This window comes from Microcaecilia unicolor, chromosome 2 (genome assembly GCF_901765095.1).
Source record: "Microcaecilia unicolor chromosome 2, aMicUni1.1, whole genome shotgun sequence".
Classification (NCBI taxonomy): domain Eukaryota; kingdom Metazoa; phylum Chordata; class Amphibia; order Gymnophiona; family Siphonopidae; genus Microcaecilia; species Microcaecilia unicolor.
The window spans coordinates 459,618,639-459,906,996 of record NC_044032.1 but is presented as its reverse complement, the minus strand read 5'-3'; the positions used below and the strand labels follow the sequence as shown (position 1 = coordinate 459,906,996).

At 43.6% G+C, this 288,358-nt stretch overlaps 2 protein-coding genes across 2 annotated transcripts in view; both read right to left on the bottom strand.

The window, feature by feature from the left end:
* The window catches only part of LOC115462559 (shootin-1-like), a 91,446-nt gene extending 13,130 nt beyond the window's left edge, over window positions 1–78,316 (bottom strand). The window contains exons 1-14 of the mRNA XM_030192551.1: window positions 78,189–78,316; window positions 70,064–70,125; window positions 57,708–57,765; window positions 51,037–51,131; window positions 48,840–48,984; window positions 43,252–43,349; window positions 38,023–38,104; window positions 34,571–34,665; window positions 33,312–33,458; window positions 26,814–26,970; window positions 14,738–14,876; window positions 12,310–12,378; window positions 8,129–8,213; window positions 969–1,028 (exon numbers count right to left, since the gene is read on the bottom strand). Coding sequence (XP_030048411.1) covers window positions 969–1,028; window positions 8,129–8,213; window positions 12,310–12,378; window positions 14,738–14,876; window positions 26,814–26,970; window positions 33,312–33,458; window positions 34,571–34,665; window positions 38,023–38,104; window positions 43,252–43,349; window positions 48,840–48,984; window positions 51,037–51,131; window positions 57,708–57,765; window positions 70,064–70,125; window positions 78,189–78,225 — 1,329 coding nt within the window. The 5' untranslated portion in view covers window positions 78,226–78,316. The remainder of the gene's footprint in view (window positions 1–968; window positions 1,029–8,128; window positions 8,214–12,309; window positions 12,379–14,737; window positions 14,877–26,813; window positions 26,971–33,311; window positions 33,459–34,570; window positions 34,666–38,022; window positions 38,105–43,251; window positions 43,350–48,839; window positions 48,985–51,036; window positions 51,132–57,707; window positions 57,766–70,063; window positions 70,126–78,188) is intronic.
* A 19,493-nt stretch (window positions 78,317–97,809) lies between these two features.
* Window positions 97,810–274,930, bottom strand: ATP6V1B1 (ATPase H+ transporting V1 subunit B1). The gene is given in 15 exon segments (XM_030192550.1): window positions 97,810–98,149; window positions 107,452–107,581; window positions 109,131–109,235; window positions 114,818–114,900; window positions 120,584–120,734; window positions 126,994–127,117; window positions 134,273–134,370; window positions 145,851–145,952; window positions 154,677–154,816; window positions 164,869–164,946; window positions 172,098–172,191; window positions 179,552–179,614; window positions 179,616–179,651; window positions 203,828–203,883; window positions 274,715–274,930. Coding segments are annotated over 15 exon segments (1,536 nt in total). The 5' UTR covers window positions 274,824–274,930; the 3' UTR covers window positions 97,810–97,982.
* Between the last annotated feature and the right edge of the window lie 13,428 nt (window positions 274,931–288,358).

The window sequence follows — 288,358 nt, the reverse complement described above, 5'->3', positions numbered from 1 at the left end:
GGTGGACTGAGGGGAGCAAAGTATTCCCTCCCCCTCTCCCCAGTGCATTAAAAATAATACCTTTGTTGGTAGGGATGCCGATGCCCTGCTATCCAGCCATCCATTGAAATTCGCTACTGAGCCACTCCCCCTCCTCCTCATGGGGTGCCTTCAGCTGCTGGCACCGGGACTCCCCAAGCATGCTCAGTTGTTTGCGAATTGAGCCCAGAGTTTCAACCAAGGCAATGTACGACAGGTACGGTTTGACTTAAAACTTATAATTTTGTTAGAAGTATAACAGTAGTAAAATTATCAAATAAAATCATAAATACAATCACCGAGTTAAGCTTGGAAGCAGCAAATTGGGTCTTAGGAATGGTATGATACAGTATCAGAAATGTAGACATTAAAACAGCACACTAGAACAATCATATAACAGAAATATGAAAAATGTCAGCAAGAATACAAATAACAAACCTTAATAAATACCGATCAGAACATTCAAATAACATATATACAATAAACACAGTAAACCACCCCACCCCCGCCCCCAAGCAGATTAACCACCCCAACCCTGTGATCCCATACCTGGCCTTACCGGGGTCTATAGTTCTTAGTGGGAGCAGGAATGATCCTTAGTTGCTCATGCTTATCTTGGTCCTGGATTCAAAATGGTGGCCATAACCTCTAGTGATCATCTCATAGTACTACCACTAGAGGTCAGGCTGTCAAATAAGGGCAAAATGCAAGTCTTTACTGTATCCACAGAATTGGCATTTATAGTTCACCTGCCCTTATCTCTCTACCATCTTCTGCTTCTCCATCCCATTCTGTTTCTTTCCCATGCTTTTTCCATCTCTTCCATCTTTCCCTCCCTAGCCTCCTTTTGCCTGTCTTTCTTTGTCTCTCCCTATCTTTGTTTAGTAGACTATTGAATATTTACTCATAGGCATTTCATAATGTATTATGATACTTTAAGATATGCTCACCAGTATTCCTTGTAGCTCATTTACCGCACTCTTGCGTTTGCTAGCTTTCGCACACTGACCCTATAAATAGAAAGCAAAAACATAGCACCTGAAGGTCTTTGTTTAAGTTATTGTCACAGTTTCATGATTTCTGATTAAAGATGTCAGACTTTCCAGAGCAAAAGTAAAGCAAGCAAATAAATGTTTCCAGTTTTCAATTAACCTCTACAGATTTTAGAAGCAAATTCTGAATAATTTTTAGGGATGTGTAAGAAAACTTGTTTTTGCTTAGTTTCCTGCATCTTTTGTAGGTTTTTCATTTTGTTTTTATAACATTTCAATTTAGTTAATTTTGTTTTTCTGGAATTTTGTTCCAGGGAAATTTTGTTAATTAGCAGGTGGCTGTGGCTGCTGCCCAAACAAAAATACCCTCTTGAGCAAACTACCCCAACCTACCCTCTCCTTCCCCCATCACAACCCAAATCACCAGTGATGAGCAGTACCCCTTTAAAAGCATCACCTGATCCACCCCTGACACCAGCATTAGGCAAAATATCACCACACACCAGGGCCGGCTCAAGGGATAGTGGTGCCCTGAGCCAACTTGCTTTGGCAGCACCCCTTTCCTTGTTGCATTACTTCTGGCACCCCTCCCTTCTCCCTCCCCCTGAGGGTATAGCATCTCTCCCTCCCTTGACCAGCATCTGTTCCCATCTCACTTTCCCCTTCCTCTGTTCCCCTCCCCATGGGTCTGGTACTGCTCGCTCACCCCTCTCACTCCCCCGCTGTCCAGTGAGGGAGGAGGAAAGACAATCTATAGACCAGGTGAGGTCAGAAGCTGGATATTTTGGTGCCCTGGGCCAGAGCCTCACCTGGCCCAATGGTTAAGCTGGCCCTACCCCACACCAAATAGGCAGTCAATCCTCCCTGGCACATAATGGAGATATTATTGGTGTTATAGTATTGGGGCAGGAATGATCCCCCTTCTCGCCCAGCCCCACTGCACTGAAGCAAAGTTGGCTGTAGCCCCTGGACTGGAATACCAGGAGTTGGAATCTTGGAAGCAGGAGGCTTTGAAATGGCTTAAAACTATACACTTTGGAGCATGTGAGGGCACTCCTAACTTGAAACTCCTGGCAGTTACAAAATGTTTCAGATTTCACAGACGTGGGCTGTTCTTATGGGGAGTAAACCAGCATGAGGTTTACCCTTTGAGGAGGACCCAATAAAGCCCATTGGGCCTTTCTGTAGGAAACTGCTGTGGGCGTGCCAGGAACCACTGGAAATAACTCATTCTGTACTACAGAAATGACAAACTACCCAATTCCAACAAAGAGACTTTTTGTCCAATACCGATTTATAGGCCATGATTCTACTGATTGAAATCCATATTACAGGTCCCGTGATGTATCATGGCAGAGTTGTCAGAGAGCTAGGACTGGTCCAAAATCTTCCTTTTTAAACTGGGTAATGTGGCTGCTCTGCTTTTTCTTAAGTTGCTGTGGGCACTCAAATTTAACTGATTCCTTCTATTAGCTTTCTAATTTAGGTGACGTGGAGGGGCATTTTCGAATGGGGACGCCCATCTCTGAGGATGTCCCTGTGAAGGGGTGGGGCATCCCGTATTATCGAAACAAGATGGGCATCCATCTTTTGTTTCGATAATACGGTCGGGGACGTCCAAATCTCAACATTTAGGTTGACCTTAGAGATGGGTGATAATGGAAACCAAGGCATTTGGTCGTGGGAGGAGACAGCATTCGTAGTTCACTGGTCCCCCTCACATGCCAGGACACCAACCGGACACCCTAGGAGGCACTGCAGTGGACTTCAGAAATTGCTCCCAGGTGCATAGCTCCCTTACCTTCGGTGCTGAGCCCCCCAAAACCCACTCCCCACAACTGTACACCACTACCATAACCGTAAGGGGTGAAGGGAGGCACCTACATTTGGGTACAGTGGGTTTCGGGTGGGTGTTTGAGGGCTCACATTTACCACCACAAGTGTAACAGGCAGGGGGTGGGTGGGCCTGGGTCCGCCTGCCTGACGTGCACTGCACCCACTAAAAACTGCTCCAGGGACCTGCAGACTGCTATGATGGAGCTGGGTATGACATTTGAGGCTGGCATAGAGGCTGGAAAAAATGTTTTTAATGGGTTTTTTTGGGTGGGAGGGGGTTGGTGACCACTGGGGGAGTAAGGGGAGGTCATCCCCGATTCCCTCCGGTGGTCATCTGGTCAGTTCGGGCACCTTTTCGAGGCTTGGTCATGAAAAAAATTGGACCAAGTCGACCAAATGCTCGTCAGGGACGCCCTTCTTTTTTCCATTATCGGCCGAGGACGCCCATCTCTTAAGCACGCCCCCGTCCTGCCTTCGGTACACCGCAGACATGCCCCCCCCCCCGAACTTTGGTCATCCCCGCGACGGAAAGCAGTTGAGGACGCCCAAAATCAGCTTTCGATTATGACGATTTGGGCAACCCTGAGAGAAGGATGCCCATCTCCCGATTTGTGTCAGAAGATGGGCGTCCTTCTCTTTCGATTATGCCACTGTGAGTCAGTCTTTCAGTACCTTCACTTTGTCTGGTTCATTCTGTAACAGTGTATCTAGAAGGGGTCTGAACGCTAGATTAGAACAAGACAAGAATTACGACTGCTTGAGGTAGGTCTTAATAATCATTGTATCTCCAAGAACTGCATCCAGTATAAAAAAAAAGCAAACAAGGATTACTGAAAGCAAAGAACTTGATAAGCCACTAAAATCCTGACCCATTAGGAAACAAGGCCAAAACAGCAACCTAATGTTTGACTGACTGAACAAGAAAACAGCATTGAAGCAACAGGATACAGGCCTAGAGGCAAAGGAAGAAATGCTCAAGTCTGCCCTGGGCCGGTCTTGCTGAGTCAATCAGGAAATAGGATCTAAGAGCCCAATATTCAGTTGGCAGTGCTAAGCATTTTGATGACCGCTGCTGGAGTTTATGCCCGGGAATTAAATGGTCGCGCCATGCCTGGGCTTCGGCATTAATTTCCAGGTTTGTGGAGCCAGCTAAAACATAGATATTAAGTACAATATTCATTACTTAACTGGCTAAGGCGTACCATATAAAGATAGGACTGACTTTTATGCAGTGTTATTTATGTGGTTACCTTGGCTGGTTAAGTGCTGAATATCGGCATTTAACCAGCCAAGTAATGACTCTGACCCCGTAACAACTCTCCCCCCCCCCCCCTCCAAAAAATAGCCAGTTTTGAGATAGGCAATAACCGGGTATTTTCAGTGGCACTAACCAATTAAGTGCTGTTGAAAATGACCGGGCCTTTTAACTGGAAATACAAGAGATAGCTAGGAATGGACTGGCTACACCCAAACTCCCTACAGGTGGATTAGCTCATCCTGGAAAGCAGCTGTCTTCTAACCCAAAAATCATAAGTTTAATGCTGGCTTGTGCTTCATAGCACCTACCACTGGGAATAAAGATTTGAAACTTAACAAGAGTGGAAATAAACCTGACATTTCAACTTTTTTTCCGTTGTTTCACATTGGAAACATCATTTCATAGAGGTGCACATCCCTAATAATTTTTCAGTAATTTGCTGATTTCCATTGATTTTCCATCAGTAATAACTATGGTGAAAAATAAGCATATTTTTGCTATACTTGTGAATTTTCTGTGGAACTGTCATAAACTGAAGTCTCCAGGATTCATTCATTCCTTTTCCTGATTAGCTGTCAAGAGACGTGATGAGCTAGTAGATTTCAGAGCTTAAATGATGTACTTCCACAACACACATGGAGACTGAAACAAGTCATTGCACTGGAGCTTAAAATGACTGAATTCCAACAGAAGCTGTGCTATTATAATACCATTTTATTTTTTACAACATGAGCAGCCCCATTTTCGATAAAACACAGAAACAGAATTGAAATATCCAGCTCTGGACATGCCCAGTTCCAGTAGTATTTTAGAAAATGATCTGCTAATGTAGAGCCTTTTATAAACTACATACACAAATGCACTTGTTTTTGCCAGCGTGTGCAGCAGGAGCAGCCATTTCACAAATATACACAGAGAAATACTGGAGGAAATCATGTACATTACATATGGAAGTGCCATCACTTACAACAGCAAGCTTACATTTCACAACTTACACATGTGAACACAAGCATGACTGCCACCTTGCAAACCTATACATATGCACGCCACTATTTAACAAGGAGAGGCAGCAATCTTTATTTTAATTTTGGAGGGAGAAATAGGCAATGGAGGATTAAAGGGAGAGCTCCCTCAATCCGTCCTCTAAAGGCTAGCTGAAATAAGTATTTTTTGAAAACATACGTGATAAGGAGCAGCTGTAAATCCAGATGCTGAAATATCAAGAAATACTTATGCAATCCCTTTCTGAAATGGAGAAGACATCTGTGAAAGTCAGTTCTATAACTGGGCACCTACATTTCCTCATCATTTCAGTGTGTAAATTTATTTAGATTTTGCTCACACCTTTTTCAGTAGTAGCTCAAGGTGAGTTACACCTTGAGTATTTCCCTGCCCCTGGAGGGCTCACAATCTAAGTTTGTACCTGAGGCTATGGAGGGTTAAGTGACTTGCCCAAGATTACAAGGAGCAGCAGTGGGATTTGAACTGGCCACCTCTGGATTGCAAGACCAGTGCTCTAACCACTAGGCCACTCTTCCACTCTGTTTTCAGAACATTATTCTGTTAGGGGTCCTTTTACCAAGCTGAGGTAAAAGGGGCCCTGCGCTAGCTGAGACCCTTTTTACCGCAGCGGGTAAAAAGGCCAAAAAAAGAAATAGCCATGAAGTAAGATTTCGTTTACCACATGGCCATGCTGGGGGAGCACTTACTGCCACCAATTGAGGTGAATTATGGGCTCCCACGCTAACCTGGTGGTAACCAGGCAGCGTGCGGCACTGCCCGATTACTGCTGGGTAAATGCTGCAGTAAAACATAGTCACCTATTTTCCCTAGCAGCGGAAATGGCATGCGCTGGGGCTGGAACCACCACCAGCGACCGCGTTTGCCCAGAGGTAGCTCTGGATTGGCATGCAGAAGGCCCATGGTGGGCTTACCACCACTTTGTAAAAGGACCCCTAAGGGCGCGCTTAAGCAGCACAGCTCATAAATGCAAGGGGGATGTATACATGAGCAGGCAAGGGGTACAGCTCCTACTAGCGCATGTAACTGCAGTTAGTTTGATCTTATTTCATCCCTGAACATTTTCAGGTTCTTGTCCAATTAATGGTCCAAATACAATTAGATTATTGCAACTCTATTTGCATTGGGATCACTAAAAAGCAGCTGCTGAGGATGCAACTTTATTAAAACACAGCAGCTAGGCTTATATATCAGAATGCTAAATAAGATCATGTGCCCACTTTGCTAATCGAGCTGCACTGGCTACCTGTGAAGGCAAAAATGGTTTTTAAAATATGTTTTGTTTTTAAAATATTGGATGGTCATTGTCTGCGTTACCTAACTATTTTAGTTAAGTTGTTAGGCACAGGAAGAGAACAATGAGTCTGTACCCTTTGAATGTTGAGTGTTCCTGCTTTTAAACTTAAAAGTATTCAGGAAAGGTCTGTTGTGGTCCAGATGGTGAGATCTTGGAATCTACTTCCAGGAGATATTAGGATAATCAATCTTGTACTCTTTTTCGGAAATGTCTGAAAACGTAGTTATTTTCAGAATATTTGTAACAGATTCTGTTCTGGTATATGTGATTCTATCCATCAGCAGCAGCAGCAGTAGTAGCTGCGCTCATGCCTGCCATATTTACACGACTGGAGTTACGTCATTTGGCTGGTGTAACTATGGGCACACTGATACCACATTCTGCCAGTACTGTATAACAGGGGCGTAGCCAGACTTCGGCGCGAGGGGGGTCCAGAGCCCGAGGTGAGGGGGCACATTTTAGCCCTCCCCCTGCCGCTGCCGCCACCACCAACTTTGACCCCCCCCCCCTGCCGACGATCCTCTCAACCCCCCCTCCTGCCGCCAACCCCCCCGTCGCCTACCTCTGCTGGCGATGGGACCCCAACCCCCGCCAGCCGAGGTCCTCTTCTTCTGGCGTAAGGTTTCATTCTGTTTCTGAGTCTGACGTGCTGCACAACATGCAGGACGTCAGATTCAGAAACAGAACGAAGCCTTGCGCCAGAAGAAGAGGACCTCGGCTGGCGGGGGCTGGGGTCCCCCGCCAGCAAAGGATGGCGACGGCGGGTTGGTGGCGGGAGGGGGGGTCGAGAGGGTCGTCGGCAGGGGGTCCAGGGCCCCATGGCCCCAGGTAGCTACGCCACTGCTATATAACAGAATCTGGGTGCCCAGATGCCTTTATAACATAAGCTTTCACTGCACAATATGGGGGTGCCTAAATGGAGGTGCCCACTTATAGAATTGCCCTCGTAGATAACTCCACTGCCTTGCTATCTGTTCCTAGTGCAGTGTTATGTGCGTAAATACTGGCCTTCTAAAGATGGGTATTTGATACACATGTGGAAAGTTCAAATGCCAGTATTTCTAAGTGTAAATCATGAATAGGGCTTCTGAAATAAGATCCTAATTGTACTCACTACTGAATAATGTTAACACAGAATAATAAGACTGCACTACCTGTACACTGTTACTGACGTGACCACAGCCGCCATGAAAGATAAAAATCATTTTGTGTATAACAAAAGGTTACTTATGCAGGTTTTTTGGAGGTGGTGGTTGGCCTATGATGAAAGCCATTATAGGTGTCCACTGAGTTGGTACCCTTGGCTTATGAGGCCTTTATTTAATATTCCTTAAGAAGTAACCTTTTGTTATACACAAAGTGCATATCTATAATTATTTAGAGCATTTTTCTATAAGTTTCTTAATTTATTGCTGTAAGCAGAATGATTAATTTTTAGATAAAAATCATTACCATGGATCCATTGCTGTTTTTAGTGTAACTACTAGTGCAGCAAGGAGATTTTTTTTTTGTCCTGATTACATTCTTTGATCCCAACAGACTCTGGTATAAAGTGAAAGGACTCCTCCCTTCCCATCTCACACAAAAACTAAATCCTACCCAACAGCAAATTCATTTCTTATTATACAGTTGTTAGCGTGCATTTGTTTCGTTCATGCTTCTGAAAAGATCTGGTGAATCAGCTGTGCGATTAAGATAACAGAGTACCTGTGGATCTTGTCGGGCTGATCTCAGGACAACACCACTCTTAATTCTGTCCATCATTTCTTTCACTGCTTGAGCTTTCCCATCCCTGGAAGAATCTGCCACAATAAAACATCATCATAAAACATAAAACATGTATTGTTTTTACCTTAATCCATGTTAGGGGGGAAGTTATCAATCTGTTTTAGGGATTTAAATGGCATTATTCGCCCCCTAACGTGACTTAAAGGGCCCTAACTCAGCCTGACTTGTCTTATCACAGCAATATTTAGGTCGCCACAGGTTGCATGGTAATAAGATGCAAAACATGCAAATGCATATAAAGCAGCTCATATAAGTACATAAGTGCATAAGTATTGTCATACTGGAACAGACTGACGGTCCATCAAGCACAGTATCCTGTTTCCAACAGTGGCCAATCCAGGTCACAAGTACCTGGCAAGATCCCAAAAAAGTACAATACATTTTATGCTGCTTATCCTAGAAATAAGCAGTGGATTTTCCCCAAGTCCATTTTAATAATGGTCTATAGACTGTTCCTTTAGGAAGCCAGCCAAACCTTTTTTTTAACTCTGCTAAGCTAACCACCTTTACCACATTCTCTGGCAATGAATTGCACAGTTTAAATTTACTACTTTTTAGTTCATTGCTTGCCCCCTAGTCCTAGTATTTTTGGAAAGAGTAAACAAGCAATTCACGTCTACCCGTTCCACTCCATTCATTATTTTATAGACCTCTATCATATTTCCCCTCAGCCGGGTTGGAAGGAAAGGTTTGCCTTTTTGAGGATGACACAAAGATAGCCAATAGAGTGGATACCCTGGAGGGAGTAGAAACGATGAGAAGGGATCTCCCAACGTTAGGAGAATGGTCGAGGGTTTGGCAGTTATAATTTAATAAATCTATAATTCACAGGGATGCAATTATTTATATTAAGTTAATATTCAATGCCAAGAAGTGCAGAGTGATTCATTTGGGGTGCAGAAACCCAAAAGAGAGATATCAAATAGGAGGGGAGAGATTAGTAAACTCGACTCAGGAGAGAGACCTCGGAGTGTTGGTGTCGGAGGATATGAAGGTGAAGAAACAATGTAACAAGGCGACGGCCGTGGCCAGAAGGATACCAGGCTGCATAGAGAGGGGTATAACCAGCAGAAGAAAGGAGGTATTGATGCCCCTCTACAAGACTTTGGTGAGGCCCCACTTTGAGTATTGTATTCAGTTTTGGAGGCCGTATCTTGTTAAAGATGTAAAAAGACTGGAAGCGGTGCAAAGAAAAGCTACGAAAATGGTATGGGATTTGCATTGCAAACCGTACGGGAAGACACTTGCCGACCTGAACATATATACCTTGGAGTAAAGGAGAAACATGGGTGACATGATACAGACATTCAAATATTTGAAAGGTATTAATCCACAAGCAAATCTTTTCCGGAGACAGGTAGAACTAGAGGACATGAATTGAGGTTGAAGGGGGGCAGACTCAGGAGTAATGTCAGGAAGTATTTTTTCAAGGAGAGGGTGGTAGATATGTGGAATGCCCTCCTTCGGGAGGTGGTGGAGATGAAAACAGTAATGAAATTCAAACATGCGTGGGATAAACACAAAGGAATCCTGTTTAGAAGGAATGTATCTATGGAATCTTAGCGGAGATTGGGTGGCGATGCCGGTATTTGGAGAGTAAAACCAGTGCAGGGCGGACTTCTATGGTCTGTGCCCTGATTGTGACTGAATAGATATGGAGGGGCTGGAGTGTAAATTTTAAGGGGCTTCGACGTTAGCTTCAGAACTTTTAGTATAGGAACGGTGCTGGGCAGACTATTACGGTCTGTGACCTGAAAAAGGCAGGGACAAATCAAACTCAGGTATAGATATAAAGTATTACATACCATGTAAAATGAGTTTATCTTGTTGGGCAGGCTGGATGGACTGTTCATGTCTTTATCTGCCGTCTTTTACTATGTTACAAAGAGGGGCATTTTCAAAAGGGACATCCAAGTTGCGATTTGGACATCCTTGCAAAACAGCAAAATCCAGGGGCAGGGAAACCCGTATCTTCGAAACAAGATGGACGTACATCTTTCGTTTCGAAAATACCGTCAGGGACGTCCAAATCCTTAAATTTGGACGTCCCTAGATTTGGTCCTCCCTAGACATGGACATTTCTGACTTTCGGCGATTTTCAAAACCAAAGACATCCATGTCAAAAACGGCCTAATGCAAGCCATTTGGTCATGGGAGGAGCCAGCATTTCTAGTGCACTGGTCCCCCTGACATGCCAGGACACCAACTGGGCATCCTAGGGGGCACTGCAGAGGACTTCCTAAATTGCTCCCAGGAACATAGCTCCCTTACCTTGTGTGCTGAGCCCCCCCAAAACCCACTACCCACAACTGTACACCACTATCATAGACCTTACGGGTGAAGGGGGCACCTATATATGGGTACAGTGGGTTTGTGGTGGGTTTTGGAGAGCCTGGGTCTGCCTGTTTGAAGTGCACTGCAGTACCCACTAAAACTGCTGCAGGGACCTGCATGTGCTGTCATGGACCTGAGTATGACATCTGAGGCTGGCATAGAGGCTGGCACGACATATTTTGAAAGATGTTTTTTGAGGGTGGGAGGGGGTTAGTGACCACTGGGGGACTAATGGGAGGTCATCCCCGATTCTCTCCGGTGGTCATCTGGTCATTTGAGGCACCTTTTTGTGCCTTAGTCGTAAGAAAAACAGGTCCGGGTGAAAACGTCCTAGTGTTCATCAGGGACGTCCTTGTTTTTTTCGATTATGGGTCAAAGACGTCTAAGTGTTAGGCACACCCAAATTCCGCCTTCGCTACGCCTCCGACACGCCCTCTTGAACTTTGGCCGTCCTTGCGACGGAGTGCAGTTGGAAACGTCCTAAATCGGGTTTTGATTATACCGATTTGGACATCCCTGGGAGAAGGACGTCCATCTTCCGATTTATGTCGAAAGATGGACGTCCTTTCGAAAATGAGCCCCAATGTTACTATATTTAATATGAGTATTATTTGTATTTAATTGCATTGTAATAGATAGCACAGTGTATTAGGACTGCTTTCCAGTGGCATTCCGAGGGGCGCTGACACCCGTGGCGGATCGCCGATGCGCCCCGCCCCCCCCCCAGGTGCAGCGCCCCCCCCCCCCCCCCCCGGTGAAGGGACACCCCCCCACCCCGGCGAAAGACCCCCCCTGGGTGCACGCCGCTGGGGGTGTGCTGCGCGCCGGTCAGCGTCGTCGGTTTCCATGCTCCCTCTGCCCCGGAACAGGTTCCTGTTCCGGAGCAGAGGGAGCATGGAAACCAACGACGCTGACCGGCGCGCGGTACCCCCCCAGCGGCGTGCACCCGGGGCGGATTGCCCCCCCCCCCCTTGGTACGCCACTGCTGCTTTCCCTATAGTTTGCAGTTCTTGTGATTGACTCCTTGTGAGGTTTCTGAGCTAGGGCCAGCCTTCCCTCTCTGCCCCTGCGGGCTGTGTGAGAGAGCCCAGTTTTCCTTGTATGTCTTTGTGATCCGCAGGTGTTCTAGGGGGCTGATCCCTCCTTAATCTACTGTAATTTCATCAAACTTTTTCACCATCTTCCCAAGCCATCCCCTCAAGGCATCTCCCCAAGTCATTCCCCATTTACCCATTCTTGAGTGTTACAGCTTTTCCTCTCAGTTAGGTTGAGATTCTGGCCATCTTCTTGCCTCTGAGGTGGCTAGATACAGACACTATGGGCAGAAGGCCACAATTGTTTTACAAGCAACTGAACCGTGAGTTGGAGTTTCTTTGTTTAATCTGAGTACTACAATAAAGAAGATTTGCTTAAGAACTGACAGTCTACTGGTGAAGCTTCTGCTTGAGGATAGTTTATGCTGGCTGTTTAATGTACAGTATATCTTGCCTAGAACAGTACACTGCTTAACAATGGGGATAGCTGATTTGATATAAAGTTCCTGCCCAAATCTTACAATCTAAGTGGGTACCCAAGGGGACAGAAGATAAATGGCTTGCCCCAGCTCAGTTTTGTGTGTGTGTGTGTGTGTGTGTGTGTGTGTGTGTGTGTGATCATTACATGTATGAATCAGTTTTCAAGTTCACAGTGTAGGCTGTGTAAGGGACACATTGTGAGCCTGTCTGCATAATCTCTCACAAACTTACTAAAACCCTTTAATTAGAGACTCACCATTCCCCTGATCAGGTTTCTTCATTTCTCTCATTCCTCTTCTTTGCTTGATCAGTGAAAGTGGACTGGAAGGAGAAATGGAATATGTAAGTTCTTTGATTGTATGCTGTTTTTGTTGACTTCTTTCTCATTAATGCTCATATTTTATTTTATAATTGTGAATTCACACAGTGCCATACAACCGATGAAAGAGAAATAATAACAGACACAAACTCAGAAACAAAAGAGACACAACACATGAAAGCTAGAGTACTAAATGCAGAAAACCAAGGTGCAGATTCATGACAGGAGTTCATAACTAAATCCTGCTTCAGACAGGGAAGGACTGGTACTGAAAAGTCAGGGGCTGTGTGTTAGTGCTTAAGGAGGTGAGTCCAGTTATACACACAATTGCAACATTAAACTGCTTTGCTGAAACATCTTAGTTGTCTTTAAAAAGTGCTTAAGTAAAGCATAGAAACATAGAAACAGAGACAAATGAAGACAGATAAAAACCATATAGCCTATCCAGTCTGCCCATCCATGCTGAAACTAAAGGGTTGGTAAAGTCCACAAAAATTATTAGTTAGGTAGACTCGTGAAAGCCATTGTTAATTCCTTGAAATGACCTATGAGAAATTTTATCTACTTTTTGGGATTTGCTCTGTAGTTGTGATCTGGGTTAGGCATTGTTGGAGACAGGATGCTTCACTGCACCTTGATCTAACTCAGAATTGCTAATGTTTTTGTTCTTATGGTCACACCAGCATTCATTCTGATCCCAGACACTTAGGATTACGAATAAAGGAGGAGAAGGTGAACAAATATACTATGTTGAAAATTAACTTGCAAATACTGCATGTAAGAGAACAGAGCTACGAGCTGAGCAGTACTGTTTGCCAGACATTACATACTTAAGGGTAGATATCCAGCCTACAGCCACAGGCTGAATTAACCTCAGATATTCAATGCTCGGCCATATCTGGGCTCCAGCACTGAATATCCTGATATCTATGGTTACCTGGAAATTAACTGGGCACCAGCTGATATTCTGACCTGTGCCCGGTTAGCTCAGCAGACAAAGTTAGAACAGCCTTCTTGCTTCCTAGCTTTATCCATTTACTTAGATGGTTAGCAAACAGGTTAAGTTCTGGCTCTACCCAGGCTCCATCCCAAGACAGCCACAACACTAACTGAACAGTGCCTGAGTGGTCAGCGGTAATATTCAGCAGCACTACCCACTTAAGTGTTGCTGAATATTGCTGAATGGCCAGCTCAAGGGGGTTTAACTGGGCCAAAGGGATGATCCCTATAGAGCCACTGAGGACCCCTGAGGACAGAGAGTTATTACTAGTAAAAAAGGCCCGTTTCTGACACAAATGAAACAGGTGCTAGCAAGGTTTTCCTCAGAGTGTGTATGTTTGAGAGAGAGAGAGAGAGAGAGTGTGTGTGTGTGTGTGAGAGAGAGAGAGAGAGAGAGAGTGAATGTGCGAGTGTGTGTGTATGACAGAGAGAGAGAGAGACTGGGTGCGAGTGTGTCTGTGAGAGAGAGAGTGTATGTGTGAGAATGAGAGTGTGTGTCAGGGGCCCCTCCCTTCCTTCCCCCCCTCCCTCCCTCCCTCCCAGTTCCATAAACTGAGCACCTAAACTCTACGGTGTGTAGCTCCAAAGGGGGCATAGAACTAGGAGGGATATAGGTGAGTCACTGGCGTGCCAAGCAATTAAATGCAATGTGATAGAATACTGTCATTTATGTGCCTAACTGCCAGTAGTTAAATACCAGCATTTACACCAGCTTTTGAGCTGGCTTTAAGTGATTGTGCCTAAAGTTAGGCAAGGGAATGTGGACTTATGCTAATATTCTATAAAGACAGTTCCGCACAGAATTGCCATTATAAATTTGCCACTTAGCACCAAAATGTTTGGTACCTAACTGTAGCCAATCTTTCTTGAATTTACCCTAATGTGTCTTTATAAAATACCCTCAAAATAGACTCCTACTTAGATTTCCATCTTAGATGACCAAATTACCCTCCACACTTTTATGGACAATTTTACCAACTTTTATTGCTTAGACCACTGTATTTCATGACATTTGATTGGGTTCTACCCCATTGATCCTTTCAGTTCCCCATTCTGAACTCCCTAGTTTCCTATCTTCATCTTTCCACCATCTTTCTCCATGCTCCCAGTCTTCCATTTGCCATATTGTCTTCCTTCATTCCAAGCTCTTCATTGTCCCCTTCCATTTTCTCTCCTACCACTCTTCTGTATGTCTTTTAAGTCTCTCCAAAGCCACAAGCTTCTTGTATCTGCACCACCTTTGTACAGGTCAAATAGTAGGTTCAGAAACAAATGTTCACCTTTCACAGATCAGTACACCATGTTGACCATGAAATAAATTAGCCAACCCAGCAAATTGTTAAAGGTGTTTGAATTACTTACTCTTCTAGGGAGTTTGGTGAAGGTGGTGGTGGTGGCGGTGGTGGCGGTGGAGGTGGTGGAGCAACTGGAACCACTGTTGAATTGTTCTCTTCACTTGATAACATTTCAGCCACCTTTAGTTTCTCTTCCAAAACTTTAACTGTAGAATAAATGCAATAGTAAGATAGCATCAAGGCAGAACACTAGAATATAGAGAAAGATTTAAGCACTGTGCAAAATTAGGAGAAAGAAAACTACAAAAGCCGACAAGTTAGTTTGCTTGCACAGCTTTGCCCTAAGTTCCAATTTCTTGCAACATCTTGGAAGAGTTTAACAGAAAAGATCATGCAAACAAAAGAAGTGCTGAGAAGTAAGAGTTAAATTTAAGACTTGGCAAAACTCACAGAGTAATTTTTGAACAAGATTTTCCCCAATATATTCTTTGTCTCAGTTCCATTTTGGGATTCCAGACTGTGAGTTAGCATCATTGGTGCTTTTCAGAAAGGTTTCATCCATTATATCAAGCAAAAAAAAACTATATTGGATGGCAAATATAAAATATCCACATTCAAATATTTGAAAATTTGCCACTGAAGACTTAAGAGGAACACTTATTATTTAGTATATAGTTGAATAACTGAGCCTCAACTTGAACACAATTTTACAGCTCACATCAGGCTTCTCTCATAGAAAGGCATTGGGAAGATGACCCAGACTATTTCCTGACCAATTTTCAAATAAAAACCCACCTGGATGGTTGGCCAGAAGCATCGTGGACAGCTTATTTGGGGAATTTACTGACCAATAGCAGCCAAACTGCATTTCAAGATGTCAACTCTAGTGGGATGGCCACCTATACAGAAGAAAAGGCTGCCATTCTGGATAGGGCAGGCTGCACCCAAGAGGCCTACTAGAAGTGATTTTGGAAGGGGTCTCTGCAAGTTAGAGAACCCCCAGAGGTTCTTCTACCAGCTCATGGAAGTGGCCTGGAGATGGCTGCAACCAGAAGGCAAGATGGGCCTGAAAATAGCAGGAGTCATCCTCCTGGAGCAGTTCCTTGAAGAGCTACCTCCCCATCTATAAAACAGTGGGTGAGGCAGCACCTTAAACTGACCTCAAAGAGTGCTTTAGAAGTGGCTGAAGCCTTCTACCAAGCACAGCCAGAGTCTGAACTCTACAAGGAGAAGGGAGCTGGAAGTCCTGGGAGGAAAAGAGAAAAGGCTGGATTGGACAACCTGAGGGACCAGAAATCACCTTCCAGCCTGGGGTCCCCAAGGATGTGGTCACAGCGATGGAAATCCTGGTCCCCACGAATACACCACATACCTCTGACCCGGTTGCAGAATCCTTACTCACCATCTGTTGTAGATGTGGGGGAAGAGGTCATATAGCCAGGGACAGCCAGGATCTAGCTGAAGAAGTCATAGATGTGAATGTAGTAGGCACACACTGTTGCAATTTTGTGGAGGCTTTCCATTCTGCCACAACAGCACATCCACACCTTCCCACATTATGAGCTCCTGAGTCACCATGACCTCTCCTCACCATCGGTGGCTTCTGCCCTCAGGGAGGACTCTATTCTGAAGTCTTTAACAGCGCACATGTAGGACTGATAAAGAGTGCTAAACCCAACTGACTTAAATTATGAAGTGGCTGCTAAGGATTTGCTTAACCATTTTGAACACATCAGGCGGCAACCTACCAGATAACCTAGTGCTTAATCCTATCCCCGTAATCTACAACCTGTCTAGAAAACATTGTACTAAGAAATACCCTAACTGTAATGTCAGATACCTGCTAGACAATGCCAATATATACCATCAGAACACTACTATGGTTTCAGACCAGAACCAAATGGCTAACATTCAATAGCCTAAAAAAACTCATTACCTTTTGAAATTACCCAAAAAGTCTCCCCTTTGGAAACAAGTCTCAAATCACTCCTGTCCACACCATTTATATCAATGCCAGGTCTGTAGGGAATAAGGCTCTCTTCCTCAGGGATCTACTAGAATCTTCAGATCTGGGCTTTCTGTTTATCTCAAAAACATGGCTCACAGAAACTGATAGTCTGATATTGCTTCACATCTATCCACCCGGTTATTATATTCTTCACTCTCCAAGACAGAGTAAAAACGGCAGCGGATTTGCTCTTATATTTAAAAATATTGTGCACATGTCTTTAGTTAGTCCTGGGGTTTTCTCTGAACTGGAACATATTCTGTGCAAATTCTGTGATGATTTAAAAGAGGCAAGTGAAATCTTCCTAATCCTTATTTACCGTCCTCCGGGAGCTTGGTCCAAGGCAGAACCTCGACTTGTAGAGATTACTTCCTCTGCCATGTCCCAATTTTCTAGGATTATTTTCCTGGGAGACTTAAACCTACACTTGGAAAATGATGTGGACATCAATGTCCACAACTTCAAATCATTCCTGAAGGACTGCAAACTAACTACATTCTCCGAGGGTACAACTCATGAAAAAGGCCATATGTTAGACATCATGATTCCTATCCTAATAGCTTGATCAGTTCATTCAAATGGAAGCCAGTACCATGGTCTGAACTCTTCCAACTGGATTTCACCATTGATATCTGTATGTCAAGCTTAACCAGGCACAAGTCCTCCAAACTCATCTCCACCAGAGGTAAAATCAATGCGGTCACTTTCTGGTCTGAGCTAACAGATTCGCTCACTATCTCATCTCCTACACATGGTTCGATCAAATCCCACTGGGATACCAAGGTGAAAGCCATACTAGACAAAATTGCTCCATTTACTATTGAAAAGGTCAAGACGTCCAGAAATTCACCTTGGTTTACAGATGAACTATCTATCCTAAAAAGGGAATGTCAACACCAAAAACAATGGAGAAAGAACAAAGATACTACTGATAAATCCAAATGGAAGTCAACCTTCCGACGCTACAAAAAGAATAGCTGATTCAAAACATCAGTAATATAAGCAGCCTAATAGGGCAAGATGATCTTCACAACAAAAAACATTTTTCCTTAGTTAAAAAACTAGCTTCCACTAATGATTTTTAACACTCACAGAAAACATGTCCCACTGCCCAAGACCTAGCTGATCATTTCGCCAATAAGAACCTCCAAATTAGGTCTGAACTATCTAAAGCTACTGCAACAGGAAAATAGTCCAACCCATAGTTCAGCGTCAATCACCAGTGATCCTACAATCCAAGGACTCAAAACTGACCAAAACTGTGAATCTTTTCGACCACTAACAGTTGAAAATATATCACTGCTATTGAAATGCTCCTGAACCAACTGCTCCCTCGATCAATGCCCAAAATACCTACTGAAATCCATCCCTCTGGAAGCAGTAAACTAGTTACTCAACAATCTCAATGAGCTGTTAAAAACTGGCTCTCTTCCTCTTAATATGGGCAAAATTGTTTTCACTCTGCTGTTGAAGGGATCTGGGCTAGATGTAACATCACCTGCAAACTACCATCCAGTGGCAAGCATATCCATTTTTACTAAAGTATTAGAAACTTACATCAGTAAACAACTCTCTTTATATCTGGAAAAGTTTTCTATGTTACACTGGTCAGAATTTGGCTTCAGATTGTCACATAGTATGGAAACATTGCTGCTAGTTCTAACTACATATGTCAAACAGCACCTATGCAAAGATGACCAACAGGCTTATTTTTGAAAGAGAAGGACGCCCATCTTTCGACACAAATCAGAAGATGGGCGTCCCTCTCCCAGGGTCACCCAAATCAGCATAATCGAAAGCCGACTTTGGGCGTCCCCAACTGCTTTCCATCGCGGGGACGACTAAAGTTCCTGGAGGCGTGTTGGAGGTGTAGCAAAGGCGGGACTTGGGCTTGCCTAACACATGGGTGTCCTCGACCCATAATCGAAAAAAGAAGAGCGTCCCTGACGAGCACTTGGCGACTTTACTTTGTCCTTTTTTTGTTACGACCAAGCCACGAAAAGGTGCCCGAACTGACCAGATGACCACCGGAGAGAATCGAGGATGACCTCCCCTTACTCCCCCAGTGGTCACTAACCCCCCTCCTACCCTCAAAAAAATTCTTTAAAAATATTTTTTGCCAGCCTCAAATGTCATACCCAGCTCCCTGACAGCAGTATGCAGGTCCCTGGAGCAGTTTTAGTGGGTGCAGTACACTTCAGACAGGCAGACCCAAGCCCATCCCCCCTACCTGTTACACTTGTTGTGGTAAATGTGAGCCCTCCAAAACCCACCATAAACCCACTGTATCCACATCTAGGTGCCCCCCTTCACACATAAGGGCTATGGTAGTGGTGTACAGTTGTGGGTAGTGGGTTTTGGGGGGCTCAGCACACACGGTAAGGGAGCTATGCACCTGGGAGCAATTTCTGAAGTTCACTGCAGTGCCCCCTAGGGTGCCCGGTTGGTGTCCTGGCATGTGAGGGGGACCACTGCACTACGAATGCTGGCTCCTCCCACAACCAAAGGGCTTGGATTTGGTCGCTTCTAAGATGGGTGTCCTCAGTTTCCATTATCACTGAAAATCAGAAACGACCAAGTCTAAGGACGACCATCTCTAAGGTCGACCTAAATTTCCAGATTTGGGCGTCCCTGACCGTATTATCGAAATGAAAGATGGAGATCCATCTTGTTTTGATTTTCCCCGCCCTTCACGGGGATGTCCTGCGAGGACGTCCTCAGAAAAACTTGGACGTCCCTTTCGATAATGCCCCTCCAAGTGATTCTTCTCTAATTCGATATATTGGCGGCGTTTGATGTGGTTGACCACACATTGATATTTGAATGCCTGGATCAGATAGGAATAACACGGACTTTGATCAAATGGTTCAGTGAATTCCTTTCAAATCAAAGCTATTCTGTCAAGCAAAACAACCAACTTTCCAACTACTGGTCTCCTAACTGCAGGGTCCCCCAGGGATCTCCCCTTTCACCTATCCTGTTCAATCTCTTTATGTCATCCCTTGCCTCAATACACCTAGGTCTTAATGAAATACTATTATCCTACATGGATGACATTCTGATTCTCTTACCAGTAACAGCATCAATCAAAGGTACAACTCAGTCTGTAACAAATGGCATGACTGCTGTTAGCACCTGAGCTCTGACCAATAAACTGAAATTGAATGCACAAAAAGGTCCAGTGGTTCCAAAATCATGGAGTTGAGGTCCCATCATCAAAATCTTTGTGCAATGGTCAAAGCTTTACAGTCGAGTCTGAAACTAGAGTACTAGGGGTCGTGCTTGATTCTTCACTCACCTTCTCTTCCCATATTAACCAGCTATGGAAGAAAACACTATTCAAAATGAGGCAGCTACGTCTAGTCAGATCATTCTTCGACCAAAAAGCCTTTGCACTACTAGACCAAATGTTAGTCCTACCTCACTTGGATTAGTGTAACATTCTATTTCTTGGTATTAAGTGTCAATATCAGAAAAAACTGCAAATCATACAGAATACAGCTGCTAGACTAATATATAGATTGAATAGATATACTAGTGTTTCAACTCATCTTAACAAACTGCACTGACTTCCCATAGCAAAGACTCAGGTTCAAAGCTGCTTGTTTAATTTTCAAATCTTACAGGGTTTCACCTTTGAACTGCTAACTAAGACCACTTCGCTACATTTGGTCCAGTCTAACAGACTGAAAGAAAAACTAATGCTAGTGTCACCGTTTCAAAACACAATTCGAAATCAGATGATTTTCAGCTCTTTATTCCCTGTTCTTGCCATCAGAACAGAAAACAACTACCTTAGCTTCAGGATGAGGCTAAAAACCTTTCTCTTTCCAAAGACTGTTTCATAACAACCCATTGACTTTCACCTCCTAGTATCATCCATTATCCTTTCCTATAATGTTTTTGATCTCATGCATTACACCAATGGTCTCTAATTGTTCTCATACCTCACATTAACATTATCGGCTTTTGTCTCACCTAGAATGTAAACCTCACTGAATCCTGGAAAGGGGATATTAGCGGTATACTAGATTTGATTTGATCCTGAGAGCAGAAACTGTGTGTTACAAGTTGAGTTGGAAGGACACACATACCGGGCACTAGTGGACTCCAACAGTGCCAAGAACCTCATTTGGCTAGAAATACTCACCTGACTGCAATTGAACTATGAGCAGACGGTGACATTGGCTTGTGTACTTGGTGACCAGAGGCAGTATCCTACAGATCAAGTATCCTTTAAAACATCTGTAGGGCAAACTCAGCTGGAAGTAGCAGTCTTGCCTTGGCTACCCTACCCAGTACTTCTGGGTCAAGATTTTTCAAGCTTTGGAGCCATCTGGGCCCAGCTGATCACTGGCCAAAAGAAGGAGAAGGGGTCTCTCCCTGAGATATTCCCACTGGAGGACCCCAACTTGTATACTGAAAGCTGCCAAAACCCCACCATCAGCGTAGGATGGAGAATTTGCGTTGCTCTCTGAATGTAGGAGCTTCAATGGATGGAGATCTGGAGGTGGGGGAGACAGTGATCCGGGCACCCCAGACTCATTAGATAGTCTACCCTAGTGGAGTAGCAAAGGAACAATAGGGAATTTTAAAATAGCCCAGTCAGAGGATGAGTCCCTTAGCGCAGCATGAGCCAGGGTTGCAACTGTAGATGGGAATCCCGTATGCAACCAGAACCCCTCAAAGGTAACATTCCCATATTTCATAATAAAGAGTGACTTGTTGTATAGGAGGAAACAGCAAGCCCTCCAAAACCCACCACAAACCCACTGTACCCACATCTAGGTGCCCCCCGTCACCCGTAAGGGCTATGGTAGTGGTGTACAGTTGTGGGTAGTGGGGTTTGGGGTGGGGGTTGGGGGGCTCAGCACACAAGGTAAGGGAGCTGTGTACCTGGGAGCAATTTATGAAGTCCACTGCAGTGCCCCCTAGGGTGCCTGGTTGGTGTCCTGGCATGTCAGAGGGACCAGTGCACTACAAATGCTGGCTCCTCCCACAACCCAAATGGCTTGCATTTGGTCGTTTCTGAGATGGATGTCCTTAGTTTCGATTATCGCCGAAATCAGAAAACGACCAAGTCTAGGGACGACCAAATTTAAGGATTTGGACGTCCCTGACGGTATTTTTGAAATGAAAGATGGATGTCCATCTTGTTTCGAAAATACGGGTTCCCCCCCCCCCCCCCCCCCAGATCAGGATGTTTTGCGAGGACGTCCATATGAAAACATGGACGTCCCTTTCGAAAATGCCCCTCCAAGTGAACCCTGGATGGGGGAGGTAGAGCAACTGTTAGTCCCCCATCCCTACCATAGATAGGTTAAGCAATTAGCTCACAGTTACCTGTTATGAGATCACTTGATGGAGGAGAAGACCCAGCAACAGATTTTGGCTCAGTTTTTCTGGCTTGGCGTATTCAAGCAAGTAGCACTCTTTTGTCATTCCTGCCCAACCTGCCTCTGAGTAGTCCTACAAGTGTTCCACCTGCCTTCTCGTGCCTATTCCCATTGTCAACACCCCATTTGAGAGAATGGCTATGGACTTTGTGGGACTGCTTGAATGCACCACCAATGGCAACAAATATATCCTTGTTATTTTGGATTATGGCACCCACTACCTGGAGGCCACTGCTCTACACAATATGAAAATTACCACTGTGGCAAATGCTTTCTGGGAAGTCTTCTCTCACATGGGAACTTCTGCTGAAATACTGACTGACAATGGCACCATTTTTATTTCTAGAGTCATTAGCAGGTGTGTTTTCTGCTCAGTGATAACCTTGCAGTCATCAGTATCATTCACAGACAGATGGGCTGGTGGAACACTTTAATAAGACTCTTAAGCAAATGCTGAGGAAGTTTGTGGCTGAAGATGGGAAGAATTGGGATTCTCTAATCCTGTATGTACTGTTTGCTGTCTGGGAGGTGCCCCAGAATTCAACAGGATTCTTTCCATTTGAATTGTTATATATGGTCGGAGACCTAGAGGTATCCTGGATGTGGTTTGGGAAGCTTGGGAGGAGGAACCCAGTCTGGGAAAGAACTTGCCAAATACATACTCACCATGCAGGAGAGGCTGAAGAAAGCCAGGGAGGTAGCCAAAGTATGTTTGGAGAAGACTCAAGCAGTAGAAGGCAGTAAAGAGAACCTTCCAGCTGGGGGACAGAGTCTTAGTCCTCCTGCCCTCCTTAGAGAGCTAACTATTATGCAAATGACAAGGACCTTATGAAATAGTAGAGAAGACAGGACCTGTCAATTATACGGTGACTCAACCAGACTAAGGCAAAACTCTTCCACATCAATTTAAAGACGAGGATTCTGGTGATTGCGGTGTTGGTTGAAATGGATGACTTTGGACTGTAGGTTCCAACAGAGGCTGGGCCCCTGCAAGTCCCATTTGGTTATCAGCTTTCTGCTTCACAGAAGGCCAACCTAGAACAGTTAGAGGGGCATAATCGAACGAAAACGTCTATCTCCATGGGCGTTTATCTCCAAGAACGGGTCCGTGAAGGGGCGGACCGAACCGTATTTTCGCAAAAAATAGACGTCCATGTTTTATTCGACAATTTGTGAGCTGGGCGTTTTTGTTTTTCAGCGATATTGGAAAATGAAAGCACCCAGCTCAAAAACGAATAAATCCAAGGCATTTGTTCGTGGGAGGGGCCAGGATTCGTAGTGCACTGGTCCCCCTCACATGCCAGGACACCAACCGGGCACCCTAGGGGGCACTTTTACAAAAACAAAAAAAAAGGTAAAAGAGCTCCCAGGTGCATAGCACCCTTCCCTTGTGTGTTGAGCCCCCCAAATCCCCCTCAAAACCCACCGTCCACAAGTCTACACCATTATTATAGCCCTAAGGGGTGAAGGGGGGCACCTACATGTGGGTACAGTGGGTTTGGGGGGTGGTTTGGAGGGCTCCCATTTACCAGCACAAGTGTAACAGGTGGGGGGGGATGGGCCTGGGTCCACCTGCCTGAAGTCCACTGCACCCCCTAATAACTGCTCCAGTGACCTGCATACTGCTGCCAGGGAGGTGGGTATGACATTTGAGGGTGAAAATAAAAAGTTGTGAAACGGCATATTTTGTGGTGGGAGGGGGTTTGTGACCACTGGGGGAGTCAGGGGAGGTCATCCCCGATTCCCTTCAGTGGTCATCTGGTCATTTAGGGCACTTTTTGGGGCCTTATTCGTGGAAAAACAGGGTCCAGGAAAAGTGCCCTAAATTCTCGCTAAAAACGCATATTTTTCTTCCATTATCGGCGAAAGGCGCCCATCTCTGATCGGCCGATAACCACGCCCCAGTTCTGCCTTCACCACGCCTTCAACACGCCCCCATCAACTTTGTCCGCATCCGCGACGGAGTGCAGTTGAAAATGTCCAAATTCGGCTTTCGATTATACCGCTTTATTCGTTTTTGTGAGATAAACGTCTATCTCCCGATTTGGGTCGCAATATAGGCGTTTTTCTTTTTCAATTATAAGCTGGTTAGTCCGCCAGAACCAGGATGTATTTTCTGGAATGCCAAGCCTGCCCCACCTTGCAACTCATGATATTATCACTGAGCCTGGAGTGGTAGTCCGGCAATGCCCCTATCGAATCTCAGAAGCCCAGCAGCAGGCCATGGTGAAAGAAGTAGCTGAGACGCTGGAATTGGGCATTATTGAGTCGACGACCAGTAATTGGTCATCCCTCATTGTGCTGGTGCCAAAGCTGGACAGAAGCATCTGGTTTTGTATGAATTTTCGGAAGGTGAATTCCGTTTCCAAACTGGAAACTTACCCAATGCCAAAGGTCAATGTACTCATCAAGAGGCTGGGAGCCCAGTTCATGATATTGGCAGGTACCCCTCATGCCAGCAGCCAAGGAGAAGACAGCCTTTTCTACGCCCCAAGGTCTATTCCAGTTCATGTTATTACCTTTTGGCCTTCATGGAGCTCCAGCTACCTTTTTAACAACTTGTTGACTGCCTACTTAAGCTGCATGATGACTAGAGAATGACACAGGGATGGAAACCTGCAGTAATCCATGGTAACCCACAGTAAATCACATTCACCGTGGATGTGAGAGAAAAACTTTTTATCGCCCCATGGGAGAGGTAAAAGCCTTGCTCTCGCAGTAAAATAAATGTGATTACCGTGGGTCCAGCATCTTTTCCTGTCTTCATCCTTCATTCCTTCCCCTCTCCACTGCATCTCTCTACTTTGTGGAGCCACAAGGAGCATTCCCCACAGGCCTGCTCCAGGGCCTTCCCTCCTCTGCTGACTCTCCCATTCTGATGTAACTTCCTGTTTTGCAGTACATGCAAGTTTATCTCAAGCATGTTCAATTTGCATATCCTGAAGTCCTATAGCCTACTGAGTCATTAGAACAGGTTTGGGAAACCCCAGACTACAATATCCTACACACATGCTATTGTTAGCATTAATGGAAGACAGGCGGCTATTGGAAAGCAAAAGCCGTGCTGACCAACTCATTAGTGGCCTTCATAATCTGAGGGTCCCCACCCACTGGTACTCCACCTGCAGGGCCTAGTTCATTTGTCTTATAAAGCATACTTGTAACAAAGCATACCCGTAACAATGCACATAAACTAAAAGAAAAATCTTGATATCTTTGACCTTGTATTTTAAAGTGTTTGAATTCAGGTCTCAGTAAGCTACAGTCATTCCAGAGGAGCCTTCCTTTTCTATACTAGAGACAGTTTAGAGCTACTAACATGTAACTGCTTCTGTATTTTGTAAATTGCAGGGGTAACATTCAGCCGGCGTTGGTCAGCATTTTTAAAAAGCTGACCATGGCTGGCTTAATTAATTAAATTAATTTATTTATTGGGACTTATTAACCGCCTTTATGAAGAGATTCGCCCAAGGTGGTGTACAGATGGTACAGTTTAACATAAAACTTACGATTTTGTTAACAGCATAACAATAGTAAAATAATCAAGAATAAACATAAATACAGTAGGTAAACTTGAAAACAGTAAATAGAAACCTAGTAATGGAACTACCATGAAACAGTATAAAAAATATACACATTGAACAGCATAGGAATTCAGGTCCTGGCACTGAATATCTGGGGCTAATTATCCTGCTGCTAGCTGCGGGATCTTATGTGGGTTATTCCTAGATATTCAATGTCAGGCCATGGGTTTATGCGGCCAGCTATCTCTTATCCAGTTAAGTCTTCCTACAAAATACCTGCAATCTGTTTTCTATAATAATTTGATTTTATTACATGTCCAATTTTAAATACATTCCATATGCCTATTGGCTTTTACTTCATCAGCCAATAGGCATATGGAGTGTATTTAAAATTGGACATGTAATAAAATCAAATTATTATAGAAAACAGATTGCAGGTATTTTGTAGGAATAATTTAATTCTGCAACAGAAACAACGGGAGCTCATTTATTATAAAGTTATCCAGTTAAGTGAGATATTCAACACTTAACTGCCTAAGATACCGCATAAAGATAGGTCTGAGCTTTGTGCCATCTGATTTGGCTGCTTAACTTATGCGATTAAGTGCTGAATATTGCACTTCAAATAAGTGCTGACTCCATACCTGGACCATCCACAATATAGCTGACTTTCAGTTTAGCAGTTTATGGTGATATTCAGTGGCCATAACCAATTACGTGGCACTGAATATCAGAGGATAGCCTCGAACAAGCAACTTAACCTGTTAAGTGCAGTTTCTGGCAGGTTCAGTCACTTTGAATATCGACCCCCATGATACATATATGCAGATTGATTTCAGTCCTTGCTAGGTTTGGTGGCTTTGCCATAAGATTGTAATTCCACACTGTTCACAGAGATGAATAAAACATGCAAAATACTTCCTATTTCTGAAAAATGTTGCTGTTAAACACACTGTGGCACATAGAACTCCATCCCTGTCACTTCTCATTAGTAATCAAGTGAAGTGTTTAACTGTCTCCTAATGTCCAGTGAGAAGCAATATTTAAAAACCAGAGATGATCTTTCCCTCGTTAGCCCACCTGCAGCATCACATACTGAAAGTGCCTTGTTTTGACAATGAGGAAGACCTAGATGTACAGTACCCATGGTTTTGCAGCATAGGATCTGAAACCTTTTTGTGTTTTCTGATTTTAGTCAGCAGAACGAAAACGCACTTTTCTCTTCTAAAGCACCATTTCTCTTCTCAGCTTGTCTCAGCCGATTTTCTATCTCACATTTCTCCTCTTTTGTTCCGTTCAGCGCTTTCTGAATAATCTCAAGCTCCTCCTGCAGATGCTTTCCTTCAAGCTGTGTTTCTTCCAGAGCCATTATCTGGCAATGAGAAATGAGCATGGAAAGAAAATGAAAATTGTCAAAGAAAAAGAGCCATGCTTACATGCAGCAATGTCCCCACATGGCACGTCTTGTAAAGGACATCTCAAATGGACTAAATTGAACATAGCAGTAGGCAGAAATAACTACACATCCTATGAAACAGTTTGCTCTGCATGGTAAGGACTTCAAAACACTCTAAATTTCAACAATCAGCTTTTTGACATCTTGAGATGGACAATAAAACAGGTGCACATGAATGCACTGAATGGCGGGGGATATACAGTAATGTATAAGGGGTCAAGTGGTCATCTGTGAAAAGTGGAGATGGAAGTAAAATATAAATATATTTTCCAGTCACTCAATGGAAATGTTAAAGAAACATTATTACACAGAAGCATTTGGCATCTTGAACTTTCTGTAAAAAAAATTCTGATTGGCAGCGGTAGGGAAGGTACCAAATAAGTAGAGTGCAAGAGCTCTTTCTAAAATGACTTTTTTCCCATTCTGTGCTTATTGGAAAATCTTTACTGAATAAAGTTTAGGAGTGGAAAGGATTTGGAGAGAGAAGAACCTGCAGAAAATCTGGAGGGAGCAGCAGTCAGTGGTCCTGGTGCCTCTGGCAGTTAGAAGGAGCTTCCTCCCCCTTGCTGTGTTCCTTGGCTACTGTTGCCGATTTCAACAGTAATTCAAAGTTTAAGAAGCTGATCACTTTATTCTTGATCTGTTCCCTTTCTGCAGCACCTCAAGGCTACAGAGAGATGTGATCAAGACCAATTCCTGTCTTGGATTCTTCTCAAGCACATTATTTAAGATCCTCTAGAGGAAACCACATCCAGAAAAATGAATCTGATCAGGTAGTAGTATCAAGTCTGGGCTCCAGATAATCCAGTCTCAAACTGGTGGACTATGGTAGGCTGACTCTGTGGCTGTAATAGCCCATAATCTGTCTTTGTGATCATGGTGAGGAACCACTTCTTGGGTGACAAAAGAAGGAGCAGCAGACGATGTCCAAAAAACAGTTGGCTTTATTATGACATCCAAGACTCTGAATGAGCCGTGGGCAAAGGCCTTCTTCAGGAGTCTTTTGTTGGATGTGAGGTGATGCTTAGCTAGCCTTTGTGAAATTCATGTGGTGTCTATTTACCATGTGAATTTCGCAAAAGCTAGCTATCACCTCACATAGAACAAAAGACTCCTGAAGAAGGCCTTTGCCGAAACACAGCTCGTGTCGAGTCTTGGAAGTCATAATAAAGACAGCTGTTTTTTGGACATTGTCTACTGCTCCTTCTTTTGTCACTCTCGCTGTGATTGACTTGTTTGCATGACTGCAAGGGTTTCTGTTCTGTTTGTTTGCCGAGGAACTACTACCAGTTCAGTTATATTAGCCCTAACTCAAGAATTACAAGTGTGATCAGATGCCCTGAAGTCTAGAATTATCAATCTCATAGTGCCACAGGTCAGAAAAAAGAAAAAAAAAAAGAAAGAAATCAGTGTTATATATTGTGGTCCTGCACTCTGAAAGTTACCAGCAGTTCCCCAAGGTTGCCATAAAACTGCAAACAATTCTTCGGGTTATGGGTAGGGCAATATTAAAAGCTTGTGTCTCAAATAACAAAGAGCTATTTTCCCATGGGAAAAGATCTGCTGAAAATTGCCTCCCCCCCCCCCCCCCCCCCCCCCTTTTGTGGGTAAAAATACCTGCTCTGGATAAAACACTAAAAGATGGCATGGGGAACATAGATCCCTCTAAAGAACTGGTTGCTGAATTTCAGCATGTACAAAAATGTTCAGTTGCATTTCCCTGTGAGCAATAGAAAAATTAAAATAAGAGGAAGTAGGAAGCACTTCCACTTGTACATCAGACGTGCGTTTACCAAAGCTAGCATATTCCAATTAATAAATTCAAAATACAATATTTTTTTCTACCTTTATTTTGTCTGGGTGTTTTAGTTTTCCATGTGTTTTGGTCCTAGTGTCTCTCTTCTGCTTTCCCCTCCAGTCCAGATTCCCCCCTATGTAGCCCAACACCTTCCTGCCCATTCCAGGTGGTCTAGCCTGTCCTCTGCCTCCCTCTTCCCTCATGAAGTTCAATATCAACAAGCCCTTCTCTCTTCTCCTGTATCACAGTGGTCTAGCATCTTTCTTCTCTCACTTCTCCTTCTCTCTTCAGTTCAGCACCCTCCTGTCTCCCCCTTCCTTGCCCCACAATCTATAATCTCCTCTCTTTCTTCTCCTTCCCTTATGTAATTCAACATTTCCATGGCCCTCTCTTCCTCCATCCTTCATCCCATAATCCAGGATCTCCCCCTCTTTCTTCTCCTTCCCTCATGCACTTAACATCTCCCTGGCAGTCTCCAATATTTCTCTCACTTCTCTCTTCTTCATACTATGGTCCAGCGTCTTCCTTCCTCCCCCTAACCAGCATTTCACTTTTTCTTTCCTTGGTCCCCCTGTACCATTGCAATCAACACACAATGTCCTTTCCTGCTGTGTGCCAGTGCTGCTAAGAGATAGCTGCAGCCAGGCTTAGCATTCATCTCTATGCCTGCACAGGAAGCTTGCCCAGTCCCTGCCTACTCTATAAAAGGAAGTTGTGTCAGAGTGGGCGGGGATATAGTAGGCCTTCTGTGCAGTCAAAAAGATGAGCTCTGAGCTTGGCTGTAGCTGTCGTGCTGCAGTAGTGACACATAGCAGGAAAGGGAAGGAGCGGTGGATGCCTGTGCACCACCTGAAAAAGTTGTGTGTGCAGTGGCAAGAAAGAAAGTGCGCACTTGTGTGTAGCTTAGGTGGAACAATGATTGGGTGGTAACTTGCTTGTAATGGCAGTTATAATTGCAGTTAGATTATCAGGGTTTAAAAAAGGTTTGACAAGTTACTGGAGGAAAAGTCCATAGTCTGCTATTGAGATAGACATGGGGGAGCCACTGCTTGTCCCTGGGATTGGTACCATAGAATCTTGCTACTATTTGGGTTTCTGTCAGGTACTTGTGACCTGTATTGGCCACTGTTGGAAGCAGGATATTGAGCTAGGTGGACCATCGGTCTAACCTAGTATGGCTATTTTTATGAATTTTCATGCTACTAGTCTGCAGAGAAAATTCCAACAGCCTCAACCAAATAGCAGTGCGAACTTTATATTCTGTGACATCACTTGTAATCGAGAAGAGTATTATTTTAATGATCTCTCAATTCCAATTCTATGTATATGGAGTGGCCAGTATTTAGATTAAGGGAGGAACTAATATTGGAGGCAACATTTCAAAGCTATAAAGCCTGAAGCAGGATTCAAATCCTGATCTTTGGTTCCAACCTTCTGGCCTAGACCCGTATAAGAGGGAGGGCCCTCATGTCTGATGACCTAGCTAGCTAGTTTCTGCATTTACTTACAATTAGCTGTGCCCTGCTAGCCCAGTGAGCACAATAAAAGCTAAAGGAGTTTCCAGAAGCCAGGCAGGAGCAAGAAGTCACAGAGACCTCTACCCTGTCCTGGGTGACTGGGGAACCAGGAGCCCTTTAACCCGTGTGAGAGACTGAAGAAGAAAAAGAGAATTAGCCACTTCCACAAACCATATAACTACTGATCCCTGTAGAATCCTAGGGCTGAGGAGGGAAAACACTTATACTGTTGCAGTTCCCTGGAGTAAGCAGGTCCAGAAGACTTTCCAATTGATATCACTACAACCTGGAGACTCAGATACACTAAGCCCCTGATCCAGAGAGAATGAGATCCTTATTCTAAAGCACTGCGAATGTTACAATTGTGTCTCATGAGGAGAAGTGATAGAGAACATCATTATTCTCACAACTGGAATACAAGGGATATTTGGGTAGATATTAGGGACTGTGTAAATACTCTGAATAGCTGAACACTGCCTTAAAACTGCCTCTGCAGAAAGACTGTCCCATTAACTGATTTCATATTAAATTCTTCAGTAAAGATTTAATCGGTTCAGAGCACAACAACTCAATGCTTTAGACAATGAGAGAGTATTGAAGTGTGTGGTACTGCCTTTTGGCCTCCAGGAGTAGTCTCCAGTCCCAGCTCATGCCCTTAGTATAAAAATCTCTTTATTGAAACAACAAGCAATATAGCTGATATGAACAAAAGTATTAATACCAGTATCTGTATGATTATGAACCACAATTATATATTTTTTTTTCAAAAACATTGAGAAAATTGTACCTCCCTTCCCCTCCCCACCACCCCCTTTCCCTCCCCATACCTTCTGATCCATCGTTACCCCAGGTAGGTAAGAGACAATGATAAAATGTTTAACAAAGGCCTGTGTTCTTACAGCTTCTCCCTGTACTAAAGCCTACCACCCAGTGGCATAGCTACAGGGGGCCACAGAGGCCTGGACCCCCCCCCCCCCCCCAAATTGGCTCTGGGGCCCATGGTTTGGCTGGTGGCTAACCCTACCAGCTGAAGCATTTCTTCTATGCTGGTTTTTTTTTTTGTTACATTTGTACCCTGTGCTTTCCCACTCATGGCAGGCTCAATGTGGTTTACATGGGGCAATGGAGGGTTAAGTGACTTGCCCAGAGTCACAAGGTGCTGCCTGTGCCTGAAGTGGGATTTGAACTCAGTTCCTCAGGACCAAAGTCCACCACCCTAACCACTAGGCCACTCCTCCACTTGCCCCATTGCCTACCCTTTTCTTCTCAGTCATGCCGTGCACGCTCGTTTTCGTGAAGTTGAGCATGGCGCGACTGAGAACAGAGCAGGGCAGGCAATGCGAGACCAACGTGGGACAAATCTTCAGCTGGCGGGGGTTGAGGACCCCTGCCAGCCAAGGTACCATCATGCAGCTGAAGCAGAGGAGGGTGGAGGTGGGGGGTGGCGAGAAGGAGACGGGCCAAAATGTACCCTCCCCACTTTGGGCTCTGGCCCCCCTCCTGTCGAGGTCTGACTACGCCTTTGCCACTACCCAAACACTCCCTCCCAAATGCAAAGATTCTTACATGATTAATGAAACATTGGAGGATTGCCGGGGGAGGGGGGGGGAGGGCAGGGCTGAAAGAAATACCGGACTGCGGAGGGTAAGCAGGAGGAAGAGAGAGACATGCTGGACTATGTTGGGAGGTGTGTGGGAAAGAAGAAAAAGATCTGCATTTCCAGGCCATGGTAAGGGGAGGGAGGGAGAGAGATACCAAAATGCAGGAAAGAGGGTAGTAGGACAGAAATGACAGAACATGGGGGCGGGGAGAGAAAGATGCTGCACTGGAGAGGGAGTTGAAGGAAGAGAGAGCTTAGATGAGGGAGTGGGGGACAGAGGGAGAGAAGAGATGCTGGACCCCCAGAGGGAGGGAGACAGAGTTTTTACTATACTTCTTATTTTTGTGAAGGGCTATGGGCTATTTTATTACAGGTGCTATTTTGTCAGGGGCTGTTTTGTCCAGGCTATTATATCCGGTTGCCTAACATAGTATATGATAGCAGATAAAGACACACATGGGTCCATCTATTTTGATCAAATACTGGCATAACAAATAGGACAGTCACACAATCAGAAGAATGCTTTTATAATTTTGGATAGTCACATTTATGGTCAATACTTCAATAAACCAGCAATCCAACAATGTTGCAAACTGCTATCAACCTTTAGGTGAATGTGATACAAAATATGCACACTTGTTCTTGATCTGCCCCTGCTATTCACAGTTGCTGGAGTTGCTGGCCAAGCCCACTTCTGCCCTTCCATAATTGGATCACAGACCATAGACGTTCGTCCAGTACTGGCCTTACTTCCCTACTACTGGAATTGCAGTCTAAGCACGGACAAGTTTTGTTTTGATTCCAAAGGTATATATACACTTGCCCTAAGAAGGCTACTTTCAACAAGGAGAATGATAATGACTTTTCCTAGCCCAAAGTCCTTTGAAAGACAAGAGAGATGAAGAAACAATGGCAGAGGGTGTGGAGTAAAAGTATATAAGTACTTTGTTCAATGCCCTGGCCCAGTGCTAACTTATGAATGGTATAGAACATACATAAGAGTAGCCATACTGGGTCAGACCAATGGTCCATCTAGCCCAGTATCCTGTTTTCCGAACAGTGGCCAAGCCAGGTCACAAGTACCTGGCAGAAACCCAAATCGTGGCAACACTTCATACTACAAATACTAGGGCAAGCATTTGCTTCCCATGTCTGTCTCAATAGCAGACTATGCACTTTTCCTCCAGGAATTTTTCCAAACCTTTTTAAAACCCAGATTAAGTACTGTTACCACATCCTCCGGCAAAGAGTTCCAGAGCTTAACTATTCGTTGAATTGTTTTAAAAGTATTTCCATGTAACCATGGCTTTCATCCTGATGATGAATAAAGAATACCTCTTACCTTAGCCTGGTGCTCCTGCTTGGCATCCTCCAGAGCTTTGGTCATAGTAGCAATTTCTTCCAGTGCTTGAAGGAGAGGGGCATTGGACTCCGCTGTCTTTAGGAACATCATGCTCTGCCTGTTTGCCTGCTGCTGCTTCCTCAACATCTAGAAAAGACCAGTATTGGTAGGAGTCGGAGAAGCACAGATACAAGGTACGTCGATCTTAGTATGAAGCTATTCACAATCTGGAATTCATCTAAACAGAAATTCCTCTTATCATGTACTAGACAGTGCAGCATAAGTTAAGATGGTGGATAGCAGTTGGTTCTTTAACACTACTAGAAATTAAGGGGTTATTCAGCCGCCGGTGGTAAGCGTTGTTTAAAATGCCGGCTGCCGTGGATTTTCTATACACAGGCTGTACCCAGATACCAGCACTGAATATCTGGGGGTAAACCAGCAATATTCAGACTGGTACCTGGATAATGTTAAGACAGCTTTTTTGCTGTCCTAACTTTATTCAGAAAGTTAACCAGTGAGTGAACTGAATATTGCAATTAAGTGGGTAACTCACAGCTGTACCTCAACTGTACCCCGCCCCCCCCACCCCGACCAGCTCAGCACTATCTGGGTAACACGGGAGCAGTTAGTGATCATTTTTAGCACCATTATCCAGATAAGTCCACTGAACATTACCAACTGGCCCTGGTCAGCGTTGTTTAGGCAGCTAGCGGCACCCATTGCCTGAATAAATAACTTTAAATATGGGCCCTAAGAACTTCATTTAATGTTTTGATTTTTAAAAAATTCTTTTAAGCAACATTGCTGTAATTTTTCATATCTGGACAGCAGCCAGCCATGTTGCAAGAAATGTCAAACAATAACACTCATACTAGTGCTACATTAGGCCAGGTACTGATAATGTTTATAACATCATTGCTAATACGTAAATCCCTAATCCTATATAATAAAACTCACCCTCAACGTTCTGAAGACACTGATGTCAGTGAAGCCAAGCCACTGATGTCACTTCCTTCAACACAGGGTCGAAGGGTTCGTGGTGGTGAAGCCACCGAAATCGCCAAGTCGCCGGGCCCCGCCCTCGCGTCAAACATGATTACATCGAGGGCGGAGCAATGCCGTCTGAACGACCAAGGGGTCGGTAGGTACGTAGGGAGGGAGGGAGAAGGGGGGTGTTGGGGAGGAAAACCTTGCTAGCACCAGTTTCATTGGGTCCAGAAACGGGCCTCTTTTACTAGTATATAATAAATGATTACCTTATGAGCGAAGACTTCTGCATGCTGCCGCAGATCCTGTTCCGTCTCCAGCTTCTGTACCAGCTCATTGTATTCCTGAATTACCATTTGAGAAACTGCAGGACGATGAAAAATATACATTTTCTGGCAGAAATGAAAGGCTATATTTATCCTTGAAAACACTGCTAGGTAGCAAAGGAATGAGGCAAACCCTAGGGAAAAATATTGTCCCTATACATCCAATACTAGGAATACATGAAGGGTGATTTTGTGCTCCTTCAGACATAGATAGTTCCACCATTCGTGCATATTCAAATTGGTGTTGTTTTTCCAGTGTAGAATAATGATGTGGGTAGCCAGAGCTAATATGAGGTCCAGATGTTTATTGATGGGCTTGTTAAAACTTTAATGTGCGCCCAAATTTTTAATCATGATTAATGCAGAAGGTAGACACATAACCTGACACCTCTCACTCTCTGCTCAGGCCCGCACCGTGAACCTTGCCTGTCTGTCCAACAGCGCCAATGATGTTCCTTCCAGCCAAATAATTGATCACAAACCCCAGGTGCTCTAGCACCTGAATAGCTAGTCGCATTGACACTGTTGCTCCTTTCTGCAATGTGCTCTTGACCAGCCAATCATCTAAGTAAGGAAACACATACACTGCCAGTCTGCGTAGATAGGCTGCCACTACCACCAGACATTTGGCGAACACTCTGGGAGCTGACGCTATGCCAAATGGCAGAAGGCAATACTGGTAATGGCGTTTCCCTACTGGGAATCTGAGATAACTCCTGTGACCAAGAAATATAGAAATTTGGGTATAGGCATCCTAAAGGATACATAGCCAATCATTTTCCTGAATCATGGGGAGAAGGGTGCTCAGGGAAATTATCCAGAACTTTTCTTTGACTAGGAATTTGCCCTTAGGTCTAGGATGAGGCAGAATCTTCCCATCTTCTTGGGTACAAAGAAGTACCTGGAATAGAATCCCTTCCTTTCTTCCCCTGGTGGCATGGGTTCGACCTCCTTGGCCTGTAGAAGGGCGGAGATTTCCTTTACAAGTGCTTTTGCTGAGAGCTGAGGAACGATGCTCTCAGTGGGTAATTTGGTGGTCTTTGACACCAATTCAGAGCATAAATGAGACAGACTATTTGAAGAACCTACTGGTTGGAGGTTACAAGGGGCCATCTATGGTAATATAAATTCAGCCTCCCCCCTCAACAGTAAGCCATCTGGGATGGTTACTTCGAGTATGGCTATGCTCTTCTGGAGCCAGTCAAAAGCCCATGCCCTGCTTCGACTGGGGAGCCGGCTGGGGCTTCTGTGGATAGGGTTGGCAAGGCCTGGGATGTTGGGACTAGGAAGTCTGAACAGAGCAAGTGAGAGGCAGGAGCCATCTTGGCCCATTTAAAAATCTTTTTGTTGAAGAAGATGCATAAGGAAGGTTCTGAGATAATGTTTGGATGGTGTCAGTATGCTTTTTGATGAGGTCAGTGACCTCCTACACCTTATCACCAAACAGATTGTCCCCTCAGCATGGAATGTCAGCTAGTCTCTCCTGAACCGCTGGTTCAAGGTCAGAGACACGCAGTCATGAGAGTCTGAACATGATATCAAAAGTGTCATACGCCCCTCTGGCCATATATTTCCTGCACTCCATCTACTTACTGGCAAACTGGTGACGCTCTATGGCCTGTTCGTCAGGGAGAGATTCCACAAGACTGAGTGTACTCTTCACCAAAGACTTCAAGTAAAGGTTCGTGTAGGGCTGGTAGGACTGGATGTAGGCAATGAGCATTGAGGCCTGAAATGTCTTCCTCCCAAACAAGTCTAAAATTCTAGCCTCTATACCTGGGACAGTGATCCCTTTCTTAGGAGGAGAAGTATAATCCAGGACTTCCCATATCTCCTCCCTGGGCTCTTTCTCTTTCTTCAACTTAAATGGGATGGCAGCTGCCATCTCTCTAACAAAACTTGTGAAGGAGAATCCCTCAGGTAGGGATTTACATCTCCTGAGGAAGGGAGGAGTCAGAAAGTATCCCATAAGATTCCTCCTCCGAAAAGTAACGTGGGTCCTCTTCTGACTCGCATGAACAGTCCCAATCAGACTCCATAGCATATTCCAAGATGGCAGGTGGAGTCTGCTCTGGCCTTGGTCTAGTGGAATAGTGTCCACACCCCAAAAAGCCCTCAGGTACAACCCTACTTCTGAGGAAGCTTCTTCCCCAATGTTGAGAGTGGCACTGTATGCGTCAAAGTCAAAATCTATATCCTTTGAGGCGTCAGCGCCGAGGATCTCTGTACCAGCATCAGTGGAGCCTCAGTGAGGAAAAGGTGCTTTTCTGCTGGTGGTGCAAGCACCCTCAATGTTTGTGTGGAAGGCCCCTGCAGTAACCACATAGCCACACCCAAAAAAGAAAGGAAACTTCAAAAAGCCGAAAAACACTCAGAAAATAAAAGGGGTTGAGGAAAAAAGTAAAATGGTAGAAAAAACAAGGCAAAACAAAGGCCAAAAATCCACACAGGAAGGCATAGCTTGAAAAAATTGCAATGTGAGGCAAGAACAGCTTTCAGCTCTGTGGAAAAACTAAGACTGGGGCTCTCACGCTCGTGCATTAGGCAGGAAGGCACTAGCATATGTGTGGTGGGACGCTGCTAGAAAGTTCTATAATACTCGCTAGTCAGCATCTGAACTGGACTTCATCGGATGACATCACCCAGATATAAGGATATGAAAGCTTGCGTGTCCTCAGAGAAAAATATTAAGGATATGCATTCATTTGAAACGTTTCCCATGTTGTTTTATGTCATTGGCAAATGAAAACAAGCAGATAAAACCTCCAAATTTGTGTTTTTGTTTGCTGTCAATAGTGTGTGTTTCACTCATAGATTCAGAATGGGAGAAAGCTGTTAAGGGGAATTCTTTCACCGAGTGTGTGTGTGGTTATGTGCAGCTTACATGCATAAGTGCACAGAATAGCAGCAATTATGCGTTAAGTGCACTGTGAGCTATTTTATAAGGTAGCATATAAGTGCTTTAGCATGTAACTGCAAGGGGGCATCCATGTGGTTGGAGCATGGGAAGAACATGGGTGTGTCTCCAATTTACACATATACCCTGGGATTCTATATATCATGCCTAGATTTCCACACGGAAATCAAATCGTATTCCATAACAATGTGCATAACTTAATTAGTTAACAAGCTAATCAGTGCTGATAATTGGATGTTAACAATCTATTAGTGCTACTTAGTAAAAGGACCCCTTAATGTTTCCCCCACCTCCAAAAAATGCTCAATGTTTTGAGCAATTAAATCTAGCTGCCTATGCTTAATAAACTTGACAGATGTAGCTGCTCAGCAGGGGGAGATTGAGTGGCTAGATTCCTTCAAAAACTGGCCCACAGAGCTTAACAATACAATGGAATGAAAATTCTACGGATTCTTTTGATGGGTTCAATATTACTCACCTCTATTAAACTTTTTAAAAGCTCTTTGATATGTTTCAATCATGCTTTGAAGGGAGATCTTCTCTGATCTTTCTTCTTGTATCTGAAGAACATTTTCATGAAACCATGGAGTTATCGGGGTTAAATGCACATTAAGTAATTTCTCCAGTCTTTTCAATACTTTGTAAAAAAACACTGGAAGCCAGAACGGCTGCTGACCGGTTAAATAGCGCTTAACCGGCTTTCCACCGTTATTCAGCGGGGGATAACTGGCTATCCCCCACTGAATATCCCCAGTTAGTGGCTAGCAGATTGCCTGCTATATCGCCTGATATAACTGGCTATCCTCCTATTTTTAAAACCGGTTTAGCGGCCATATGTGGCTGCGTGAAAAAGTGGGATATCTTTGGCCGGTTTAAAGATAACTGTCTAAGTCTGAATATTGACTTAGCTGGTTATCTTTAGACCGACAAAAAAACAAACCGGATATTCAATGCCGGTCACCAGAAAATGTCCAGCGTTGAATATCCGGGCTCAGCGCCGACCATGGGAGTTAGCCAGTCTAACTCCTCTGGTCTTAATATCGGCCCCCCTTATTTTATTACTTATGGGCTACGCAGCACTTAGTTGTCACTAATGTCCATTAAAACAAACATAATCAGGAAAATTTACTAAATCTAATAGTTTATCTTAATAATATAATGAGAGGAGCACCCTCAGAGATTTAAACACCCACATGGTAGTCACTCAAGACCACTAACGAGTGAAACATAACACTTCATTCATTGGGTCGCTCAATCTATATTGTAATATTTCGTATACAATAATGTGCTATTTTGTGCTTGGTGCAATTGTGCCCCTTAAACGCTAATCAAACAAATGCACTGCAATTAACCAACTTAGCTAGCATAAATGACATCAAATAAGGCTTGAAAGATTTATCACTTATCTTATGAGCCCTGCGTCGGTCAAACTAGACACTAAGGGCTCCGTAGATTAAACCGCTCTGTAGTGATGAAGAAAAGACTACTCTGCCCTGAAATGTAACAATGCGCCGGATGCCACAGGTTTCAGACTAACTTTCCTCAGGGACTTGGGTTAGGGCTGTCTTTCAAATTTTTATTCCTCGAGTCTCTGCAGTGGTGCAGCATGCTTTTTTTTTTTTTAACTCTGGCGCATCCAGACAATCCGACCATTTCTTCTTCCTCAGTCTCTAACTGCCCTTGTTCATTTTTTTGTAATATCTCATATTGACTACTGCAATATTCTCTACCCGGACCTCACACAACATGAACTAAAACGATACAAACTACTGCAATCAAACTCATTATGGGGCATAAAAAATACGACCATGTCACTCCTCTGCTAAGAGATGCTCATTGGTTACCAGTCTCCATTCGTATTGTTTACAAATTGTTTGTACTCACTTATGAGATCAAAGCATATCAAGAGTCCTCTTTTCTCTTGACATATCTTATCCCGTATTGTCCGACTCGGTTCCTCCACTCCTCACATCAGGAACTTCTGGTAGTCCCTCCCATTTCCAATATTTTTGCCGCTACTGTACGCCGTTCAGTCTTTTCTGTTCAGGCTCCTGAGCTTTGGAACCAGTTACCACTAACTTGAAAACCCTGCCAACCTTAACTCAATTTAAAATAGACCTGAAGACACAACTTTTTCAAGAAGCCTTTGGTCACGAATAGTTTGCCCTGGAAGCACTACTCATCAGCCTTTCCTCTTGTATTTACCCTCTTTCTCTTCTTTTCTATCTAAAATTGTAGTTCTCCACATTCCCTTCTGTGTCAGTACTGTCATGTCTTAATTTGTTATATGTATTCTCTTCCCCCCCCCCCCCCCCTTTTAGCCTGTACGCCGCCTAGACACACTGTAGGTTGGCGGGACAGAAAATCATTTAATAAACTTGAAGGCATACCATCAGTTTTTTCAGGATATATATTTTATCATTTATCAAATGAATATCAAGATTGTGTTTAAAGTTCAAATACCCACTTTTACCCTTACTAAAGTTCAATAATTACATTTTTAATCATTGTGTTATCTTTATAGTTGAACATTTTTATTGAAGACACAAGTTGGCAAAAAGGTCAACAATACACTTCAAAGATAACAAACTAGCCACAAATAACATGCATTGAAAAACATGGAAGGCACCGTTCAAAAAGTATTCTGATTCTCATGTCATCTGAGCTATAGCAAAATAAAACTCTCCACTACTAAGCACATTGTGAAATACAAAACCTGAAAAATATCCTAACATTTATGTACATTTCTAGTTCAAGATGCATTTCATACTTGAAGCATAGATTATGTGTGTGTGTGTGGGGGGGGGGGGGGGGGGGGTCCTGCCTTTGTCTCTCCTAGGATCAGAACATAAACTACCACCTTCATGCCACCTTTGGCCTGTTTTAATCCTCTTTCTTATCAACCATTGTAGTCCCTTTTTTGCTTTTACTTCACAATTTTATTACTATGCTGTAAACCACTCAAATGGCTTGCTCATGGGCAGTATATCAAGATGCAAAAAAACTTGAAACTTATTTTAAAAAGTAGCACTAACTCCTATGATTCAAATAGCAAGAAACCTAAATATGAATATGCAGCACTACAAATATTAACACTGGGCCCAAAAACACCAATACATCTCCTCCTACTGGTAAAACAGAACAAGTGGGACAGCTGCAGATCTCTACACAGAAGCTACATGCCCACAGACCACTGTACCTCAGTCACACACATACAGTGGGGGAAATAAGTATTTGATCCCTTGCTGATTTTGTAAGTTTGCCCACTGACAAAGACATGAGCAGCCCATAATTGAAGGGTAGGTTATTGGTAACAGTGAGAGATAGCACATCACAAATTAAATCCGGAAAATCACATTGTGGAAAGTATATGAATTTATTTGCATTCTGCAGAGGGAAATAAGTATTTAATCCCTCTGGCAAACAAGACCTAATACTTGGTGGCAAAACCCTTGTTGGCAAGCACAGCGGTCAGACGTCTTCTGTAGTTGATGATGAGGTTTGCACACATGTCAGGAGGAATTTTGGTCCACTCCTCTTTGCAGATCATCTCTAAATCATTAAGAGTTCTGGGCTGTCGCTTGGCAACTCGCAGCTTCAGCTCCCTCCATAAGTTTTCAATGGGATTAAGGTCTGGTGACTGGCTAGGCCACTCCATGACCCTAATGTGCTTCTTCCTGAGCCACTCCTTTGTTGCCTTGGCTGTATGTTTTGGGTCATTGTCGTGCTGGAAGACCCAGCCACGACCCATTTTTAAGGCCCTGGCGGAGGGAAGGAGGTTGTCACTCAGAATTGTACGGTACATGGCCCCATCCATTCTCCCATTGATGCGGTGAAGTAGTCCTGTGCCCTTAGCAGAGAAACACCCCCAAAACATAACATTTCCACCTCCATGCTTGACAGTGGGGACGGTGTTCTTTGGGTCATAGGCAGCATTTCTCTTCCTCCAAACACGGCGAGTTGAGTTCATGCCAAAGAGCTCAATTTTTGTCTCATCTGACCACAGCACCTTCTCCCAATCACTCTCGGCATCATCCAGGTGTTCACTGGCAAACTTCAGACGGGCCGTCACATGTGCCTTCCGGAGCAGGGGGACCTTGCGGGCACTGCAGGATTGCAATCCGTTATGTCGTAATGTGTTACCAATGGTTTTCGTGGTGACAGTGGTCCCAGCTGCCTTGAGATCATTGACAAGTTCCCCCCTTGTAGTTGTAGGCTGATTTCTAACCTTCCTCATGATCAAGGATACCCCACGAGGTGAGATTTTGCGTGGAGCCCCAGATCTTTGTCGATTGACAGTCATTTTGTACTTCTTCCATTTTCTTACTATGGCACCAACAGTTGTCTCCTTCTCGCCCAGCGTCTTACTGATGGTTTTGTAGCCCATTCCAGCCTTGTGCAGGTGTATGATCTTGTCCCTGACATCCTTAGACAGCTCCTTGCTCTTGGCCATTTTGTAGAGGTTAGAGTCTGACTGATTCACTGAGTCTGTGGACAGGTGTCTTTCATACAGGTGACCATTGCCAACAGCTGTCTGTCATGCAGGTAACGAGTTGATTTGGAGCATCTACCTGGTCTGTAGGGGCCAGATCTCTTACTGGTTGGTGGGGGATCAAATACTTATTTCCCTCTGCAGAATGCAAATAAATTCATATACTTTCCACAATGTGATTTTCCGGATTTAATTTGTGATGTGCTATCTCTCACTGTTACCAATAACCTACCCTTCAATTATGGGCTGCTCATGTCTTTGTCAGTGGGCAAACTTACAAAATCAGCAAGGGATCAAATACTTATTTCCCCCACTGTAACACAGACAGACCCTCACCAAATACAGAACGAGATCACAGATTAGAGATATAGAGACAAAAATTTGGGAAGTCAAACTAGACATGTACCACAACATAGGAGAAATAAAAAACAGAAATATTTGTTTTGTTTGGTACAATAATATGTTTCAGCACTTATTGAGTCTTAGAGGGTCTTTTACTAAGCAGCAGTAGAAATCAACTGGCGGTAAAAGCCGAGACACCCATTATATTCCTATGGGCGTCTCAGCGTTTACTGCCAACTGATTTCTACCGTGAGCTGAAAACGTTACCGCAGCTTAGTAAAAGATCCCTTTAGTGTTTTTTTTTTCAGTTAAGCAGTGAAAGGGCCGAAGGATACCATTGTTGGGCTGTGCTTAGTGGAATTTAATCCAGCCCTGGCCTGCGCCCTGACTTATTTAAATACATAGCGATTCCTCAGCTCACTGCTCATAGGCATCATTTATTGCCTCTTTCTCCCATGTCCCTGATTCTCCCCTTGCTGTTGCTGCTGCTGCTGCAGCCTAATCCCAGCTGACATCAAGAAAGTGGAATTAGTAGTGAAGTGGAAGGCATTTCTCTATTCTACCTGCTGCCTGTGCCTCTTCTGCTTCATTCAAAGTTCTTTGAACTACATGCCGTAGTGTAGAAATCTGTGAAGCACCACACTGGCCAAATAACTGATCTGAGCTGTGAACTGCATGGAAAAGAGAAGCATCGTGGGCAGGAAACGTGAAATAGAGAAGTTATGGGCCCACCATGCTGCCGGTTGGGATTGGATGTCTATGGGTGAAGGGGGCACAACAAACATTGGTCCATTGCACATAACAGTCTGAAAGACAAATTTGTAAAAGGAAAGACTGCAGCCATCGACACACATTCACTTATAAAGTTATTACCTGCCCATTTAGATGTCGTATTTGACTTTGCAGTTCTTCAACTTGGACGTTCAACATTTTGTTGTCTTCAAGCAGCTTAGAAACTGTGTCTTGAAAATCTTGAACCAAATGTACAAAAATATTACACGTCTGACAATCGAAATAAGTTCTTGTTTTGTCCCAGATACACAAGTGATCTGATGAAGGGTTTTAAAATTAGGCCTTTAAAGATGACCCAAAAGCCTGCAAAGACAGAGGTCACCTCTTGGTCCAATATTTAATTAACTATATAGCTGGAAAATCATTCTTTTCTAAACTTTCTGTTTATTGTAATGTTATTGGTACATTTTTTTTACCTTGCTGGTAAACCAGTAGAAGTGCTCCTAATGCAGCGAAAAAGCTTAATTTCATCAGTAATCTACATTGTTTTTTTGAATTACCACCTGTATTTAAGGATCAAAAGTCAAAAAGTTATCTACAAAAATACGCAGAACTTTCAGCTGAGGATCCAGTGTATATATAATACAATCTACCATTAATTTGTTAATAGAACAAAAATTGAAAGGGCTACTTAAGATTAGAAATTTAGTTTATTCTCTATTCAATTTTTAATCTAAAAGCAGATGCCCAAGGTTCCATCAATTTTAGGCCAATTGTAATTTTGGGTAGTATCCCCATTAGATCATTAGTGAAAGAAACCAGGATAGTAATTTCAGCTGCATAAGTAAACAGACGAAAGCCATTGGCAAAATGTTTAGACCCTAACGAAGCCATCAATACATTTTAAAAAATGGGAGAAATGGGGGGGGGGGGGGGGGGGGGGGGGAGGGGGAAACCCTGTGATACTCCACCTCTAGGTTTCCATGAAGTGGAGATATCATCATTCATTTTAACTCTATAAGAATGGTTGGCCAAAAAGCACTTAAAGCACTCTACCAAAACCCTCATCCACACCCTTGTCACCTCTCGTTTAGACTACTGCAATCTGCTTCTTGCTGGCCTCCCACTTAGTCACCTCTCCCCCCTCCAGTCGGTTCAAAACTCTGCTGCCCGTCTCGTCTTCTGCCAGGGTCGCTTTACTCATACTACCCCTCTCCTCAAGACCCTTCACTGGCTCCCTATCCGTTTTCGCATCCTATTCAAACTTCTTCTACTAACCTATAAATGTACTCACTCTGCTGCTCCCCAGTATCTCTCCACACTCGTCCTTCCCTACACCCCTTCCCGTGCACTCTGCTCCATGGATAAATCCTTCTTATCTGTTCCCTTCTCCACTACTGCCAACTCCAGACCGCGCCTTCTGTCTCGCTGCACCCTACGCCTGGAATAAACTTCCTGAGCCCCTACGTCTTGCCCCATCCTTGGCCACCTTTAAATCTAGACTGAAAGCCCACCTCTTTAACATTGCTTTTGACTTGTAACCACTTGTAACCACTCGCCTCCACCTACCCTCCTCTCTTCCTTCCCGTTCACATTAATTGATTTGATTTGCTTACTTTATTTATTTTTTGTCTATTAGATTGTAAGCTCTTTGAGCCCGGACTGTCTTTCTTCTATGTTTGTGCAGCGCTGCGTACGCCTTGTAGCGCTATAGAAATGCTAAATAGTAGTAGTAGTAGTAGTAGTACTGATTGCTTCTCTACTGATTGCATAGTAGCTTAAAATCTCTATTATGAGTTTAATTTCTTTTATTCATTTTCGATACAAATACAATCAAGAGCTCACAATATGACAACAAGTAACAGTTTACAAAGTATGGCAATACCGGAGCTCACATGTAGGAAGTAGCTATCCATATCTAGGCTTAAAATTAAGTGAAGAAAAGAGACAGGCAGAAAGGAGAAAAAGGAGGAAAAGAGGGGGAGGCTGGAGTGTACAGATCAAAGTACAAAACATGCACAGGCCATAAAATACATCTAATTGAGTGCTTATCACTGTACAATGCCGAAATATGATACAAGTGGTAGCCATTTCTCCCGATATGCAGCAAAGCGAAAAGATGTTATTATTCATTTATTTAAAAGAAATGTAAACATTCTGTCCAGTGTGCAGCAGCAGCCAAAAAACCAAACAAGATGCTAGGAATTATTAAGAAAGGGATGGTAATTAAGACCAAGTATATTATAGTGCCTCACTACTGATCCATAGTGTGACTTCACCTTGAGTATAGTGTTCAATTCTTGTCGTCGTATCCCAAAAAAAGATATAGCAGAATTAGAATAGTTTCAAAGACGAGCAACTAAAATGATAAAGGGGATTGAATGCCTCTCATATGAGGAAAGGCTGACGAGGTTAGGGCTCTTTAGCATGGAAAAGAGATGGCTGAGGGGGGATGTGATTGAGTGGTGTAGAATGGGTAAAAGTAAATCAATGTCACAGGACAAACACTCAGTCAGTGACAAATTTTCAAAGATCACATCATGGTTAACTGACCATAACTTCAAACTGATCCCAGAAAAAGCCAAGGCCCTCTTCTTTTCAAACTCATCCAGCATAACTCTTTCTACTCCCCACTTCTACTTCACAATGTTCAAATTCCACTACTTCCTTCTCTGAAACTCCTTGGTGTCCTGATTGACCAATAATTTAATTTCCAATCTCAAATTTCATTTTTGATCCAGCGCTGCTTCTTTAAACTCCACCTGATCTGGTCAATCAAAGCAGTTCTATACCCTTTCGTACTTCAGATACTTATACATTCCCTTGTTCTATCACAAATAGATTATTGTAACTCACTTTACAAAGTCTACGTCAAAAGGACCTTCATCGTATCCAACTGCTGCAAAACACCTCCATTAAACTGAATACTAAAGCAAAACAATTTGCTTGTGTCACACCCCTTTTCAAGGCTGCTCACTGGTTACCAATTCCACACAGGATAACCTATAAAATCTTACTTCTGGTGTTCAAAATCGCTACCACTGGGTGCCCTTCTTTCTTGGCATGCTTCCTGACACCGTATTCTCTGTCACGGTTTCTTTGCTTATCACAACACCTTCTAGATGTTTCCACCTTTTGGCACATCAGATATGATACTTCTATCTTTTCCATTGTTGGTCCCACTCTATGGAATGCCTTGCCCATCCAAATCAGATCACAAACCTCTTTGAAAAAAAATTAAATTGACCTTAAAATGTTCCTTTTCGAACATGCCTGTTCCAACTGTTGTTGAAAGAACTGCACTTGGAGCTGTCCCCCTTTATGAGCTTGCTGCCACCTTAACTACCCTTATCCATTCCTCCTACCACCCACTCTTTCCTTTCAATAATTGTTGTTCTGTTTTCCTCCCTCTCCATCTTTCTCTCACCTTATTAGTATTCTTTAGTTTTGTAAGCTGCTCAGATATTTTCATGATGTGTGGGATATTAAGCTCTAAAATAAACTTGGAAACTATTTCAAAAAGTACAAAGACCAGGGGCCACTCAATGAAATTACATGGAAATACTTTAAAATCAAAATAGGAGGAAATATTTTTGTACTCAAAGAATAGTTAAGCTCTGGAACTCTCTGCCAGAAGATGTGGTAACAGTGGTCAGCGTTTCTGGGTTTAAAAATGGTTTGGACAAGTTCCTGGAGGAAAATTCCATAGTCTGCTATTGAGATAGACATGGGGAAGCCACTGCTTGCCCTGAGATTGGTAGCATGGAATGTTGCTACTATTTTGGTTTCTCTCAGATACATGTGACCTGGATTGGCCACTGTTGGAAGCAAGATACCGGGCTAGCGGACCATTGGTCTGATCCAGTATGGCTGTTCTTACATTCTCATGATACTGAAGCACCGGCAGAATGTGAGTGGAGGACTCCCATGCAGCTCAGAGGAAACGCTGTGGAGAAGAAGAGGAGGGCAGGCAGATTGGAATGGGGGAGGGGAAAGAAATCCTCTTCTGGGATCAGGGGAATAAAGGAAGGAAAAAGAGGGAGGATCTGGGATCAGAGGGGTGAGCAAAGGTTTATGGCATCATGGTAAGGGAATGGTTGGGGGAAAGGCACAATAAGATAAAATGTCTCATCTACTGGTAACTGTGCATGTGCTATAACATCACTGTACCAGAACTAGAACATCTTCAACTACCAGCAAATGCAATCATACCCAAGAAATATGATAGAAGGTAGGGATGTGCATTTATGAGCTTATATATATTCGGTTCATATAGGTACTGAAAAATGTAAAGTATGTACAAATTGCTTGTATGTGCGTATAACTGCAAATTAACATGCATATGATCACATTGCAGACACAAAAAGTTATTGCATGCACCAAAACCATGAATGTGTGGAAAAAAACACGAATAAAACCCATGTAAATCACTAAACGTCATTTTAAGCGAAGACTAACCACACATCTATTTTGGCTATACACACCTCTAGTAGAAGAATACCGAAATTGTATCCACTTTACTGGATTCCGCTGGCCTCATTCAAAAGAATTTCCAAGCATATTTTGATATGTTACTCTATAGTTTATGAAGTAAATAAAGGAACTCTTTTTGGTACTGTGCATGCAAGTACTGAGAGAAAATTAGCAGTAAATCTGAGAGATCTGTATACAGCTCTGAGTACGTGTGTAGCACTGTAAATAGTAGCAGTCATATTAGATTGCGGATGTACCAGACATTCCCTGCTTCTTGAGAGAGGCTGAGTCCTTTCATGGCATGCACAAAACAAAAAAAAAACTCTAACTCATTTGGAGACATTAACCTCTTGAATTGCTTTCAAGACATTAAGGGGTCCTTTTACTAAGGGGCGCCCAAAAATGTCCTGCGCTGGTGTAGATGCGTGTATTGGACGCACACAGGTTCATTTTTCAGTGTGCCTGCAAAAAAGGCCTTTTTTGGGGGCCCGAAAATGGACGTGTGGCACAATAAAAATTGGCATGCGTCCATTTTGGGTCTGAGAACTTACCACCACCCATTGGCCTAGCGGTAAAGTCTCACATGATAACTGGGCAGTAATAGTCTACATGTGTACAATGCCGATTACTGTCCGGTTAGCACCAAGCGCCAGAAAATTCCCAGCATGCTTAGTGAACATGCATAAAAAATGAAATTACTGCCTGGACCAGGTGGTAGTTCAAAACTGACACAGATAGGACGTGCGTACGCGCCAATGCAGCTTAGTAAAAAGGGCCCCTAAATAGGTTTGCATCCTACAGTAGGTCTTTACTGTAATCCTGCCTGTCTGCTGCTGGGATGTCAGCGCTGTCAGCAGCAGAGAGAGTTTGTCACATGCCAAAAACACCACAATCATTCGACTAAGAATAAATGCAAACATCCTAGTTATAGCAAATTGATGGGCTCCTATGTCATTCATTGCAATGAAGGACTGGGAACAGAAAAGATTGGATCACTTATTCAAAGTCTATATTGGAAGAGACGGAGATAAACTCCAGACCTGAGTCAATAAGAAGGAATGTCAACATTGTTTTCTTTTGTTTGTTTCATTTTTCTTTTTTCTTGCTTTGATTCTTTTTATTTTACTTACATAGATCATATTTGTATGTGTAAAATTGAACTTATGTGCATAAAATGTTTTGAATTGATGCACACCTCTATTCAGTGTTACCCGTCTGCTCATGTGCAGAAGTGTCCGGCCATCTGTCCCGCTCACCTCTAGAGTTCTGCTGATTCTCATGTACAGGATCAGAGGGGGTATCATTTTCCCAGAGCAGATGCAGCATGTCCTCGGGTACCTTGTTTAACATGGGTAGAACCTGCATGCTGACACGTTTCAGCTGCTTGTTCTCTTTCTTCATCTAAAAATTTAATGCACACCAACAGTAATGTAGAGTAGACCTATTCAACAGCATTTGAGAACATTGTTTCAGAAGTTTGTAAGTATTTTCTCACACCACTACCAACCATTTACAGTATATAGGCATGCACTATACAAATCATGATTAACGATGCAGTGCAAAAATGAAACTTTACCAAGGTGATTTTGGAAGCTTGGCCAAGAATTTCTTGTCAACATCTGTGAAATAGCCACAAATTTGTTCTGTTTACAAAACTATTAACAATGCAAACTGGAAACATGTATACAGTCCTAAATAGGATTTTGTTGCTGCAAATAAAAGTCTTGCTATCCTTTCTTCTGTAATTCTTCCGAGTCTTTCTTTGCTGTTCTGCATGAATTCTGCAGTGTCTGTACAATTTCACAAGCTTTTTCTTTTTTTCACATGTGATGGCTTCTGAGATAAAGTCCAGATGTCAGAATAAAAATGCTGCTGAGGAGACAGCATATGCTTCAGGTACCGTCCTATACAGCTACTGCAGCTGAGGCTCACTGATGTCACCGGAGAAAGGGAAAGACAGAATGTGGTGTACTGGGGGACGGCTCAAAATTATTTTCTAGTGTGGGGAGTAGGCATGCCCTGTGGTAATCGCAGCACGCTGCCTGATTCACAGGATTAGCGCATGAGCTCTTATCACCAGCTAAATAAGTGGCAGTAAGGGCTCAGTTAGGAATGGCCATGCACCAATTATGAAATTAGCGCACAGACATTACTGACACAAATTACAATTTTGGCGCTTCTTTTTCCCACACCAGAAAGTGGCCGGAGCGCATGGCAAACTCACACGCTAATTGCAGCGCTGGCCACTTTCTAGTACGGCTTGGTAAAAGGACCCCTTGATCCTCAATGTAACATAGTAGATGACGGCAGAGAAAGACCTATACGGAGATAAACTCATATGTGCTACTTTTTGTGTATACCTGACCTTGATTTGTATCTGCCATTTTCAAGGCACAGACCGTAGAAGTCTGCCCAGCACTAGCCCCGCCTCCCAAACACTAGTCCCGCCTCCCACCACCGGCTCTGCCACACAATCTCGGCTAAGCTTCTGAGGATCCCTTCCTTCTGAACAGGATTCCTTTATGTTTATCCCACGCATGTTTGAATTCAGTTACCGTTTTCATCTCCACCACCTCCCGTGGGAGGGCATTCCAAGCAACCACTACTCTCTCCGTGAAAAAATACTTCCTGACATTTTTCTTGAGTCTGCCCCCCTTCAACCTCATTTCATGTCCTCTACTTCTACCGCCTTCCCAGTGTAAACTGCTTTGATTGTAACCACAGAAAGGCGGTATATCAAGTCCCATCCCCATCCATATTTCCACTTTGATATCATGCCACAGCAGAGTTAGGATATTAGAATCAGCATGTCAGTATTACCACAGTACTAAACATTGAGCTAGTCAAGATTTGGCTCTTTGCTACTGACCTCTGTACATCCAAATCTGGTGACTTCCTGGACTGGAGAAGCCGCAGTGCAGCTCATAGGAGCAAAACCTTACATATGATTTAGCTACTAATGCTAGCAGTACATAAGGAGTGTCAATGAAGCCACACTGAGTGTGAAACTGTTAGTGAGGAGTAAGAACTCACATGAGAACAACGACTAAACAGTGGCTTCAGCTGAACAGTTAGCAATGCTCTGCAGTGCCTTCTAATATGTCTCAGCCTTGGAGGCAGAGAGAATAGAACAGAATGCCTCAGGATACCTGCACTAAATATAGCAGGAGGTAGAGAAAGAGGTGACACTAAGCTGATGCCAACCATAGCACATTGCTCAGCAAACACACATTAGTTATAAGAGACTGAAGTTCTTTGAGAGGGCCCAGAGCTTGCTGTATGACATGGATGATTCATTGTCACAGAGTTTAAACTAGATCTACCAGTCATTGATTTTACAAAAAGCATTTATGTTGTCAGTGCTGATGACAACAGCATATATGTTTTTGAGTAGAGGGTCACTTGTTTCCAAATGGTCTCAGTAGTGCATTTTGCTACCGTAATTTATCTTACCTGAGCCGCATACACTTCTGCTTGTTGTCGACATGTTTTCTCAACTTCAAACTCCGATTCCAGTTTAGAGAACTCTGAAAGTAGCCTTTCTGAAACTGTTAAAAATAAAAAAACACAAACAAGGGCTTAAGAAGTTCTTGGATTTTGTTGTAGATATAGGGGTCGATATTCAGCCAGCGGTGTTGAGCACTTTTCTAGCTGCCTACTGGGAAAGTGCACACCATTGAAACATGGGTGGAGATTGGGCAGAACATGGATGGAGCATGCAAATATACATGTAAATTATAGTATTCTATAATTTATGCATATTCTGCCTAACATCTAGGCATGAACATGTATATCATCCATAGGCACTGTTCCCTCTAAGCTGAGTGGGAGTCCTCTAACAGCATTGCTACCAGTGGGGTGTTGCTTCAATATTGTGTTTTCAATTGGTAGGGACAGGCAGATTCAGGGCTGCCGAGAGGGGGGGCAGGGGGGGGGACAACATTCCCCGGGCCCAGGCCTCAAAGGAGGGCACAGCGCCGCAGTCCCCTCCACCCACCCCCCTCCGTCCACCACCGAGCCAGGCCCCTCTGAATTCAAATTGTAGCGCCTCACCTCGACCTCGCTTCGTGTGAAAGAAGCGCAGCAGCGGCAGTCTGCAGATCACCTCCCTTTGGGCCTTCCCTCCCTGTGTCCCGCCCTCACGCAAGTTATGTCAGACGAGGGCGGGACACAGGGAGAGAAGGCCCGAAGGGAGGCGATCTGCAGACTGTCGCTGCTGCACTTCTTTCACACAGAGCGAGGTCGAGGTGAGGCGCTATGATTTGAATTCAGGGGGGCCTGGCCCGGTGGTGGACAGCGACGATGATGACCTCGGGGGGGGGGGGGGCAGCCTTGCCCCGGGCCCGGCCCAGTCTCTCGGTGGCCCTGGACAGATTCCCTGCAGAGGTTGCCTGTTCCTCACTATTGAAAATGTGCTAGTGAAACAGCGCCCCCCCCCCCCCCCCACCACCACATACACATACACACCCACTGGCAGGACTAGCTTAGAGGGAACAGTGGCCATAGGGCTGGTGTAAGTGAGTTCACTGTAAATATAGGCACATAGTCTGCTAGTTGTGCTAGTATTCCATAAAGAAATTAGGAGTAGCTTAGTGGTTAGTGCTGTGGACTTTGATCCTAGGGAAGTGGGTTTGATGCCCACTGCAGCTCCTTGTGACTCTGAGCAACCCTCTGTTGCCCCAGGTACAACTAAGTACCTGTATATAATATGCAGGGTTTTTTTCTGAGGGGGTACTGAGTACCAGCACTTTTTCCATTGGCTGCTAAAATTGACCCATGGTCCCCAAGTTTTAATGAAAGAGCTCAGGCTCTACACACCTATTCTGCCTTGTCATAGATTCTGTGACTGGTTGCAGGGGGCCTGGCTATTGTGGGGTGGATCCCTCCGTGATCACCCCACCCCTGAAGGGTGGCCTGGCATTTGAGTACCGGCACCTTTTTCACTAGAAAACAAAATGCACTGATACTATGAAAACTGCTTTGAATGTAGTTGCAAAAAATACACATAAAGGCAGTATATCAAATCCCTTTCCCTTTATAGAATAGGTTTGAAATAGTACTACTACTACTATTAAACATTTCTATAGCGCTACTAGACTTACGCAGCGCTGTACAAATGAACATGAAAAGACAGTCCCTGCTCAACAGAGCTTACAATCTAAATTGGACAGATGAACAGACAGCTAGGGGTGGGGAAATTGCAGTGGTAGGGGTGATAAGTGAGGGTGTTGAGTAAGAGAGTCATGGTTAGGAGTCGAAAGCAGTAGCAAAGAGTTGGGCTTTAAGCCTAGACTTGAAGACAGCCAGAGACTGAGCCTGACGTAGACTGAGCCTGAAATAGGTGTCTGCTTATTCTCTTATGTTAGGTACCCTGTTATAAAATTACCCTTATGATGGAGGTTAGGCAGCATTATTTATTTAGATTTTGCTCACACCTTTTTCAGTAGTAGCTCAAGGTGAGTTACATTCAGGTACACTGGATATTTCTCTGTCCCAGGAGGGCTCACAATCTAAGTCTGTACTTGAGGCAATGGAGAGTTAAGTGACTTGCCCAAGATCACAAGGAGCAGCAGTGGGATTTGAACTGGCCACTCCTGGATTGCAAGACTGGTGCTCTAACCACTAGGCCACTCCTCCTCTCCACTACATTATAGCAATACCCCCTCATTCATGGTGCCCCGCGCAGCCATATAAATCACATACACCAAAGCTAGCCCTGAGTTGAGTCAGGAGTTGATCAACAGAGCAGTACTAGGAGTGAGAAAGGAAGCCAGGGCTCAGAGCCAAGAGGGTTTATGGGTTTTTGCCAGGTTCTTCAGGCCTGGATTGGCCACTGTCGGAGACAAGATGCTGGGCTTGATGGATCCTTGGTCTTTTTCCAGTATGACTGTGCTTATGTACTTATGCTTATGTAAACAAAAAAACGCATATAATTTGGAGGCAGTGCTTCCTTCCAAACTCCACCTATCTCTCCTGTCACCTCTTAGTGCTGCTGCCATGCTATTTCTTTGGGCTGATGTAGCATAGTGAAACCACTTGGTCTCTCCTCTGTCTCCTATGGAATGTAATGGGGAGATGATTGTTTTATTTTGGTGAAAAAGGGGAATTGATGTTCTTCTCCATTCCTCTTTCAATCTGAGACTTGACCATAGGTCCTCTTCCTTACAGAGCTGTCAGAGGAGCAATGTTTTGACAAACATTCAGTCCCTGGAATCACATAAGCCACAACTCCCTCCTACTCCCCCCATGCCTCTCCAGTATAATAACTTATTTATTCTGGTGGCCATAGGGTTGGAGGAGAAGAGAACAATACCAGCCACCCTTGAACCTGCCCAGCTAGAACAGAAATCTTTACTAAACTTATACAATTTTCTAGCCTTTGTGTCTGTAGTTTTCTACCCTCTGTCTCTGCTTATGTTTTCTCTCAATTTATAAAAGAGAAGGAATATGAAAGCTCTTTTCCAATCACTTCTCATTTCTTTCTTTTCTCCATGTGTTTGTTTTTCCATAGTCTGTCTCTCATCTCACTTGCTTCTAGTCTCTAAAATGCTATTTCTCATCCTTTTCTCAGCTTCCTGTCTCTTCTCTCCATCATGACCTCTCACTTTCTCTCAGTCCCTCTTTTCCTAGTCCCACACAGCCACTCTCCATGTCTTCTAGATTCTCTTCCCTCTGCCTGCTCTTCTTTCTTTCTCCCAAATCATGTCTCTTTCTCCCAGCATCCTTCCCTCATCATCACAGCCCATGCTCTCTCTCTCTCTCTCTCTCTCTCTCTCTCTCTCTCTCTCTCTCTCTCTCTCTCTCTCTCTCTCTCTCAGTTCCTCTCACCCTTACAGCCTGTTTCTATTCCTCTCCCACAGCTCCACTGTCGGTCCCTGCCACTTCCAGCTCTTCAAAGCACAATTCTCTCCCCCTGCCTTTCAACCCCTTAACCCCTTCCTGGCTCCACTATTCCTCTCCCAATACTTCTCTGTCTTTTTTTTTTTTAACCTTAACTGCTAAATGTGTTACTTTGACAACAGGTTAGGTGACTCAGAGGGACATTTTCGATATGACGTCTAAGTCCAACTTTGGACGTTTTACTAAAAATGTCCAAAATTCAAGAGGGGAATATAGCCTTTTTCAAAAGTCTATCTTTTTTTTTTTTTTTTCAAAAATGGCTATTTGCTAGATGTTTTGTGCTCTGTGTATTTTATTTTCAAAAATGAACCAAAAAGATAAAGTCCAAGTGAAAACGCACAAAATCAAGCCATTGGGATGTAGGATGAGCCAGCATTCTATTAGTAGACTGGCCACACAGACATCTCAGGAGAGCAATGGAGCACCCTAAGGGGCACTGCAGTGGATTTCAAATAAATGCTCCCAGGTACACATCTCACCATTGCTCCCTTATCTTGTCCCCTGAGCCCCCAAAACCCACTACCCTCAACTGTACAACACTATAATAGCCCTTATATGTGAAGGGCCACCTATATGTGGGTACAGTGGGTTTCTGATGAGTTTTGGAGGGATCACAGTTTCTACCACAACTGTACCAGGTAGGGGAGGTATGGACCTGGGTCCACCTGTCTGCAGTGCATTGCGCCTACCACTAGATTACTCCAGGGACCTGCATGCTGCTTTAATGGACCTGAGAATTACATCTGAGGCTGGCATAGAGTCTGGTAATATTGTAATCACATTTTTTTTTGGGGGGGGGGGGGAGTGACCACTGAAGGAGTAAGGGAAAGTCATCTGGTCATTTAGGGCACCTTTTTGTGCCTTATTCGTTATAAAAACAGGTCTGGCTCAAGACGTCATAGTTTTAGTCCTGGATGGTTTTGTTTTGTTCCATTATGGCAGAAAAATATCCATGTGTTAGGAACACTCTGATCCCACCCTTAGCACGCCCCTTATATGCCTCCTTGTGATTTACATGTATCTCTGATGGACGCCATAGAAAAACATCTAAAACTTGGTTTCAAAAATACCAATGTGGATGTTTTTGTGAGAAAAACGTCCAAATGTAGATTTATGCCACTTTTTGGACATTTTTCTCTTTTGAGAATGAGCCCCTTAGTATTTTTTTTATTTTCTCAATGTCTGTGGCACTGTTCCCCTCCCCTTTGGTAGCTGTAGACAGGAAGTACTTCTCTATCTCTAGGCTACAGCTGTTATCTCCTCCCCCTACATCCCATCAGTGAGACACAGCCAGCCAATAGGCTGCAGCAGTCTCCTCTTCTTCCTGCAGCCCATTGGTAACAAGCCAGCCAATAGTGTGAAGTTTGTGAGCCCTTGGTCCAGAGGTGGCCGTGTGAGAATCATCCAACCACCTCTGGGTAGACCGAGTCCCCTCAGAACTAAGAGTGCTCCCAAGAACTGGACCGGACCACAAGTGGAGATGAACTGAGGCAGCTTTATTAGCAGCAAAACACAGGGCTAAAAGGGTAGCCAAATGGCACAGAAAGGAAAACAGGCAGCCTAGCTATACAGTCTAACCTGGCTGAAGCAAAGCAAGCCTAAAACATGAAATAAGGTAAAGTAGAACAGCCTAGCTATATAGGGGAATCAAACAAGCAGCCTAGCTGATCATCTCACTACTAGTGGAAACAATGCAAAACATAACATATACAGTAAAGGTAAAGTAGAACAGCCTAGCTGCGCATCCCAATACTATCAAACACAATGCAAAGCATAAAGTCTACAGTAAAGGTAAAGTGGAACAGCCTAGCTGTATAGGGAAATCAAACATAAGCAGCCTAGCTGCGCATCTCAATACTAACAGAGTAATGTTAACATATGGCATGCAGTAGAACACAATAGACTAGGCAAAGGGCCCGCCCTAGCGGGACAAAGACAAACAATACTTGGATGACAGGGGAAACACCACTAGTGGTTCAGGAAAGGGTTCATTCTGTCAGTACACTCAGAAGAGCCACAGAACAACCGCAGCAAGCTCCCTCAAAATCAGAGTGGAGCAGAAGCAAAAGAAAGTCTCTTAGGACCTGCACCGCAGGTGGAGGCAAGAGCAGGTCACTCCACTCACAGAAGACTAGGGATGTCTCCTAAGACAAGCAACCAGTCACTGAGGCGCCTGAGCCGGATGCTTCCAAGGCAAGCAAGATAAAGCAACAAAGCCCGAGCCGACGCTCCCAAGGCAAGCAAGGTGAAGAAGCCAAACCTGAGCCGATGCTCCCAAGGCAGAAGACTCAACAGCCCTGCACAGCACCCAAGGGCCAGGGTCAGCCCACACGGACCTCTCTGCGCTCCAAGCACCACTCCCTTGTCCAGAGATAACTCACTACATGGCCTCAGCACCTGCAGCACTCCCCGTCATCCAGCCCACACCATTGAAGTCTACTCTGTGGGTGCTGTGGGTGCTTGAACACCCCCAATATTGAGAAAATTCCTTGTATGTGTCCAGGGAGTGGTTATTTCCATTTGGCTTAGCACCCCCAATAATTTTGAAACGTTGGCTCCTATGGCCCACACAGTCCCAAACACAGCACAAAGCCACTCACTGCATACAGCGAGTAAGGACTCACGGTGGGTGACTGGAATCTCAACTGAGGCACAGGAGGCTCTGGACTCACAGACCTGGCAGCAGGCTTCACTGGACCCAAGCAAAAGTGAAAGCTGTAGGTAGAGCTATATTCCTCAGAACTATCAAGCTTGAAAGCAGGCTTCACAGGAACATCAATAGGTGAAAGCTGTAGGCAAAGCTTTACTCCTCAGGACTCCCTGGCTAGGAAACAGATCTCCACAGGAACACAGCATAAGGAAAAGCTGTAGCGAAGCTTCAGGCCACAGCCTCACATTAAAAACCATAAACTATATTGTCTGTACCATGTCTGACCATCTGAGAGCGGAAACTTTACAGCCCATTAGAAATACATTATGGTATTAAGTTGTGAGAGCTATATTATAAGTTATCTGTATAAAACAATTAGATTAGAAGCTCATGGTGAAGCATTCACCTAATTTTGTAAATAATACTAGTAAATAGCACTCAAGTGTCCTGCCTCTTCTATTGGAAATGGAAGATTTTGTTGAGTTCCTAACCCAGAAAGCTGACATAGAAGCAACAAATTATCAGCAATTGAGAGACAGAGAGGTATAAATCTATTGGTACAGTGGATACTCACATTGCTCAATCTCCAATAACTTCCGATAGGCTTCATCCCTTTCCTGAAGACCCTCTTGCTGAAAGAATAAAAAAGTTACTAGTATTGTATACAGTAGATATAATTAGCATCTAAAGACTGATTCAATTATGTTCCCATGAAAACCTTTATTTATTTATTTATTTGTTGCATTTGTATCTCACATTTTCCCACCTATTTACAGGCTCAATGAGGCTTACATTATGCCGTAATGGTGATCGCCATTTCCGGAATGAGAAATACAAAGTGGTATTGCATTAAAGTTCATAAGTGATAGAGTAAATTAAGAAGTCAGGTATGGAGAGTTCATTGCTGGAATGAGAAATAAAGTGGTATTGCGTTAAAGTTCATTAGTGACAAAGTATATAAGCATCAAGTATAGAGAGTTCGGATTTGATCAATTCTGGTAAAGTTCATTAGTGACAAAGTATTTAAGCAATCAAGTATAGAGCGTTCGGTTTTGTTCAGTTCTGGTGTAAATTTTGTTGTCTGGTATTTAGGATGGATCGTTGTGGTAAGCCTTTTTCAACAAGTTGGTTTTTAGTGATTTTTGGAAGTTTGTTAGGTCGTGCATTGTTTTTATGACATTTGGTAGTGCATTATTTATTATTATTTATTTTATAGTGCTTATATCCCACAGTTTTCCACCTCTGGTAGGCTCAATGTGGCTTACAACATTTGATTAACAAATAGAGAGGGTACAGTAAATGGAAATGGGTAAGCAGGGCGGAGAGGTAAGGATAAAGAAATGGGCCTGTCCATAATAGCAACACCAGACCATAGTGGCAGCATCCTGAGGTTAGTGAGGCTGGACTGGATCTTTTAAGTGGGAGCCAGTGTAGTTTTTCTCTTAGGGGTTTGGCGCTTTCGTATTTTGTTTTTCCAAATATGGGCCTGGCTGCTGTATTTTGGGCAGTTTGGAGTTTCTTTTTAATTTGTTCTTTGCATCCAGCATAGATGGAATTGCAGTAGTCTAGGTGGCTTAGCACCATTGATTGTACCAGGCTGTGGAATATTTCCCTTGGGAAGAATGGTTTTACTCTTTTGAGTTTCCACATTGAATGGAACATTTTCTTTGCTATATTTTTTTCTAGTGTGAGATTTCGGTCAATTGTAACTCCGAGAATTTTCAGGCTATCTGAAACAGGGAGGGTTTAGTCTGGGGTGTTTATAGTTGTGGGTTTGTTGGTATTATATTGTGATGATAAGATGAGACATTGTGTTTTTTCTGCGTTGAGTTTTAGTTGAAATGCATCCGCCCATGAGTTCATGATTTGGAGGCTGTGTTTGATTTCATTTGTGATTTCTGTTAGATCATGTTTGAACGGGATGTACATCGTGACATCGTCTGTGTAGATGTAAGGATTCAGTACTTGGTTGGATAGCAATTTGGCTAGGGGTGTCATCATTAGGTTGAAAAGAGTCGCTGAAAGTGATGATCCTTGGGGTACTCCACATTCTGGTTTCCATGGTGATGTATTCGAATTTGATATCACTTGGTATGTTCTTGCAGTAAGGAAGCCTTTGATCCAATTAAGTATGCGTCCTCCAATTCCGAAGTATTCTAGGATGTTCAATAGTATTTTGTGGTCAACCATGTCGAACACACTGGACATGTTGAATTGTAGGAGGAGTACACTATTGCCAGTTGCAATTGTTTGTTTGAATTTGGTTAGGAGAGTAATTAGTACTGTTTCAGTGTTGTGGTTGGATCGAAATCCTGATTGTGATTCATGTAGTATTGAGAATTTGTTTAGGTAGTCAGTGAGTTGTTTGGTTACCATAATTTCCATTAGTTTGACTGCCAGAGGGATGGATGCTACCGGGTGGTAGTTGGTTATGTCATTTGCTTTTTTCTTTGAATCTTTAGGTATTGGGGTGAGTAGTATGTTCCCTTTATCCTTAGGGAAGAAACCATGTTGTAACATGTAGTTTAGGTGTGACGTGAGGTCTGTTATGAAGCGTTGAGGGGTGGATTTTATTAGGTTGTTGGGACATATGTCCAGTTTGCAATGGGTTTTGGCGAACCTGTTGATTGCTTGGGTGACGGTTTCATCGGTGAGTAGAGCGAAGTATGTCCAGGTTCGGTCTGTTGGATATTCGTCGGGGATTGTGTCCAGACAGTCAATGAATTTTTCATGGTTGTGGTATTAAGTGGTAACGTGATTCGTAGCTTTATAATTTTCTCGTTGAAGTATTTAGCAAGGTTGTCTGCTGATGGGGTGCCTGTGTACAGAATGTACAGAAATTCTTTACATGTGAATAGAATGTGTCTATCAATTAAATAGATCAAAATTAGACAATTAGTCAAGGGGATTTCAAAACATATATGGGGAATGATTTTAGAACAGGACACCTATATGAAAAATCAAAAAGGCATATTTATGCACAGTCTGTCATATAGGAAGCCCTAATCAATCATTTAAGGGCAGACTCCAAGATATAATCATAGGCCATTTTAAAAGTGAAAAAGTACTAAAATATACTTCCAATATAAAAGTCCAATAATTGTGTGATTCAGTGAAATACAAAGCATAACTTAGCTTCGTCACAGAGATCAGAGCCTGCAATAAATGTCCAAAGTAATGTCTTCTTAAGCTGCTCATAAGGACCTCATAATTTAGCTTACAACCACCTACGACATAGGTGCTTACATGCCTTAATGAAATAGGCCCTCAGAACTAGCCCTAATAGTATACAAATTCTCACACACAAATTTACACTTACTGCAAAGAAGGTATGTGTGTGTCCGCTTAAGTGCAAGGGTCTGGGACCAAAGAAATACATGTGTCCCGTCCCGGGTCCTCACCTGTGCTCCCGCGGCGGGGAGCGATGACCGACGGGAGCCGCGGGCTCCAGTGCGGCAGAGACAAGCCGCCGACGGGGCCAGCGCTTCCGCGGGTCGGCCCGAGGCTGGCGACCCGCGGGAGCAAACGCCGGCCTCAGGGAAGGGAAGGCGCCGGCCAAGATGGCGGCGCCGGCGTCGTCGTCTCCCCAGCCAGAGCTAACCAGCGAGCAAGTCCCGCCCACTCGTGTCGGATTGGCGCCTGGAGGGAGAGACTCCGCCTGCGAGGCAGGTCTGCCAATCCGAGCCCTCCTTACCTGTCAGGGCTGGAGGAATTGGCTCCTCTCCAGGGAGGGGATGGACTGGCGGGGGATTTAAACCTCGGAACAAGAAGGGCCCAGCGCTTCCATTTCTATTGTCAGGAGCCGACACAGTGGAGTGCGGAGCGTTGCCCTTCAGAGACTGTGTTCCTCTTCAAGCTAGCCGTCCTTGCTAGCCACCTTCAGAGACTGTGTTCCTCTTCAAGCTAGCCGTCCTTGCTAGCCACCTTCAGAGACTGGGTTCCTCTTCAAGCTAGCCGTCCTTGCTAGCCACCTTCAGAGACTGGGTTCCTCTTCAAGCTAGCCGTCCTTGCTAGCCACCTTCAGAGACTGTGTTCCTCTTCAAGCTAGCCGTCCTTGCTAGCCACCTTCAGAGACTGTGTTCCTCTTCAAGCTAGCCGTCCTTGCTAGCCACCTTCAGAGACTGGGTTCCTCTTCAAGCTAGCCGTCCTTGCTAGCCACCTTCAGAGACTGTGTTCCTCTTCAAGCTAGCCGTCCTTGCTAGCCACCTTCAGAGACTGGGTTCCTCTTCAAGGTAGCCGTCCTTGCTAGCCACCTTCAGAGACTGGGTTCCTCTTCAAGCTAGCCATCCTTGCTAGCCACCTTCAGAGACTGGGTTCCTCTTCAAGCTAGCCGTCCTTGCTAGCCACCTTCAGAGACTGGGTTCCTCTTCAAGCTAGCCGTCCTTGCTAGCCACCTTCAGAGACTGGGTTCCTCTTCAAGCTAGCCGTACTTGCTAGCCACCTTTAGGGACTGTGTTCCTCTTCCAGCTAGCCGTCCTTGCTAGCCACCTTCAGAGACTGTGTTCCTCTTCCAGCTAGCCGTCCTTGCTAGCCACCTTCAGAGACTGTGTTCCTCTTCCAGCTAGCCATCCTTGCTAGCCACCTTCAGGGATTGTGTTCCTCTTCAGTGCTAGCCGTCCTTGCTAGCTGCCCTTCAGAGACTGTGTTGCTGACTACCAGCCAGGCCGGCCGTCACCCCGCGGTTCCAGCAGTCCTGCTGGCCGCCTGCAGCTGGGGGCTCAACCCTCGGTGAACGGCGGTCGCCGCGGGTGAAGATTCAGGGTGCGCGGCGGTCCTCTGAGGTCTCACCGGGCCTCAGGGAACCTAAGGGCTCACCAATCACCGGAACAGGACAACATGCAGTTAACCAGAGCATGCACCTAACCGTTGTGACCCAAAGAAGCTTGACAGCTGATAAACATATGTACAGTACTGTTTATTATACATACAGTATACAGTCTCCATTAACTGACGTTAGGCTTACTTGAAGTAATCAGTCATAGTCCTCTGTACACTCTTGTGTTTGTGAATTCCATAGACTACGTCTGCCAGACGGTAAAAACTGTCATAGCACTGACAGCCAGTGGCCTCCAGATAGGCCCGCATGGTGTTGAGACTCTCCAGCGCTCTTACAAAAGTAACAGGATGCTGTTGAATTTCGTCAGCATGTGCCTCGCTGCTCATTTCATCATCTGTTTCATCATCAGCCATTGCCTGCGTGTAGGTGCATATCTGGACATCAGTGCTGTCGTCAGCTGTTTGTAGATTGTAATCAACAGCTACGTAGTGATGAAACTCCTCTTCAGTAACACAGGCTGGGATGTCAATAGCCTGTTCATCTGACGCATTTGCAACAGGTGCATCTGTTTCGTCTCTCTCCACATCCCTAACAAAGCTTGCCTGCTTGTAGCAGTTCACAATGGTTGCCTGTGTAACATGATTCCAGGCTTCTTTCTGCATATGTAGGGAATCAAACAGTGATAGATTACGAGCCAGTTCAACAGCATGTTTATCCTTGCCAGTCTGGTCATCCATAATGCTCATCAGACGACGTAGCACAAGAGCCCGATAATGTTGTTTGAAATTGGCTATTATGCCCTGATCCATAGGTTGGATCAGAGAGGTAGTGTTTGGTGGCAGGAAGACCATCTTGATGTTAGACAGCTTGACATCATCACTGTGTGCAGCACAATTATCACAAAGCAACAAAATCTTACACTTTTGTGCCCGCATTCTAGTGTCTAACTTCTTTAGCCACTGCTTATTATTTCCACAGTCATCCATGAATTTGTGTTAGCCTCGTATGACACAGGAAGTTGCTTAACATTCTTGAAGCAACAGGGCTGTTTGCTCTTTCCAATGACGAGGGGTTCCAACTTCTCACTCCCATCCATATTGCAGCAAAGAAGGATCGTCAGTCTGTCCTTCAACGTTTTACCTCCTGTAGTTTCGGCTTGTTTCAATGCAAGTGTTCCATCAGGAATCGCTCGCCAGTAGAGACCGTTTTCGTCAGCATTGAAAATGTCACGAGGTGCAAACTAGTTCAAGATGGTAGGAAGAACTGAAACAACCCAATTTTCAGCACCAAAGTCTTCAGCGTCTTGTTTTTCACCATGCTGTTTCTTGAATTTTATGTTCCTCTCCTTCCATCTTGACAACCATCCAACATGGCTTTGAATTCAGTTAGTCCAATACTTTCAGCTAGCTGATTAGCTTTCTCCATAAGCAGTGGACCACTGACAGGAAACTGTCTGCTCCTGACTTGAGAAAACCACCGAAGAAGAGCATCTTCTACCTCCTCAGCTTTTCCCACCCATTTTCGTTTCCGGTGTGGATTTGTATTGTTTTGCCAGGGCTTCCAGAAGTTGGTCTTTCTGCTTCAAGATATGTGAAATTTGACTGGGATTGACACCATATTCTTTAGCAATAGATGCTTGACTTTGTTTGTTTTCTAATTTTTTAAAGAACTTCTATTCGTTCAGCCAGTGTTAAAGTCTTACAGTTGCGCGACGATGATGACTCCAGTGTACACTCTAACAACATTCTTTCGCTTATTCTGCCTGTGGCAGTTAAAGGGGCGGTAAATTTGAAATCTCGTTGGTTGTCACGTGCCAATCGGCCAATCGGCTTCCATATTACGTGCGCGCGCTTATGTGGAGTCTTTCCTGCAGAGGAGCGGTCTTAAACCATGCATATAAGTGAATCTTGCACTTATCAGTGGTGCGCTAAACCGAAGTTTGTCCCCATAGAAATTGATGACGCGAAAAATGGGACCGAAGTAAGGCATGCAGTTAAACAGAGCATGTGCTTATCCGACGTGCACTTAAATGGAGTGCACTATATATATATATATATATATATATATATATATATATATTTCATAAAATGTACACAAATATTCCAACTGTACCCTAACTCCATCCATCCAAACCATGGCCCTGGGAATACCAATGCGCAGACTGCAAAAACATATTTTTACTCTTGCCAGCAACTGTAATTATATGCATGTACCCTACACAATGTAATGATAGCCATTTTCACCCATATAAAATATGCTTCATGCTTTACACACAGAAAATAGACTGCTTTTCCAAGCCAGTCATGGAATTGCACCCAGTCATTTGGGTTTTCAGGATTGCTACAATGAATATGCATTTAGATTTGCACAGAATGGAAACAGCATATGCAAATCTCTCTCATGCATTCTCATTGTAGGTATCCTAAAAAAAAAACATAGCTGGGTGTGTCATGAAGAATGGGTTGAGAGCCGAAGGGGCCCTTTTACCAAGCAGTGCAAAAAAGTGGCCTATGCTATTGTGGTTTCCCTAGTGGTGGGTGGATGTCATTGTGTCAGGGTTTCTAGGCTGTCTTCTAAACCAACACTATTTAAGGAATTCACAAAAAAGGGAGGTGACAGTGCAAGATATTTAGAATGTTTTATTGCACACAGTTATTAAAAGAATAAATATTAACATAATACAAATTTTGCAGAATAAAATACAAACTATATATTAAATACTTGCTTACAGATGCAAATTGCACACTATGATAAAATGCTTAACTTTTCCAAACAATTGTTCAACAGTTTTCTTTTAGACCTACAACTATAAAACAAACCCCCCACATTTCCCCAGCGCTTCAATCAAGTGGGAAAACATCTCTTATTTCAGATTTAACATCAGATAGATTACCTCTCTGTTTGCTTTTCTAATGCTCCATTTATTTTGCTAACCACTATACCATTCAAATAATTAATTCTTTGTGTTTTCTCTCTTTCAGTTGCCCCAAAGCAACTCCTCAAAACCAAATCAGAATTATATCCGGAGTCCCAGGTAAGTAAGGCTCTTAGCAGACAGTTAACCCCAAGAAATGAACCACTGTTCCTTTTAAACTATAGAAAGTCTCTCTGCACTTCCCTTAAAAGTGTTCGTTGTACAGCACCACTTATCTGACTTGGTCCAGGCTTTGGCCTTGCTTGCAGAGGGTCCCACTCAACTCTGCAACCTACTAGCCTAACTAATAAAACAGAAAATGAATAAACCCTGCCACCCTGACTGTTTTAATGTTTAAAAGATAATCCACCTCCCTTCTAAAATGCCTTTTCTGTGACTGTTTCCCTATTCTATAGGCACATGTTCTCTGTGTCTTTCACTAAGGCTCACTAAGACCCACTTAGCCACACTCAGTAGAAACTGTGCTTAGGTTCTGTAACATAAACCCTCACTAGTTAGGCTGATTTAAGCCGAGCCAATCTGCTCTCTTGGCCAGGGCAGGCTAGGTAACACTCACCCATTGCACCACTTCTGGGATTTTAAAAACGAACCAAGCACACACCAGTCCTCTTAGTAAACCAGTCACAAAATTAAAGAACAAAACTTCTAGTCTTTCTCCAATCACCATCATCCAAGATCCTTCCTAATATAATAGGTTGGTTAGTTTTTTTGTGAATGCTGTTGTATCGCAGGGTTGGTTCTCATCTTCTTTTGGAGAAATAGTACTTACTCCAATACTAAAAGGTACTGATTTGACTTTGTTGTGTCCTCTCAACTAAATATTTTTATTGCAAATAGTAACATTTTATTGTCATCAAAAAATGGCTTTAGAAGTTTTTTCAGTACTGACACTCTTTTAGTAGAATTTCCAGTTTATTTTTGAAAGGAGAAAAACGCCCATGTTCGGGAGATGGGCGTCCGTTTCCCGTGGGCAGCCAAATCAGTATAATCGAAAGCCGATTTTGGTTGTCTTCAACTGCACTCCGTCGCAGGAATGAATAAAGTTGACGGGGGCGTGTCGGAGGCGTGGTGAAGGCGGGACTGGGGCATGGTTATCGGCCGAGGAGAGATGGGCGCGCTCGGCTGATAATGGAAAAAAGGCGTTTTTAGCGAGAATTTAGGACACTTTTTTTGGACCCTTTTTTCTCACAAACAGGTCCCAAAAAAGTGCCCTAAATGACCAGATGACCACTGGATGGAATCAGGAATCACCTCCTCTGACTCCTCCAGTGATCACTAACCCCCTCCCACCAAAAAAACCCACTTGCAAAAACCTTATTTCCCAGCCTTTATGCCACCCTCAAATTCCGTACCCACCTCCATGACAGCAGAATGTGTTCGATCCTCTCACAGCCTTTCCCTGGGTCAGATGTGGCTCTCGGGTGCACTGCAGGGTCACATCAGCATCGCATTGTGGTGGGTGTAGGGTATTGGGCTCCGTGATTTCACTAGCTTGTGTTACAGTCTCAAGATGTTGGTAGTTGGTAGGCTCTTCTCCCATGGTGCTTTTCCCTCTGCTTACTGGGTCAGAGTGTGCCCTGTTTTGTTTCCGATAGTCCACGAGGTAGTGGCCATTTTGTAAGTCTGTTTTAGATCCCTTTCGTGTGTTAGCCATGTTACAGAACTTAGTTCTTACCTTGAATGTTGCTGAAAGAGGGCATTGTACACCATTCTGCCAGCTCTGACCTACTGTTAATCTTAGTACTAGGGAGACTCGTTGCCAGTGGGGCATAACCTCTGATCTGCAGTTAACTGTGAGTAAACGCGGTTTCAGCAAGATTAGTCTTATGGTGTGAACTGCTGTGCCAAGGTTATATATATAGCAGCAACAAGTCCTGCCCCTGGAGCAGTTTTAGTGGGTAATGCAGTGCACTTCAGGCAGGCGGACCCAGGCCCATCCCCCCTACCTGTACCACTTGTGGTGGTAAATGGGAACTCTCTAACCCCCCCCCCCAAACCCACTGTACCCACATGTAGGTGCCCCCCTTCACCATTAAGTGCTATGGTAATGGTGTTGAGTTGTGGGGAGTGGGTTTTGGGGGGGGGGGGGATTTGGGGGACTCAGCACCCAAGGTAAAGGAACTATGCACCTGGGAGGTAATTTAATGTTTTTTCCTATTTTTTAAAAGTGCCCCCTAGGGTGCCCAGTTGGTGTCCTGGCATGTGAGGGGGACCAGTGCACTACGAATCCTGGCCCCTCCCACGACCCAAAGCCTTGGATTTGGTCGTTTTTGAGCTGGGACGCTTCAGTTTCGATTATCGCTGAAAAACGAAAACGCCCAGCTCAAACAAACGCCAACATCTCAAAAACGCCCACATCCAATGCATTTGCCTGGCTCAAACCGTATTTTCGAAACTAAAGATAAACGTCCATCTTTTTTGAAAATACGATTCGGCCCACCCCTTCACGGACCCGTTCTCGGAGATGGACGTTCTTACACATGGGCATTTGCATTCGATTATGCCCCTCTTAGTTTCTTATGTTAGAGAACATCTGAGTGAAGATGATCAGGAGTTGCTTCGACAGATTGATGTATCCGCAGCCTTCGATGCTGTTAACCATGACATCTTGCTGTGTAGCAGGAACTGTATTGAAATTGTTTGAAGGTTTTTTGAAATTTAGATGTTATGCAGTGCTAAAGAATGAGGCCTTTTCAGAACATTGGTTGCCACAATCTAGCTTATTTTCAAAAGGGAAGGACGCCCATCTTCCGACACAAATCGGGAGCTGGGCGTCCTTATCCCGAGGTCGCCCAAATCGGCATTATCGAAAGCCATTTTTTTGCGTCCTCAACTGCTTTCCGTCGCAGGGACAACCAAAGTTCATGGGGGCATGTCGGCACTGTATCGAAGGTGGGACGGGGGCATGGTTAAGAGATGGGTGTCCTTGGCTGATAATGGAAAAAAGAAGGGCGTCCCTCACAAGCATTTGGTCAACTTTACTTCCTCCCTTTTTTTTCACGATCAAGCCCCGAAAAGGTGCCCGAACTGACCAGATGACCACTGGAGGGAATCGGGGATGACCTTCCCTTACTTCCCCAGTGGTCACCAACCCCCTCCCAACCTAAATAAATTAAAATAAAAAACATTTTTTTCCAGCCTCTATGCCAGCCTCAAATGTCATACCCAGCTCCATCACAGCAGTATGCCGGTCCCTGGAGCAGTTTTTAGTGTATGCAGTGCAATTCAGGCAGGCGGACCCAGGCCCATCCCCCCTCCACCTATTACATTTGTGGTGGTAAATGTGAACCCTCCAAAACCTACCCGAAACCCACATGTAGGTGTTATATGGATTTTTAAAAACTTTGTTGAGAGGGTATCAAGAATATTGAATCAGATTCATTGCTGGTTAGTAAAACATGGGTTAAAATTAAGCATGAATAAGACGAAGTTTCTTTGGTTTCATATGAAGATGGATATTATTCCAGAGTCTATTCAATTATTAGATGGTACTAAATTCAAGATAGACACTGTTTCTAGGGTATTAGGTGTTCTAGATTCATCTCTGAATTTTGAATCACAGGTTTGTTAAAAAATCTTTTTTTAAATTGAAGCAGTTGTGGCTTCTTCATTCAAATTTTCATGAACAGCATTTTAGAGTGTTGGTCCAATCTGTAATTCTATCAATGATGGATTATTGCAATGCCTTATATACAGGGTTATCATTGAAACTTATGAAAAAGATTAGTTTAATCCAGAATATGGCAGCTAGATTGATTTATTGAAAGTCTAGGTTTGATCATGAGTCTCCTTTGCTTTTACTTTTACACTGGCTACCGATTGAAACTCGTATAAAATTTAAAATTTGTTTTTTAAAACTTTCAATGGAGATATTCCTGACAATTTTCCCTTTTTGGTCACTTTGTTAGGTAGTCAATCCAAAATCCATAGTTGTGAACACAATCTTATCTTTTCCATCTGCTAAGGATATTAGATATAAGAAAATGCATGAAGGATCATATTATTATTATTCTGTGGTTGAGTTATGGAACGTCCTTCCCTTGGGTATTCATCAGAGTCCACCTTATGTTGTTTTTAGAAAGAGTGTGAAGGCATGTTTTTTTTTATACTATTTTAAATTAGAATTGGTTAGTGTTTTTCAGTCTTGCTGTGTACGCTCTTCTGAGATTCTTAGGGATTTTGCAGGAGAAAAGATCCTAATAGTATAACATAAATCTGACTTTAGAGCTCATTTCGATCTCTGACACTGACATGCTGCCATACAGCACAATTACATATGGTCTCCAGGCACTATCAGCACTTTTCAGCTCTTTTCCCTGTTTTTTCTTTCTCTCATGCACAGAGACACTCATGCACATCTGCTCCCTCCGCATTCCAGAGCTCCTCTGGCAACTGCCACCGAATGGTTTGTCACAGCAACTGTGACTTGGCTTTTGCCACCTGACCCCTGAGAACCAATCAGACATCAGCACACGGAATGTTCATTTTTTTTTCCTAACTTAGAACCTCAGGGCAATCTCCATTTTGAAAAAAAATTTCTCATTGAAATGAATGGAAAAAATAAACTTTCTGGTGAAATACCAGGAAAATTATCACAAACTTTAATAAAAATAATTTCAAAATCCCATTTTACTAGGTTCCAACCACACTCCAAATTTAAAATAACCCAAAGTAGAAGATGCTACCAAATTTCCTTGCAAAGATGTCCAAAAATTAAATAATAATCCCAAACGCCCATCCCAAAAATTAAAATATGAGCTCGGCTTCTGGCATAAGTACATAAGTATTGCCATACTGGGACAGACTGAAAGTCCATCAAGCCCAGCATCCTGTTTCCAACAGTGGCCAAGACAGGTTACAAGAACCTAGCAAGATCCCAAAACATTACAATACATTTTATGCTGCTTATTCTAGAAATAAGCAGTGGATTTTCTCCAAGTCCATTTTAATAATGGTCTATGGACTTTTTCTTTAGGAAGCCATCCAAACCTTTTTTAAATAAGTGAACAGAGCCCAAAATGTGCACTCAGAGGCCAGTCCTCACCATACCTCTTAATTTTGCTGAAAGAGGAACCATTCATATGATTCTTGGCACCGAATGAATAATAAGTAAAGAAAGATACAAAACCGATCATTCAAGTTTCTACAGTGTGACTTCCACATTACAATAGGATGTGAGAAAAGAAATGAATTACTAATTTAGAAAAGACTGCTTTACCACAACCACGTCTTCTTTTTCTGTTGGGTCTGAAGTATCACTGTCACAGCCTTCTAGAATGGCTACAAGAGGAACAAACACACAGAAAGAAGTTACTTCATCAGGAAGCTTAAATGGATCATCTACCAGAAAAATAGGTTCTCAGAGGTTTGCACTGGCACAAAATGGGAGCAACCAATTCTGATTCTGTGTGTTGCTGCTCTAAGCAAGTTACAGCTGTGAGAGGAACAGAAAAAAAGATGAGTTAAGATACGAGCAGATTGAGTTAAAATAAAGGAGCATTTCATTATCAACATGTCCAAAGTCCAATATTGGGCAATTGTGAATTCCAGGTCACTGCTGAGCGTAAACCAACATTTTGGGCTTCAGTTTCCTCTCCAATAGCTTCTAGTTCTTGAATGTTTGCAAATAGTGAGAAAATGTGTCTCTAATGAAACTAGACTGGACATCTTCTGTCTTCAGTGACAGTAACTCTGCCACAACCATTACTGGGTAATCCATTGCAATGCTAATAATATTTTATTTACATTTATATACGTGCATCAATCTTTTAAGCATATTTTTGATAGTAATATTTATACTTTTGTTCTTGTTTAGACTTATGTACTGTGGACTCCTGATGCAGGCACTGTAGCCGAAACATGGCCCGTGTTCAGTCCCCATAGCAGTTGTGTACCTCTCCAAGTGTATTTATGCTAGCCCTTATCAATTAAAGATTAGCTAAGAGACTGTTTTGACTCACACTGGTCTTTGGTCATTGCCAATGCTTTTTGGTTTCAGCAAGTACAGTTTAACATGAAACTCACAATTTAACATTACTGTTTGGCTTTACTCCAAAGGGGGTGCATATTCTTTTCTTGTTGCTCATTGACAAAGTTTATGCTCCCCTATGTAGGTTCTCTGCCCACGCTCTGCCGCAGTCTGCCCTTAACGTAACCAGTTAGGAGATGGCTAGTTAACTAGTGCTGCTGAATATCGTATGCTGGGTTGCTGAGCAGTTTTTACTGGGCAAGAGCCTCTCCCACCCAGTTAAACCCTTTGAATATCGGAAAGTAGATTCTTTGCAAGTTGTGATATTTTAAGACTCGCATAAAACAGGCAGAGACGAATAACTCTTGTTGGGTGTCTAACATTCCGAAAATAAGGATGCCCCAGAACTCGCCTGGAATATTTCCACATTCAAAAGCCAAAACAGAAAGGATTCCTGATTTAAGCTGATGGGTTTTAATCATGTATCCTTTAAATAGGGAAACATTTAAACCTCTTAAGGACTCTAGGTTAAGTGAGTTGAAAAGTACCTATTTAGATGGTGTTTTATAAAGACACCTGGAGGGACATTTTTGAAAGAATGTCCGAGTCAGAATTGGGAGACTCAACAAACCGACATGAATTCACGTTTTGCCATTTGGCTGTTTCAAGGTCATGCAGGTTCACATTCGCAGCATATGCTGTGAATATGAACCTGCATGACCTTGAAACAGTCTCATGGTGAAATGTGTCGCTTTGATGAGTCTCCTGATTTGAAAATATTTGTATATATAGTAATTCATGCCAGTTAACAAGCAATTATTGACACTAATTATCATTAATCTAAGACTATTCTGGAAAGTGATGTACTTAAGTTCTAAGGCTCACAGTTGAAAAAGTGGGGTGGAATGGGATGGTCATTTCTAAAATCTTTGCATGTAGTTATAGAATACACCAGGTTGGCATTTACACCACGTTTTACTGTATTAAATCAGTTATTGCTATCAGTCTCTACCATCTGATATTAGTAAAACTACTCCAATACCCAAGGGCTCTAATTTAGATCTATCTTTACCCTCAAACTATTGGCCTGTAGCAAGTATACTTTTTTTTTTTTACAAAATTTATTAGGACATATGTATGTCAACTTTTCCTGGAATACATGGATAGATTTTCATATTTGCATTACTCCCAGTTCAGGCCAGCTCACAGCACAGAGATACTCTTGATTGCATTGACTTCTTATGTGAAGGAGGTGCTGGGAGACAGATTGTTCTACTACAGTTTGACATTTCAGTGGCATTTGATGCCGTTGATCAGGACTTCATGCTTACTAGGTTGGCAGACATTGGAATTTCAGGCTCAGTATTCAACTGGTTTAAGGATTTTCTGGTGAACTGCAGCTACTGTGTGTGACAGAAGGAGGTGCTCTCCAAATATTGACCACCAGGATGCAGAGTTCCTCAGGGCTCACCTCTGTCCCTAGTATTGTTTAATTTTTTATGTCTTCTTTGGGAAAATTTGGTTTGAATATTGGGGAAATGTTATTATCTTACGCAGATGCCATTCTGTTTCTTTTGACAGTACCTTCTACTATCTTGGATTTATCTGACACCATCACCTCGGGGATTAATAGAATTCAGGATTAAGCATTTTTAAACACATTTAAACTGAATCCAAGTAAGATGATGATCCTGTGGTTTAAAAGACCTGATGTAACAGTTTCCTCTTCCTTGACAACAAGCAGATAATAATATTTTCATCACCGAGACTGAATCTGAAGTGTGTCTTATAGAGGGGCACAATCGAATGCGAACGCCCATCTCCATGGGTGTCTATGTCCGAAAACGGGTATGTGAAGAGGCGGGACAGACCGTATTATCGAAAAAGATGGGCGTCCATCTTTCATTTCAAAAATACGGTTTGGATGGACCAAATGCCATGGATTTGGTCCTTTTTGAGATGGGCAGGGGGTTTTTTTTAGCGATAATGGAAACTAAAAATGCCCAGCTCAGAAACGTCCTAATCCAAGCCATTTGGTCGTGGGAGGGACAAATGTACAACACTACCATAGCTCTTAGGTGTGAAGAAGGAAACTACATGTGGGTACAGTGGGTTTTAGAGGCCTCCCATTTACCACCACAAGTGGTACAGGTGGGGGGGGATGGGCCTGGGTCTGTCTGCCTGAAGTGCACTGCAGTACCCACTAAAAGTGCTCCAGGGACAGGACTTGTTGCTGCTGTATAACCTTGGCACAGCAGTTCACACCTGAAGACTAATCTAGCTGAAAACGTCCTTTATTTGAATAAGCACGTTTACTCACAGTTAACTGCAGATCAGAGGTTGTGCCCCACTGGCAACGAGTCTCGCTGGTACTGAGATTAGCAGTAGGCCCCAGCTGGCAGAATGGTGTACAATGCTCTCTTTCAGCAACATTCAAGATAAGAACTAAGTGCTGTAACGTGGCTAACACATGAACGGGATCTAAAACTCGCTTACGAAAATGACCACTACCTCATGGACTACCAGAAACAAAACAGGGCACACTCTGACCCAGTAAGCAGAGGGAAAAGCACCATTGGAGTAGAGCCTACCAACTACCAACATCATGAGCATTTAACACAAGCTAGTGGAATCAGGGATCCCACTACCCTACACCCACCACAATGCATTGCTGATGTGACTCTGCAGTGCCCTTAACAGAAAAGGTGTCACACTCACCCGAGACCCACATCAGAACCAGGGAAAGGCTGTCACAGAATAGAACACATTCTGCTGTCTTAGAGGTGGGTATGACATTTGAGGCTGGCATACAGGCTGGGAAAAAATTTTTTAAAGTGGGTTTTTTTTGGTGGGAGGAGGTTAGTGACCACTGGGGGAGTCAGGGGAGGTGATCCCCGATTCCCTCCGGTGGTCATCTGGTCAGTTGGGGCACTTTTTTGGGACTTGGACCTGAAAAAAAAGGGTCCAAATAAAGCGGACCAAATTCTCGTCAAAAACGCCCTTCTTGTTTCGATTATCAGCTAAAGACGCTCATCTCTCCTCGGCCAATAACCATGCCCCAGTCCCGCCTTTACCACGCCTCCGACACGCCCCCGTGATCTATGTTCGTCTCTGTGACAGACTGCAGTTGAGGACGCCAAAAATCGGGTTTCGATTATACCGATTTGGGCGCCCACGGGAAACGGACGTCCATCTCCCGATTTGGGTCAAAATATGGGCGTTTTTCTCTTTCAAAAATAAGCTGGATGGCCTTCAGTTTAACCACTTATGGATGAAAACACTATTTAGATTGAGGCAATTGAGGTTACTGTGATCATTTTTCAACCAAGACCCATTTTCACTCTTGGTCCAGATGATGATATTACCTAATCTGGACTACTGGAATTGCTCTATTTAGGGCTTGGTTCCAAATATCTTGAAATACTTTAATTTATACAGAATATCGCTTTGAGATTAATCTTTAAAGTGAATAAGTTCACTAGTGTTTCAGAGTTTATGGTAAAATTACATTGGCTTCCTGTAGCTGAATATATTATGTTTAAAGCACTTTGCTTACTGTTTCAGATCATTTATGGAGCTACAAAATTATTGGAAAATATAATTTCTAAAACCTTGTTTGGTCATTTTTTTTTCAGGTTATGTGAACAGTTTATTCTTTGTCCCTCATTTTTCAGTAAAATGCGATTCTTGAGAATAATTAATACAATTTTTCTTTCATTGCTATACCTGTATGGAATTCTCTCCCTGCAATTATTTAGATAGAGCAGAATTATTTAAAATTTCATAAATTGTTGAAAACGCAACTATGTGTGAAATTAAGGATCTTTGTATGTTGCTATTTGCTGTATTAAGTACTCATCCATAGTTGTGAGTTTAAGAAACTCTCAAGGTACTTTCTTTCATTGTACACCACATTGAACCCTTGTTCTGGGAAACAGCAGTTAATAAGTACAAATAATATATTCCGTAAAGAATCTCTTTTCTATATCAGCTCTTCTGTCTTAATATACTCTTTGATAATCAGCCAACTTGATTACTGTAATGCTCTCTACAATGGTATATGAATAACAGAGATCTAATGATTACAAATAGTCCAAAATACGGCAGTGAAATTGTTGACCAACTCAAGAAAATATGATAATGTAACTCCTTTCTTGAAATCTATACATTGGCTTCCTGGTTACCATAGGATCACCTTTAGGATCCTAAGCTTAATTTATAAAGTTCACCATACAGGTATTCCACTCTACTTATCTAGATTGTTAATCTCCTACATTCCTACATGATCACTCAGATCAGCATCACAAAATCAGCTGCTAGTTCCATCATTTTGGATTATCAGCATTGATACCACGTGGACTAGGATATTCGGTGTGGCTGGGCCACTTCTCTGAAATGCAATTCCATTATATTTACGTTTGGAGGAATCACTGCAAATGTTTAAGAAACAGCTCAAATCTTTTTTTATTTCAAGATGTTTTTGGAACTTAGATTCTTCCTATGCGTGTGCTCTGATTGTTTGTTGGCCCAATGGAGGGGACAGAATGAACAGCACCAGATATATGCTTATTACACTACATTACAAGATACTTATACCCCACACATACCTCATGAGTTCAGTGTGGCTTACAAAGGGGCCCTTTTACAAAGGTGTGGTAGGCTCTACGTGTGTGCAGCACATGCCAAGATGAGACTACCACCAGGCTAGCACACCCCCTGGCATTGGGTTACCATATGGCTCCAGAAAAAGGAGGACACATTGATCTAGTCCGGGTTTTGCTTCCATTGAAAGCAATTTAAGTAAACCCAGACAGGCTCAAGCTGTCCTCCTTTTTCTGGAGCCATATGGTAACCCTGGCAGTACATTTTGGATTTGGCGCATGCCCATACCACTGGGACAAATTATTTTTAAAATTTCCTACCGCAGTTGGCGCATGGCATTAATCGGCAGGTGGTGCATGCCGACCAGTCACCACATATGTAGAGCATGAGCCGTTACCACTAGATCAATGGGTGGCATTAAGGGCTCAAGTCGTAAACAGGCACACACTGGTTTCAATTTTACCACAGGCCTTTTTCCCGGCCCATTGAAAAAAAAACCTTTTTCCCAGACGTGGAAAAAACTGGACCGGGGCATGCCAAAACACACGCTCACACTGCCGCAGGCCACTTTTTGTCACAGCTTAGTAAAAAGACCCCATAATGAAGAGACTGGGTATTCCCAGGAATAAGTTACAACACAAAGATCATCTCATATCAAAACACATAATTAAATAGTTACCAGAGATAGCGCTCGGCAATTATTAATCATCCTAAATTTAACATAATCAACCTAACCCCTAATATTACAGGGAAGACTATTCCTACGGGTAGAAACTTGATATGCAAAAGCACTAGCATGATAATTCTTGTATTTAATTCTCTTAGGATTAGGGAAATGAAGCAGTAAAAAATTCATAGAGTTAGAACTGGAGTGCCTAACAGATAGTTGAGTAAGGGAGACATGTAAAAGTGTGCCAAAACCATGTAAGATCAGAAAAACCAAGGAGTATAACTTAAACACTACACTCGCCTGCATAGGTAGCCAATGTAAATGTACCAGCAATGGGGTGGCTGTCTCAAATTTTGGTACCTTATAAATCAGATGAGCTGTTGTGTTCAACAGATTTTGAATTTTCTTAATTAGCTTATCTTTACAGCCCATGTAAGTCTGGGCTATCAATCTAAATATTTCTGTAGAAAAATTAGATCTTATATGTCAAGATTCTACCCACTATTTCCTGAGCCTGATGTTCAAATATAAGGTAATTATCAAAAACCACGCCTAATATTTTCAATTTAGTTTCCAGAGGAAATTTTTACCATCATCATTTAAAACATCCTTATTAATAGGATTAAAAGGAGAACTAAACACCAAAAACTTAGTTTTCTCCATATTTAGCTTTAACTTAAAGGTTGCTGTCTGATCTAATATTTCTAGACCCTTCTTAATACTGGAGACTACACCCAAAAGCTCTCCCTCAAAAGGGATAAACACTGTAATATCATCTGCATAGACTAACAATCAAAAATTAAGTCTAGAAAGCCTTTGACCTAGTGGAACCATCATCAGATTGAACAAAATTGGAGATACAGGGGACCTTTAAGGGACACCACTTATCAGATAATTTAATTTTCACCCTAAGAACTTGCCTCAAAACAAACTCCTCCAGATTCCAATGTTTGGAGGTTTTTTGCAGTTGTAGTACAGAATACTGTAAATCTGAAAGCCCTCAGGTGATACCACATGAGGGGGAGCTGGCAATTTCCTTTAGGCATAGTATACATCAAGAAATTACAACATGAGTGCCCTGTGCTTTCCTTACTTTTGATTTTCCTACTGGCGCTTTAAGCTTTTGGTTCACATCGTGTTCACTTTCAGTTCCCAAAATCTGGGTAATGAAATCCGTGAAAAATCATGGAAATGGGATTTGGCTAAACGTAAACAGTATAATTCTAATACTGTCTAGGAAATAGATATGACCCCATTAATTGAATTCAAGACCCCTAAACAACTGTTAATAAAAACAACATTTATATTAGGGGGTTGGGGGTCTTTGTTTGCCGTTGCCACCCATGTGTTCTTTGACCCAGACATAAATTGTTTAGGGGCCCTTTTACAAAGGCCTGGTAGGCTCTACGTGCTGCAGCACGCACCAAAATGAGACTACTGCCAGGCTAGCACGCCCCCTGGTGGTAATTTTGGATTTAGTACGCGCCCATAATGCTTGGACAAATTATTTTTTTATTTCCTACCACACGCAGCATTAATCGGCAGTTGATGTACGCCAACCGGTCACTGCGCGTGTAGCGCATGAGCCCTTACCAGTAGATCAATGGGTGGTGGTAAGGTCTCAGGCTGAAAATGGATCTGTGATGGTTTCAGTTTTCATGCACATCCATTTTACAACCCCTTAAAAAAAGGACCTTTTTCCTAGACATGGTAAAAAAATGGCCTAGAATGTGCCCAAAAGACGCAGTCATACTACCGCAGGCCACTTTTTACCGTGGCTTAGGAAAAGGACCCTTTAATACTTTATAGGTGAGCTCTTTACTATGGTGGGTAGTACTGCATAATGTCATTGTACAGTATAAGAATGAATATGTCATTGTTGTAGTGTTTTATTAAAATTAGTCTTATTTTTTTAGATTAAAAATGTATGATTATAATGTAAGTCCTAATTCCACTTTATGTTTTTAAAGAAAACACATCATTACCATAGCAGTGCAAAAAAAAAAAATGCCTGGATCCCTCTTCCTCCCCCTGCTTGGAGCCTATGAGAAATGCCTTGGTAGGGCTCCCTGATGGTTAAAATTAAAATGAAAGAGACATCACCTGAAAGTTCACAGACGCTGTCATTCAGCAAATTCATTCTCAAAAGTTCTCTGAAGTCTTAGTGATGGTGTTGGGTTTGTTCATACAAGCCGTGTTCCGTGCACCTCACAGGAATCCACCTCCCTATCCCTCCGGCTTCACCAGAAGTGGCGAAGATTTCTTCTCTAAGCTGATGTATCAAGGAACTGAAACCAGTTCACTTCCTGTGAGCACAGTAATCATAATCACAGCCTGGGAGACACTTTGCACTAAAGTAACAAAGGCCCCTAAACTTGCCTTCTAATGGAAACTGCTGTGTGGGAACAGTTTACATATTGGATTCACTATACTCAAAATATGCATTCATGTTGTGGGCTAAATTTTACAAAGGGATGCCTATGTGAGAAGTCCAAAAATGGAGCCTAATTTTTTTCAATGAATTTTAGTTTGATTACATCAACCTGCAACTATGCTAAATGTACAGGTATTATCTCCCTCCCGCCATATCCAGAGCCAGTTCCATATGGATGCACACATGTACAACTGCTCAGAAACTGGAGTAAATCGTGCATCCCTATGTACTTCATAAAATACAATGCAACTCCTCCGCTCCATCCTACCCAGGAATGGCCACATGCGTGTACAGATAAGAGCTTAAATGACCACAAAACAGCTTTTTGCATGCATAAAACTAGCGTCATACATAGAAAAATATTTATAAGATTACCCCCTCCCCCAAATATTGTGGAGTGGAGGAGTGGCCTAGTGGTTAGGGTGGTGGACTTTGGTCCTGGGGAACTGAGGAACTGAGTTTGATTCCCACTTCAGGCACAGGCAGCTCCTTGTGACTCTGGGCAAGTCACTTAATCCTCCATTGCCCCATGTAAGCCACATTGAGCCTGCCATGAGTGGGGAAAGCACGGGGTACAAATGTAACAAAAACAAAAAAACAATATTGCTCACTGGAGTGGAAGAGTGGCCTAATGGTTAGTGTAGCAGGTTATGGATCTGGGAAACTGGGTTGAGATCCTGGGGAACCAGGTTTATTTTATTTATTTATAACATTTATATCCCACAATATTCCCGCCCATGGGCAGGCTCAGTGTGGCGTACAGTAGTTAATAAGCAAAGCATAACACCAAAATGAGACTACTGCCAGGCTAGCACGCCCCCTGGTGGTAATTTTGGATTTAGTATGCGCCCATAATGCTTGGACAAATTATTTATTTTATTCCCTATGCAGCTCCATGTGACCATGGGCAAGTCACTTAGGGGCCCTTTTACTAAGCCGCATAGGCGCACACGTATGTTCTACGTGTGTCAATTTGGAGTTACTGTCAGGCTACCATGTGGCCCGGGTGGTAATTTCATTTTTTATGCACGTCTGCTACATGTGCTGGAAAATCATTTTCTGCACGTGGCGGAAACCGGATGGTAATTGTCATTCTACGTGCGTAGACGATTACTGCACGCTTACCGAGTGAGACCTTATGCTAAGTCAATGGGTGAGGGTAAGGTCTGAGACCCAAAATGAACACACTCCAATTTTTATTTTGCCATATGTCCATTTTCGGCAAAAATTTTAAAAAGGTCTTTTTTATAGGTGCACTGAAAAATGGATCTGCAAACGCCCAAAACACGCACCTACACTAGTGCAGCCCATTTTTCAGTGCACTTTAGTAAAATGACCCCTTAACCCTCCATTGCCCCAGGTATAGGGTTACCATATGTCCGGATTTACCCAGACATGTCCTCTTTTTGAGGGCATGTCCGGGCAACTGGGTGTCTCATTTCGAATACTGTGAGCCCTTGGGTCCTGCTGGAGGCAGATGAACCACTGGCCTCCAAAGGACAGCCAGACAACCCCTAACTTCACCCGCGGCGACCACCATTCACCGGGAGTTGAGCCCCCAGCTGCAGGCGGCCAACGGGACTTCAGGAACCACAGGGGTTGGCGGACTGGCCGGAGGAAAGAGGCAGGAGCAAGCAGAGATGAAGCAAACACGGATAGACAGGAACAAGCAGTAGTCAGAGCTGGCAGCAAACACGGGTAGTCAGGAACAAGCAGTAGTCAGGGCTGGCAGCAAACATAGATAGTCAGGAACAAGCAGTAAAGTCCAGAACCAGGAATACAGACAACAGATCCAAACACACTGCAACTTCCCTGGAACAGAGTAGTAGGCAAAGCACAGAAGGACTGAAGGCAGGGCTTTAAATAGAGAAGCAATCAGATTCAGAGCCAACCATACTCAGCTGAATCCAACATGGCTGCCCCCATAGGAGATCCTCCCAAGACCAAATATGGAATTCCTTCCTGTTCTCGTTACTACAAGATGGCTGCCCCCTCCTGAGCTAGCCAAGATGGCTGCTGTCCTTGCTCCAAGTCAGATGACGGCTGCTGGACTAGGAAAACCGAAACATGGCTGATCCTCTGAGTTAACCAAGATGGCTGTGGTCTTGCTCCAAGCTAGATGACGGCTGCCGGACTTAGGAAACCGAACCAACCTTTCCTAAGCCTGATCCTCCTCTCTTTCTGAGGAGCCCGTGGCCGGTCCCAGTCGGGGGGGGGGGGGGGGGGGGAGCGCTGAACAGGTGAGGAACGTGACACCGGGCGGGTTTTTGCCAATCTGCCCGTTTGTCTGCCTGCCCACCAGCCTGCCCGTTTGTCCAGAAATCCAGACAAACAGGCAGATTGATAGCCTCCCCTCCCCTTACTTACTACTGCCCTGGTGATCTAGTGACCTCTTCCGCCTTCGGGGCAAGAAAGAGCCCCCTCTTTCCTGCCCGGAGCTCTGCCCTACATGCATCCTTCTTGTTCATGATCTCGGCACCAATTCAAAATGGCCGCCGAGAGTTGAAGTGACCTCGCGAGACTTCAACTCTCGGCAGCCATTTTGAATCGGCACCGAGATCACAAACAGGAAGGATGCATGCAGGGCAGCGCTCTGGGCAGGAAAGAGGGGGCTCTTTCCTGCCCCGAAGAGGTCACTAGAACACCAGGGCAGTAGTAAAGTAAGGGGAGGGGGGTGATGGGGATGGGGAGTGACGGGGTGTGTGACAGGGGGGAGGGGAAAATGTGACAGGGGGCGGAGCGAGAGCGTGAAAGGGGTGGGTGGGTGTGAAAGGGGCGGGGCATGTGTCCTCCTTTTGGGGGGACAAAATAAGGTAACCCTACAGTAGTACAATGTATTACATAGATTGTTGGCTCCCTAGGGACAGTCCCAGTAACTATAAACCACTTAGATTTAAGCAGTATATAAATACTTAAATGAAATGTTCACTGATATCTGTACACTGCAATCAAGGCATACAAAGATCATGTCTCATACAAATGAAATTTGAATTTATTTATAAATACATTAACAAAAAAGATTCTAGTAACTTTATGGATTCAGAATAAATGCATGCAAATCAGGTATATTCAAAATGGTGACTACCAGCATGTACAATTAATGACTTTCTGTGACATCCTGCTACAATTCAAGTTTGAAGTTTATTAAGCACTTGATATACAGCTCAGAGAACAGACTATCAGAGCAGAAAAGAACTCCATTCAACATAAGAAAGAAATAGGGGTACAGCGAGAGGGAAGAGAAAGCCAACAGGCACTAATGGGAGAAGGTAAACAACAGAGTTGCCAAATTACCCATGCCAGAAGGGAGACTTTTTGGCTGGTCCTGTTTTTTTATTATTATTATTTTATTTATGATTTTTTTCATTTACATTCATGTTATTAACACAAACATTGGAAATTCAGCAAAGCCCAAAGGTTATATAATACAAAAATAAATATTTTCATATCTTAGTCCACAAAATGGTGATCCAAGTACTAGGTAAAATTAAATTTTTAAGACTTCAAATATTAATATTAGAGTAGAAGAAGTTCAAGAGAACACAGCCGAGAAGTGTATAAAAATCAAGGGTGATCACAACTCTCTTTTAGCATTTATAAATTCCAACAATTTCCAAGGTTCAAAAAAAACATAATTAGATGAACTTAAAGAAACAACACATCTGCAAGGAAATTTTAGGAGGAAAGTTCCTCCTAAACTAAGGGGTTCTTGGTTTTAATGCCAAAAACTCTTTTCTTCTTTTTTGAGTAACTCTAGATAAGTCTGGAAATATCTGTACTTTAGATCCTAGGAAGGGAGTATTAATATGACGGAAGTACAATCTGAGAATATTGTTCCGGTCAGGTTCCAAGGCAAACGTCACCAACATTGTTGTTCTTTCAGAAATAACTTCCAACTAACTTTCAAGAAATTCTGATAAATTTAAATCAGGTTGTAAAACATTTGTTGTTCTTCCTATTCCGGTTATATATTGAGCCTTCACCACTGGCGGAAAACCATCAGGTGAAATACCCAGTATTTCTCTGAAGTACTTCTTTAACATTTCTATAGCCAGTATAAGAGGAGATTTAGGAAAATTCAATATACGTAAATTGTTTCTTCTAACCTGATTCTCCAAATATTCAGTCTTACGTTCTTGGTAGTTATTATTTTTTATTATCGCCACAATAAGATCTTTCAAAGTTTTTACCTCATTTTCCAGAACTTCTACTTTGGAGGTTTGTTCCTCTATCTTACCAGTCAATTGATTCTGAGTTTGTTTAACCTTCGCAATATCTCCAGCTGGTCCTGGTTTTAATCTTATACCCCAAAGCAGTGTAGTATTTGTGGTCGATGATTCTATCCACTGAAATCAGTAGTGCAGGACCCATAATGCACCAGAATCAGGTTGGCAGAAATCCAGGACCGGTAAAAAGGTCTGCCTCCTGGAATGGGTACCTTGGCATATTTGTAACAATAGTTTCAGCGGTCAACGAAGGGTGGCACCTGGTGAACTCCTTTTATGCCGAGAGGGGTTTACAGAGCAGTTTTCACATTTCGTGGGTCCTAATTAGAAAAAATAAAGCCAAGCCTCTCTACCTTGCTATAGTGACATAATGGCTGGGGAGCTGGGACTAAAGACAAGGCTACCCCCATTGGGCTTTTATCAACAAAGTTCCCTCCAAAGGGGGTCTCCCACTACTGTCAGTCACAGATTGAAGATCCACCCCTTGTTCCAGAAGGTGTTGAGAGTATTTTAAGCCAAAAGGTCACATACCTAATACAGGTAGAGCCATTATTGGTCTCTGCTGTGCTGTTCTAGAAAGCATAATCTTAGGGGTCCTTTTACTAAGGTGTGCTGAAAAATGGCCTGCAGTAGTGTAGACGCATGTTTTGGACGCACGCAGAATTATTTTTCAACGCACCTACAAAAAATGCCTTTTTAAAAATTTTTGCCAAAAATGGAAGTGCGTCAAAATGAAAATTGCCGCACATCCATTTTGGGTCTGAGACCTTACCGCAAGCCATTGACCTAGCAGTAAGGTCTCACATGGTAACTGAGTGGTAATGGTCTATGCGCGTAGCTTTCGTGCATCAGAAAATAAAAAATATTTTTAGGACGCGCGTAGCGGACACACGGCAAAATTGAAATTACCAGAAAGGCCATGCGGTAACCGGGCGGTAACTCCAATTTGGCGCACATTGGAAGCACATAGGCGCCTACGCGGTTTAGTAAAAGGGCCCTTTAGTGCCCTCTACATTAGAAAAAAAAACCTTAGTAGGCATCAAACAAAGATGGGCTTGCACAGCCAGAGAAGAAAATGAATGGTTGGCTCTGAAGTCTCCCATGTTATGTGGGAGTTTCCTGCTTTTGTGCAGGAAGATGACCCTCTGAAGCAGGAGACTTGGCACAGCTCCTTTCTGTGCATCACACAGGATGCTCATTTTAATACTAATGAGCTAATTGTAATTCATTTGTATAGGATTATCGGTAACTGTTACTATAAACTGTAAAAGTGATGCAGAACTCCTTTATGCATTAGACGCTGAATAACGTGCCTGCTAGACTGGCTACAACCAATCTATATCAAACGTTGCAAGCACAGTAAGCTTTAAGCAATGGGGCCTTACCCAGTTAGCAGCAATTTTCAGTCCACTAGCTGGTAAAGTCCCCTAGATAAAGTTAGGACAAAAAAATAAAACAAAACAGATGTCCCAGTTTTATCTCATTTCTTATCTGGGTACCATCCTGAACATCGGCATCAGAGAGGGAGAAAAGAGATCAAAAGGAGGTAGCAGAAGATAGACCAACCCAGGAAGAAGGGGAAGCCAGTGGCTAGCGCAAGCTGTGCAGGAGAAAAGAAAACCAGGCTGCTGCTGTCCTGGGGCTTTACAAACGTTGGATGGGGTGTGCAAAAAGCTGTTGGAGGGAGCAGGAAGGATAGAAAGAAGGAATGATGATGAAGGGAATCAAACTAACTTGTCCCATTCTCCAAAATCCCATTCCACCCAGTTTCAGAAGGGAGACTTTTGCCAGTCCTGGGTTTGAATTCAAATTCCAAAGGAGTGTGGTATTTGTAGTCCCTGATTCTACCAATTGAAATCAAGGCTGCATATCCCATATGAGAGTGCTTCTCAACCCAGTCCTCAGGGCACACGCAGCCAGTCGGATTTTCAGTTACAGTTACAACTTTTATATTTCGCTGTAGCCACAAAAATTTCTAAGCAGACAAATAAGCTTACTAGATAAATGATCTAAGAGCTACAAAGTAAAATAATAATTAACCGTATGGAGAAATTGCCTGATAATACTATCTTGACAGAACATATTTACAAAACAGAATTGTTTTAATGACTTTTCACAATGAGTCATAACTGGAAAAAAATTCTAACTTCCCTAGGTAGAATAGACTAAATACTAGCTGCTTAATAAGAGAATAGGGAAGTAAAACATTTTCTAGATAAGAAGCCTTTTGGGTACAGGATAAGATAAAGATATTGGATCATGAGAGACATATTACTGACTGATCTCTGGTCTAAATATAAGATGAAACATGTAAAGAAACAAAGAAAGTTGTTATTCTATCTGATTTTTTAAGATTAAAAATCAACCTAACTGCTACATTTTGGACTGTCTGCAATCTTTTCTGTAGAAATGTGATGATGCCCAAATAAACAATATTACAATAATCCAGTTAACTTAAAATTAGGGACTGGACCATCAATCTAAATATATCTTGTTGTATATATTTACTAATTCTCCTCAATTTCCTCATGACCCAAAAGCAGCTGTTTACCAAATAATTAATTTGAGCTTCCTTTGCTAAATTATGATCCAAGATGATGACCGATATTTGTAAGGAATTCTTTAGATTATAATTTATGTGGAGGGCATTGTTGATATGACATCTAAATCCAAATTATATTTTGTGGAAAACGTCCCAAAATGTAGTGTGCAAGGCTATTTTCAAACCTGAAAAACATCCAACTTTTTGTTTTGGAAATACCCATTTGCTGGATGTTTTGTGCTCAGTGCATCTATCTTTTTAGACCATTTTAACAAAAGTGGCCAAGGAAAAAATGCACAAAAATAAGCTATTGGGATGTATGGGGCGCCAGCATTCTTAGTAGACTGGCCACAAAGACGTCCCAGCAGAGCAGTGAGGCACCCTAGGGGCACTGCAGTGGACTTCATATAAATGGTCCCAGGTACACATCTCACCCTTATCCCCTTATAGTGTATGGTGAGCCCTCCAAAACCCACCAAAAACCTACTGAACCCAACTGTACACCACTACAATACTCCTTATGTCTGCAGGTGTCACCTATGTGTGGGTAGAGTAAGTTTTTAGTGAATTTTTGGAGGGCTCACGCTTTCCACCACAAGTGTAACAGTTAGAGTGGGATAAAGCAGGGGCGTATCTGAAAGTCGGCGGTAGTGGGGGCCGGAGCCAGAGTGAGGGGGCACATTATAGCCCCCCCCCCCCGCCGCCATTTCTGACCCCCCCCCCCCCCGGGCCACCATTACCGACCCCCCCCCCCTGCTGCCGTCACCTACCTTTGCTAGCGGGGGACCCCAACCCCCGCCAGCCGAGGTCCGCTTCCTCCTGCCACTTTTAAGTTCTTCTTCGTCCTAGGCTCTGTCACTCCATGCTGTTCAAAGAAGCTGGCGCTGCTACCTCAACCAATCCACTTTCGGAGTCTGATGTTGCTGCATGTTGTACGTGCAGGACGTCTGACTCACAGACTCTGTTTCTCCAGTTAGAGAAAAAAAGATGGCCAGACAACTAAGATAGAAAATAAAAACATTATTTTTTATTTTTGGTGACTGAACTATCAATTTTTCCATGTTGCAAAGTACAGGGGAAAATACATTTCAGTTTTTTCTTTTCCAGCACTACACTTAGTTTAGATTTAAGGGGCGTTTCTATTTCAGTTTTTGTCTGCATGTTTCTGTTTCTAATTTTTGATCCTGTACCGTGTATTAGATTAAGGTATTTCCATGTTCTACATGTGTGACTGAGATGAAAGATTCAGCTAGTGTGTAGCAGGAGTGTAGCCAGAGGTACATTTTGAGGGGGGGGGGGGACCAAAAGTGGACTGAGGGGGCCAGGTATTCTCACCCTCCCCTTGCTGCCACTGCAAGTCCACCTGCCAAAGAGATCTCGATCACAAGTCCTGTCTATGCTGCCAGAGCAGTGTTCAAGTCGACAGCACTCTTCAACCACCAATATTGGCACTCCCATGCATGCTCAGTTCAGTTGCTGTGTGATTGGTATGGTGCAGTATTTGCAGTGCTGTCTTTTCACAGATAGGGTTGGTGCAGTTTGAATCATGGAAGTTATTGCTGTTTTGGTTTGGTGTTAACTATATAGGTTCTGAGTGTCCTTTTTGCAGGGTTTTGTGTTACTTCACAAAGTGTTTCCAGTGGAAGTTGAGTGTGCTCCAAAATGATACTATCATTTTAAAATTTATATATTTTTGTATGCTGAATTATAAAGGTAAATGTCCTAGCTCCATTGTTGAGGGATGAGTGTGTTACAGAGCTGGGGATGAGGGATTTATGTTGAAATTCAGTCCCATCCTCTGTAGTCTCCAGCCTTCACTCCCATATGGAAGAATACATTGAGTGATGATATCACATAATACTTGTTTTACTGGGTGGCTGAAACTGCCTAAAGGGGTGTCTAAAGTCTGTGGGACTTTTTATAGTATCTTTTATAGTTAATTTGAAGATGGGGAAGGGAAGGGAAGAGCTGAGATGTACAGAAGTGTCACTTTGGCTTGCCTCCCTTGTGCCCCCCCCCCCCCCAAATACTTTTGTCTAGTGACACTATTGGTTATGTCCCTGGTAATTGGTAAGGCAATAGTGGAAAAAGAGACACAGCAGTGCTGCAGAGGGAAAGGCAAAGGACTGTGTCATGTCTGTGGCTGTGATGCACTGAAAAGTCACTTTGACTTGCACCCCTCCGCACCTAATTTTCCCTCTTTGCCTCCATTGTGTATCTGTCCTCCAGCTAGCTGCAAGGGATTGAAGGTGGGAAAGGAGGAAGAAAGGCACACACAGACCTGTTTTACTATTTTATGGCAGCTCATGACCGTGCAAAATAAAGGGCATTGCAATATGGAAAAGTCTGCTGTATGATTTAAATTTGACAACATAGAGGGGCATTTTCAATATGACGTCTAAGTTCGACTTGGAACATTTTGCCAAAAACATCTCAAAAGAAAAAAAAAACAAGACACGTAGCTCACAGCCATAAATAAACCACAAACATGTCTACATTTCTGGTTCGATTATGGCTTTGAGCTATACACATCCTGGGAAAACAGAGAAAAACAAGCCATAGGGACGTCTGTCTGGCAGCTTTCCTAGTAAACTAGCCACACAGACATCCCAACAGTGCAGAGAGGCAGCCTAGCGGTCAGTGAAGTGGGCTTCATATAAAGGGACCCAGATACAAATCCCACCTAAACCCCTTCATAATTTATGGTGAGCCTTCCACATCCAAGCAGTGGCATAGCCAGACCTGACATTTTGGGTGGGCACTGTGCATATAGGTATGAGTAGTGTTTCTTGGGACACTACAAAATAATGCCTTAGAATGCACTTGATGATGGATTTCTAAGTAGTCTGCCTAACAGCTGCCCTGCCTCAATATAAATCAGATATATACATAATGGAAAAACCAACCAGTTACATTATTCCATATCTTAAACTTGACCAGACTTAAGTCTGCAATAATGGCAAATATCTCAACACACATGACAGGATCCTGCAATATAATTACAGCAATGGCATATATCCTTCAAACTTTGCTTTATAACAAACATAAAAAACTATAAAACCCACCAACATAAAAAAATATAGAACTTTTTAAAAATTATTTTAACTTGGGCTTTCAGCCCACCCCCTTCCAGAAACCCAACATCATTAAAATTTATTGTTGGTGGATTTCTGAGTGGAGGTATGCTTTTCAGTGCTTGGGGGGGGGGGGGGGGGGGGAAGGTATATTTGATTTAAAAAAACAAGACATGTAGCTCACACCCATAATTAAACCACAAACATGTACACCACTGTACATTTAAACATATTTGTTTTACCTAGGCAGCTGGGCTTGAGCTTACAAAATTTGTGTGCATGTGGCGACTGCTTTTTCAGAGAGTACTGCAGATTGTGCTCTGTGTTGCTGGCTGAGTCCTGTGCCTGTTGGGGCCGCTGGGGAATGCATTTCTCCTCTCTCCCCTCCCCATCCATGTGCATCTCCTTCCTCTGTCTTCCATCCCCTCCATTCATGTCAAGAATTTCTCCTCTCTCCATCCATGTGCATCGCCTCCTCTGTCTTCCCTCCCCTCCATCCAAGTCCAGAATTTCTCCTCTCTCCCTTCACCTCCATCCATGTGCATCTCCTTCCTCTGCCTTTCCTTCCCTCCATCCCTGTCCAACATTTCTCCTCTCTTCCCTGCCCTCCACTCCATCCATGTCCAGCATTTCTCCTCTCTCCCCTCCCCTCCATGTGCATCTCCTTCCTGTCTTTCCTCCCCTCCATCCATGCCCAGCATTTCTCCTCCCCTCCTCTCCATCCATCCATGACCAGCAACTCTCCTCTCTCCCCTGCCCTCCCCTCCATCCATCCATGTCCAGCAACTCTCCTCTCTCTCCCCTGCTCTCTCCTCCATCCACCCGTGTTAAGCAACTCTCCTCTCTCTCCTGCCCTCTCCTCCATCCATTCATATCCAGCAACTCTCCTCTCTCCCCTGCCCTCTCCTCCATCCATCCATATCCAGCAATTCTCCTCTCTCCCCTCCCCTCCATGTCCAGAGATTTCTCCTCTGTCCCCCCCTCCATGTCCAGAGATTTCTCCTCTGTCCTCCCCTCCCATCCATGCCCAGCATTTCTCCTCTCTCCCCTGCCCTCCCCTCCATGTCCAGCAATTCTCCCCTGCCCTCCCCTCCATGTCCAGCGATTTCTCCTCTCTCCCCTCCCATCCATGTCCAGCGATTCTCCTCTCTCCCCTGGCCTCACCTCCTATCCATGTTGAATTATTCTCCTTTGCCTCCTATCCTTCCCTCCCATTCATGTATAGTGACTTGTCCCAGCCCCCACCTGCCCCCTTTTCAGTCCCCGAGTTCCAGTTCAAACCCCAGCCCCCACCTACCCACCCTCTTCTCCTCAACATCCCCCTTTTTGTTCCTGCTGCCCTGCATTTAGATCTTTTATTTTACTTCATCGCAGCGGCAGTGAGAGTACCAAGCTCACCTCAGCCTTCCCTTCTCTCAGTGTCCCACCCTGGCAGAAACAGGAAATTACATCAGAGGAAGGCAGGACACTGAGAGGGAAGGGAAGGCGGGAGGCGAGCCTGCTGCTCTCACTGCCGCCGCAACAAGGTTAAATAAAAGATTTAAATGTAGGGCAGCAGAAACAAAAGGCGGGCTTTTGGGGAGCTGAGGGCAGACAGGCCGGGACCAAGAGCTGCCTGCTGCTGGGGCTGGAACCAAGAGCACACCGAATCCCAATTGGAGCATCAAGAGAAACTGGGTGGGCCTGAACTGTGATTGGGTGGGCCTGGGTCATCCCATCCCCTTTATCATCTTTGTCGCCCTTCTCTTTACCACTAGAGGACAGCTGATGACAGTCTGGCAAATTGTGTATTCTTCTTCTTTTTCTCACCCCTTAGTCAGTCCCTTGAGCAGGGAGCTAAGGTTCTGGTGAGCGACTGAATGGGTTGATTTTGTGCATTTTTCACTTGGACTTTTCTTTTGGGGGGGGGGGGGGTCACAAAAGAAAAATGCACTGAGCATAAACCCCCAGATTCTATATAACATGCAGCAAGTTGCGTACGTTAAATTGGGCACAAACGCAATTTATACATGCAGCTAAATTGAGTAATGAGCCAATCAGGATTGATTATTGCTGATAATCATTTTATCAACACTAACTGGAAATAATTGGAATTTCCGTGTGCATCTTTATAGGCATATTCTAAAAAGCGCTGCTTATAAATTCTAACACGCGTAGTTGAAAAGGGGGAGCAGCCATGGGAGGAGTGTGGACATGTTGGGGGCATTCCTCAAATTTAATAAATCATATATAATAGATTTTAATAAAGGAAACCTCAAGAGCCTAGGGCGCCTTCCGAGATGGTCTTCCCTTTAACAGACTCACATCATAGGTTTCACTTTAAACCTCTGAACCCAACTGCAGTGTAAAACAACTCCCTAATGGAGAAAAAAACACTGCAGCAAAAAAAAAAAAAGAGGACAGTTTTTAATTAGTTACTAAGTTAATAACATATCTCTTGAAAACTAACCACTGGAACAAATAATCAACAATAAAAAAAAGAACATATGCACAGCAAAAAGATACTTAGCTTCTCCACCTGGATGGTAATCCAACATTCAACATTCATCCAGGGTAAACTCTGACCACATTAGCTGAAGCTACATGTCATACTATGCCATACTTTGTATTGTTATTTGAATATTTTTTACTGCTGTAGTTATCTATTGCTCATGTTTGATTTATTCTTACTGTACACCGCCTTGAGTGAATTCCTTCAAAAAGGCAGTAAATAAATCCCAAATTTGCATGTATGGTTATAGAATTCAGGGAAATGTGCCTACTTTAGGTGTGGGTATTCACAACAGGTTTTCAGTGGCGTACATGGCCGCACCAAAATGTAGGCATGTTCTCCGGTTCTATGTACTATTCTATAAACCATGCCTAACTTTAGGTGCGGTTTATAGAATAGCACTAAGCACTATTTATGGACACATCTATTTTTAGATGACATTTACAGGATATGGCCCAAAATGTCTATAAATGACTAGGAAATGGCCATTTTCGAAACAAAAAGAGACCTTGTCAGGCTCAAAAATGGCCACGTTCACCACTTGATTTTTGGATGCTTTCAGCAAAATGTCCAAAATCGGATTTAGATGTTATATCGAAAATGCCCCTCCGCATGAGATAAACTAAACAGTACCTGGATAAAGAAGGGAATTCCAGCTTTAATCCTTGGAATGTAGGTGCACTACCAAAAGAATTTAGTAACTTCTGAAGATGCCTCCATCTCATCTTACATACTGTATTTGAATGTTCTTCCATAGACTCAGAAGTTAATCACAATATCAGACCTGTGTTGTGCCAGGTAATAGAAGCTTTCCTCTAACCAATCAACTTAATTTTGTTATGGAAGAAAAATGTATGAATTACTTTGATCACAAAACTGAGCACTGTGTGGAACCATCATATCTACTGTGGGATCTTGTTGCTGTTCTTCCAACCAAGCAGAGATCAAACTTTGAAAGAGTTACAAAATGAACAACCAGGCACGGGTGGATTTAATGCATTGTAAAAGTTATCTCTGGTGTCAAGGCTGGATGAAGGAACATAACAAGCAATTCAGGACTGCCAGTTCAATCTTTCTACAAAAGAACCAGTTAACCGAAGTTTCATTTTGTCTGCTAGCAGCAAAGTCTCGAAGAGAGTGCATACTGAATTTTTGCCAAAAATTATGTTCATTTCTTTGTAATTCAGTGGGCTGAACATTTTCCATTATCTACAGCTATCACATTCAAACTTATATAGACCTTGTGTAAAATATCTACATCATTACTCTTCCAGAAATAGTGGTCTTTGGCAAATGGCCACAATTCATTTCAGCTTAATGTACAGCTTTCATGAAATGGAGTGAAACTATTTAGATTGCATCGCATATCCAGTATCCAGTTGTGCTATAGAATGTGTTCAAGCAAGCATTAACAAGAACCAGCAATGATAAAAGCTTGCCAATTTTCTTCTAAAATACCACTGTCAGAGTTGGAAGTTGGACAGGATGTGCCAATGCTTTTCTCCATCCCATTTTAGCTCAGAAGAGAAACAGTGATCACAGAAGAGCAGTCTCAAAAAAAAAAACCCCATAACTTGTTCTTTCATTCCTTGGGCATCAGCAGATCAGCCACCACTTTAACAGATCTATGACAGAGTACTTTCCAGCTTATAATTGAAAGAGAAAAACGCCTATATTGCGACCCAAATCGGGAGATGGGCGTCTTTCTCCCGTGGGCGCCCAAATCGGTATAATCGAAAGCCGATTTTGGGCGTTTCCAACTGCAATCCGTCGTGGAAACGGGTAAAGTTGACGGGGGCGTGTTGGAGGCGTGGTGAAGATGGAACTGGGGCGTGGTTATCGGCCGAGCAGAGATGGGCGTCTTTAGCTGATAATCGAAAAAAAAAGGTGTTTTTACCGCGATTTTGAGTCACTTTTTTTGGACCTTTTTTTTCACAAACAGGTCCCAAAAAAGTGCCCCAACTGACCAGATGACCATTGGACGGAATCGGGGATCACCTCCCCGGACTTCCCCAGTGGTCACTAACCCCCTCTCACCAAAAAAAACCCACTTTAAAAACTTTTTTCCAGCCTCTATGCCAGCCTCAAATGCCGTACCCACCTCTATGACTGCAGAATGTGTTCTATCCTGTGACATCCTTTCCCTGGTTCTGATGTGGCTCTCGGGTGAGTGTGACACCTTTTCTGTTAAGGGCACTGCAGAGTCATATCAGCAATGCATTGTGGTGGGTGTAGGGTATTGGGCTCCGTGATTCCACTAGCTTGTGGCAAATGCTCACGATGTTGGTAGTTGGTAGGCTCTACTCCCATGGTGCTTTTCCCCTTGGTTACTGGGTCAGAGTGGGCCCTGTTTTGTTTCCGGTAGTCCATGAGGTAGTGGCCATTTTTGTAAGCCAGTTTTAGATCCCTTTCACGTGTTAGCCACGTTACAGAACTTAGTTCTTACCTTGAATGTGGCTGAAAGAGGACATTGTACACCATTCTGCCAGCTCTGACCTACTGCTCATCTCAGTACCAGGGAGACTCGTTGCCAGTGGGGCACAACCTCTGATCTGCAATTAACTGTGAGTAAGCGTGCTTATTCCAATAAAGGACGTTTTTGGAGAGATTAGTCTTCAGGTATCAACTGGTGTGCCAATGTTATATTGCAGCAACCAGTCCTAGAGGCCTGCGTGTATGCAGGTCCCTGGAGCACTTTTAGTGGGTACCGCAGTGCACTTCAGCCATGCGGACCCAGGCCCATTCCCCCCTACCTGTAACACTTGTGCTGGTAAATGGGAGGCCTGCAAAACCCACTGTACCCACATGTAGGTGCCCCCTTCACTCCTAAGAGCTATGGTAGTGTTGTACATTTGTGGGTAGTGGGTTTTGGGGGAGGGGGTTGGGGGCTCAGCACCCGTGGTAAGGGAGCTATGCATGTGGGAGTGTTGTCTGAAGTCCACCGCACTGACCTCTAGGGTGCCCAGTTGGTGTCCTGGCATGTCAGGGGGGCGAGTGTACTACAAATCGTGGCCCCTCCCACGACCAAATGGCTCGGATTAGGACGATTTTGAGCTGGGCATTTTTACTTTCCATTATCGCTAAAAAAAACAAATGCCCAGCTGAAAAACGTCCATTTTTTTTCGAAAATATGGTCTGTCCCGCCTCTTCACATACCCGTTTTCGGACATAGACGCCCATGGAGATAGCCATTCACGTTTGATTATGCCCCTCTTTGTCAACCACATAGCTCTATTTCCTCTCCATTTTCTGCGTTCTGGCTTTGAAAAGGAAGATAGAGGGGGAGAAACAGAGCTTTTGCTATTTCCTTGCATTGCTGGCTGGCTGGCTGGCTGGCTGGCCAGTCAGTGTCCATGCTGCAACCTGCTACCCTTTTTTACCTTTTCTGCTTCCTACTAGTTACCTAAAGACAGTGATAGGAGCTGGGATGTGGGTTTGAGAAGGAAAATGAGAGCAGATATAAGCGAGAAGGCACAGCTATAAAGAGGAAGATGGACTGGAAGAGGAGGTAGGCTGGGAAATGAAAACAAGTGGGGAGATGGACTGGAAAAAGTGGTGAGAAACGGAAAGGGGATGCTCCATGAAATTCAAGGCCTGGAGAAAGTCAGAGAGCAAACTGTATGCTACAAAAGTGCAATGAGTGAAGAATTAGTAGGCAAAGGGGTAGAAAAGTGGAATTCAAAAATGTGGGGAGAACTGAAAGGAATAATAAAAGCTGGGGTACCAATGGATGGGAGACGTGGAGGGGCATTTTCAAAAGGGACATCCAAGTTGCGATTTGGACGTCCTTGCAAAATGGTGAAATCCAGGGGCGGGGAAACTCGTATTTTCGAAACAAGATGGATGTCCATCTTTCGTTTCGAAAATACTGTCAGGGATGTCCAAATCCTTAAATTTGGACGTCCCTAGATTTGGTCATCTCTAGACATGAACGTTTCTGACTTTCGGCGATTTTCGAAACCAAAGACGTCTATGTCAAAAATGGCATAATGCAAGCCATTTGGTCGTGGGAGGAGCCAGCATTTCTAGTGCACTGGTCCCCCTGACATGCCAGGACAACAACCGGGCACCCGAGGGGGCACTGCAGTGGACTTCATAAATTGCTCCCAGGAACATCGCTCCCTTATCTTGTGTGCTGAGTCCCCCAAACCCCACTACCCACAACTGTACGCCACTACCATAGCCCTTACAGGTGAAGGGGGGCACTTATATATGGTTACAGTGGGTTGTGGTGGGTTTTGGAGAGCTCTTTCCTCCACAAATGTAACAGGTAGGGGGAGGGTATGGGCCTGGGTCTGCCTGTCTGAAGTGCAATGCAGTACCCACTAAAACTGCTCCAGGGACCTGCATGCGCTGTCATGGACCTGAGTATGATATCTGAGGCTGGCATACAGGCTGGCATGAAATATTTTTAAAGATGTTTTTTGAGGGTGGAAGGGGGTTAGTGGCGCCCCCTTGAACTTTGGCCGTCCTTGCGACGGAGTGCAGTTGGAGACGTCCTAAATCGGGTTTCGATTATACCGATTTGGACGTCCCTGGGAGAAGGACGTCCATCTTCTGATTTATGTCGAAAGATGGACGTCCTTCTCTTTCGAAAATGAGCCCCATAGTGAGAACGAAGGTGAATGAGAATGATGTAAAGAAACAAATGGATAAAGGCAGGGAAAAAACATGTTGGGGAGCAACACCAAAGGAAACTGAGCAAGAAAAGGAGACCAGAAAAAGGCAAGCTTGTAAAAACTAAGTCCAGGGTTTCCTGGGCTTATAAATTCAAAGCCTAGCAAACAACAGAAGAAAGACTAGCAGGGTTCAGGCCAGTGAGAGGGAATTGTGAGGGTCTTTTACTAAAGCTTAGCTTGAGTTATCTGCAGCAGGACCCATTTTATTGCTATGGCCCTGATGCAGATAACTGGAGCTAAGCTTTAGCAAAAGACCCCCTGTGGTAGCTGATAAAGGCTGGGCTCAGGAAACAGAGCTGCAGCAGCTGCCAGTGGAAAGACTTGGGATGAGAAAAAGACCTATTGCACCTATTTGACCAGACACTTCACATTGAAGAGGGCACATTCTCAAAGGCATGAACAAATAGCATTTTATATACATAAACTGGCTGCATGAAAACTGCCAGCTTTTCTCCAGATTAAGAGAAGGCATTCTTAGGGGCATGTTGGTCAAGGGAAGAAAAACTATGGGTATATTATATTTTAAACTCTATGGGGTCAATGCAAGAAAGCTTGCAGTAGAGCTGCGCACTGTGTGGCTTCATCTGCAACCGTAATACCTTAGAATGCAGTAAATTAATTATAGATAAATTTTATGCATAGAAATCCTGTGGCAAATGGGAGAAGAATATGCCGGGTGTGTGTGCACAAGGTTTTGTGGTAAGTGCAGCTTTTTGTGCACATGTCTGAACCAAAACCAAAAAGGTGTCCGCACACATCAGTGCCTGTTCTTCTGCACCTAAATAAGAGCCTTTCAAAAATTGTTTAAACTTTAAATTTTTGAACGGCTCATATTTAGGCACAGAAGAATAGGTGTCAGTGTGTGCCAACACTTTTGGTTTTGCTCAGACATGTGCACGCTAGTTGCTTATCATCTACATTAAAAACTTTCATGGGGTTCCTTCCGCTTGCAAAACAAGACAAAACCAGCACTTAAAACTTTCCACGCTGAGCTGTGTGCGCATCAAAAGTGGGCGGCATACTGTCTCCATTGCACGGAATACATTAATTAGCTTGTTAACACACATTTTAATACAACCTGCACTGTGTCTTCCTGCATGAGCTAATATCTATACCAGAGGCGTAGCTAGGTGGGGCACCGGGGGAGTGATCAGTCCCCCAAACGAACTTTGGACGGCGCTGGTACCTATTTTCCAGGCAGTCTGTTGCACCTACAGAGTACGCAAGTGTGCCTCTCCACTCCCCCTGGCATCACAACCAGGCTATGCTTCTGACCCGTACACAATTCCACTCTGCATCGCTGCAACCCATGGTAACCCCAAGGCTAAGCCCGTGGCTACTTTCTGCATGAGCCCCAATGTATGTTGTGTTCAGTACAAAAAGTGCTTGCAGATGGCTGCGGCCACGGGCAATTTGTATCTGGTTATCTTTAAGCAGATTTCCAATGGAATTATCTAAACTTGAGTTATCCACCTAAGTTAGAACAGCAATTTTGTGACTCTACTTTAAACATAACCAGAGATTACTATCCATTTAACAGTAGACAGGCTGCTGAGCGCTGAGTCCTGTAGTCCTAAACGTACATGAATAAGTTACTTCTACAAATTGGGCAACTATTTATACAGGCTTGCTTCCACAGATAAAGTTAAGCAGACAGCATTTAATATTGATGCTGTATCCCTACTTATCTCCTGGAATGTCTCTTCCTAAAGCAGGGCTCTCCAAACTACAGCCTGGGTGCTGAATTAAGCCAACCAAATTGTTACACAGTAAAATAATGAACTACATCTATATGGTTTATAACTTCTAGCCTAGCTGCACCACCCTCTGACTCAAGAGCATCACTTTTTCATGCTTTCTGGTGCTTTCTTCCTCCTTCCTGGTCTGGCTCCTCCCTACTCCTTCACTTCCAGCCCTTTATATTGTAGACATTAGTACTGCCTCTACTCTTCCTGCTTATGCTCCCATGCTTTGCCTCTTGAGAGTAGTAGTCCCTCTGGGATTTTTGTCCTCTTCTTTCCTTTCTTATATTCCTCTATCATTTTTCCTGCAGTGCCCTCTTCCTGCCATGGTGAATATTACATCCCATTACACCAGAAATTAGGAGGAGCAATTTTCAATCTGATTTTACATGAGTAAAAATATATACACACAACATTTTTTGATCCCTGATGTCAGTAAATTTCCTTTCTTAAAATAATTTCCAAGTAAATAAAAGGATGCATCATTAAAAATAATGACACCTAAAAAGTCTGGAAGTTATACTGAACAAGCTCTGTTTAATAACTGCCTGAATCTCTTGACAAAATAATTGCAAAAGGCAACTATAATGAAAAATTAGTATTTTGAATAAATAAAAATATATGAGAGAGAAAATATGAACTAGGTCCTAGTGCAAATAACATTCTTTTTATTAGATGGCTTTTCTTTCTGTGAACACTGAAAATGCATTTAAAATTGTGTAGCAGATGCCCCCTCTCCCTGGGTCTTGGATTCACGCGGGTAGAACTCTGCCAGCATGCTTTCGGGAATACGCTTGAGGAGCTCCTTCGGGAAGATTCGCAACAGCTGCCACCCAATGTCCAGTGATTCAAAGATAGTCCTGTTGTCATAGGATCCTAAGTACAAGAGGGAAGAATGAAAAGCATAGTGTTAACACACACACCTAGCAAAACACATAGGGATCAGAACCATCATGAAAGGAGGACTGTAATTATAAGGGACATCGGTGGATTATAAATATTTTGTAAATCAGAGCTAGTAGTGGATTTAGTGCACCTCTCTCCTAATAATTCCTAGTATCCTGTTTGCCTTTTTGGAAGCTGCCACACACTGGGCAGAAGATTTCAGCGTGTGGTGGCAGTCAAAAAAGCAAACAATCACGCCATCAATGTATTAAAGGCAAGCTGAAAAAAATGAGATTTGAGGAAAGATGTAAGTTTACTCAAAGACAGTTCTTCTGTGATATCAGATGGTAAATTATTCCAAAGAGTCGGGGCCAGGAAAAAGAATGCAGGTGCTTTAGTTGATGCCTAATAAGCAAATTTAAGAGAGGACACAACTAAACGCTGTGAATCTAGGGAATGGAGAGTATGGATTGGGGGAATAGGGAATAAAAAGTGAAGCTAAATAAGCAGGGCAACCTGAATGTAGCAGCTTCTGAGTAAGAATAAGTATCTTAAACCAAATATAGAACTTTATTGGAAGCCAGTGTAAGGGTATAACAAGGGGGGGATGACATGATCACTGTTTAAAGCTTGGAACAAGAGGCATATTGCTGAGTTTTGCAAGGTGTGTAGACGACGTAGTTATGATTTGTAATAATGGCATAAGGAGTATTACGATAATCTAGCCAAGAAATAATAAAGGCATGAATCAACGATGTAAAGTCAAGAAATGTACTAATAATATAGAGACAACGAAGCCAGAAAACATATTTCTTAACTACCTGAGAAACTTGGTTTTTAAAGGAGAGTTCAGAGTCAATGATTACTTATAAATAGTGCTGCAGGTTGCAGACCTGGGGAACTCAATTCGATTCCCACTGCTGCTTGACGGTAAGCAGTGAGTTGAGATCCTGAGGAACAGGGTTCAATTCCCTCTGCAGCTCCATGTGACCTTGGGCAAGTCACTTCGACCTCCATTGGACCAGGTACAATATGCAACTTAGATTGTGAGCCCATTAGGGACAATGCAAAGTACCTATAATAGAAATTGTAAACCACATAGTCCCCTCAGGGATCACTTGTGGTATATCAGTGCTGAAAATAAATAAAGATAGATAGATAGATAGATAGATAGATAGATAGATAGATAGATAGATAGATAGATAGAAAAAATAATGGAATGAAGAAACTATGACTATATGTGTTTTACTACCACTTACAGGTGTAAATGTTCACTTGCCCATGAAAGAGACAATATTCTGTATACTTATGTGCTCAAGTGGCATGGAAATATGGGTTCCTTGCTATAGAATTGCCCCTTACCTACCAGATTCTATATATCGCGCCTAGAGATCTGCGCCAAAATCTAGGCATATTCTGTAACTTAATTGGCTTAACAAACTAATCAGTGTTTATAACAGTACTTAACAAGCAATAATGAGTACTAATTGGCAATAATTAGAATTTACATGCACAACTCTCTAAGTGTATTCTGTAATGAACTGCGCCTAAATTTTAATGTGCAGAGTTCAAAGGGGGCGTGGTTATGGGCATGGAAAAGGAACATTTCGTGGGTGTTCCCAAATTTACATGCATAGTTATATGGCCCAGTGTGTGTCAATCTGCAGGCAAGGATTTACACCACGTTTTCATTGGTGTAAATAGACACACATAGTTTTAGATGCTGGGATATCAGCTAAGTGTATTCTATAAACTGTGTATAAATCTAGGCTCTGTTTATAGAATATGCTTAGGTAAAAATTTTTACTGCACAGATTTTTTAGGCGCCATACATAGAATATGGCCCTGCATGTCTTATTTTCCTCTCCCTTCCCCTCACCCCCAATAGTTATAGAACAATGTGTATAGATTTCCCCTCATTGAGATTGGGCAAATTTTCAAAAAATTACTACAACTAGAACAACAATGGATCTCTAGATTGCATTCTTTGACTCCAAAAGAGTTGACTGTCAGTATCAACTGGAAGGTCTTCCTGTAGTTTTAAGCAAGATGAAAGGAAGCAAATTATGCTTCCAAGTTTCTAGATGTAAGGAGCACGTTTATCCTATCAACTAACAGGACTTCAAAGTTTACCAACTGATTGGTCCCTTCTTTCTGACGGCATCCTGTTTAAACAGCAGGCGCCATTTTGACGTTTTTACAACGTTGATGGAATGAATGGAGATGTGAAGCACAGGTACGAACTTGCTATGTTCTTATAATGCTGTTTTATCATTTTGCTTAAAGAACGCTAATAATTGAACCATTTTAAAGGTACAGTTATGAGTTTCATATAATGTTTTTGTAGGGCATATGGACTAAAGTTTAATTGGTGCTGCTCTTGAAGAAGCTATAGCAAAATGGCAGCACTTTGTTGAGCGAACTAATTACCAGATAGTTTGTGTTTTGTGATCAAATATCTTCTATTTAAATGACGTGGACTAAGAAAAGGACATTTGAAATAAAAACTTTTTGAAAATCAATTATTAAGAAATTTGAAAATACAATAAATTTGTGATAGGAATTTGGGGAAAGGGAAATGGGACTTGATATACTGCCCTTCTCCAACACCGCCAACTCCAAGCTCCGCTCATTCTGCCTCGTCTCACCCTATGCTTGGAATAAACTTCCTGAGCCCTTACGCCAAGCCCCCTCCCTACCCATCTTCAAATCCTTGCTCAAAGCCCACCTCTTCAATGTTGCTTTCGGCACCTAACCTTTATACCTTTCAGGAAATCTAGACTGCCCCTATTTGACTGACTGTACATTTGTCCTTTAGATTGTAAGCTCCTTTGAGCAGGGACTGTCCTTCTATGTTAAATTGTACAGCGCTGCGTAACCCTAGTAGCGCTTTAGAAATGTCAAGTAGTAGTAGTAGTATATACTGCCTTTCTGAGGTTTTTGCAACTACATTTAAAGTGGTTTACATATATTCAGGTACTTATTTTGTACCAGAGGCAATGGAGGGTTAAGTGACTTGCCCAGAGTCACAAGGAGCTGCAGTGGGAATTGAACTCAGTTCCCCAGGATCAAAGTCCACTGCACTAACCACTAGGTTACTCCTCCACTTCTGACTTATGAGGAAGCTGCCCAGAATTTGAGATGCATAAAAATAATGAGCATCCAAGCTGGGATTCTGAAGTCTTTTCCTCCCATTTTAAATTTATACGGTGACTCTTTACAGATTATTGATTGCACTTGCACTTTTGTTGTGTTGTGACATTTTCAGAGGCAAATTTGTAGCCATATGAGTGTAAATTTGAAAGAGACAATTTATAGTGATAAAAGGTGTGGGTTTTTTTAACATGAAAGAAATCAGCTTTCAAAATTCTCAACACATATGTACATCACAACTTAACAACAAGCACTAAAGCACAAATTAAAATACAACAATGAACTTTTATTTTGCAGAAGACCTGCTGTGTTGGATTCAGCTGAAAGAGATCTTTGCTTCATTCACAAAGGTAAGTTTCCAGTACATTAAGGGTAAGATATTTTCACAAAATATAACAAACTTGTAAACATTGTTTTCTTTCACATTGCAGGCTAATTTATTTCTGGCATCCCTTCAGCAGGTAATTACCATAATACTTCTTTCAATCTTATTTAATCTATGGAATATAACTTTTTCCACTCTCCTGTTATATTTTCCCCACAAGTTTTCCAGTGCAGAGACAAGTAAGTATAAATGTCAATTTTTAGGGTATTAACTCTTCTCTTTTGCATTTATATTCAACCCTGTTTCCCTTTTCTCACAGGTTCTTCCTTAGAGGGAGCAATTGCCAAAAAAAACCCCCAAAACAAAACCCATAAGGACAGTGCATTTTTTCCAGCGAAAAAGGTACTGGTACTCAAATGCCAGGCCACCCTTCAGGGGTGGGGTGATCACTGAGGGACCCACCCCACAAGAGTCAGGCCCCCTACAACCAGTCACAAAATCTATGACAAGGCAGAATAGACAACCAGTATAGAGCCTGAACTCTCATTAAAACTTGGGAACCATGTGTCAATTGTAGCAGACAATATAAAAGGTGCCGGTACTCAGTACTCCCAAGTACCCCCTCAAAAAAGCTTTGCATAAGGATATTGTTTTCCAACTGTACTTTCTAAAGTGCAAAACTTGGTGGAGGCATAAACTACTGTCTGTGTATTTCTTCTCTGGCTGCAGGCTCCTTGATTGCCTTGCTCTCATGCACCTGGATCTGCTCTCTCTGCCTGGCTTCCAGGCTCTTTAATTGCCTTGCTACCACGTACCTATGTTGACTGTCTCTCTGCCTACCTGACCTATGGAAACTCTCTTCTTCAGCTGGTTCCTGTCTACGTCAGAAAGCCTGCTATTTCTGGGACGCTTTCCCTCTGTCTCATTGCTTCGGCTTCTACTTGGGTAAGCATTTCTCTTCAGCGTACTCTTCTGTTTGCTGCCTGCCTGTAAAGACCCTGCTTGTACCTGGATTACTCTTCTGTTTGCCACCTGCCTGTAAAGACCCTGCTTGTACCTGGATTACTCTTCTGTTTGCTGCTTGTCTGTAAGATCCTGCTTGCACCTGGTTGCTCTCTTGTCTGCTGCCTGCCTGAATATCCTGCCTGGACCTGGTTACTCTCTTGTCTGCTGCCTGCCTGAATATTCTGCCTGGACCTGGCTACTCTCTTGTCTGCTGCCTGCCTGAATATCCTGCCTGGACCTGGTTCCTCTCCTGTCTGCTGCCTGCCTAAATATCCTGCCTGGACCTGGTTACTCTCCTGTCTGCTGCCTGCCTGAATATCCTGCCTGGATCTGGTTATTCTCCTGTCTACTGCCTGTCTGAATATCTTGCCTGGACCTGGTGACTCCCTGGTCAGTTACCCGCCTATGTACCTGCCTGGACCCAAGACACTCTTTAGCCTACTGCCTGTCACTCTGTTGTGACCCGCTCCTGAACTTCTTCCTTCTGCTCTCCTCTGGCTGGTCTCTCTGGACGCCCCTTTCCTGGCCTCTCAGTATAAGTCCTGTCGGCTGCCCGCACCTAGGGGCTCAACCCTCGGAGAACAGCGGTCACCAGAGGTGAACTTTGGGGTTGCTCGGCCCCCAAGCAGAACCCGGGTCCGTGTCTTTTCACACCTGGCAGCACACTGCTCGGCACAGGAACTCACCATATCTGACACACACGTACCAAGGGCACCTTAATGTACCTGTGAAGTATACCAAGAGAGAGGTTCTGGAGTCCCTGCTCCTATGATGACCTGTTCCTATTGCAGAGCCACAGAAGACAGACCAGCCTGCCAGTCTTTCTGATTCTGAAGGGAGGAATAAACAGGCCGGCACACAGGGGCTGAGTGGCATTTTCATTCATTCTATGGAAGAGTCCAGGGAGCAGGAGAGGCTATACGAGCCAAAAAGGGGTTACCCGCTCTGAATCCTTTTTAGGGATAGACTGCTGGATTCTATATAGTGTGCCTAGAGATCTGCGTCGAAATTCAGGATACTGGGCTAGATGGACCATTGGTTGGACCCAGAATGGCTATTCTTATGTTCTTCTGTTCTTGATCTACTATTATACCTTGTAATTGTAGGGTTTTGTCAGCCATGCTACAGAACAGACCTGGGAGGAGTGAGATACGCAGCTTTGGACTCCAATAGGATGATAAGAAGTGGAGAATTATACCAGTGTAAGGACTCTGAAACGTCATATCTGTTGCTTTGAGCAACTCATTTTCATTGTTTTACCCTTATGAATTGTTTTTTTGTTTTTGAACTGTGACTACTATATGCGGGGACCACCAATAAGAACATAAGAATAGCCATACTGGGTCAGACCAATGGTCCATCTAGCCCAGTATACTGTTTCCAACAGTGGCCAAGCCAGGTCACAAGTACCTGGCAGAAACCCAATTAGTAGCAACATTCCATGCTACCAATCCCAGGGCAAGCAGTGGCTTCCCCCAAGTCCATCTCAATAACAGACTATTGATTTTTCCTCCAGGAACTTGTCCAAACCCAAGATATGTTAACCGCTGTTACCACATTCTCCGGCAATGAGTTTCAGAGCTTGACTATTCTTTGAGTGAAAAAATATGTCCTCCTATTTGTTTTAAAAGTATCTCCATGTAATTTCATTGAGTATCCCCTGGTCTTTGTACTGTTTGAATGAGTGGAAAAACTGATTCACTTTTAGCCATTTTACACTACTCAGAATTTTGTAGACTAATCTTATCCCCCCCTCAGTCATTTCTTTTCCAAGATGACAGCCCTAACCTTTTCAGCTTTTCCTCATAGGAAAGGAGTTCTACCCTCTATTATTTTGGTTGCTCTTCTTTGAACCTTTTCTAATTCCACTATAAGATGTTTTATTCAAATACTAGTAAAACATGCCCGTTTCAGGCGCAAATGAAACAGACGCTAGCAAGGTTTTCCTCCGGAACCCCCCCTCCCTGCTCACCCCTTCGGCGTTGTGAAGGCACTGACCGCCATTGTTGCGGACCTCATCAACGCACGCCAATGCCACCTTCAATGTGCTGAGTCTTTGGTTGTGAAGCCACTGATGCCATTGCTCCGCCCTCGACGTCATCACGTTTGACGCAAGGGCGGGGCCCCAACACAGTGATTTCAGTGGCTTCACCACCATGAACCCTTTGAACTGGAAGGAAGTGCCCTGAGGAACTGACAGTGACGTCAGTGTCCTCAGAACGTTGAGGGTGAGTTTTATTATATAGGATACCCACATTGCCTCTCACCTTTTTGTCTTTTCCTTCATTCCAGTTTAGGCCCTGAGCACTGTCTTCCCAAATCCACCAGGATCTTTTTATCTGTATTGCATACTGGTGCTGTCTTTGATTTTCCTCCTTGTTTTTACAGTAGCAGCAACCTACTTTTTGTTCTTTTACATAGGACCTTCAAGGCTTGTGAGATGTCCCCTATATACAAAATAGACTTTGAAAACACTGCCCTCCTCATATACACATATAGCCTGTGGGCATATATGTTTACCTGGACTGACTGACAACATTCCCAGGGCCAGGGTTAGAGAAGTGTTGTCTTTATAAAATATATATGTATGCACACAAATTACCCCAGGAAGTTTGTGCATGCCAAAGACCAGATGTAAATATATGGACACAAACTCCCTGGTGTAATTTTCAAATTGCAAATACATGCATACTTTCATTTTGAAAATGTGTCAATATCTACACAGGAAAACTATTTATACAGTCTTACAATTATCAAATTACCACCCTAATCACAAACCTACAAGTAGGATGACATCTATGAAGTTCATAGAGCGAATAATATAATCACCCTGGGATTCCTGTTGATGACACCTATCACATCCTAGGAGGACTGCCTGACCAACAGACTCCCCAAATAGCTAAACTTTCTGTAGCACTAATCACAGAATGGTCCTAGACCCAGGAAGGTGACACCTCACTGTTATGTGACCCCATTTAAGACTCACCAGCCATATGCGCAGGCCCTGGACACTTTACTGCTACTACTGCAGTTTCAGTTCTAGGTCTGATGCACTTTGTGGCTAAAACAATAGGCCTTATTACCTTATAAACTACTGCTGACCTCATCCCATCAGTCCCAGATTACAACCATATGGCTCCCACTGTAGATGCCTTGCTCTGTTCTCTCTCAGTTTCTCCTCTCACTTGCCACCTGAATTGTAATCTACCACTGGTTGCAACTCTCTCTGTTGGCCTCTCTTCTGCAGCCTGCCTGATGCTGATGTGTCTCACTGCCCCATTGCTAAAGGGGCTGCACCCTCCATCAAAAGTAAATAAATGTATTTGCCTTTTTATTATTTGATTTATCACTGGTTATAGTAGCTGTCAGCAAAATTCCACGTTTTTGACTAACAAAATGTACTAAAAATAAATGCTGTCTTAAGTTTTACTTTCTTCCCCAAATGTACTGAATACCACCAGTAACTATTTCAAGTACTATAATGAGTCAGCAGTGGTTTACTGTAGGAACAGGAACTGAGTTGTAAAAGGGACCTCACACTAGAGACAGAGAATGTGAAAGACTTGCTTTAGCCATGGACTGAAGGAAGGGCTCCATGAACCTAAATCCAAGCACTGATTAAATACAGGTAGTCAGGATATTCTGGTTCATTAATTTCCAATTATCTGTCATAAGCACTAACAATGCATATTTTATTGACCTCATAGCATAGAGACTTGTGGTAAAAATCTGCTTGTTTGCAGATGACACAAAATTCTGTAACAGACATCCTGGAAGGGGTGAAATAAATTAAAGGGATGTGGAAAGAAATGGGTGAAAGGGAAGAACCTCAAAAATACTAACTGGAAGAATGAAAGGAAAGAAGGAATATGTCTGAAGCATGAAAATATTTGACAGGCTTCAATAAATCACAGGAATGGGACATTTTCCATTGGAAAATAATGTCAAGAGCAGGAGATCATGATATAAAGCTGGAGAGAGAACAATTTAGAGGTAACATGAGAAAATACTTCTGAGAGAATGCTAGATGTCTGGAATAACTCATAGAAATTAGCATTGAACAGATATACAGAACAGTGATAGGAACAGCTTAATAAGGAGCCAACAAGGGGCAGACAAAGAAAGCTTGAACTAGTGATCCAGCAGGCTATGGCATAACACAAGTTGGCATTAGCTGGCTATAGCTGTTCAATTACCAAACTGATCAGGGCTGGCAGCTTGGTGCTGCCAGCAAAATCACAAGGAAAAAGCCAAGGGCAGATGGAGGAAGCAAGACCTAGCAGACCAGGAATTAGTCTGGCTGAAACCAGTACACCATAGTTAAACCAAGTAGGTTGGTGCAAGAAGATTAGCAGTGGTTGGAAACTGTCCAGGAAGACTACAGGGGACGTTACTAGTCATGGCAGGATTTTATTACAAATCTTGGTGGAAGCCTTTGGAGGATGGGTGTTGGATTACATATGGAAACTTGTATTTTCATTTACCCAAGACAATAAAAACTGTCAGAGAAGCAGAAATATCCCACAAGTGCTCAAGCTTCTGCCACTGGCAGCTAGGATATATGCTTACAGTGTAGACAGGAATATCTGGGTAGATTGGATGGGGCGATTGGTCGTTTTCTGTTGTCATCTACTATGTTTATGTGTAACTGTGATCATGGAATCCTCTGGAACTAGTACAACACTGGTTTCAGAAACATTGTAGACTTAATGATGGCTTTTCTGTTAGTCAGTAGTTTTTTCTGTACTTGTTGTTTTTAAGGAGTCACAAGTGAAGACGTGTATGTTCAAGTCACCAGTAAATTGCTTACCTTGAGCAATGAACTGCCTCTCAAACTTTTGCAGGAATTCCAGATACAAGAGATCATCTGAGGACAAGGCTTCTTCACCAACTACAGCCTTCATAGCCTGGACATCCTTTCCTATGGCGTAGCAGGCGTACTTTGAAAAAGAAAGTAATTAGTTCTCTCTTCCTTCCAAAGACTTTAAAGAAACACTATTGCTGACATCAAAATAACGCACTATCTTTGCTTACACTGAGCTAGTTCAGAGCAAGGAACAATACCAGGATTTTGCTCAGCACAATTTGAATGAATCTATGTGTATAAAATAGATATGGAGGGGCATAATCGAACAGAAACGCCTATCTCCATGGGCGTTTATCTCCGAGAACGGGTCCGTGAAGGGGCGGACCCAAGCGTATTTTCGAAACAATTAGACGTCCATGTTTTATTCGCCAAGTTGTGAGCTGGGCGTTTTTGCTTTTCAGCGATAATGGACAATGAAATCGCCCAGCTCAAAAACGAATAAATCCAAGGCATTTGTTCGTGGGAGGGGCCAGGAGTCGTAGTGCACTGGTCCCCCTAACATGCCAGGACACCAACCAGGCACCCTAGGGGGCACTTTTACAAAAACAGAACAAAAGGTAAAAGAGCTCCCAGGTGCATAGCACCCTTCCCTTGTGTGTAGAGCCCCCCAAATCCCCCTCAAAACCCACTGCCCACAAGTCTACACCATTACTATAGCCCTAAGGAGTGAAAGGGGGCACCTACATGTGGGTACAGTGGGTTCGGGGGGGGGTTGGACGACTAAGCATTAAGCAGCACAATTGTAACAGGTAGGGGGGGGATGGGCCTGGGTCCACCTGCCTGAAGTCCACTGCACCCCCTAACAACTGCTCCAGGGACCTGCATACTGCTGCCAGGGAGGTGGGTATGACATTTGAGGGTCAAAATAAAAAGTTGTGAAACATCATTTTTTGTGGTGGGAGGGGGTTTATGACCACTGGGGAGTCAGGGGAGGTCATCCCCGATTCCCTCCAGTGGTCATCTGGTCATTTAGGGCACTTTTTGGGGCCTTATTCGTGAAAAAACAGGGTCCAGGAAAAGTGCCCTAAATTCTAGCTAAAAACGCATACTTTTGTCCCATTATCTGTGAAATGCGCCCATCTCTGTTCGGCAGATAACCACGCCCCAGTTCCGCCTTCGCCACACCTCTGACACGCCCCCATCAACTTTGTCCGCATCCGCGACGGAGTGCAGTTGAAAACGTCCAAAATCGGCTTTCGATTATACCGCTTTAATCGTTTTTGTGAGATAAACGCCCATCTCCCGATTTAGGTCGGAACTTGGGCGTTTTTCTCGTTCGATTATAAGCTGGATGATCACAGAAATGTTGGGTCATAAGGACCTGATTCAGTAAACTTTCCTCTGATAGACACAGGGCTGATGAATTGTCTTAGATAGGATAATTTTCCAATAGCAAAAACATTCTGATTGTTATGCATGTTTTGGACATGTACACTGCACATGAAATTACTTATTACATACTACTCCACCTACAAAATCAAACACCTTTGACGTAAGAGATATTTAAAGGATGATAGTAAGAGGTCTGTTGTAGATTTTTTGGAGAGTAATGGACTATTTTTTTTTTACAAAATAAACTATGTTGTAGTAAATAATTAATCAACTTATTTCCTCGTACTTACAAGCTGATTAGAAACATCTCCATGATCTTTCCTGGTCATGCCCTCCCCAATGGCAGATTTCATCAGACGGGACAAGGAAGGAAGCACATTGATTGGTGGATAGATCTGTGGCAGTATAAAATATGACACAGTGAACAATAATGTAAGTGCTACATGAATGAAATGAAGTGACCCCTAGTTGGTATGTTCTTTTCCTTTATATTATACTTTATGAGATTTCTGGTTCCTTATAATTGTAAATATGGCTTTAGCTGTTCTTCTCTTTTAATGCATTGTATATCCTTGCAGTTATTTAGCATGTTTTTATATCTAAGTTATATATATTAATTTACATTCACAATTAAGCTGTTTATCTATTTATGTGTCATTTATATATTGACCTTTTTATATGTTGGTTTTAGAATCCTGATGCAGGCTCTGTAGCCAAAATATGGCAATCATGTCAGGTCCGTTTAGTAAAGGATATCTTTTGAACTGCACATCGGTTATGTGTCTCCACTCCACCCTTTGTTTGCTGTTGTTCTTTTGTGGAATGTAGTCCTTCCTTCTTGTTTTGCAATACTTTACTTAAGTTCATTCTATGTCCTTCAGTATTTAGAAAATGCTTTTTATGATTTTTGCCATTTTTTGGCCTGGATGGGAGAACAGTGTACACCAATATTTTGCTTTTCCTCCCAACCTTACTCATCTCCCTGAAGTTCATAATCCAAATGTATCAGGATACCATAATGTAGGAAGAACATTGTGGGTCATTGCTCCAGAGTAGTGCCATTCTAAGGTAATGAGGGTGTGGGCTAATCACTGAGACCTCTGTAATAGGCAGTGGCGTACCAAAGGGGGGGCGGTGGGGGCGGTCCACCCCAGGTGCACGCCGCTGGGGGGTGCCGCGGCGCGCGCCTGTCGGCTCCGAGTTCGCTACGCAAACTTCGCTGGTTCGCTGCAGCTCCCTCTGCCCCGGAACAGTTTCGACAGGCGCACACCGTGGCACCCCCCCCCCCCCCACAGCGGCGTGCACCCGGGGGGGTCATTTTGTGGGAGGGGGGCGCATCGGCGATCCGCCCCGGGTGTCATCGAGGCTAGGAACGCCACTGGTAATAGGTGTACTTCAGAATTGGAAGGAAGTATACAAGTGAAGGCAGGGAGGTGCCAGATGGTTTCCTTCCCTAAAGATTTTATTTCTGATCTGACAAAGAAGGGCTACCTTCGAAAGTTAATCAAAAAATGTATTAAGTTAGTTCAATAAAAAAACGTATTATCTTATTTTCCTTTCTATGTTTTATTTTATTCTATATCTATTGAGTACTTTCCCTAAAGGGAGTCCAAATATGTAGGAGGTGAAGGAGTAGGCTGCTTGCCCAGGGGCCTAGGGAGGAACTTGGGCTTCTACTCCAGAACCTAAGGGGGAGGAGAAGGGAAGGGCATGGATAGGGCCTGTTCCCTAAGAGAGAAGCGTAAGAGTGAAACTGAAGTGTTGGCTTAAACCCTTAACATCTCATGGCATAGTGCACCAACAGAGTAAGGAGGAAGTAGGATCATAGAAGAGGATCATTCAGCGAAGAAGCAGAGTGAAGCTACTAAGCATTCCACATCTCAGAGAGAGAATAGGAGTGGAGTCAGGGGGGCTTCACAGTCCAAGAGGAGGACACAAGCCCTGGGTGCACCCAGGGATGCCAAGAGACAAAACTGGGCCCAGAGCAAACAATCTTCGGGGCCCTGATGCCTCCACCCCCACCACCACTGCTGCTCCTCCCCACTGCCATCACCGTCCCCCTCCCACAGCAGCAAACGAGAGAGAGTGTTCTCCCTGGACAGAGTATCTTGCAGCCACACAAGTGAAGTGACTCTCCTGCGATGTCACTGACCCGGACCAATATCAAAGCATTAAGTTTGTATATCCATATCACAATACGCATGAGTGCAGATTCCCACTCTAGTCAACACTATATACTATCATGTAAGAACTGCTCCCTTTCAGTTTATTTCTTTCCGCGCTAACGGTCAGACCCGTTGACTCAATATCTCCTCACAGTGCAGTTTTCTCGCAAGTAATTTAGTTTTTCAATTTTTAGTTTTTTCTTTTTTTTCACAATTTCACGTTCATTCTTCTTCAAGGAATTTAATTTAGCAGCTGTTATATTCCCTGTCATGTCGGCAAAGAAACAGGGTTTCAAACACTGCAGCGAATGTAATAACGAAATGTTTAACTCAGACCCTCATGATCAGTGTGTTTGGTGCTTAGGGAAGACACACTTAGATTCCAGCTGTGACAAGTGTGCTAGCATGCTCCCTCAAACACGTAAAATCAGAGATCTTAAAATGAGAGCCATTGCCGACGAGTTACCTCATCAGACGTCTTCTAAACGTGTTGGCAAAAAAGCTACAAGCAAAACAAAACATTCCGATGAACCCCTGGCTGTTAAAAATCTGAATTCTGCAGTTTATCTCCTGAATCAGCAGCCGGTTCAACAGCTGTTGATCTCTCCTCAGTCTCTGCTACCACAACTTGCTATATCAGTTGTTGGTGCCGAGACTCAGCGTCAGTGCACATCCCTCATATCTCCTACATCGGCGCTGACTCTGAGGCATATTTTCAAAGCACTTTGGGAGGCTAAGTTCCATAGGTTTCTATGGAACTTTGGGAGGCTAAGTGCTTTGAAAATAAGCCTCACAATCTCCTGTCAAACGAGCTAGAATGCTCACTGCTCTTCAGCACAACACTGAATCTCCTCACTCTCAATGGTACTCAATGAAAATATCATTGGATACAAAACCAACATCAGATATCTGATCTTAAATGGTGTGTGATAGATTATATAAAAGAAGGGTGGGAGGGTGGTAATTTGGAAAGAATTCTTAACTATGGGAGCAATATTGGATATTTTCATTGAGTACCATTGAACCTAAGGGATTGAATTGTGAAATTGAATGGATGACTTTAATTTAACAGAGTTTATCTATTGGCTAAAGCCTATGCAGTTCTTGACCTTTGATTTGAGCCCATTATATCACATGATGTTAATAATAGTATATAAGGAAGAGTTAAAAAACGCGGTGGTCATCTTAGAAGCTGTCACAAGAAAAAATCTGGTCAGTATGAGAACGTTATCTGATTATAATATATCTTAATTGAAAGTAAATATCAATACTATGGATATTTTTGGTTTTGTAGGAGACTACCTTGAGACAGCTATGAGCGAAAAATGGATATTCGTGTCGGTGACAATTGGTCTCCAATATTACTTGGGTGCCTAGACTGAAATGGAAAACCTGAACTAAATAAGCTAGAAAGCTAAGTACCCTCTTTATAAAATAAGTGCAAAAATTTTTTTTAATGTTTCTATTGATAATTTAAAACTATATGATATTAAGAATAAAAGATGGACTAAAAGTTAAATTTGTAAAAAGGGATTGATGATGAGTACGTGCCTCTCCTATTGAATGCTTGTCTCAAAGTGTCTAGCCAAATGGATATGTGCACGGGATTCTGATGATCCAAAAACACACCAAAAACTTTTTTCTGATCTTACTGACTGCTAATGAATAAAACTGTAGAACTATATACAAAGAAGTTGGGCATATAAGTGAGTGATTCTGTAAATATAGGCATATGTTATATAGCACATGTTTTACAGGTAGGCGTACACACAGACAGAATCTAGGTGGAGTGTGGGTGGAATTCACATGTGCATAACTTCTAGAACACTAGAAGTTACATGTGTATTTCAGAAATCTAAGGATAAACATTTATGTCAGTTGTATGGCTGGTGTAAGACTCATACCTAAATTACAAGCATATATTTCACCTGTTACATTAGTATTCTATAAAGGCACCTCCTTTCCTTTATAGAATAAGTATCACATAGGTGTCTTCTAGACACCTAAATATAGGTGCACTGTTCTCTAAGAGACTGAGAAAAAGTGGAGACTGAGGCCAGTGGAGGCTCCTATTAAATTAAAGTTCCTTCAGAGAAGCAAACTGTCAAAGTTTGTTCATGTTATCTATAAAAATCTAAGTGGGTTACAACAAACGTTCATAAAAATCAAAACGTACTAAAACAAACAACATCCATCATTAATAACTTAAAATAGCAATGAAAATTAACATAAAAAATTGATTATTCCATAAAATTGGACATCCAAAGCAAAACATCAGGTAAAAATAAGGAAAGTCCAAGAGACATTTCCCTTCAGATCGCAATGTACTTGTAGGACGGTCAATTTTCAGACGATGCAATATTTAAAGGTGCATCATTGTTAAGAACCTTAAAAACTAAAGTCAAAACCTTAAACTTAATATGCTAAATAATGGGTAGCCAGTGAAGATCCTGCAATATAGGAGTCGGGGCTAGGATGAAAGATCATGGCCATCATATTGGCCTGCTGGACCACCAGGAATTGAGATAGGCCTGGGAGGCCAAAGGAGAGTGGGGGGGGGGGGGGGATCTCACAGGGAGAGAGCTCAGAAGAGGTGGCCACATGGAGGGGGTGAGAAGGGAGGCTAGGGGGACAGGGGGGCCAGAAACATTTTTATTTTGTGTTGTTTCCTGTGATAACAAAAGAGAGGAACCCCTGAACAAAATGGAAGTTCCCCTAAACAACATGGAAAAGAACACAAAATTTAAAATTTCTGCCTACCCTTCCCTATAATACACACATATTTTACTGGACACTGGTGTTTACACCTGCTCTGAGGAATGCCAGCTAAATACTCATCTGCACCTGGGGTCTGAACTAGTGATTGAAGCTGCTGTTAACTTTTAACCCCTTATTCACTTGTTCAGTGCCCATGTTGTTTAATCATTCCCATAATAAATGTAACTCCTTAATCCTTACTTGTCCTGTTTGTCTGTCTTGAATAGATTGTAAGCTCTGTTGCACAGGAACCGTCCCTTATGTATTTGAGTCTAGTGCTTTGTATGTCTGGTAGCACTATAGAAATGATAAGCAGTAGTAGTGGCAATGTGTTTACCTCTCTGGTGTTTAAACCCCCCTCAAAATGTGCAACAAAGAGTTATTTGGTTTGGCTCCATAATTGACCTTTCCTGGGCATCCAGGTATGTAAAATCCGGCACCTACACATGTAAGTGGAAACATTTACACAAGTAGGCTGTAAAATCAGCACTTACATATCCATTTTGCTTGTACCCTATGCTGTCTATTAAAATGTTTTATTGTGTATTGTGTTGACATTGTAAGTAGTATACTATGCCATACCTTGTATTGTTATTTGAATATTTTTACTGCTACAATTGTCTTTGCTTATGTTTGACTTATACTTGCTGTACACCAGCTTGAGTGAATCCCTTCAAAAAGGAAAAAAAAAATCCTAATAAAAAAAATATAAATAAATAAAACCTTGAGTGATGACACTATTTGAATGTGTTTCTTTGTAAAATGGCTGTTTCCACTGGATGTGCTGCAACCTACCTGTATTCTACAGGTATTTTACAAAAGGCCCCACATTCAGCAGACCTTTTTGTAAAATACATGGGAAATTGTGAACCTCACAGTTTGGATATCCTATTATCCACCTAGACGCCCTATGCAATCTCTTCTTTTAAGATGCCAAGTGTGTTCCTGTGGCTGAGATCACACTCAAATTTACTCTTTGAATAAAGGTTGGAAAGTGGATAAATAGAAAAATACTGTGATAAGTGAAAGAGTGAAACATTGAGATCAATACAGACCTGCCTGTTGTGAAGCTGTCTATCAACATAGATCTGCCCTTCAGTGATGAATCCAGTTAAATCAGGGATAGGGTGAGTGATATCTAGAAAAAAATAGTATTTTTTTACAAATAAAATAGCAGTACATGAAAATCGGAACACTGAGATGAGTTTCCCATTATATCTCAACCACCGTGGCACATAATATTGTGTTCAAGAGATTAAAAGATTCAGGCAGAGGAGCTGGAACCAGATAGATACCACAGTAATATCACTTGCGGTCATGCAGAGCTAAGTTTAGTTATTTTCTTGGCATCTTGCTGCAGTAACCAGCTGGACTCAATGGTGATATACCAGTGGAATCCCCCTCAAAGCCCAACCTATCCCTTATTGCTGGTGAGAAGATGAGTATCTGGGCCTCAAGACAGTGGCGTTCCGTGGTTGGCTGACACCCGGGGCGGATCGCCGCTGCGTGCGCCCCCCCCCTGTTGCAGTGCAACACGGCACCCCCCCCCCTGGCATGGCACGGCACCCCCTCCCCCCAGCATGGCACGGCACCCCCCCCGGCGTGGACCCCCCGGCGCAGCGCCTCTCACTCCCCCCCCCCGACAGTCCCCACCTGCCTATCAGCTGAGCTCCATGCACCCAGCACCTCGAATCTGCAGCCCTGCTGACTATAAAAGAAGAAAATTGTCTCATCGTTGGCCCTTCCCTCACACTGTGTCCCGCCCTCTGATGTAACTTCCTATTTCCTCGAGGGCAGGACACAGTGAGGGAAGGGCCAACGATGAGATAATTTTCTTCTTTTACAGTCAGCAGCGCTGCAGATTTGAGGTGTCAGGTGCACGGAGCTCAGCTGATAGGCAGGTGGGGACTGTCGGATGGGGGGGGAGTGAGAGGCGCTGCGCCGGGGGGTCCACGCCAGGGAGGGTGCCGTGCCACGCCAGGGGGGGGATGGACGGAGCACCCCCCCCCACACCCGTTGACACCCAGGGTGGACCACCCCCACCGCCCCACCCTTGCTACGCCACTGCCTCAAGATTTCTATCTGGGGCTAAGCCATCAATGGTAAAGATATATAGTACTAATCTGGGCATTATGGGGAGTAGCCTAGTGGTCAGTGCAGCAGACTTTGATCCTGGGGAACTGGGATCAATTCCCACTGCAGCTCCTTCTGACTGTGGGCAAGTCACTTAACCCTCCATTGCCCCAGGTACAAAATAAGTACCTTGTATATATGTAAACCACCTTGAATGTAGTTGCAAAATACCACAGAAAGGCAGTATATCAAGTTCCCTTTCCCTTTACTAAGTTGCGGTACAAAGTGACCTGCGGTAGTGTGGGCACGTGTTTTTGGCAGCTGGGCCATTTTTAACCGTGGCTGGGAAAAAAAGGCTTTTTTTTAAAACGGGGCAGTAAATGGCCGTGTGCTAAAATTAAAAGTAGCAAGCGGCTATTTACTGCCTGAGCCCAATTACCACCGGGAATGCCCCGTGCGGTAGAAAATAGAAAAATATTTTCTACTGCCGGAAACAGCACATACCAACTTCGAAATTACCACAGGGTGGGCGTGCTAACTGGGCGGGACTGTTAATTTGGCACACGCTACATATGTGATAGCCCTATCGCTGCTTTGTAAAAGGGCCCCTATATGACATGAACAGACCCAGAAAGGAGTAACACAGGCAGCAATATGGTAAACTAAAACAGCAGTATCTGCAAGCAGCTGTGATCCATGTGCATAAGTACATAAGTATTGCCACACTGGGAAAGACCAAAGGTCCATCAAGCCCAGCATCCTGTTTCCAACAGTGGCCAATCCAGGTCACAAATACCTGGCAAGAGAAAGGCAGTTCTGACATCATTAGGACATAGCTCTGATCAGTTTATTGCAGTTACACTTAATAGTCCTGTTGGTGTTGGAAAATTTTATGGGCATCTTGATGTATGCAATAAAAATTCCAATGATATGCTGCTTGTAAAATAAATGTGCTCGACATGACTCTATTATTACAATTAAACAGGTAGATATTTAAAAGCTCTGATGCAACTGGTGAAAAAATGCTTCACATACAAAAAGATCCATCATTTACAGCCAAGCCACAAGATACCACCGTATCTGCTCTGACCCAGGGGACAGAAACAGACACCTTAAAAGCCTGACTGCATCCTTCAAACAGAAAGGCTACAACCCCAAAATAATCTCCAAGAATATTGTCTCCTCCCTCAAAACACCCAGGGAGAATCTGCTACAGTACAAGGAGAAAAAACCCACAGACAGAATCCCCCTTGTAGTGACATACAATCCAGAGCTGGAAAAACTGAGGAAAATCATAAGAGGTCTACAACCTATACTCCAGGAGGATGAATTACTGAAAGAGATATTCCCATCCCCACCAGTACTGGCCTTCCGACAGCCACCCAATTTAAAACACAAGCTAATCAGAAGTAAACTTCCATCACAGACTGAAAAGGAGCAGAAGGGCACACGTCCCTGTAATTTATCCAGTTGCAAACTATGCCAAATATTTCACAGGACCCCACAGTTATCCACAAAGGAAAGATATCCTATATAATAAAACGCACCGCCAACATTCTGAAGCTGACTGCATGGCTGAGGCATTCCTGCTCTCTGTATCCATCTCCTGAATTGACATCACGTACTTCCTGGTTTGTCACAAGCAGAAGTGACCAACCACACGAGGTTTCTCGGCTTCAGAATGTTGGAGGTGCATTCTATTAAATAGGATTGGTCAGTTCCTTGAAGCACAGCCAGAGCTCAGCGTACTGCACAGTAACGCTCAGACACCAGAGAGAGAGGGGGGGGGGGGGGGGGGCTGACACCAGAGAGAGGGAGGGGGGTATCTCTGTCACACACACACTCTCTCTCTCACAGTCAATGTCTTTCTCTCTCTCACTCTCACACACTGTGTCTCACACACTCTATGTCTCACACTGTATCACATTCACTCTCTATGTGTCACACAGTCACTCACACACACTCTCTTGGTCTCATACACTCAGTCTCACAGAGAGTCTGTGTCTACTCTCTCTCTCACACACACTGTATCTGTGTGAAACACACTCTCACTACGCACTTGCACACACTCTCATTCTTACACACACACTCTCTCTCTCACAGACATACTCGCACCCAGACTCACTCACTCTCTCTCACACACAAACCCTCGCACATTCACTCTCTCTCTCACACACAGTCACTCTCACATACACTCGCTCAAACATACACACTCCGAGGAAAACCTTGCTAGCGCCCGTTTCATTTGTGTCAGAAACGGGCCTTTTTTACTAGTTCAACATAAAGGGATCTTTCACTTGCTCATCTTCCAATGTGGTATATATCATTCAGTGTAAAAAATGTAACGAAGGATGCTATATTGGAGAAACAGGCCTGATGCTTAAGAAAAGATTCAATTTACATAGACATCACATGAACAATGCAGCCAGTAGGGCCCCCACCCAGGTGGGACAGCACTTCACAGAACCAGGACACTGTACCAGTGATTTCACAGTGAGAATACTGAAAGGTAACTTTAAAACCATACAAGAATGTAAGACCTTTGAAGTCAGAATGATTGAATATTTTAACACCCAACAGAAAGGACTTAACAAGGATCTGGGGTTCCTAGCCCATTATAAACCATAAAGCTGTATGTCTCTGTTGATCACCCCACCCCTCACCTATCCACACCCATCCTGTTAGAATATCAATGATATGCTTTGATGTCCCCATGCATACCTCCGACCCACCCCCATCCTCCCACCCTGTCAGACTGTCATAGTAATGCTTGAATGTTTTCACTTATATACACTGTCAGCTAGCACATTTGCTTATTTCCAATCTGACAAAGAAGGTCAACCTTCGAAAGCTAATCAAGAAATGTATTAAGTTATGTCCAATAAAAAAGGTATCATCTTATTTTCTTTTCCATGTTTTATTTTGTTTCACTTCTATTGATAACCTTAAGAGTGGACTAACATGGCTACCACACTCCTCTAGTCAAGAAAACAAAAATCCAAAAACAAGAGGATAATCAATATGGCATCAGAAATTCAGGATGGTGAGGTGCAAGCTCCATGAACCTATGAGAATGGGCAAGCGAAAGGGCAAAGTTTGTTCTTACCCAACTGCTGTACACATTCATAGAGAGTTTTGCAGTCTCGTGCCCATTGCTTCTGTAAAGTCATGGGAGAAGGAGGCTTTGCCCTGTTAGTGACATTTCACTAAGCTTCCAAGCAGTGCAAGATTCCTCTCAGACCTGGTTTAGGGTTGGCAGCTGTGAGTCAGCTGGATGCCACTGATACGGAAGTCGCCGTGGCTGTGCCAGTACAGTTGGTCCTCACCAGTGCAGTTTGGTGCCTGAATTGGAGCCATTAACCCAAGATGCTAGAACAATACAGTGAAACCTTGGTTTTCGTCGATAATTCGTCTGAAAACCATAGACGAAAACCGAAACCGACGAAAACCGAGGCAACAAGCAATTTTTCTTTTAAATGAATAAAAAAGACTAATGTATAGAATAAATGAACATTTAACATGGCATTTACCTTCCTGAAGACTCTTCTAGGTGTATGGAAGATGGAGAGAGAGGAGCAGAGATTATTGTTTGGAAGGGGAATCCCCCTCCATAAGGACACTATCTGGGGGGGTCACTTCCTTTCTTGTTCTTTTGGCACTAGGACCAGCTTCTGGGGGGGGGGGGGGGGTCAGCAGCAGTAGTGTGGCAAAACGACGAAAATGTGGTCAAAAACCAGCAGGGACTTTTATACAGGCACTCAACCAGCAGCAGTAGTGTGGCAAAATGATGAAATTTTAGTCATAAATCAGCAGCAGTGTGATCCCACAACCGGAAACAACGCCCCAGAAGAACGACACGTGAGAACGCAAGATTAGCTGCGTGGGCACGCCGATGAAATCCGAGGCAATCGACAAAAACCAAGACGAAAATTTCGTGAAAGAAATCGACGCTAACCGAAACCGACGAAATCCGAAGTCAACGAAAACCGAGGTTTCACTGTATCTTTGTGGAGGAAGAAGACAATGAAAGGCAGTTTTGTATAGCAACTAAGGGTCCCTTTTACTAAGCAGTGGCAAAAGGGGGCCTGTGCTGGCATTGGCACGTGTTTTTGACGTGCAACGAGGCCCCCTTTTACCGCAGCGGGTAAAAGGTAGGTCTTGGCCGTGTGGCAAGTGAAGCAACGGACAGCGAGGGTGAAAACAGGAATTTTCCTCCTACTCTCAGGTTTAGTTAGTTTTGGTTTGTGCCGGTGAAGGATTGGTTGTCTCAGGACCTGTGGTCATTAGCCTAACTTTTCTGCTAAGTTGGTAATCTCTTCTCAGGATATATTATATGTTATGTAGTTACTTATTTACATACATATATTCATATATCTATTGGGGTAATAATCAGTATATTTTTGTAGTGTGCACAAGATCTTATTTTTGTACTTTGCTTGCCTTGCCATTATTTCTTATATCTATAATAAATAATATATATATTTCCATTTTGTCATTGTTCCTTGTCATTGGTGGACAGCCTGACAAGAAAATTAAACAGTGCAAACTTCAGTATATATGCAAATCTATCTCATGAATATTCATTGTGGATATCCTGAAAACCTGACTGTCTGGGGTGCATCCAGGACAAGGTTTGTGAACCACTAACCTAGCGCATTAGATACCCTTCAGCTGGCCCTACTTTCAAGTATATCCTGAAAGGCTGGAAACCACTGGTATTATTGCTAACAGGCTGTGCCTAGGCTTACCATCATTGGGCATAGTCAAGATTGGGATCTGTGTGATTGACCCATTTCTCCCCTCCACACGCCCAGCACGTTCATAGATGGTGGCAAGGTCAGTGTACATATAACCAGGGAAACCCCGACGCCCAGGCACTTCCTCTCTTGCTGCAGACACCTGGAAGAAGACAAGAAAACATGACTCTACTAATTAATAATTCCAGAAAGAGGAGTCTCAAAAAAATAAGCACATTGTAATGGCCTGTGGCAACTTTTTCTGGCTTATTTTAGGAAAGTTGACTAATAAATGTAAACATATTTGCTAGAAAGTAAGCTGATTTAGTCCTACTGTACTGAACTATAGAGACTAGCAGGCGATGCTCAGAACTCCCGCGTAAGCCAACCATGCAAAAACCATACTGCCAGAACAGCGCAGAAAATTAGTTCTCCAATGCTCAAAGGAAATGACTCTGGGCAAGTCACTTAACCCTCCATTGCCCCATGTAAGCCGCATTGAGCCTGCTATGAGTGGGAAAGCGTGGGGTACAAATGTAACAAAAAAACAAAAAAAATGGTATGCAAATTATATGTGTGCTGTTAAAGCAAAAGCAAGTAGGGGTGATGTGCTTGGTGAATGCGCAGAAAAGAGTTTTGCATTAGGCCCAGCTCCTGTGTGTATGTGCCAGGAAAACCCAGATGTGAAGCACACACTGGTGTCTGCTTTCTGTGCCTTTAAATATAAGCTTTTCTCTTTTTTTTTTTTTAAATGGAAGGCTTATATTTAAATGCAGGAAACAGGCACCAATATGTGCTTTCACTTTTGGGTTTGCTCGGACTCGCACACATTTGTTTCTCACTACTAGCGTTTAGGGGTTGCACGGGCTTCCTTCTGCCTTGAAATTAAAGAAAAAACTGGCAGATTTTAAAGAAAGAATCTTTTGAAATCCTCTCTTCAAACACCCTAACGCCTGCTCCGTGCTGGCATTATTTTTTCAGCAGTAAGGGTGACTTTGTTTTCTGTGCTGTTCTCTGAGCATTGGGAAGGAATAAGAAATGACCTCATTAACATCCGTTTGACTACATTAACATGCTATTTGCGCTAATCTTTGACACACACGTCTCCCATGCTACAGCCCTCTGAGCATTCTGTGCTCACTAATGCTGGCGCTAGTCTGGCGCTAATTGCCTCTAGCGCCCTTGTTTGGTTTAGAGCATCGGTCTGTGGGTGATTTATGTAAAAGTGACCCCTTTTGACAGAAGATGATCAAGATTTCATGATCTGGAAAAGACAGGCCACCATATTATTTCCAGTTTGCCAAGAAACAGAAAGAACTTCCTAACCTTAGCAAGCTCGTCTGCCCACTTTCACCATATCAAGGTATAAATACTGCATGAAAGATGCAAACATATTTCAAAGGGTCATGCTGTGTGGCTTGAAGAGGGTTGACTGTGGACTAAGATAAGAAAATATTAACACACAGGAAGGTTGGTGGATGCATATAACAGCCTCCTAACAGAAACAATTCAGGCAAAAACAGCCTGAGAATTTAAGAGCACAACAGATCATTAGTTGTCGAGAAGTAAAGGTAAACCTGGACATAATGTAGACATCAGGGCTGCAGATTTTGCTGGATTACACAAGGAAGTTTGATTAACAGGAGACAGCAGGAGTGTGTTTGGCCCATTATCTGGCCTGAAGCCAGTAGGCGGAGTTGGCCACCCTATCTGTTACATTGGTTTGAGTGTACCAAGATGGTGGCAGCTGCCCTGGGGAGAATGACAACCTTATGATGAAAAAAACAGTATGGGCTGTTAATCCTAAACAGGAAATCTAATACTCCAGAGAACTGAAAAACAGCCAAACACAATCCAAAGGGTTGTGTGGAATGAATGTAAAGAAATGAGGAAAGTGGGAAATACCCTCAGAAACCAAGGCTTCTGCCAAGGTCTAATCAACAAGACACTATTATCTATAAAAGACTTTGTGCTCGTGATCAAGTTTCTTTCATGGGGTAAATATTCCCTACTCCACTCATTAAAAAATGCCCATATAGGAGCATCATGCAAAATTGCCCATAATGGACCACAATTTTTTATACAAAAAAGCCCATAATAGAGCACAAATATTAAAGATAACTGAGTAACAAAAATTGTTCAAGCTACAGCATGGCATGCATCAACTTAGCTTAATAAATGCTGGCTTGACAACCCCACAATTCAACTGTTGTTTTTCAATTCAACTGTTGTTTTTCAACGGGGCCCGATTTGTTTCACCCATAACAGAGAAGTTTAGTCAGCTTGAGACCGATACCCCTGTCAGTATGATCCAACTGAGTGGTTCCTGATGAAGTCCTGTTATGGGTGAAACTGTTACTCAGTTATCTTTAATATTTGTGCTCTATTATGGGCAATTTTGCATGATGCTCCTATATGGGCATTTTTGGATGAGTGGAGTAGGGAATATTTACCCCATGAAAGAAACTTGATCACGGGCACAAAGTCTTTTATAGATAATAGTGTCCTGTTGATTAGACCTTGGCAGAAGCCTTGGTTTCTGAGGGTATTTCCCACTTTCCTCATTTCTTTACATTCATTCCACACAACCCTTTGGATTGTGTTTGGCTGTTTTTCAGTTCTCTGGAGAATGACAACCTGCTTGGGTGGACAGGCTTCAGTTTTGTGACATCACGCCATCTTCTGTTAATAAAACCTCCTTGGGATTACAACAGGAAAGGAAAATAGATAGGCCTTGCAGTCTGGGCTTCTGCCTTATTCTGTTTCTATATCACAGAGCATAGTAAGTTGGGATTAGCAGCTCTCCTAAATCAGGGGGAGTGGAGACTGAGAAAAAACTGGAGAGAGGCAGGAAAGTGTCAGAAAACAGCAACATATTATGAGAAAAAGTAGTGGTTGAGAAAATGTTTACAAGGCCTAGTAGGAATCCAGTCTGACACATATATTAGTACAGAGTGCCATATGGGAGAATCACTGATTTTCAGTGGGGCAGGTGGGGTTGTATATTGAAGTTTTGCATCATTTCATATCTCTCAATTTCTCTCCAAAATAATATTACTGGCATAACCATTCCCAAATAGGTCAAGGCAGTTATTTTAAAAGCCCTATTGTCAATAAATGCATAGGGCAAGGAGGCAAGGCTATGCAAGAGCATGAAAATAGGAAGACCAAGGAGCAGAGATGGTCAAGAGCACAGAACAAAGCCTTGATTAATAAACATGGCTATGTTTTGGCACAATGTCTGGGTCAGGAGTCCTTAGATTAACAGGAGCAAGTTACATGTATATAGGATAGGTATCCATGCAGCACACACATACTTTGTTCTTTGGAGCAGAGATGATCAATGCACCGTACACACAGTAACTGTTTTTAAGAATTTGGACACTTTCTGTTTGTGACTTAGCATTTGTACACGTGGAGGGGCATAATCGAACGGAAACGCCTATCTCCATGGGCGTTTATCTCCGAGAACGGGTCCGTGAAGGGGCGGGCCGAACCGAATTTTCGAAAAAATGGACGTTTTTGAGCTGGGCGTTTGTTTTTTTTAGCGATAATGGAAACTAAAAACGCCCAGCTCAAAAACGTCCTAATCCGAGCCATTTGGTCGTGGGAGGGGCCATGATTCGTAGTACACTCGCCCCCCTGATATGCTAGGACACCAACTGGGCACCCTAGGTCAGTGCGGTGGACTTCAGAAAAAGCTCCCACATGCATAGCTCCCTTACCACGGGTGCTGAGCTCCCAACCCCCTCCCCCAAAACCCACTACCCACAAATGTACAACACTACCATAGCTCTTAGGGGTGAAGGGGGCACCTACATGTGGGTACAGTGGGTTTTGGAGGCCTCCCATTTACCAGCACAAGTGTTACAGGTGGGGGGGGATGGGCCTGGGTCCACCTGGCTGAAGTGCACTGCGGTACCCACTAAAAGTGCTCCAGGGACCTGCATACACGCAGGCCTCTAGGACTGGTTGCTGCTATAAAACATTGGCACACCAGTTGACACCTGAAGACTAATCTCTCCAAAAACGTCCTGTATTGGAATAACCGCCTTTACTCACACTTAACTGCAGATCAGAGGTTGTGCCCCACTGGCAACGAGTCTCCCTGGTACTGAGATGAGCAGTAGGTCAGACCTGGCAGAATGCTGTACAATGCCCTCTTTCAGCCACATTCAAGGGAAGAACTAAGTTGTCTAACGTGGCTAACACAGGAAAGGGAACTAAAACTGGCTTACAAAAATGGCCACTACTGCATGGACTACAACAGGAAACACAACAGGGCACACTCTGACCCAGTAGGCAGGGGGAAAAGCACCATGGGAGAAGAGCCTACCAACTACCAACATCGTGAGACTGTAACACAAGCTAATGAAATCACGGAGCCCAATACCCTACACCCACCACAATGCAATGCTAATGTGACCCTGTACTGCACCCGAGAGCCACATCTGACCCAGGGAAAGGCTGTCACAGGATAGAACACATTCTGCTGTCATGGAGGTGGGTACGGCATTTGAGGCTGGCATACAGGCTGGAAAAAAAGTTTTTAAAGTGGGTTTTTTTTTTGTGGGAGGGGGTTAGTGACCACTGGGGGAGTCCGGGGAGGTCATCCCCGATTCCCTCCAGTGGTCATCTGGGCAGTTGGAGCACTTTTTTGGGACTTGTTCGTGAAAAAAAACGGTCCAAAAAAGTGACCCAAAATCGCGGTAAAAACGCCTTTTTTTTTTATCAGCTAAAGACACCCATCTCTCCTCGGCTGATAACCACGCCCCAGTTCCGCCTCCACCACACCTCCGACACGCCCCTGTCAACTTTATTCGTTCCCGCGAAGGAGTGCAGTTGGAAACGCCCAAAATCGGCTTTCGATTATACCGATTTGGGCGCCTTTGCGAGACAAACGTCTATCTCCCGATTTAGGTCGCACTATAGGCGTTTTTCTCTTTCGAAAATAAGCTGGCTTGTGTGCTACATGGATACCTATTCTGTACACAGTCAATGTATGTAGCTTGTTCCTGTTAATCTAGAGATCCTCGATGCATATATTGTGCTGAAATATGGCCATGCTGGGTCAGTTTATTAATAAAGGCTTTGTTTTGTGGCCTGTGCCTGTGTCCCTGCTCTTGGCTGTCTCTGCTCCTTGGCCTTCCTGGTATGGTTTGCAGAGTTTTTTTCTTCTCTTTTCTTGGGAAGCCCAAAAATAAACATGTATTCCTTATTTCAGAAGTGGAGGAGTGGCCTAGTGGTTAGGGTGGTGGACTTTGGTCCTGAGGAACTGAGTTCAATTCCTGCTTCAGGCACAGACAGCTCCTTGTGACTCTGGGCAAGTCACTTAACCCTCCATTGCCACATTGAGCCTGCCATGAGTGGGAAAGTGCAGGGTACAAATGTAACAATAAATAAATCTATGATCTCCAAAATCAATGCCAAGATTTACAGGGTCATCTAGATTTTGTGCCTATGTGATTACAGCAATCATAGGCAGGTAGCTTGCTTGTGGTCCCTCCCCCAGCTCAGGTTCACCTTGAAGATTTTTGGAGTTTGGTGTTTTAGATCATTATCTTCTGTTATGGAATTCTCTTCCACGGTATCTTAGACTGGAGGGGTCTTATAACAAAGGACTGAAAATGTACTATGTTTCCTTGGACTATGGGCTCAACTGATTAGGTGATCTCTGCTCTATTCTTCATTTTAGTTTTGATATTTTAAACTGCTCTGATGGCTCACTGAATGCCACTATAAGAAGCCCTAATAAACAAACCTAAACACATATATTATGGTGACCCCTTCTGGCCATGTGGTGCTGAGGGATTGTTTCCAGACCAGCAAGATATTTGGGACTACTCAGGTATACTGTCTGGGATGGGAGGTTTATAGAGAAAAATACTGGTGGTGGTAGGAGGCAGCCTAGTGGTTCAGTACTAATGGAACTGAACCCATTCCCCTCTCCCATGGTCAGAGTATAGGTTGATGTGACAGGCAGCATCACGGTCCCTGATGGAAAGGGGATCTCAATCAGCGTGCAGCAGTGACACCTAGAGGCTGGTCTTAGAGTGCATGTTTTGCCAGGTATTCAAAGGAGCTACAGTTTGTGTATCTGGTCAAAGGCTGTTGCATTGGCTGGGATGAGTTAAGATGGTGAAGGATGTGGAATATGGTGAAATGAAAAATAAAGAGGAGTCACAACTGAAGGCTCAAGGCACTTTACACCAACCAGGGCCAGATTCAAATGAAATTAAAGCCAAAAGGAAGAAGAAACATCTGTCAGGCCACAAAAATAAACAAATAAAGAGATTATAAAAGGGGAAAAATGGAATTAGAATAATGCAAAGAATCTATGGTAATGTTCAAAAGCAAAAGAAGGATTACAAAGTTCTCAGCTGTGTTGCAATGAAATGGTGATGTACAGATAATCCCCTCACCTCCCGCAAAGCTTCAGCATAGGAGCTCATGTCAGTCAGAATGACAAGAACATGCTTCTCACACTGGTAGGCGAGGAACTCGGCTTCAGTTAGAGCCAAACGGGGAGTTATGATCCGCTCAATGCTGAAGAAAGACAAAGACAAAGAAAACATTCAATCAGGGCAATAACCCTAAGTACAAGGGTTATGCGCAGGGCAAGTTTGTTTTCAGCTCCTTTGGGCTTTTCTCCTGATTTTTGGTCTTTTTTTCCATTTGTTTCACACATTCTTTTTAATAATTTTTTTAAATATGCAATACAGTTTTACTGCATGCTAATCAAAAAGGCGTACCCTATCGACCCAACTTAAATGCCTCAACTCATCAGCACAGCAAAAACAAAGATCGTTCTGGACATTATATAACCTCCACTATCTCCGACCCCTAATGTGCCTGAAACATACCTACCTATCTGACCTTAACATCACACTGTATTTGTCTACCTTATTCGACCTCAACATTACATTGTATTTGTTCCTTTACCAGTCTTGGCGAACGCCTTACGGTTCTATGTAAGCCACATTGAGCCTGCAAATAGGTGGGAAAATGTGGGATACAAATGTTACAAATAAATAAATAAGTATTTTAACATGCATTAATTTGTAGGTTAACATAAGTTAAATTGATTTAAAGGGCAATTCTACAGAGATACCAAGTTACCCAGTTCCAGCTTTTTGGGACAGTCCTGGTTTTGAATTTACATCCATAGGTGCCCCATATAAGAGGCTTGGGGAGGCATTGTCCCGGGATGCCATCAGCTTCAGGGCCGCTCCAACTGCTGGGAATTCTCTCCCTTACCCTCCCTCCCGCTCTCTGTGGCAGGCTTGCTGGTGCTGCTAACCTGCCTTGCTCTATGCCAGTACAGGCACCGCAGTGATTGAAAGGAGCTGCCTGGGGGTTTCGGTCTTCCCTATGATGTGTCCTGCCCACGCAGAACAGGAAGTTGCATCACTCTCAATGGGTTCCTACTCATTTTTAATTCATGAAGAACAATTTTTTTTCAGTTTGGAAGTCATCTATATCAACAAATTTCAGGTGTGGCGATGGGAACTACTGTGGCTCCCTCAGTAGCAAATTTACTTATAGCCTGTTTTGAAAATGGATTCTGGCCTCAAAATATGAGACTAATATTGGAATGTGGTCACATTTTATTGATAATATTTTTTTCCTTTTGAATAGGTTCAAAAGGTTCAAATAGAGGAGTTTGTGGGCTGGTTGAAGAGATGCCATCCAAAGTTAAAATGTACTATTATGCAGTACAACAACAAACATTTCCTTCTTAGAAATTAAAATTAAAAGAGAAGGAATGGACTTGCTAACAATAGCTTATAGAAAAAGTACAGACCAGAATACATTCTTGCATTTAGTTGTCATCCCTAAGCGCTTAAACAGAGTCACACTTTTTAAGATATAAGCGGATTTGTTCAACATGTGAAGAATATAAATCACAATTTAAAGAACTGAGTACAAGACTATAAATAAGGGGTTATCCAAATACTGTAATTAAACTTGACGTACAATAATACAGGGTCTTTTACTAAAATTAGCTCGCGTTATCTGCAGCAGGGACCATAGGAATAAAATGGGTCCTGCTGCAGATAACTCGAGCTAATCTTTAGTAAAAGACCCCCACAGAGATTTGTTGTGTCATAGAAATGTTTCTCACCCTGACCAGAATAGTTCACTTAACTGCATATTGCAATATAGAGGAACAGCTAGTTGATTGGCATGAATATACAGGAAACTTTGGAAGATGCTGTCAGTGCTTCAAGTATTCATTGACAAACAGCTTCGGGGTGCTTATCATAGAGGACACAATTTAAAAGAAAAAGTATGCCCTTCTACCCTTTGAGAGGTTAACATGAATGTCCAAAGCAAGATGAGAGGTCACTCCCCCAGTGATAAATATTTAACATGTAAGATTTACTCTCTCTATTTCGTGTTTCATTAATCTGAATAATCAACAGAAATATTTTTTAAAGTCTTACATCACATGCAATTCAGAATTTGTGATTTATTGCATCATATGTCCCTGTAATAAGAGTTATGTGGGGCAGATATCAAGGAAGTTTAAGGTTTGTATGGCAGAGCATTGCAGTGCTAGATTGTGAGCCCTCTAGGGACAGAGAAAGTACCTGCATATAATGTGTACAGCGCTGTGTACATGTAGTAGTGCAATAGAAATGATTACTAGTAGTAGTAGTAGTATTCAGAGAAAAAAGAAAGATGTGCCACTTGTTGCACACTGCATGACACATAATCATGACTTTATGGATCAGAAATGCTTTGTTTTAGATCATATACCACCTAATTTAAGGAGAGGAGATCGTCAGTGACAGCTTCAACAAAAAGCAATATTGGATCTATACCCTCAACACAGTCCATAGGACTTAATCTAGCTGTAGACTAGTTTTAGTTTTTTTCTAAAGGAGTCCTCTCTGTTATATTTATTGCAATGTAGTTCTTTACTGTTTTTGGTTTTTCTAATTCAAATGGATCTGATATTTGAATAGGTTTGATAGGTCCAGCTTTAGATTGACACCTGCACCATCCGATCAGGAGAAGTTTCTCTCTGATTGATAGATGGGGTTTAAAACACCAAGTCGCCATCTTGTCGCACTCAATGGATAAGCTGTATGAGGAAGCAGAGACACTGAGTTTCTCTTTTGGAAGGAGAGAGAGGGGCAGACGATGGATGGAAGTGGGGAGGAGAGAGAGAGGACCAGATGATAGATGGAAGTGGGGAGGAGAAAGAGAGGCAATGCTGGATGGAAGTGGGGAGGAGAGAGAGGGGAAGATGATGGAAATGGGGAGGAGAGAGAGGAGCAGATGATGGAACTGGGAAGGAGAGGGAGGGGCAGATGATGAAAGTGGGGTGAAGAGAGAGGGGCAGATGATGGATGGAAGTGGGGAGGAGACAGAGGAGCAGATGATGGATGGAAGTGGGAAGGAGACAGAGGGGCAGATGATGGATGGAAGTGGAGAGAAGAGAAGGGGCAGATGATGGAAATGGGGAGGAGAGAGAGGAGCAGATGATGGAACTGGGAAGGAGAGGGAGGGGCAGATGATGAAAGTGGGGTGAAGAGAGAGGGGCAGATGATGGATGGAAGTGGGGAGGAGACAGAGGAGCAGATGATGGATGAAAGTGGGGAGGAGAGAGAGGGGAAGATGATGGAAGTACGGAGGAGAGAGAGGGGCAGATGATGGAAGTGGGGAGGAGAGAGAGAGTCAAATGATGGAAGTGCGGAGGAGAGAGAGGGGAAGTGTTGGATAGTAGTAGTAGTAGGATAGAGATGGGGAGGAGAGGGGGCAGACGATAGAAGTGGGGAGGACACAGAGGGAAAATGCTGGATGGAAGGAGGGGAGAAGAGAGGGGAAAGCTGCAGATAGATGCATTCAAAAGAGGAAAATTGAAAACTGGATAGTAAGAAAGGATTAAATCTGGACAGACGCAGAAAATAAATAGAAGAAAGCTGAAAGGAAAAGGAGAGAAAATGACAAATGAACAGGAAATCCTAGTAATAGTTAAGAGAAGATGAGAAAAGTAGAAACCAGAGACTGGACCAACACAATTGAAAAAAAAATTCCATAACCAGACAATAAAGGTAGAAAAATGAATTTTATTTTTAAGATAAAGTAGTGTGGTAGTAGTGTTAATTTTTCAGTTTATTCATAGTTGATAATTTGTAATAAAGTCAATGGAATACGTCAGTTTTTGAAATTTACGTCTGCTATCTTTTTTGCAGTAGAAGGGGAAAATATTTATGTTTATCTGGTTTTATTCTGCATGCCAGAGACTGTTTTTTGAGGAGTTTTAGCTGAAGTTTTGGTTACATTTTATTAGTTTACTAGTAAAAAAGGCCCATTTCGGTATGAAATGAAACGGGCGCTAGCAAGGTTATCCCTCTCTCCCTCCCTTGCTCTCTCCCTCTGTCCCCTCCAAGTCCCACGGCCCCCTTTCTTCCCTTCCGATTTCCAGGCCCTCCCTCCCTCCCTCCCTCTCTCTCTCTCTCTCCCTCTCTCTCCTTCCCTCTGTCCCTCCCCCAAGTTCCAGTCCCCCTTCCTCTCTGTCTCACAGACACGTCCTTGCACTGCCTCCACCCATGGCCCTCCCCGACACTGGCCTCGCCCATCCCCCTACGTGCACGTCGCCCCCCTCCAAAATCGCCAACCCCCCTCTGCTACCCTCTCCTCCCCCCTCTTACCGGGGTCCTGGGGCAGCAGTGAAGAGCCTCGCGAGTCTGCTGCCTTCCCTTCTCTTGGCTCTCAGCTCTGACTCTGGTCCCGCCCTTGCGGAAACAGGAAATGAGGGCGGGACCAGAGTCAGAGCTGAAAGCCAAGAGAAGGGAAGGCAGCAGACTCGCGAGGCTCTTCACTGCTGCCCCAGGACCCCGGTAAGAGGGGGGAGGAGAGGGTAGCAGAGGGGGGTTGGCGATTTTGGAGGGGGGGCGACGTGCACGTAGGGACGTCTCTGCCCGCTCCCGCTGTTCTTCAACACGCGTCTCTCACTGAGATCGTAACCCCCTGCTGACGTCAGGCAAGCAGGGTTCTACTGCTGGCCAGTGACGTCAGCAGGTGGTTACGATCCCAGTGAGACACTTTAGAACGTTCACATAGTAAATTATTATATTACATGGTCACTCTTAGAGGGTTCTTTTTTTGGACCTAGGGACTGGTGTACTATTTTCAATGGTGCCTTTTTAAATGTTCCTTGGCTGGTAAAATGGGTGCGGCTACTGTGGTGGTATGGCTACTATAGAGGAGAAGCCATGTATAGTGACCACGACTTTAAGGTTGGTCCTGTATGAGTACTGGTACCCTTTTTCTTACAAAAAAAAAAAGCACTGCTCAGAAGTAACATCAGGAAATACTTTTTTCACAGAGAGGGCGGTGGATGCCTGGAATGTCCTTCCAGGAGAGGTGGTAGAATCAAAAATGGTGAGCAAAATAAAAAAATGCATGAGTTAGACACAAGGGATACCTAAATAAGAATGGAAACACAACATAGCTGTTGAGGTGTTATCTTGTGGGAGCTCAGGCCGATGAAGGACAGACGTCTACAGTCTGTGTCCCGCAAATGGCAAAAGACAGGTGAAGCTTCAGCAACTCCAGTTTTGTAGATCACTTTATTGTCATATGCTGCGAGTGAGGGTGCTGTGCAGCTCAGGGGGGAGGGGAAGACATCTTGACTGGTCAGTTGAATACTGTCAGCAATACTTGGGGATGATATATGGTTATAACCAAGACTCCATTATGTTTGGCTGCCTATATGGTTGGCATGATTGAGACTTGACAACCAGCATTTAAGCAATGGTGACTGGGGCTAAACAGTGGTGAGCACAGCTCTGGCCACCTTGTTGGGCAGACTGGATGGACCATGTGGGTCTTTATGTACAGTCATGTACTGTGTTACTGTGCATTAGTATATCTGGAGTTCCATCTGTTTGTTGAGGTTGCTGTGAACACTTAGAATTTTAAATGAAATAAGCGGAATATAAGGCTATTGATAGTGTGGAGGGGCATTCTCGATATGACGTCTAAGTCTGACTTTAGACGTTTTGCAAAAAACGTCCAAAATCTGAATAGGAAAGAAGATTATTTTTAAAAAAGAAAAACATCTATCTTTTGTTTTTGAAAATACTGTTTCTAACAAGGTTTTGTACTTTGGACGTTTTGTTTTTTGGTCCATTAAAAAAAAAAAAACGTCCAAGTGAAAAACGTAGAAAATCATTTGGGATGTAGGAAGAGCCAACATTTTTAGTAGACTGGTCTCCCAGACATCTCAGGAGATAAATGGGGTACCCTAGGGTGCACTGCAGTGAACTTCAAAAACATGCTCTCAGGTACACTTCTCACCATTGCTCCCTTGCCTGCTGAGCCCCCCAAAACCCACTGCCCACAACTGTACACCACTACAATAGCCCTTATAAGAGAAGGGGGCACCTATATGTGAGTACAGTGGGTTTCTGGTGAGTTTTGGAGGGCTCACAGTTTCCCCCACATGTGACAGGTAGAGGGAGATAGGGACCAGAGTCCACCACTCCATGGTGTACTGCACGGCACTGACCACTACACTACTCCTGGGACCTGCATGCTGCTCTAATAGACCTGGCTCTAACATCTGAGGCTGTCATACAGACTGCTAAATCATATTTGTATTCACATTTGTGGGGGAGGGAGGGCATCAGTGACCACTGGGGGATATTGAGGGTCACCCCTGATTCCCTCCAGTGGTCATCTGGTCATTCAGGGCACCCTTTTGTGCCTTAATCATTATAAAAACAGTTCTAGCTCAAAACGTCTTAGTTTTAGTCCTGGACACTTTTGTTTTGTTCCATTATGGTTGAAAAATGTCCAAGTGTTAGGAATGCCCAGATCCCGCCCTTAACACACCCCTGACACACCCCCTTGTGATTTGAATGCACTTCTGATGGACTTCAAAGAAAAATGTCTAAAAATTGGTTTTGAAAATACCAATTTGGACGTTTTTGTGAGAAAAACATCCAAATGCAGATTTATGTCACTTTTTGGACATGTTTCTCTTTTGAAAATGAGCTCCTAAGTATGGTATAGCATAGACAATTTGGAAAATGTGTTAAATATGAAAATGAGCCAATTTTTCTTTTTTTTTTTTGGCAATGCACATCTCTTATTTTCTTGGACTCTGACTGCATTTCCTAGTACTTGAGGATCTTTTCTCCCAGTGTAGAGAATAATTGCTTGGAACTGACACCTCGGTTATTAATGTCGCTCACACGTTTTTCTCCTTTGCCACTTTGTCCAGTTTCTTGCATCAAATTTGAATGGAAATGTCCCAGGTGATCACTATGTAAAAGCAGTTTTAAGGATAGCTCTTCGGGGGACCATTTTATTTAAGCTAGTTTAATGTAATTGAAGAAACATCCTGCCTAACATGATAGCTTGTCCGTTGCAGATGTAGTATTCAATGACTATTTGGGAGAGGGTCGCGTGTGGGCCTCTGTAGTACACAGCATACACCACACATTGATGATGCATATGCTACAAAGAGAATCTCTATTTTAAGGTACAAAAGGGGTTTTCCCGTTTTGTGTCTATGGGGAAATGCTTAGTACATACTGTAGGCATTAATCTGCACTTTAGTGGCTTCTGCTAGCCAGAAAAGGGGAAGGAAGGAAGAAAGGAAAGAAATATTATAAGCAAAACTGCCACTTTTAACCTGAACATACTCATCACTTTACATTGTTCATGTAAGAAACTCACGTTGGATCATTGGCAAGGTTCAAGAAAAGGCACACGTTTTCCATTGAACCATTCTCCTCGAAGTCGGACTTAAAGAATCGCGCGGTCTCCATATTTACCTGTCAGTAAAACAGGAAGAGATTTTTATTTTCAGGTTGTAGAAGGATGACATTTCAGATCTATGGAAGTATAGTCTGAGCTCCTGTTAGCATGGATCCTGATTTTGGTGAGGTGGTGCCAGCATTGGTCTCTATGGTTTCAGAAAGCCATGTTCTAATCTAAAACATCTATGCTGCATCTTCACCAGGGGTGGCCCACAACAGTCTGCTGCCTGAGGCGAGGGGATGAGCTGCCCCACCCGCACCCCCATCCACAGTCTGACATCTCTGGTTGCATTAATAGGTGGAATAACTTTAGCCAGTTCCAACTTAACTGGCCAAAATTAAACCAGGAAATAGCCCGGCATTGAATATCCGGGCTTTGTGCTGCCTGCGGAAGGCAGCCCGGCTACCTCATGTGGTCTGAATATCGGCCCCATAGACTTCTGTGCATGTGTTTCATTGCAACATTTCTGAAGAGTGAAGCAGATGTCTCTCCCTCAGAGCCTCAGCAGCACTCACTACAGCTTTATGAAGTGTCCTGATCATCAGTTCGGAAATATGGTAAATCCCACAAACAAGTTAACTAGAACGTGTGATTCCTTAATAGAAGAAATACATGAAACAGACTTCTTAAATTCCTAATCCAAAGTCAAACAGTCTAATTCCTGCTGTCCAGTTGCTGATTTTGGCTTGTTTGCTGATTTACCATATTACCCTTTACACTGAACTAATATTCAGTGTGGAACCTCATGCAACCACCCCATTCTATTTAAGTAGTAGGTTAATGTACATTAAAAATATATTATTACACAATGTTAGAAATTTCCATGTGATGCAGCCTTCCCCGTCCCCAGATTTCTTTAGCTCTCAAGTTCCTCTTCGGTGATCTTCAGCTACCAGCCCCTCTCCTAAGTACAAACTAAGAAATATTTCATTGATTTTATCTCTCTATATAAAAGGCACCACCAACGTTCTAAATGAAGCCTCCAGCCGGAAGTGTGAAGGGGGAGAGATATCCTGTTTCCCCATGAGTGTCTGCCCCGCCCTCGCTCTCTCTGTAACACAAACAGTGAAGGAAAACACAGCAAAGCACAAAATCAAATCATTCTCTCTGTAACAGTGAAGGACTCAGAGTGGGGAGGGGAGAGAGGGCAGAAGCCCTCACTATCTCTGTAACACAAACCCAGCACAGCAGGAAACTTAATACTGAAGGACTCTACTCTGAGGGGGGAGGGGACAGAGAGGACAGACAGTACAGGGGAAGGGAGAGAGGGCAGAGGGCAGGGACACACACACTCCCACATGCACACAGAAGAAAACCTTGCTAGCCCCCGTTTCATTTGCATCAGAAACGGGGCTTTTTTACTAGTCCTATATAATAATTCTCACCTCCAACGTTCTGTGCTTGGGACCGTGGCTCCTTGGCTGGAGGTGGTCTATGAGGCAGACACGCACTGACGTCACTGACGTCACTGACGTCACTGACGTCACTGACGTCACTGACGTCAAAACAGCTGATTGCAAGGCAAGGGGAGGAGTAGGGAAACACGCGCAGCGTGTTTCCCTACTCCTCCTACTGCCTCGGAATCAGCTGTCACCCCCCCCCGCGCTATGGCCCCCTCGAAACCCACCCCCTCCCGCGAACCTGTCGATCCCCCCCCCCCCCCCGCCGGAACGCCGAAAACTGCCGCCGCCGTTGTTGTACTACCTTCCCTTCCCGTAGGTTGTTGAATCATCTTAGAAAGTTTAACTCTGTGCGTCTGACGTCAGACGCACGGAGTTAAACTTTCTAAGATGATTCAACAACCTACGGGAAGGGAAGGTAGTACAACAACGGCGGCGGCAGTTTTCGGCATTCCGGCGGGGGGGGGGGGGGGGGGATCGACAGGTTCGCGGGAGGGGGTGGAAGAAAAAAAAAACGCATGTTGGGGGGAGAGAAGAGGGTGGCCAACCACAGCATGGATGCGAGTGGGGGGGGGGGGGGGGGAAAGAGGCCGGCCCAGGCTGGCACATGGGAGAGAGAGGAGCATGGATGCGAGGGGGGGGTGGGTCATGGAAGGGAGAGAGGGGACTTGCTGGAAAAGGATGAATGGAGGCGACAGGGGACAGAGGAGCATGGATGGCCATGGATTGGGAGGGCAGGCCTCAGGGAGAGAGGGCAATTGCTGGATAGGAAAAAATGGAGGGGCCAGGTGACAGATGAGCATGGATGGGCATGGATTGGAAGGGCAGGACTCAGGGAGAGGGGAATTGCTGGATAGGGATGAATGGAGGGGACAGATGGGCATGGATGGATATGGATTGCAGGGCAGGCCTCAGGCAGAGAGGGGAAATGCTGGATAGGGAAAAATGGAGGGGCCAGGTGACAGATGAGCATGGATGGGCATGGATTGGAAGGGCAGGACTCAGGGAGAGGGGAATTGCTGGATAGGGATGAATGGAGGGGACAGATGGGCATGGATGGATATGGATTGCAGGGCAGGCCTCAGGCAGAGAGGGGAAATGCTGGATAGGGAAAAATGGAGGGGCCAGGTGAAAGAGGAGCATGGATAGGTATGGATTGGAAGGGCAGGACTCAGGGAGAGGGGAATTGCTGGATAGGGATGAATGGAGGGGACAGATGGGCATGGATGGATATGGATTGCAGGGCAGGCCTCAGGCAGAGAGGGGAATTGCTGGATAGGGATGAATGGAGGGGCCAGGTGACAGAGGAGCATGGATTGGACTCACACTTTCACTCTGACTCTCAAACAGTCACTCTCACATACACTCTCCCAAACATACACACTCCGAGGAAAACCTTGCTAGCGCCCGTTTCATTTGTGTCAGAAACGGGCCTTTTTTACTAGTTTTTATATAATTTGATGTATCTGTTTTGCTAACTTATTGTATAGATTATTACATTTTGCTATACTTGAAAGCCATTTCCTTGCATTTTTATGTCAAGGAGAGATTATATAAATTTTTATAAATACAGTACATAAATATAGTGGTGGAAATTTAGAAACATCTGAGCCTAATGCAGTAGTACTGGAAAAGGGGAGGGAAAGAGGATAGAAAGGAGCCAGCTCACATATGTATAGGCAGATAGATAGATAGATAGATAGATAGATAGATAGATAGATAGATAGATAGATAGATAGATAGATAGATAGATAGATAGATAGATAGATAGATAGATAGATAGATAGATAATTGTACAATGGTTTGTATATCATGTGCTTGAAAGTTATATCACATGGAATGGTTTTTTACACTTTAGGGGCTCTTTTACTAAAGCTGGTTAAATTTTACAGTTAATGTGCCTTAAAACAAGAAATTAACATGTCATAAATTCAGATTTAATGCAGGATCTATTACGAGGAGTGCTCAGCATATCCTGTGCAAGTCGCACATTAATATGTGCATTAGCGTGTGGTGCATGGTTTCAATTAACACAAATGCACTTGGTGTGCAATTCTATAAATTGGTGCCATTGCTTAACACCAGTTCTATAACAGTGCTTAGGCGTGCCTAAATGTTATAGAATACAGGGTAAGGCAGCACTGGTGCACCAAAATATAGGCGTGGCCACTTATGTCAACTCAATGGTAGGAGTAAGTGGGCGTGCCCTATATTATTTTTTTGTTACGTTTGTACCCTGCGCTTTCCCACTCATGGCAGGCTCAATGCGGCTTACATATTATATACAGGAACTTATTTGTACCTGGGGCAATGGAGGGTTAAGTGAGTTACCCAGAGTCACAAGGAGCTGCCGGTGCCTGAAGTGGGAATTAAACTCAGTTCCTCAGTTCCCCCGGACCAAAGTCCACCACCCTAACCACTAGGCCACTCCTCCACTTATTGTCTAAGTTCAGGCATCACTAGGTGAAACCTCTATGACATGCTCATGCTCCACTCATGTTAAGACCCCTAATGCAGTTGCTTACCAAGGGGGTCTTTTACAAAGCCACACTAGCATTTTTAGCTCACGGTAAACGATAAAACGTCCATTATATTCCTATGGGCATTTCAGCATTTACCGCCAGCTGATTTTTGCCACAAGCTAAAAATGCTAGTTCAGCTTTGTAAAAGACCCCCCCCCCCCCCCCAAAGGAACTTAAGCACACATTTGATCGAATAGTACCTAGTGCTTACGCACATTACTGCCAATTATTGGCACTAATCACATGCGCCAGTGCTAATATCCTCTAAATATATGTGTGTTATTGGCCCCTAGTTTTAGGCCCACCTTATAGAATTTCCCTTTTACCCCCAGATTCTATAAACGGCGACTCTAGTTTTGCTTGCAAATTAGCACATGTAGCTGATTTGTGTGCGGAACTTAATTGGTTAACAAGTCAATTGGGGCTGATAACTGGATGTTAACAAGCAATTATCAGCGCTGAGACTAATTAGGATTTACACACATCACTCACTAAGATTTTCTATATAGTGATGCACATAAATTGCACTGGACGGATCTCAAAAGGGGGCATGGCCATGGGAGTGGCATGGGCAGGTTGTGGGCATACCTAAAATTCACATACAGTGTTATAGAATATGCCCAATTCATGCCTAAATTAGTCATGTACTTTCACACCAGGTTTTAGTTGGCGTAAATGGCCGCAACTAAATCAGTTGCAGGAACAGGTGCTGTGTGTATTCTATAAACTGTGCCGAATTTTAGGCGAGGTTTCAAGAATAGCGCTAAGTGCAAATTCTTTTGGCGCTGATGTTTTTAGGTGCCCCGTATAGAATCTAGTCCTTAATGCCTTCAATTCAGGAAGCAGTAAAGGGGCCCACGCTAACTGCAGACTTGTCAGTTACTTTGCGGTAAGTGCTGCACTATGCACTTCCCCCTGGATTCTATATATGGTGTCCAGATTTGGCTGTCCAAATTTAGAAGTGCTGCCAAGAAGCGTACGCAACTTAATGGCTAACGAGCTGTTAACTATCAATAACTGGATGCTAACAACCAATTATTGATATTAATTGGCACCAATTAGGATTTGCACACATCTGGCTGTGTGCTATAATGCTAAATCCCTTAGGGGGTCTTTTACAAAGGTGCGGTAGTGTTTTTAGTGCACACTAATGTTTAGCATGTGCTAAACACTAGAGATGCCCATAGGAATATATGGGGTGCCACTAGCATTTAGCGCACGCTTATTTTTAGCACACACAAAAAACGCTAGCACACCTTTGTAAAAGGACCCCATAGTGTACAATCTAAAAGGGGGCAGGGCCATGGGAGGGGCATGGGTGGGTCACAAGCAGTCCAAAAAGTCGCATGCAGTGTTATAGAATAATGGAGCTCTGCGTCCAACTTGAGCGTCAAGATTTACACCAGGTTTCAGCAAGCATAAGTCTGGTGCCCAGAGCTGGGCTCGGAAACTGGCACTAAGCACTATTCTATAAAGGGTGCATGCACACTATAGAATAGCATTTAGCACCAAATTTTTTCGGTGACCTTTTTTGAGCGTCATTTATAGAATCCCCCTTTATGCCCACTCTCTGTCCATGCCCCGCCTAGTTACTGCCCCCTAACTGAAAGTGCCCATAGCTTACGAATCGGCGTGTGTTAATTGTAAAAATAATGCCAAAGCTGTTACCGCATTTGTGCAGCTGCAGTATAGTAAAAAGGCCCCATAGTTGCTCTCAAAAAAACATACATCTTCAAGGCACTCTGCAGGCCCCACATACTTTTGCTGAAAGTTCAGACATATATTGGGAATCACAGAAATGTTATTATTATTACATTTTAAATTGAGTCAAGGAAAATTAAGAAATAATAAAACATACATTTTTAAAAAAGCATAAAAGATATAAAATATAACATTTAAGCCCACATCGCATTTAAGCCCACTTCTTCCCCCCTTGGTTCATTAATCTCATCCCATGGCTTCTCCTACCATCTCTATGCTGATGACTCCCAAATCTACCTTTCTACCCCTGATATCTCACCTTGCATCCAAACCAAAGTTTCAGCGTGCTTGTCTGACATTGCTGCCTGGATGTCTCAACGCCACCTGAAATTAAATATGACCAAAACCGAGCTTCTCATTTCCCCCCCCCCCAAACCCACCTCCCCGCTCCCCCCGTTTTCTATTTCTGTTGATGGCTCTCTCATTCTCCCTGTCTCCTCAGCTCGAAACCTTGGGGTCATCTTTGACTCTTCTCTCTCCTTCTCTGCTCATATCCAGCAGACCGCCAAGACCTGTCGTTTCTTTCTTTACAACATCCGTAAAATCCGCCCCTTTCTTTCCGAGCACTCTACCAAAACCCTCATCCACACCCTTGTCACCTCTCGTTTAGACTACTGCAATCTGCTTCTTGCTGGCCTACCACTTAGTCACCTCTCCCCTCTCCAGTCGGTTCAAAACTCTGCTGCCCGTCTCATCTTCCGCCAGGGTCGCTTTACTCATACTACCCCTCTCCTCAAGACCCTTCACTGGCTCCCTATCCGTTTTCGCATCCTGTTCAAACTTCTTCTACTAACCTATAAATGTATTCACTCTGCTGCTCCCCAGTATCTCTCCACACTCGTCCTTCCCTACACCCCTTCCCGTGCACTCCGCTCCATGGATAAATCCTTCTTATCTGTTCCCTTCTCCACTACTGCCAACTCCAGACTTCGCGCCTTCTGTCTCGCTGCACCCTACGCCTGGAATAAACTTCCTGAGCCCCTACGTCTTGCCCCATCCTTGGCCACCTTTAAATCTAGACTGAAAGCCCACCTCTTTAACATTGCTTTTGACTCGTAACCACTTGTAACCACTCGCCTCCACCTACCCTCCTCTCTTCCTTCCCGTTCACATTAATTGATTTGATTTGATTTGCTTACTTTATTTGTTTTTTGTCTATTAGATTGTAAGCTCTTTGAGCAGGGACTGTCTTTCTTCTATGTTTGTGCAGCGCTGCGTATGCCTTGTAGCGCTATAGAAATGCTAAATAGTAGTAGTAGTAGTAGTAGTACAAAAGAGAACAAAGTCTGCTCAAATTAGGAAATGGTTTAGGGTTCTAAAAGCCCATTTTACTACCTGCAGATTTTAGAATCACAGTAGAGCTCAAACTATTACAAAATATTCACTTTTTTATTTAATTTTATTTTTCGTTGACACAACAAACATTGCTCCACCTTCCAACCACATAATGGACCCTGTTTACTAAGGTGTGCTAGCGTTTTTAGTGTATGCTAAAACTTAGCACGTGCTAACCATGTAGACGCCCACAGGAATATCATGGGTATCTACAGTTAGTGAGCACTAATGCTTAGTGCACGCTAAAAACGCTAACGCACCTCTAGAGCGGCTTAGTAAACAGGGCCCAATGTGTTTTACACTGGGCTGGAGTGGGAATGTGGTTAAGAGTGGGGGGACAGCAAATGTTTGTGAGTAACAGGAGGGACAGAGAGAGGCTGGAGGGGGGAGTTAATATTCACTTTTAGTAACACTGCCAAACTTTTGAACAGTACTCTCTCTTTCCTCCATCTCTCAGAACCTACTAATCCTGTCACATCCCATCTTTAAATCTAATCTCAAGACTGTTTCTTTATGTCTAAGTTTATGTCAATCAACTCTGATGGTACCTCCCCCCCCACCCTACCCCCCCCCCCCCCCCCCCAGGTACTGAATGCAAATTTATCTCATGCATATTCAGGCAAATATCACCTGCCATCCACATGAGCTTCACCAAGAACGGTGAACTTTGTAGTAGATACTTTTCAAAAATTAGTGTTGTGGGATGTTGCTAGGATACAAGATAAACTGATCTCTTATAGGAAGAATCTAACATTTTGACAGTAGGAAGCACTTCACCAATTGCAGGAGGATAATGATATCATTATGAAGGCAGATAAAGGGGGTGGGGTTGTAGTTCAAGATATGGAGCCACGTATGAATGAAGCTTACAGGCAGTTAAATGATGATAAGTTTTATATGGAGTTGGTGTCAGATCCGACTAGTAAATATGTAATATGTGTCCAAAATATGTTAGTTGAAGCACATCAACAGGGCATTACCACTTCTAAGGAGTATAAGTATCTATTTAGGAACCATCCCAAGATTCCTGTGATTTATTTTGTGCCCACAATTCACAAGACTTTATGTAATCCCCCTGGAAGACAGATAGAGTCGGCTAGGGGTTCTAATGTTATATTAGTGGCTCTTGATGTGAATGCCCTATATATGAATATACCCCAACAGTCAACTCTCCACATAATTGACCATCATTTACAGTCTCTGCCATTATCTATTCAACAAATTGGTCTGTTGAATCAGATTGCTAGATTGGTTATTACTAAGAATTATTTCGTAAAAGGAGTTGCTATGGGGGCAAAGGTAGCTCCCACAACGGCTTGTTTATTTATGGCAGAGTTTGAGAGGAAATTTGTTCAGAATACAGTATATAGTTATCATATAAAATTATGGAAACATTTTATTATGATGTACTCCTTGTTTGGGGAGGCACAGTTGATCAATTGGAACAAATTATTTTGTATCTTAATGCCTGTAATCCTAATGTTCAGTTTAGTACTACGATTGGTGGCCATGCGATAGATTTTTTAGATATACATATTGCTTCATTTTCATAGTTCTCACCTATACATAAGGAAAGTATCCCTGTAGGTCAAGTCTTGTGCTTGAAACTTCTATGCACTGAACAAACTATTTTTGTATCTCATGCTATGGGTATGAAGCAAAGGTTTTAAGAGATTCAATGTGAATAGGGCTTGGTTGTTTAATCATGTTCAGCAGGTTGAGGACTCCAGGGTAAACTATGCGTTGCCTTATTTTGATGAGTATATGAGGTTAAACATATTATTCAGAGAAATTGGTCAGTTTTATCGCTGCATCCGCAGCTTGCTGAATCTCTTCAGTTTGCTTAGTTACACTCGCAGCTCTAATCTTAAAGAACTGTTTGGAAGACAGAGATATTATCAAGCACCTTTATTGAAGAGGGTGGATCATTATAAATGTGGGAAATGTGTATATTGTCATCTATGTATTGAGACAACATCAATCTTAATACCTCACACTCAAAAACAGTTTATATTAAGGTCTTGTATTGACTGTACTTCAAAACACGTTGTTTACGGTATATCGTGTCCATGGTATATTGGCCAAACAGTGAGTCCAATTAAGAACAGAATTGCTCAGCATTTGAGCAATTTGCATTTACGCCGGGTTTCCCATTGGTTTTCCATTGGTTTCCCATTGGAGTCAGGTGGGCCATAGCCCATCAGATTTACAGTTTGTGGTGTTGTTGCAGGTTAATTTATGGAGAGGAGGGGAGGGGATATTTCACAAGTTTTGATTCAGAAAGAGCAGCAATTAATTTATTTATGGCATACAGTGGAGCCAGCTGGTTTGAATGAATAAGTTGACTGGTGATTACTATGAGTGATAGGTATATAGCTTGAGGCATTTCCAGGGGTGGGTCTAGGTATAGTGGTGGGCAGCTTTGTGCCGGTCACCAGTTTCAGCGTATGTTTTGAGGTAAGATATTTGGTTGTGTATATGTGAGTACGTATAATAAGAGTTTTAGCTTTGTATTGAACACAGTGCTTGTTTGTATATTTTTAATATTTTAATTGTAGCTCTGGCACCTGAAGACAGTTTGAGCGAAATATGATATTGTGTAGAACCTGGAGAGATTGGATGGTATCAGTGTCAATTGAGCACTGGGACTATGCACGGTCACTTGCGGAGCGCCCTCCCCCTCATTGGATAGTGATGGGTGCTTGAGGTGATCTGTGACTGTGGAAATGTTTGATGCTACTTTGAAGACTGCCATTTTGGAAATACTATTATCCAATAACAAGATATTTACAGCATTTCTGCAATGATGTTCATATAGCGTCTTTGCTTGTAGGCTTGGGAATCATGCCTTTTTGAGCTTTGATGCACTTGACTTGTGGACGTTTGGGGCAAACCAGACTATGGGTGTGTAGGTGTGTGGGAAATGGACAGGACACAGTGATTTAGAGTGCTATTTAGATGGTTTTATGTAATTCTTTAATAAAAATTTGCTAGTTATTGTTGATTAAATTGAAGTTAATTTTTTGGGTTATTTGAGGAATATTACCTTTTGTAGATTGTGAACCCAGCTCTTTTATTATCATTAAGCATATTCATTGTGGATATCTGACTGGCTGGGTGTGCCGAGGACTGGGTTAAGAACCCCTGCTCTAGAATATACATAACCTTCTGAGCTCCATCACCCAAGATTAACAGCATGCAGAACACATTCTGGATGTTTTGTGGCTCTACCTGAATGTGTTGTATTACCATATATTCAACTTCACCTAAGTATATGTGTGCCATAATCACAACTTGTACGTCTAAGGGGGAGTAACTGATGTTCACCAGAGCACAGGTGCCAGCTCTTTGGGTGCTTGAGCACCCCCAATATTTTGCAAAGTATTTTGCCCAAGGAAGGGTAACTTATTATGGCTTTAGCATCCCCAATCATTCTGAAAAGTTGGCTCAAATGCACCAGAGGTAGAAAGGCATCACTCTTCATTATGCAGGTTATTGGACAGTACTATTTATTATAAACCTGCCAAATCAAGCTAGTGTCCTGAAATGGCTTGTTCCCAGAATGCACTGCTGGCGAACATTTCATTTGAGCTATGATCTGGATTAGCAGTCTAGCGGTTAGAATACATGGGGTAGAAGGGCAAGTTTATACTTTCAGCCAAATTTTAGACAGGTTGTAAAAGTAGGGATTAAGATGTGTAGGTCAGTGCATTTTAAGTTTCACTAGTATTTTAGAACGCAACCTGCAGTCATAGAAGCTCTTCTAAAATACAGGAGAAATGGACATTTATGAACTGTGTGTGTGTAGCACAAACATCGCTTTTAGAAAAATAAACGTATATAATATCGACGGGTTCAAAGCCAACCCATAACTGGTTATCTTTACAACTGTAGAAATATAATAGGTATTATACCGATGCTGTCACAGAGACTAGTTTCCCTTGCCAGTTTTGCATTTGGAGGAGAGGGAGACAAAAATCACTGAGGGATTACATAAGTACATAAAATAAGGGTGCTTATTTTAGAAGCAGCACTAGGACCTTCATGTGGGCATTAGGGCCTTAACACGCGTTAAGGGAACGCTAAGAAGCCCGTAGGCTTCATAGCATTTAGCGTGCATGAAGGTCCTAATGCTGCTTGATAAATTCCTCCCTTAGTCTCCTTCTGAAATGGGGAATAAACATGTATCTTGTAGGCATGCCCTAGTGTCACACCAAAACATGCCCAGGTCAAGTCCCCTTGCCATTTGCATGCACTTGAATACATATGTCAGCTTTGTATAATCGGGACTTAAACATTTATCTTGCATAAACATCTAAGTGTAGGTTTATATGAACAGAGCTTGTAAACTGAGGGCCTTTATGCTTTTCCAGTAAGAGCAGAAGCACAGATTGCAACCCTCAGAACCCAGATTCATGTTGGCAATTCTGCCACCAGTGCCTGACATCACTAATTGAAACTGCTAACACTACTTACACCCATAGCTGCAAAAACAATAGCAAAGTTGTCTTCATGGTAGTCCATCACATCCTTGGACTTTTTAACCAAGCCTGCCTGTCGGCAAATTTGAGCTGCAATCTAGAGATAAAAAAAGAGAACATATTATCGGTTTGGATTCAAGAAAAAAAGGAAAACTCCTCTGCTGAGTTCCTGTTGATCCCAATGATACCTGCTTTATGTATTTTTTACATTTCTGTCTTCCTGTAAAAAGGATTAGTTATATACTGGCCAATATTCAACCCATGGGAGACAACTGGCTACGTCCCGTGATTAGTGCTGAGCCTGGATATTCAATGACTGGCATTGAATATCTGGGTTTTTTTGGCCAGTTTAAACTTAACTGGCCTAATCAATATCTAGCACTGGCCAGTTAAGTTTATAGAAGCCAAAGATATACCTGCTATTTGGGCAGACCGATTTGGCCACCAAACTTAGCCAACGATGCACTGAATATTTGTGGCTAGCCGGTTATATCACATGATATAACTGATTTGCTACTATGCACTAAACGGTAATATTCAGTGATAACCGGCTATCTTGCGCTGAATATTAGCGCTTAACTGGTTAAGTGATATTTAATTGGCCAGGAGCTGTTCCTCGCTAGTTAAACAGCGCTGAATATAAACTGGATAATATTTACAAGTTATTAAAAGAAATAAAATGTGGTTTTAGATAACACCTATCATATCCACTGTAACTCTCTAGAGCAGGGATGGGCAACCATGGTCCTTATGGGCCACAGCCCAGTTGAGTTTTCAAGATTTCCACAATGAACAGGCATGAGATTGATTTGTGTGTACTGCATCCATTGTATGCAAATTGATCTTGTGCATATTCATTGTGGAAATCTTGAAAACCCAACTGGGTTGTGGCCCTTCAGGACCATGGTTGCCCACCCCTGCTCTAGAGCATTCATATTTTTATTCAAATAGCCCCACTATCTGATTTGCAAATATATTACATCGGGAGAGATCAGTTTTCCAACTGATCTGTTTCTGAACCATTAGCAAAAAAAGCTCCAGCAAACTTGAAAAAAAGAACCACGCAGGTAGATAAAGCAATTCCAGTATTCAAGACTGGTTTCTGGAGTGTGCAATTTGTGACCACAAAGGATATCACCTCTTTAAGGATGCAGTAGAAGCTTTAAAGAGGTCCCAAGCCCCCCCCCCCCCCGAGTCACAAAGAACACAGACCCACTGCTTCAGTGGCAGCTTTAGAACGGTGCCACAGTCCAGAGCATTCCAAGGGGCTCTCCCTTCTTTGGCCTTGTTTGTGTGGGATGCAAGAAATGCTAAAGCCAGCTTTGCCAATATGCAAATCACAAGATGATAGACTTTATTACAGAGAAATGAGGCCCACTGTCTGGAGGGGAAGCTTTGGCCATCCCAGCTTCTAAACTTGCACCATAATGTATTTTGTGATATGTGGTCTTCTTTCTCCAAGTTAACATTATCAATACAGGTAGCAAAATGTGACAAAAAGGGTGTCACAACCTGTATTCCAAAACAGGGTCTCGCTGGGCTTGATTTTATAACAGACACCTATTTATGAGGAGTGCAAAAAAGCATTTATTTAATTTTGTAAAGGAAACATAGACTCCCAGACTGTCCCCAACAACACACATTTGTAGTCTACCTGTGCACACGTGTAGTTTATAAAGTACGTAGCTATCATTGAGCAAGCCCAGTAAAATGCCCAGGGCCACCCAATGTTAGGGGCTGCCTGCTGCCCTCTGCTCTCCATCCCATTTGTCACCTCTCTATCTCCCTTCAATACACCTCCCTCCAACCCCCTCCACCCCCACCCCCCCAAGTGTCTAGTGTGTGAATTGGCATCAACCTGTGGCCTCTTCCCCCTATGAGGTCATCCAGAGTCCCAGTGGCTAACTGGCAAAGGCAGCAATGTAAACCCTTCTGCCTACACCCGAGCCCACCAGGGCCTTTCCTCTGCTGTGACTGTCCTACCTCCTGTGACATCACTTCCTGTGGGCAAAAGTGACAGAGGAAAGGCCTTGGTGGGGCTGGGTGCAGGAAAAAGGTTTATATCGCTGCCTATACTGGAAAGCCCCCAGAAATCTGGAAGATCAAGAGGGGAATAGCAGAGAAACACTGGACCCATGGGGTGGGGGAGGGGAAGAAGAGAGATAGGAGACCCATGAGGAGATGGGGGGGGGGGGGGGGGGGACAGAGAGAGGAGTCATACATGTGCAGGGGGAAGGAGCAGCAGAAAGAAATCCCAGTCCTGCATGGGGATAGGGTGTGGAGTGGAGAGAGAGAGAGAGAGAGAGAGAGAGAGAGAGAGAGAGTTAAGAAGATATACTGGAGTCATAGAAAAATGGAGGGAAGACAAAGACCAGGACCAAGAAGGGGTGGAAGAGGAGGGTAAGAGATGCTGGCCCTGGGGTGGGGGTCAGAAGTAAGGTGCAGGAGGAAAGGAAAAGAGGAGAGAAGCTGGACATAGGAAGGATAGGGACACAGAGAAATGGGGGGAAGAGGTAGGGACATAGAGGGGAGATGCTGGATAGGGTGGATAATAGATGTAGAAGAAAGGTGGATGTGTAGAAGGTAGAATATCTGCAAAGGTTACTAGGGCAACCTGATTACTAAATTAAAGGGTCTGTTTGAAGCAGTCCCATTAGAATCAAAACTGTATAGAGAGGAAAGGTCCTAGGTAACTTTCTTTCTTAGAAATTCTGAGAGAAGAGCACATTTCTCTGGGTAAGTGACCATTACTAGACATGTAGACAGCTTGGTGGCTGGTGGATGTGAAGATCACCTGGTGACTTGCCTGTCTGGTGTGAAGGTAGTGGACCTCAAGCATCACCTAGATAGCATTTTAGATAGTGCTGGGGAGGATCCAGCTCTCTTGGTACGTGTGGGTATCAATGCCATAGGAAAATGTGGAAGGGAGTTTCCAGAAGCCAAATTTAGGATCTTAGGTAGAAAGCTGAAATCCAGATCCTCAAGGGTAGCATTTTTAGAAATCCTCCCTGTTCCACGTGCAGGTCTCAAGAGGCAGGCAGAGCTCCGAAGTCTCAATATGTAGCTGAGATGATGGTGCAGGGATGATGGATTTAGTTTTGTTAAGAACTAGGCAACATTCTGGGAAAAGGGAAGACTCTTCAAAAAGGATGGACTCCACCTTAACCAGGATGGAACTGGCTGTTGGTGCTAACATTTAAAAAGGAGATACAGCAGCTTTTAAATAAAACCTAGAGTCACCCAGGAGCTCATGGTTTGGTGTGGAGTATTGAGTTAGGGAATCCCAATAGAGAGGTTTCAATAATGGTGAAAGAGAACCAGGAGTGTTCAACGGGAGAACAGAGGATAGGATATAAATTATCCCCATCAACTTCAAAGCAGCCTGTACATACAAGGGAAAAAACCACAATTTGAAGTGTCTATATACAAATGCTAGAAGTCTAAAAAATAAGATGAGAGAGTTAGAGTATATAGCACTAAAATGAATAACTAGTTATTACAGGAATCTCAGAGACCTGGTAGTAGGAGGACAATCAATGGGACACTGTGTTATCAGGATACAAATTATATCAAAATGATAAAGTGGATCAACTTGGAGGCAGGGTTGTGCTATATGTTAAAGGGTGAATTGCGTCAAACAAAATAAATATTCTACATGAAACAGATAACAGTGTGGAATCCTTGTGGATAGAAATTCCATGTGTGAAGGGAAGGAGTATACAGGTAGGGCTATACCACTGTCTGCTAGGACAGAATAAGCAGACAGATGAACAAATGTTTACAGAAATTAGGAAAGCTGGCAAATTGAGCAACAGCATAATAATTACCCCAATATTGTCTGCATAAATGTTACATCAAGGAGCACTAGGGAGGTAAAATTCCTAGACATAATAAATGGCTGCTTCTTAGAGCAACTGGTCAAAGGATAAGAGAGGGAGCTATTTTAAATCTATTCCTTAGTGGAATGCAGGGCATAGTAAGAGAAGTAACAATGTTGGGTCCACTGGGAAACAGGGATCATAACATGATAAAATTTGAGCTGATATCTGGAGTGAAGTCACTAAAGAAATCTATTGTAGCAGCTTTTAATTTTTGAAAGGGAGACTACGATAAAAAGAGGCTATTAGAGCCAAAAGAACATCTTTCAAAGAACGAAAAAAGGATCCGAATGAAGAAAATAAGAAGCAACATAAGCACTGTCAAGCTAGATGCAAAGCATTGATAAAGAAGCTGTGATACTGTGAGCAAGGGTAGAGGGTGGGCCTTCATATTAACACAGGTGGACAAGTTGTAAACATGAACTAAGTGCTTTATTAAACTTTAATCTGAGGCCTGTTACTTCACAGGCCCTGGAACAAATGTAAAGTCTCTTTACTTCAGAGAACAAAGTCTTAACCAGGGACCTGGCTTACAGGATCCAAAACACAATCTGTAGCTTGTGATTGCCATGCCCCAAACACAGTCTGTAAGATTCTGCTCTCTCTCTTCTCTCTCTCTCTGGGTTTCCAGGTCTGACCCCAACCAGACCTCAGAACAGGGCTTGCAAGTCTTCAAATCAAAAGTTGGCTTACCTTAGCCAGGTCACAGTAGTTAGACATATGTCACAAAGGTGTATGCTGGTGCTTCACTTCTTCCTTCCCTGGGCCTCATTAACTCCACTCTGGCCCTGCCTTTTATAGTTCCTGGCTTTGACTCCACTCCTCCCATCTCACTTCCTCCTTGGGTGGGACTAAGGGTTTTAAAGTGGCTCGCAGTACATGAGGGATCCTTCTTAAGGGTGAGGGACAGTGCTCTGTATACCCATTTACAAACTCTCCAACTCAGCTCAACCCTGCCTGATTGAGCACCTGACATATCAGAGTCCACCTCCAGAGACAAAAGGTCAGCATTAGCATGTTCTCGGCCTGTACGATGTTTCACCCGATAGCTACAGGGCTGTAGGCTAAGGGACAGCACGTGATACATGCATTTGAATCTTTATGTTAAGCCATCCACTGAAGGGGCTGATGGTCGGTGATCAGCAGAAAGTGTCACCCCAACAAATAATATTGGAATGTTTCTAGGGCCCACTTGACAGCTAAAGCTTCCTTCTCAATTACTGCATAATTTTTCTCTCTCGGGAACAGTTTCTGGCTAATGTATGCCACCAGGTGGTCTTCCCCATCCACTTCATGGGCCAGAATGGCCCCGAGTCCAACTTCTGATGCATCTGTCTGCACGATGGAGGGCTGGTTGAAGTCTGGGCTGAAAAGCACCAACTCTGAGTAAATATCTCTCTTCAGGGTTTGGAAGGCAACATCCAGCTCTTCAGTCCAGTGTATCTTTTCTGGAGCCTTCTTCTGTAGGAAGCAAGTTAGGGTTCTGCTTTCTCAACAAATCCTGGAATAAACCACAGGTCATAATCAACGAGCCTAAGGAAGACTCGTACTTGTTACTTTATCTGGGGCACTGGCACCTGGGTGATTACCTCTACCTTCCAGATTTGGGGTCTCACTTGTCCTTTCCCGACTGAGTACCCTAGGAGTACCCTTCTTGTCCTCCCAAGAAACACTTTTTAGTGTTTAGCCAGTCGGTCCATACACTATCCAGTACTGCTTCTACCTGGATGAGATAGGTCCTCCAATCCTGACTGTAGATGATGTCGTCGTCTAAGCAGGCAGTCACATAGTTGCCATGTGATTTAAGTAAGCAGTCCACAAGGTGCTGAAAGGTAGCTGGAGCTCCATGAAGGTCAAACAGCAACACTGTGAACTGGAACAAACCCTGGGGTGTGGAAACAGCTATCTTCTCTTTGGCAATCAGAATGATGGGTACCTACCAATATCACTTGGTCAGGTTCAAGATCAAAATGAATTGGGTTCCTCCCAGTCACTCGATGAGTTCATCTACCCTTGGCATTGGATAGGCCTCTAGTTTGGAGACAGCATTCACCTTCCAGAAATCAATACCAAACCGGATACTCCTGTTCGGCTTTGACACCAGCACAATGGGAGATGACTAGTTAATGGTCAACTCCTCGAGGACACCCAGTTCCAGCATTTCAGTGACTTCTTTTGCCACAGCTTGTTGCCAGGCTTCTGGAATCTGATAGGGATGTTGGCGGACTACCACTCCCAGCTCGGTGAGAATTTCATGAGTTGCAAGATGGGTCCGGCCTGGCACTCCAGAAAATACATCTTGATTCTTCTATGAGAAGGAAAGCTGGACGCCAAATGGAACTTGCAAGGGCCTGTACTCTGTGGCCCAAAGTAATCTCTTTGGACCAGTACTGCAGTCATGGGGACCCATTTCTTCAACAAATTAATATGGAAGATCTTCACCTTGTCTCTCTTATTCAGTTGGGCCACATTATTATTGACAGGTCCCATCTTTTCCAAAATTTCATAAGGACCCTGCCATTTGCAAAATAGTTTACTCTCTGAAGAGGATAAGAGGACTAAGACTCTGTCCCCTGGCTGGGGTTCTCTGTACTGCTTTCTAATTGTAGACTCAGGCTTGACACACTTGACACTTTTCCAACCAGAGTTTGGCTGCCTCACTAGCTTTCCTCAGTCTCTCCTGCATGGTGAGCACATATTTGGCAAAATTCCTCCCTGGGCTGGGTTCCTCTTCCCTAGATTCCCGAACCACATCCAGGATTCCTCTAGGTCTCCTCCCATATAGCAGCTCGAATGGAGGAGTGGCCTAGTGGTTAGGGTGGTGGACTTTGGTCCTGAGGAACTGAGTTCAATTCCCACTTCAGGCACAGGCAGCTCCTTGTGACTCTGGGCAAGTCACTTAACCCTCCATTGCCCCATGTAAGCCACATTGAGCCTGCCATGAGTGGGAAAGCACGGGGTACAAATGTAACAAACAAAAACCTCTGGGGTACCTCCCAGATGGCAAATAGTACATATAGGAGTAAAGAATCCCAGTTTTTCCCATCTTCAGCTACAAACGTCTTCAGCATCTGCTTGAGTCTTGTTGAAGAGTTCCACTAGACCATCTGTCTGTGGATGATAAACGGATATCTGTAAGGTCTTTACCTTAATCAGGGTACACACTTGCTTCATGACTCTGGACATAAAGGTGGTTCCTTCATCAGTCAGTATTTCAGTAGGAATCTCCATCTCAGAAAAGACTTCCCACAGTGCATTGGCCACCATGGTAATTTTCATATTACACAGGGCAATGGCCTCTGCTTAGTGAGTGGCATATTCCAATATAACCAGGATATACTTGTTACCATGGGTGGTTCATTCCAGTAGTCCCACAAAGTCCATAGCCACTCTCTCAAATGGAGTATTGACAACGGGCATGCGCACAAGTGGGGCAGGTGGAACCCTATCAGGACTACTCAGCTTGCAGGTTGGGAAGGACTAAATAAAGAGCTCAATTTGCTTGAATACACATACCAGAAAAATTGGGTCAATATCCATTCCTAGGTTTTCTCCTCCCCCAGGTGCCCTCCTAACAGGTGACTGAGGGCTGACTGCATGACCTGCCTACAGTAGGGTTGAGGGACTAACAGTTGCTCTACCTCTTCCCCTGCCAATACAATAAGTCATTCTTTATTATAAAATATGGGAGTGCTACCTTAGAGGAGTCCTGGCTGCCCATGGGATTCCCATCTACTGAAACAACCCTAGCTTGGGTTGCTCTAAGGGACTCATCCTCTGACTGTGCCCTTTTAAAATTCCCTGTAGCTCCTTCACTGCTCACTGCCAGAGGATGTGGTAACAACAGTTTGCGTATCTGGGTTTCAAAAAGGTTTGGACAAGTTCCTGGAGGAAAAGTCCAAAGGCTGTTATTGAGATGGACATGGGGGAAGCCACTGCTTGTCCCGTGATTGGTAGCATGGAATGTTGCTATTATTTGGGTTTATGCCAGGTACTTGTAAATTGGATTGGCCACTGTAGGAAGCAGGATACTGGGCTAGATGGACAATTGGTCTGATCCAGTTTAACTATTCTTATGTTCTTATGGACATATAGAAGAAATGTCAAAAAGACAGAAGACCTTGAAAAGAGTTAAGAAAAGGCAGAAAAGAGACACAGGGACAAAAGCAATATTCAGAGAACAAAGGTAGACTAATGAATTTTTTTCTGAAGGTATTAATTGAAATATGTCAGCTTTGAAAAATGTGCACCTCTGATACCTTGCATTTCAATTTCTATTTCTGTTACTATAACAGGTTTTCTATAAAGGCCTAGAATGTGTTTGCTTTTGCAAGGTTTGTTTACAGGAGCTCTGAAAGGGTTTACCCTCCCTCCCACATCCCTGCTACCTTGGGAGAGGGATGGTGCTATATAGGGCCCATCTTAATTGTTCTGCCCAGAGCCTATTCAGTCCTAGCTATGCCACTGAGGCACATACCTGTATATTGCAACCTCTCCTCTGCTCCACCCGAACTAGCTTAATAGGCAGTGTTAAGTGTATCCATGTTATCTGCAATATAGTTCAGATGTTTGAAGTGTATCGTTTCTGTAGTAACTAGGTGGAAAGATGCTGGACACACCCTCAATATAGGCTTTGCGGTTATAAAATGTTATTTTGATCATTTTAGTGAAATGGGCCCTTAACAGTGGATAATCAGAGATAGAGTGTGGTGGCAGGTCTACAACCAGCAACAAGATTTATGAGTCCATTTTTAAAAATCTACTATTGCTCTTTGTATGTAATTTTTTATGGGGATTATTATGAAAAATATTTTTGCTTGTTGGTGGTACATAACTTACATTTCAAACCATTTTGAGTTAGTCTTTAAAAAGATGGTATAAAAATCAAAAACAATGAAATGAAATTAAGGAAAAGCATATAGTACAACCAGATATTACATTACCTCATTGTGAGGGAGACCTGCAGCAGAAAAAATTGGGATCTTTTGTCCTCTGGCAATACTGTTCATGACATCAATAGGTGAGATTCCAGTCTGAATCATTTCCTCGGGGTAAATTCGACCATGAGGATTAATCGGCTGTCCTGAAGCATAATCAGAGAACAGATGCAGTCTTTCAAAACTATATGTACAGCATATAAATGCAGAGTAAAAAGCAGTTACTAGGCTCTATAGTTACCTGGCTAAAGTAACTTTCATTATTCCTTAATCAACGACACACTATCCCAATATACACCCTCTTCCCACTCCCTACCTCTACCATCTTCCTCCCTTACCCATCTTTCTCATCCACATTTTGTTGTCCACCTCTTCAAACACTATATTACAGCTGCTATCCAATCTGTGTTATCTTGTGAACCTGTTATATTATGTAAGCCAGATTGAACCTGCTAATAAGTGGGAAAGCACGGGGCATAAGTGTTACAAATAAATAAATACAACATCTTCAGAAACGTTTGTGTTGGTGTCTATTCAGGGTGCATTCTAATGCTTATAACACACGTTTGCCCTGAAAATGCCGTTTAACATTGTTGTACACAGGGTTTAATAGATCCTATTTACACATCTAATATAATAAAACGCGCCGTGAACGTTTTGAAGACAACGTTCTGTGAAGCCGGAAGCTTGAAGCCGGAAGCCTAAGTTCTCAGGACAACGTTCTGTGAAGCCGGAAGCTTGAAGCCGGAAGTCTGAAGCCTTGAAGCCTTGAAGCCTGAAGCCTGAAGCCTTGAAGCCATCTGACGTCACTCCCAGGCTGAGGCTGAAGGGTTCGGGGATTCGTGGTGTGAAGCCTTCAAGCCAGCCAGCCGTCTCTGCCCCGCCCTCGCGACAAAACAAACAAATCCGGAAGCGAAACGTCAGGGAAGGAGGCGGCGCTCCCGACGTCTAGCCTTCCCTTCGCTGTGTTCCGCCTTCAAAACAAGGCGGAACACAGCGAAGGGAAAGCTAGACGTCGGGAGCGCCGCCTCCTTCCCTGACGCTTCGCTGCACGAACCGCCACGGAGGTAAAGTTAAAAAGAATTAAAAAAAAAAAAAAGGGATGCATGGATGCGAAGGGGTGGGGGGGCATGGATGCGAGGCATGGATGCGAAGGAGGGGGCATGGATGCGAAGGGGTGTGGGGCATGGATGCGAGGGGGGGGCATGGATGCGAGGCATGGATGCGAAGGGGGGGGCATGGATGCGAAGGGGTGGGGGGGCATGGATGCGAGGCATGGATGCGAAGGGGGGGCATGGATGCGAAGGGGGGGGGGGGAGAAGAGGGCGGGCCAGGCTGGGACATGGGAGAGAGCGTAGCATGGATGCTAGGGGGGGGGGGGTCATGGAAGGGCGAGAGGGGACTTGCTGGAAAAGGATGAATGGAGGCGGCAGGGGACAGAGGAGCATGGATTACAGAGCAGGCCTCAGGCAGAGAGGGGAAATGCTGGATAGGGAAAAATGGAGGGGCCAGGTGACAGATGAGCATGGATGGGCATGGATTGGAAGGGCAGGACTCAGGGAGAGGGGAATTGCTGGATAGGGATGAATGGAGGGGACAGATGGGCATGGATGGATATGGATTACAGAGCAGGCCTCAGGCAGAGAGGGGAAATGCTGGATAGGGAAAAATGGAGGGGCCAGGTGACAGAGGAGCATGGATGGGCATGGATTGGAAGGGCAGGACTCAGGGAGAGGGGAATTGCTGGATAGGGATGAATGGAGGGGACAGATGGGCATGGATGGATATGGATTGCAGGGCAGGCCTCAGGCAGAGAGGGGAAATGCTGGATAGGGAAAAATGGAGGGGCCAGGTGACAGAGGAGCATGGATGGGCATGGATTGGAAGGGCAGGACTCAGGGAGAGGGGAATTGCTGCATAGGGATGAATGGAGGGGACAGATGGGCATGGATGGATATGGATTGCAGGGCAGGCCTCAAGCAGAGAGGGGAAATGCTGGATAGGGATGAATGGAGGGGGCAGGTGACAGACAAACATGGATGGCCATGGATTGGGAGAGCAGGGCTCACGGACAGAGGGGAATTGCTGGAAAAGGATGAATGGAGGGGGCAGGGGACAGATGGCCATGGATTGGGAGGGCACGGCTCACACTCTCTCTCTCATATACAATGTCTTTCTCACTCTCACACACTCTGTCTCACACTGTATCACATTCACTCTCTATGTGCCACACAGTCACTCACACACTCGCTTGGTCTCATACACTCACTCAAACAGAGAATCTGTGTCTCACACACACTCTCTCTCTCGCCCACACACACACACTCTCACTCACACTGTGTCTCACATACACACTTGCACACACTCTCATTCTCACACACACACTCTCTCACAAACACACTCACACCCAGACTCACGCTCTCTCTCACACAATCACACTTTCACTCCGACTCTCAAACAGTCACTCTCACATACACTCTCCCAAACATACACACTCCGAGGAAAACCTTGCTAGCGCCCGTTTCATTTGTGTCAGAAACGGGCCTTTTTTACTAGTAAGAACATCTAGCTCAGCATCCTGTTTTCCAAACAGTGGCAAAGCCAGGTTACAAATACCTGGAAGAAACCCAAATCGTGGCAACACTCCATACTACAAATCCCAGGGCAAGCAGTGGCTTCCCATGTCTGTCTCAATAGCAGACTATGGACTTTTCCACCAGGAATTTGTCCAAACCATTTTTTAAACCCAGATACGCTAGCCACTGTTTCCACATCCTCCAGCAAAGAGTTCCAGAGCTTAACTATTCGTTGAGTGAAAAATTATTTCCTCTTTTTTGTTTTAAAAGTATTTCCATTTAATTTCCTCGAGTGTCCCCTAGTCTTTGTACTGCAGCAAATAGTGTGTTAACTGTGTTAGCGTTAAATGATCCCCATAATAAGCAATAGGTTAAGTTTTCCAAAGTAAGGCTAGATTTTTAATATGCTGTCAAGATGGCAAAGAATGCACAGTACAAGCTGATCTTCACACACATAATGCCCACATAGTTTGTGTCTGAAAACCAGGTGGTCATGCAGATGAAAAGTAGATGAGTACGTCAAGTCATTTCCACTGGGAGCATAAAGTAGTTTATGCATGTCAGTTTCTGAAACTTAAAGGACACTAAAACTCATGTTGATTGTAATGAGCATGCTAAAAAAGCAGCATAATAAAGCTTTTTCGGCACTCACCATAAAAGTTTTCATTTCATTTTTTCATGTATTGGTGATTTATATATGTAGATCTGTTTAATATGGCACACCAAGTACCAAATCAAAAAAATACTATTGTTTGTCACTACTAGAATTTAGAAGAAACTGCAAGTGTTTTGGCTGAATGCCAGGTTTTCTGTGGACAGTTTGTTTTTCTCTGCAGTAGATGGAGCTTTTTTTTCACACTGTTCTCTTTTTCCCAGTTTCAATTAAAGCTTGTGATGAAAGTGGGACTCCATGAAGAGCAGTGCAGATTTTTGGCTGTAGGGCCATAGCAGTCTGCTGGGGCTTTGAGGCTTATGTTTTTTCAGCTATGTGTGTAGTATTATCAGAATTGCCCCTTGCAGTTTCTTCTAAATTCTAGTAGTAGCAAACAAAAGTATTTTTTTGATTTGGCTAGCATGGTTTTTTTCCTCCACCTATCGTGTGTACACCAAGTAACACACACTTTTTGATAGACATACTAAAAAATAACATATCAAAAATTCATTCCATTAAAAAATTCTAAATATATTAAAATCTTCCAGTTTTTGTAAATCATGCCTCAGCATAAAATTCAACTCTAAGTACTATTAAAAGGTAAATAAGAAGCCCTTTAACTTCTTTCTAAAATCTGAGTAGTTCCTTTCAGTACATAAAAAGACACTGGTAAAGAATTCCAGAAGATAGGGCCTGCGACTTCAAAGGCCATTAATTGAAATTTTATCATCTCACTTCAGCAGCTGTTGGTATTACTAACAACATTACACCATTGGATTTTAAATCAGCAGTAGATTCATGTGCTGTTAACCAGGGGCGTAGCCAGACTTCAACGGGAGGGGGGGCCAGAGCCCAAAGTGGGGGGCACATTTTGGCCTCCTCCCTGCTGCCGCCCTCCCGCTGCCACTTCCGCCCCCCCTGCGGCCGCTACCGCTACCGCCTCCTGCCGTCACATCCTCCCCCCTCTGCTGCTCCTGCCCCCCTGCCGTCGCTCTCTCCCCCCCCCCACTGCCACTGCAAAGGTACCTTGGCTGGCGGGGGCCCCCAAACCCCGCCAGCTAAAGCGTTTGTCCCACGCTAGTCTCACATTGCCTGGCGCCCTGTTCTGTTTTCAGTCACTGTGCACACTCATTTTAATGAAACTGAGCAAGGCCTGTTTTGCAGGTGCCCCGAAAAATGTACCTGTGCGCATCCAATACACGCGTCTACACCAGTGAGGCTACTTTTCGGTGCACCTTAGTAAAAATACCCCTAAGTGCTTAGTAAATGATGGAAGATAAAGAACAGTATGGTCCATCTAGTCTACGCAGTAAGATGACCAGTGTTGCACTTGCCTCTCCATGCAGGCTAAACCTTCTATGTTTTCTCTCTCTCTCTTTCTCTCTTTAAATTTGTGTAGGAGATCCCTTTCCCAATGTGAGCTCAGTTACTGGGGTTGCCTGTTGTGGTGCTTCTCCTGGATAGATGTCTCCATTGCTTCTCTACTTATTCTTCCTATAAGCACAGGTGTTGGTGGTCTGGTCCCCTCTCTGGTTCCAGTGCAGCAGCTGTCTGGGTTCCGTTCCTGCTTCCCCCACTCCTTCACTTTCCCTGTGCATTGGCTGTGTTAGTCACAACTCCCTCTTACTTAATGGTGCAGTGGGAAAGAGAGCAAAGCACCCAAGGTAGAAAACTCCCTTTGTGCCTGGTATTTATAGTTCTTCAGGTTTCATTCCAAAAGGTGTTTCTTCCTATTACTGTTACTCAGGGGTCCTTTTACTGAGGTGCGCCGAAAAATGGCCTGTGCTGTTGTAGGTGTGTGTATTGGACGTGTGTGCAGATCCATTTTTCAGAACACCTCCAAAAAAGCCCTTTTTTGGGGCCGAAAATGGACGTGCGGCAAAATAAAAATTGGTGCGCATCCATTTTGGGCCTGAGACCTTACCGCCACCCACTGACTTAGCGGTAAGGTCTCAAGCGTTAACCGGACTGTAATCATCAGCGTGCATGCGCTGCCGATTACCGCCCGGTTAGCACCACGTGTAAGAAAATAAAAAATATTTTTGGACGCACGTAATAAATGGAATTACCGCCCGAGACGTGCGGTAGCTGGGCAGTAGTTCCAGACTGACATGCATAGGTACCTACACGCCTTAGTCAAAGGGCCCCTCAGACAGGAAAGCTATCCTTGGCTCTGGAAACTGTGAGAGCTTTCCAGAGTCCAAATATACATACCTAATCTTGGTAGAGGCACTAGAGGTCTCTGCTGAGCTGATGTTTCTAGCAGGCAGACTCTGTATACCCTCTACTCTTGTTTTCTATTCTTCTATACCTTTCACAGATTGAATATCCACGTGTAAATCATCACACAGATCAGACTGCAAATTCACACACAGAACTCCGGCGTCTACAAAATATGCTCAAGCCAAATCTATAGAAACAAGAAACTACATAAAAAGTAAATATACCTCTAATCTCCCTAAAACCCAATAAAAAGAGATAAGGAAGTATCTGCTGTGTCTGAAGGAGGATGAGTCTAGGAAATAGCAGTATTTGGGAAGAACCAATCACAAACTGTCAAATTACATCATCTTTTGGAAAGCCAAATAACCACAAGAAGAAAACGCTGAACTTACTAAACATTCTGGACTTATCTTATATTCTTTTGAAAATGTCTTATATTCTTTGGTGCATGCAGAACCCACTGAGGTTCTGGCTAAACCTCAAAGTTACCATCATTATAGCATGGTATATAGTGTACATTCCAATACCCTTCCTCTAGGAGAAAGAGATCCTTGCTACAAAATAAAAGTTTAGCCATTTATGAGTGATGTGTATTTTGACATCTTGCATAACTACAGTTTTAAATGAATCATGCCATCCCCTTTCTTCCTCTTATTCAATCTCTTTCATTTTCAGATTGTTGCTTTTTGAGCACCGGTTCATTGTCATCCTAACTGAGCCATAAAAACTGTATATTACTGTCACATGCTTTCTAGTGTGCTTATTATACTTGTACTGGGGTTATATTTTCATTTTGGGCTATAGTTTATGGGAATGTTTGTTTTGTTTGGTTTTTTTTTTTAAATTTCCCTGTTATGTTTCCACATAATCAAAAACCTTCCTCCTAGCCTTGGCTGATTTTCTAAAATTTGCACTAGACAAATTGTTAATTGAAGAATTTCTTGTGATTGTAGAAAATTCTTGGGCATAAATAATCTAAATTTAGGTTTCAAGTATTTATCCCTAGATCACGTAAAAATTATACTGGAACAAATTGCTATGTGGAATCAACACAGCTAATTCTCCAGTGGGTTTTACAGTGAGCATAGCATGAAAACATAATTCATTCAGCTTATGTAATTCCTATGTTGATATAGCTGCTATATGAATTTTGGTGCTGAGGAGATTATATTCATATGGGGGGGGGGGGGGGGTCCTTTTACTAAGTTGCAGTAAGCGCTAATGTGTGCTTCCCATGTGCCAACATATACCACCATGTCCTGCGGTAGTTCTGGCATCTGCATACACTTCCCAAGCACTGTAAAATACTTTGTAATTTATAGCACTGGGGAGTGCTTGGGGGGTGGAGAGTATTTTTTTATTTATTTATTGCATTTGTATCCCACATTTTCCCACCTTTTTGCAGGTTCAGTGTGGCTTACAATATGAGTTGAATGTTGGAAATACAATTTGTTACAGATAGTTAGGGATTATATTATGCAGGGTTAAGCGAAACAATTGAGGTGTCGTTAAGGGATGTAATAGTGGAACATAGGCATTGCAACTTTGGAAGGAGACAATGGTAGCTTAGGGGCGATAAAAAGACATGAAGTCATATGGTATATAACTTTCTGTGAGTAAAGGTATGAGTGATGTGATAATACGGGAGTGGGAGTTCCGAGATGAATGTACGATGCATTAGTGAACAGTAAGTATGGACTTTATGTGTTTTGTTTTTTTCCGTAGACTTGTTCAAAAAGATGGGTCTTCAATAATCTGCGGAAGGAAGCTTGCTCGTTGGTTGTTCTTAGGTTGCGCGGCAGTGTATTCCAAAACTGCGTGCTCTTGTGAGAAAAGGTTGATGCGTGTAACGTTTTGTATTTCACACCTTTGCTATTGGGGAAGTGGAGGTTAAGGAAGGTTCGAGATGATCTTTTGGCATTTCTGGGTGGTAAGTCTATCAACTCTGACATGTAGGCTGGGGCTTCACCGTGAACGATTTTGTGGACTAATGTGCATACTTTAAAAGTAGGCATGCCCAGCGCTAATAGGCTAGCGCATTGCTGCACGCCAACCGATTAACATATAGTTAGCGCACAAGCCCTTTCTGTCTACTAAATAGGTGTCGGTAAGTGCTCGCACACTAATGGCCATGTGCTAATTGGGTAATTAGCGCCTGGCCATTAATAAGAAGGATGGAACTGTGGGCATTTTACAGCCATGCTAAAAGTGGCCTCAGCTTACGGGGAAACCCACGCGCTAGTCATAGCGCAGGTTATCTTTTAGCGCAGCTTAATAAAAGGGCCCCACATACATATAATAACAATTGAAAACAAAATAAGCATAGTGAGGGGTCATTTTACCATGCTGCAGTAAACACAGCTTAAAAGGACTCACCGTGGGCTATGCCGAGGTGTCCTGCAGTAAAACCCCGATATGTGCACGTTAACTACATGCTAAAATTAAATTTTATTTTTTTTGGCTGTGAGGGCGTGTCTGGGAGGTGGAGAGTGGACATGCCCGCACTAATCAGTTAGTACAGCCACATTGCTGCATGCCGAGGGGCAGATTCTACATATAGCATCTGAAAAATCCACACGGAATAAAATTATACCTAGGCATATTCTCTAAAGTACACCTACGTTTTATAGAATAGGCTTAAATTTCCACACGGTGTACATAGAGTACACCGACCACCTCTCCATGTGACCAAATTTAGTTATGGCCATTTACGCCAAATAAAACCTGGTGTAAATGCTGGCGCCTAAATTATGCGCAGAGCAGATAATTCAATCACCATTTGCATACTTTTTTGGAGCGCCCACACCACACCCATTTCCCCACCTATAGCCATGCCCCTTTTTGGATGTGTGCATTAGAATTTAGATGCAGTGAGTTACAGAATACAATTAGCAAGTTATGCACGTAAATTCTAATTATTGCCAATTAGTGCTCATAATTGCTTGTTAAGCACTGTTATCAATGCTGAATGGCTTGTTAAGCCAATTAAGTTATGCACATTCTTATAGAACATGCTTGGATTTTGGTGCAGAACGCTGGGCTTGCTATATAGAATCCGGGGGTAACTGATTAGTGCACGATTAGCGTGTGATCCCTTACTGCCAACAAAATGGGAGGTGGTAAGGGCCCACATGCTAATGGCAACATTAGTGCATAGTGGAGCTTTGTTCACCGATTAAAATCTTTAATTGCATGGGTGGGCACGATCAAAAATTTTAATCGCATGCTTGATCGCATAAAGTGTCCCCCTCGCATTATCACCTGTATAGTGCAAAATATAGACTGCAGATGTAAATTCTCAAAACTGACATACTGTACGCCAGTTACTAAACTGAAAATAAAATCATTTCTCTTACTTTTGTTGTCCACTAATTTTATTTTTCTAATTATTTTATTCCCTGGTTCTGTTCCTCTGTCTGTGCTCTGAACTCTATTTACAGGGTCTCCTCTCTCCTCACTATTTCCTTTCTCTCCTCCTCTCTTCTTCACTTCTTCCCCTATATCATCTTTCACATTCAACTTTCTGCCATTTTCATTCCTTCTTGTATCTGTCTTATTTCTATCCCTTCACTTCTCCTTCATCCATGGGCACTCCTCTCTCCTTCAGTCTCTCCTCTCCTCCCCTCCTTGGGCACCATCTCCTCTCTTCTCTCTTTCCCTTCCTCTCTATAGGCACCATCTCATCCATCTCTCTTCTCTTCCCTTCCCTTCTTCTCTATAGTCAGCATCTCATCTCATTCCTTCCCTTCCTCTCCTCTCCATTGGCACAATATCATTTCCCCCCCCCCCCCCCCCCCCCGGGAGCTCCTGCAGCTTTCTCTCTCCAGCTGCCCCGCATTCTCTCCAAACCCCCCCCCCCCTTCACAACAGCCTTTTCTTTTCTTTCCTACCACCCCGTGACTCTCTCAGACTCTTCCTCCCTCCTGCATATATTTTTCTCTCCTACTGCTGTCCCCCTCCCTCTCCGATGCTCCTGCAACTTGTTCTTTCCTGTCTGCCGCACACTCATCCACCGCAAACTGCAGCCTTTTCTCTGCTGCCACCATGCTCTGTGGCATCTCATCCCACCCCTGCCACACGTGGCCCTCCAAACTTGCCGCCATGCCTCTCTGTAACTGGAGCCCTCCCTCTCTAGCATCCAACTCCTGCAGCAGGAAACAGGAAGTTTCATCAGAGAAGGGGGGACGCTAGAGTAGGAAGGCTCCGGTTACAGAGAGGAGTGAAGCAGCGTGTGCTTAATGCCACCGTGTGTAAACGGCAAGTTCAGAGGGTGGCGGGCAGAGTGAGATACCAGAGAGCAGGGTAGCAGGAGAGAAAAGGCTGCTGGTGTATGACGGTGGGTAGGAGAGAACAAGCTGCAGGAGCATCAGGGAGGGAGGGGGCAGTGGTAGGAGAGAGCAGCATGACGCAATTAATCGCATTAAAATTATTATAGCAAGTTACAAATTTTAACGCATTAATCACGTTAAAATGCGTTAAATGATCAACCCTAGTGCATAGGCATTAATGCTAAAAATAGAAAATTGCCCATTTTCAGGGCATGGCAGAAAGTGGCCTTAGCACATGGGAAAGACCTGAGTAAGGGCATACTAAGGCCACTGTTTGCCAAAGCTTTATAAAGGGCCCCTAGATGAGTAAAAGTGATATCTATGAAATATTTCAGAATGCAAGTGTTCGTAAAGGCAAAGTTGCTTCCTCAGATATCTAGCAATTTAATCTACAAATGAAATGTACTGATGTTATATACCATTAATATCCAAAAAGTCTTCTGCCATAACTGCGGGGCCTTTGTCAATGGGTTTTCCGGAACCATTAAATACCCGACCTAAAATCAGAATAAAATATTCAGTAAGCTGTGAAACCATTCCAATATAGATGTAGCCCACATCTAGAGAGAAGAGAAACACCAATTATCAAAAAACAGATCCAATCAAAGAAAAATACTTTATAAACCCATATTCATTGGCGCTATAAATAGTTCTAATAACTCAAAATAACAAATATAACATTTCTCATTTCCTTTTAGAAAATTTTCTAATTGAAAAGAGTCCCAAAAAATAAAATCCTTTCCCTGAAAAGTTACAAGACATTTACACAGATATTTAAGGAAAAAGGTTGCCCCACTGGCCAAAACTCTACATTTCAAAGCTAAAAATGCTTTTCTTCTGAGTTGAGTGGCCCTGGAGACATCAGGTTCCATTTTATACAATGACACCTAGGGGTCCTTTTACTAAGCTGCGGTAAAAGGGGGCCTGCACTAGCGTCAGCATATATTTTGGGCAATGAGGCCCCCTTTTACCACAGCAGGTAAAAGGGTGTCTCTTTTTTTTTTTTTAAATGACCGTATGGTAAGTAAACCACTTACCGCATGGCCATTTCAGAGTGGAGCAGTTACTACCACCCATTGAGGTGGCGGTAAGGGCTCCTGCATTAACCCGGCAGTAACAGGGAAGTGCGTGGAACTGCCTGATTACTGCCAAACACCAGTGCTACAAAAATAGAAAATATTCTGTAGCGCCAGAAATGATGCGTGCTGGGCAGTGGCATAGCTACAGGGGGCCTTGGGGGTCTGGGCCCCCCAAATTGGATCCAGGGTCCCTGATTTGGCAGGCGGGGGTCCCCAACCCCTGCCAGTTGAAGTCTTTCTTCAGCGCATACTCAGTTTCACTAAAACCGAGCATGTGCGCGATGCGAGGGGAAGCAGGGCAGGCCATGGGCAGTGAACAGGCTTGGAGAAAGGCTTCAGCCGGCGGGGGTTGGGGAGTCTTGCCAGCCAAGGTATGCAGGGTTGTGGTAGGGAGGCAGGCCAAACTGTGCCCCCCCACTTTGGGCTCTGGATCCCCCATATGTTGAGGTCTGGTTACGCTCCTGGTGCTGGGTGTGGGAACTACCGCCAGGCTGCTGCAGTAGCCTGGCAGTAGTTCCTGTTTGGTGCATGGTAAGCCCACCGTGGGCTTACTGCTGCTTAGTAAAAGGGCTCCCTAGTTACTAATAATTGGGGTTAACAGTAAAATAACATGTCTGAATGATAACTTCCTCCCTTCAGTTTTATTGGATAAAAAAAGCGGGACTGGGGCGTACTTAAGAGATGGGTGTCCTCGGCCGATAATGGAAAAAATAAGGGCGTCCTTGACAAACACTTGGCCGACTGTACTTGGTCCATTTTTTCTTGCGACCAAGCCTCAAAAGGTGCCCAAACTGACCAGATGACCACCAGAGGGAATTGGGGATGACCTCCCCTTACTCCCCCAGTGGTCACCAACCCCCTCCCACCCTAAAAAAAACTATGCACCTGGGAGCTTTTTCTGAAGTCCACTGCAGTGCCCCCTAGGGTGCTTGGTTGGTGTCCTGGCATGTGAGGGGGCCAAGTGCACTACGAATGCTGGCTCCTCCCAAGACCAAATGGCTTGGATTTGGTCGTTTCTGAGATGGGCGTCCTCGGTTTCCATTATAGCCGAAAACCGGGGATGACCATTTCTAAGGACAACCTAAAGATGACCATCTCTAAGGTCGACCTAAATGTTGAGATTTGGGCATCCCCAACCGTATTATCAAAACGAAAGATGGACGCCCATCTTGTTTCCATAATACGGGTTTCCCCGCCCCTTCACGGAGCCATCCTGTGAGGATGGCCCCAGGAAAACTTGGGCACCCCGTTCGATTATGCTCCTGTATGTCTGTCAGTCTCTGTCTCTCCCCCTCAATCTCTCTCTCTATCTATATACAGTGGGGGAAATAAGTATTTGATCCCTTGCTGATTTTGTAAGTTTGCCCACTGACAAAGACATGAGCAGCCCATAATTGAAGGGTAGGTTATTGGTAACAGTGAGAGATAGCACATCACAAATTAAATCCGGAAAATCACATTGTGGAAAGTATATGAATTTATTTGCATTCTGCAGAGGGAAATAAGTATTTGATCCCCCACCAACCAGTAAGAGATCTGGCCCCTACAGACCAAGTAGATGCTCCAAATCAACTCGTTACCTGCATGACAGACAGCTGTCGGCAATGGTCACCTGTATGAAAGACACCTGTCCACAGACTCAGTGAATCAGTCAGACTCTAACCTCTACAAAATGGCCAAGAGCAAGGAGCTGTCTAAGGATGTCAGGGACAAGATCATACACCTGCACAAGGCTGGAATGGGCTACAAAACCATCAGTAAGACGCTAGGCGAGAAGGAGACAACTGTTGGTGCCATAGTAAGAAAATGGAAGAAGTACAAAATGACTGTCAATCGACAAAGATCTGGGGCTCCACGCAAAATCTCACCTCGTGGGGTATCCTTGATCATGAGGAAGGTTAGAAATCAGCCTACAACTACAAGGGGGGAACTTGTCAATGATCTCAAGGCAGCTGGGACCACTGTCACCACGAAAACCATTGGTAACACATTACGACATAACGGATTGCAATCCTGCAGTGCCTGCAAGGTCCCCCTGCTCCGGAAGGCACATGTGACGGCCCGTCTGAAGTTTGCCAGTGAACACCTGGATGATGCCGAGAGTGATTGGGAGAAGGTGCTGTGGTCAGATGAGACAAAAATTGAGCTCTTTGGCATGAACTCAACTCGCCGTGTTTGGAGGAAGAGAAATGCTGCCTATGACCCAAAGAACACCGTCCCCACTGTCAAGCATGGAGGTGGAAATGTTATGTTTTGGGGATGTTTCTCTGCTAAGGGCACAGGACTACTTCACCGCATCAATGGGAGAATGGATGGGGCCATGTACCGTACAATTCTGAGTGACAACCTCCTTCCCTCCGCCAGGGCCTTAAAAATGGGTCGTGGCTGGGTCTTCCAGCACGACAATGACCCAAAACATACAGCCAAGGCAACAAAGGAGTGGCTCAGGAAGAAGCACATTAGGGTCATGGAGTGGCCTAGCCAGTCACCAGACCTTAATCCCATTGAAAACTTATGGAGGGAGCTGAAGCTGCGAGTTGCCAAGCGACAGCCCAGAACTCTTAATGATTTAGAGATGATCTGCAAAGAGGAGTGGACCAAAATTCCTCCTGACATGTGTGCAAACCTCATCATCAACTACAGAAGACGTCTGACCGCTGTGCTTGCCAACAAGGGTTTTGCCACCAAGTATTAGGTCTTGTTTGCCAGAGGGATTAAATACTTATTTCCCTCTGCAGAATGCAAATAAATTCATATACTTTCCACAATGTGATTTTCCGGATTTAATTTGTGATGTGCTATCTCTCACTGTTACCAATAACCTACCCTTCAATTATGGGCTGCTCATGTCTTTGTCAGTGGGCAAACTTACAAAATCAGCAAGGGATCAAATACTTATTTCCCCCACTGTATATATATATATATATATACAGTGCAATCCACTTAAGTGCAAGGGTCTGGGACCAAAGAAATGCATGCAGTTAACCGGAGCATGCACTTAACCGTTGTGACCAAAAGAAGCTTGACATCTTATAAACATATGTACAGTACTGTTTATTATTATACGTAAAGTATACAGTCTCCGTTAACTGACGTTAAGGCTTACTTGAAGTAATCAGTTATAGTCCTCTGTACACTATTGGATCTGTGAGCTCCATAGACTACGTCTGCCAGACGGTAAAAACTGTCATAGCACTGACATCCAGTGGCCTCGAGTTAGGCCCACACGGTGGTGAGACTCTCCAGCACTCTTGCAAAAGTGGCAGGAGGAGGTTGTTGAATTTCGTCAGCATGTGCCTCACTGCTCATTTCATCATCTGTTTCATCATCAGCCGTTGTTGCCTGCGTGTAGGCACATATCTCAACATCAGTGCTGTTGTCCGCCGTTGGTAAATCGTAATCAACAGCTACGTAGCAATGAAACTCCTCTTCGGTAACACCGGCTGGGATGTCAATAACCTGTTCATCTGACGCGTTTGCAACAGCTGCATCTGTTTCGTCCCTCTCCACATCCTTAACAAAGCTTGCCGGCTTGTAGCAGTTCACAATGGTTGCCTGTGTAACATGATTCCAGGCTTCTTTCTGCATATGTAGGGAATCCAACCATGATAGATTACGAGCCAGCTCAACAGCACGTTTATCCTTGCCAGTCTGGTCATCCATAATGCTCATCAGACGACATAGCACAAGAGCCCGATAATGTTGTTTGAAATTGGCTATTATGCCCTGATCCAGGAAGACCACCTTGACGTTAGATAGCCTGACATCATCCCTGTGTGCAGCACAATTATCACAAAGCAACAAAATCTGACGCTTTTGTGCCCGCATTCTAGTGTCTAACTTCTTTATCCATTGCTTCCAAATTTCCCCAGTCATCCATGAATTTGCGTTAGCCTCATATGACACAGGAAGTCGCTTAACTTTCTTGAAGCAACGGGGCTGTTTGTTCTTTCCAGTGACGAGAGGTTTCAACTTTTCACTCCCGTCCATATTTCAGCAAAGGAGGATCGTTAGTCGGTCCTTCGATGTTTTACCTCCAGTAGTTTCGGCATGTTTGAATGCAAGTGTTCCATCAGGAATCGCTCGCCAGTAGAGAGCGTTTTCATCAGCACTGAAAATGTCATGAGGTGCAAACTTGTTCAAGATGGTAGGAAGAACTGAAACAACCCAATTTTCAGCACCAAAGTCATCAGCATCTTGTTTCTCACCATGCTGTTTCTTGAATTTTATGTTGTTCCTCTCCTTACATCTTTCCAACCATCCAACAGTGGCTTTGAATTCAGTTAGTCCAATACTTTCAGCTAGCTGATTAGCTTTCTCCATAAGCAGTGGACGACTGATGGGAAACTGTCTGCTCCTGACTCGAGAAAACCACGTAAGAAGAGCATCTTCTACTTCCTCAGCTTTTCCTGCCTGTTTTTGTTTCCATTGTGGATTTGTATTGTTTTGCCAGTCTTCCAGATGCTGGTCTTTTTGCTTCAAGACATGTGAAATTTGACTGAGATTGACACGATATTCTTTAGCAATAGATGCTTGACTTTGTTTGTTTTCTGTTTTTTTAAGAACTTCTATTCGTTCAGCCAGTGTTAAAGTCTTACAGTTCCGCCGCGACGACAACGACCCCAGTGTACACTCTAACAACATTCTTTCGCTTATTCTGCCTGTGGCAGTTAAAGGGCAGTAAATTTGAAATCTCGTTGGTTGTCACGCGCCAATCGGCTTCCATATTCCGTGCGCGCGCTTATGCGGGGTCTTTCCTGCAGAGGAGTGGTCTTAAACCATGCATATAAGCAAATCTTGCACTTATCAGTGGTGCGCTAAACCGAACTTCGTCCCCATAGAAATTGATGGTGCCGAAAACAGGACTGAAGTACGGCATGCAGTTAAACAGAGCATGCGCTTATCCGACGTGCACTTAAATGGAGTGCACTGTGTGTATATATATATATATATATATATATATAAAACTGTAAAGTGAAAGTCTACTTCTATACCTCTTATTGGGGGAGGGTTATTGCTTAGTATGGGGTCGTCCCCTGTAAATGAATAATTATACTTTGCACAATTTAAATAAAATATATATAAGAATGGCATTAAGAGTCCCATTTTATATAGAATTTAGAGATTAGAATTGGGACATGCTAAGTTCTGGTGGTATTTTATCATTTATCATTTTTATTAGTTTTTTCAATGCACTTAAACAGATACAAATCTGATAAGTAAAATACAGCCATAGAAACAATATTATTACATAACCAATTCATATCCATACCTAATACTGGCTTCATTAGACCTCAATACAATGAGGGGGGTTAGGAATTGGTGAAGACTTAATAAATTTCAGTTTTAACTTGAAGAAAATATGGCACCTTACTTCTCATTTACTGTTTTCTCTCTCTCGTTGTTTTGAGTCTAGAAAAGACTGGAGCTGATCAGGCATATAAAAAACATATTTTAACTGATTTAACCTTACAATACATTTACATGGATATGCCAAGAGGAAGGATCCACCTAATTCTATTGTCTTTAACTTCATTGACAGAAACATTTTCCTTCTTTGTTGAGTAACTTTTGTCATGTCAGGATAGAGCCAAATTTTTTCTCCTCCGAAAACATGGTTCGCTGATTTAAAGTATAATCTCATTATTGAGTTTAAATCTTGCTGAAACACAAAGGAAACTATCAGCGTTGCCCTTTCAGTGACATTGTCCAAAGTCTGTTCCAATATAGCAGTAATATTATCCACATTTATTTCGTTACCATTTCTTTCTCCATCTGCTTTTTTAATTGTATTAGGTATAAAGTAGATTTTGTTTAAGGGTGGGCTGGTGGTATTTTAGAAAAGGATCTGCCAATACAGAGCCTTTCTAAAATATTTGCTGAAAAAATGAATAGCATGGCTCTGGCAGCTTCCATGTGGAGGTGTGACCCACCAAAGCAAAACTGTGCCACTGTAAACTGTGGTAATCCTGCATTGACCAAAGGATATTTTGAACGTGAGTTGTTACTGTTGATTAATGAATGCATTTTTAAGGAAGAAGATTGAGCGTGGCACTGTATTATTCTCACAGTGTTGCTGCTGAGATTTTGGGAGCAAGTTGATAAAGTATGATTAAAATGTTCAGTTGTTTTACTAAGGTGCACAACTCCATCAGGGCCCTAATTAGGCCACTGTTTTCGGGTTACCAAAGCTCTGCAAATGTACCTGGTTCTCTCAAAAATATGTAGAAAAGGCTGAAGAACATTCATTGTAGCTACCCTGTGATCCAGGCGCCTTTCAGGCATAAGGTTGTTCATATTGCTGCATTACAAATAGATTTACACTGCTGTGTCTACTGAAATGTAATGCTAGTTGTTTATTTCCTGGGGAAAAATAAAATGGCAGATGGCAGATAGTATTCTCTGAAACACATTCCACACATCTCTCGGCCGCAAGTCAGATACATCTCATTTAAGAAACAAACCTACCAAGTAGAGTGAAATCTAATTAAATGCACATGTGACCAGTTTAGACCTTGTTGCTATTTTAAACATGCCATTCTCACTAGCTTTCAGTGTGTTAAACGTACCCAGCATGTCCTCGGAAACAGGTGTTCGGAGAATGTCCCCAGTAAACTCACAGGTCGTTTTCTTGGCATCGATCCCAGATGTTCCTTCAAACACCTGCAGAGGAGCCAGAGCAAGAACCAAATTAGTAGCAATTAGCGAGGATTAAAGGCAAATTGGCATGAGACGAGGGTCAGCTTTAGATGACTGCATAGGAGATAACGTTTTTTTAAAAAAGTATATTCTAGAATCTTTTTCTTTTTTTGAAGACAAAAGCATGTAAAAATGTAACTGAAAGAGGAAGAGAAGAAAAACAGAAAGTAGTATATGATGATTAAAATATCCTGATCTTATTTAATAAAAACACATAAGTTAGGCGCGGAAAATGGCAGATAATATAGGGGTCCTTTTACTAAGGTGCGCTAACAGATTTAGTGCACGCTAATGATAATATGCCCATCAAACATAAATGACAAGTGACCGACTCACCCGCAAATGCGCAGTAGAGACTTCCCTCTCTGTCCCGCCCTCACGTCAAGACATGATGACGTCAGAGAGCGGAACAGGAAGGGAAACGGATGCTGCCACAGACGCTGCCGCCTGCCCTGGAGACGAAGCAACATCGCCGGCGCACCAACCTCCACCCCCTCATCCCCGACATCGTCGCCGCCGCTGCCGCTCCCGCCCCCTCCGTACCGGGCCCCCTGCACTGACATGACAGCGCCTCTCACCTCCGTGTGGAAGCGCTGCAGGCAGCAGCAGAGCGATCTGCTGCTGCCTGCAGCGCTTTCACACGGAGGTGAGAGGCACTCTCATGTCAGTGCAGGGGACCCGGCACGTAGGGGGGAGGGAGCGGCGGCGAGGAGGGTAGCTGGACATGGGGGGGAGGGCAGGGGGAGAGAGGAGGGTTGCTGGACATGGGGAGAGAGCAGGGCAGACAGGAGGGTTGCTGGACATGGGGGGAGGGCAGGGGAGAGAGCAGGGGGGAAGGCCAAGGGAAAGAGAAGGGTTGCTGAATATGGGGGGAGGGCAGGGGCGAGAAGAGGGTCGGTGGATGGGGTGAGGCCAGGGGAGACAGGAGGGCTACTGGACATGGGGGGGAGGGGCAGGGGAGAAAGCAGGGTTGCTGGACATGGATCGATGGAGGAGAGGGGAGGGCAGGGCAGGGGAGAGAGGAGGGTTGCTGGACATGGGGGAGGGCATTGGAGAGCAGGGTTGGTGGACCGGGGGGGGGGAGGCCAAGGGAAAGAGGAGGGTTGCTGGATATGGGGGGAGGGCAGGGGAGAGAGGATGATTGGTGGACGGGGGGAGGCCAGGGGATACAGGAGGGCTGCTGGACATGGGGAGGGAGGCCAGGGGAGCGAGGAGGTTTGCTGGACATGGATGGATGGAGGTGAGAATTATTACATTTTGCAAAACACAAATCTCGCCCGTTTTAACTGGCTTAACGGCTAGTAGGAATATAATGGGCATCTCATCATTTAGCATGCACTAAATCCATTAGCACAACTTAGTAAAAGGACCCCATAGTTAAGAGCCAAAATGGGAGCAAAACAGCAGTTAGCCACAAAAGTGAAAGTAGGCACATTCTATAACTGTTGTTGTTGTTGTTTTGGGGGTTTTTTTTTAAAAACTTTTTATTTATTTGAATAATTACAACAAAGAAGAGAACAATCTTTGTCAGAAAATAATGTGTTGCCTAATTATACATAACAAATGTAAAGGAAATAAAACAAAAAGCATATGATAACAATTGACAATGCAAAACAAGTCCCCAAAATTAGAGAGCGATCCCAGAAAAAAAAGAGGGGGAGATGATTACCTAATTGCAAACATTACTACAACCTAAATACAAGCAAAATAGGAACAGGTGGATCAATAAAGAATTTTAACTGATGTCTATTAGATACTGATCATTTATCATCCAGAGGGGTGAACAGAAGCATTCTTCTTTGAATCTATAAATGATCTTAAGTGTTTCGGATCCCAGAAAACATATGTATGTGTCTCAAATTTTATAATACATTTAACAGGAAAACAATGGGTGCCTAATTGTTCTTGCATGTAAGGGGGTGTTCACCTGGGAAGGGCATGGGTGGGGCCAGTGGCATCCACCAACCTCTGCCGGACTGCTGGGTCCAAGTCAGAGACACGCAGCCATGAGAATCTGCACATCACTATACTCTGGGCAGAGATCCTAGAGGCCACATCAAAAGTGTCATAGGCACTACAACATGCCTTCTGCTGTTTGACCAGCTGGCGAACAGATTCGGCCTGCTCCGGTGGGAGATATGTCTGCCAAATCAGACATACTGTGTACTATAAAACACAAGTATAGGTTCGTGTAGAGCTGGTATGATTGGATACAGGAGATGAGCATGGAGGCCTGATACATCTTCTGCCAAAGTGAATCCAGGGTTCTAGCTTCACTGCCAAGTGGCACCAAAGCATAGTCCTTAGAACTCCTGGCCCTTTTGAGTGTGGATTCCACCACCAGGGAATGATGAGGCAACTGGGGCCTATCAAACCTACGGGAATACTGAATCCAGTACATGATTTCAATCTTCTTGGGGAGGACAGGGACCAATAGAGGGGACTCCCAGTTCTTTACTTGAATGCCCTGTAAGATCTCGTGAAGTGGGACCATCACAGCCTCTCTAGGAGGTCGAAGTCCAGGACCTCAAACATCTTAGCCCGGGGCTTGTCCTCCACTTCCTTTGGGGCAGCTGCCATCTCCTTCACAAAAGATGGAAAGGAAAGGCTCTCAGGTGGAGACTTCCTCCTTTCCTGTGGAGGGGAGGGATCAGATGGGATGCCATAGGACTCCTCCTCCAAGAAGTACCGGGGATCGTATTCTGAGTCCCATGAGCGCTCCTTGTTGGTGTCAGCCAAGAACTCCTCATGGGAAAGCTGAGACTGAGCCTGCCTTAACAAAGAGATACCATGATCCCGAGAGGGGCATTGAGGTGTTGGCTCCAGCCTTGACTATAGTGAAGCTTCCTCTGCTGATGTCGACGGTGTGCCAACACAGGTGGACGTCGACACTGAGACTGCAAGCTTCATTAACGTCGAAAACCTCATCTCAGGCTGGTGGCCATGCAGGACTAAAGCAAGTGGCATGGCTGATGCAAGCACCCCAGACACTGATGCACTTTGCATGAACCCCTCCAAAAGCTCTGGGAGCAAGACCCAGAATCACTCATAGAGGGCTGGCATCAGCATTGGGGTGCCAGTGTAGAAGCAGGCTGCTGACTCTGCGGGATCAAAGCAGATTCCTGGTCCTGGCTGTCTGGAGACCCACGCATTGGTACCTCCTGTGTGGAGGGGGAGCAATCCGCACAGCAGCAACAAACTTCTGGGACCAGGGAAACCTTTGTGCCCCAGAGCTCCTGGCATGAGGGGGATCATTGCCAATGCTTCCTCCAATGCCTGGCATCAACAGTCCTCGGTACCGAAGAGGATGACATTGAATTCTCACATTGCCGATCGGTCCCGGGGTACCTGAATAGCAGTCAGCATCAAGGCAGACGGAGACCTACTCAATGCATGGTCGCTCACAGTGTGCAAGGGTCTCGTAGCCATATGGACCGACGCACCCGATATTGATGCAACACCCGATGCCGATGTTGACACCAAAAACACCGATGCCGACACCGACATCAAGGCTTCGGACCTGGCTCCTAAAATCTTTTCTCTCTGAGCCTCTCTGGCCAACTGTGTTCTTTTCTTCAAACAAAGATAGAGAAAACAGTTAACAGGAGTATGATCAGGCCCCAAACACTGCAGACACCAAGAATGGGTCTTTGCCAGAGATGGTCCTATTGCATTGACTGCAGTGCTTGAAGAAAGGAAAAAACTGCCATGGCCAAATCAAATAACTCAATGGTGCAAAAAAAAGGGCAAAGCACCAGAAAAAAAAGGAAGAAAGCAAAAACGTGATTGGAGCTGAGGCCTAAACATGGCCTAGCACAGTGATGGGCAACCTTTTGAGCTTGGTGTGTCAAAATTCACCAAAAAACACAAGCATAACTCGGGTGGTGTGTCACTTCAAGAAAAATCACTGCTACTAGGACCGCCCCCGGGCCCCCCCTACCCGAGATCACTGCCACCCGAGGTCGCCGGCCCCCCCCTCCACCCGCTAACGGGCCCGGAACTAACCTTAAAGCCTCCTTTCACGTTGCAGCAAGCAGCAGCAGGGCAGACCTCTCCTCCTTCCTTCTGTGCTCCGCCCTCGCGGACGTTACGTCAGGCGGGTCAGGACACGGAAGGAAGGAGTGGCCTGCCCTGCTGCTGCTTGCTGCAACGTGAAAGGAGGCTTTAAGGTTAGTTTCCGGGAGCGAGGAGGGAGGGCGGACCACACTGCGGCGGTGCCGCGTGTCATCGAAAATGGCTACGCGTGTCAGTGCTGACACGCGTGTCATAGGTTCGCCATCAGGGGCCTAGCAATTGCAGTAAAAGAAAGAAAACTTTAAAAAGAGGAAAAAAATAATCTAAGAAGATACGGGGAAAGAATTACATAGAGAAAATCCGAAGAGAGGTATAAAAATAACAAAAGGAAAAAAGAACGAAGGCCCAACCAGCTGTGAGGAGAGAGAAAAAAGCGTCTGCTCCTCACCACAGAAAAAATAGAACTACTGATCTCGCGCTCTCATGACAGATGCGAAGGCACTCTACATGTGTGGTGGAACATGTCTCAAAGACCTGTTTAAAGCTTGTTACAAGCTCCGGACCGGCATGTAAGAATTATAGGCCTGCTTGTCCTCAGAGAAAATATTTTTCTGCATTACACTCTACTTAAAAAACTTTTTGAAAAAAATTATTAGAACGACAGAAGGGAGGTTAATATGCCTGTAAGGGTGCTCAAGTGGTCTATGAGGACATTTGCTTGTCAAAAAGATCCCAGACCGAGTTTTCTGAGGCTTTTTCCTCCCTTTCCGTTGTTTTTTAAGAGGATATTTTTATTGAGAATATGTCCTGTTTATCGCTATCAATGCCAAGAATATACTTTGAATACTTTTTGTTGATAATTTTCAATTGAGTGGATGATTTTGTATTGGGATGCAGCAAATGCTATTCCCACAGCACTCCCAACCCCCGGCCAACCCATGAAGTGAAGTCTTCACCTGGGAATTAAATGGGATCTCTCTTCACCTGGGAATTAAATGGGATCTCAATACAGCAATACGTAGAATTGTTGTTGAGTCACTGGGCACATGAAGGTTTTAAAATTCTGTTTTAATTTTGAAAAAAAGGTAAGAAAACTGTACACAAGAAAAAAACATTTTTTATAGTAATGACACTGTTATCTGATTCCATGCAATTGTGCCCCCCCCCTCCATCATCACAAGGTTTATCGTTTATTGTTTATTCAGTTTGCTATACCATTACTTATATTCAAACAATAAATGACATAAAACAAATTATTAAACTAAAATGAAAAATATTCCATATGTTCCCCTTGTGATGGATAGAGTGCTGGCAGGTAAAGTGCCACGTGCCCAACACCTGTTAACAGTACACATTGAGAGGAATTTTCTAGCTACTCCCTGTATAGAAACCAGTGGGGGAGTTAGATGAGTTAATAAAAGAGAAAGATTCTAGAAGAAAAACAGGTTTTTTTTTCCTCCCTGAAGAGCCCAGAAGAGATAGTCAAGCCATAAACCAGTAAGACCTGTGGTGCTGTCTCAGGCCCAGTATTCAGGACACAAGATGAGGAGATGTGTAAAGGTTTTGCCTACTTCAACTGTAAGAATGCTGAGGGGAAGATTGCATAGAGCCTATGACTGTTTAAGAGAACTGGGGCAGAGGTTGAGGACTGATAGACAAATGTGTTTTTCTGATTAGCTGGGGATAGCTAGGGGAGAGGACTTGCAGCCAGGGATGTTTGCTGATGGGCCTATGACCGCTGGAAGTTCTGGGGAACAGAATGTCCAGCAATATCGTGTCAAGAGAATTTGTGACTTGTTTTCCATATAGGTATATCCTGTGTTTAACGAGCCCACAATTGTGAGAGCATGTGAAGTGTCATTCCAGATCCCTGATAAAGGAGAGTCTGAGAGAGAAGAACTAATATGCAAACCACTTTGGTCATACCACAGAAAGATGGCATATCAAGAATTTAATAATAATAATAAATATGCCTGATATTCAAAGCGATTTAAGCAGGCAGGAGGGGCTCCTGCCTGCTTAAATTGCTTGGAGCCATCCAACTACTGATATTCATCAGCACTTAACTTGGCAGTGTCGCTGAAAATCGGCTCTGACCAGCCATGTCGAAAGTGGAGAGATCAGGGGTGGTACAGGGGGAGGTGTTGGAGAGAAGTCAGCAGTTATGCCCCCACTGCCCCAACTACACCACCAGGGATCTGAGGTAGGCTTGGGGGGCCTATCAAGACAGGGGGAGGGGGTTGGGAGGACATTCTGAGAGGACATTATGAGGAGGTGGGAGCAGAGTTCTTGATGTCACAACGTGGGGGAAGGGGAAAGGAAGGAGGAGGCTCTTTTGGGGGGCCACGAGGGGGCCAAAGAGCAGTTACAAAGTTAGGTGGATGATTGCTGATATTCAGCTGGGGCCTGCATAACTGTCTTTTGTTGGCCCTGGCTGAATATCAGCCAATCCCCGCATAAGCTTTGTGGTGTTAGCAGCCCCGGGTATTAAGTGCCGGAGCCTGCACATGCCATGTAACCAGTTCTTCCTACTCAGTGCCATAGGTTTTTTTTCTACCGTCTTCCTATCATCACATGCCTATATAGCTCTCAAAAGTATTGTTTCTCTCTATAGCACCTCCTGATGTATATTGAAAACAGATGTTAGAAATCTCTTCCTTCACTTAAAAGAAGCTTTTTTCCAATTTCTTTGCTACAAACACAAAATAAACCCTAATCTAGTAAGATGAATATAAGAGTTTACATATGTTGAAAGTCTGTCCAAAAGCTGGGACTATTCACTATTAAACAAGACGACTGAAGGGAAATGAATAGCAGGATACTAAATGTCAATGAAGTTTCTGGCCCACAAGCAACAAACAAAAATGGATCTATCTCTTAAGGTTAGGGGAGACAGATTTCACCATGTTCAGGGGAAAGGAGCCTGTATAGAAGGAATGGTGAGATTATGGAGCATTTTGCTAGAAATTTGGAGGAGATGGGATCATTTGGCATACAGCGTGAGGTTGTATGTAACTACAGGTTAGGCTCTCGAAAGACCTTGTCCTGGGACCTAACAGACAGGCACATAGGGAGTGAAGAAGGAATTGCAATTTCACTATGCAGCAAAACTGGCTACAGCAGCCTCTGGATCACAAGGGTTGAGAGCTGTTAAGAAATTACACAAAACTTGGACTTGATGATCTTTGATCTCTTCAGCACAACCAGCTATTTTGCCTGTTTTTAACAATTCAGATTCAGGGTGTATTTCTTTCTGGTGGGTCCTGCCTAGTCCCAATGCTGTATCCCCAGATTTCTCTGCTATGCTTACCTGGATGATAGCTTTATGTCCTACCACTTCCAGAACCTGACCACTTCTGATTGTGCCATCTGGGTAGAGTGAAGTTCACGATTTCTGCATACTTGGCAAACTATACACAACAGAAAAACAAGGACAGTCTATTACCTTCTTAAAGCCATAGATATGTTCTTATTCGTTTGATTCCGAGATAGACATAAAGATGTAGATATAGATGGAAGATTGCATGAGGCCACGTTTTTAGAAGAGTTGAAGAAGGTGTCTAGAAAGACTTTGCAGAAAAATCAAAGCTTTAGAAAAAAAGGAGATTTCGGTACATTGTAAACAGGAATTGCAGTAATTCAGTTATATAAAAAGCTGAAAACCTTACTAAAGAACTTTTCCATGTTGTAAAATGTCGTTAGAATTAGAACATCAGTATTGTGCAGGATTGGGAGGTAGGGGATGGTCTTGCAGAGATGCAGGATTATGAGTGTTTCAGTGAATATGATAAGAATAAAATAAAGAACATCCTGGAAATGACACTGGAAACATTTAATCCGCTTTTGCCAGGTGAGTTGCAATTTCATGTGAATAAAACTAGACCGATGGCTTGTAAACTAGATCCATGCCATGCTGAAGTAATAAAGTGGTTTGAATCAGATGTGTTGGTACTCCTGGGAGATATAACTCTGATATAACAAAATTTCTGCATAAAACTACATAAGTACATAAGTGTTGCCATACTGGGACAGACCGAAGGTCCATCAAGCCCAGTATCCTGTTTCCAACAGTGGCCAATCCAGGTCACAAGTACATGGCAGGATTCCAGAACAGTAAAACAGATTGTATGATGCTTATTGTAGAAATAAGCAGTGGATTTTCCCCAAGTCCATCTTAATAATGACTTATGGAATTTTCTTGTAGGAAATTATCCAAACTTTTTTAAAAACCTTCTAAGCTAACTGCTTTTACCACATTCTCTGGCAACGAATTTCAGAGTTTAATTACATGTTGAGTGAAGAAATATTTTCTCTGATTCGTTCCAAATTTAGTACTTTGTAGCTTCAATTTTGTGCCCCCTAGTCCTAGTATTCACTGATAACTTCCAATCACACTATTCCCCAAATTCTATATATGGTGCTCAAAACTGTTGTGCACAAATTTGGGCATGTGCCCTATTTGCACACACAATTTAAGTGGACCAACAAGCCAATTATTGCAATAATGGGTGCTAATAATCAATTATTGAAGCTAATTGGCATTAATTAGAATTTACACACATATTTTTAGTCACAGGGATTACGCAGTCATGGGAGGTTCATGGACAGACCAGGGGCATTCCTACAATTTATGCGCGGGGGATCTGCACTTAATTTAGGCACAAGGGTTAACACCAGGGTTTACTTGGTGTAAATCCTCACATCTAAATGCCTAGATGATCAAAAGCCCTGCGCAGTTCCAAAGGGAACTCTAAAAATAGTACTGGAACAGTGCAGGGCTTTACTGCCCCTATGATCAAAGATAATATCATTCAAATTTAAGCACACTATTATCTCTGATCATAGGGTAAAAGTGTGGGAGGATTGTGCCTGAGTGCATCTTCCCGCACTTGTTTGAAAGGTCCAGGCTGTCTAAATCCCGAACCTTCAAGACACAGACTGATAAACACGTGCTGCACTGTATACCCGATGTGATATGTATGAAGAAAGGCTTATGAGGTTAGGCCTCATAACTTGGAAAAGAGATGGCTGAGGGGGGATATGGTAGAGGTCTACAAAATCCTGAATGGTGTTGAACGGGTAAACGTGAATAGTTTATTCAGCTCTGGAATTTATTACTAGAGGATATGGTAACAGCGGTGAGCATATATGGGTTTAAAAAAAGGTTTGGACAAGTTCCTGGAGGAAAAGTCCATAGTCTGCTATTGAGATAAACATGGGGAAGCCACTGCTTACCTGGGAATTGGTAGCATGGAATGTCACTGCTATTTGGGTTTCTGCCAGGTGACTTGGATTAGCCACTGCTGGAAGCAGGACACTGGACTAGATGTACCATCGTTCTGACCAGGTATGGTTATTCTTATGTTCTTATGTAGGTGTGGATCATAGATATGGTAATACCAGGAGACAGCCATGTTGAAGGTAAATAGTTGGAGAAGATCATGATATATCAAGACTTGAAAACTGAAGCTGAGTGACTCTGGCAAAAACCTGCAGCTGTGGTCCCTGCAGTAAGTGGTGTCCTTGGAGCAATACTAAAAGACCTGGAACAGCATCTGAACACACTGAGCATTGACAAAATCACTGTCAACTACAAAAGGTTGTGCTGCTTGGAACTGCCCACAGACATACCTCTTGGGAAGGACTCAATATTAGAGTTCCAAATCCCAGTCAAATGCATCTGGCAGGCTGTGCGAAAGCATGATAATAATAATAAGAATAATAAATGAATGCATATATCCTCTCTCTCTCCTATGTTTATTTTTTTTTCCTTTTAATATAACATTTGAAATTTATGAAAACATCCCACACACAAGTCATGGTGTGTGAACTAAATGTTTGTAATGCATTGAGCTCCCTCTGGTGGAAAAAGATGAAACTAGCAGCTGGGAACTGATCATATCTGTTCTCCTACAAGTGGTAGAAGATTCATTTTTATTGGACTAACATAGCTACACTTGTGATTAGCTTTCATCAGGTCAGTGTAGAGCAAGGATCAATCCTGATCAGATGAAAGGAAAGCTAGCCACAGATAACCCATACAACAGTATCACCTACAGTTTTTTTTTAATTTATTTCTACATATCTAAGCTGTCTAACCTTGCAGCACACTTCTTTTCTCCCCTATGGAAAGGAATGGTGTGACATATGAGTGCGGCCCATAAACTGAATGCTTTCAAGGTGAGCAGTACAGGAATGAGCCCAATATTTGTATTTGTGCGACACCTTTCATCCACACAGGACCAACAACACAATTTCTTTTATTAATACTTTAGAAGTGTGTATGCAGCTTTCTTTGAAGTTGATGGCATTGCAGCATAGTTACAGCAATAAAATTTCTTGGCAGTCTTTAAGGAAAGAAAAGACAGGGGCCCATTGTATTTTCTTGCTATCACTACTGCAACAGCTGGATAAAACCAACCCAAAGGCAGGAGAATGACTTCCTCAGCAGAACACACAGTAGCAGCCTGCAGTTGAGGAGATCCAAGACTTCTCTGAATTTTAACACTCTTACCAGCAAGCCATAGCATATTTGGTCAGAAAGGACAGATATTTCTGTGGTTAAAGGGAGCTATTATAATATGTTTAAGGCTCAGGGTACCTATCGTGGTTCACATTAGGAGGATGGCACAGAAAGCTCCCTCTTTTAAACATATAGAACTAAAGGTTATGAAATCACAATGCATCCTTCCTGTAATTTTAACATCATAACAGAGCAAAACAAATAAAAGATAACTGGAGAAGTGAGTAGAATTTTGCATCCTTTAAAACCAAGGAACATCTGGAAACAAAGAATGACTGGAAAAACTACTGTAACCCAGCTCTCACCAACCAGCTGAGTTCCCACTCTGATACCGACTCCGGTCACCACAAACAGAAATTCTTTCTTTTCTCCTACTCACACTCTCCACACTGTTTATTTTATTTGTTGCATTTGTATCCCACATTTTCCCACCTATTTGCAGGCTCAATGTGGCTTACATAGTACCAGAGAGGCGTTTGCCGACTCAGGTATGAACAAATACAAAGTGATGTAGTGGTAAAATAAGGTTCATGTGGAGCAGACACATTAGGGAATCGTAGATATAATAACTCTTCTTCTCTACGATTCCCTAATGTGTCTGTACACACGAACCTTATTCTACCACAACATTACTGTAGTTGTTCATACTGGAATTGGTGAACGCCTTTACGGTACTAAGTAAACCACATTGAGCCTACAAATAGGTGGGGAAATGTGGGATACAAATAAATAAATAGATAGATAAATAAATAAATAAATAAATAATCTGTTATTGAGATAGACATGGGAGAAGCCACGGCCTGCCCCAGAATTGGTAGCATAGAATGTTGCTACCAATTTGCATTTCTGCCAGGTACTTGTGACCTGGATTGGCCACTGTTGGAACTGGATACTACGGGGCTAGATGGACCATTGGTCAGACCCAGTATGGCCTATTCTTATGTTCTTCTGTTCTTGAGCTACGCCTACTACTGGAAAAAATGCAAGCTAAATGCAAATGAATAACAATAAAACACACACTGGAAAAATATTGAGGAAGGCAGACCAGGTTTTAGGATAAAACGTCCCTGCAATTGCCCCCTCCTCCTCCAAAATATACAAACATATACAAAACAGGGACCAGAAAACAATAAGGCATACAGGCCATAAAAGCAAAGTAAGTAATGCAAAAGTATCAGACTTGCTCAAAATATTTATAATCTCCTCTGAGGTGTGCTTTTCTCCTCTATTCTATAGTGCTCTTCCACTGGCAGACAGGTTTTCAACTTTCTGTGCTCCTTAATAAGTGCTTTTCATTCTCAGGACTTTTAGCAGTCCCAGTCTCCTCCTGCTAGAGACTCTTAGGTGTAGTCCACCTAAACTAAAAGCCCACCTTTTTGATGCTGCTTTTAACTCCTAACCCTTATTCACTTTTTCAGAACCCTTATCATCCTCACTTTAATATTCCCTTATCTGTTGTCCTGTTTGTCTGTCCTAATTAGATTGTAAGCTCTGTCGAGCAGGGACTGTCTCTTCATGTTCAAATGTACAGCGCTGTGTACGTCTAGTAGCGCTTTAGAAATGATAAGTAGTAGTAGTAGGTCAACTTGTAGGACATGGATATATATCCTGGTCTCTCATCTCTCACACTTCTTATTGATTCCTTGTTTACAGAAAGTCCTTCCCCCTTAACAATTGTTTCTTTTGTTTAACCTCTCTGAACTAAGCAGTATGATGCACCCAAGGACTTGGGACCCGCCGCCTGGTAATACAGCTTTGCAGCGTATACTCACACTGCCTGAATAATCCCTCCTTTCTCCGCCTTGAGGCACCTCTTCTCCTCTTTACTTATGGAATATGCCCCGTTCCAGGCCTGTTCCTTCTGTTCCACTTCTCCTGCTTACCTCTTGGTGCAAGACTAAGATCTTGAAGGACCCCAGAGCAGGAAACTATCATCTTGTATGTACCTTTTTCTTCTCTGCAGGGCCCACCTAGTGGAGAAGACAAAAGTGTCTCCTAGCCTTTGGTTGTTTATGCTTCCCTTCAAGTCTTGAGGATTTCTCTGATAGTGGACTACTTCTTCCGAATAGATCACTCCATCATTAGTTTGACTGGCAGTATCTCTGGAACAGGGACCCAGAATATTAGTCTTGCACCACACAGAAGGCACATTGTGGAGTCCCACTACAAATGTATTTCCAATAAATCTACCATGTAATGTAATTGACACAGTTCATTCTTACATAGTAACATACGTAGATGACGGCAGAAAAAGACCTGCACGGTCCATCCAGTCTGCCCAACAAGATAAACTCATGTGTGCTAGTTTTTGTGTATACATTACCTTAATTTGTACCTGTCTTTTCAGGGCACAGACCGTATAAGTCCGCCCAGTACTATCCCCAGCCTCCCACCACCAGCCCCGCCTCCACCACCGCTCTGGCACAGACCGTAGTCAATTCTACCCAGCACTATCCCCGCCTCCCAACCACCACCCTGGCACAGACCGATAAAGTCTGCCCATCACTAAGCCCCGCCTCCCAACCGTCTCTGCCACCCATTCAAGGCTAAGCTCCTGAGGATCCCTTCCTTTTGAACAGGATTCCTATATGTTTATCCCACGCATGTTTGAATTCCGTTACCGTTTTCCTCTCCACCACCTCCCATGGGAGGGCATTCCAAGCATCCACCACCCTCTCCGTGAAAAAATACTTCCTGACATTTTTCTTAAGTCTGCCCCCCTTCAATCTCATTTCATGCCCTCTCGTTCTACCGCCTTCCCATCTCCGGAAAAGGTTCGTTTGCGGATTAATACCTTTCAAATATTTGAACGTCTGTATCATATCACCCCTGTTTCTCCTTTCCTCCAGGGTATACATGTCCAGGTCAGCAAGTCTCTCCTCATACGTCTTGTAACGTAAATCCCATACCATCCTCGTAGCTTTTCTTTGCACCGCTTCAATTCTTTTTACATCCTTAGCAAGATATGGCCTCCAAAACTGAACACAATACTCCAGGTGGGGCCTCACCAACGAATTGTACAGGGGCATCAACACCTCTTTTCTTCTGCTGGTCACGCCTCTCCCTATACAGCCTAGCAACCTTCTAGCTACGGCCACCGCCTTGTCACACTGTTTCGTCGCCTTCAGATCCTCAGATACTATCACCCCAAGATCCCTCTCCCCGTCCGTACCTAGCAGACTCTCCCCGCCTAACACATACGCTTCCCATGGATTTCTACTCCCTAAGTGCATCACTTTGCATTTCTTCGCATTGAATTTTAATTGCCAAACCTTAGACCATTCTTCTAGCTTTTTCAGATCCTTTTTCATGTTTTCCACTCCCTCCGGGATGTCCACTGTGTTACAAATCTTAGTATCATCCGCAAATAGGCAAACTTTACCTTCTAACCCTTCGGCAATGTCACTCACAAATATATTGAACAGAATCGGCCCCAGCACCGATCCCTGAGGCACTCCACTACTCACCTTTCCCTCCTCCGAGTGAACTCCATTCACCACCACCCTCTGGCGCCGGTCTGTCAACCAGTTCCTAATCCAGTTCACCACTTTGGGTCCCATCTTCAGCCCATCCAGTTTATTTAAGAGCCTCCTGTGGGGAACCGTGTCAGAAGCCTTACTGAAATCTAAGTAGATTACGTCTATAGCACGTCCACAGTTCAATTCTCTGGTCACCCAATTAAAGAATTCAATGAGATTCGTTTGGCACAATTTCCCTTTGGTAAAACCATGTTGTCTCGGATCTTGCAGCTCATTTTCTTCCAGGAAATTCACTATCCTTTCCTTCAGCATCGCTTCCATTACTTTTCCAATAATCGAAGTGAGGCTTACCGGCCTGTAGTTTCCAGTTTCTTCCCTATCACCACTTTTGTGAAGAGGGACCACTTCCGCCGTTCTCCAATCCCTCGGAACCTCTCCCGTTTCTAAGGATTTATTAAACAAATCTTTAAGAGGACCCGCCAGAACCTCTCTGAGCTCCCTCAATATCCTGGGGTGGATCCCATCCGGTCCCATGGCTTTGTCCACCTTTAGCTTTTCAAGTTGTTCATAGACACTCTCTTCTGTGAACGGTGCTATATCCACTCCATTCTCAAATGAACTTTTGCCAGACCATCGCGGTCCTTCTCCCGGATTTTCTTCAGTAAAAACAGAACAAAAGTATCTATTTAGCAAATTTGCCTTTTCTTCATCATTATCTACATAGCGGTTTGTAGTATCTTTTAGTCTCACAATTCCCTTTTTAGTCACTCTCCTTTCACTAATATACCTGAAGAAATTTTTGTCACCCCTCCTTACATTTCTAGCCATTTGTTCTTCCGCTTGCGCTTTCGCCAGACATATCTCTCTCTTGGATTCTTCATGCCTTTTACTCCATTTTTTCAGAGTGATACTGGATATTTCTGCTCACCCTATTTCAGACTCCTGCTCTTCTGATCCCTAAGTATTTGGTAGGAGTTTGACGGTTTTTTACCGACGGTGTTCTGCAAAATAGCGTGGATAATTTTCTTGAGGCGATATACCATGATCGCTTGGCTTTTCCAATCTTGCATTTTTATATCTATGAGAACAATTTGGACCCCTGAGGCAGGCCTTTTCACACCAAAACATGGCCCGTGTCGGGTCTTTTTCAGAATTAAAGGACTCTGTTTATCTCAATCCTGAAGGACCAGCTGTGCTTTTTTCCTTCTATTGTGTGTGTTTGTATGCTGTTCTACCCTCTCTTTTGTTAATTTGTTTACCCTGAGTATTTGGAACAAGCTCATTGTGTATCAGGTTTCGGACTAAGACAGTATTTCCCAAGTCCGGTCCTGGAGTACCCCTTGCTAGTCAGGTTTTCTAGATATCTACAATGACTATGTATGAAAGAGATTTGCATATATTGGAGACAGTATATGCAAATCAAGTTCATGCATATTCATTGTGGATATCCTGAAAACCTGACTGGCAAGGGGTACTCCAGGAATGGACTTGGGAAACACTAGACTAATACACTAATCTGTTACAGCCCAGGAAACAATCCAGAATGACTCTTTGGCTTGAGGAGGTCTGGAAGGAGCTGAGATTCTAATAGGACGTAAAGTGGCAAAATGAGAGAGACTTAGCACAGGAATCTATGCAGAACTTTCTATGTTGTAATGACCACCTATGCAGAGAGGAGTTTAGCCACACAAGAATCCTGTCTACAAAGGGATGCAGAGACATCAGTGCACTCATCATTTAAATCCAGTGGTAATGAAGGCAATAGCTCTTAAACCTGGATGCAAGGAACCGAGACCATATTAATGCACATCCCTAGAAATGATGAGCATTACGCTTGACTGCAGAAATGTATCCGGTTCCATAGCAGACTCCACACAAACCATTGATTCTGCTGCTAACACATACCCAACACACTAAAATATATGAATGTTTCTATACTGATCAGCACACTCTCCTGTATTTGTACATGTTTTGGTGCATAAATGATTTGTTTACCACATTAGGCATAAAAATATTTTTCTACATGTAACCTTTGTTTGCCTGGTGAGTATTCAGTCAGAAGATTCTATGTTCCCTCTTTATACACATGCATTAGGAAATTGTGTACTAGACCAGCACATAATTCTAACACACAGCTTATTACATCAGTCTGTGACTATGACTAAGATGGCCAGCAGCTCTGATATATATGTTTCAGAAGTAAACTACATAAGGAAAATTGCCAACTGCAGAAGTATAACAATCTGTTGAAGAACTATTGTTTTCATTTCCCAAGGTGCTTTGACAAAAAGCATGAGGGAATGATTATGACTAGTGTTTATGACAGCATGAGCAGAGCTGGATTGACAAAACTAATACTATACTGGCTGGAAATTCTGATGCATTGCCGAGGGTTAGGCACCGCCTGAGGCAGAAGCAAATGGGAGGGAGGGAGGACAAAGCGGGTATAAGTAGGGTCTTGGGATTGAGTCACAGATAAGGTGTTTCAAAGGTGCAGGGCTTCCCAAATATTGACCACTCTTGCCCAGATGGGCACTACATTTTTAGCCCTCGAAAGGGGCTGGAAAAGAGGCATTACTGAGCCACCAGGGCCTCAAAGTTTCCCCAAGGAGGATTTTGGCCACTGATCCTTTAAGGTCTAATTTGTAAAGTCATTTTTGAATGTATGTGGTCACATATGAATGTAAATGTAATGTGGTAAAATTCCAACCAGTGTACAAGACTGTGCTTTGACATGATACTGCATACTCTGTCAGTATAAGTCTGGGCAGACTTATACGGTCTGTGCCAGAGCCGGTGGTGGGAGGCGGGGGCTGGTGGTTGGGAGGCGGGGATAGTGCTGGGCAGACTTATACGGTCTGTGCCAGAGCCGGTGGTGGGAGGCGGGGCTGGTGGGTGGGAGGCGGGGATAGTGCTGGGCAGACTTATACGGTCTGTGCCCTGAAGAGGACAAGTACAAATCAAGGTAGGGTATACACAAAAAGTAGCACATATGAGTTTATCTTGTTGGGCAGACTGGATGGACCGTGCAGGTCTTTTTCTGCTGTCATCTACTATGTTACTATGTAGTAGGCATGTACAAGGATGAAGCTTGGAAATAGCAAGGCTAGAATTTGCAAGTACACACATAGGGCCAAATTCTATAAATGGCGCCTTAAAAATTGGTGCCGAAAAACCACACAGTTAGCGTGATTCTACATATTATGCCTAAAGTTAGGTGTATTTTACAGAATATGTCTAAGTGCCATTCTTGCGACTAAACTTTAGGTACACCCATTTAGGCCACCTAAGACCAGGCCTAAATACCTGTGACTAATTTAGGCTCAGATCAGGTGTATTCTATAATAGTAGCATAGTTTTTTGAAACACCCACAACCCGCCCATTTCACCCTCGTGGCCACACCCCCTTTTTGACTGCATGCATTAGAATTACACACACTCCCCCAGATTCTCTATAGAGCGCCTAGAGATTGGCACCAAAATTGGTGTGGATTCTATAACAATAGGCGTAATTTAACAAGCTTAGGGGCCCTTTAACTAAGACTCCCCCAAAAGTGGCCTGCGCTAGTGTAGGCACGTGTTTTGGACACACGCAGGTCAATTTTTCAGCGCACCTGGAAAAAAGGCTTTTTTGTGGCCGAAAATGGACATGCGGCAAAATTAAAGCCAGCACACGTCCATTTTGGGCCTGAGACCTAACTGCCACCCATTGACTTAGCGGTAAGGTCTCACCGGCTAACCGGTCAGTAAGCGGCGTGTTTTGGGCATGTGTCAAAAATGGAATTACTGTCCGGGGCACGTGTTAGCCAGGTGGTAGTTCTAATTAGTAAAAGGGCCCCTTAACAAGCTAATGAGCAGTTAACAGGCAATAATGAGCACAAATTTGCAGAATTTACGCATGCAACTCACTAAGCATATTCTGTAATGATGTGTGCCAAACTTCTAATGTGCGCAGGGAAAAAGGGGCATGATTATAGGCGGGGAGATGGGCATTTTGTGGACATCCCGAAATTTAGTGCCTAGTTACAGAATATGGCCCAATGCACCTAAATCTACGTGCAGAGATTTACGCCAAGCTTTGGTCAGTATAAATGGATGTGCGTAGATTTTGGCGCTGAGATATGAACTACGCATATTCTATAATGGGTGCCTAAATCTAGGCACTGATTATACAATACGCTTAATCTGCACTGATTTCATCACCGATCTTTTAGGCACCATATACAGAATGTCCCCCACTGCCTTGTAGCATATGCCTAGAAAGTTGTGTGTGTAAATTCTAATTAAATTCAATTAGTGCTGTTAATTGGTTAAGTACCAATTATCGGCACTGATTGGCTTGTAAATCAATTAAGTTGTGCGTGCAATTTGTCAATGCGCGCACAACTTAAGGTGCCATATATACAGAATTTGGGAGATAGATGATAAAATACACTAATTAATGTGCATAATTAAATAATTTAGGCATGGTGTAAATGTCCTCACCTGCAATATAGCTGTGCTTTCTGTGCTTACACTAGTCTAATATAATAATTCGCACCTCTAACATGCTGAAGCTGACTCCGTGGCAGTGAAGCCGTGTAGTGTTGGTAGGGTTCGTAATTGCACTTCCAATCACTGCCCCGCCCTCAAGGGAACTCGGTGGTTTCGCTTCAATTTCTGCAGTTCCTGTGGTCCCGCCCTTCTGCAAACAGGAAATGAGGACGGGACCAGAGGAACAGCTGAAACAAGCGGCGTCTGTACTTGCTCCACTTCAGTGTTGCCGGACGAGCAGGAGGTAAAACTTTTTAAACAGCAGCTGCCACGTACGAAGGGCTGGGGCACCCGAACATGTCCTCCTTGCTGTTGGAGGCCACAGAGACAGAGGGAGGGAGGCGCTGGCTGGCGGAAATGGGAGAAAGGGTGCGCGGACATCAAAGGAGGGGAGGTCCTGAGACTAAGAGGCATATTTTCAAAGCACTTTGGGAGGCTAAGTTCCATAGGTTTCTATGGAACTTTGGGAGGCTAAGTGCTTTGAAAATATGCCTCTAGGGGGGTCCTGAGACAAGAGAGAGAGGGGGGAGGGGGTGCTGCGACAACAGGGGGGAGGGGGTCCTGAGATGACAGGGGGGCCTGAGACGAGGGAGGAGGGGGAGAGGAGGGGGGAGAACATTAATGGCAGAAGGTCATTACCTTGCTAGCGCCCGTTTCATTTCAATGAGAAACGGGCTTTTTTTACTAGTATTCTATAAAGACACATACTATAGGTACCTCTGTGTCTTTATAAAATAGCGTTAAATAGGTGCCTACTTGCCCTCTTATATCGGGATGCACCCTCGGATTCTATATATGGTACCCAAAATTGCACACACAATTTAATTGAGTAATGAGCCAATTAGTGCCAATAATTGGGTGCTAATAATTATTATCATTAATTGATAACAATTTGGATCCGTGTATGCATCTTGTTAAGCACTATTCTATAAAGATGTGCAAGCAGATTATCTAGCGTGTAACTGAAAAGGGGCGTGGCCATTTGAGGGGCATGGGCGGGTCAGGGGTGCTCACTAAAGATGCATGTATTATAAATTCGGGGGAATCTGTGCCTAATTGATGCACAAGGATTTACACATAGAGGCTGGCATAAAATATTTTTTAAGTTGTTTATTGAGGGTGGGAGGGGGTTAGTGACCATTGGGGGAGTAAGGGGAGGTCATCCCCAATTCCCTCCGGTGGTCATCTGGTCAGTCCGGGCACATTTTTGAGGCTTGGTTGTAAGAAAAAAGGGACCAAGTAAAGTCGGCCAAGTGCTCATCAGGGACGCCATTCTTTTTCCATTATGGGTCGAGGACGCCCATGTGTTTGGCACGCCCAAATCCCGCCTTCGCTACACCTCCAATACACCCTCGGGAACTTTGGTTGCCCCCGCAACGGAAAGCAGTTGGGGACGCCCAAAATCGGCTTTCGATTATGCCGATTTGGGCAACCCTGGGAGAAGGATGCCTAGCTCCCGATTTGTGTCGAAAGATGGGCGCCCTTCTCTTTCGAAAATAAGCCTGATAGGCACCTATGCGGCTTAGTAAAATGGGCCCCTATAGCCCCTATAATTTTTTTGAGGGGGGGAGCGGATACATTACTATGGTATCACTGATATTTTCTGCCTAATTATACTTCTCAAGTGACATACAATTGCACAGTCACTATTTTTATACTGATCTTTGTTATAAATTCACATGCTTGCAGAATTTTATAATTTCCCTTCCTGTCTTTTGAGCCCATCTGGGAACACTAGAGTTTTTGTGAGGACAGTAGGTTTTCTTCTTGGTTGAGCAGATTGCAGGATACGAGGGTTGTCTTATTCTGATAAACTGTTCCGCTTAAAAGGACAGGCACACCAGGGATCAGGTGAAAATATGCCTCTCATTTTTAGTAACTCAGAAAAACAAAGATAAGCACATTTTGATCAACTGGGGCTTCACAGTCCCAAGGTCATGTCATTCATTGAATTGAGTTTGCCCTCAACTCACATGCAAGAGGTGGAGGGTCATTAAGCAAGGCATTCATGAGGCAGCCAATCACAAAGCCCTAAACAGCTTTGTAAAAACTGTTGACTACAGAAACAGAGAATAGTTTACCCCATTCATTAGGGAGAATAAACTTGGATAAAAACAATGATTTTCTGACTGATTTGCTCCATTGTTCTGTTAGATACCATTAAAAAAATGTTTTAAATGCTGGGATTTAAGGCATCTTTTGTGAAGCACTTGATGGGCTGTTTTGCAGTAGTTTCATGAGTTCAGCCTCCGATGGCCTGTTTGTGCTCTAAGAGATGGTTTGCAAAAAAAAAAAAAAAAAAAAGAGGACTTTGTCAGGGGTGTAGGGGGAAGGGATGATTTTGGATCTAGTTTTCTCTTGTTTTACTTGTAGCTCAAGGCAGTGGCGTACCAAGGTGGGGGCGGTCCGCCCCGGGTGCACGCCGCTGGGGGGGTGCCGCAGCGCGCACCTGTCTGCTCCCAGTTCGCTATGCTCGCTAAATTCTCTCGTTCGCTGCAGCTCCCTCCTTCTGCCCCGGAACAGGTTACTTCCTGTTCCTGGGCGGAGGGAGCTGCAGCGAACGAGAGAATTTAGCGAGCGTAGCGAACTGGGAGCAGACAGGCGCGCGCTGCGGCACCCCCCCCAATGGCGTGCACCCGGAGGGGTGTCATTTTGCGGGGGGGGGGGGCGCTGCACCCAGGGGGGGGGCGCATCGGCGATCCGCCCCGGGTGCTGTCGAGGGTAGGAACGCCACTGGCTCAAGGTGAGATACATGGGTATGGTAGGCCTTTCCCTGTCCCTGGAGAGCTTACCATCTAAATTTTTACCTGAAACAAGATCTAAAGAAGCAGCAGTGGGATTTGAACTGGACTTCCCTGGTTTTCAGCCTGCTGTTCTAACCATTAGACTACTCTTCCAGTTTGCTTGGACACCACTTTGACATTTTCATTATGTGATGGACTACATTAAACCTAGCTTTCATTATTTCCTTTTATTATGTAAATCAAATTCAGTTGTCAGAGATATTTATTTCAGTCCTAAAACCAGTTTCTCATCAGTTTACTGTAGGATGTGACAGGAAGGTTTAGCTACTATTAAGCTTGCCTCGCCAATGGTATGGGCCACCTGAGGTTGAACTCTCTCTCCCTCTCTAACCCGCCCCCTCCTCCACACCCTGGTCTGGCATCTATCTACCTCCCTCTTTCGTCCTCCAAATGCTGCAGCACATCACCAGCAGAGGCCTTGCTGAAAGCTGCCTCTCTTTGGCCAGTGGAGCCTTTTCTCTGAATGTTTTGCCTCAATGATGCAACTTTCTGTGGGTGAGGTACACAGAGGAAAGGCTCTGCTGGCCAAATAGAGGCAGCATTCAGCATGGGGAGAGAAGCAAGACAGATGATGGACCCGGACATGGAGGGGGAATCTATACAGATGCCAGATCCAGGTGTGAGGGGGATGGTGAGATGTTGGAATTATGTGGAGGGGGAGGAGAGAAGAAGAGATACTAGATCTTGGGAAAGAGGGGAAAGCAAAGGGAAGACAGAAAGAAAGAGAGAGACCTGGACCAAAGGAGAGGGAAAGAGAGGGGGAAGATGCTGGACTCAGGGGAGCAGAAGGAAGAGAGAGAGAGAGAGATTGAGATGCTGGACTAACAGAGGGGATGGGGGAGAGATGCCAGACCAGGAAGGGAAGGGGGTCAGGGGTGGGTGTGCAGAAGGAAGGGAAGAGAGGAGAGAATCTGGACATGTGGAGGGATGGGGACACAGAAGAGATGCTGGCAGTGGATGGCGCATAGGGACAGGGTCACAGGGGGCAATACTGAATCCAAGGGGAAGGACAGCGACACAGAGGGTTAAGCTGAACAGAGTAACATAGGGACAAATAGGAGAGATGCTGAACATAGGGGTAGGATAGGGACAGGGACACAGAGGGGAGATACTGAACAGGATAGATTTACCCTTCGCTATCACCTATAATGTTCTATTACGTATTGTGTTGACATTGTAAATAGTATACCATGCCATACTTTGTATTGTTTTTGAATATTTTTACTGCTGTAATTGTCTATTGCTCATGCTTGATCTATTCTTACTGTACACCGCCTTGAGTGAATTCCTTCGAAAAGACAGTAAATAAATCCTAATAAATAAATAAATATACAATTAAAACAATAAATAATTAATAACAGCCTACATCATAGAAGGAGAGAATCTATACATCTACTTAACACATAATTAAAGAAAAATAAAAAAGATCCTTTACTTCTTCAATTCTTCAGACTCAAAAATCTAATCTGAACTCCAAAATATGTGTCTTAACTCCAGCTAGGCCTCAAATTCCTGGAAGAATTACCCCAGCTGAAAAGATTCAAAGAAAATATATTGTTTCTCCTGAAATGTAATGTAAAACAATCTGATCAGAATTTGACTAACTAAGGACTTCCTTAAATATTTCCTAACTAGGATCTCAGCCGATAAAAAGTGAGTAATGGGGAAATTAAGGAATTTTCCACAGCCTCTAATTTGTTCGATAAATAGAGGCTATCCTTAATGGCTGAAATGCTCGCATTTTGTAAAGAAACAATCTTATTATCAACATTTTGAAGAAGAAAGCTGAGACACTTTAACATCAAGATCCTTAAACTTAAGAACTGATTCAGAAGTGAAGGAGCAGAGCCTAGTCACTACATCCTTCAATAAAGTCTCAGTCCTAGAAACAACCATCCATATATCTTTAAGTGTAATGCCTGATTGAAGTGAAGAAGTCACATCAGTCAAACCTGCTGGTAACACGACTTCAGTAGGTAAAGAAATAGTTTGTCCTTGCAGGGGATCACCCTGTACTTGGGGTTCCCCTTGTGCAGACAAGAACTGCAACAATATATTAGGCTGGGATGGTGGAGTTCTAGCCAAAGGGCTCAAAGAGATATCCTCAGAGGAATATGCCATATGGTTCTCACCTTTTGAAGACATTATCAAATGTCTATCCATCGGGCCAGTCACTTTGGGTGTAGAGGAGCCCACCACTTCTGTTTTGTTCTTCATTTTCCTTCCCTTCGGCATCATAACACAGCAAGAGGGACTCACCGCTTCCTTGAGACCGCAGCTCCAATATAACTCTATCTCCTAATCAGCTTCTCAAAGGCTCCAAGGGGCTCCCAAGGGGCAGGGTGTGCACTTCGGGCATGCCCCTTCAGCCATGCCCTGTGGCTGCACACCGCAGGCTGCATGCTTTTCAGATGGAACAGGAGGGTATCACCAGATGACATCATACACCTTCACCGTCTCACATACACCTCAAGAAAGACTTGATGGTACCAGCTCTCCTGGCTACAGAAGTCTGTGGTATATTCTCACCTCCCAGGTATATACTATTTAAAAAGATTCCACTACCTCTCACACTTTCTGCATAGCATAAAGGGGTAGATTCTACAAAGGGCGCCAAAAATTTAGTGGCAGAAATATGGGTTCTAAGCACCAATTCTGTAATGGCAATTGCAGATAAAAAAATATTTTCTAAACATTAAATATACTTTTTGAACAAAAAAAGTTTTTAATGCTTTTCTAAACAGAAAATAATCTCATAGAGGGGCATAAACGAACGCGACCACCCATGTGTAAAAACGTCCATCTCCGGAGACGGCTCCGCAAAGAGGCGGAGCGAACCGTAAAATCGAAACGAGATGGCCGTCCATCTTCGGTTTCGATTATACAGTTCGGCCCGCTGAAATCCCATCATTTGTGTCGACTCTAGAGATAGACGACACAAATGGTGAGATCACTGGACCTAGAGATGGCCGTCCGCGGTTTTCAGCGATAATCGAAACCGCTGCCGGCCATCTCAAAAATGGACCTAATCCAAGCCATTTGGTCGTGGGAGGGGCCAGCATTCGTAGTGCACTGGTCCCCCTGAGATGCCTCTATGCCAGCCTCAAATATCATACCTAGCTCCATGACAGCAGTATGCAGGTCCCCGGAGCAATTTTAGTTTAGTTGGTGCTGCGCAGGACCCATGCAGAGAGCAAAAATCGGAAGAAAAAAAAAACATGCAAGTGCAGTCAGGGACGTCCAAATTAAAACAATAGTAATAGGGGGATTCAAACCAGCCACCATCTGATTACAAGACTTGTGCTCTAACCACTGCACCACTTATTCAGCTGCCTAGACCTTTCTTCCCTTTCCATTAAGTCCCTCCAAGTTTCTGTCAGCCAATCACAGTCCGTTTAGCTGACACCGGTCAGGTAAATGAGCTGTGGGCTGACAGAAACTTGGAGGGACTTAATGGAAAGGGAAGAAATGTCTAAGCAGCTGAATAAGTGGTGCAGTGGTTAGAGCACAAGTCTTGTAATCAGATGGTGGCTGGTTTGAATCCCCCTATTACTATTGTTTTAATTTGGACGTCCCTGACTGCACTTGCATGTTTTTTTTTTGGACGTCCCTGACTGCACTTGCATGTTTTTTTTGGGATGTCCCTGACTGCACTTGCATGTTTTTTTTTCTTCAGACTTTTGCTCTCTGCGTGGGTCCCGCGCAGCACCAACTAAACTAAAATTGCTCGGGGGACCTGCATACTGCTGTCATGGAGCTAGGTATGGTATTTGAGGCTGACATAGAGGCTGGAAAAAATATTTAAACAGTTTGTTTTTTAGGGTGGGAGGGGGTTAGTGACCACTGGGGGAGACAGGGGAGATTATCCCCAATTCCCTCCGGTGGTCATCTGGTCAGTTTGGGCACTTTTGGAAGCTTGGTCGTGAAAAAAACAGGACCAACTTTGTGTGGACTAAATGCTCGTCGGGGACGTCTTGCTTCTTTCCATTATCAGGCGCAGAGGTCCATCTGTTAACCACGCCCTAGAACGCCCCTGTCCAGCCTTCGCTACCATTCAGCCACACCCCCGAGAATTTCGCCTGTCCCTGTGACGGAAAGCAGTTGGGGCCATCCAAATTCAGCTTTCGATTATACCTGTTTTTGAGACGGACGTCCATCTCCCGATTTGTGTCGGAAGATGGGCGTCCGTCTCTTTCGAAAATAAGCTGGATAGTGACCTAATTGAAGATGATAGGGAATTCCAAAGCAAAGCAGCCTGGTAAGCAGGATCGCCTGGTGACTTGCCTGCCTAGTGCAAAGGTGGCGGACATCACGCGTCACCTAGATAGGATTTTAGATAGTGCTGGGGAGAAGCTGGCTGTCTTGGTACATGTGGGTACCAATGACATAGGAAAATGTGGGAGAGAGGTTCTGGAAGCCAAATTTAGGCTCTTAGGTAGAAAGCTCAAATCCAGATCCTCTAGGGTAGCGTTTTCTGAAATGCTACCATTCCACGTGCAGGACCCAAGAGACAGACAGAGCTCCAGAGTCTCAATGCATGGATGAGACGATGGTGCAGGGAGGAGGGTTTTAGATTTGTTAGGAACTGGGCAACATTCTGGGGAAGGGGGAGCCTATTCCGAAAGGATGGGCTCCACCTTAACCAGGGTAGGACCAGGCTGCTGGCATTGGCATTTAAAAAGGAGGTAGAGCAGCTTTTAAACTAGAAACAGGGGGAAGGCCGACAGTCGCTCAAAAGTGCATGGTTCGGGATAAGGTATCTTTCAAAGATTTCATCAAAACAGGGAAGATAGGGTATCCTGATAGTGAGGTTGCAAAAGAGACCGTAGTAGATCAGGTGTCCTTAAATAAAAATCAGACAAAAGATTGCAAATTAATACTGTCAAGTACTAAGCATCATGTAAATAGGAACAACAAACATACTTTGAAATGTCTATATGTGAATGCCAGGAGCCTAAGAAATAAGATGGGAGAGTTAGAATATATTGCACTCAATGAAAAATTAGATATAATAGGTATCTCTGAGACCTGGTGGAAGGAGGCTAACCAGTGGGACAATGTCATACCGGGGTACAAATTATATCATAGTGATAGGGTGGATCGAATTGGTGGAGGGGTAGCATTGTATATTAACGAGAGCCTTGAATCAAATAGATTGAACATTTTGCAGGAAACAAAACACTTCTTGGAATCACTGTGGATTGAAATTCCATGTGTAAAGGGGAAAAGGATAGTGATAGGAGTGTACTACCGTCCGCCTGGCCAGGATGAACAGACGGATGCAGAAATGTTAAAGGAAATTAGGGGCACAAACAAACTGGGCAACACAATAATACTGGGTGATTTCAATTACCCCGATACTCACTGGGTAAATGTAACGCTAGGGAGGTAAAATTCCTTGATGAAATCAAGGACAGCTTTATGGAGCAGCTGGTACAGCAGCCGACAAGAGAAGGAAAAATTCTAGACCTAGTCCTTAGTGGAGCTCATGATCTGGTGTGGGAGGTAATGGTGCTGGGGCCGCTTGATAACAGTGGTCATAATATGATCGCATTTGATATTAGCTTTGAAGTAAGTATAGCGTTTAACTTTAAAAAATGAGACTATGATAAAATTAGAAGAACGGTGAAAAAAAAAACTTAGAAGAGCGACTGCGAGGGTCAAAAATTTACATCAGTCGTGGATGCTGTTCAAAAACCCCATCCTGGAGGCCCAGACCAAATATATTCTGCGTATTAAAAAAGGAGTATGGAAGACCAAACGACAGCCGGCGTGGTTAAAAAGTGAGGTGAAGGAAGCTATTAGAGCTAAAAGAAAATCCTTCAGAAAATGGAAGAAACCGACTGAAAATAATAAGAAACAGCATAAGGAATGTCAAGTCAAATGCAAAGTGCTGATAATGAAGGCTAAAAGGGACTTTGAAAAAAAGATTGCATTGGAGGCAAAAACACATAGTAAAAAATTGTTTAGGTATATCAAAAGTAGGAAGCCGGCAAAAGAATCGGTTGGACCGCTAGATGACCGAGGAGTAAAAGAGGCGATCGGGGAAGACAAAGCCATAGAGGAGAGATTAAATGAATTCTTTGCTTCCGTCTTCACCGAGGAAGATTTGGGTGGGATACCGGTGCCAGAAATGGTATTCGAAGCTGACTAGACAGAGAAACTTAATGAATTCTCTGTAAACTTGGAGGATGTAATGGGGCAGTTCTACAAACTGAAGAGTAGCAAATCTCCTGGACCAGATGGTATTCATCCCAGAGTACTGATAGAACTGAAAAATGAGCTTGTGGAGCTATTGCTAGTAATATGTAATTTATCCTTAAAATCAAGTGTGGTACCAGAAGATTGGAGGGTGGCAAATGTAACGCCAATTTTTAAAAAAGGTTCCAGAGGAGATCCGGGAAATTATAGACCGGTGAGTGCCGGGCAAAATGGTATAGACTATTATTAAGAACAAAATTACAGAGCATATTCAAAAGCATGGATTAATGAGACAAAGTCAACATGGATTTAGTGAAGGGAAATCTTGCCTCACCAATCTACTACATATCTTTGAAGGGGTGAACAAACATGTGGATAAAGTTGAGCCGGTTGATATTGTGTATCTGGATTTTCAGAAGGCATTTGACAAAGTACCTCATGAAAGACTCCAGAGGAAATTGGAGAGTCATGGGATAGGAGGTAGTGTTCTATTGTGGATTAAAAACTGGTTAAAAGAAAACAGAGAGTAGGGTTAAATGGTCAGAATTCTCAATGGAGAAGGGTAGTTAGTGGGGTTCCCCAGGGGTCTGTGCTGGGACCGCTGCTTTTTAACATATTTATAAATGACTTAGAGATGGGAGTAACTAGTGAGGTAATTAAATTTGCTGATGACACAAAGTTATTCAAAGTCATTAAATCGCAGGAGGATTGTGAAAAATTGCAAGAGGACCTTACGAGACTGGGAGACTGGGCGTCTAAATGGCTGATGACGTTTAATGTGAGCAAGTGCAAAGTGATGCATGTGGGAAAGAGGAACCCGAATTATAGCTACGTCATGCAAGGTTCCACGTTAGGAGTCACGGACCAAGAAAGGGATCTAGGTGTCATCGTTGATAGGTTGAAACCTTCTGCTCAGTGTGCTGCTGTGGCTAAGAAAGCAAATAGAATGTTAGGTATTATTAGGAAAGGAATGGAAAACAAAAATGAGGATATTATAATGCCTTTGCATCGCTCCATGGTGCGACTGCACCTCAAATATTTTGTTCAATTCTGGTCGCCACATCTCAAAAAAGATATAGTGGAATTAGAAGAGGTGCAGAGAAGGGCGGCGAAAATGATAAAGGGGATGGGACGACTTCCCTATGAGGAAAGCCTAAACCGGCTTGGGCTCTTCGGCTTGGAGAAAAGGCAGCTGAGGGGAGATATGGTAGAGGTCTATAAAATACTCAGTGGAGTTGAACGGGTAGATGTGAAGCGTCTGTTTACGCTTTCCAAAAATACTAGGTCTAGGGGGCATGCAATAAAGCTACAATGTAGTAAATTTAAAATGAATCAGAGAAAAGTTTTCTTCACTCAAAGTGTAATTAAACTCTGGAATTCGTTGCCAGAGAATGTAGTAAAGGCGGTTAGCTTAGCGGAGTTTAAAAAAGGTTTGGACGGCTTCCTAAAGGAAAAGTCCATAGACCGTTATTAAATGGACTGGGGGAAAGTCCACTATTTCTGGGACATGCAGTATAAAATCTTTTGTACTTTTTGGGGATCTTGCCAGGTATTTGTGACCTGGATTAGCCACTGTTGGAAACAGGATGCTGGGCTTGATGGACCTTTGGTCTTTCCCAGTATGGCAATACTTATGTACTTATGTACTTTTGATTGATTGATTGATTGATTGATTGGGATTTATTAACCGCCTTTATGGAGAGATTCACCCAATGCGGTGTACAGCTGCTACAGTTTAACAAAAAACTTAAAATATGATGTTAACAATTTGAAAGTTTGATCTTTTTCACAACAGAAAAGAGTAGCATCAATTGGTTCTAGAAGGAATGTACTTCCATTTAGGAACTATATAAAATCGGCCATATACAAAGGTGCATTAAAATACGAAGGTACACAATTTGAATTCAACTCTAGCCTCAATTGATAACCAATTTAGTCTAAGAAAACTAGGGGTTATAGAGTCATACTTTCAAACAGAATAAACCAGTCTAATCGCTGCATTCTGAATCATTTGAAGCCTTCTAATTAAAGCTTCAGGATATCCAGTGTAAACAATATTACAGTAATCTATCTGAAATAGCATTAATGTTTGAACTACTGCGAGATGCCACAAAAAGTCAGACAGGCATTTCCTCAGCCCAGCTGCAAGGGGCTGGAGCATGAGAGCTGTGCTCCTACCCCTACTGACCCACTAGACCACCAGGAAAAAGAGGTAGGCCCGGGGGGGGCCTACCTAGACCGCTGGGGGGGGGGGGTTGGAGGATGGGCAACCCTCTGGGGGATGGCGCAGCCTGGAGAGAGAGAGGGAGGGGGTCCGGGAAGGGGATTGTTGCAAAAAAATAACAAATTAAAAAGTTGTTTGGGTCCCGGCCGATATTCAGCTGGGGCCTGCATAGCTTCAAGCAAATTTTGAGATTCATAACAGGTATTACTTTATGTAGGAAGCAACTGAAAGCTTGTGGTTCCTTATTCAGCCGACGGCAGTCAGCGCTTTTTTGGCTGCCGACGACAGTATGCCCAGATGTTAAATGCCAGGCCATGTCTGGGCACTGGCATTGAACATGTGATTATGCAAAACGGAATAACTTCTATCCAGTTAAATGCAATATTCAACATTTAAGCAGCTAAATTAAACTGGATAAATATAGGATTGTATTTTATACAGTTCTATTTATCCAGTTAACCTATCCGGTTAACTTCTGAATAGCGGCACTTAACTGGATAAGTGCCAACTCTGCCCCAGACTGCCCACAAAATAGCTAGTTTCAGCTTAGGCACTAACTGGGTATTTCGGCAGCACAATCTTGTTAAGTGTCCATGTCGAGTCATATTGAAGTGTAATAAAGAGCTGCAGGATTTCACCATCTATTGTCTTTACCTTCTCTACTGTGTTTGTGCACATGCTTACAGAATGGTGCATAATGAGATTATTGTCATTTGCATTTGAGCATGCCCCCTATCTTTATACATTGCCTTATAGAATTACCTGCTATACATATAATCAATGGCACTTATAGCTGCAAGTTCTGAAACTGCCACATCCTCTTAAAGCACCAGTACTTTTATTTGGAAGCTGCCGAGTGATGTCATTCTTTATTTCCACATATATTTTTCTAGAATCGCTGTTACTGCTGCCCTAGTTAGCATCCATATACATGTTTCACAAAAGCTTTCAGGTTCGTCAGAGCCTTTTGTAAAATAATGGAGAATTGCAAACATCCTGACCTGGACATGTCAATTCCTAACTCAACAATCTCTACAAAATGCGGCTTTTAGTACAGCAGAAAAAAAAATTAAAATCACTTATGCAGTTTTATCTACTGCCAACCCCCCAAGTGCTTTTAAATATCAGGCCAAATCTAGATAATTACAGCAGAAAGAGTCTTGTTATTTTTAGCATGCACCAAAAAAAAAGTTTTTTTTAGGGTTGTAAGAAATGACACCAGTGACTAGAAACTAAGGGGTCCTTTAACTAAGGTGTGCTGAAAAATGGCCTGCAATAGTGTAGGCCCGGGTTTTGGGCGCATGCAGAGTCATTTTTCAGTGCACCTGGAAAAAAGGCCTTTTTAAAAAAATTTTGCCGAAATTGGATGTGCAGCAAAATGAAAATTGCCGCGCGTCCATTTTGGGTCTGAGACCTTACCACCAGCCATTGACCTAGCGGTAAAGTCTCACGCGATAATCAGGTGGTAATCACCTACGTACATTAAAAGCCACTTGGCTCGTGTAGCTGACGCACGGCAGAAAATAAAATATATTTTTCGGATGCGTATAGCGGACACGCACCAAAAATGATATTACCGCAAGGGCTTCGCGGTAGCCAGGTGGAAACTCAGAATTGACATGCATTGGATGTGCATAGGCGCTTACCCAGCTTAGTAAAAGGACCCCTAAACTAAACTTTGCATCGCAAGGTATAAGCTATTTTTCTCTCCTCATCCTTTCTCTTTCTTACTTAATAGAAATTGTCTTTTGTTCTGAGATAATAATCCTAACACTGATTCTCTGGATAAAACCTATAAACAGAGGAAGACATTTGCCATTACCTTCACGTCATCCAGTACCACCAACGGCCCATTGACACCACATACTGTCCTGTATGCTGTCAGCAAAAGAAGAATATAGGGTCAGTGTTTTTAGTAATCACTGTAAGTAAAATAAACACAAAAGAGAGGCTGGTGCCATAAGATAACCAGGAAGCAAGCAAAAAAAGAACAGCACTGAAAGCTGAAGGGTCACAGAACTAGTGTTTCTAATTATTTGAAAGAATTACATTGTCTTTGTGTTTGTGCATGAATTATTTTTAAAACTGCATGTTTAGTTTTTCAAGTGCCATATGGGAATACATCTGAATTCCTAATTCAATTTTTTTCTTACTACTTTTACAATTCTGTTTGAGTTCATACAAGTTTAAAATTGAAATATCCGGTTTTAAGAATATACAGTTTAAGCATTAGCTTGGTTCTGTGTTTCCTTTTTAGGCCTTTACTGTGTGGAACAATTTACGAGGTCTAATTCGTTTAGAACCAGACTATATGCAATTATATAAGAAGCTGAAAACTTTTTTGATACATTTTATATGATGTATTTTTGTTATTCCTTTTTTTGTGGGTTCTTGAATTGTAAACCGCCTGGAACCTTCTGTTGGGATAGGTGTGATATATAAACTGTGAATTAGGTTAGATTATTCCAAAGTCACTGATTAAAATCCAACATGGCCATTTTTTACCTAAATTGGATGCATCATGGGGTTAAAATGTCAATTAAAAATACTATAGTTAAGAGAAAAAAGCATACACAGTTGTACTGGCAATACTCAATTCTTCTTATAACTCCTAATATAAGATCCAGCAATGGAATAAGAGATATATGGGTTTTTTGAGACCCTTCAGGTTTTGGTGCTGTGTTTTGCTTGCATTTTGGTAATGACTGTACATTATAAAATATTTCAATCATTGACAAACTAAGGGGTTCATTTTAGCAGAATGTGAACTTGTAAATGCCCTTTGCATGGAAGTAGTGATTTTTGGAAATCCCAAATTCTTAGCTGTGCAGGAATTTTCCTTCATTTCCGGTTTATAATGAATGTTAATAGAGTCTTTAACAGCCAAGGCAGATGCACCCTGTAGAAATGAGTCTTGAGCATGGAATCAATCATCGCTTGTCTACAATAAAAAGACTTTTGTTAATTAATTAATTTATTTATTTATGGGTTGCTAACAAACTTATCTATTGTCTCTGAAGAAAACATAGCCATGTGGGAAACGGTGGTCCTAAGCATACCCTCGATCCAATTAACAAGCCAAAGATCTTTCAGGGACATATCCTTGGAGGATCCTCAGCACTAGACTGCTGCAGGATCTCCAGAGGAGGTAAACTCTAGATAATCGAGCAAAAAATATAGCATTACAAAAAATGCAAAAAACAAAGCATTTAAAAAAAATGCTTAAGTTCCTCTTGATTATCTCTTGCAGGTAAACTTTACACAACATTACATGATGGAGGGGGGAGGAGTACATTCTAAGGATATTAAAGAAGCTTCTCTCAAGGACTTAGCCTGAAACCCAGTGACCCCTAAGATCCAATGGATGGTACATGTTTGTCCAAGGAGCCACTGACTGGAATACTAGCAGGTTTGGATTTCACTTTGCATTTTCCAATGCAGCTACAAATATTACAACTCACTCACAATTTTCTGCTCTGGCAGTGCTCCCAGGGGCTTCCAAAGGGCAGGACTTGCCCCTTTGGACACCTGCCTGCAGCCATATGCAACATCATTGCTGGGCCTTTATTGACAGGAAGGCCCCCTTAATGATATTATGCCAGGTGTCCTTAGTATTGTCAGATAGTCAGGATCTAAATGGTCCTCCAAGAACACCTCCTCTAGATATAACACCACTCTTCCCATACAACACAGTTTTGCTCCTCTTATTACTCCTCTGTACTTAAGGCTTCTGATTTTATATTTTAACTAATAAATACAGGTACTACACACATGGTGCAAAACAGAAAGGTGTTTATTGGAGAAATATCAGAAAAACACCCTTCCCCTTGTACTCTCTCACTCTTCCCCTGACTTGTGCATCCTCCACTCATTGTGCCTTTTCTGTGCTGTCAACTCCTAAGTGGTGCACACATCAGTGTGTTTTTTTCTAGCAAAAATGGTGCTGGTACTCAAATGTTAGGCCACCCTTCAGGGGGACACACCCCACAATAGCCAGGCCCCCTGCAACTAGTCATAGAATCTATGCCAAGGCAGAATTGGTGTGTAGAGTTTGAGCTCTTTCATTAAAACTTAGGGGTCCATGGGTCAATTTTAGCAGACAATGGAAACTCAGTACCCCCAAGAGCCCCCCTCCAAGAAAAGCCCTGGCACACATACATATTTGATTCCACAAGAAAAGTTACCAAGTGATAGCAGCTGTTGCACAAAAAGAAGCTTCTGTTATCCGGGGGGGGGGGGGGGGGGGGGGGGAGGGGGGAGGGGGGGAGAACGCCTTACAAATGCCTTAGAATAGAAGCTCTTTTTACACTCCACTCATAGGTAGTTGACCACATGAAATCCCTCTTTGAGTTGATCCCCAGCATTCCCCCTCTTCCCATGCCCAAGTACAAGGCTCTGCAACAATCCAAAAAACCACCAATACCAACATAGTCACTGCCCACATCTCCTGCCTCTGGTGTTCTCATGACCTTTCTGAATGGTAGTACTGTATTACCACGCTTGCATTTTTCACTACAACTTCTAACACTTCATGGTAACCACTTTGCCATTCACTCTGGCAGTGCCAAATTATTGTTTTGTGTCATTTTGGTAGGGTATATTTTTGTCAATAATAATTATTCTTAACCCAAAAAGAAACATCAGTTGCTAGGATAATTTAAAGACATGCTGTTAGGTTGTGCTTTCATTATCTCTTCACTTATTGGAACTAAGGATACTCTGGAGCTCATTTTCAAAGGAGAAAAACGTCTCAAAAATGGCATAAAGTGGAATTTGGAAAAAAACTGCAATTTTTAAAACTCGGATTTGAGATGTTTTTCTCTGCACTGCATCCAAATCACAAGGGGGTATATTGAGGGCGGGATTTGGGCATCTCCAAAACTTGGACATTTTTCTGCCATAATGGAACACAGCAAAAACGTCCAGGGCTAAAAGTTAGATGTTTTGGTCTAGACTTGTTTCAATCACGTCTAATTTACAAAAATGTGCCCTAAATGAAGACATGGCCACTGGAGAGATTAAGGCATGATTCCCCCCTTACTCCACCAGTGGTCACAGACCCCCTCCCACCCCCAAAAGATGTGAAAGAAACAGGACATACCAGTCTCAATGACAGCTTCAGGTGTTATGGCCAGTCCTATTAAAGCAGCAAGCAGGTACCTGGAGTAGCCTAGTGGTCGGTGCAGTGCGCTGTAGAGAAGGAGACCCAGGCCCATCATCCACTCTAACTGGTACACTTGTGGAGGAAAGTGTGAGCCCTCCAAAACCAACCAAAAACCTAATATACCTACGTAGGTGACACCTGCAGGCATAAGGGCTATTGAAGTGGTGAACAGTTGGGTACAGTAGGTTTTTGAGGGGTTTGTGGCAGGGTTCAAATACATATAAGGGGGGTCATGGTGGAGATACGCACCTGGGACCAATTTATGTGCAGTCACTGCAGTGCCCTATAGGGCGCAGTGCTCTGCTGGGATGTCGTGTGACCAGTTTACTAAGAATGCTGATCCCCGCAGGTGTGGCTGCTGACCATTGGGTCATAGGGCAGGGCCCCACTGTGCTCTAACCTCTATCCTATTTACTCACTTTTGATAGGTGGTTAGGGCCAATGATCCTTTTTGCACAAGGGCCCAGATCACCTGTCAGTCTGCTCCTGTGGCCCTGTATACATCCCAATGGCTTGCTTTGTGCATTTTTTCCTTGGACTTTTTTTTTTATGGTCCTAAAAGACAGACGCACTGAGCACAAAAATGCCCAGCAAATGGCCATTTTTGAAACAAAAAGTTAGATGTTTTTCTGGTTTGAAAATAGCTACGTTTGCTACTGGATTTTTGGACGTTGTTCGTAAAACATCCAAAATCGGATTTATTTATTTTTATTTATTTATTTAACACATTTATACCCCACATTTTCCCACTTAGTTGCAGGCTCAATGTGGCTTACACAGTACCGTGGAGGCAGGCTCCAGTTCAGTAAAAATACAAATACACCATATTGACAAAGCCCCTTCATGTGATTATGCCGAGCTTTCATGAAGGCTGTTTTTGGATATTTTTGGATTTAATGATTTTTTGGGGTGGGGGCAAGAGCTTATATTTCAGACATTTTAATTAGGGTTGCATTCGCTTAAAATTTTTAATCACAATTAATCGCATAATTAAAGGTGTTTCATTATTTATTTTCCACTGCAGCTCCTTATGATTCTGGGCAAGTCACGTAACCCTCCACTGCCCCGGGTACAAAATAAGTACCTGCATATAATATGTTAAACACTTTGATTGTAACCACAGAAAGGCAATATATAAAATCCCATCTCCCTTCCTTTCCCTAAAGGACTTATCATCTCCCTCCTTCCCACCCCCAGATCCAACATTTCTCTCTTTCTCAATCTTCACTCCCTCTCCTCCCAAGTCCATTCTTTCTTTCCTGTGTTCCATTCTCTCTCTCTCTCTCTCTCTCTCTCTCTCTCTCTCTCTCTCTCCTTCCTCCCTCCCATTGTTCAGCACCTCTCCCTCGCTCTCCTCCACCCCCATGAGCATTGACACAAACTTGGTAGTGAGCAGCACCAAGCTTTTCTCGTGGCTTCAGGAGCTCAGTCATAGTTTCCATTGGTGACCCCTCTAGTTCTGCTTGAGGTTCTGCAGCTTACACTCCCCCCCCCCCCCCCCCAGAGTTTAGCATCTGCCCCCATCTCAATACCTCACTGGTATTTCAGGAGCAATATTGTCAATGGTTTGTAATATTGCTCAAATAGTACACCCAATTCTTCAATAGTGTGTCTACTGATAAATAATGTCCATTACTGAGCAATAGGGCACATTATTAAGCAATAGTGTAATGGTGTGATAAAACAGCAAAACATTGGGAGGGGGGGGGTTATCTTGTTGTTTTGGTTAAAAATGTCTTGAACACTATGGGGCCCTTTTACGAAACTGGGGTAAAAAGTGTCCTTAGTGCGTGCTTACACAGGTCATTCCCACACACTAAGGCCATATTTCCCACATGTGTAAAATGGCCGATGTTTCTATTTTTTTTTTTAATTAATGGCCATGCACTAATTTTCCCATTAGCATGGAGCCATTAGTGCATGAGCCCCTACCGCCACCTATTTTGTAGGCAGTAAAAGCTCACACGCTAAGCACATGCTAATTGGTTAGCATGCAGCAATGTAGCTGTTCTAACTGATTAAAGCAGAAGATGCCAATTCTCTGCCCCTGACCTTTCCCGGTGCTAAAAAATAAAATCTATTTTTTTAGGGGCCCTTTTACTAAGCTGCTCTAAAAAGTGGCCCGCGCTAGTTTGGACGCATGAAATTGGTTTGCACTGGGCCATATTTTACTGCGGCAGGTAAAAAGGCTTTTTTTTAATGGGGCATTAAATGGCCGTGTGCTAATATTAAAAGTAGAGCACAGGTGTTTACTGCCTGAGCCCTTAATGCCACCTATTTACTTGGCAGTAAGGGTTCATGCGCTACTCCTGTGGTAACCAGATAGCACGTGGCGATGTGGCCACACTGCCAGGAACGCCCCCCTCCCCCCCCCCACGGTAGAAAATAGAAAATTATTTTCTATGCGGGAAACAGCATGCACTAACAATGAAACTATCACAGGGAGCCCGTGCTATCCCAGCGGTAGTGTTGGGTAGTTGGGAACAATTCTGTCTTAACCTGACGACTTCCTGGACCTATACGTCTAGCTCCATCTCTACCTGTTTTCAAATCCATGCTGAAAACCCACCTTTTCACAGCTGCTTTTGGCTCCTAGCCTCTACTCATTTGCCCTCCTTTCTTCCTTCCTTCCTTCTCACCCAGTACTTCCCTCACCCGTAACTGTCTTGTCTGTCTGTATTATTTAGATTGTAAGCTCTCTTGAGCAGGGATTGTCTCTTTGTGTCAGGTGTTCAGCGCTGCATGCGTCTGGTAGCGCTATACAAATGCTAATAATAATAACCTTAAAATCTGTGATAATGGCAAACTATTTTTTAAACATCTAGGGTGACAACTATCATATAACAAAAATGTGTTCCTGTCTGTCAGTTTCCTAAAACCCTTAGGGCCCTGTTTACTAAGCCATGTTAGAGGCGTGCTAATATTTTTAGCATGTGCTAACCATGTGGGCACCCATGGGCACCTAGACGGTTAGTGCATGCTAATATTTAGCAAGCGCTAAAAACGTTAGCGCACCTTAGTAAACAGGGACCTCAGTGTTAAAGCCTGTAATGTCCTGTGTAATTTCTATATCCCCAAACTGTATTTTATCAGTAGCTGATGTCGTAATGAACTTTAAATTCTCATCACATGTATTAACCTAATGTAGAAACATAATTAACTCATTCTGGGTGCCCTACTGCCGCTTAGTAGAAGGGTCCCTTAGCACGTGGGAAATGCACACCAATGCCTGAGCATACCCTGCGGTAAGGCATTCTAAGCTATGGTAAACACGCATTAGTGTTTACCACAGCTTAGTGAAAGGACCCCCATATCCTTTCAAACGAATGCAATCTCTACTGAAGATAGTTTTGGATGGTGAATGATCATACACAACAAACATGATAAATAGGTCAGTCTTATGTTTTCTATAATATTTTTGACTTGATGGTTTCTTTCATTTTAGACCTTGCTAGAACTGTCCAAGAATAATTGGAATGTTATTTAAAAATGTTGGCAGTGGCTCAAACATTCACAGACATATAAAGTTCTCACTTTCTATTTTGTTCCCTTTTCTAGAATATATTTTATAAACCTGTTTTCTTCTTATTATGCGGTTCAAGGTGCAGCCATTTTGAATGGGTTCATCTCCTTAATCACAAGCAAGCCTGCATGCAACATTTTCCTTACAGAACTGGCAAAAGCAGCAACTTAAAGCCACAATACCAAAATCCAGCAACAAAACAGACAGAAAAAAAAAAAAGACCCACCACCGGAAAACACCAATTCAAATAATTAAGGGGTTGAGTTGTTATGAAAAAAGCCTTGAACGCCTACTAAGTAAAGCAAAGTGGGTGGGCTGTGATTTTCAGAACAGGAGAAAAAAAAAGCTGTTGGGAATGATTGCCAATTCTGTAAAAAACGTCTTTCAACCTGCCCCCCCCTCCTCCCCACAAACCCATCCCAAAATTCACAGTTCCTGTCACATACAATCACCATTAGCCCTGACAATAATGGCTTATTAACTCAGGTCTAGGAGAGGTGGGAGAAGAAGGGGAGGAAATTGAGCCTGCTGACAAAGAGGACAACCAGCCCAACTAGACTGGGGCACTAATTGTTTCCAATCATCTTCCACTGGCATCTGTAGGGTGGGTCCTCTTTTCAGTTTCAGGGCAGGGGCAAGTGAAGCTTAGGGGGCTGGTGCAAAGTGCTTGGTGTTTCTACACAAGTGAAATCTTTGGGAACGTACTGCCAATTATATTTTGTAAAATATGGAAAGGTATCCTGTCTGGGACGTATGTTGTTCAAAAGGTAGCTCATTAGGGTTTTTTTTTTTCTTTTAAAGAATAGGTTTTGGGCTTTTTAAAACAATCTCATATGGAGTATACAAATGTTACACTTGTGTGTGCAATGTTTAGAGAGCCATAATACCATCCCTTAAATACGTTGCTGTCAGTCTTTGCAACATAGCAGCACTGTACATTATAAAAAGTCTTTTCAATTCCTTGTTTAAAGCTGCCTTTCACATTATATTATTGACAATCTAACGTTATGTCATTATGAAATTTAAACTCCTATTGCACGCATTTCCGGGGGGGGGGGGGCTAAAATGTGCCCCCTCACCTCGGGCTCTGGAACCCCCCCCCCCCTCCCATCGAAGTCTGGCTACTCCCCTGGTATGAACGTGCAGAGTGCACCAAAATGAGACTACCACCTGGCTACCACACCCCCTGGCGGTAATTTCATGTTTTACCTCACTGATTACGTGACCAAAGGAGTTCGCTCACGAGAGTATCTCTTTGCTTGATCTTACGCGAAGGGACAGCGAGGCGGCGCAGTATATTGCTTCCAGCAAATGTTCTGTATTATAAAACACAGCTGTACTTACTCTGCTAGACGTCGTGGCCCCTGACTCAGGCGCTGGGCACTGAAACACGGACCGCGTCGGGTCCATTCAAGGGTTGTCTTATCTAAACACATGATTAAAGGTTTAATTTTTCCCTCTTCTTGAAGGCCCCTGGTACTTTTTTTTGTTTTGCTTTTTGGACTTTTGTTTGTACTTTGCGCCCTCTCTTTGCTACACTATCCAGCTTATAATCGAAATAGTAAAACGCCTATATTGTGACCCAAATCGGGAGATAGACGTTTATCTCACAAAAATGAATAAAGCGGTATAATCAAAAGCCGAATTTGGACGTTTTCAACTGCACTCCGTCGCAGATGCGGACAAAGTTGATGGGGGCGTGTCGAAGGCGTGGTGAAGGCGGAACTGGGGCGTGGTTATCGGCCGATCAGAGATAGGCGCCTTTCGCCGATAATGGAAAAAAACATATTCGTTTTTAGCGAGAATTTAGGGCACTTTTCCTGGACCCTGTTTTTCCACGAATAGGGCCCCAAAAAGTGCCCTAAATGACCAGATGACCACTGGAGGGAGTCAGGGATGACCTCCCCTGACTCCCCCAGTGATCACTAACCCCCTCCCACCACAAAAAAAATGATGTTTCACAACTTTTTATTTTCACCCTCAAATGTCATACCCACCTCCCTGGCAGCAGTATGCAGGTCCCTGGAGCAGTTGTTAGGGGGTGCAGTGGACTTCAGGCAGGTGGACCCAGGCCCATCCCCCCCCTACCTGTTACAATTGTGCTGCTTAATGCTTAGTCGTCCAACCCCCCCCCAAAACCCACTGTACCCACATGTAGGTGCCCCCCTTCACCCCTTAGGGCTATAGTAATGGTGTAGACTTGTGGGCAGTGGGTTTTGAGGGGGATTTGGGGGGCTCAATACACAAGGGAAGGGTGCTATGCACCTGGGAGCTCTTTTACCTTTTTTTTTTGTTTTTCTAAAAGTGCCCCCTAGGGTGCCCGGTTGGTGTCCTGGCATGTGAGGGGGGACAGTGCACTACGAATCCTGGCCCCTCCCACGAACAAATGCCTTGGATTTATTCGTTTTTGAGCTGGGCGCTTTCATTTTCCATTATCGCTGAAAAACAAAAACGCCCAGCTCACAAATTGTCGAATAAAACATGGACGTCTATTTTTTGCGAAAATACGGTTCGGTCCGCCCCTTCACGGACCCGTTCTTGGAGATAAACGCCCATGGAGATAGACGTTTTCGTTCGATTATGCCCCTCCATGTTTGACACATGCCCATAACACCTGGATGATTTGTTTATTTATTTCCTCTCACATGCGGCCTTTCCAGCGGTAATCCGCAGTCGGCACACACAGCGACTGGTCGCAGTAAGTCCAAACTGGTGCATTTTGGGCATGTGTAGGCACCTACGCGGCTTAGTAAAAGGGCCCCATAGATAGATAGATAGATAGATAGATACCACTTTTCTGGGAAATAATTTAAGCCTCTTTGGGTTAGTGGTTTTTATTTTTCAATTCCCACATTATTTTGTTAAATAGTGGTGGACCAGGCCAGAATTTATATGGATGGTAGTAATATTCAGGTGCCATTTAAATAATATATATGTTCAAGTCTAAATGCAGAAACAGCAGAGATTTTCAATGGTCAGATTTAAACATGTAAAGATCAGTATTTTTATAAGTCACCTAGGTCTGAAAAGGGATGTTCATATCAACTGTACTCCAACTTTGCTCCAATTGGTTTCACCCTCCACAGGCTTCTTCAGGGAGCATCATAGATACTGCAAGGAGCACTGCTCATCCCATACACTGAGGTAGTATGGTGAACATCTAAAAAGATGCCACCCTTATTTAACTGCAAAACGCTTGGTCATATATGGAATAATTCTATAAGTAATTTGAGCATGTAGAATACATTTTCCCCCAGATTCTATATACAGCGCTAAAATTTGTTCGCAGATCATAGATCCACACACAACTTCAATCTGTTCAAAATTTTGCTACAAGACTAATATTCCGCCAGTGTCGCTATGCTCATATTAGCCCTCTCCTCAAGTCATTTCACTGGCTTCCTATCCGTTTCCGCATACGGTTCAAACTCCTCTTATTGACCTATAAGTGCATTCACTCTGCAGCTCCTCAGTACCTCTCCACTCTCATCTCTCCCTACATTCCTCCCCGGGAACTCCGTTCACTGGGTAAATCTCTCTTATCTGCACCCTTCTCCACCGCTAATTCCAGACTCCATTCCTTTTATCTTGCTGCACCTTATGCCTGGAATAGACTTCCTGAGCCGGTATGTCAAGCTCCATCTCTGGACGTCTTCAAATCTAAGCTAAAAGCCCACCTTTTTGATGCTGCTTTTAACTCCTAACCCTTATTCACTTGTTCAGAACCGTTATTTTATCATCCTGACTTTAATATTCCCTTATCTCTTGTTTGTCCTGCTTGTCTGTCCTAATTAGATTGTAAGCTCTGTCGAGCAGGGACTGTCTCTTCATGTTCAAGTATACAGCGCTGCGTACGTCTAGTAGTGCTTTAGAAATTATAAGTAGTAGTAGTAGTAAATTAGCTAACAAGCCAATTAAAATCATCAATCAGGTCCTATTGATTACTGATGTAAATTGGCACCCATTAAAATCTGCGCATGTATCCAAATGTGCACTATTCTAAATGGCATGATAACTAACCCCCCTGTTTACTATGCCACACTAACGGCTACTGTGCTGCAATGCCAACACACCCATTCAAAGAGAATGGGCAATGAAGGCATTAGCGCATGGCAGCCGCTAGCATAGCTTAGTAAATAGGTGGGTAACTACTCTTGCGGCTAACTTAGCCACAAGAGCAGTCACCCCCCTCCCATTTACTAAGCTCCCCCCCCCCCCCAACATATTGAGTATGGCCATGGGAGAGGCATGGGCACGTGAGTGGCATTACAAAAAACTAGAGCGCAGACTTACTGAACCCCCAAAGTTAAGCACCGGCATTTACACCAGGTTTTAGCTGGTGTAAAATCTGAGGCTCAACGTTTGGCACAGAATCAGGCTGTAAGCGCTATTCTATAAACAGCGCTCAGCTCGGAGCATTGTTTATAGAATAGTGTTCCACACACTGATTAATTTTCAGCAATGAAATCGTGGCGCTATTTATAGTATCTCCTTCTTTATGTGCTCAAGTAGATGCTTATAATTCTGCCGGGAGTATACGGGCCTACAGGTAGGTGCCTGGAACACATAACACTTACTTTCATGCAGTATGGAGGTTGTTTGAGGAACCATATCCAATGTGTAAAGCATGTTCTGCAGAAGGCTAAGGGTTATTATAGAACTGCATGGCCTAACAGGTGCATATAAGGATGTGTACTGACAAAATAACATGTACTTATGCATAGCATAGCATAACTTTATTCTTGTATTCCTCAAACACCTTGCAGTTCGATGCAGATCACAATAAAAGAAATTAGTCATAACCAGGAAGTATAGTCAATATAAAACAAAATTACAACTGGTCATACCGTCCAACTCCCCCCCCCCCCCCCCAATCTACACATCATCGCCCTCCAGTGACAAATTTCGGAAACAAATTGGTCTTTAAGGGCTTCTTTTACAAAGCTGCGCTACCGATCCTTGGTGTGGCAAATGAGAGAAAGCCAATTCAATTCCTATGGGCTTCCTCTCATTCGCCGCGCAGGAATTGCTAGCGCGGCTTTGTAAAAGAAGCCCTAAAAGCCTCCTAAAATTCAGATACTCTTGACAGTCAACAACAACCCAGTAATTTAATTTCCCCACCTGGCTACCTGAAATGCCAACAAACATTCCACATATTGCAATTTTTTCCTACCTCTAATTGGGAGATTTAAAAACACAAAAACAAATTACAAACCCTCTGAGATGTGAAACAAGATGGAAAGATGAAACAATCCGCCAAATAGGAAGGTACCAATCCAAAAAGGAACTTGTACAAGAAACTAAATTTTTTTTTTAAAGACCCGGGCTGAGATTGCCAGCCAATGTGTCATAGTAAAGTGGAGGGGCATAATCGAACGGTGCCAACCAAATAGATGGCTGGCCATCTAATTGGCCAGCGCCGCAAAGAGCAGTCCCGAACCATATTATCGAAAAAGATGGCCGGCTATCTTTCATTTCAGTAATACAGTTGGGGCCGGCCAAATGTCAGAGATGGCCGGGTTTGAGATGGTTGGCATCGGTTTTCGCTGATAATGGAAATCTCAAACCCGGCCAAATCCAAGGCATTTGGTCGTGGCAGGAGCCAGCATTTGTAGTGCACTGGTCCCCCTGATGTGCCAGGACACCAACCGGCACCCTAGGGGACACTGCAGAGGTCTTCAAAAATAGCTCCCAGGTGCATAGCTCCCTTACCTTGGGTGCTGAGCCCCCAAATCCCCCCCAAAAAACCCACTCCCCACAACTGTACAACACTAATATAGCCCTTAGGGATGAAGGGGGGCACCTACATGTGGGTACAGTGGGTTCTGGGGAGTTTTGGAGGGCTTAACATTTACCAGCACAAGTGTAACAGGTAGGGGGGGATGGGCCTGGGTCCACCTGCCTGAAGTGCACTGCATCCACTAAATACTGCTCCAGGGACCTGCATACTGCTGTCAGGGAGCTGGGTATGACATTTCAGGCTGACATAGAGGCTGGCAAAAAATATATATATTTTTTTTTGGGTGGGAGGGGGTTGTTGACCACTGGGGGAGTAAGGGGAGGTCATCCCCGATTCCCTCCGGTGGTCATTTGGTCAGATGGGGCACCTTTTTGAAGCTTGGTCCTGAAAAAAAGGGGACCAATTGAAGCCGGTGAAATGCTTGTCAGGGCCACCTTTCTTTTTTCCATTATCGGGCGAAGCCAGCCATCTCGTGAGAATGCCCCCGTCCTGCCTTCACTATCCTACCAACACGCCCCTTTGAAGTTTGGCCTGCTCCGCGACGGAAAACAGTTGGCGCTGGCCAAAATCGGCTTTCGATTATTCCGATTTGGCTGGGTTCAGGAGATCGTTGGCCATCTCCTGATTTGTGTCGGAAGATAGTCGGCGATCTCCTTCGAAAATAAGCTGGATAGTAACATAGTAGATGACGGCAGAGAAAGACCTGTACGGTCCATCCAGTCTGCCCAACAAGATAAACTCATTTGTGCTGCTTTATGTGTATACCTGACTATGAAAGTGCAAAACCCTTAAGAGAGAAACTTCACTGGCTCCCACTCAAGGAACACATTGCGTTTAAGATCTGCACAATTGTACACAAAATCATTCACGCAGAAGCCCCAATCTACATGCTCAACCTCGTGGACCTGCCTCCCAGAAATGCCAAAAGATCAGCCCGCAAATTTTTTAACCTGCACTTTCCCAGCTGTAAAGGACTGAAATACAAGCTGACACATGCCACCACCTTCTCCTACATCAGCATGCAGTTATGGAATGCATTACCCACAGCCCTGAAAACCATTGACGAAATAACTAACTTTCGCAAATCTCTGAAGACACATCTCTTCAACAAAGCCTACAAAGAGAACCCATAACCTTACAAAACTACCTCACCAACCCACTCAACTATTAATGTCCACCTTATATACTATTCTGCCTACAACCTTCTTCTCTCTTCCCATACTTAATCTTTATATATTACTAATCATATCTGATATCCTGTAATGACTATGACAAAACTCTGTAAGCCACACTGAGCCTGCAAATAGGTGGGAAAATGTGGGATACAAATGCAATAAATAATAATAATAATATCTGCCATTATTTGCCATTTTCAGGGCACAGACTGTAGAAGTCTGCCCAGCACTAGCCCCGCCTCCCAACCACTAGCCCTGCCTCTCACCACCAGGTCTTAACATAAAAACCTGAAAAGTGCTCATATTTTTTTACAGAAAAATCAAATGCAAAGCAGCGTTCTGAATTGCCTGAAGCCTCTTTACAACAACTTAGGGCAATTCAAGTAAATATTACAATAATCTAACATACTCAATAACAAAGACTGAACCAGAAGCCAAAAATGCTCTTCCGAAAAGTATTTCTTAATACAGCGTAGCTTACGCATCAGTACAAAAGACCTTTGGACCAACCTATTCACCTGTGTAGTCTAAGAAAAAGTGGAATCCAAAGGCATAGGCCTTCCTGAGAGGATGAAATTGCAATACACACCTCTATTTTATAAAACACATGAATGCACACAAGCATTTTCACCTTCTTTGGAACAGCTACCGGGCAGTAACTCCAAATTGGCGTGCATTGGGCATGCATAGGTGCCTATGCGGCATAGTAAAATGGCCCCTAGGATTCCATATAGCACACCTAGGGGCCATTTACTATGCCGCATAGGCACCTATGCATGCCCAATGCACGTCAATTTGGAGTTACTGCCCAGCTACTGTGACAAGCGGCAAAAACCACGCGGTAATCGGCATTCTATGCATGTAGACCATTACCGCCCGGTTACCACATCAGACCTTACTGCTAAGTGAATGGGTGGTGGTAAGGTCTCAGATCCAAAATGGACACATGCCAATTTTCATTTTGCTGCACGTCCATTTTTGTCAAAAATTTTAAAAAGGCCTTTTTCACAGGCACGCCGAAAACACGCACCTACACTAGCGCAGGCCATTTTGTGGTAGTTCCGGCTGGAGCATGCACCATTTCTGGCGTGTCCAAAAAATAATTTTTATTTTCAAATTAACGTATCGTATGCATGCCAAGTGTCATTTGATGCATGTAGATCATTACCGCAGGCTACCGCGTGAGACTTTACCGCTAGGTCAATGACTTGCGGTAAAGTCTCAGACCCAAAATGGATGTGTGCCAATTTTGATTTTGCCACATGTACATTTTTGGCAAAAATTTTAAAAAGGCCTTTTTTACAGGCGTGCTGAAAAATGGAGCTACGCATACCCAAAACCCACGCCTACACTACCGCAGGATGTTTTTCAGCACACTTTATTGAATTCTGATTTAGTTCATTAGTTTGAATGGTCCAATCAGAATCTCTGACATTAGTGAATGCAGTGAGTGTTTGCATAAAAGGCATAGCGGCCATGTTGGATATTGATTCTATAGAAGATGACATGCTTGAAATTGGAAGAACTTTACTTATAAGACCAACCCTGATGCAGACTGCAGCAAAACATGCATGACAGCTTTGGGCTTGAAAAGGTAAGTTTGCAAACAGGAAAATCTATATACTATGATACAGCAATTGCTATTGTTAATATTTTATTTATTATTAGGATTTATATAAAAGACAAGATAAGAGAGATTTGAAGAATACTGATTTAAAAATAAGAAAATAAGAAATGACCAATGAAGAATATAGCAGTGTGGAGCACATTGGTGCAATGTTCTGTTAGCATCTTCGTGTACTGCTTCTAATGGTTATTCAAAAAAATTACTTCATTTTTAAGTGAATATGACTTAGGTTATATCCACAATGAGTGTTTGAAAATATTTTTTATGGTTTGGATTTGTGGGTTTGAGGTTTACTTATTTACTACAAACTGTGAAATTTTAGTGCCCTTTTAAGTGATTAGTCATTATTGAAACATGTCCAGATGAAAACGTCCAGCTTTTAGCCCTGAATGTTTTTGCTTTGTTCCATTGTGGCATAAAAACATCCAAGTTGTAGGAATGCCCAAATCATGCCCCCAACACGCCCTCAACATGCTCCCTTGCAGACAAACTGTATAGAAAAAGGTCTTTAAAATGTGTTCCAAAAATAGTGATTTGGATGTTTTTGCAAAACGTCCATCTGCCGCTTTCTGTCGCATTTTGGGGGGGTCTATTACGAAAGCTTAGCTCGAGTTATCTGCAACAGGGCCCAAACGAATAAAATGGGCCCTGCTGCAGATAACTTGAGCTAAGCTTTAGTCAAAGACCCCCTGAATGTTTTTCTGTTTCAAAAATGAGCCCCTATGTATGTAGGTAATCAACTGCTTTGACTTTCAGAAATAGTGGGATAGACAAGCAAACATGTATCTTGACAGACTAAGTGCCCTGTTGTAGAATTATCCTCATGCCCTCAAATTTTATATAGTGTGACTTCTGTTGTGCATGCAAAGTTGGGCATATTCTGATTTGTGCGTGCAACTCAGTTGGTTAACAAGCCAATCAGCGCTAATAATTAGATGTTAACAAGCAGTTACCAGCACTAATTGGCAATAATTAGAATTTATACGCATTGTATAAAGTAGTCCATGTAAATTCTACCATGTAGATCTCAAAAGGGGATGTGGCCATGGGAGGAGCATGGGTGGGTCATGGGCATTCCTAAAATTTACACGCAGTGTTATATAAGAACCAGTTCTGCACCTAAAGTTAGGCATGGGCATTTACACCAGCTTTCCATTGGTGTAAATGGCTGTGTCTAAATTTTGGACGTGACTATCCAGCTCATTTTTGAAAGAGAAGGGCGCCCATCTTCCGACACAAATCAGGAGATGGGCATCCTTCTCTCAGGGGTGCCAGAATCGGTATAATCGAAAGCCGATTTTGGGCGTCCCCAACTGCTTTCCATCGCCGGGACGGCCAAAGTTCCCGGGGGCGTGTCGGAAGGGTAGCGAAGGCGGAACAGGGGTGTGCCGGGGCGTGGTTAAGAGATGGGTGCCCTTGGCCGATAATGGGAAAAAGAAGGGCGTCCATGGCGAGAATTTGGTCCGCTTTATTTGGTCCCTTTTTTTTCAGGTCCAAGTCCCAAAAAAGTGCCCAAACTGACCAGTTGACCACCGGAGGGAATCGGGGATCACCTCCCCTGACTCCCCCAGTGGTCACTAACCCCCTCCCTACCTCAAAAAAACAACTTTCAAAACTTTTTTTGCCAGCCTCTATGTCAGCCTCAAATGTCATACTCAGGTCCATCGCAGCAGTATGGGTGCAGTGGACCAGGCAGGCGGACCCAGGCCCATCCCCCCCTACCTGTTACACTTGTGGTGGTAAATGGGAGCCCTTCAAAACCCACCCGAAACCCACTGTACCCACATGTAGGTGCCCCCTTCACCCCTTAGGGCTATGGTAGTGGTGTACAGTTGTGGGGAGTGTGCTTTGGGGGGGGCTTTGGGGGGCTCAGCACCCAAGGTAAGCGAGGTATGCACCTGGGATCAATTTCCGAAGTCCACTCTAGTGCCCCCTAGGGTTCCCGGTTGGTGCCCTGGCATGTGAGGGGTACCAGTGCACTACGAATCCTGGCCCCTCCCATGACCAAATGCCTTGGATTGGTTTGTTTTTGAGATGGGCGCCATTGGTTTCCATTATGGCCGAAAGCCGATGGCGCCCATCTCTAATGTTGACCCAAATGTTGAGATTTGGGCGCCCCCAACCACATTATCAAAACGAAAGATGGACGCCCATCTCGTTTCGAAAAAACGGTTGGCCCTGCCCCTTCACAGCACCGTCCTCGGAGATGGGTGTCCCCGTTCGGAAATGCCCCTCTATGCGTATTCTATAAACTGTGCCAAACTTTAGGTGCAGTTTATAGAATACACATAGGTGTATTTTCCATTGGCGCTGATTTTTTTCAGTGCCAAATATAGAATTTAGCCCACAGTGACTTACAGTGCCAAACGTTATCCCTATAAGCAGGTCTGGGTTTAGGGATAAGCTACATATGCAACTACCTAGAGAGCCAAATTTTGAAGACACCAAAACCCAAGCCTGGTTACACTTATTTTATGGCTGTGGGCCAGTGGTATAGCTAAGTGGGGCCACAGGGGCCTGCCCCCCCCCAAATTTCCTCTGGGCCCCTGGTTGGCTGATGGGGGTCCTCAACCCCCACTAGCTGACGACTTCGTCCAGCAGTGGTCTGCGGCGGCGCTGCCGCATTGCCTGCCCTGCTCTCTCTAGGAGCATGCCAGATGTGAGGGCAAGAGGGAGCAGGGCAAGCAATGCAGCAGTGCCGGAGACCAGTGCTGGATGAAGTCTTCGGTTGGTGAGGGGGTGGCAGTGGGCAGCGGAGGGGCTGGCGAGGCAGCAGAGGGGGCGGTGGTGGGGTGGCGACCAAAATGTGCCCCTCACCTTGGGCTCTGGCCCCCTCCCACCTCGATGTCTGGCTACGCCCCTGCTATGGGCATGTTCTGCTTCAAAGGGAAAGTACTGCGACACTATTGTCGTCCTCTGCTCCTCTCTTTGGGAGTTCTCATGTTCCCAAATTCAAACTCTTCAAATACTGTGTCAGGCTTCACACTACATACCAAAATCAAAATTGAAATTGTCCATATTTTTTAGTAGCTGCTGTTCATTTTAAAATGTCTACTATTTATCTTTCATTTTAAATTTATATTGCTATTATTGGAAGGAAAAAGCCTCAGAGCTCAGCCCATCAGCATAACTTTTAAACATTATAATGCAAAACTAATGATTTAAACTTATTTGTGCTCCAAATGTTTTAATGTCTCCAAAAAGTGGTTCCACCGACGGCGGACAGAACTTTGTTGTACTGCTGTACCAGGGTGTTAAAAGACCATTTTGCAATATGGCACTTTTTTTTAAGCCATTAAAGCATTTGGAACACAGATAAGTTTAAATCATTAGTTTTGTATTATAATGTTTAAAAGTCTTTTGGAAAGATTTTTTATGCCAATGAGGTGATTGCCCAGAGGAGCCCTATTACAGCTGTTATGTTGTTGAGTTGGGCTCTGAGGCTTTTTCCTTCCAATAATAGCAATATAAATTTAAAATGAAAGATAAATAGTAGAAAATTTAAAATGAATGATAAATAGTGGACAATTTTAATTTTGATTTTGGTATGCAGTGTGAAGCCTGACAAAGTCTTTGAAGGGTTTGAATGGGATTGTTGGTATCTCTTCATCCCCCTAATTTTATATTTAGCTCTCATGTTCCTCCTACCACCACCACCAACTCCCAATCTCTGGGGCCAATGCTGACCATCAAGGGGGCCTTTTTACAAAGCCTAAGGAAGGCTAACGCGTGGGTCGCATGCGTCATATCAGTGCTATTGCTGGCACAGCACATGCGCCTTGGCAAGTTTGGCATGGTACAAAATCCCATGGTACAAAATCTTTTCTACTGCAGGGGGTGTTCCTGGTGGTAATTGGCAGCGTGGCCACCAGGGGCGTAGCCAGACTTTGGCAGGAGGGCTCCGGAGCCTGAGGTAAGGGGGCACATTTTAGCCCCCCCCCCCCCCCGGCGCCGCCGACCCCCCTGCCACTTTTGACCCCCCCCGGCACCACTGCCCCTACTCTGTCTCTTTTGAGCCCCCCTCCTGCCGCTGCCAACCTTCCCCTGCCACCGCCAGGTACCTTTGCTGAAGAGGACTTCAGCTGGCAGCAAAGATACCTGGCGGCGGGAGAGGGATGGCGGCGATGGGAGGGGGGGTTGAATGTGGTGGGGGAGGGTCGGCAGCAGGGGGTGAAAGGAGGGGGCCAGGGCTAAATCTGTGGGGGCCCATGCCTCTGTGGCCCCACCTAGCTAAGCCCCTGGTGGCCACATTGGCACACGCTGCATGGTTAGCGAATGAGCCCTTACTGCTATGTCAATGGCTGGTGGTAAGGGCTCAGGCCATAAATAGGCACACGCTAGTTTTAATTTTTGCACACACCCTTTTCCCGGCCCATTAAAACATGGCCTTTTTCCCAGCCATGGCAAAAAGTGGCCCAGCGTTCATCAAAAAGATGCATCCCACACTACCGAAGACTACTTTTTACCATGGCTTTGTAAAAGGATCCCTAAGTTCATTTGAATATCAACTAGAAAAAAGTACATTCAGTGAAGTTTTGTAGAGGTGCCCTTGTTTTTATAAGCCAAATAGTCACATAAGCACAGCATTTACTTCAACATGGTTATAACACGTAGACAGGATAAAAGTGGCTACTTGTGATTCTCTTACCAACAAGTACTAGCCTTGATGTAGGAAAGCCTTTCAGTAGTTATTAAAGGAGAATCCCCTCATTTTAGCGGTTTCCTTCTCTCATTTTGACTTCAGCTTTGCTATTGCTGATCTGGTAGAGAAGAGAAAAGAATCCGGGCAACCAGAATCATTGTTATTTGTAATCGGTGTTATTGAAGTGGTAAAAAGAAAGATGTTGTTTCCTTCACATCTCATTGTTCATTAGTGAATAGAAAAGTTAAATTCTCCTAATGTTCAGTTTGTTGTCTGTGCCACTCACCGTTTATTTTGGCCTCTGGGGTCTCCCTTCTATCATTTATTTGTATCTGTACTTTGTTCACTGCTTTGTCCTTTCATATTGATTGAAATTTTAGGATATAAGTATTAGAATAAAATTAAATTGCATTAAAATTGACTTGAGCAAATGGCCCATGATCTGGCAATAGAGTTGTAAAAAATTATATATATATATATATATATATATATATATATATATATATAGCCTGATTTATGGTCTGTACACCTGTGTATATTTTGCTACAGAATGGTGGCTTCTGAAAAGATAGTCATAAATTAAAGAGCATGAAGTAAGACAGCACATAACTGAATGTAAGAAGAACAGGGTGAGCTGACTGCTGCCCAGCCATGAACACAACCTGAGTGTCTGACCACCCCCTCTAACATGGTGAAAATCTGTATCATTTTGGAAAAGGATTCTGATTTAGCGGTATCCTGTTGTCTTGCACTGGTTGAGCAGAGGCTGAACAGAAAAGAAGTAAAAGGATGAATGCATTTCTTCACCATGACTTTTAGGTTATGTACCCCATCTAACCGTGAAATTTACCACAAATTGATATGTCCTACCCTACCTGTAGTTTACAAGTGTAGGCCAGGGAACTACACAGAGTCTAATGAACAGAAACGGGACCTCAAACCATTCATATTAACATGATTTAAACAACTAAACTAAGAACAGGCATTTGTCAATATTTAACCTTTGAGAGTATAATATTAACTGTTTTACATGTGCATTTACACCAATCAGTTATGTGGTAGTCTAAGGGCCTATTCCAAACCTAGAAACACAAATTATGAGAAACTTTTATTGCTCAAATGTGAAAGACATGAGGTTATCTGTTTGTAACTTTTAGTAGTCTGTAAGTTTACACTGCACTGCATATTCAGAGGAGGAACAATGAACAGACATAGCATTAAAGGTAAAGAAAAAAAAGTGATTTATTAATTGATTACTTTTTTTACTTTTGTGTAGGAATTTGATTGGTCCTCCCCTACTTCTGTTTTGGTTTGAGTTACTTCATAGAGAAACCCGCTTCTTTTCTTTTTTGCACATTATACTAATGCATGCCACAGAACGACAAAATTAGTCTAAATGTGCATCATCATAATTTTTATATCCCACATTATCCCAAACAAGTTTGAGTTCAATGTGGCTTACAATAAACAGTGTAGGATACATAACAAAAAATAATGCATAAGAAACTAATTTGTTGTAAGAATCCAGTTTTACAATACAATATCATACTCATACTGGGATAGCTATGGATGTTTAACATTTAGAAAATCTATTACGAATGAGAAATTGTACATGAAACAAAGAGAAAGTTAAAGGTAAATAGAGTAATAACCAATTCAGGTAATAATTAATTGTTTGAGCTATGGTTGTTCTTTGTGAGGGTTTGTTTGAATAGGAACGATTGAGGATTTTGCGGAATCTAGTATATTCCTGTATATTTCTTATTTTGGGTGGTAAAGAGTTCCACCATTTGGTTCCTAGGTAAGTGAAGTCTTGAACATGTACTGTAGTTTCTTTTTTCAGAAATGACTAGCAATGACTCACTTTTACTCTCTCATGGTCTGATTCAAAGATATTTATCTATTCACATTTTTCTCTGCTTTTATTGAAGTGTATACAAAATGCAGTCAACTCAATGTTTAAAAAAAGAATTAAGCAAGGCCCATGTTATACTTTGGCTACAGAATCTACACTGCGATATTAACATGAAGAGCGGCTTTTTTTTTTTTTTTGAGATTGAAAACTTTGCAAACTTTCAGACGATCCCTAAATGACAAGCTTCCCCCTGTCCCCTTTGCAACCTGCCCATTGTACGATGTGTCAGTTTGTGCAGTGCTGTCAAAAACATTGGTCTATCCAGGCCGGCCAGCCCTTCTGAAAGACCCAGTAGGGGGTCACACACTATGCCACTAATTAGGGCCTGCAGCGTAGGGTTCCCATACACACCTGCATGGTCATGTGAGGAAAACTAAAGAATGGCAGGCTTGCCCAAGCGTGAAGAAAATGATCAAGTCTGAAAAAATGTTTGACTTGGCTGTCACATTTTCAGCCAGACAAAGCAGCCTTGGAAGCAGGGACCTGTATTGGTGCCTTGCTGATATTAATTATGTGACACACTGAGATGGAGATGGTCTCATATTTAATTGACCCATGAGGAAAAGATTAATTTGGAGCGCTGACATGAGACCCAGGAGAAAAAAAAGTATCTTTTGTTTTATGGTACCAATTGGAATGGTTGAAAAAAAGGAAACAAAAAACTCTGGTTTGGCTGATTGCAATGGTTTAATGTATAATACATTGCATGTGTGAGACAATTATAAGAAGGTTAAAGTTGGCAGAAAATACCAGTCCAGTGCCTTATGCCTATCACATGGCTTCAGAGATCTAGAATCTCATTAATTCAAAAAAAAATGTTCTTATGAAATGTTTGTGTGTATAAATACATAACTTCTGCATGTCCACTGCCTCCACAATTTAAACAATAGTTTCAGCTTTCAGGGCATTCAAGAAAGCTTGAAGGTTGTGTTTGTAAGCCAGTCCCAATAAACCGTTTAGCAAAGAATGCTGAATGCAATCTATCCTGAATTGTAAGTTGTGGTATGTTATTCACTCCTCAGTTATAAAACAAATGTCAAACTACAGTGTTCACTGAGCTTTCTTCCTAATGCTCTGATGTCCTCCAAAGGTGATGCATTTCCAACTATAAACAGTTATATAATCAGTGCTCTGAAAAAAATATGATACTGGGAATCCCAGAAGCCATTTAGTTGCCACTGCTAATACAAATAGTCCCATTGAGAGCTTAAAAAAGGACTGTAGGGGTGTGGCTGATCTCAGCACTTTTGTGTAACAGGGCTTAGGTGATTTCTCCCTACTCTTGGCTGTGGAATTTATTATCCAACTTATTTACCTACCTCTGTGCCACTCCTCATTAGCCTATTTAGTATTTGTGTTCCCTCTGATGACATCACAGACATTTGAAAAAGAGCAAAGGGATGCTCTTGATGTCACCATGCAACGTAAACATGAAGCAAGAATGTGTAGCCCACACTTTAGGGAAAAAAGGAGTACTCCCACCCTCTCTTTAGTTGTTCACAAACATAGAAATTGACATTTTGATAAAAGAAATGTGACGTACCAAAGAAGTATTCTACATTAGTCGGCACAATGAACGCTCTGTGTTTCTTAAAGCCACCCAGGTCAAAAGCTCTCAAAAGTTTCAAAGTGTGGGATACTATTTCTTGAGCAAGGCCCGTCAATGCTTCGACCCATCAGGGGCTCATTAGGAAGCTGTCATGTGTGATCCTTGCTAGGTTCCTTCTTTTTCCACATGCCCCTTTTACAGTATGGATTGGTCTATCATTGCAGATGGCCACACCTTGCTCTTCAGCAACGTAAAAGTGGATAAATTAAAACACAAAACAGTGCAAAGTTGTTTTCTTCCATATTTTCACTGCATTGTAGGTTTCTTTAACACTTCACCTTGTGAAGGGTCTGCATTTCTATAATACATCCTTTATTTGCATTGCATTGCATTTGTAGCCATATTGGAGAAAATGTATTGCTCATGTGAACCAAAATTTAAATGAAAGGGATGCCAGATAAATGCCAGCAGGTAATTATTCACTGTTGATTGGCCAATGTAATAATGTAGCAGAGGTAACTCGGTAACACCAGTTACTGTAATACCTAGCACCAAAAAGTCTTCCAATTGCCTGCTTGACAATAGGGAAGTATGTGGAAGACTTTGTGGCAATGGGTATTATGGTTACTGGTGTTAGCAGGTAACTATTCAGCAGTGGGCTGACTGCATAATTTTAGATGGGTATGGGTATCATTTAAAGATATGAACTCCTGGATCCTATATATGGTGCTCAAAACTGCATGCACAAATTTGGGCTTGTGCCTAATTTGTGTGCACAATTTTATTGTGTAATAAGTCAATGAAGAGTGGTCTAGTGGTTAAAGCACCATTCTTAACATCCAGAGGTACCCGGTTCAAATCCTACTGCTGCTCTTTGTGATCTTGACCCTCCATTGCTTCAGATACAAACTTGTGAGACCTCCAGGGACAGGGAAAATACCCAGTGTACCTGAATGTAACTCACTTTGAGCTACAACTGAAAAGGTTATGAGCAAATTCTTAATTAAAAAAAAATCTAAAATTAGTGCTAATAATTGGGTGCTAACAATATCAATTACTGGTGTTGACAACAATTTGGATTTATGCGCATGTCTTGACAAGCACTATTCTATAAAGATGGGTGCGGAAATCTTTTAGCATGCAATTGAAAAGGGACGTGGCCATGGGAGGTACATGAGAGGAACAAAAATACAGAAAGTGAGAGGACGACCAAGGATCCCAAAGACTAAGAAGATGTATAATAAAAGCGAAGTTTATTGTAGTATGGAGTCTCCATACCACAATAAACTTCACTTTTATTATACATCTTCTTAGTCTTTGGGATCCTTGGTCATCCTCCCACTTTCCGTATTTTTGTTGTTCTCCGTGGGGAGTCTTCAGTTCTCCGCCTTGCGTGGATTTTCTCAGGTACGTGAGAGGGTCAGAGGTATTCACTAAGGGGTTCTTTTACTAAGCCTTGGTAACATTTTTAGCTCATGGTAGAAATCACCTGGCAGTAAACGGTGAGATGCCCATTATATTCCTATGGGTGTCTCAGTGTTTACCACCAGCTAATTTCTACCATGAGCTAAAAATGCTACAGCAGTTTAGTAAAAGACCCCCTAAAGATGCACAAAATATTATAGAAGTGGAAGGATCAGTGCCTAATTTACATGCAAGGATTTACACCAGGTTTCAGTTAGTGTAAATTCTCACACTCAAGTTGGGCGCGGATCCCAGTGCTACACACTATTCTCTAAATGGCACTCAATTTGGAGCACTGTTTATAGAATAGCTCTCATTTTTGAGCTCCCAAATTTGGGTGCTGTTTACCAAATCTAGTCCTAGATGTATATCGCTGCTACTGAATATCCAAAAAAACATTAAACTAATAACTTGTCCATTTTGGGGTTCATTTTATAAAGGATCTTTTACATGTAAAGACATTCCTATATGTGTAAAGGCTTTTATAAAATTATCCCAGGGATTGTGGGCTAGATTCTATATATGGTGCTTGAAAATTCCATGCGGAAAAAACATACGCTAGGCATATTCTAAATTTTACAGAATACACCTAACATTTTGCATGGTTTATACAATACAGCAAGCGCTCATCAGTGTGACTAAATTTAGTCATGGAGATTTCTGTCAAGTAAAACTTGGTGAAAATGCTGATGCCTAAATTAGGTGTGACATGGGTGTATTCTATAACAATGAGCATAGATTTTAGAAATGCCCATGACCCGCCCATGCCACACCCATGGCCATGCCTCCTTTTCAACTATGTGACGGGACACTGAGACTCGGGAAGGGAAGGCTGGAGGAGGCAAGCCTGCTGCTATCACTAACGCTGCCGCCGGCGCTGTCATTTCATGTAAAAAATTAAAAATAAAAGATTTAAATGCATCGCGGGGCAGCAGGAACAGAAAGTAGGGCTGTTGGGGAGCTAAGGGCGGGCAGGTGAGCTATCCCTAGGAAAAAAAGGTGCTGGTATGCCATACCGGCACGTACCGGCACAAAAAAAAGCACTGGTTATTATAAATGTGAATACCTAAGGGTGGCAGATACAGAGTATTGTAAGTTATGTGGGTAAGCAGTGTGCATAAGTGAGAGCCCTGCTTATGTCCCGTCCATGCTTCACTTCTGTGTACACCCCCCTTGCAAATATGCGCTATGTAAGTTAAGTGAGCATTTGCAGTATAGCACGTAGGTGGCATGCCGGAGCATTTGTGATTATATGTTAGCCTTCTAACATTTGTGTGTATAATGCATACACAACTGTCAGTACCTAGTTTATAGAATTGCCCCCATTTTGGTGCCTTTAGAAGGCTTGCTGACTGTCTTTGGAATCAGCTGCCCATTTATATTCAATGATATTACCCCAGTCATGACTAAACAAATCTGGATCAGTTGGAGTGGGGCTTTGACAGCAACTCCAGTAGTTGCGGTGTAACACCAGAGCCAGGCAAACTTCTGTGGTCTGTGCTCCGAAAATGACAAGGACAGATCAAGATTTATTTATTTATTATTACATTTGTACCCCACGCTTTCCCACTCAAAGCAGGTTCAATGCGGCTTACATAGTAATAGGGATTACAGATTATTGATAGAAGATCAAGTATGCAAGTGTTATAATCGCATCATACCATACGCTATGAGTTTATTTAGATGGGCAGACTGAATGGACCATGCAGGTCTTTATTTGCCACCATTTTCTATGTTACTATGTTACATTGGTGCTCATTTTCAAAGCAGGACGTCTTGAAATGCCTTTTTAAAAATTCCACCTGCTAAAAAACATACAAATCTTGATTTTTGAAAGTCAGAATTTGAACATTTCACATTGTGGTTCATCCAAATAACGAGGGGGCATGTTGTGGACTTGTTCTGGGCGGGACTGGGGAGGATCCAAACGTAGGACGTCCAACAGGAATTTTCAAATGGGAAGAAACATCCATGTCTAAAAAGAAGGACATTTTAATCTAGACCTGTTTCAGTCATATCCAAGTTGCATAAAGGTGCTCTAATTGAGCAGCTGACTGCTGGAGGGATTAAGGCATGACCCTTCCTTAATCCCCCAGTTGTTGTTGCCTCCTTCTCTCTTTCCTGAAAATGAAACTGGAAAGGGAAAATCAGGCTCTAGGTCAGCTACAGGTATTATGGCCATTCTCAAAAACCAACGGATACAGGACACAATAACTCTTTTTTTTTGGTAAATTTGATTGCTCCAGGACCTGAAAAATGCTTGCTATACCTGATTGTGCACCACTGCAATAACCTTCAGGCTTAGAGGTGTGTTATATATTTAGGTACAGTAGGTATTTTACTGTTTTTGGAAGGCTCAGAATTATTACATTTTTTTTTAAAGGGGAGTTGAAGTGGGTCTTGAACCTGGGTCCCTTGTTTTTACAGTCTACTGTATTAACCACTAGACCCCTTCTCTGAAGGGGGCGGGGAAAGTGATGAGACATGCTAGGGGGGTGGCGGAGTGGGGAGGTGGTAGGGGTAGTGGTGGGGGGTGCTGGGAGGTGGGAGGAAGGAGTGTGAGGCTTGGAGGGAGGGGAATTTGCACAGAGCGGGTGATGGTGGTGGGAGGGGTGGTGGTGGTGTGTAACTAGTATGTGATTGCAATAAATGTCTACTTACTCTCACCCAAAACTTGTCTCGATGAGTCTTTGCCTGGCTCTGACCCCCAGCTGGTGTGCACTCTGCTCTGCTCTGTGGCTGGGAGGTGGATGGGGCTCCTCATCCTCTTCATCTGGGGCCTGCTGCTGTGGTTGCTGTGGCTCTTCTGGGAGGGCCTGTCCTCTGCGCAGGGCCAAATTATGAAGCATGCAGCAGGCCATGAAGATATTTGCCACCTTTTGGGTGGCAAATATCCAGAATGATCAAGACACCGGAACCTGTTCTTAAGCTGTCCAAAGATGCGCGCGATGATGCCGCGTGTGGTCCGATGCCTGCTGTTGTAGTTCTCCTCTGGCCTTGTTTGTGGGTGCACTATGGGGGTCATGAGCCAACTCTGCTGTGGGTAGCCTCTGTCACATTTGGGGAGAAAGAGGATGAGAAAGATGGTGTGTATTGTTTGGAGTGGGTACCATGTGGAGGTGGGGGGGGGAATAGTGGGTTGTGGAGTGAGCTGGAGGGAGACAGTGCTGAGGGTTGCCCAGTGGAGGAGGTATAGTTTGGGCAGATCCATGTTGCACTTACCTAAGAGCCATCCGCCGGTGATCTCCCCTTGGTCAAACCTGCAGAAGATTCCTGAGTGCTGCAATATATTGGCCTCATGGGTGGAACCTGGGTATCGGGCACACACGTCTAGAATCTCCCCCTGGGCATCACACACAACTTGCATATTGAGTGAGTGGAATGCTTTCCTGTTCCTATAAGTGGCCTCTTGTGCCCTGGGGGGGGGGGGGGGTCTGAGTGTGATATGTGTGCAGTCAATGACGCCTATGACTGAGGGGAAGCGAACTACAGCATAGAAGTCAGCCAAGTTGTTCTGCATGGCCTGGGGGGGGGGGGGGGGGGGGAGGTGATGTACTCAGAGGTGTGGGTAAGGAAGGCATCAAGGAACTGGGTGAGGCAGTTAGAAATGGAAGGCTGGATGAGACCTATTTTGGCAGATAGGACAGACTGGAAACTCCCAGTGGCCAGAAAAGATAGAGAAGCAGTGATCTTGAAGTGCACAGTGATGGGATTGTTCCTACGGGTCCTGGGCTGCAGGAGGGGTTGGAGCTGGTTACAAAGGTGCTGAATGGCAGCCTTATCAAACCGGTACATAGTGAGACACTGCAGGTCAGTGAGGTCTAGGAAACTGCTACAGGGCCTGAAAACTCTGGGGCGTGAGTACCTCCTGCGGGGCCTCCCCTCTTCCTCCAACATGTGAGCCACCTGTACATTTAGTGCCTCCATTTCCCCATACTACAGGTGCAATGTAGTGATACCAGTGCTCACCTCTCCCTACCAACCTGGTGAAACACAGCAACAACAAACACAAGCTGACAACAGTCTCCCACCACCAGCAAACAATGCGGTCACACACAGCAGAGCCACACTGCAAGGACTCTCTCACAAAGTTCACACTCTCCTGCCACACCCTCTAGCCAAACAGCAAATGACAGTCTTCACAAACAGACACCCATGCAGCAGCAGCACACAGGACAAAGAGATAAGGGAATGAAATGTGAACTTGGGAACAGTGAATGGAGAGGGATGGGGGAGATAGAGTAAGGAGTAGGAGTGTCTGGGGTTCGGGGCTAGAAGGGGTAGGGAAAGCTGAAAAGGTAAAACACGAGGCAGGTGAGGGTGAAAAGGTTCCAACTAGGGCACACAGACAAAGGTAACAGGTACTCAACAACTCTCAGCTTTCTCTCCAAACAACGATTCGGCTTTCTCTCCCAACAACGATCTCGCCACTCTCCAACTCCAAGAAGTCACTAATGGGTCTAAAGACGACTTCCCCCTTACCCGGGACGCTTTTATTTTAGCTCTAACTAAGGACGCCCATATTCCCGCCCATGAGAAACCATTTCGCTATCCGCTATACGTTGAAGGCACCCATCTTGTAACGCTGCCCAGAACACGCCTCTAACACACCCCCTATGGGGACGTCCATAGATGGACGTCCTCACGGTCCTGTTTCAATTATTGGATTGGGACGACTTTCTTTCACGAGGATGTCCATGTGCCTTTTGTGTCACTTTTTGGACGTCCTTATCTTTCGAAAATGAGCCAGTTGGTAAACTGGATACACTGAGTTTTGTGTATTTTATTACTGAACTCACTTCAGATTTTATTTCTGGAGAACTCAGGAGTATCCTTGAAAGAGTGGATGTTTCTGTGTAACAGGTCGTACCCTGCCAGCACCCACAGTTATCCATTTATTTACTGAACTCACATCAGTTTTTATTTCTGGAGCAGCTTCAATTTCTCAGGGCAGAGCAGGCATTACTCAGGGGTATTGTTTGGGGGAGTGGGCATTTCTAAGTAATGTGTTCTACCCTGCCAGAACCCACAGTAATTCATTTATTCCTGGATTGTTTGGTTCTTTATGGTAGTGGTAGTGGGGGTGGGTAGAATTCATAATGCATCCCAGTTAAAATCCAAAGTGCAAATCCAATAAGTCCACCAAGTAGGAGTGAAATGTGGACAATGATAAAATTACCTCCTTAATGTATTCATAATAATGATCTATATTTAAAATTGAAAGTCTGTATCTTCAAATGTTGACAGTATGCGCTGAGTAACCTTGCTGATATTTCACCAGTAATTTGTGTTTTCACACATTTGATTTCCTACGCCTCAGTGGAACATCCCTGGGGATTCTTCAAGGCATCTGCTTCCACTGAGACATTTCAATTTAAGTCTTACAGACAGATTGAGAACCTCAAGTGGCTCAGTATCTCTAGACACCTGCACAGTTACTAGGGAATAAACACAGATTTTCTGTTAGATATCAGTCTTGTAAAACCATCCAGAATAAAGGCTAGATATGTTTTGCAGATAGAATGGCACCCTTAGAATTCTGCCTTAAATGCTACTTGAACCCATGGTACGATCAAAAGTAGCTCTACAATAATCTCATGAATTCAGTATCTCTTCCTCTCCATCCAGCCTTCCCTCTCTTCCCCTTCCAGTGTCTCTTTATCACCCTATTTCCACTATCTCCTGTCACCCTAATCCTCCCTCCATGTCCAGCATCTCCTGTGTCTATCTCCTTAGTTTCTCCATGATCAGCATCTTCTCTGTCTGTCTGTCTGTCTTCCTAGCCTCCCCGTGTCTTCTCTGTCTCTCTATTCCCTTCTCCATGTCCAGCATCTCCTCTGTCTCTCTAGTCCCCCTTCTGTCTAGCATCTCCTCTATCTGTCCCTAGTCTCCTCATGCCTAGCATCTCCTCTGTTTTCCAAGTCCTCCCCATCCAGCATATCTTCTGCCTCTCTCCCTAGTCTTCCAATGTCCAGTATCTCCTTTCTGTCTCCCCCCCCCCCCCATGACCAGCATCTCCTCTTTGTCTCTAGTTCCCCCTCAAAGCCCAGCAGTTTTTCTCTGTCTTGCTTAACCCCCCACCCCCCCCCCCCCCCCCCCCATCTATATTCACGATCTCTCTTACCTCACTGTTTTCCTCTCCCCTGGTGATCCAGCATCCATCCTCTCCCTCCTCATGCCCAACATCCCACCTTCATTCTTCCTCCTCCCCTTTTCAGCATCCAGTCATCTTTCGTCTGCCCCCCTCCGTCAGTACACATTTCCTCTCAGTCCATTACATTTCCCTTCCTGTGACACTGAGCACAGTACATCACCCCACTTGAACTTGCAGCAGCTGGCAGCTACCACAGTAACAAGGACACACAAGAAAAAACCCTGCATATGAAATGGAAATACTGAAAATATTGCAAAGTGCCCTAGAACACTAGGACATTTCCTATCAAGAAAGAACAATAAGCTGGATTGGTGCATATCCATACACAGATTTTACATGCTAGCAGAATATCTCACCTTGCTCAAAAACATGGAAAACAGAGACACCTCACCAAATATAGAATATGTGTCCACAAATTAAAATATGAAGATAGAAACTTAACAGGAAACTCTGAAAAGCCAGTCTGCATGTAAGCAGTACTGGAGACAGAAACAGAAACAAATTTCCTCCTGTACTATGCAAAATACAAAGATATCAGAGATGGATATTTCTCAAAACTGACCAGAGAAAATTTGGACCAGCATCAGAACCTGGGAACTGTCCTTGTTACTGTCCTTTCTGTGTCCTGTAATTATATTTTACTGTTAGTTCTGTCTTCTTATTTTAAACAATCGGGGATAATTAGTTTGGGTACAGGGTACTTTATGTTGTACCCTTGGGACTACAATTTCACTTTCAAAGGGAGCTATGCAAGATTTCCTGTTGAAAGTCCAGCCAGCAGGACAGTGGGTACAAATATACCTGTGGAAAATCTACACTGGGCTTTCTAAATGAAAGTTCAGCTTGTACTTATCCTCCCCTGACCTAACCCCTAGCCCTTTTTGGATTCAACAACACTGATAATTTTAACCCCAGTGAGTGAGGGGGCTAATTTTCAACACAGTTTATTACACATATAAACAGCTGTTTATATAGAAACACAGAGACCCAAAGTAAATCTCAAAGCTGGAGATTTAACACCGCAATGCTTGAGATTGAAGTCCAATGAGTGAGGTTTTTCTTGCGGGCCCCAGCCAGGTCTAAAGCTACTTCTGGCAGATGTACATTCTAAAAACTGACATATTCCAATTAATAAATAGAAAATAAAATTATTTTCTATACCTTTGTTGTCTGGCCATTTTATTTTTTTTTTTAATTGTGTTGGTCCCAGCCTCTGGTTTCTGCTTTCCCCTGTCTTCTCTTAACTGTCTTGCCAGAGTCTCTTTGTCCATTGGACACTTCTTTTCTCTCCATGTCTACCATCCATCTTTTCTCTGCATCCCTATCTTTCTAAACCAGTATCAACCCTGTGTCCTTGTCCCTATCTTCCTGCCATATTGAGCATCTCCCATCTCTGTGTCCCTTTTCTTACCCTGTCCAACATAACTCTTCTGTGTCCCTATGCCCCATCATGTGTCAGCATCTCTCCCTCTCTCTTCCTTCACTCCTGACCCCAGGCCAGCATATCTCCCTAGCTCTTCTCTCCCTTTGCCCCCCTCCCCGGGGTCCAGCAATGGTTCTTCTCTCTTCCTTCACTCCTGTTCTGTATCCCCTTTGCAGGTCCAGCACCTCTCCCTCTTCATTCTTTCCCCACAGACCCTGGCATCTCTTCTGGTACCTCTTCCTCTCCTCACACCCATCTATCTTGGCATCTTTCTATACTCCACCATCATTCCAACATCCTTTCCTTTCTCCTCCCCCATGTGCAACATTTTCTCCTCTCTCTTCTCTTCCATCCACATGCATTTCCCCCTATCCCTCCCCTTCCATCCATGTGCAGTATTTGCCCCCTCCCTTCCCTTCCATCTATGTACAGCATTTCCCTTCTCTCCTTTCCCTTTCATTCATGCACAGCTTCTTCCCTCTCCCCCCTCTTCCCTCCTGTGGGTATAGCGTGATTGCCTTCCTATCTCCCTCTGTCCCTCTCCCCAGGCCCTACAAACCTGCAGTGTTCACCAGCACTGCAGGCAGTGATTATAACAAGATCCCTTCAGCCACCCCGAGGCTTTTCCTCTGCCGCATTCTGCCCATGCATCAACAGGAAGTTGTGACAGAGGGAAGGACCCCGGGACTGGCTAAAGACAGCCTGTTCTAATTGCTGCCTGCAGTGCTGGTAAACACCACAGGAATGGCAAGGACAAATCAAGATCAGGTATACATATGAAGTATCACATCATACCTTATGCTAACCATTGGACGTGGGAGGAGCACTAGATGTGGTGTACTTGGATTTTATCAAAGCCTTTGACACGGTTCTACACAGGCGACTGATAAATAAATTGAGTGCCCTCGGTATGGGACCTGAAGTGACTGACTGGGTCAAAAACTAGTTAAGTGGGAGGACACAGAGGGTAGTGGTAAATGGAATGTGCTCTGAGGAAAGGATGTTATCGATGGTATGCTGCAGGGATCGGTCCTCAGGTCGGCTCTCTTTAACATCTTTGTGAGCGATATTGTGGAAGGGCTGTCTGGAAAGTTTGTTTCTTTGCAGATGATACCAAACTCTGTAATAGCATGAACACCCTGGAGGGTGTGGTTGGCATGAGGAAGGATCTAGCAAAGCTTGAAAAATGATCTGATAATTGTCAACTAAGATTTAATGCTAAGAAATGCAGGGTCATGCACTTGGATTACAAGAATCGAAGAGAACAGTACAATATAGGGAGTGAAGTACTTCTGTGTACAGAAGAAGAACGAGACTTGGGAGTGACTGTGTCTGATGACCTTGAAGTGGCCAAACAGGTAGAAAGGGCAACAGTCAAAGCCAGAAGGATGCTTGGGTGCATAAGGAGAGGGATGACCAGCAGGAAAAACGAGGTGATATTGCCTTTCTATAAGTCTCTGGTGAGGCCCCATTTAGAGTACTGTGTGCAATTCTGGAGACCGCACCTACAGAAAGATGTAAACAGGATGGAGTTGTTATGATTCTGCTAGACAGGCAGGGGAATGACTGGCACTTGCTTCTGATTGGCCTGTTAGGAATTGAGCTGACGTCTGAGGCAGCAGACGTCAGAAGTCAGAGCTATTTAAACCTAACTCTCCCTACAGCTTATGCTTTAGCGTTGATTCCTGTCAGCTGAAGCCTGTTTCCCTCTCTCTGTCTGTGCTAGTAGCACACCGTGCTTTCGTGGAATTTGCTTACTCCTCTCATTGCTTGTAGCTTCTCTGTGTGCTGGTTGTTCCCAGCGTATGCTTGTTTGCTTCCCTAGCTTAGTTGCCTTCCTTGATTACCTTGCTTCCGTGCACCTGTGGGTGCTCTGTTTGCTCTGTCTCTGTGTGTTGACTGAGTTCTGGTAAGAACATTGTTTGTTTTTCCCCTTTGTTAGCTTTATTCCTTTGACTGCAGTGTAAGCCCTGCTTCTTCCTGACTTGTGTTAAAAGCAGCCCTTCCCTTTAGCCTGCTTTAACTCTTTGTCTGCTGTGTTTTGTCTCCTGATTCTTGTGAGCATTGCCCTTATCTGTTTGGTGTATGTAAAAGCAGCTTTTCCTGTTTGCTTGCTTTTCCCTTTGTCTCTAGTGTCTGTTATTTGACTCTGTGGCACTGCCTTGAGTATTCCTATAGGTGGCTTCCCTTTACCCTTGAGTGCAGTATGTACAGCCTAGAGTGTTCCTGTGAGTGGCTTCCCTTTTCCTTAGAGCGCTGTGTGGCACAGCATAGTGTATTTGAGTGCTGTATGGTACAGTCTAGAGTGTTCCTGTGGAGCTTCCCTCTTGTAGAGTCTGTGTCCCATTCTGTCCTCGGCTTTCCCTTTTTCCCTGTGGCGTTGCCTCTTCTACCTGTGTTTCTGTGTAACCTTTGTGTGCATTCTTTCCCTCTGGTTGTAGTCTGAACCCGCCAGCTTTTGTCTGTTGCCCTTCCCTTGTGTCACTAATTAGCGCTGTGTGTGTTGCATGAGCTCCAGTCCTTTTTGGGACCCTCATTGTTCTTTTCCCTTCCCTAGTTTATGATTTGGTTCCTGATCGGCCGTGAGACCCGTATGTTTGGACTCTGTATGAGTGGGTTCCCGTTCGGCCGTGAGGCCCGCCTGAGTGGTCTATCTCCCTTTTATGCTGGTGCTAGTTGAGTGTCCTGAGTGTGCAGGGCTTTGTGGCTGTGGTATTGTGTAGCGCCTGTTTGGTCTGCCCTAGGCCTTGGCCAAGATCCTTCCTAAGCCTCGGCCTAGGCACAAGGACTCACGAACAGATTAACAGGAGTCAGTCCAGAGGGCTGTTACAAAATTGGTAAGTGGTCTACGTCATAAAACATATAAGATCAGACTTATGAACCTTAACATGTATACATGCAGGAAGAAAGGTGGGAGAGAGGAGATATGAGAGATGTTTAAATACATCAGTGGCGGTAATGTAAAGGAGGAACGCCTTCTTTAAATGAAGGAAAACACTGGAATGAGAGGGCATAGGATGAAGTTAAGAGGAAACAGACTTAGGAGAATCTAAGAAAATACTTTTTCACGGAAAGGGTGGTGGACGCATAGAGTAGCCTCCTGGTGGAGGTGGTGGAGACAAAGACTGTGTCAGAGTTTTAAAAAGCATGGGACAGGTACGTGGGATCCCTTAGGAAAAGGAGGAGTTAGTGGTTACTTAGGATGGGCAGACTGGATGGTCCATTTGACCTTTATCTGCAGTCATGTTTCTATGTTTCTATGAGCTTATCTTGTTGGGACTGGATGAACCGTACAAGTCTTTATCTGCCGTCTTCTACTATGTTACCATGTTACTGTTTGTAGAGCTTGTGGGGAGGGGAAACAGAGGTTATGTAGGAAGGCAACATTGGACCTGAGGGAGAAGAAGGGGGATAGAGGGAGGTATGAAGCTATTTCAGACTTGTGAGGGAAGTGTGTGATGCAGAGAGCCAGATTGCTGGGGAGCAGGGAAAGAGTCAATGTTTCAGATGGCCCCCTTAAGTGTGCGAGCTGGAGAAGGGGCCCGAATGCGTGTGACTTGGCATGACTGGAAACCTAGAAAATACTGCAGATAAAGACCATAAGGCCTATCCAGTCTACCCACAAAAAAGCTTTAAAAATCACCCTTTCTGTATTATGTAGGCAACGCGTATACAATATGTCATGTCAATAAAGCTTCCTGAATCTGAATAAGTGGACTAATGTGACAACCACATTAACCCTAACACGTTTTGAAAAGAATGGAATTGGACTTAAAGGCAGACAAGATATCTTGTGTTAAAATCTCTCCTACTGAATATCTTTATCTCACAGCAGTGGGAAGGAAGAGTTCAGGAGGTGAAGAGCATTTGGCTGTGGGGTGTTAGGCACTGTGTATACCTTCACGCCTGGCAGAATGAGGGGGTCACAGAGGTCAGAAACATGCAGCTTCAGGGAGGGCTGGCCTGGTGAAGCAACAAAAGGAACACAAGCTGTTTCTGTGCTCTTGTCTATAATTGCAGCGGTAATGGCCACTGGAGAGAGGACAGTAGTTTGGGCAGTATGTTACCGGTCAACTGTTTGATAAACATCTACCAATAAACACATGGGATACTAATTTATAATGGGTTTTCTACTATTCTGTGTGTATGGGGAAAACTGTGAATAACTCAGGTCTATAATACATTGGGACAGGAGAGATTGCAAAAAGTGTGCAATACTGAGTTTAAATTAGGATAAAGGTTCTGGATAATATAGGATGGTTGCTGGGCTAGTCCACTTGAATGTACAAACAGAAATAATGATAAATAAAACAAAGAAAAACATAGAAGATGATTTTTTGTTTGACTAACTTCATACACTTCTTGACTAGGTTTCAATAAGTAAAATCCACTTGACCTCACCTGAGGAAGAAGTTTTAGTCAAGAAATACATGGGCAGCCTCATGTTAGAAAGGACGCAGAAGTCAGAATTAGAATTAGACATCAAGGCCAGGGGGTCTTGAGTTTCGCTAGTATTTTAGAACAGAATCTGCTGACAACAGAGGCTGTTCTAAAATACAGAAGAAATGGACATTTAGGAGCCAAGTGCGAACAGAATAAACATTACATTTTAGACAAAACCATGTAGAAAATTTCAACAGGATGAAAACCAGCACATAAACACGTACGTGCCAGTACAAACATGTTTATCTTCGCCATTTTAGAAAAATTAATGTATTTTCCCAGTGCTATCACAAAGCTGGCTTGCCTTGCCAGTTTTGCACGTAGGATGGACAAAGACCACTGGGGGATTAAGGGGGCAGCCTCCCCTAATCCTTGCAGTGGAGTGCTGCTCAATAGCAGCTGTTTACCAAATCCTAGAAGTGCTTGGTATCAATCTTTTAGGACATAGACATTTACCCCCGGATTCTATATACCACGCCTAGATTTACACACTTTTCCGCATGTAAATCCAGGTGTACTTTATAACTATGTGCGGAGATTGTTTCAATAAGCTCTTAAGCATTAACAGCTCTTAACAAGCAATAACGAGCACTAATTGGCAAAAACCTTTTACAAAGCCGCGTTGGTGAGTACGCACATCCTACATGCATCAATTTTGAACTAGTACCCGGCTACCGTGTGGCCCAGGTGGTAATTTCATTTTTTATGCGTGTCCACTAAGTGTGCCGGAAATGTTCCGTCATGCAGCGCTTACCAGGCAGTAATTGGTATTGTACACACATAGACCATCACTGTCTGGTTAACGCGTGAAACTTTACTGCTAGGTCAATGGGTGGCTGTAAGGTCTCAGGCCCACAATGGAAATGCGCCAATTTTTATTTTGCCAAACGTCCATTCCCCCCCCCCCCCCAAAAAAAAGGCCTTTTTTGCATGCATGCTGAAAAATGTACCTGCGCACATCCAATACACGCGTCTACACCAGAGCAGGCCATTTTTCAGGGCACCTTAGTAAAAGGATCCCATAGATTGCTAAGTGTATTCTATAATGTACTGTGCCTAAATTCTAACGTGCACAGGCAAAAAGGGGTGTGGTTATGAGCATGGAAATGGGCATTTTGTGGGCATTCCAAAATTTATGCGTGTTATTATAAATATGGGCCATGCGCCTATATCTATGCAGGGATTTACACCAGCTTTTCATTGACGTAAATGGACACACGTAGATTCAGTCACATTAACTGCACCTAAGCATATTCTAAATACCGCGTGTACCGCCATATATAGGATCAGGCCCTTATCGGGGAATTAGTCAAACAGCGTTGGGGCTTTAAGTGGGATTAATTGACCCGTAACGTGACAAACAGCCCTAATGCTGCTTTTCTAAAAATACCACAGTGATATTTAAATTGCTGTGGGTTAGTTAGTAATGAGATGCAAAATATGCAAATGCATGTTTTGCATCTCATTACTATGCAAATACCCTAACATGACCTGCGGTGATACATTGCAAGTCATGTTCGGGCCCAAAAGCTGTGATATAATAACCCCAGCTTTTTGTTGGAGTTATTTTACCATCCAGGAGCTTCGGGCCACAAAACAGCAGTACCGGAATCCTGCCGGTTGCTGAATCCTGTGGTAAATCATGGTGCGGTAAAGGCTAGCTTTTACCACACCTTGATGAATCCCCTCCTTAGTCCCCTTCTGAAATTTGGAATAAATGCCTGTGAACTTGCCACATCCTTGTCCTGCCCAAAACACACTCAGACCACGCTCCCCTTGCCATGTGCATGCACTTGGGTTTGAGACATGCTTATCCCAGTTTTGTAACATGGGGACATAGACATCTATGCAAGATCAACATTTAACTGACAGTTTATGTATGTCTCAAATGCAGTGTTGTATAGTAACTAAGTAAATGTAACTAGTTACTGTACTTAAGTAAAAGTTTTGTTACTTTTACTTGTAAAGAAGTACAGGGTAACATTTTGACTACTCGTTTACATCTGATGCTTGCAGTTAAAAGTAAAAATGGAAGGGAGATGTAAATGACAATACCTCAGTAAACCAAATGAACAGCAAAACTGGGAACAGGATTTTGCTATTGCAAAGCTTGTCACGCAAACAGTGGATCAGCTCATCTTTAAATTTTGCTGTTCAGCAAGTATAACCTGTAAGAACAGTGGCGTTGCCTGTGTTGAAATGTGAAATTGTTACTAGTCTCCAGCCAAACAGAATAGTGATGAGTTGGTTCACTTTGAAGTGGAGATAGTAACATAGTAGATGACGGCAGAAAAAGACCTGCACGGTCCATCCAGTCTGCCCAACAAGATAAACTCACATGTGCTACTTTTTGTGTATACCTTACCTTGATTTGTACCTGTCCTTTTCAGGGCACAGACAGTATAAGTCTGCCCAGCACTATCCCCGCCTCCCAACCACCAGTCCCGCCTCCCACCACCGGCTCTGGCACAGACCATATAAGTCTGCCCAGCACCATCTCCACCTCCCGCCACCGGTTCTGCCACCCAATCTCGGCTAAGCTCCTTAGGATCCATTCCTTCTGAACAGGATTCCTTTATGTTTATCCCACGCATGTTTGAATTCCGTTACCGTTTTCGTTTCCACCACCTCCCGCGGGAGGGCATTCCAAACATCCACTACTCTCTCCGTGAAGAAATACTTCCTGACATTTTTCTTGAGTCTGCCCCACTTCAATCTCATTTCATGTCCTCTCGTTCTACTGCCTTCGCATCTCCGGAAAAGGTTCGTTTGCAGATTAATACCTTTCAAATATTTGAACATCTGTATCATATCACCCCTGTTTCTCCTTTCCTCCAGAGTATACATGTTCAGGTCCGCAAGTCTCTCCTCATACGTCTTGTAAAGCAAATCCCATACCATTCTCGTAGCTTTTCTTTGCACCGCTTCAATTCTTTTTACATCCTTAACAAGATACGGCCTCCAAAACTGAACACAATACTCCAGGTGGGGCCTCACCAATGACTTATACAGGGGCATCAACACCCCCTTTCTCCTGCTGGTCACACCTCTCTCTATACAGCCTAACAACCTTCTAGCTACGGCCACCGCCCTGTCACACTGTTTCGTCGCCTTCAAATACTATCACCCCAAGATCCCTCTCCCCATCTGTACCTATCAGACTCCCCCCGTCTAACACATACGTCTCCCGTGGATTTCTACTCCCTAAGTGCATCACTTTGCATTTCTTCGCATTGAATTTTAATTGCCAAACCTTAGACCATTCTTCTAGCTTCCGTATGTCCTTTTTCATGTTTTCCACTCCCTCCGGGGTGTCCACTCTGTTACAGATCTTAGTATCATCCGCAAATAGGCAAACTTTACCTTCTAACCCTTCGGCAATGTCACTCACAAATATATTGAACAGAATCGGCCCCATCACCGATCCTTGAGGCACTCCACTACTCACCTTTCCCTCCTCCGAGCGAATTCCATTCACCACCACCCTCTGGCGTCTGTCCGTCAACCATTTCCTAATCCAGTTCACCACTTCAGTCCTATCTTCAGCCCATCCAGTTTATTTAAGAGCCTCCTGTGGGGAACCGTGTCAAAAGCTTTGCTGAAATCTAAGTAGATTACATCCATAGCTCGTCCCTGATTCAATTCTCCTGTCACCCAATCAAAGAACTCAATGAGATTCATTTGGCACGATTTCCCTTTGGTAAAACCATGTTGTCTCGGATCTTGCAACTTATTGGCTTCCAGGAAATTCACTATCCTTTCCTTCAGCATCGCTTCCATTACTTTTCCAATATCCGAAGTGAAGCTGAAGCTGGTAGCAATTCTTGGTGAAAAGACGTATGTCTCTACCACAACAGTAATTGGACAGCATGATGATGATAGTGAAGATAAAGATGAAGATGCAAGTGATGAATTAGACAGCACTACTTCTAATTCAGATGATAATGACAAAGTACTCTTTGTTATATGGAAGTCAAGTGTTTCAGAGATTCCCTTGATCATAACCTGCAGACCCAGTCAGAAGATATTAGTAATACTGCAACCTGGCCTGATTTGAAGGAACGTTTTATCAGACTGAACAATCCACTTTCTGCTAATGCAGTTGTTGAATCTTTTTAGCTGTGATGGATTAATGATTCGCAAGCACACTCATATGAGTGGCAGTCATTTTCAAAAAATGTAGTTTTACTAAAAGCAAAGTGGAGTGAATTGTACAGCAATAAAGGTGTTGGGATAAAAACATTAACAATAGTTGCATTCATTGTAGTTGTGGTACTTTTACTTTTTACTCAAAAAGTATTATATTAGGCAATAACTTTTTTTTACTTTTACTTAAATTTTTTTAAGTGTTCTCCACTGTACTTTTTACTTTTACTTAAGTACTTTGACCTAGTACTTTGAACAACACTGCTCAAATGCAAATAGGGCTTGTAAAATGAGGGCCTTAGTTCAATTAAATGGCATCACATATTTTAGTGGGAGGATTGTTTTATTTATCAATCTTTGCTTCTGTGATAAAAATTCTACAATCAAAATAATTTCTAATTAAAATTCATATATGCATAAATTAGTTATGAGACAAAAATAATCTATGCACCACTTGCAATCAGGAACCTCATCATTGGTCTGAGATCTTAGGGGCCTTCTACTAAAGCATGTTCAATTTTGGGTTTAACGTACTATAAGCCAGGATTTTAATGTAGACCGAGCCCAAAACTAATGCTGCATCAAGAAGGGGCAGGTCCCATTATTTTTTATTGCAAGTTATGGGTTAACATTCAGATTAACATGTGGTACCTGCTCCCAGATAACTTGGAAGCACTTATCTCCTATTTGGGAGGTGGTAAGTGGTCCTGCATGGTAGGCAGTGGTCTACAGTAGGCAGTTGGCATGCAGCACGCTAACTGCCACATGCCTTGCACGCCCACTATTCTCTCGTGCCTCGCCCCCTCATAGAGAAATTCACTATAATTAAGTAGTACACAGTTTAATGCACAAAAGCAGTCAAACTACCATATATTGTATTTAGTTAGTTAGTTAGTTAGTTATTATTCATTTAGGGGCCCTTTTACTAAGCCGCATAGGCAGCTACGCACACCCAACGCGAGTCAGTTTTGAGTTACCGCCCAGCTACCATGTGGCCCTTGCGGTAGTTTCATTTTTTATGCGCATCCGCTATGCGCCTGGAAAATATTTTTATTTTCTGGCGTGCGGGCAGTAATCTGGCGGTAATCAGCATTTTACACACGTAGTCCATTCTAGCCCGATTACCGCATGAGACCTTACTGCTAGATCAATGGCTGGCAGTACGGTATCAAACCCAGAATGGATGCACGGCAATTTTCATTTTGCCACACACGTCCATTTTCAGCAAAAAAGCTTTTTGAAAGGCATTTTTTTTACAGGTGCGCTGAAAAATGATTCTGCACGCGCCCAAAACACACGTCTATACTACTGCAGTCCATTTTTCAATGCACCTTTGTAAAAGAGTTCCTTATTTATTTACTATGGGAGCCAATATTCAGACCACAGGAGGAAGCCTGGCTAACTCCCTTGGTCAGTGCTGAGACCAGATATTAAATGTCGGGCTGTTTCCCATGACCAGCATTGAATATCCGGTTTATTTTGGACCGGTTTAAACTTAACCAGCCAAGCCAATATTCACCGCTAAGTTCAAATCAGCCAAAGATAGGCCTGCTATTTTGGTGGCCCAATTTGGACGCCAAACTTAGCTGGTGATGCGCCAAAATCCAAGTATATTCTATAACAAGACACATAACTTTATTGGCTTAACAAGCCAATCAGCATTGATAGCAGCTCTTAACAAGCAATAATGAGCACTAATTTACATGCACAAGTTCCTAAGTGTATTCTGTAACGCAGTGCACCTAACTTTTAACCCATGCAGGCAAAAAGGGGTCTGCTTATTGTTGGGGAAATGGGCATTTCATGGGCGTTCTGAAAGTTACACATATAGCTATAGAATATGGCCTAACGTGCCTAAATCAACGTGCTGGGATTTACACCATCTAGTTTATTTTCGAAAGGGAAGGACACCCATCTTCCGCCACAAATCGGGATATGGGCGTCCTTCTCCCGAGGTCACCCAAATTGGCATAATCGAAAGCCGTTTTTTGCATCCTCAACTGCTTTTTCTCGCAGGAACGACCAAAGTTCACGGAGGTGTGTCAGCAGTTTACTGAAGGCGGGACGGGGGTGTGGTTAAGAGATGGGTGTCCTCGGCCGATAATGGAAAAAAGAAGGGTGTCCCTCACCAGCATTTGGTCGACTATACTTGGTCCCTTTTTTTCACGACCAAGCCTCGAAAAGGTGCCCGAACTGACCGGATGACCACCGGAGGGAATCAGGGATGACCTCCCCTTTCTCCCCCAGTGGTCACTAACCCCCTCCCACCGTAAAAAAAAAAAATTAAAAAACATTTTTTCGAGCCTCTATGCCAGCCTCAAATGTTATACCTAGCTCCATCACAGCAGTATGCAGGTCTCTGGAGCAGTTTTTAGTGGGTGCAGTGTACTTCAGGCAGGTGGACCCAGGCCCCCCCCCCCCACCTGTTACACTTGTGGTGGTAACTGTGACCCTCCAAAACCCACCCGAAACCCACTGTACCCACATGTAGGTGCCCTCCTTCATCCCTAAGGGCTATGGTAGTGGTGTACAGTTGTGGGGAGTGGGTTTTAGGGGGATTTGGGGGGATTTGGGGGGCTCAGCACCGAAGGTAAGGGAGCTATGCACCTGGGAGCAATTTGTGAAGTCCACTGCAGTGCCCCGTAGGGTGACCGGTTGGTGTCCTGGCATGTGAGGACGACCAATGCACTATGAATGCTGGCTCCTTCCATGACCAAAGGGCTTGGATTTGGTCATTTTTGAGATGGGCCTCGGTTTCCATTATGGCCAAAATCCGGGGACGACCATCTCTAAGGACGACCATCTCAACATTTAGGTCGACCATCTCTAAGGTCGACCTATATGATGAGATTTGGGCGTCCCTGACCGTATTATCGAAACGAAAGATGTATGTCCATCTTGTTTTGATAATACGGGTTTCCCCGCCGCTATGCCGGAACGTCCTTAGAGATGGACGCCCTGAGAGATGGTCATCCCCGTTCGATTATGCCTCTCCATATTTTTGTTGGTGTAAATGGATGCGCATAGTTTTAGGTGCTGGAATATCAACTAAGTGTATTCTATAAGCCACACCTAAATCTAACTGCCGCTTATAGAATACATTCAGTCAGTACTGTTTTCCGCGCTAATTTTTTTAGGTGCTATAAATATAGAATCTCCCCCTTAGCACTGACCATGAATGAATATCAGCGGGAGATAACTGGCTATCTTCCATTGAATATTCGTGGAAAGCCAGTTAAGTGCTATATAACTGGCCAGGAACGGCTCCTGGCCAGTAAAACAGAGCTGAATATCAGAGGGGGGTATATTTATTACCCGCCTACACATAGCGGGGTACATAAAAACATAAACAATAACATAAATACGATAGTGTCATTAACATCCCTTCTGTCATATCAAATTCCTTAATGTGGTCACCCGGTGGCCTGTTTCCAACACGATATAGCCATGTGCTAAAAGCTTAACGCACATTAGTAGATGAGCCCCTTCTTAACTAAAGTTACAGGTTTCATTGTACCGCATTTGCTATCCATAATTTAACCTGTTCAGAAGCAGCAGTTTAGTATCTATGATTTTCTCAAGGTGCAGATGTGTTTCCCTGTAGAAAATGCTCTTTAATGTGTCTTTGTTCTGCCTGCTAATCATCTTTGCACCCATCAGTAGCTGCATTTGCTAGAATGCACAATGTAAGAGGAACTGCACACCAGGGGCCCCCTGCTGCTCTAGGAAATATGTCACATCCAATCATGTCACTCTAGTGGGCAAAGAACACAGTTGGGCTTCTCTTTAATACTGCAGCTGGATGTCTTGAAGAAAAGGTTTTGCCAAAAATTTCAAAGCATAACATTTAGCATCATTACAAGAAGTGCAGAGTGATGCATTTGGGGTGTAGAAACCCAAAAGAGACATACCGAATAGTAGGGGAGAGATTAGTAAGCTCCACTCAGGAGAGAGACCTTGGAGGAAAGGAGAAACAGGGGTGACATGATACAGACGTTCAAATATTTGACAGGTATTAATCCACAAACAAACCTTTTCCGGAGACGGGAAGGCAGTAGAACTAGAAGACATGAATTGAGGTTGAAGGGGGGCAGACTCAGGAGTAATGTCTGGAAGTATTTTTTCACGGAAAGGGTGGTGGATACATGGAATGCTCTCCTGCAGGAGGTGGTAGAGATGACAACGGTAATGGAATTCAAACATGCGTGGGACAAGCAGAAAGGAAACCTGTTTTAGAAGGAATGGATCCATGGAATCTTAGCAGAGATTGGGTGGCAACACCAGCAATTGAGAAGCAAAACCAGTGCTGGGCAGACTTCTACAGTATATGCCTTGATCTTGACTGATTAGATATTTATTTATTTATTTATTTATTTATTTATTTATTTATTGCATTTGTACGGATGGGCTGGAGTGTAAATGTTAAGGGGCTTCAATGTTAGCTTCAGAACTTTTAGTACAAGAACTGGGCAGACTTCTACAGTCTGTGTGCCCTGAGAATGTCAAGGACAAATCAAACTTGGGTATACATATAAAGTATCGCATACCATGTAAAATGAGTTTATCTTGTTGGGCAGCCTGGATGGACCACACAGGTCTTTATCTGCCATCATTTACTATGTTACAGTGAGGCATATTTTCAAAGCACTTTGGGAGGCTAAGTTCCATAGGTTTCTATGGAACTTTGGGAGGCACTGTGCTTTGAAAATGAGCTTGTAAGTAACCCATCACTCTAACTCATTCTCACCATTCATTCCATACTCCCATTTTAAATACCACCAATCATGTGAGTATAAACAAACATTGGGCTGTTCAAACTTCTAATTTTAGAGTGCAGTGGTGCCATTGTTCCCGATACCAGTTGGAGGTTTGTCCTGGGTGTGCAGCCGAGAAGGTGGTTAAGACTTATCAGTTAAAACCCCTGAAGATGCCTACAGCGAAACACAGGCTTGTGTAGGGGTTGACATTGTTAAAGGAGGAGTGGATAAAACTGCGGGCATATGAGATGGACGGAACCAAACAGAACAACAATGTGAATTTTTGCCATATGAAGAAGAGTGTATCAGAGAGAAAAGGCATTGTTCAAGATACGTGTGGGAACTACAATCACTGGAACGGAAGCAACAATGATAAGTGAACACTGAGGTTACGACATTTGAGAAATAGTGGACAATCACTGGGGAACTATTATCAAAATATTTTCTGTGTGAAAAAAAGTGCATTTTTTTTTGCAACTGAATGGAGATATATTTCAAATGGAGTGAAGAACTGAGAAATTAGAAGTGGTTGAAATTATTTAATAGCGTGTAAGGTAGTTACTTGATAGACAATATATTATATTGTAATTAGTGAGGAAGAGGGATACTCGGAGATTTTTATGTCTAATGACTTGGGATTTCTGTAGTAAAAATATGTCTTAGGGCTCCTTTTACAAAGTCGCACTAGCGCTTCCAGCACGGCAAATATGACGAAGCCCATTCAATTTCTATGGACTTCGTTGCATTTGCCACACCAGAATCACTAACACGGCTTTGTGAAAGGAGTCCTAAATCTGCCTTTTTGTCAGAATGCCATTTGTTCTTTCATTGTATTTTATGTGTATGCCTGTAATCTCCTGAGGACATCTTCCTCCTTGTACTCTATAAGCAGGTATATATATTTTTCATTTGAGCTCTCACTTCCCTTAAACAACCTCTCCCTACAGTCACAACTGGCCTACTCCACTCCTCCCCCACTTCTCATGCTACTGGATGCAACTTGCTGCCACACAGCTGATAACACCATCATTAGTTTCTATTCACTGGTTCTTCTAGGTCTATCAAACTGACCATATGAACTAAACAATGACTGCTTCTATGAATATGCGAGTGGGATTTGGTGACCTAATTTTATTACTATTTTTCTAAAATGAAGCTTAGCTTCCCACTCATATTTGTGAGGGGAGTAAAATATTGAATTTTAGTGCAGCCTAATTCACCAGAGCAATCAATAACATGTGGTGACCCAGTCCCACAGTACATTAATTTTTAAACAAAAAGTTACAATCAACCGCACAAGCTGTGCTACTGTGCTCCCCAGCATCATCTGGACACTAATATGTGACTCGATGATCCTGGGAATCCTTAAAGAGGCCATAGGTTAAAAAAGTGCTGTGTGGCCCTACTCAGCCAAGACTCTCCACCCTCCAAAACACACCCCAGCCCATCACACCCCAAAGACCCTCTAAACCTTATCCACTCCTCTGAAATATGCCCCCCCCCCCCAACACACTCCCTCAGCCTCTGATCTGATTGTTTCCTAATATCTGGCTCATTGATATCAGCTGTGAAAGATTCAACACAGGCCTGAATACAGTGTCAGATCATGCTCCAATCACTTTCCAAATAGAACTGTTATCAGTGAAAGCCCCCATGCCACGGAGATTTAACACAGGTCTTCTGAGGACAAGTTTAAAGAAATATTTTCAGCATAATCAGAAGCAGGGTACTACTGTTTTGCACTGGTGAGATCCTTTGAAAGCAACTATAAGAGGCACAACTCTGTTCAATGTAATCCATAACCTAGTCGTAACAAATTTATTTCTATTATTCATGTCTTATTGTAAGCCACACTGAGCCCGCAAATAGGTGGGAAAATGTGGGATACAAATGCAATAAATAAATAAATAAATAATAACTTATAGCACAGGCTTCCAAAGAAGATGAAAATTTGAACTAAAAAAAGTCAAAAAAGAGAATTTTAAAGTTTGGAAAATATGCACATACAAGATCAAAATCATACTTTGTTAGAACTTAAGCTGAAATATCAGTACATCAAACTATTAACCCCCTTATTTAGATTGTAAGCTCTTAGAGCAGGGACTGTCATTGTGTGTATAGTGTACAGTGCTGCGTATGCCTTGTAGCGCTATAGAAGTGATTAGTAGTAGTAGTAGTAGTTTACTAAGCCATGCTAGCGGCTGCCGTGCACTAATGCTGACACAGCCACTAACATAGCTTAGTAAACAGGGGGGGTAACTGAGCAGTCAGCAGCACCTCTATTTGTTCAACTGGTAAGATATTACGGGGGGGGGGGGGGTATGAAAACGTGACACTTTCTCAGGGCTGGATTAACAATATATTTGGCCCCAGGCAAACATATAGTACTTTTGAGGGGCCTCATTTACTTCTTTTTTTACCCCCTCCCCCACCCTGAGTCACATTCACTTTCCCTGTCTGAGATCTTCGTTCATGGCCTTCCCCTCCACATTTCACCTCTCCAAAATAGCAGAGAAAAGTGCAAAGCCTAGCTGCAGGTATGATAGCAGTAATAGTTTGTGAGTGAACATGGGGACTAGGCAAGCACATGCTTTCAAATGAGTTGCAGAACAACAAAACAGCAGAGGCAGCGCACAACACAAAGACAGTTCTTCCAATGCAACGAGAAGCTTTATTCAAAATAAAACTAGACTTGACACGAGACATGTTTCGGTCAAAAGGCCTACGTCAGGAGTTTGTTAAAGCATCACTTACAGCATGAACAGTATGAAGAAATCAAACACCAAACAGAGCAATACAATGCAATTTAGCTCACACTGAAACCACGGTCTCAAGAACAGGGGCGGACTGAGAGTACTCTGGGCCCCCAGGCACTGAAACTACTCTGGGCTCCCCTACCATGCTGCTGCTGCCGCCACCCTCCCACCATGCTGTTGCCACCCCCGCCATGCTGCTGCTGCTGCAGCCCCTCCCCCTGCAAGCTGAGGTGAGGGGGAGGAAGACGGACCATAGTGGGGAGAAGGGTAAGAGTTGCCCAGACTGTGTAGTAGCAATGCAGGTAGGGAGATTAGGGGGAGGGGAGAGGAGAGGAGATCAAGGGTCCCCTTTAATTTCTGCCCTGGGCTCCACCATGTCCAAAACCAGCCCTGTCCATAGTGTGCATGCCGGCTTGCTCTGTAGCACCCTGGACCCACAAGTATACACATGCTTCATAGAGTGAAAGAGTGATGCAAAGATATAGACTCTCACAGGCAACGTCACTGCCTTGCACAGAGTGGCCTGCAGGTTGCTCATCGACTTGCAGTCTTCTGAGCCTCTCCCAAAGGGAGCTTGTCCTATCCACATACTATATGATGCAAGCACACAGCAGAATCAACCCGACCTTACTGGTTGTCAACATTCAAATCAGAGGTGAGGTGATAGGGGCAGGGTGAAATACCAGCAGGTTTCTGCTGCTGGTGGTGTGTTGACAGTCAATAGAGAGAGGTGTTCTGACAGAACCAGTTACAATCCACCCAAAGGTTTAATAAATGCTAAAAGTGTGAGATCCCACAGAGCCTCACCAGGTGAGTCCTGATTCACCTGCCACAAGCTCCAGAACAAACCGGGGCGAATGCAAGGCTTAAAAGGCACTCAATAAGAGTCAAGTGTTCTGTGACTGTTTGCTGTTTTTTGCCAAGTGGAGTGCTGGATCGCAGCCAAGTGGTCAATTTGGAAAACTAAGCCGTGTTGACTAATATGAGGAAGATGAAAGTAGCCACTTTTTGGGAACATGACAGAGCAGAATACTCAGAAGGGCCTGCTGATTTGGGTTGGATTTGTTTCAGTCATCATTAGCAGTTATTTGTTATTCAGACAGAGCCTGCTAAGTTACCCAATTCCAGAAGAAAGATTTTTTGGGCAGCTCTGGTTTTGAATTTACAACCCGTGGCAGTGTACTGTTTGAAGCTCCTGATTCTACCAATTGAAATCAGCACTGCAGGTCCCATAATGCATCAGGATGAGGTTGTCAGAAATCCCAGACTGGCCTAAAATCTGGAACTGGGTAACTTTGACGCTCTGTTTTTAAATAAAGTTTGGTTCTAAGCAGTGATTCTCAACCTGGTCCTCAGGACACATCTAGCCAGTCAGAATTTAAAGATAGCCAGTCAGATTTTAAACATAGCCACAATGAAGATACATGAGGGAAATTTCCATACAATGGAGGTACTACATGCAAATACTTGTTATGTTAACTTGGGTTCTTTGTATTACCAATACTTCTCTTTCTTACCAACAAACACATATACATTCTTTATTCTCAATCCTTCACTCACAGCTCTCCTTTATGAAGTACAACGATTACACATACGCACATGATATAATGCAATCCTTAACCCCTGCATTGCTGTCTTGGACTCACGCCCTCATAATCCCCTATAGAAATGCAGGACATAAAGGCAAGAAGCAGTGGCCACTGAAGCCTCATATGTCATTACCACATCACTTACCCAGCTCCACAGCCTTCTATACCACATCCCTTTCATGTAGTATAATATGGTGACCTCTAGGATAATATGCCCTGTATACCTCTAGCTGCTACTGCTCTGACTAGGGAAGGGATGTATATCTTGTTCAGGAGGCCAGTTGCCACTGACTCTGATGGATCTTTTCAAACAGTGGGTATCTAAAATCTCTATCCATTTTGAGCCTCCACTTATACCTCATACGATCACTATACAACTTTGTATTTGTTATCCACCGACTGGGCAAATGCCTTTGACGGTACTGTGTAAGCCACATTGAGCCTGCAAATAGGTGGGAAAATGTGGGGTACAAATGCAATAAATAAATAAACAACACCAGTAGCTGGTAATGTAGAGTCCTGGAAGCAGCAGTGAACACGCTGTAAATATGAAGTGTAACATAGTAACATAGTAGATGACGGCAGAAAAAGACCTGCACGGTCCATCCAGTCTGCCCAACAAGACAAACATATGTGTAAACCTTACCTTGATTTGTACCTGCCTTATTCAGGGCACAGACCATACAAGTCTGCGCAGCAGTACTTCCCGCCTCCCAACCACCAGTCCCGCCTCCCATCACCGGCTCTGGCACAGACCGTATAAGTCTGCCCTCCACTATCCTCGCCTCCCAACCACCAACCCCTCTTCCCCCCACCTGCTCCGCTCATGAGCTTTCCCGACTGAGAACCAGTAATGACCAGCGCCAGCCTCACCAACGGCAACAGCTACCCAGCATCATTCCTGAAGCAAATCCTACAGTAGGTCTGGCATTTTTTGGCCCTTCTGTCTGTGTGAGAAGAGTAGGCACCACACACATTATTGATGGGCCCAATATGTGCTGCTACAGTGAGTGTGAGATTTGCCTCAATTATTATTCCAGTCAATATTGAACCAGCAACAGCCAGCCATTTTTAAATGATGCCCACCACTGGCTGAATTAGACACATCCCTATCCAGCACCCTGCACTGAATATCCAGGTATGTGGTGATGCCTGGAAGTTATTGGGGTAGGGTTGATATGCAGTGCCATACACTGTTCCCTCTAAGCTGAGAAGGAGTCCGCCACCTACAGTCCTGCCAGTGGGGGGTGCTGTTTCACTATCACATTTTCAATAGTGACGGACAGGCAATCTCTGCAGGACTCCAGGGAATCTGTCTGTCTCTAGCGATTGAGAACATAATATTGAAGCACCATCCCTCACTGGCAGCAATGTAGATAAAGGACTCCTGCTCAGCTTAGAGGGAACAGTGTTGCCATACCCTGATAACTAACTGTGCATAGGCTGCTTTTTATGCCTGCTTATCCGTTGTGATAGTGTGACTTGCGGTTGGCTGCAGGACCTCACATGCACAGGCAGTTTGCAATGCAAAGTCGAAAGGAAAGCTTCAATGGTGATCAAGCAATACAGTGTGTTCCCCTCTCACAGACTCCATTCAACCCTGGCAACAACCTCGATAACATTTACTTCCTTCTCTCTTAGCAGTTCTACCTTCAGTACAATTCCAGTTACTCAAGCATAAGTCCTGGCCTGACTCCAACTAGACCCAAAGTCACTTGTTATTCACCATATCACTATTTGTATAGGGTGACAGGGTTCATACCCTTCTCGTCATCGGTCGCTGATGTTTATATATTCATAGCATTCATATATTTTGACAAATTTTTCTGTTTTCAAAAATCTCTTTTATATATATATCCATAAGGAAATGAAATTAACTTCTTTTACTTAGATTTTATAAATCTTGAACTAACGAGGTTTGAATAGTGGATACTCAATCCGAGACATAAAGGGGCATACCTTGAAAAAGCTTTGCTGGCGAAACACGTGTCGGTATGCAGCCCCACCTTTCAGCTTGACATGATATCAAGATTTATAAAAGCTAAGTAAAAGAAGTTCATTTCATTTCCTTATGGATATATATAAGAGATTTTTGAAAATAGAAAAATTTGTCAAAATATATGAACGCTATGAATATATAAACATCAGCGACCGATGACAAGAAGGGTATGAACCCTGTCACCATATATAAATAGTGATATGGTGAATAACAAGTGACTTTGGGTCTACCTCTGATGGTCTGAAGAAAAAGAAAAAAACAAAAAAATATATATAATACAGTAATCATTTACTAAGCTGTGTATTACATAGGAATATTGGATTACTGATAATACGTTGTATTTAGTGGGCATTTTCTGAATCTGACTCCAACTAGGACACTCAGGACCTGGGTCTTCACAGAGAATAACGGTACTTTTACCTGTAGTCTTCTGTTCCTTCTCAAGCAATTCCTGGGCCTCTACAGGGTGCAAACCTCTGAGCCAGGGCCACTCCTTGCTTCCCTGGGACTCCCCCACAGGTACTGTGGTCCAGCCACCACTTAGGAAGAACTCCTTCCCTGGGAGCTTCTCTCCTGGGGACCCCTTCACTCTGGACCTCTCTCCCTGGAGATCTCCTCTCTTGGGACCTCTCTGAATAGTTCGGCTTCACAATCTAAGGAGGTCTTTTACAAAGGCATGGTAGCATTTTTAGTGCGTGCTAATGATTAGAGCACACTAACCTGCTTATAATCGAATGAGAAAAACGCCCAAGTTCCGACCTAAATCGGGAGATGGACGTTTATCTCACAAAAACGAATAAAGCGGTATAATCGAAAGCCGATTTTTGGACGTTTTCAACTGTAATCCGTCGCGGATGCGGACAAAGTTGATGGGGGCGTGTCAGAGGTGTGGCGAAGGCGGAACTAGGGCGTGGTTATCTGCCGAACAGAGATGGGCGCATTTCACCGATAATGGGAAAAAAGTATGCGTTTTTAGCTAGAATTTAGGACACTTTTCCTGGACCCTGTTTTTTCACGAATAAGGCCCCAAAAAGTGCCCTAAATGACCAGATGACCACTGGAGGGAATCGGGGATGACCTCCCCTGACTCCCCCAGTGGTCACTAACCCCCTCCCACCACAAAAATGAAGTTTCTCAACTTTTTATTTTCACCCTCAAATGTCATACCCACCTCCCTGGCAGCAGTATGCAGGTCACTGGAGGAGTTGTTAGGGGGTGCAGTGGACTTCAGGCAGGTGGACCCAGGCCCATCCCCCCTACCTGTTACAATTGTGCTGCTTAATGCTTATTAGTCGTCCAACCCCCCCAAACCCACTGTACCCACATGTAGGTGCCCCCCTTCACCCCTTAGGGCTATAGTAATGGTGTAGACTTGTGGGCAGTGGGTTTTGAGGGGGATTTGGGGGGCTCAACACACAAGGGAAGGGTGCTATGCACCTGGGAGCTCTTTTACCTTTTTGTTTGGTTTTGTAAAAGTGCCCCCTAGGGTGCCCGGTTGATGTCCTGGCATGTGAGGGGGACCAGTGCACTACGAATCCTGGCCCCTCCCACGAACAAATGCCTTGGATTTATTCGTTTTTGAGCTGGGCGCTTTCATTTTCCATTATCGCTGAAAAACAAAAACGCCCAGCTCACACATTGTTGAATAAAACATGGGCGTCTATTTTTTCCCAAAATACGGTTCGGTCCGCCCCTTCACGGACCCGTTCTCGGAGATAAACGCCCATGGAGATAGGCGTTTTCGTTCAATTATGCCCCTCTAAGTGCTAGAGACGCCCATAGGAATATATGGACTTCTCTAGTGTTTAGCACACTCTTTTGTTAGCGTACTCTAAAAACACCAGCACACCTTTGTAAAAGGGCCCCTAAGTTTTGTACCTGGGGCAATGGCGGGTTAAGTGACTTGTCCAGGGTCACAAGGAGCTGCAGTGGGAATCGCATCCAGGTCTCCAGGTTCTCAGCCCTCTGCACTAACCATTAGGCTACTCCTCTACGTGGCAGGGGCATAGTCAGACCTCGGCGGGAGGGGGGTCCAGAGCCCGAGGTGGGGGGCACAGTTTAGCCTGCCTCCCCCAGCCTCTGAGCCCCCTGCCACTTTCACCCCCCTGCCGCTACTGACCCCCCCGCCACTTTCGACTCCCCCCTGCCACTACCGACCCCCCTTGCCACTTTCGACCCCCCCTCCCGCCACTGACCCTCCCCCGTCGCCACCGTCGCCAGGTATCTTTGCTGGCGGGGGTCCTCAACCCCCGCCATCCAAAGTCTTCTTCAGCGTCGGTCTCTGGCGCCTTTGCTGATCTGTTTCTGTCAGACCTTGCTCCTGACGTCCTGCATGCACGTCCTGCACGGGGCTACATACAGGACGTGTACGCAGGACATCAGGAGTCAGGACTGATAGAAACAGATCAGCGAAAGCGCCGAAGACTGGTGCTGAACAAGACTTCAGCTAGCGGGGGTTGGCAACCCCCGCCAGCAAAGGTACCTGGCGGCGGTGGGGGAGGGTTGGTGGCGGCGGGAGGGGGACCGAAATTGGCAGGGAGGGTCTGCAGCAGCGGAAGGGGGATCGAAAGTGGTGGGGGGGTCGAAAGTAGAGGGGGCCATGGCTAAATCTGTGGGGGCCCATGCCCCCGTGGCCCCACCTAGCTACGTCCCTGCTACGTGGAAGTTGCGAAATGGTCACTTCTATATGGAAACTGCCCACTTCGTGCTGCTTATGTTTCCGTGTAGATATTTGTAAAATAGCTGCTCCTGCCCGTGCCCCACCCATTCTCTGCCCATATATATGCCTCCCTGACAAGTACCAGCTAATGGGTCCTTTTACAAAGGCGCAGTAGGGCTACCGCACCATACCATACCAAATCAGCCCTACTGCCAAGGTAGCACGGGAGCCCGGTGGTAGTTTTGAAGTTGGCATGGGCAGTTTCTCGCAGTAGAAAATAATTTTCTATTTTCTACCACGGTGGCATTCCTGGCAGTAATCGGCAGCACGGCCGCATCGTTGTGCACTGCCTGATTACCGCATGAGTAGCCCTTACCACATACTAAACAGGTGGCAGTAAGAGCTCAGGCAGTAAATAGCCACATACTAATTTTAATATCAGCACATGGCCATTTACTGCCCCATTTTTTAAAAGACCTTGGTAAAAAGTAGCCCAACGCACACCAATTTCACATGCCAAAACTAGCGCCCGCCGCTTTTTTGCCGCAGCTTAGTAAAAGGGCCCCTTATTGAGTTAGGGGCCCTGTTTATAGAATAGTGCTTAGAACTTACACATGTTTCCATCAATTACTGACGTCAATAATACACTTAAGCGCTAGTTTTCTATTAACTAGGAACAGTAATGGCACCTAAATTCAGGAGCTAGCTTATAGAATTGCCTTTTTAAAGCTTTTATTTTACACCACTCCTACGATCTGACTCAGTGGTTTGTAAGTTATTAAATTAAAATAAATTCCTTACCTTCCAAAGCTATAGCTTGTTAAAGCACAAATGGTCCCTCTGCCAGCCCTGAATTTCCCCATTTAAACTATGTAATGCCATTGCATCATCTCGGCGGGGTTTTTCTGGCTCTGAAAAGCATGCTTTGCCAAGGTAGAAGAGCTATTTCCCCACTGCCATGGAGGGTGTTGCTTGGCCAGCTGTGGTGGCAAGCTGCCAAGTTTGGTTCCAGCTGGCATTAGTGGTCAAGAATTTTGCTCTAATACAGACTTTTCCCTGCTGCCATGGAAAGTTAAAGATTAAACACTAAGGAACAGCTAAATTTAGCTGCCTTATTGCTGGGCTTATGGTCCCCAGTGGATTTCAGTGATTCATTGTGGAGTGCATGGAAGGCCATAAAAATGGTGTGTATATAATAATGATTAGCTTAATATTTGTGTTTGTTCTTTATTCATCATAGCCCATCAGTAAAGTATTGTTTTCCTTGACGCTGCAGAGAGTTACAGCAGCTAATAGCAAATGGCTTAGGACATTGGTTTGCAAAGCCCCCATCTATATAATTAAGCATGAACAAATGAAAATAAGTACTTACCCTGCTCAAGACAATGACATACCTGTGGGTAGGTGCTAGTGTACAAGGCTGAGAACCAACTGGCCCAGCTGTGGCCACGTACAGGCTGGGATATTGTATAGTACAGACTGTTTCACTTGAGTTTTTGCATTTAAACTTTTCTAATGTAGCAATTTTAGCATAGACTGGATTTCTTATTCTTTGGAGTCCACTCTAAACATTTTAGGGGTTGATGTTGATTGGCACTTAACCTTTGAATCTCATGTGTCCTCAGTGGTTACTATAAATCTTTTAAATTACTTTGGAAGCTGAAGTGCATTTGGCCCTTTTTTTCAATTGATATTTTCAGATTACTTGTCCAATCTCTTGTCTCGACCCAATTTGATTATTGCAATTCTATCTAAGCAGGGTGTAAAGAATGTATCTTAAGGAAACTGCAAACTGCCCAAAATACTGCGACTAGACTTGTCATGCATGTACCACGCTTTGAGAGAGCTACTCCTTTGCTGATTCATCTGCATTGGCTTCCTATTAGGGACAGGATTGTATTCAAACTCTGTGCTCTCATATTTCAGATTTTGTATACTATTGCCCCTGACTATACGTTGCCCCTTGTTACGTTGCCTTCTCACATTTCAATCTTTGGTGCAAGAGACCACCTGCATCTTCATTTTTCCTACCTGTAAGAAAGTAGTTTATAAATCTATATATTCAGCTACTTTTCATAACGAGGGCCCTGTTTACTAAGCCACACTGTAGGCGAACTAGAGTTTTTAGCATGCAATAAAAATGAGCTAATGCTATATTCTTATGGGTGTCTCTAACGTTAGAATGTGATAGTTTTTAGTGCACGTTAAAAATGCTAGCACACCTTATATTTGACTGTGTATGCATCCGGCAATACTAGTCAGGAATCTGGTCTCAACTGGTTGATACCGTTCATCTTCCTGGCTCAATCTCTTATAAATTTGTGATACTCAGGGATCAGTGCTATACAAGTCTACTGACTCCCAGTGAAGGGTCCCTAGTTAACACCATGGTATCTTTAGGGCTGAAGGTAATCTTCTCGCACTGGAAGTCCTTGCACCAAGCCACTTACCAGGAATGGTGGAACTTGTTGCTTCAAGTGTACAAGTATGAATCCCACCTTGCTAAGCAGTCTCCTCAATTTATGTGTTATAGGGAGAAATGGTTCCTGCTTGTATCTTACTTCAATGTTGTTCAGTGAAATGCATAACTGTTGGTGTATCTTATATCTCTAGCATGCTCTGTACTTTGATTTGTCTCCTCCAGCTCCCCTCTCTTCTTTCTTTGTCTCTTTTCTTAATCTTATCTTAATCTAGAAATGGATATTTGCGTTTTACCTGTGAGCTCCAGGGTTACAATTTGCTGTAATATGTTATCTGTTGTCTAGTTGTGGGCTCTTGTTTATCTCTGTATGGAAAACTAATAAAAAGAATTGAAACACAAAAATGCTAGCACACTTTAGGAAACAGCGGCCAAAGGTACTAAATGGTGGAATTCCTTGTCGAAAAATATAAATCCTGACATGATTATTTGGTTTTTCCATAAGTTTTTGAAATCTTTCCTTTCAAAAAATTTCTGTCAGTTGATCCTGGTGTCTAATCTTCCCCTTCCATTCTCCCCATTATGCTTTATTATTGAATTCTTTATATGTTTATGATCGTTCCTTATTGATATGTGTGGGTTTATGTATTTTGTTTCAAATTTCGTAATGACTTCTTTTTAGCTTGTTAGCCACATTGAACTTAAAATTGTACAGGAAAATGTGAGGTATAAATGTCATAAATAAATAAAATAGTCACCGGAGCTTGCAATGACCATTAGAAACTGTGTTGAACATCACTGAATCATGCACTGATTTTCACTTGTCTGTATCGCAGACCGTATTTTAGTATACTGTATGCACCAAATGCCGCAAGAAGAGGCCTGTCTGTGTTCTCTTTCAGCGTGACACTGAGGACTTCCTAATCCTAGTTCCATTTACATAAAAGCTTTGTAACTAACTGCTTTGAAAATATGCCTCAATAAGGCTTACCTAACGATCCTGCCTAATTACACCAGCTACAAAGCTCTGTGCTAGCAAGTTATCATAAATCTCTGCTAGATCAAGACTTCTACTTTCAAACTTTCAGAGTAAAAATAATGAACTAAAAAGAGTGAACGGTAAGTGTTAGAAAATGGACATCTTGTCCATACTCGCCACCAAGAGACTCATTTTCCAGATGGAGGCTTTTGGTTATTCCACGACTGGATTAATTTACTACAACTATTTCTGCTACTAATCATTTCTATAACAGTACTAGATGTATGCAGTGCTGTACACATTATGTGCAGGTACTTTCTTTGTCCCTAGAGGGCTCACAATCTAAGGGGTATGTTTACTAAGGTAAGTTAGCGTTTTTAACATGTCTGTAACTTTAAGGTGCATTAAACGCTAACACGCCTATACATTTCTATGGGCACGTTAGCATTTAACGTGCATAAACCATTTACATGCGTTAAAAACACTAACGTGCCCATAGCACCGCTTAGTAAACTTAAGCGTAAGTTTTTATACCTGAGGACACACTAGTCCTTGTTCCATTTATTTAAAAGCTTTGCTTGGATTAATGTGGTTGTGGGTTAGAAAAAAAATGTATATCCCAATGTACTGTAGTATTGTAATTCTAGACTGATCTAAAAATCCACCTCTGGAAATGTGAGCCCCTTGCCAGCCCTGTCATTATTTTATTTCATTTATTTATTTGTTTGTTTATTAGGATTTATTTACCACCTTTTTGAAGGAATTCACTCAAGGCAGTGTATAGTAAGAATAAATCAAGCATGAGCAATAGACAATTACAGCAGTAAAAATATTCAAAAACAATACAAAGTATGGCATGGTATATTACTTACAATGTCAACACAATACGTAATAGAATATTTTAATTGACAGTGTAGGGTATAAGCAAAGATGTAACATACAGATAGGTAAGAGAGTAAAAGGTGTTAGAAAATAAGGTGACTAATTTAAAGAAAGGTGCACATGAGGTCAGAGAGATGGTTAAATATTATCTCAGCTAGGGTTGGAGTGGATAAACATTAAGATTGAGTGATGGAGCTCTTTCCAGTGAGAGCGTGCTGTGCCATATTTGAATAGGTCAATGCAAGGATGTTCTCTCAGACTGCTGTGCTGGTAGAAACCCCTCCCACCCCAGCATTTCTGGGGCTTTACCACAGTGATGCACTGGCAAATGCCAAATGTATCCTGGAGAGACCATAATACTCCACTGCCTACCCAGATGGTGAACCTTTCACACACTAAAGGGAAATGGGACTTGATATACTGCCTTTCTGAGGTTTTTGCAACTACATTCAAAGCGGTTTACATATATTCAGGTACTTATTTTGTATCTGGGGCAATAGAGGGTTAAGTGACTTGCCCAGAGTCACAAGGAGCTGCAGTGGGAATTGAACTCAGTTCCCCAGGATCAAAGTCCACTGCACTAACCACTAGGCTACTCCTCCACTAGCAACAGTCCATGTAGAAGCCTGCCCTTGCAGATCAGCAATGCGGCCGCGCAGGCTTCTGTTTCTGTGAGTCTGACGTCCTGCAGCAGGACATCAGACTCACAGAAACAGAAGCCTGCACAGCTGCGTTGCTGATCTGCAAGGGCAGGCTTCTACATGGAATGTTGCTAGTGGAATAGCAACATTCCATGTAGAATCTCAAATAGTAGCAACAGAAACTCAATAGTTGCAACATTCCATCTAGAATCTCCAATAGGGAAAGGGAAATGGGACTTGATATACAGCCTTTCTGAGGTTTTTGCAACTACATTCAAAGCGGTTTACATATATCCGGGTACTTATTTTGTACCAGGGGCAATGGAGGGTTAAGTGACTTGACCAGAGTCAGAAGGGCTGCAGTGGGAATCAAACTCAGTTCCCCAGGATCAAAGTCCACTGCACTAACCACTCGGCAACTCCTCCACTCCACTCCGAGTATTTCTGACTGCAAAATGTATTTTGTGTCACAAATGTTCAGAACTAGGTATCTGCTACACTTTTCATTAAAAATGTAGGGTAAAAATTCCTGCTGTAGGAGGGTAGGCAGAAAGTGCAACTACAGCTTATTACTTTGGCAATACCACCAGCAGAGACCTAAAAAGCTACTGTCTCCAGGAATCTCTCCTGCCTTTGTTTCACTCCACCCCCAGTCACCAAAGGAAATGAACGTGCTAGGCTGGTCTGAAATTTGGAGCACTAATGGCATTACTAATCCTTTAACAGACTGAAAGAAGAGCCATAAATGTTCTTGCATAAAATGCAGCTAGTCAGTGTGTTCATTAAAATGTAATTCAGGAGGTGGTAATTGAATATATTAAGTGTTGAACATGCTCAAATCTTAGAAATCTGTGAATCAAAGAGCAGCAAGGCTTGGAGGAAAATTCATTCAGGGGCCTTTTTACAAAGCATCGGTAAGCTCAGCCTGGCTACCAGTACAACACAGGTCTAAATTTAAATCTCTATGTTTGAACTTCAAGGTTCTTAAAGCCTTAAAGGAAACAGGCCAGAGTACTTGAAGGATGGGATCTCCCTCTACACACCTCAAAGATTGATAAGGTGTTCCCAAGGAGTATCTCTAACCAAACCCTCTCCAAAGGACATCACACGATGTGACACCCACCAGCGAACCCTCTCTAGAGTAGCCCCCCCACAGGGCATAGCCTGACCAACTATTTTGGGTGGGCCCAGAGATAACTTGGGTGGGTCCTTCCACCCCCCCCCCCCCCCCCAATAGCTTAGAATCTCCCTTGCCATTCCTACCACCACTCCCTCATAGACATATAAAGTACAGGGGTTTTTTTTAACCTTCCCCTCCATCCCTGCATTCAACATCTCTCCCTCCCATCTCCTCTGCCCATGACCCAACATGTCTGCATCTTGCTCCCCATGGACCAGCAACTCCTCCTCTCTCCAAACCTTCTCATCTCTGCCCGGTATATCTCCAAGCTATTACCGGCGGCAGCAGATATTCATGTATGCTGCCTGCATCAATGCCGCAGGTTTCCCTCTGCTATGTCCTGCCCTCGCTGATGTCACTTCCTGTTTTCTCACAGGCGAGCTGAGGCAGAGAGAATCTTGCAGGACCGTTAATATGAATCATTGCTGCCACTGGCAACGCCTCGGAGGTACACTGTGGACAGATGGGGGATCAGAGAGAGAGGGAGTCACCTGTCCACCAGCACAGAGGGAGAGAGGGAGTAAGGTGCCACCACTGGATGGGCCTGAGCCAAGAATGGGTGGGCCTATGACCACCCATGCCCACCCATAGCTATAACACACTGGAATGCATTCCATGAAAGGCTTCATTCAATGGACAACTATCTTGTGGCTCTTCTCCCAAGTATTTAATGGAAGAAACAACTTGCTAGTCACATACACACAAGAACTAACACCGACTACAGGTACTGTAGCAAGACTTGCATATCCACTTCTACCCTAGCTGAAGTCATATTCATGCACCTTTTTTACTTCATGCGCAGCTTTCTTTAAATTAATCCCCTTATTTTCTTTTATCTATCGATCTGATCCATCTCTGCTTACACCCTATGCTGTCTATTAAAATGTTTTGTTGTGCAATCTGTTGACATTGTAAGTAGTATACTATGCCATGCTTTGTATTGTTATTTGAATATTTTTACTGCTGTAATTATCTATTGCTTATACTAGTTCCCTGATGGCGAACCTATGACACGCGTGTCAGCACTGACACGCGTAGCCATTTTGGATGACACGCGGCGCCGCCGCAGTGTGGTCCGCCCTCCCTCCTCGCTCCCGGAAACTAACCTTAAAGCCTCCTTTCATGTCGCAGCAAGCAGCAGCAGGGCAGGCCACTCCTTCCTTCCGTGTCCTGACCTCGCCTGACGTAACGTCCACGAGGGCGGAGCACAGAAGGAAGGAGGAGAGGTCTGCCCTGCTGCTGCTTGCTGCAACGTGAAAGGAGGCTTTAAGGTTAGTTCCGGGCCCGGTAGCGGGTGGAGGCAGGGCCCGGCGACCTCGGGTGGGCAGCGATCTCGGGTAGGGGGGGCCCGGGGGGCGTTCCTAGTAGCAGTGATTTTTCTTGAAGTGACACATCACCCGAGTTAGGCTCGGTTTTTTGGTGAATTTTGACACACCAAGCTCAAAAGGTTGCCCATCACTGTACTAGTTATTTCTTATAAGACTTATTCTTGCTGTCTATCACCTTGGGTGATTTTCTTCAAAAAGGTAGTACATAAATCCTAATAAATAAATAAATATGTAAATTCAGTGTTTCAGCTTGTCCGTAGGGCAGCAGTCAAAACATGTATTTTTTTAAATGCCAAGGTAGGTGTTAAAAAATTTTAAAAACACTGTCGCTACTGCTGAATGTTGAACCACTTTTCATTCATTGGAATGACTGGCTACCTTGGAATATTAGGCTTTGAAGGCATCTTGTCTTTAAGGTGATATGTTTTCTATTGGTTTATGTTTTTTCTGTTTATACTGGATGTATTTGTAAACCCTTTTGCTGTTTGACAAAAGACGGCATATCAAATGATTGAAGCAAACAAACCAAAATCTTCTGGTCAAATGCCACCTCATTCACCACTGCTCTCTCCCATAATAGCTTCTAACTCAGTGATTCCCAAACCTGATCCTGAAAACACCCCAGCCTATCAGGTTTTCAGGATATCCACAATGAATATTCATGAGATAGATTTGAATGCAGTGGAGGCAGTGTAAGCAAATCTTTCTCATGAATATTCATTGTGGATATCCTCAAAACCTAACTGGTTAGGGTGCCTCCATGACCAGGTTTGGGAACCACTGTTCTAAATAATTGCCTTTCCTAAGTGCACTTTTATTAAAGCTTAGTGCATTCTAACGGACATTAGTGCACACTAAGTTCTGCACAATCTATTATATACCTATGGGCTAAGGGGTACTTAGCACACACTATTAAAGGTTAGCACACGCAAAACTTTAGTAAAAGTTCACCATAGGATTCTGCCTTATCAATTATAATCATGTTGTACCAGAACAAAAGAAACAACATTGTATACATGAAAGACAAAAAGAGTTACACATAGCACCAGTAAGCATGTAGCTCATCTGGCTGCTGATTTTCAAAGGCATCTGGGGAAACCCACATGGGGTGGCAGAACTCCAACAAGACAAACATAAGGAACGCAACCTGCACTGTGTGGAAAGTACAACCCTGGCAACACAAACATGGGGAAAGTAACCTGCACTGCACAGCAGATACAGCACCAACAGCCTTTATAAGTCTTTTTCTGCCATCATTTGCTGGGCAAATTATACATATCTGACGAAAATACTGTGGAATTCAATGTCTGATGCTCAGTTACAAGGTATTGTTAGAGTCTGAGTGAAGTTTACTTCCTTCAAATTATACATATAACAGGATATTCAGGTGCTATGCGTTCAATCATGTATCTTACTATAGACCTGCTAAAAAGCAGTCCTAAAGTAGATGATATAACTATACATTTAGGGGAAAACTCTATAAATGGCACTCAAAAATGGGCACCGGAAAATATCGGGGCTAAGTGCTATTGTATAAAGGGAGCACAGCCTTCATAGACTAGCATAGTGCCAATTCCCACAGCCTGGTGTAAACCCAGGTACCAAAGTTGGGTGCGGAGACTTCTATAGCAGTGTGTGCAACGTTTTGGACCCACACCCACTTTTAACTTGTGCGCTGTGGGATTTAGGCACCCAGCGTTATAAAATATTGCACAGCCAGATGCGTGCAAATCCTAATGGATGCCAAATAATTCAATAATTAGTCGTTAGCATCCAATTATTGATGGTTAAAAGCTCGCTAGCCAATTAAGCTGTGCACACATCTCAGATGTGCACCCAATTCTGGGCACCATGTATAGTATCCAGAGAATAGGGGGCAATGCTATAAAATAACCACTAACAATTACATGTTTATTATGTGCATAAATGTTTAGAATTATGGCATTTGCATGTGTATGTGTGCATATACCTGTACAAATGCCCAAATGCCACCTACATGCTATTCTGTAAATACAACAGTACAAATCACATGGGAGGAGTCTGAGTGAAGCATGGGCGGGACTCTCACACACTTACCCTGGGATTCTATATATGGCGCCTTAATTTCCACACAGAAATCAAAGCGAATTCTATAACTATGCGCATAACTTAATTGGTTAACTAGCTAGTCAGTACTATCACTTGGAGGTTAACAAGCAATTATCAGCACTAATCAGCATTAATTATGATTTATGTGCAGAACTCACTAAGCATAATCTGTAACATGGTGCACCCAACTGCTAACTCACATGGAGGGGCATAATCGAACGGGGACGACCATCTCTAAGGGCGTCCATCTCTAAGAACGTTCCGGCGAAGGGGCGGGGAAACCTGTATTATCGAAACAAGATGGACATCCATCTTTCGTTTCGATAATATTGTCATGGACGCCCAAATACCTGTCAGCACCACCGACTATACTGAACTCCTTAATTGCCTAGACCCAGCCCCTGGCATTCATCCAACGGACAGGACATGGACCAACTTCGCGATACTATCAGAGAACATCATCTCCCAAACGCTCAAAAGATTTGCCAAATCCCATTGCAAACTAGACCTATGCCCAAACAACCTGATGACATCTGCCCCTCAACAATTCATAAACGGCATAATCGAACACGAACGCCTATCTCCATGGGTGTTTATCTCCGAGAACGAGTCCGTGAAGGGGCGGGCCGAACCGAATTTTTGAAAAAATGGACGTTTTTGAGCTGGGCGTTTGTTTTTTTTAGAGATAATGTAAACTAAAAACGCCCAGCTCAAAAACGGCCTAATCCGAGCCATTTGGTCGTGGGAGGGGCCACGATTCGTAGTACACTCGCCCCCCTGATATGCCAGGACACCAACTGGGCACCCTAGGTCAGTGCGGTGGACTTCAGAAAAAGCTCCCACATGCATAGCTCCCTTACCACGGGTGCTGAGCTCCCAACCCCCTCCCCCAAAACCCACTACCCACAAATGTACAACACTACCATAGCTCTTAGGGGTGAAGGGGGCACCTACATGTAGGTACAGTGGGTTTTGGAGGCCTCCCATTTACCAGCACAAGTGTTGCAGGTGGGGGGGGATGGGCCTGGGTCCACCTGCCTGAAGTGCACTGCGGTACCCACTAAAAGTGCTCCAGGGACCTGCATACTCGCAGGCCTCTAGGACTGGTTGCTGCTATATAACATTGGCACACCAGTTGACACCTGAAGACTAATCTCTCCGAAAACGTCCTTTATTGGAATAACCGCCTTTACTCACAGTTAACTGCAGAGCAGAGGTTGTGCCCCACTGGCAACGAGTCTCCCTGGTAGTGAGATGAGCAGTAGGTCAGACCTGGCAGAATGCTGTACAATACCCTCTTTCAGCCACATTCAAGGTAAGAACTAAGTTGTCTAATGTGGCTACCACAGGAAAGGGAACTAAAACTGGCTTACAAAAATGGCCACTACCACATGGACTACAACAGGAAACACAACAGGGCACACTCTGACCCAGTAGGCAGGGGGAAAAGCACCATGGGAGAAGAGCCTACCAACTACCAACATCGTGAGACTGTAACACAAGCTAATGAAATCACGGAGCCCAATACCCTACACCCACCACAATGCAATGCTGATGTGACCCTGTACTGCACCCGAGAGCCACATCTGACCCAGGGAAAGGCTGTGAGAGGATCGAACATATTCTGTTGTCATGGAGGTGGGTACGGCATTTGAGGCTGGCATAGAGGCTGGAAAAAAGTTTGTAAAGTGGGGGTTTTTTTGGTGGGAGGGGGTTAGTGACCACTGGGGGAGTCCGGGGAGGTCATCCCCGATTCCCTCCAGTGGTCATCTGGGCAGTTGGAGCACTTTTTTGGGACTTGTTAGTGAAAAAAAAGGGTCCAAAAAAAGTGACCCAAAATCGCCTTTTTTTTTTTTTCGATTATCAGCTAAAGACGCCCATCTCTCTTCGGCTGATAACCACGCCCCAGTTCCGCCTCCAACACGCCTCCGACATGCCCCCGTCAACTTTATTCGTTTTCGCAACAGAGTGCAGTTGGAAACGCCCAAAATCGGCTTTCGATTATACCGATTTGGGTGCCTTTGCGAGACAAACGTCTATCTCCCAATTTAGGTCGCACTATAGACGTTTTTCTCTTTCGAAAATAAGCTGGATAACGAAACAACTGAACTACATGCTACAAAATGAATTCTTCCCGAAGGAAAAAGGAAACATCCTACTCACCCCCATACCCACAGACACAAAGAAGAGTGCTAGTGAACTAACTAACTATAGACCGGTAGCATCTATTCCCTTAATAACCAAATTAACCGAAGGGTTGGTGACTACGCAACTTACACACTATCTAGATAAATTTTCTATACTCCACGATTCCCAATCAGGGTTTAGGTCTAACCACAGTACCGAAACAGTATTAGTAACCCTCATGTCTAAATTCAAACAAACGATTACATCTGGTAAGAACATACTACTTCTACAATTTGACATGTCAAGCGCTTTCGATATGGTAGACCACGGAATCTTACTACACATCCTTGATTACTTCGGAATTGGAGGCAACATCCTCCAGTGGTTCAAGGGATTCCTAACCGCAAGGTCATACCAAGTAACATCTAACTCGACCACTTCAGCCGCATGGGTACCTGAATGTGGAGTACCACAAGGATCCCCCCTCTCGCCGACTCTATTCAACTTAATGATGATACCCCTGGCAAAATTACTATCAAATCAAAACCTCAATCCATACATTTATGCGGATGACGTAACGATCTACATCCCATTCAAACAAGACCTAAAAGAAATTTCTAATGACATCAACCAAAGCCTCAAAATCATGCATTCATGGGGCAGATGCATTTCGGCTGAAACTCAATGCAGAAAAGATCCAATGCCTAATACTAACCTCCCAACACAACAAGAAAGAATACACCGCCATCAACACACCAACTCTAAACCTTCCTATTTCAAAAACCTAAAAATTCTTGGAGTCACCATTGATCGACACCTAACACTAGAGAACCACGCGAGAAACACAACCAAGAAGATGTTCCACTCAATGTGGAAACTAAAAAGAATATGACCTTTCTTCCCAAGGAGTGTTTTCCATAACTTAGTACAATCATTAGTGCTTAGTCATCTAGACTATTGCAAAGCACTATATGCCAGCTGCACAGAACAAATAATCAAGAAACTCCAGACAGCCCAGAACACGGCAGCTAGACTCATATTTGGCAAACCAAAATTTGAAAGTGCCAAGCCCTTACGAGAAAAATTACACTGGCTTCCACTTAAGGAATGCATCACGTTCAAAATATGTTCACTAGTTCACAAAATTATCCATGGAGACGCACCAGCTTACATGTCTGACCTAATAGACTTACCACCTAGGAATGCCAGAAGATCATCCTGCACATTCCTTGATCTGCACTTCCCCAGTTGTAAAGGAATGACATACAAATCAATGCACTCGTCAAACTTCACCTACTTGAGCACACTTGAAATCGATCTATGAAAGAACGAGCTTCCGCATATTACTGAAGACCCATCTCTTTGAAAGAGCATACCAAAAAGACCAACCCAAGTGAATATACACTATACAACTCGCCTATTTAATTTCAGAACTGTTTCTTAAAATCTGCTTGTATACTACTACTTTGTTTTTATCATCATACTAACCAAGATCATGCAATACTAAATGTTTATATTACTAACACTCTTCCACTACTCATGATGAATTGTAAGCCACTTTGAGCCTGCAAAGAGGTGGGATAAGGTGGGATACAAATGCAACAAATAAATAAATAAATCTCAACATTTAGGTCGACCTTAGAGATGGTCGTCCCCGGTTTTCGGCCATAATGAAAACCGAGGACGCCCATCTCAAAAACGACCAAATCCAAGGCATTTGCTCATGGGAGGAGCCAGCATTCATAGTGCACTGGTCCTCCTCACATGCCAGGACACCAACCAGGCACCCTAGGAGGCACTACAGTGGACTTCACAAATTGCTCCCAGGTGCATAGCTCCCTTACTTTGGGTGCTGAGCCCCCCAACCCACCCCCCAAAACCCACTCCCCACAACTGTACACCACTACCATAGACCTTTGGGATGAAGGGGGACACCTACATGTGGGTACAGTGGGTTTCAGGTGGGTCATGGAGGGCTCCCATTTACCACCACAAGTGTAACAGGTGGGGGGGGGGGTGGGCCTGGGTCTGCCTGCCTGAAGTGCACTGCAGTACCCACTAAAAACTGCTCCAGGGACCTGCATACTGCTGTGATGGAGCTGGGTATGACATTTGAGGCTGGCATAGAGGCTGGCAAAAAATGTTTTTAAATATTTTTTTTAGGGTAGGAAGGGGTTGGTGACCACTTTGGGAGTCAGGGGAGGTTATCCCCAATTCCCTCCGGTGGTCATCTGTTCAGTTCGGGCACCTTTTCAAGGCGTGGTCGTGAAAAAAAGGGACCAAGTAAAGTTGACCAAATGCTGGTGAGAGACGCCCTTCTTTTTTCCATTATTGGCCGAGAGCGCCCATCTCTTAACCACGCCCCCGTCCCGCCTTCGGTACACTGCCAATATGCCCCCATGAACTTTGGTCGTCCCCGCGACGGAAAGCAGTTGAGGATGCAAAAAATCGGCTTTCGATTATGCCGATTTGGGCGACCTCGGGAGAAGGACGCCCATCTCCCGATTTGTGTCGGAAGATGGGTGTCCTTCCCTTTCGAAAATAAGCCAGATAGTTGAAAAGGGAGTGTGGCTATGGGCAAGGCATGGGCATTTCTAAAATCTATGCACGTTGTTATAGAATACACCCCACTCTGCGCCTAATTTAGATGTTGAGATTTACACCAAGTAAAACATGATGTAAATGGCCGCGAATACATTTGGTCACATGGAGCGGCACTCAGCGTATTCTACATACCGCACGGAAATTTAAGTCTATTCTATAAAATATAGTCATACTTACAGAATATGCCCATGCGTATTTTTTCCCACATGGAATTTTCAAGAGCTATATACAGAATCAAGCCCATAACTTATAGAATACTGTAATTTACACACATATCTCCAACTTGTTGGTGTGAACACTTACACCAACTCTGCAGTGCCACCGAGGGGGGGAGTAGGGGGCAAAATTCCCCAGGTCCGGCCTCCAAGGAGAGCCTAGCACCAGGATCTGTCTCTCTCCTGTTCCTTTTGGGACCCGGGTGATTGTGTTAACATAATAACCCAGTCAAGGCACACAGGAGCAGGAGAGAGACAGAACCCGGCGCGGGGCCCCCTTTAGAGGCCAGGGAGGAGCAGATACTCTGACACAGGAAGGTAGGGGGTGGGGGTGGGGGCGGTGGCGGCCTGAGCAAGCAAATAAGAGAGGGGTGGCGGCAGCAACTACGTCCCAAGTGGGGGGCAGCAGCTGTGTCCCAAGGGGGGGGCAACTGCATCCTGAGTGGGGGAGTGGGGGAGGCAGCGGCTGTGGCAACCCTGCCTCTGGACCGGTTCTATCTCTCGGCGGCCCTGCATCTCTGTGGCTAGTGTATGCGCTTATGCTTAACTGTTACATATGCACTGAACTTGTTACACTGATATTCCATAAAGGAAAGCATGCCCCCATGTTCATTTATAGGATAGGTTCCTACCTGGCACCTTCTGGGAGACTATTTATAGATGCCCTGTGATAGAATTTCCCTGATAGAGGCTGAATATCACTGCAATAAGTATAGCCACCAGGGATCAGCATTTTCCACCCATATTCAGTGATACCACCTATCCACATAGTGATGCTGCATATATGTATTTTCTGAAATCCTGCAGCTAGCAATTAAAAATATAATTGCCTTGGCTGAAAATTGACACAACTGAATTTAGGCACAGATTACCACTGCAATAAACTTGGTCCAATCCTTATAATCCTACATGGTGCAATTGTAGTTCTCCTTCCCAGTAGGTTTGTGACCATTTTGAATATCACTGAAAGAATTTAATCTGAAAATCTGATACAAGCATTTCCCAGAGGCCAATAGGGTGGGCACTGGGCAGGTAGCACAGCTTCCGTTGCAATAAAGTTGCAGTAAATTCAGTATTTGTTAAAGGTGCTCTGTATGTTCTGCAGGTCAAAGTACAGAAAAGAGAGTCGGCAAAATAGTGCCTAACCCACCACTGCCCCCAAAATACTGTCAACCAGTTACAGCACACAGGAAACCATCCTTCAGGGTTGGCTTTGTTGTATGTTGCTTTTCTTTCACCAGCTGAAGTGATTGGAAAACACTAAAATAATATGGCATTAGCTCTGTAGTAGCTAAAGTGTGTTGGATTAGAATTGTTTTTCAGTTTCAGATTAAACTGAACACTCCGAGCAGTGCAGACAGATGCGTCAGGCTCTCTTAACTCCTTTAGCTGCTATAGAGCATTTTCATGCTCCTCACATAGGAAAGCAAAGGGTAATTATTGCTGCCCTGCTGAACTCCTTTGAAATTCCCAGACGGAGAGCTGCTGCACATAGACCTGAGTAAAGTGTGGGGTACTTACAGAGCCTCGGATTGTTAATGTAATCCCTGGTCACTGCCATCACGTGCTCCTTTCCAGCCGCCATGTTTGCCTGGTGCCCGTTCATTCTTATGTCTACCTTAGTGGCCATGTTATGAAGTTGGTGCCCAGCTAAGGATCATCTCTGGGTTTTATAGGGCTCCAGACGAGTGAGTATGTGTGCGCCTGTGTACGTATGGCCAGAGCCAGGTGGAACTGCCACTTTCCTGCCCTGCTGTGTCCTGTTTGACCTTCGGTTAGACTCAGGCTGCTGGATCTGCCCAGCCTCTGTTGACTGTAAACTCTGTCACTAGTGCAGCACTTAAAAATTCATAGCTGCAGTCTCCAGCCCTGATCTAAACACCAAATATTTTTTTTAACTTGTGATTGTATGTTTTTATGCTATTACTCTCCTGGAGCATTTTTAGGGCTAGGTGGTTTAAAGAGATAAACATTGATTTTATTTAAATGTTTTTCATTACAAACCAGGCAAAAATAGTTCAAAGAGAGCTACAATAATTAAAATACAATAATCATAGATTAAAATACAGAAACAAACCACAATACCACACACCTGGTTTAGCCAGTCTGCTGAAAGAGCCATATTTCCATCCCTTTTCTACAGGTCAACGGGCCCTTTTACTAAAGCTTAGCATGCGCTAAGGGCCAGATTCTGTATATTGCGCCTAAAAAATCTACGAGGAAATGATTTCCGCCTAAGCGTATTCTATAAGTGGTGCCTATATGTAGGCACGGTATATAGAATACTCTTAGTTCATATTTTAACATCTAAATCAATGCATGTCCGTTTACACCAATGAAAACCTGGCGTAAATCCCAGCACGTAGATTTAGGCGCACTAGGCCATATTCTGTAACTACACACATAAATTTTGGAATGCCCATGAAGCACCCATTTCCCTGCCCATAAATATGCCCCTTTCGAATTGCGTGCTTTAGAATTTAGGCGCAGTTCATTATAGCATACACTTAGCGAGTTGTGCGCGTAAATTCTCATTATTGCTAATTAGTGCTCACTATTGCTTGTTAAGTGCTGTTAAATATGCCGATTGGCATCCTATGGGCTAGGTTCTAAATATGGCGCCTAAAAAATATCAGTGTCAAAAAATACCTGCTTAATCGGTAGTCTATAAGATGCGCCTAAAGTTCAGCGCAGTTTATAGAATTAAGGCTTAAGCAGAGAGGGTATACGAACATTTAGGTACCACCATTTGCACCAATGAAAACATGGTGCAAATGCCCGTGCCTAAATTTATATGCACAGTACCACTATTCTGTAATTACACCAAAGATCAAGGATTAGAGTTGAGAAAACCCTAATGAGGAACTCTTCTGATCCAGTTAGCGGTGTCCATGCCTCCCAACCCTTCTTTCTAAATTGCACAGCACCACAACATCCAGAACCCCAACCAGCTACCTCTCCCTGTTCCTTTAAGAGCAAAACTTTGTCACATGATGGACAAAGATGAGGAGTGGAAAAACAAATCAGGTATCTCTAAATTGCTTCTCTGTTCCTTTTGCAGGGAAAATTGTCAATAATCTTTTAGAGGACCAAGAAAAATCTGTGCCATATGAGCTTTCAAGACCTAATAGGTATCTTCTTCAGAGGCCCATAACAAGATTTTGGACCTCTGGAGATGTGCAAACTTTCCTGCTTCAGGCTCATCTGTGATACAGGAATTCAGAATTTTGCCCTGGTATCAATTTGGCCACAAGTTGCAGCAGGACAGTTAGTGATGGTATTTGTGAAATGGGCTTTATCAGGTGAGTACCAAAATTATCTCCCTTCTAAAGGAGCAAAGCCCTGATTACATATGTCTTCCAGTCAATAAGTCTAATGGTCATTTTTTGCATCTTGTTTGCAAATGTTTATTATCCTCATTAAAGTTTCCCTTTCACCTAAAAAAGAAAACCAAAATGTGACATCCTACTGCTGAAAGAGAAGCAGCATTTTACTACTACCATGGCTCATCCACTATTTTGTACTGGTGCAGCAAGAATGATCCTGTCTTAGGGGTGACCTCTAAACCTTTTCTCAGGCCTAGGCCTACTTGTGTTTATAGGCTTTGCTGCCCCACTTGTGGGACACTGACACATGCAAACTCTCCACAGCCCATGTTCCTATACAATATTTTTGGATGGTCCTTTTAAAAGGTAAAACAAAGTACAAGGGCTCAAATACAGGAAGCATTTTGATTCACCAAGTATTTTATATGAAGTACTGCATGGGCCAGATCCATCCTTAGAGTAGACTGAAATGGGTCAACTGCTCAAGACTTTAAACAATAATCCACAGATTCTTTATAGCACAACTTAAGTTGCGTGCGCATATCCAGAAATATCAGACACAATTAGTTAACAAGCCAATCAGTGCAGATAATTGCCAATTAAGCAATTATTGATAATGGCATTACTACTACTACTACTTGACATTTCTAAAGCGCTACTAGGGTTACGCAGCGCTGTACAATTTAACATAGAAGGACAGTCCCTGCTCCCAGGAGCTTACAATCTAAAGGACAAAAGTACAGTCAGTCAAATAGGGGCAGTCAAATTGGGGCAGTCTAGATTTCCTGAAAGGTATAAAGGTTAGGTGCCGAAAGCAACATTGAAGAGGTGGGCTTTGAGCAAAGCATTAATTAGAATTTACGTGCGGAACTGTCTAAGCATATTCCATATCGTGATGTGCGTAAATTCTAAGTCACATAGTTGAAAAGGAAGCGTGGCCATGGGTGTGTAGTAGGCGGGTCATAGACATTTCTAAAATCTATGTGCATGGTTATGGAATACACCTGATCTGCATGTAATTTAGGCATTGGCATTTACACCACGTTTTACTTGGCATAACTGCCTGCAACTAAATTTTGTCAAACGGATGGGCTCTTGGTGTATTCTATAAACTGTGCAGAAGTTTAGGCTTATTCTATAAAGTAGGCCTAAATTTTGGTGTACTTTATAGAATATGCCTAGATGTATTTTATTTTGGCGCCAATTTTTTAGGTATGATATATAGAATCTTGTCCTATATGTGCCACCTATCTGAGACAAAACCCTTACTTGATGTGCTGAGATCCTTGGCAATACTTTCCCATGGTAACATTGCCCCCCTAGCACAGTTCCCTAGGGGGCAATGTTACCATGGGAAAGTATTGCCCCCATGGGAACATTGCCCCCTAGGGAATGTACCCATGGGGACAATGTTCCCTTGGGGCAAAAGAGGAGGTAGCCACAAGCACTTCTACTTGTGGCCACCTCCTCTTTTGCCAGTTTTAATTTGCAGTTTAAACCATGTGGGACCCTCGGAGGGGCATAATTGAAAGGGGCGCCCAAGTTTTCCTGAGGACATCCTCGCAGGACGTCCCGGCGAAGGGGCGGGGAAACCTGTATTATCGAAACAAGATGGGCATCCATCTTTCGTTTTGATAATACGGTCGGGGACGCCCAAATTGCAAAATTTAGGTCGACCTTAGAGATGGCCGTCCCCGATTTTTGGCCAAAATGGAAACCAAGGACGCCTATCTCAGAAATGGCCAAATCCAAGCCATTTGGTCGTGGGAGGAGCCAGCATTCATAGTGCATTGGTCCCCCTGACATGCCAGGACACCAACCAGGCACCCTAGGGGGCACTGCAGTGGACTTCACAAATTGCTCCCAGGTGCATAGCTCCCTTACCTTGTGTGCTGAGCCCCCCCAAAACCCACTACCCACAAATGTACACCACTACAATAGCCCTTAAGGGGGAAGGGGGCACCTAGATGTGGGTACAGTGGGTTTGTGGTGGGTTTTGAAGGGCTCACATTTACCACCACAAGTGTAACAGGTGGGGGGGGGGGGAATGGGCCTGGGTCCACCTGCCTGAAGTGCACTGCACCTACTAAAACTGCTCCGGGGACCTGCATACTGCTGTGATGCAGCTGGGTATGACATTTGAGGCTGGCATAGCGGCTGGCAAAAAATATTTAAAAAGTTTTTTTTTAGGGTGGGAGGGAGTTGGTGACCACTGGGGGAGTAAGAAGAGGTCATCCCCGATTCCCTCCGGTGGTCATCTGGTCAGTTTGGGCACCTTGGTCATAAAAAAAATGGACCAAGTAAACTCACCCAGGTGCTCGTCAGGGATGCCCTTCTTTTTTCCATTATTGGTCGAGGATGCCCATGTGTTAGACATGCCCCAGTCCCGCCTTCGCTACGCTTCTGACATGCCCCCGTGAACTTTGGTCGTCCCCGCGACGGAAAGCAGTTCAGGACGCCCAAAATCAGCTTTCAATTATGCCGATTTGGGCGACCCTGGGAGAAGGACGCCCATCTCCCAATTTGTGTCGAAAGATGGGCGCCCTTCTCTTTCGAAAATAAGCCTGATAGTCTTGCAGAGCCTTTTGACCCCTTATGGTTCAAAATTCAGACTGAAGGAGACAGACACAGATAAAAAGTGATGTGCCCTTCCAGATGGTGGGGAGTTCATGCCAGAGGAGTGAATGGATTTGAGGGATGTGATCATTGTGCCAGGTTTTCGAACAGAGACACATCAAGCATGTGCTGGGGGAAGGATCAGAGAGAGACACAAGTATGGCATAACATAAACATGTTAATGAGGCCCGCATCCCCCATGGTATAGTATTTCTGCTTGGTTTTGAGGTACAAGGATTAGTAGAGTGGGGAGTTGAGGGAACAAATTCAGTATGGCACCTGGAGTATTTGGGGGCCCCACCCGCATGTTCCCTCCCCTCCCCAAAACTATATCTTTGACATCTCCTTAGGATCCAACCAGGCAAGAATTGTACCCTAGATCCAATTTGACATCTTCACAACGTGCCCAAAGTTTTAATCAGAAATGAGGATGAGGATCTTGTCTTCACCTTAAAGGATTTCCACGACTGTGCCTGGATCCTGGGCCAGAAAGCAGCTTTAGCAGAATCCTCCAGTGAATGGTCTCTGTACACCAATCTGCCAGAAGGTCTTGGAATTTTTCTTTAGACTGATCAATTTATCAAACTTTATCCTTATTCATAAAGACTTCCCTCCCATTCTGTGATAGTAGGGAAAAACATTGATATCTCAGAAATGGGTCCTTTAGATGCAAGAAGAACAAACGGACTGAGGAGATGCTGTCAACTTCCAATAACATAGGCATTTGCATACACCCTTACATTAACAACATTTACTTCCTTAAATAAAGAAATAAATATTGCTTCACTCTAACTGTGGATTAAATCGGCTGCAACTTCATTCACCAAATTCAAATCTCCTTTAAATTTTTAACACTTAAATGGTAAATTCAACAATAATGCAATAAACCCCTCTTAGTCAGATGGTCTCGTTCTGACATTTCAAATTTTCACTGACCCCAGTTATGGTTCGCAGTTCCGCTGAAACCAACACATCCCCCCCCCCCCCAAGTCCATGGCACTACCACACATGAACCCCCAATTCCCTTTCAATAAACTCCCCAACTGTTTACTACTGAATTCACACTGATAAAGTAAATGATTATTCATACCCCCCCCCCCCACTAGGACAACCAACCCCCCCCCCCCCTCCTCCCAGCCACCCTACCCTCAACCTTAACAACCTCAACACCACAATAACGTCTTCAAAATCCCATAAAAGAAAAGGAGGGGGGGCTGAGTGGGTCGGCCAAAAAATGACCTTTCATCCGCCTGGGCTCTCAACCAACTGCAAGCCCGTTCTAAATTCCCCTTGCATTTTTTCTTTCTTTCCTTTCCCTTATTGGTTCTCACTCCCCAGCCTTCGTAACCAATGCACTTTCCCTACAACATTAACCCTTCACTATACTGCTACATTTTGCTCCGGGCAACTCAGCCATGTTATACCACCCCAGTGTAAAATCTGGGGTAGATCTCAATCAAGTAGGCTTTATTCTAACCAGCATAACATAACTTGAGTGTATGGGCAACAATGAACCTGCATCAAGGGTCAACAGTGTTCTCAAAGTAAATAGCTGGTTCTCTAACAACAAGTACTAGCGATTATTTATTGTCAGAGACACCAAAGCAAACAATAGCATAGCAGTTCAATCTCATGAAAAAGTGTTTGGTTCCTCTCTTTTTTCTTTCCTTCAGATGCAAAGAATCCATTAAACACTGATTCTCTTCATATCATAATGTTTATTAACCCTAAGAAACCATCAGAAAAATACATTTTTCATCAAGTTTTATGTACAATTCTTTTAATTTTTTACAAGTTAGCTAAGTGAAAGCATTTATCTCTGGCACCTTGTGGATTTATCATCAGTTTCATTATGATCGAGGGTGTCACAAAGGTTTCAGACATGCTGAATCAGACATGTTAGAAGGAAAACAAAACAGAGCCATTGTGCTATGGGATCATCCTTTTTATCTGACCACAGCGAGTGCCAGTGATGTACATAGTTTGGTCTTTCAAATTACATGAACTACAATTGTGTTGTTGAAACCATTTTCTTTCTGGTTCGAACTAGCCACAGAGTGGTGAATGAGAATGTTTTCCCAAACATTTCCAACCTGTCATAATGTCAAGGGCAGTCAACAAGGTGAAGAATCCTGAACTATATAAGTCAGATAGGTAAGCCAATTCTGGTTTTAAATTGTCCAATTTAAATTGTTCCAGGTTCCTTGGGAAAACAGAATTGTAGTGTGAATCCATTTGCTGGGAGTGGGACGCAAGCAGGAGCTGATTCTCCTGATGGGCTGGAATAATCTGGCAATTCTAATTTGGCATATTAAATAGTCAGATTATACCCTGCTAAACCTGGTAAGAAATTAGGCTTAACTAGCAGGATTTAGAATTTGTGATAAAATGTCATTCTTGCCCAGGTACTATTTATATATTTATTTGTCTAAAAACCTTTTTGATGAAAGCTTTTCAAGATGGTGTGCAACAATTCTAAAATAAAAATTATAACAGTAACACAGGCACACCACACAAATCCAAGTCTCAAAAAGTTTTTCCGGGAAACAAATAATATTTCAAAGTCTTTCTAACAGTAAGGATAGATGTACTGGCTTCTAGCTCTTTTCGTACGCCATTCCACTCTGCAGCTACTTGTCTAAAAGCCTTCTTCTTCCATATCTTTTTCTCTAACACATACTTATCGGGAAAGTTTCTCTGAGAGGAACGTAATACATGCTTGAGAATATACACCTGTACTCGAGGATACAATATATGCAGCACTGTAAATTTAAGGGGCCCTTTCACCAAGTTTTTATTATTTATTTATTTCATTTATATCTCACATTATCCCAATAGATCAGGTTCAATGTGGCTAACAATTTATTGGGTCCTTTTACTAAGGTGCGCTGAAAAATGGGCTGCGCTAGTGTAGGTGCATGTTTTGGGTGCACGCAGATCCGTTTTTCAGCACACCTGTGAAAAAGGCCTTTTTAAAATTTTTGCCGAAAATGGACGTGTGGCAAAATCAAAAATTGGCGCCTATCCATTTTGGGTCTGAGACCTTACTGCCACCCATTGACTTAGCAGTAAGGTTTCACGTGTTAACCGCACGGTAATCATCTATGCGCGTATAATGATGTTTACCGCCTGATTTTTGCTACATGCCAGAAAATAAAAGTTATTTTCCAGCGCACGTAGTGGACGTGCGTAAAAACTGAAATTACCACCCAGGCCATGTGGTAGCTGGGTGGTAATTGCAAATTGGAGCACGTTGTGTGCGTGTAGGCACCAACACGGCTTAGTAAAAAGGTCCCTATGTGATTAACAGTACAAAAAGTGATGTGGGATAGTGAACATTAGTAGTAATTACAGTATGTAATATGGAAACAAATGCTAGATGCAAAAAGGGAACAATCATCATCCATGTATAATAACAATTAGAATGGAACTGAGAAATTAAATAATTGTACAATTAGGGGTTTAAATTAAAGTTGCTGCCTTCTCTAGGAGCTACGAAGGAGGAGATAGCACAAGGGCCACAAATCTGGCCCCTGAGTCACAGGGTTTCATACGGAAAAAGAAAGAGAGATCAGTGGGGAGATTTGATCCTATCCTTGAGAACAGATACAGAGTGAAGTTTCTGCTAGCCTTCAATCCTGACAGTGAAACGACTGGAGCTGGAGAGTTGTGGGTGCTGGAGACCTATAGGAAAGTGGAGGTGGGACCCACGTCTTGGGTGAATCTTCTACAAAGACCAATCAGTTGACTATTTTTGGGGGGGATCAACTGATGTTACCAGGACTCATAGCTTTTCAATAGAGTCTCTGGAATGTACTCCAGCCTTCAACCCTGCCTGCCTGTGTGAAAACTTCAAAATTTTCTCAGTAGTTTTTCTTGGAGCAGAAGAAGTAAAGTTAGAATTCTTTCTTTGCTGGAGAATCTGAAAAAAAGAAGCTTCTTTCGGCAGTAGCTCTTGAGGCCCCGGTGTTCTCTGACTCTAATGAGGAATTGGCAGTTTTGCAGGATGAGTTTAAAATGAGTGCTGATTTGGTTGATTTATTGATTGACTTGGTGACAGGCCTAAGTGATCCAGTGCTGCAGAGTCAACAGAAGATTGTGAAAGTATGACAGTAACGGGAAAGTACTTCTTGCTAGGGAGGGAAGCTGCAAGTGGTTACTGAGAAGCTGGGAGTGACTCTGGCCAGGACCACCCAATCTGATGAACAGGCAATTCTCAGCGCACACCTGAAGCAGAAAACATAAGATATTGAAAAGTCCTCATTAGAGCCAATCTTTAGACTTTAATAAAGATACTGTTATTCAGAAAGTTGTGGTGGAGAATCGTCAAGATTTGGAAGGGTCTTCATCAGAGAGGATTTTGCAAGCTTTTGCTAGGTTGGAAAAACTTGTAATTATCAAACTACAACTTCAACATGAAGTGGTGGTTAAATTTGAAATTAGAATACAAAACTGTGAACAAAATGTAGAGAATCATGTTCAAGGTGAATCTAAACTGGAAGAACATGTCAAGTGACTCCCTGGAGCCCTTAGCATTAGATGATGCTGGGCTCACAAGATAAATGTATAGTTTCTTTATTCTAACATAAATCTGGTTTGTTATTGAAACTGGCTTATGTTACAAATTGCAGTGCATTTGGTCGAAGATAAACTATGGGCACAATTGCACAAGCATCAAGCACTAATAACATTTTGCTATATACAAAATCACAAGAAGAGTGAGCAAGCCAATGAATGAAGTGCTATGTTTCACCCGATAGTGGTCTAGTACAACTACCACTGGGTGTTTATTTTTCTGAGGGAACTCCTCTTGCTTTATCAATATTGATTTTTGTATTTAGAACGTTTTCCTGGTTTTATTGTTTATCACATTTATGCCTCTTTTCTATGGCTTACAGATAGTGACTTCAAGGTAGCAGTGCTGTCATTACAAGCACACAGTATATTAGGCAGATGCTGGCAGTAGTAAAGAGGAAACAATTATCTTTACAAATTCAAGACAGCAATGTTCCTCCATCTTGGGATTTTTTTTTTCCTTAAAATTTGCCTCCTCTTTGCAGTGCTGGACTCAGCAGTGGTGTAGCAGAGCTTCATTCATACCATGCAACTCACTACAGCACCATATGAGCAACATGGCGTAAACAAAACGTGGCAGAAGTGTTTCATGATGCTGGGATAGCAGAGGCAAGATTGCATTCACTGATGAAATGGAAGAAGAGTGGGAAGAGGAGAAGGTTGTCTTTTTGCATTTTTTTGTTATATGACATCAGAAAAAGGACGTCAGTGCTTCGAGCGTTTCAGTGCATCTTTGTCCCCTCTTTCCTCTTTCTTGCTTCATGTTGTAGGCATCTTGAAAGCTTTGAAGAGCTCTATATTATGGAAAATAAATGTATTCACTAAATCAGGACTTTAAAAACATCTGGGATAAGATCAATGCAATCTGCTTTTTCATAGTAATGAAATTTTTCCATTTCTGTTCAGATCATGGGCATCACTATGAGGTGGCATGTGCAAGTGGATTACCACTTTTCGGCCACCCCATTTCAGAATGTGTGCACTTGTCCAGCAGTCTTCCCCCCCCCCCCCCCCAAATGCAAGGTAGTATCTCTCTCTCCCTTCCCTCCCCGCTCCCCCATGCTGCAGTCCTCCAATCTTTTGGCAATGTCAGCAATCAAGGCAGTCTGCCTGCTGCTGGCCCCAGAAACCTTTAGTATGCCACAACTTCCTGTTCCTATGTAGGCAGTGTACAGCAGAGGAAAGGCTTCCAGTGCTAGCAGCAGATAGGCTGCCTTAATTGCTGACACTGCCAGAACATTGGAGGACTGCAGCAAGGGGGGGGGAGGAGGAAGGAGGGAAGGGAGAGAGAGAGAGAGAGAGAGAGAGAGAGATACCAGACCATGTGAGAGGGCGGAGGGAGAGACAGATGCCATGCTCATGTGATTGAGTAGGGATGAGGTAGTGAAGAAGGGAATGGAAAAAGTTTAACATTTGAGGTGGGACCCAATAGTTTAATGTTTGTGGTGGGACCCAACAGTTTAATGTTTGATTTATTCTGTGCTCTCATATTAACAAAAAGGTCTACAAATGTTAAAAGCAATACTGTAAAGTTTTGGACACTTAAAAAAATTTTGAATTTAAAAATCAACAGGGTCCAGCCTAGGGTCTGAAGCTTTTCCTCCCACTGTTTTAACTTTTGTTGTTAATTTTGAGTTCAGTTTTTTTAGTTTGTTCACGGTGATCTTTTGTGTATTAATGGAAAAGAAATCCCAGATTGGGGAGGAGAGATGCTAGATCACAGAATAGAGGGACAGAGGTGCCAGTTCAGGAGGGGAAAGGGAAAAAGTATGTACGAGGTATTGGGAAGAGAGAGGGAGAGCCTGGACCCCTGAGGGGAGAAAGAAAGAGAGAGATGCTGAGATTGGAGGTGAATGTAGGGGAAACAGCAAGACACTTGACTGGAGGGAAGAGTGGGAAAGATGCTGGACCCACAAAGGAGGAGAGGGAGAGAGAGATTCTGTACCATGGGGAGAGGGCAGGGGAGAGATGCTGGCCCCAGGATGGAGGGTATAAGAGAAAGGGAACAGAGAGGGACAAAGGGAAGAATAGGAACACAGGAGGAGAGACAAGGACACAGAGGGGAGATAGTGGGCAGGCAGATAGGGACACAGAGGGAATGATGGTAGACACGGAGACAGAAAAAATATAAAATGGTCAGAAGACCCTGGAAAGAGCAGAAAATGGATAGGACTAGGGGTGGGAGGGACAGGGGGGAAAAGAGTAAAAGATAGATGGAACTGGGGGAGAGAAGGGGGACAGAGTAGAATATGGATGGGGTTAAGGGGGGAGAAGGGGAACAGAGTAGAAGATAAGTCAGACTTGGGGTGTAGGGGAACAGAGCAGAAGCTAACTGGAACTTGGTGACTGAGTGGGAGAGTATTGGGGAACAGAGAAGGCAGACTGCTCGTACAAATCCCCCCTCCTCCACCCTGCTTACTCTGTCCTCCTGGATCATGTGGCATAAGGAAGAAATAAGTGGTAGCACGTCAGACCATTTCTTCCTCCTCTGTTGGTCTGGGCCCAACTGCTGTACAGAGTCCAGCATGGTTCAAATAAGCAGTGGGTCCAGGCCAGCAGAGAAGAAGGAAGTAGTCTGATGTGCCACTTCTTGTTTCTTCTTGTGCCACATTATCTAGAAGGAAAACATGGTAATGTGGAGGCAAGGAGAAAAAGAATAGAGAGAGGTAGGGGTAGGGGGATAAGGGGAAGGAAAGAAAGAACTAGGGGGGCAGAGAAAGCTGGGAGAAGGGAAGGGGTTCAAGCTAAATCAGGGTGGGGAGGATGGAACCTGAAGTGGGAGTGAGAGAGAACTGGGAAGGGTGGAACCTGGAGAGTGATATTACTGGTGAAGAAAGAAGCTGGAGAAGTGATTAGGCCTTATGACTGGGGAAATTTTGCACAAAGGAATTACAAATAAAGAAACAGAATTTTAAAATACTGTGCACAGAATTTTTCATTGTGTGCTAAATTCCCCCAGGAATAATAGGTAAGGTTCTCGCTGTTTGAATTATAACATTAGTGCTACTGTTCTATGACATGTTTGCTAAATGTATATTGAGTTTGGATTTTCTTTAGGTTTTGTCTAAGGTGCATAGTTGAAAAAGGGGTACGGCCATGGGTGTGGAATGGGCAGGTCATGGTCGTTTCTAAAAACCATACGTTTTGTTATAGAATACACCCAGTCCGTGCCTAATTTAGGCGTAAGCATTTACACCAAGTTTTACTTGGTATAACTGCCCGCTACTAAATTTAGTCATGTGAATGGGCACTAGACGTATTCTATAAACCACACCTAAATTTAAGCATACTTTATAAAATATGCCTAGGTGTATTTTTTTTTCATCATCAGTTTTCTAGGCATTATATATAGAATCTAGCCCTATGTTTCTAGTTTGTAATTTCATTTTTTTTTTGGGAGGGGGAGGGACTGCGATGGCCTGTGTTTTCCTTTTTAACAGAGATGAGGGATTCAGTTAGTATGTAGGCCCTTCACCCCCTGTGCTTAATAAAAGACCAGTGTAAACACAGAAGAACACAGTCTTCGCAAACTCGAAACCACAAAGAACACAGCAAAGATGACACAAGAATAACGTCTTAGATGATGTGTAAAAAGTCCAATTCTATTGTGAGTCCAAGCCAATATTGTAACTCAAAGAGACTCGACACGGCCGTGTTTCGGCCAACCAGCCTGCCTCAGGAGTCTATGTTCTTTTGGAATGCTCTGTAGAAAAAACTGGGTCTGTCAATCTGTTTTCAGAAAGAAGCCTCGTTTATGAAGCTCAATGCTCAAAGAGCTACGTTGTACAGGGTCGGCAGTGAAACGTCGCCTGTTCCATAATGTGTTGAGTCTCTTTGAGTTACAATATTGGCTTGGACTCACAATAAAATTGGACTTTTTACACATATCATGCTAAATAGTAGTTGTAGTAGTATGTGGAGGAGTGGCCTAGTGGTTAGGGTGGTGGACTTTGGTCCTGGGGAACTGAGTTTGATTCCCACTTCAGGCACAGGCAGCTCCTTGTGACTCTGGGCAAGTCAATTAACCCTCCATTGCCCCATGTAAGCTGCATAGAGCCTGCCATGAGTGAGAAAGTGCAAGGTACAAATGTAATAAAAATGACCTTATTCTTGTGTCATCTTCACTGTGTTCTTTGTGCTTAATAAAAGACCTGCACCCCCAATCCCTGGAGGTGTGCTGGTGTTCTACAACATTTGCAGTGCTGACTTTTCATAGGTAGGGTTGGTGTAGTTTGAGTTCTTAACCTGGAGCTACTATGGTATGGTAAGCTTCTGAATGTCTATTTGCAAGGTTTTGTCTTACATCACACAGTGTCTGGTAGTGGAGGGAGTTTGTACTGCTATCACTGATTTGACACCAGAGTTTGTATGTTAAGTTGTAAAGTGAAGCATTCTACTTCTGCTGCTGCTACTACTAGTACTACTTGACATTTCTAAAGCGCTACTAGGGTTACGCAGCGCTGTACAATTTAACATAGAAGGACAGTCCCTGCTCAAAGGAGCTTACAATCTAAAGACAAATGTACAGTCAGTCAAATAGGGGCAGTCTAGATTTCCTGAAAGGTATAAAGGTTAGGTGCCGAAAGCAACATTGAAGAGGTGGGCTTTGAGCAAGGATTTGAAGATGGGTAGGGAGGGGGCTTGGTGT